The following is a 236,667-nucleotide window of genomic DNA, read 5'->3' on the forward strand; positions in this document are numbered from 1 at the left end:
GCGACCCGGAGAACCAGAGGAGCAGCGCTCACCCGGCATTCTCCGGGTCAAACCCAGAGTTTTCCCAGGTTTTCCCATCAGATTCATTTTATCAACCATTTTATGTATTCAGGAAAAAACAAAACATAAAAAAATAAAATACAAATAAGAAGTCCAGCTGCTATATTTTGTACCTTTATTTTGATTTTCTTTTTTTTTTGTTTGTTTTTTTCTCTGACTTTCTGTTGGCGTCTAAAAAAGAAAATAAATACTTATATTTGGCTACTCTACAATAATGGTAATCATGGAGGGATGTAAATGTGGCAAAGGTATTCTGAGAAGAAAATAGTTAAAAATACCATCTCGCTCTGAAAAGCTGTAGGGGATAATTCATTTCTCAAGGTTACCGTGGAATTGATCATTTGTTGATCAAACATCGAGAAGAATGGGATGTTTTTATGCAATCTTTGCCCTACGTAAGCCATATTTGATCAATAAAGTCGCTCCGTCCCGAATTTCTGATAACATTCCTCACCCCTTAATCCTTATTTCAATAGCTAACTCCGCTAAGGCTTCATTAAGTGCTGGACAAAGAAAAAAAACTATTGAGTTTTTGGCACTCGTTGAACTCTTGCCATGACCTTGTTAGTTTAATTTAGGGTATTTTGAATAATAGTGATTTTTTTTCCAGTGAATACTGGCTGGTCGTTGAATCTGGAAATGAAAGTCACGTGACTATGGAGCGTTAAACATATATAAACATATAGCATTCATGTCACCCGTATACCTGGGAACTCACAGTATGTCATGGTTGATATCTCTGCTTGAATGCAGGTGACTCAATTAAGTGGATCTTTAAATATAGACCTTTAAAGTCCGGGTTTCCCTGAGGGCCAGTATTAGAGCCATTTAGGCAACAGAATTGGCGAGCCGCTACATATAATCTTCAAGATGGGCTATTAGAGGGTTAATATTTCAAGAGTCTCTGGGACATCTCATTTAGTAGGTTCCCAGGTATGGTCACCAGATCCTTTGCTTTTAGGGGACATAAACACTATGGCACTATTTCTGAGTCCTGCACCAGTAATAAAAAAAAAAAGACACAGCTGGAAAAGAAAGAGGATGTTTACTTATAGGTATTATGTTCCTCACCCCAAAAAATCTGGGTCATATAAAAGTATATATATATATATAGTGTTACTTTTTCAATGGATACATCAGCATCAGCTCTTGTTGAAAGTTTCCATAGAAACCTTTCAGTCCACCTGCACTCATATAGTCACAATTTAATCATCTGTCCCTCTGTTCCATTGAGGTCCTCACTCGGCCATCTGCGAGACAAGGCATCACATACATCAATCACCAGAACAGCCCTTACTCTGCAGTTTTACTCGTGCAATAAGTGCAACAATTTAGCTCATCGCTTCCCAGCCTAACAGCAAGAGACCAGCGGCACTCGACAGCGGGGGGATGTCGCTGAACTCTGCAATCAGACCTCAAGAAGAAGCACAGGGAGTTCCATTAGAGTTAAAGAGTTAAAGTGGAACAACAACCACACTGGCCAAAGGCGCATTATATATATTTGCAAGTAATGCTTTATTTAAATAAAATTAAAATCCCTTTAAAGGGTTAATATTGCCTACCGTTCTTCTTAACACGGGTACTCACCGACTGATCATACCTTGGAGCTCGCCAGGTTCGATCCTGACTCTCAGTGTTTTTGCCCCAAATCTCAGGGTGAAAAGGCCAAACATGAAATAAAAACATTTTAGCCGGAAGCTCGACGTCTCTTTCGGCGGATCGTGTCCACATTCAGAATAATAATTTTGGCAAAGCTTTAAAAACAGTACATTTTTCTTTAATCTACAAAGAAAATTGGCAAGATTTCACATAGAAGTTTGAGATCTGAAAAAAAAAACCCAGATTTTGTATCTGGAAGCAAAGTACAAACAGATGATTAACTATTTATACGGGAATAAATAGTAACTTTGAATTAGTCTGTTAACCAGTTAAAGTATAATTTTGAGAAAGTCAGTTAAAGTAAAAACAGAATATTTCAATGATGTATTTATCTATTTTTACTAAAAAAACATGGTCTATATAACAACTTTAAAGGGGAGCTCCCACCAATTTAGTATCAGATTAAAAATAAATTTTCAAAAAATATTTATTTTTTAAAATAGTTCTAATTTTTTCCCCATAATATAATGTTTTCAGGCAGCTGCATATCACCCATATTATTATTTATTGTTTAATATAGCGCCATCAAATTCCGTGGCGCTGTACAATGTGAACCCCAATCTACTAGACACCCCCCCCGACTCCTTATCATACTGCCTGTGTCTCAGTCCTAATCACTCAGTCTGACTCTCTGACTAATGAAAGTCTATAGAAGAAAGGACTTCATTGGCATTGCCATAAAGCATCAGCTCAGTGTGGTGTTAGAGCAAGAAAGTGACCCAAAATATCACATGACTGACAACAATGGCGGCCTCCAGATCTGCAGATAAAGGGAGTTTATTGGAACAAAATGAGAAAAAAACTGGTTTTTGTCACCGACCGTCAGTCGGAACAAAATAAGCTTTATTGATAAAGTCGAAAATGCTCAACTTATATTGAATTTGGTGCCTACATTGACCTGCGATGGAGCCACGAGGTTGTATTTACTAAATTACCCACTAAATACATTTGTATTGATTTCTTTTATTTTTATTATTATTTTATTATTGTTTTATCATCGACACATGTTAACTTAACTCAACTCTACGGTCACGGTATGCCAGTCATTTACTTTCCTTCTCTTCTGGAATCCAATAAAATAAATTTTATACCAAGACGGGGGGAAAAAAAAACCAAAACCCAGCATGAAAAACATTAAAAGCAGGAATAATGGATATAATTTTTGTAGGTTCGCTTTGGTTTTGATCAATTTGTCGTTTTGATTGCTCCTTTTGTCTTAACTAATTAGGAAACTACTGCTAAAGTAATTCAATTTGCCAGACTTATTTATTTTGCTCCACAACATTTATCTGCGTAGTTTTACCAATGTACACACAAATTACTATTTAATTAAGTTTACTACAATCTGACGCAGCAGGCTTTTTTGATTTCGCGTACAAGAGGTAATGCGGAATGCAAAGAGAGATGAGATTAATCTTCTTCAGTTTGTAATCAGTTTGATAATTAAACGTTTTCTTTTTTTTATGCTTAATAATATATTACGGCAATATCCCAAATTGAGGTAATAATGTGAACTTGGGGGAAAAAAAGAAGCCTCATGGTGTGACGGAGAATAAAAAAAGTGACATGTTTGTAATAATGGTAATCAGATAGCAATAGAATAGTTAATAAATACCTATAAAGTTATCCAATTTACTAATTTGTACAAGCTAATAAAAGTTTAGATCTTATCATTTTTAAAATATATTTTTTTTGTATTTTCTGTAGATTTGTACTCATTGTGCAGCATTTGAAATATAATGGTGCGCTATAAATCAATAAATTATAAATACATAATAAAAATTACTAGTTAAATTTTTTAATTTTTTTTAAATTACTAATTAAAGTTTATTTTTATTATTATTATTATTATATTCTGTTGTTGCTAATTAATTAATTAAGCATTAATTGAGCTCTCACCATGTTCAGGAAATCATTCTTTGGTGGAAGCTTATTCACATGAATGCGCCGCAGAAGCTTTGAAGGAGCATTTTATGTTTCTATGGCAACGACCTATCAGTGCCCGCTTTGGTGTCACGTGACCATAAAGCATTCCCAGAAGAAATCTAGTAAAAAGCAGCTAAAGTGGAACAGAAATTGCAAAGTATCAGTATTTTAAAGTATGAAATTAAGAAAGCGCGCGTGGAACCTACTGGCCTACACCGGATTAAGCAGTTTCTATAAACATGTTACGTTAGTTTAACCCAGTTAGCAACGCTCCAGGGGTATTTTCCCCGGGTACTTTACAATGATATTATACACATTCTGTAATTAGCCATTAGCGTATCTCTTTTATTGTCCAGTTTACCAAATAATTATTTTGCAAAAAAAAAAAAAAAAGTCCTATTAGGTCTACAAGGATTTTATGCTTAATATTGAGTGCCGCCTGTAATTAACTTGTTGGGGGTTTTTTTGCAAGGAGAAAAATATTTTCATCAGAAGCAAATAATACGAAATAAAGAGAGAGAGAGAGAGAGAGAGAGAGAGAGATCCGCACATTCCTAGACGGATACAAACCCCTCAATTATCATTACCTGGCATTAGCTTTGTAGCGCCGTCGGAAAAAAATAAAATCCATTTTTCTGTCATTTTTCTTTTCAAGTAATAATTACGCTCTCGTCATATTTCTGTTTGTTTCAGAAGGTTATTATTTTTGTTTCTACGATACCTTCTGAAAACGGCAGCGCACGCGTCCCTTATTTAGTAAGATTGTATCGAAAGCGAAATTGAAAGTCATTATAAAGCTGGTCAGGGGTGACATTAGGCGAACACAACTGGATTACAGAGCAATTTAGAGCCATCCATCAGTGTCTGGAGTCTCTCTGGGTTACTCCATCGAGATAACTGCACAGGTATGATGAATGCACGGATACTTTCTTGATTGCAGCAGAAACGACCGCGCTTCTTCCTCGGAATCATGATGCTTCCATTTGTGTATTCAGTCTTCTCCCATCACATCGCGGACCCAGCTGCCTGCCGTACCTGTGTAGTAATGCGCTTCAGAACCCATTACGATCCAGAAACATGGGGGTCATTTATCATGACCCAGGTATACATACTGATTATGGATATATATTTTTATTCGGAGGAGGGGAGGTAGGATTTGGAGGAGAGACTGTAACCGAGGTGGTGGAGAGCCACGGGATTCTTGACAGGTATATTGGGCCCCGGTAAGTATGGGGCCCCTCGATTAAAACTCCATTCAATATGATCAGCAATTTTCAAATCATGACCGCCATGCCAAAAAACCCCAAACTATTATAATAGATTCATGGATTCATAAAAGTAACCCTGTAGGTGTCATGTTTATCATCTGCCAATAGGGGGCGGGCTGCTATAGGAAACCCACGCACATAAAGTGCAGTAATGGACAGAGCCCAGAGGACGGCCAGATGTTGGCCTTCGTTCCTCCTTGGAAACCAAAGAGGGGGACCCATTTTTTTTTTTACTTTAATGAGAACGTAGTAGATAAGTGGAACAGCCTCCCAGCAAAAGCAGCTAGATGGGGCTAATCTCCCAACAGGTTCTGGGTTTCTATATAGAGTAGAATGAGGTTGTTATAATCCACGGACCCTATTATGTCTCGAGCCATTGACTTCCATCTGTAAATCCTTTACTTACTAATACCTAATAATCAATAATTAGGTAAGTACCCCGGGGTATCTTTAAAAAAATCCCTTTAAGGCATTTAGTTTATTGGAATAAGAACAATTAACGCGATTCCATTTATTCATATATTTGGGTAAACGACAAAAAGGAATGCCCTTCACATGTAAAGTGGACGGCCGGCCCGGACCACAGGATCTCACGCGCTCTTTTAGTAGCCAAAGGTGCTTAATTTTCATTGGGACCCAAATATCATCTCTAAGCGACTTTTATATCTTTTATTACCGGACAAATTGATCTCTTAAAAGTGTTTAAGATTATGGTGTTTCAGCGTTCGTAATCGCGGCACCCCCCCCATATTTAATTCCCAACGAAGCATGAATTTGTCCTTGGTTTGTTGGAATGGCGGCGCGTGGTGTTCAACGAAATTGAAATCTTTGAAGTTATCAGCTCATAAAATTAGGAACTCGTTGGTATTAACTTTACTTGTTTAATGCGAAAAGCACCGCTGATTAAATTAGAAAATTGTAAGTAAATTAAGGAATTCACCCATTGTGGGCTGAGAAGCCATCGGGGGATGCAGAAAATGCGCATTACATTGTAATATTGTATGCTTTGACCCTTTGAATGCCAGAGAGGTTAACAATTCATTGCTTCCCTCTCTGTCCCTCATGGGGCCCCTGGGGCCCTACCTGAGCAGACCACTTGTGAGGATTTGCTTTGCTCTGAGCATGTTACAGAACCCTTGGGTAATTCTCAACACCATTTATACCATGTAACCCCAACGGTGTAGACCTGGAGCCGGCGTTGCTGTCAGTCATGTGATATTTTGGGTGACTTTCCCGGCTCAAACACCACACTGGGATGATGCTTTACAGCAACGCTAATGAAGTCCGTAGACCATAGACTTTCATTATTCAGAGAGTCCTGCCGGGTGATTAAGACCGAGCCATTCTATTGTTCCCCACAGGCAGTATGATAAGGAGTCGGGGGGGTTTAGTAGATCGGGGATCAGATAACAGAGCGAGAACAAATGGCTGATATGCAGCTGCCTGAAAACTTTATATTATGAGGCAAAAACCAGAACTGGGGTAACAGAGCAATCTTTTTGAAAAATAATTTTTTATTTTATTTTTGTTAAAAAAAAAAAGAAAAAAGTCACATTATTGATAAATCCAATTACTGATATAATCTTCTCCTTCGTTCCCTTTAGAGAGAGGGCTGTTCCAGCGTATCTGAGAGGCTGACATGTTTCTAGCAAACACCGCAGGGAAAAGAAAAGTTCCAGGCAGCCACAAAATATGTCTTTCCTTAAGAAGAAAGGCTCCCCCTTGTGAAAATCATTTGTATTTAGGCTAATATGAGGCATGTGCTATACTAGCAGAAGGAAGTATTCATAGAAATTTGCCTTTTAAAAAAAGCACTTTTTTAGCTGAGCGAAAACATAAAAACGGCATAACGTATTTTGAGTGCCTTTATAAAATAAAGTGCAAGCTCATTGGGTCAGGATGTGTGATGTAGAAGAAATGGCTATATAACATATATGATACAATGATAGCTGTGGTGGTGGGGGGATAACAAATTAGTAAAAGGTGATATCTTATTGGTTGATGGAATTACTTTAGAGTGTAAGCTTTCTGGAGTTCTCCCATTCAGGTAGGTTAAAGATAAACATTATTTTTATCAAACAAATCAAAATAAGAATAATTTCCTTTTTTTGATATTTAACAGCCGATTTACAAAGTTTTGAGTTTACTGATTGCCAAAAACCTTTATCTCTTCTCCATTAAGTAAGTGAAATTAAAGGGTCATCCCAGACCCCCAGGCTGCCGAGGTTTATTCACTAAACGGTGAATTTGTAGGTGACGTACGGTGAAGTGAAACACTTTGACTTTCTGATTTCACTATGCATTGTGATGAGCCAACCCTGAATAATGTATGGTTAAATCAGTGAGCCGGCCCTGTATAGTGTAGGGTTAAATCAGTGAGCCGGCCCTGTATAGTGTATGGTTAAATCAGTGAGCCGGCCCTGTACAATGTAGCGCTAAATCAGCAAGCCGGCCCCTGTATAATGTATAGCTAAATCAGCGAGCCGGCCCCTGTATAATGTATAGATAAATCAGCGAGCCGGTCCCTGTATAATGTATAGTTAAATCAGTGACCGGCCCCCTGTATAATGTATAGTTAAATCAGCGAGCCGGCCCCTGTATAATGTGTAGGTATTAGGTAAATCAGAGATGCCCCTTATAATGTATAGTTAAATTCCTTTATCCCTGTGATAAAGGAATCTAAAGCTCGCAATTTGTAGTAAATGTCATGTTTTAGTTAAAAGACACAATAAAGAAGAATTCTTATATTCCAGGTAGCGGTTAGCGATTAATAGACTTTACTTAGGAACCAAGGCGTTCTATTTTAATATACGGGTTTTGTGTTACGCGAGTACATTGTGTTTAATAACAGTCTGAATATCATCAATAATTCAGGCGCAGATATTATTATCTGACAACAATTCTAGAAAGAGCTAGAAGCAACAATATAAGGCGTGCATTAACCAGAGAGATACTTCGTATCGGTGTCAGAGTGAATTGTTAGTTGTGAGGTTGGTTAGTTATGGAGACGTTTGTAGGCTTCGCTTGAAACTATCATTTATTACTGTAGGAGATAAGAGTAATTCAGATGTTGGATAAGGTATATTGGGGTCACTTACTGAACTATGGGAATGGGGGTTTCTGGGGGCCCTATTCCTAAATGTATAATGAGTAAGTTCATTGATCCGTGTCGCTATTGGACTTGGTCTTCCTCCATCGGCCGATCCGCTCTCTAACAGACACAAAAGTGGGATTTAAGACTTAGGTGAAAAAATGGTATCCAGAGGCAAGCAAAAAACTCAATGGGTCCCATCTAAAGCTAATTTTTTTTGGGGGGGGAGTTTAAAAATCAATGATGCAACAGTTTGACAATATGGCTGCTTTTCAGATTTCTTCTAGAGGATCAGCGCACGGCAAATGATTCCTTGTCCTCGAAGGCAGCACTTCTAGTTTTTGGTGATGACCTCTTCCCACCTGGTTCTACCCCCTAATTTATTGATTCTGCCTTTATTTTGCTTTCAAAAGATTACCCAAGTGGAGAAAGGCAAAAAAGAGCAACATTCTTAGATGTGATGACAAGAAGTTTCTCACCCTTATATGTTTCTAGATTTCACCCCTCCATTCTCAGTAGGGATTCTAATTGGGTTCCGTTAGTGAATAAAGCCCTAAGTAACTTATTTGAGACATACCACAACCAGCACAACCACGGTTAAAGTAGCTACCTTTAAAAACTTTAATAAATGCAATTTTTTGGGTTTTTAAAACAAATGTTTGGATCTCGTTCCTGTTTTAATTTCGCCGTTCCGAATACGCCGCGCAGCCTGTATCCTTCCTTGCTTATTACATGGTCCGTGAATTGTTACGGGAAACACAGATGATCTTATTATGTTGTTGGAAGGAAAATTAAATTAATGTACATGGAAATTATTGTAAATTAAAAACTCCAAACAAACAATTATAGCAATTTAACAATTTATTGGATTATACCAAATTAAATTTGACATAAAAAAAAAGCAGAATTAAATTTTCGGAGCAGACCTTCATTTAATAAACCTTTTATACCAAAATACACTTAATTTAACTTAAGAATGTATATATATATATATATATATATATATATATATATATATGGTCACACAAGGAACTGAGGTTCACTTGGGGGGGTACAAAACTTTTTAAAATCTAGGATTTTTCTGCACATTCTAAAAAGTTTTCAAATATATAAACAAAGATTCATTGTTTCAATTACTTTCTCTTCTAATAAAGGTTTGAAAATTATTAATAAATATTTTTTGAAGATATTTTTACAAACCTCAAATGATGCGTAACTTCAAGACAAGGGGTTAAAGGGCCATATTTTTAATTTGACACCTGTTTTCAGATAAAAACACAAATTTCAGTCTCTACCTGGCCTCCGGAATAATTAAAACGCCTCATTCTTGGGTCATGTTGTGTGCGCTATCATGTGTAACAAATTATACTCATGTCATTTGGAAACTGTATTTGACAAATGAAAGCACAAATTGCTGGGTTGTTTTTTTTTTTACATTTTCTCCCTTTCCTCTTATTTCAAAAATAGCTCTCCATTTGTCAAAGATTCCAGGAGGAAAATCCATAATCCCGCAATCCCAGATGCTACCGACGGAAACCATGCACACGACACATGAGTTATATCTATCTTAACTCTGTTTTGACGGCTCTTAAAGGGGCTGTTCTGCTGAAACTGATGATCTGTGGAGAAAGAGTTTCTGCACTTCTCTTTCTTCGTGGATCCGTCAGTATTATTCTGACCTGGTGTTCTACTTTTGCAATTGGGGCGGAGCCTCTTCCCTATTCCTCCAATCGGGGAAGGCTTCCGTACTGTTGCATCCAGGCCAGGATAACGCTACGGACCACCGAAGAAGACAGAAGAAAGAAGACAGAAGAAACGGAGAAGAAGCTTTTTAGATAGAACTATGTCTCAGAATTATTGTACATTGCATGGGAAGATGAAGACTTCTAATGAAGGGAGAAGATAAATGGAGTTCTTAAAAAAAAGATCACCTAAACATATATCCTTTAAATATATTACATTAGAAAATGTTTACTATGAAGAAATAAAAAAAAAAAAACACTATAAAAGTTCCCCTTCAAATGAATTGATTATTATCCCATCCATCAGCCGCTTTCATGTATGGTAGGGTCGAGCGGCTCGGACCATCCGTGGAAATTAAAACCGTTAGGCTTCAGTTTCATGAAAAGTGTCCTAATTTTGTTATTCCGACGGCTTTCGGCAGCTGTTTAAGAGTTTTGTGATCACGCAGATAAAGAGAAAGAGAAGAAATATTGTCTTAGGCTCTACGGCAAGTTGGCAAGTTGCTAATGAGCTTGTCTACGGAGAAATACAACCAGTATATTCCTCGACGTGATCCACCTAAACCACGTCCCTCACCGTGAGGATACTTTAATCAGACCATCTTCCTTTATCTGGTTCGAAGAGTACGACACTCTTTTTTTTTTTGTGTGTCGTTATAAATCAAACCGTAGAATAGGCTTCTGTGATTATGTTAAAAGAAAGCTATTTCTCTTAAAGCCATTTCAATTGCCCCATAGGTCTTTCTGGTAGCTGGTTCTGAAATACTAGGCGAGACTTTGAATGTGTTAGACAAAAAAAAAAGTCTAGCCTTGGGCAATAAATGAAGCTCGGAGATGATAGAGTGCATGGGAAATTCCGCTAACAGAATGCACTAGAATGTTCCCGTACTGTAATCCATATATATATATATATGTTGGAAAGACATATTAAGAATCATTTATCCATTTCTTATATTGTGTACCGGGTTTGAAATTCTTAAGATGTTACTATGGAAACATATTTTACTTTGAGTTCTGGTGCATTTCATAAACATTTCTCCCATAGGGCATTGGAATATCATAACTCATAAAACCATATCTATATTGTTTGGAAAGATTATACTTTCAAGGCTCCTTCCTGTTATTGACGATGGGTTTGTTGTGTATGGCTGCGCTATGAAGATTTCCACCAATTCATATCTCGGCCATTTCAGAGACGCTCTGAAACCACATTGTTTATCAATTCCCAAGGCTGATCAAGTGTTAAATGCTTTCTAAGCCGTTATCAGCCCGGGTTTGAACTCGATTTCCAAAACGTCGTAGCTTACAGAGAGCGTTATACAAAAACAATATTAAGTTATAATGCGGAAAAACAGAAATATAGAAAACATTTAGATGAACGTCGAGATGCAGTCAGGCGGTCGTAGTCTACTGGCAGGGACTAAAACTATATGTGAATAAAAACGATCTCAGTATTAAATAATTTGAGTAAGTAACGTAGTAAGTTATCTTTGTTCTTTATAACAGGGCTGGATTTACCATTGGTGCTGCCCTAGGCCTAAACTAGGGTAGCACCAGCTGCCCCAAATGTGTCCTTACATTTAAGCCCAGGATATGACATCATAACCCAGTGCTCTGCCATTTAAGGACACGCAGCGCCCCCTACAGATTGGTGTGCTTAAATCCAATGACATATGGTTGGGTTCCATCTAACACACACTCACTCTAACACCATACACTAAAGTACACACAGTCACTCTAACACCATGCACTAACACATAGGCACATGCACTCACTCTAGCACCATAAACTAATACGTAAGCATTCTCTCTCTCCCTCACATACGCATACTCATCTTTCCGTGTCCTATGTAGTACTAAGCCTAATCTCCCACCTAACACTCTAACACATACACTGACACACATGCCAACACCATATACTAACACACCATATGCTGACACACACACGCACACACACTAACATACATACACATGCTAACAGCTTACACTCATACACACACTCTAACATCATCCACTCCCACACATACATACGCGTTTCCACCATACACTTACACACACTCACTCTAACACCATACATTTACACATACATACTCTATTACACCTTCCTTCCCCTCTGCTTTCTCATCTCACAGCTCTCTTACCTCCTCACTCTTATCTTGTGTGAAGTCCTGTTATCAATGCAGATCACACTCTCTGTGGGAGCTGCAGCACTTCTTAATTGGGCCTCCTGAGGCTAAGATTTACTCCAGCTTTGAACCTCTGGAGCCCCCATAAGGGCACAGCTCACCAAAACACTCAAGCTTCAGCCCTCTTAGCCCACCACTAGCAACACCCCTGTTGGACACTTTGTATATATGATCTGTTGTAAATATGATCTGTTGTATATATGATCTTTTGTATATATGATCTTTTGTATCATAATGTGGATTCTAACAGCTTTTGAAATTCTCAATAGCAGTTTACAAACATAAAATCAACACTTATGCGAAACGCACTGCAAAATTATAGGAGGAAAAAGAGTTTTTCAACAAATAATTAAGTTGTTTAACAAACATACTGTTGAACTATGCAGCGACATAAAGCTTCAGTGTAGTTATTGAATAATTTACCTTATAAGAGATAATATACCAAACATTATCACATGTATTGATAAACCTTCACTTTTTTTAAAACCCAAAAACAATGTGACGGACGTGTTTAATGTCGCATTAATAAAATCTACAGACGAGGTACTTCCACTTAAAAAAAAGAAGAAAAAAAAAAGGAAAGAAAAATAAACTTATTTTACCTTTTCTGTCTTCGAAATGACATCATGCTAATTCTGCAGTTCGGAAACGCAATGTTCTGTAGCCCTAATTATCACGCTAAATCAATATATCTACCTCATGTTTCGAAAATGTATTTCTGAGTTATGTCCTGCGAACACTTAAAACATTATCCCTTTAATAATTTATTAGGCTAAATTCGTTTGATGGAAGACTTGTTTCCCTTCCAAACGAACGGGTCCATATTGTTTGCTAAGCCATGATGTGTGCTTTTTATTTATCGGATAACAGAATGTGGACTCAGGGGGCTCTCATTTCAAAAGGATAATTAATTACAGTAAAAGTGGCTTTTTTTTGGAAATATCAGTATGAGAGCTCCTTTCCGGCATTAGGATTTTGTTGTCTAAAAAACCTTCCAAGCGGATGAACTCATTTCCAGGTATCTCGGTTGGTCCCAGATGGGTCGGTTTGGGGCGAAGCTTTTTAAACGATTTTGAGATCTACTGGGAATGAACCCCAAAACAGCCAGGTAATCATAATTTCCACTTATTTTTGTGGACTTTCTCAATATTCTGTTTTCATTAATATTTGACATTCCTGGTTCAAATGCTGTTTTGATTCTCCTTGACCCTGCCTAGTACTTCACTTAGAGGGCAGTAAATAAGTGGAGCTGCCTTCCAGCAGAGGTGGTAGAGGCTAATACAGTGAGGGCATTTAAACATGCATGGGGTAGGTATATGTCTCCTGGAGTCCAACGACTGATTAAGCTTATCCTATTAGAACTTAGGGTTCTAATCGTTAAATCCAGCACCCCAGCTTTTTGGGGGTAACCCGTATAAATGAGTGGTTTTGTTTTCTTTGTATATTAAATAATACATGATTTGTCTTTTATTCTCTTTTATTCTCTGGAAATTGATGGAATAATTTCTGCTTTAGTTTGTCATTTGATCATTTATCTCCGACAAGCGAAAAAAACCCAACCTTAAGGAAATAAAATATCTCAGTTATGAAGAAAGAGCCGTAAATTCGAATTTGTTGACACTACAACAGAAGTATCTACAAAGGATCTACATAGTAAATATAAACCAATATCTTTCAAGGGCAAAATAAAGCTCCACAGAGGAGGATCCTCGGTTATTACTGAACAGCTGAGAAAAAAACTAAAGATTTTATCGCCCAGCATGTATAGAATTCCCACAGTAAGGGTGGTGAAGGTATGGAATTCACTGTGTTTACAGATATAGTTGTTTTATCCAAGATACAAGACGCAAACCTTAACCCTTCTTCTTAGATTCAGGAGCCATAGTCTTATCCCATAAATTCCTTTACTGTATTAGGCTCTACCACATCGGTTGGGAGGCTGTTCCATTTATCTTCCATCGTCTTGGCAAAGTTTAATGAGGTGAGTTGGCAGACTTGACAGGACATCTTGGTTTATCAGACCCACCCGAATTCAGTAGTGTCCTTGCGGGGGAAACTGAATTCAAGGAGATCTAACAGTTGCATTCTCAATGGATGGAGTTCATTTACATTTTATCTATGTGACTTGGCATCTTTGAGAATAAGCCCCCAGGTGTTAGGAAACAATAAGTTATCAGGGGTGCAAAATATCCATCTTAGTACATAGAAACCCAGCTGCTGTCCTTTATAAGAAGAAAAACAATACAACTCCAGCTGTGTTGCACAGATGTAACTTCAGCTGAATCTTTCTCCATTGCAGTCGGATCAAATATTGGTCTAAAGAAAGAATCCATCTCAAAGATCTTCCAGCGAGTTCCCAAGGACAGGTGACTTTGCCTTATGTCAGCTTCTTGGAATCTTTGGCAACGTTACAATAATTCAGCGCTGAGATTGCAAGCTCTTTGGTTTCAGACTGACTGTGCACATGAAATTTCTATGTATCTTGCATGCCCTCGCCTGAAAACACAGTACAAGTATGGATATGAAGAAAAAATGACTTATTGGCTGCGCTCCTGTAGCCACATATGGCAACTTATGTAAATGAAATATAACAACATTAATTATGCTGAGCATGGAACCAGCATTTGGCTTGATGTCTTATTTATTTGTAATTCTGCAAGTACATCATATATATGTATATATATATATATGTTTATATTAGTATATATAGTATACATTGTATATATACGCTGTATATATGTATGGTTTGGGATTTGCATTTACAGTACGGGTCCCTTTAACAGCATTCCTTGTTCCTGAATCCCCTTTCTTAAATAAAACCGTTGCTCATTCCTTACAATTACCATCATTAACCTTAGTAACAAAGTTGCAACAAGGATGGAATGTTTAATAATGTGTGTTGACATCAGAAAGTGTACACAAAAAGTTGCAACAAGAAGTCACAAGAAAGTACTATTTCTTGAATATTTTACGTATAACAGAAATGTGTTGCTTATTAGATCACAAGCACTTAAATTGGATTGTGACATTCTATGTATTAATGGCAAGGATTATCCAAACATGTTGCCTGTTATTCTCTATAGGCCAGTATACTCAGATCTTGCTGGAAATGCTGGATGTGAATTTCCCGAATCCCTTGAGTGGGAGATGCAAACATGAAACATCTCAGTTTAAAGCTTAAAAGTCTCAAAAGCCTATAGAATCAGCCAAGGTGGTGTGGAAAGGGTTAAAATTCCTTCAAGGTGAAAACATGCACTGTGCTCACATCCACAGTGTGTGTGTGTGTGTGTGTGTGTGTGTGTGAGGGGGCATTTATAATTCCAGTATCTATTGGTAAAAAAGGAGGCAACCAGCAGGAACAATGGTTGCCATGGTGATTGCACAGTTTTGTCCCACTTTGCACCAGAATTGCACGTAATCCATGTTGTTCCAGCGATTCAAAAATGTGCACATTGTACATCTCTGCAGAATATGTTAGTGCTTCACACACTTAAAATCATAATATTATCATCAGTGTATATACCTTCTATCATTGTGTCCAATTCTGGTGCAAAGTGGTAAAAACAATGCAATCACCATGGCAACCATTGTTCCACCTGGTCGTGTCACTTTTACCAGTTTCCACTGGAATTATAAATACCCCCCACACCCGGACACACACAAACATACACACACATACTGTGGGTGTGAGCAAAGTGTATATTTTCACCTTAAATGAATGTTAACCCTTTCCACAACACCTTGGCTGGTTATCTATAGCTCAGACCTCTGAGACTAAAAGCTTTAAGCTTCATTCATGTTTTATTTTTGCATTAATTTGGAGTAACATGTTTTTTGGGTATAATAAAAGACATTTTCGATAAAGCTTGATGGATTTGTTCCTTTTAATTCCAGTGATGGGAGCTGGAATCCACAAACAGCTGTTCAGCCTGCAGCTGGGAAAATTCAGCATGGTAAAAAAATGCCTTCCCATTATTACAAAACTTGGCTTCCAAATGAGATTTTTTACCATTGAACGCCTGTAACCCTTTCCATGCCAATGGATAGCACTGCCAGTGACAGGGTTAACCCTTTCAAGGAAGCACAACCTCCATCAAAGACTGAGCTGAAACCCCTGCCAGATGTGAAACGAGAACAGAACTCATATTGTTCTAAGACATATTGCAAGTATGTAACAATTCCACAACAGAACCTGATTAGATTGCAATCCTCAGAACTCAGGGACACAAAAAAGCAGTGTTTATACCTAAAGCAAGATAAAAATCTTAAGAAAAGCTGATGAAAATCTCCCAGACTGAAAAAAATCATTACAGATAAGCCAGGCAAGGGCTTCCTCCATAATGAATTTATTATTTACAAACACATTGTATCTACATATAGTGAAAAAAATAAATAAAACAAATGTAATAAAATAAACAAATTCCATGGCTCTGTAATTATGTTTCTAGTAAGGGGCGAAGTCAGCGAAGGCGATAGATTCAGGTCTAAATAGCAATTAGAACCCAACAGCAGTCTGGATTTCTGCTCACTCTGGCAGATAGGTGACCAGTTTGATGATAGCGGAGTGGATGGTTCAGCCGATGGACAAGATCTAATGTGGAGAGGGGTGAGTGGGGTAGAGAGGGATCAGTGTGTGTGCGTGTGAATGTGTGTGTGCGTGTGAATGTGTGTGTGATGCAGGGACAGAAAGAGATGAGGAGAGGAGATAGGGAGATTAGTCTGTGGTGTGATGTGGGTGCAGGAGGGAGGTGAGGAGAGTTGGGATGAGAGTGCTAGTGATTTGAGGGGAGAGGGGAGAAGGTGTCACAGGAAAGGGGGTGAAATTAGGGGGAGGGTAGAGGCAGAATAGGGGTTGGGTGAGTAATGAGAAGCAGACAGTGGTGCTGGAGGGGCAATCCAGACCCCCTTTAACAAAGGGGGGGTATGAGATCTACACCCAGTTAACCCCAAAACATCCAGGCAGGCACTCTTGAGGTTAAATGCACCCCCCAACCTACCAGTGGCTGTTGCAGTGAGAGGCTGAATGTCCCTTGTGCTGCTCACATCCTAGACAAATGCCACTGTGCAAAGGGAGGGCAAATACAAGAGCCCCCTACCCCACCCCCATCACATTGTCTCCCTCACCCTGCACATGGGGCTTCACACAGGGTAGACATGGTAGGCTGATTGCGAGCAAAAAGCGACTGTGATCATTATTATATACTAAAAAAAAAGCATCCCAAGGTCTGGTTTCTGTTAAAAAAAGGAGAGAACAGAAAGAATGCGGGCGCTGTAGCTTTAAGAGCGTCGGGGGCGCGCCTGTGCTAGACGCCCAGTGTGGAGGCGCGTTCCCGTGCCCCTCTCCCTCTGTGCTTTAAAGTCTCAGGCAGGAGCTGCTCACATGTTACTTCCTGTATGGGAGAATGGAAAACAGGCAGCCACGGTGCGATCAACCAGGAGCCTCCCAGCCTGGACTAAAGACCTTCACCCTGGAATAGGAGAACCCCCAGATACCCCCAGATTGGAGAGAAGACCTTCCCTAGCCTGGATTTAAGGACCCCCTCCCTATCCCTGACCTCCTAAACCTGGACTAGAGTTCCCTGCCTGTGAACTGAGAACATCCTGTCTGGACTAGAGACCCTCCAACAAAACAGGGACTAAAGCCCCCCACCCCCCACTCATCCAGCCTGGATTACAGACCCCATAACTCCTACCTTTTGGACCAAGAACATCCCTTCTGGACTAGAGATTGAGATTCCCTCCCCCAACACTGCCTGGGCTAACGACCTCTCCCACCCCCCTCTAGCCTGGATCACAGACCCCCAGCCTGGACTAGCTGGAGCCATCTGCATGCATGAGATTCAGGGCTCTCTCCTTGTCCTCTTCTGGATCTTCAACTTCCCAAAGCCTTCCCTGTAAGCATTTCTCCAGTCCAGGAGCTCATATCCCTCCCTCCACCTTTGCCTTTCATCCCTTGCTGTCTCTACTACTTCTTTGGGTTGTAGCCTTGGAGGTGAAGCAGTCAACAAGTTGCCCCCTGTCCTCAATGTGCCTGGTGTCATGCGGAGGCTACTGCAACCGTGTTGGTGGATCGTGTTCCTGAAAGTCTCAGCTCCTGTGCTGCACTATGTGCTCTGCTACCCCGGTAGGTGATGGCTTTTGGGGGGTACAGAGGGCATCTGTGTGTGTTATTACCCCAATATGTGTTCTGGTGGTGCGATGGACATGTTTTGTGTGATATCACCCCAATAATTCAGTGTCCACTGCATGTCACCCCTTGTCTGTAAATGTGGGGGCTGTTTTTTGGGGTGTCACCCCAGCATGTGTGAGGGTCTCACTTGGGTTGTTTTGGGGTGCCCTATCTCTTTATCATGAGTGTATTGCCTTTTTTGGGGGGGTGCACTTTCTCATGTAGGTAGGTGTCTAGGGGTGCCCTGTGTGTTATCTCACTCCGTTAAGCTTGGGGCTTCTATGTGTGTTGAGGGATTTCTTGCCCCTAGATTTGCCCCTTCTGGGTAGTTCTTTTGGATGGACGGGGTTGGAGAGAGAGGGTGAAGCTGCTCTCTGAATTCAGACATTTCTGAGACCTTCTTCTTTGCAAAGGCATCTTATTTCAAAGGGCAGGGTTTGAGTTTACTGCCCCCCTTAAAATTGTACCCCCTAAAATGCTATCAGACAGTCCCCATACCACCCTATCTATTATGTGGAGTTTTAATTTGCCCCCTTATATATCAGATCCCCATCTATTGCACCCGGTAAACCGTGGTCCCAATTGCCCCTGTGTGCTCCTAGTCAATCTACATGCACCCACAAGATACTGTAAAGGCAAATGCCAAATACCCCATGCTTTGCCCCAGCGCTTAGCATCTGGCATCCCTTCACCCCCCTCCATGAATTCCCTAAATTTCAAGAACCTTTTCTTACCCCTTTCGTCAAAGCCAAAGCTCCCACTTACTGGCCACACTCGGGCTGTGGATGTTCCACATCTGGCAGGCTGAATTACCCCGCTTTGCATTAGAGTGGGGTATTAGGACTTTTTTTGTTGTTGCAACATTTAAATAGTGTTGGAAAAGCTGCTCTGTCCCTCTAATAATCCAGTATCTCCCATCACCCCCCAAGCTCTCTCGGGCTTTTCTTTTGTCGAGACAATGCCTGGGGTATTTTAGAGGTGACTCTGCGGGGTAATTCTTAGCACCTCCACTTCTATCTATGTCTTGCTACAAGAATTAAACACGGCCTTTTGTAAGATATTTTTTGTCTGCTCCCCTCCCCCCCTTCACTCACAAGAATCCGCTATGTGGCTGCTTTTTGGTGCAGTGCCTTCCAAATCCGACCGTAAGCCGAGGAAATATTTTGGGTATTGAGAGTGTGCAGCACCAGGTACACAACAATGAGTACGTCTCAGTATATAGATTTTTTTTTTTTCCCAAGTGGGCACAGCGCAGAGTACACATTTTCTGAATATACATAGTATCAAGGACCAAATGATGGAGTACTCAACATCTTGTGTCCCCAAGGCAATAGCCTCGGTAGGACATATCATTTCTAGGCTATAAGAATACAAATGAATTGGTACACAGCACCGGTTTATTTTATTTTTATTTTTTAAACGTACAGTGCTGAGTACACCATGCAGAGCACAGAGTACTCTCTCGAGTGGATACATCAATATATAAACTAACATATCCACAGCTGGCATGTTTAGGGCCACCTAAACATGACCGATTCCCTTATGGATATATATAATATATATATATCTCATCTCTATACCCAAAGTTAGCTGTTGCCCCCCCCCTTCTCCAAACACCTCCGGTTTGTTAACCCCTTCAGTGCCAGGAGGTGTGCAGCACAATGAATTTCTCTTAACAAGACAAACGCCTCCCCTTGACATTCAAAAGAGTTAAACCGAAGAGGATAACGACTGTCGGAGGCAGCGATTGCGATACCACGTTAGGAACGCAATCATCTTGTGCGTTTGATGATAAAAAGGGTTAACCCCCCCCTCTTGTTTGCACCCAGGTGATCTATACCTTGTGTCACCTAGAGACATGATCAATTCTTCCCTTAATGGCTTCGTGACATTGAAATATCATTTGGGAATTCGCGTTTTCAGGAAATGCATGCTCTGTTATTATTCTAGAGCGTTTAACCCTTCATACAGCCGTGTTCCTGCGTGTATGTTTCAATATGTGGAAAATGCAGTGTATATAAAACATTCTAGATAATCTGTGTCTTTCATTATCATACCTGGTGATACAATTAATACCCTGACCCGGGTAATCTCAACTGAAGGATTTATCTTAACGGCTGCAAAAAAGTTACATTGTATCCTAGCTGCGGCCAGTAATGAAATAAAAGCGATGGCAAACTATACAGTATTTAACCTATCCGGTATCTATAGCATATTTTAGCCTATATTTCTAGAGGAGGTCACTTCAACATTGATGAATTTATCTGCAGTATCTGTGACTGACACTAGGGGCGCTGCTGAGCTGTTATTTGGGGTTCTCGCCATATTCCAAATGATATTTCAACAGTTGTGCATGAGGGGGAGCATTATCCATGCAGGGGTTAATGCGTTGGCGCTGGGAACTTTGTCGGAGCAACAGATACAGTTATTAAATCCCAACATCCTAATTTAGATTGTAAAAAGGTGAGGGCCTTCCTCAGCTTTTTATTTCTGTAAATGCAAATTATGTGATGCATTATGTCTCCATCGTACATCGCTGCGGAATATGAAGGCGCTACATAAATCAATAAATAATATTCTATGACCGGTGCCACTTCACCAGCATGTAAGGCGCTGATCCGATCATAAAATCTAAATCATTTATTACCCAGCAGTCTTGACTTTTGAGTTTGTGGCAACAATGTATCACCCCCCCCTCCCCCATTTAAAAATAAAATGACTTTCTATTTTGTATATTGTTTTTCTTTTTAGAAGAATCTATTTGGATTTAGAACTCTTTGAGTGTTTTGTTTGTGGGTTGTTTTTTTTATTTTTTTATATTGTGGTTTGACCATCATGCCTATTGATTTCATCATTTGCCAAGATTAGTATTTTATGTGCTTGAAAGATGACTAATGGCTGGGTTGAAAAAGGACAACTTTCTGGAGACGCGTACTTTTTAAGTTTTTTTCATTTATTTAGTCATCTCTATAAATGATGATCGATATTCAGCCAACATTAGAATTAGAGAATCGCTTTCTGTAGTTTCAAATGGCAGCTGATTGAAGGCTTTTTTTTTTTTTTTTTTTTTTTTTTAATCTTAAATGCCTTCAGCTCTAAACCGGCGCAAAATACTTTTACGAGAAGATCCATAAATGAATATTGGAAAACCTCTCTCTCGTCATCGACAAACAGTCCATGGTCCTCTCGACTCTTGGTAAAGACGTTCAAAGTCAAATCAGAATGCTTGTTTCTGTCTTGACACAAAGTGTCTTCACGGGCGAGATTATACGCGATGAAATGGGGTGAACCTCTTAAGAAGAACCATTTATCTTTCTATTGATTTCTTCTCAATTTCAGTCCGAGTGATGTCCTTCTCGCCGGCTTTTTGGTGTTGTACAGTAATTACCACAAGGAGGGACTCCTCGGGAGCTCAGAAAACCAAGTTGTACTGATGTCGTAGTATTCTTTTTAAGTAGAAGTTGGGTTTCGATGAGCTGGTCTTCGTGTTCTCAAATATTCGTGGCACGGATTTAATTTCTGAACGTGTATCGAGTCTGAGGAGCTTCTATATTGAGAACTTTTCATACCTCTTTTGGAGGGCGAACCCTTTTATTTCTAACACAATTTGGCCAGAAAATTAAGATAGTTACATCGTTAACCCTCTTAATATGAGAATGTTGCCAGTGTTAGGATACAATCTCTTTCATTGACGTTGAACAATGTTGTCTTAGTTAAGATCAACTTCCATGAATTGTGTTCCAGAAAAGAGATGTCGGACTCCTGCCTGACACCCCAGCCATATAGTCTCAAAGAGCTGGTTGTATACAAATTCCATAAGGAAATGGGCGTCTAACCCCTTTTTCTCTATAAAACACAATATTTGGTAGTTTTTGTTGTTTTTCATCACTTCTTGACTTTATTTTTATTTATTAGTTTGAAGAACTGCTTGCTTCATTTATGTAAGCTAGAACATATCCGGAAACATTTTGTATCCAATCCAAGTACTTTGCATTATCGTAAAGCTGTGAATAATGCGATTCCTATCGATTTAAGCTTTTAGCATTTGTCGTTGAAAAGAGGTCCAGAGATATTGTTGATGTACTTATCTCAGGAGCGAGATACTGAAAGTTTTATATCTCGCCGTCCAAACTCGGCCCTTGTTTTCTGCCATACCAAACATCTTTCATGACGCCCACGTTGTGTTTTGTGAAGGCACTTAACAGCTCTTGGTAAGACACAGATGGCTCAAAAGACTTTCTCTTCCCAGAAAAAAAAATGGATGAATGAAAATATGTCACGTTTTGGAACTAGGACAGTGTGTGGGTATACAAGTGTTATTTCCTACAAGAAGAAAGTTTGGAGAATATGGTGCCAAGAGGATGGTTGATCCAATCTGCTGATTGTATACAAAGAAGGTTGACCAAAGTTGACATAAAAAAATGTTTAGAGCATTCTTATTGTTTTGAGTAGAACCAAGACCAAAGTAGTAAGCTGGAGTGCATGACTCTTATGCGCCGGCCAAACTTTTTGATTCTTCTAACTTTGTAAATACCAAATTGTACCCTTTTTAAAACTATTTAGTAATGGCTTTGAGTTTGCATGGGATAATGGGGGGCAAAGAGTTTGTTAGTATGATGGTTCTGCAAGAAAATGATTACATAGTAAAGTAAAGATGATCGGTAGCATCTTGGTGTCCCCCCCCCCCCCCCCCCCCCAAACTTGTTCCTCATACTTCTGGTGGTGTCCAGGGCTTGGGAGCCACAAATAAGAAGCAACGCCAGTTTTTAAACCGATAAAACATTGTTAAAGATATGGGTACTATTAGTTTTAGAAATACTAAAGCTCTGGTTTGGAATAAATATAGGCAAAGCTCGTCTCTTCTGTTTCTAGCCTCCTGGACAAGTTTGGCCCTGATAGGCATCCCTAATTTTTTATTTTTTTTTGTACCCCCTTTGCTCACATTTTAAGACGGTATAACATAGACCTGACCAGCTTCTGAAATCACTACTGTTGAGTTTATTATCTATTTAATGTAGTATTGTATAGTATGCATATTTCATGTATTTTTTTTATTTATTTTTTTGCTGCGCTCCATCCATGGATACATTTGATTTTATGCCGAGCTTGCAAACTGAAGATTTTGTTGCCCTCCTGAGATCTCTGCTTTTGATTTTATGGTCTATCCGAGGCTGATAAAGCAGCTTCTTACTTTTCTTCGTTGGGCGTAATGATTCTAATAACTATGCAATGCCTGTCTTTCGGGGTAAAGTAAACCCAGTCCTGCACACTTAACCTAATTTACTGCTGGCACAGGATTAGGAGGCCGACGACAACAACAACAAAAAGAGGCAGTGTTTTTTAAAATAATATAAATATTATTTATAATATAAAACTTTTTTCCTGGCTCCTGCCTTCCATCTATATTAACCTAATCAGAGACATAGCTGGTAGATGGTTGGGGTCGGTACTTGGTGCCTGAATAGATTGGGATCTTTGGCTTTTAGGTGCAAAAAAGTTGTTTTCCCCTGGCTCCATATATGATATATTTAATTGTTTGGCCGAACATAGGCCGCACTACATAAAGGCATGGCAGCCATGTTTTATGGGCTCCAGCGTCTATGGGATACACAGTCCGCCAATGACATTTAATTTAATTTTTATTTATTTATTTTAAAGAACTGATAGCATCACTTATTTTAAACTAGAATATATATATATGTATGTATGTATGTGAAAAACGTAAAAAAAAAAATCTATACAAATTATAAAAGTAATTTATATAAGTTAATATCCCATAACCTTAAATAAAAAGAATAACAACTACAAGTCTGTCTTCTCGTATTTCTGCTGCGAAAACTTAGAAAGCGACTGCAGATAGCGATCAGCCGGCTTACGCAGTCTGCTCGTTGCCTGCTTCAAATGCAGAATAGGGTTAATTCGGACTAAAGAGCCCTGATAAGTGCAAAACAAGCCCAGGCGCTTAAGCGCAATCCTTTATCGGAAAATGCATAACATCGTTTTGACCCATGTCTCTTGCAAGCCCGGTTCATTTAAGAGGATCTGTCGGTGGAAATTGCATCGCTTAATAAATCGCTTTGAATCGCTTGATAGAAACGTTACTGGTGGCATAATATGATTTGCTCGTGATGTATATGCAGAGGCAGCTTAAACGCCTGGTAAGGGGAGAAAAAATTTAATCTAATTCCACGGGAAAATTGGAAGGGGTGAAAAAAAGCTACTTAATATGCCGTCAAAATTATATCTGTGCTGGGAATACGCTCTTAGAAAAAATGTCTCTTCTTTTTTATGTTTTCTTTAAAAAATAAAAATAAAAAATGTGTAGGCGTGATCTGTTCTTACAGGGGTTTTGCATGAGCTCTGTAGTTCTGTCTTATCCAGCAGTAACGTCTTATTGTTTGTGCCGTGGGGAGGAGAGGGGGGGTCTTCGTCTTCTCCTTCCGAGAGATTGCAAAATAAAAATTGGCCTTTGGACTGTATCTGGTCGAACTCGAATACTTTTATTACGCGTTCTACTTCCTGACTTGTTCTTGGCCTCCGGCAAGCGGTAAAGCTCTGCGGATTTCTCCCCCTCCAGTTGTGTGACGAGGAGGAGGTGGTGGAGGAAGGCTGGGAGGGGGGTTAGCGTATGGATCAAATCTAGCAAACTACTTCCAGCTTTAGATGAAAACCAGAGAACGTTGCTGGTTTCAGATTCGGAAAAGTCTGACTACAATTAGCAAGTGTACAATTTTTTTATTTATTTAACTTTTTTGGAATCAATTATTGTGAGAAAATATTAAAAGTTGTAATTATCACGAAGGGTGTAGACCCATAATAGATTTTTATTTTTATTTTTTTTGAGCTATACATTTGCTAGCGAACCTATACATTATAGAAGGCCGGCAGAGACCTTCTCTTTCCCATGGGTCTCCTGTTCGTAATGCAGAGTTTAAAAGGTTCACCTCTTATAGAAACTCCCAGTTTAGTGAATATACCCCCCCCCATTACCAGAAATCTCTTAATAGGGATCTACCATTACGCATCCACTGGCCACAGCCACTGCGCCATTCCATCAGCTAATTCGCCCCATCGGTAAATAACGTATATTGAAATTCTCATCTACCCCATTATGTATGGGAACAAATGACACAAATTCAATATTCAGGAAGCCGGCTCTTATTGTAATGGAGACCGCCAATGATTTTCTTGCCAATAAAGCTAGGTACGTTTTGAACGCTCACGGGAAATCTGATTGATCCTTTACACCATCTCTGTGTGGTTTTTCGGTTTAGAAGTGCAGTTTATTGACTTTTTACTAAAACTTTTTTCCTGTAGTTAAATTCCATGAATGTTCTAGTTTTGGTAGCCAATAAATGAGCTCCGTCTTATAGTATTACCGTATTTGCCGCATCAGTGGCAAAAAAAGAAATTAAAAAAATATTTTTTTCTTTTTTTTTTTTCTTTAGCCTCTTTTGTTAATGTAGAATAATAAGAAATGGTATTGGATTTTTTTTTTAAGCCAGAATTTAAGGCAGAATCCTTTAAAAATGTCATAATGAAATTGATCGACAAATCAAAGCAGAAATAATATTGTGTGCAAAGCTAGCCTGGGGGCCGTTTCTCAGAGAGAGAGGCCTTATTAGCAAATAGACCCAAATGGACGTTATTCTGACAGGGCATTAACCAAATGCCTTTGTAAAATCCATCCAAGTATTGACAACATATGCCTATTTATCATGGGACTGCGGCCGCCCTGGAAACCGCTTACAGACGCGATGTTAGGAACATACTGTCGGTAACAAAAAAAATGGAACAATTTTACATAAATTCTGTGGTTCAGGTTGGGTCAAGCTTCTGAAGATGCTGCATCTGACCATTCGGGGAACAAAACGCCCCTCGGTCTCGGAAGCGTCTTGGGGGCCCAGTACCTGGAGTTATGAGGCCCCATCTTCATCTGAACATCACGCTCCTACCCCTGCTCACAATGCCACCACTAGGCCCCAATCCCTGGAAAGAGGACCAATGGGTTCCAAGCTGCAGAAAAAGGGGCTATATGGGCCCTAAAGCCTGCAAGAGCCCAGTCTCTGGTAGTGGAATACTAGGGCCAATAAGAGGGCCTGTGACAGATCAGTGAGGTTGGGCCTCCTTGCTTACTTGGCCCTTCTTATATATCTTTTTTTCAATGTTTTTTGGAGGGTATTCCAAAACGCGCTGGACGAAGACGTAGGGTAACGAGACTTACTAAAACAGTAAAAATGAATAATACCAATTCCCTTCATTTTCCATATATTTTATGATTAATTTTTATCTATATCATGTTTGAGCATTCATCCTATGCGAAGCTGATCTCCTGTCTCCCCGGCTCTTGGATTTAATTTAACAATCGTTCCAACTATTACCACTGTTTTATCAAAGTTGTGCGCGGATGGCTGCACACCTGTGTAATGCTCTCTGTCATAGCATGAACAATGGCTTCTACTGAATAGCGGTACAATACCTCGGACCGGCGGTTGGCTGATCTATTGCTTCTAATATCCATAAAAACTTATGTGCCGTCGCACATGCCGATAGCTCGTGAGGTTGGCGACAGGCCGCGTCTTCCAGGGGTCACAGTGCGGGGGACTCGCAGCCCAATAGGTCACTAAGAATATTCACAATAGACTCTTAATTCTTATTTAGACCTTCACCGAAGATTTATAGGAGATCCTTCATCCAGATAACCTCTTAATCAAAGCTTCACCTGGAGTCTGAATGGCTGTATTTATAGATGTGGAGCAATCGCCATGGAAACAAATAAATGTTTTGAACGGCTACTAATGATTTAGAACGTTACCCCAGAACTTAATGATAAGTAAGGCTTGTTGTGTTACTTCACTGACCTCGTGATCTTATGATATGGGTCTCCAAATCCATAATCCTGACAGCCTCTGGGCTCGCTATATTACTGCTCCCCGAATCCGCCTTCGACATCCATGATGTAGAAGACTTTCAGGACCTCTTCACCCGCCGAGACCACTAGTGATCGGACTAACCATGGGGAGATCATCAAGGCTTTCGATTCTGGATGTTCTTAAGAACAGAAGTGAGGTGGTCATGGGAGCACGTTCTACTCATGTGCATTGAAGGGTCTCATTAGACCCCTGGAAACCTCCTATGACCCAGCACCAGATGCACGAGCCAAAGAGTTGGGGTCTAGAGAAAATGGGTTGTTCTGTTTTTCTCACCAACTACTTTTCTTTTTCAAAACCAATTTTTTTATTTTTTTTTGCCTTTTTCTTTTCTTTTTTCCCTCAGATTAAATGCGACTGAAATTTTCATTGTGTTGACAGCAGTTGCATCATATCCTAATTGGCTGGGTACGCTAATGGAGTACTCTTAGATCTAAATTTAGTTGTTTATTTTGCCTTGCGTTCTAAGCCCAAGGGGCTTGCATCATATTATAAGCTCCTCTGCAACTGTTTGCATTCAAAGCTAACACCTAGATGAGATTTTTTAGCTCTTTAGGTACGTGCTAAATGTATGGGTTCGGCGTCGGCGGATTCAAAAACCGTGACTTTATTTTTAATTGTTCCACATTGTATTGTTTATGCATACGGTCTTATGTTTACCGTGAATTAATTCATTGTTATCTTTTCAAGTAAATGACATTAAAGCACTTTTCTTTTTCTTTTCTACATTCCGCGCATACAAATTTTATAATGGCCCATTGGGATGCAACGACTTCTTAATTTAACAAAAAAAAAGAGAAATTTAATCATAAAAAGGATACGTTTTTTTGCTAAACTTTGTAAAAATACTTTTATCTGTAAATTCTAATGGTTATAGCGATAGAAAGAGATGCATGTACCGATTGTAGCCCTTTAATTACAGCTTAACCCCAAATGCACCCAAAAATGTCCAAATAAACTATTTTCCAGATTTTGTATTACCTCCTTATGTTTGTATGTTAAGGTCCTTCTGTTATATGGGAGGGGTGAAAGTGTTTTATTGTGGTTTTTTTTTTTATGCCCCAAGGCGGATTCATTTAACGTTGATCTTAATTTATTGTTGGTGTTTTGAATGAAATGGGTTACTTTACAATAAAAATGGTTAACGAACGTCTCTCCTCTACCGGTGGAGTAGACCGTACCCCATAGACTATTTATTATATATTTTTTTGGTTAGGATCATTTCAATGCCGCCAGTATTGCTTCTGCTACGGTCTATAAAATAGCCAAGGCGGCTCTTTGTGTGACTATAAAATCATAACGGTGACGCGCCGTGTACGGATTAGAAGAAGGCAAAGTTTTATATACGCGGTCTTACAGTATAAAAAAGGCGCCCATTTTTTTTCTATGAAAAAATTTAATTTTAATTATGGATTTTAACCAATAGCCCCCCCCTGTTCTGTTTTGAGATTTTTTTCCTTTTGTCTTGCGCATGTTCTATGTATTTGTTGTATTATGGCTCTGAAGCCATCTGATCCAGGCAGTACGCTGTAGAGAAAGCAAGAAATCAATAGCCATTATCCAACACACTCTCCAGACAGGACATATGATGAATCGGTGCGCGTTGCCCCCTGGGTCTTTTTAGGCACGACTGTCAGAAGGAAAAAAAAAAAAAAAAACGGCAAAACGGTCAACAATTGGGAAACTAATGTCCCGTTCAGAGGCATTACGGTATAATGCTGGAAACGGCAAATACGTTTATTTCCACCACTTTTATGTTCTTGGTTTGCTGTAAACATTTTCAAAGTTCTGAAACCTTCTGTATTTTGACATTTCGGTATTTTTGTGTACGTTTTTTTTTTTTTTGTTTGTTTTTTAAGCAGGGTACCGTCGGGGTTTTAAAATGTTAATATGTTGGGATCATCTGTTTATGGAGCCGGAAGGGTTGAGTTGAACTGATGGCATCACCCTGCCAGTAGAGGGCGCCATCCAAGGGACACCCTGTCCTGGCCTTCTGCTCTGATTCCCTGGGCCACGTGTTATAGGAACCCAATTTCTGCCTAAAAATGGAATAAATATTTATGCAGAAATGTATTATTTGGTTTGTTCTGTAAACGTCGGCATAAAACATTCATACTTTACCACAGGCTTAGGAGTTGAGTCGGCGCACTTATTTTTGAAGGCGGCATCGGCGACGCGGTTAAGAGGTTGCTATTCTGTATTGATAACGGCACTTTCATGGCTCTTTTCCCTTGTACCGTTATGCGGGCAGAATGCTGATGATAGGAATGTAGCCCCAGCGTGAAGCCGCAGATCGGGAACTGACCTTATTAAAAGGCTGAAACAGACAACCTGTGGCACTCAGTTCATCTTCCGCTTGTCAGATACCCGCCCCGTCGTACAATGTCATCTCTGGTGAATCAGCGTCATGATGGCAGGTGTCTGGGAATTTGTCATTGACGGACAGCGGAAACGTGTTTTGGGATTCATCAGGTTCTTTTGTAACGCGTGCCCTGGTGTGTGTAGAAGCTTGTGCCATGAAAGCCTTCGCAAAGAGAAAAAAAGGATACTGTATCATAAAAAGTATCCCTTTTATACATATACTCACAATGCACAAATAAAAAAACCAAACCAGGAGTATTGTTGAGTTTTTATTTAGTGTTGATTATTTTACATTTTTGGGGCTAAAAAAAGAGGTCAAGGAATGTTGACCGACACTATTCACCCTTCGCCCACCTAGCCGGACGGTGATAGAACCAATAGATATCAAGTAGCAAACATCCCACTTGCTACTTGAGAGTTCCGTCAAATGTTTGCCAGTAGGTTGCGAACTGGTGGTTGAGTTGATGGTGGGTATTTCTAGAGAGCTAGAAACCCAATGGCCGCCACCATCAATGAGCTAACCATGTGTTTTTTTTGTTTTTTTTTAATTTTTTTTATCTATATCAAGTCCCAATGTGTTCTAAAGTTCAGACTGCTGTATTAGGAACCCTTTGTGTCCTCGGTCTCACTTTCTGTGTCATTGTCTCATTTTCTCTCTTTAGAAATATATTTTCAAGGTCTTTTACCTCCCTTTTTTTTTTTTTTTTTTTTTTGTTGCTTTCACGAGAAAATATACTACCTACAAGAATTCTACATTTAGCTTTTTATAAATGGATTATTCGGGGAAGAAATCATGGTTTAGAGCACTGCATTTATCATGGGATAAAATTGCCTGAGAGACCATAAAGAGAAAACACATTTACATAAAGTCTAAGTTAATGATTCTCGCAAAAATCCTGCGCGAAGAAATGTCATTTATGATCTAGTATTCGGTTCATACTTTAAAGGAAAATGATCATGGGGGGGGGGGGGCTTGCAGTGTTTTTATGAAGAGTGATGTTTCTCCGATGCTGATGTGTAAACATGAATACTCCGTATCATGTGAAATCAACAAGAACACCCTACTCTTCTGTTTTATAACATCTAACTTTGCTTTGTGGCATAATTTTTGATGGTTCTAGACCCAAAATTCTTTGTGTTGCTCTTATGCGTGAAGTTCATCCAAGTTTTTTTTTTTCCTTTGAGCAGCCGTAACCTTTTTAATATTAACCTTTTTAATGTCTAATACAACAACATTTGCTGTTAGACGTGACGCAGACGTTCAACCATTTGTGGAAGATTTTATTTTTTTTTTTGTCTTAATGATAATCTCTTTTTTGAAGCAGAACCTCACAAAGTAAGCAGGCTGTTTTCTTCAAGCAGCTAAATTAAGGACCGTGAGCTAATATTTAGGAGGATAATAAAGAAAAAAGGGTTTTGAGGCGACGTGACTAGAAACGTAATATTAAGTTGTGTCACCAGGGTAATCTTCAACAGATAACTACAAATTCATTTGCATTTCTCGCTACTTTGTGTTTTTCCGTCTCTTCCTCGAAGCACGTTCGAAATGGATATCGTGGCTTGGTTATTCCAAACGGGCAGTAATCGACTATTTTTATTTTATTTTTATTTTTTTTAAGCTGGAAACATGAGCTGTTAGTGATGTATTTTGGGTTATTGATGGGAATTGAATTTGCGAAGGGAAAATGGGATTTGGTTGCAGTCTGAACTGATAATGATGCAGCCCAAATGGATTCATAATGGTCACTCATTGTTTCTCATTGGGCGTGCGCTGTATCGCATACAATGCACGCCTGAAACAATGAGAGGGAGCGAGCACGGCTTGTCCATATTAATAGATTGAAGTGAAGTTTATGGCGGAGAAATGTCTGGTAAGATTATAGGCAGATAAATAGCTAGGGGCATTATGTGTTTAAATATCCATTAAAAGCCAAGATTTCCCTGGAAAAAAATCTTCCTGGGTCAGATGGTGGTCGGAATAATCCATGGATAAACTTTTAAATGTGGGTATATGGCCAGTTTTGCCAAAGTTAATCCAGTTATTTTTCTTAAAAGCTATCATCGCAGTTGCCGCGATCACCACCTCCATAGGCAGTACGTTCAACTTGATGTCATGTTGCTAACAGCTGATGCTATAGATCTTCAAGTCGTAACACAAAATCACATTTTATTGCTGTGTTAGTTAAAGAAGCAAAGTGAACCTGTGTCCAAAAATAATACATTTATCGAAAAGTGGTGGCCTTTTATGAGCAGGATCTAAAGGGGGCTACAGCCTTCAGTTTATTTGCTGAAGAACCCCGTGATACCCTCGTACCCACCAAACATTCCAAGCTCCTAGAAAAGAGGGGATATCGGGGATTTGGGAACCAAGGAAGGAACGGCCAGACTAAAGGGACACGAGAGGTATGCCATAAAGTTTGCCCTTTGTTGAAGTCCAAATCGTAGGGTGGTAGTTCAGGATGGAGGTTTGGAGGGCACTGATACGTTAACGTCATATAGCATGGAAAAAGCTTTATAACCTCATTGTGTTAACATTGCTATATTTTTAAAAATGGTGACTCTACTACTTCATTCAGACACGTATTAAATGTATCTTAAGAAGCTCTACTGAGCTTGACTGAAAACCATTGACTTGTTGAGGTAAAGTGGGGACCTCTATCGACACCAAGCCATTATTTAAAGTGCCAGGAGTACAGATGTTTGCTGCGTTCTTCTTAGGGTTGAATTGGGGCTTCAACGCATTTTACATTTATTGCAGATGAAGCCACTTCGAGAGAAGGTGACTTTTATTTGAAGTGGGGGTATTCTGTTTTCCTCTTCCAGTGAAATGAGTTCTTTACAATACGAGGCTCTCAAAGAAAACATCTCCAAAGAGCCATCGCCTTTTTCATAATCAAAGAAACACTCGTGAAACCCTTAAATCTGGTTAAAGGGCTTTGCGGCACCGCTCTAAAGGACGGTGGTGCTGCTTACCTGATGTTCCTGAGAACAAAAGTCTTCCACTGACCCTTTAAAGAGACGGTTTGAAGAATGTACCACTACACGTTTATGTGTACCGCTCTCCTGTGTTCTGTTATCGGATCGGTGGAACCTTACCGGAATCTTCCACCGGGTCACAGAACTCCGAGAAGCTTCAGTATTTTTGGCAAACGCATCGAATCTCATCGAAACCCGACTTCTTCTCTCTGTTGTATGAGAGCTATTCAGATATCAACTTGAGTTTTTTATTTTATTTGCACTGATAACGTTCATAAATCATCGGTGTAAAACATTTAGGATGCTGCTTTCGGTGGTTATTGTCTAATTCTGCAGCTACAGGCGGCGTTACCTGTCTGAGTTCATGTGCTTTTAAAGATAAAACTGTCTCTGACACGGGGGTTCTCAATCTGTTGTGTCTGATTTTGTTATGAAGCCTGTTTGTTCCCTTTTTTATAATAAGTTTTTAATGAATTGACAGCTGTTTTTTATTTTAATGTTCCGTTGCATGTTGGATTTTACCGTCGGAGGAGTTGCAGTAATCGGCTTGTAGTTCAGACAGAAGATTTACAAATCTCTGTTGCATACAGAGAAAGATTTTTGTGTTCTTCAATAAAACTACCTCGCAGGCGTAGAATTCTGAAATTAAAACTCATTGCATTGGATTTTAAAATGTTCCCCGTCTGCGCTGGCGTGTTTTTAATAACCACGTTTTTGACCATTTCCTACTACCCCCCCTTCTCTTTTTTTGTTATTGACTTTCATTGGAAAGGCTTTCATTGCTAAGGGGTAGTGAATAAAAAATGTTGAAATGTTTGTATTTTTAAGTTAACCTTAACCTTTTTTTCAACTTTTTCAAAGAAACTCTAAAAATTGGTTAACTTTTCCAAGACTGCAAAAAAAAAAATGGACCTCTTTCGTAATATCCATGCGCCACACTTTTGCCTTCTCTATTTATACTCTGATCTGTCTTTAACGTTCATATACTGTGCGACTAGCTGAGAGTCAGACTTACTCAGGAACGTTCAGGATCTAACCCTAAGCCCCAGTTAGCTCCTTGTCTGGTGCTTTGGGGAACTTAATATCATTTCTGTAGAGGAAGAAGTGTCTCAGATCATAAAACTGCCAGAATGTTCGCCTCCATCTCTTAACGACCAAGCCAGGGATATATTCTGGCCTAGGGAAGAAAGTCCAGGGGGAGAAATCCCATGACTCGGTGTCCTGTTGCTCAATGTGCTTGTTACAAGGGAGATCTTTTAATCTCCCACACTGGCCCATTTGCACCATAGAGGCTGTGCCGAGCCGTCGGCCTCCGTCCGCTGTTTTAAAAGGTACTTTGGGCCGTGACGTTGTATCAGTGAAGACAATGGCCGTGGAGGGGGTGGCAGGGGGGGGGACTACCTCGGGTCAAGCCTAGAACAGTGCCCAAGGTCAATACATCTCTGGACCCAGCTGAACCCTTTCTACCACCAATGGTCAAGCAAGGGCAGGGACACCAGTTGGAGACATATCCATCAACAACATGTCTGCTTTCTGGAGGTTCTAGATTTTGTTTGTTTCTATTGTTGGGTACATAACAATATTAACCTTTAATTTATTAAAGCCTGCCAAATACATGACCCCATAGCTTGTGCAATGGAATATTCAATAAACATGGCTGCTCGATTAAACCTTCTGTAACCATTACAAATTTGTTTGGCAACTTTTTTTTAATTTCCTTTGTTTTTCCCTTTTAAATCATTTCTTTATGAGCAGGTTTAATCTGTTTGGATTCTTGATTCTCCTAGACGGAACTGTGTTAATTTTAACCTTCCGTTGTTATAATTACCACTTCTTCTTAGATCCAACCACTAAGGAACCAGGTGAATTTATGACGTCGGCAAAGTAGCAATTTTATCAGTTAACGGTTAACTTTCATTGCTCACCAACAGTGTGATACATGTTGACATAAATAATGTATCTTCGGAAATACAGAAATACAAAAGAACATCTGCAAAGTAAAATAGGAAGACATAATGGATGGCCAGGTGCGAAATGTAAATTACCGTCGACTTGTTTGCTGGGAGATGCCAACGGCTTTTTTTATTTTTTTTTTTCTGCCGTTAATGTCTTTTGCTATAAATTGTATGAGGCCTTTTCTTCCCCTATAATTGTCCAAAAAGGTAAAACTCTCAAAGTAATTTTTTAGATTTGCTTTCAGTGTGTGCCAATGTTTTGAGTACAGCAATAAAAAAAAAAAAAAAAAAATCTCCACCCATTTGGATAAAAATTAGTTTTTTTGTTTTTTTTTTACTGTTCTTGTTTTTTTTAAATTTAGTTTCTCGGCTTGATTCATGAACGCCTGCAGCCTTACATAATAGGATCTCGGCAAGTTTTAGTTTTTAATTAAACAAAACAAGAAAAACATCATAAACAACTTATTGCCAAAATGCTGGAGATCCAAACTTCATATAATCTGTGAAACCTAATGTTAAGTCCACCAGAGAAAAACCATCACAAGCACAACCTCTGACCCCACTGGAATGCCCAAATTTTTTTGTTGTACCTCAGCAATGCCCTCTCCCCATGATGTGTGTTTCCATGTAAAATATAGACTATGGTGTCTTTTTACTTGTTTATATTTATCCCTGGAAACTTGTACAGTTGTCGTTTTATGACATGCCTGGAATTCTTATGGTCGGCAGTGGATTGTTGGGCAAAATTCATTGGCAGTCCATGCTCCAGCTGGCTGCCTAAATCCAAACTCCCTTCCGGTCTGTATATAGACTCCAGCTACTTACTCCTGTGCTTCTTGAGGCATCTAAGAGTTTGCGAGGAGATCCCAAAAGCCTCCATTGGTGGGAGACCTTGACCCTTCGAGTCGGGAACCCCGGTTCCAGAAGACTTCTCTAAGTAGCATGGATTTGAGCTGGTCTTATTTATTACCGTATCATAATACCATACATCTTGGTGTCTGAGTTCACTGCCTGCATGTCCAAGTTTATTATCCATCCACGGCTTGACTATCTTCCGCTTATTGGAGCCAAGCTGCTTGGCGTGCAGTCATCGCGCATCTCACACTGAGAAGCGAAGGAAGGAATTTGTGTAGCAAAAAAGCAATTTCAGTTGTTTAGGAAATACAGACAAAAGCATGAATTAGTCTATTGAATCGTTTACGTTCCCCGGGCATTTCTGTTTGTCCTTCACCCGATGTCTTGGAAAACCATTTAAGTTCAGAGGCAAAAGGGGCTGTTGCCTTTTATTTTTTTTTTTAATTGACCTTGTCTAGGGCAAGGAATGCCCTTCAATTGGGAACTCTAGATCTGAAAACTGCCCAGAGGAAAGAGAGAAAAAAATTACAAAAATAAATCCTTTTTTAGGTATTTTGTTTTTAATAGAGTGCTTTCTGTTAGTCCTAAGCCGCGTGTGGTTAAAATAAATGATCCCATCTGAAGCGTCCTTCATTTATTAATTTTAATGAATCATTTTGACTCTGTTACGTAATGAATTTGAAGTCCATTTGTAGCTCAGAATAAATTGTTCGCCCCGCTGAACTTGTGACCCTTAAAGTCTCCATGGAACGTGGGCTTTCAGGATCTTCTCATAGGCTCTCTGATGTCTCTATAAATAGGACCAGACCTGTCAGAAAGCGATGGAGCCGCCACCACGGAAGCAAGATCGAGTAAATAACACAAAGTGTGACTTACACCAAATCTGTAAACATTAACGCTACTTTTTAACCAGATGTTTATCTCTTGTGAGTGGTTTTTTTGGTCCTTCAAAGTCAGCCCTTTTATATATTGATTTTAATATATTTTACAGTGATTTTGAATTTACACAAATAGGCATTACTTTCTCTAATAAAACGGTGATACGTTCCTTTAGCATTCATTATCGGTATCTGTGCTGCTGTCTCTTTAAATGGTCTCAGCGCAAGGCGAAACGTCTTGTTACCATTTCATCGTGGATTTTTTTTATTTATTTAGCATAAACTCTGTGCTTTTTCCCGGTCCTCCAAAAAAAAAAAAGGTAAAAAGGTCAGTTCGTACTATAAGCTAGAGAAGAAATCAAGTTTATAGCAGGAGGATTTACCGACGGCTTTTTTAATCGATTGGGCTCGTTGGAAGGGCTTGCAGTGCATTTCAGTGAAACGGAACACATGTGTTTTTCGTTAATTGCAAAGGAACAGTTTGTGCAATGTACTAAAAATAAAAAGTACTTTCTTTTTGACCAAAATATATATATATATTTTTTTTCTTTTGTAAATTTAGCCACCAAATAGATTCTCAATAATCTTTTTGTTAAGTTTATGAAAATTGCTTTTTTCCCCCGGAGGCAGTAATTACTATCTTTGCAGTTGAAAGGCCAAAAAAAATAGTTTTTTTCCCCTGGTTATTTAATTTCCCTTTTGTTCACCTTCGTTTTCAGCTTTAATGTCTTCTGGTTTAACTGTTTAATATTTTTTGTTTCTTTAGTCAGACTTGGTACTACCTTCAAATTTTTTTTTTTTTTTTTTTTTATTTTAGGAGATTTTTCTTGCCCTTTTTTTTTTTTTTTTTTTTTTTCTGGAAACCCATAATATTACAAATATAATAAGGAGAACTTGCATGACATATATAACATCTGAAAAATAAAGTCTGCATCAGTGTTTCAGAGATCTAAATGAGAACGTCCCATGTAACCAATAGGAGGAGAGGGAGAGGCCAAGATTCCATTTTCCATTGGCTGCACACAATGATGAAAAAAAAAAAAATTAACACTTTTTTTTAAAATATTTTTGAGATCTAGCTGTTCCCTTTACAAAAAAATTAAAACATGTACAAAAACAAATTTAGTCTACTTTTATCCATCTTTAAGTTCTTGTTATAAGCAAGAAAATACCCCGTCCAACAAAAAATTTATTTATTTATTTATTTCTTTCTTTTTCAAATGATTTTAATTTTGAACGCTGTAGACCGGAAGGTTGAACAGGAATAGTATTGTTTGACGACTTCCTTCAGTGTGTTGTTCCCTGGAAGAATGCGTTTTAATTAATGAAAAATAAGACATAATTAAAGGGGATGACTTAAGATTTGTTAATGAGATAACATTAGATAATCATAAAGGATGTAGTTGAACTAAAGACATATTTCTGACATCTGTTCAGCTTTTATTTTCGTGATTCATCTAATTGCTTCTAGCGCTTGACAGTTCATTTTTCTAGTTTTTCAAATCTTTTTTTTTTCTTGGCTGAGATGTAATTATGGGAGAGAAAAAAAAAACAGGGCAGGTAGGAACTTTCAACTCAAGAAGAGGAGATACATTCTTTCCAAGTAACTTCTTGATATAGGGGCCAAATGCACAAATTAGACAAAAATACCCTCAAACTGGACAATCCTGTCAAAAAGATAGGAAGCCAGCACTTCTGCCTTAAACATTATAGAACATGTTGCCTGGAGACATTTATTGCTTCTGGCCTGAAGTTAGACCGAAGGAGAAACCGAAAAATTGTAGAGATAATTTCTTGGCCTTAAACAGTCTCACCCTGTGGTTAAGGATTATTTTACTTAAATGTCGGAGCGTTTCCCAAAATGTCAAAGGTAGTGCTATCCCAGCGCAGTGCCCCTTCATTCATATGAAAATATGCCTCTAACTTGGATGAGAACATCGTAATTTAGCAGACAATAATTCCATTCTCTAAACATTGGGATATCTATCACTTGAAGCACATCAGCCACTACTAAACCAGTAATTTTACAAAAAGTTGGGTTGCCAAGGTCCTTGTGATCTTCTGAACCAAACTGAGTTCCCATCAGTCACTTTCTTATCTGAAAATTTCTTCCAATCACTTTTGGGGCCAAACTTTTTTCACAGTTGGAGGCATATTCCACAATAGTAACAATGTATTTCTTTTGCATTACTGGTGTTGGTTTCAACCACAAGTCATTCAAACGGCTGCCACCAATTAAAGGTCATCTCGAAGGACGTCTTACAAGATAAATGAAGATAACTCGTTAGCTGGGCTTCACACTGTACTATATAAAATATATAATAAATGGTTTAGCTACTGGCAATTTTGATACCCCCCCCCCCAAAAAAAACCATCTCTTGGAACCAAATGTCTACATAAAGTAGACCCCTTTTCATCTTATTTCTATACAAATTAAAAAAAAAAACACATATAAGGCTTTTCTCGGTTATCCCATGATGAGCTTTTACATTGCTGTCCTTGGGTTAATTGTGTCTTATTTGACTGCGAGGATTTAATGGGTCACAAGGATTTGTAATTGAAGTAAAAACAAATAAGTAGATTTCGGCGGTCTCTGATCTTCGGCTGCATAGTGTTTGCTCCCTTCTCCACCCAACATTCTAGACAAAACAGATGCAGGATATTAACCTAATCAGGAAATGTTGCAAACAATTTTTTATTTTATTTTTTGGCACAGCACTTTTAGAAAGTCTAGGAGAAAGTATCAATTCATCTTTTATTTAGTTTTTTTAGTTTTACATTTTTTGTTAGTTTTGTTAGCTTGTTTTTTTGTTTTTTTTATATATATCTTTATGAGAAAATGGCAGTTAAGCTTTACATTCATTTTTGTCCAGACAATTTTAGAGAAGGGACTTAAAATACATGTTAAGAAATGCATATAGGTAGTTTCATACTCCTATATGTTTTTAGTATTTTTGTTAGTCTTTTTATTCTGAATATACTTCAGGTTTGCTACTTAGAATTCATTTTTTTACCCTAAAGTAATTTTAAAAGCTTTTTTATTTTTTATCTTATTTGGTAGAACTTGGGGGAAATACCTTAATGGTGGAACGGAAGAGTTGAGACAGCTTTATTTCTGAAACCCTGAGGCGTATTAAATGAAGCTTAACACCTTAGAAAGAAAATGAACAGTGGCAGTGGAGTGTGAGCACATAAGGGAAGCAAAGTGGTGCAAAGTCAATATAGCTCTATCAATAGAAAAAAAATTTCTCCAAAACATCTGAAACAAGAAAAAAAAAAGAGCATGTTTCACGGATCCAGAAGCCTCTACCTTCTTGGTTTACCTTTACCAAACACACAGATCGCCTGAGTTTGGAGGGGAATGGGTTTGGCTAAATGCTGCTCATCTCTCCCGGAGACCCAGGGAAGCACTGCTTCAGCCAAAGACTCTGGGTCAAACCTTGGGCATTCCAAATCCCTGATGCCCCCCTGTCCTTCCCCGATACAGCTCATTTTTAGGAGGTCAGAATGTTTGCTGGGTATGAGTGTATCGAAGGGTTCTACAGCCCTAAAAGCCCCGATTAATGTGTATAGAAACAGCAGGAAACGGCTTTATAAATTGAACGGGATCAATAAAACCCATTGGTCTTCTTGTAAACACCCCACGCGGTGACACAAATACCCCGCAATAGGGAACAAAGTCACATAATGCACTTGGACTACTTCAAATGATAATACTGTATTTATTGTGTTACAGCTATGGTTCTTAAAAAAATATCTTGAGTTTGTGTAAATGGCTGAGCTTTGTGTACAAGGAAGAAAATATAATTAATGCATTAAAAAGGATGATTTCTAGTGGAACTTCAAATAAGTGCTCATTGTACAACTTTATGAAACAATGAAAATCTTCACATATCCGAGCTGAGATAAATCCTTTTATATTTTAAGTCCTGATTTATATTCGACATGAAAGTGAATCATTATGTCCTTGAGAGATAAAAGAAGATTTAATTGTAGAAATGAAAGCTTACTAATAAAATGGGAATAAGATGATTGGAAATATATTGAATTGAACAACCTCTTTATTAAAGTTCAGATGAGTGCATATTATTAGGACATTATTATGTAACAGACCTATCTATTCAAGACGGCCATGAGATGACTGAGGAGAGAAGGTGCAGATGTGAAATAATGTTTGGTTAAGTGGGAGGATTTGAAGAAAAAATGGGATTGGAGGAAAAGGAGAGGTTGGAGAGAGATGTTGGGGGCCCAGAATGCGACGTTGGGCTGGGGGGGTTGATCGGAGAAAGCCCTCATGTGGGTTCAAAGAAGAAGTAATTTGGTGCCTTCAAAAAGTGACTCAACCGACAGGCAGTCCCGTTGCCAACGTTGAAATCGCCAATGTTGGGAATTATGTAGCGGGAATCCTGTGACTCCACACAATGCTCTTTAATTGAGCTGTAATTCTGGCAGTGCCACTCGTGAGTGTGCGCTCAATGCATCAATTCAACCATTTTTCCATAAGGATCCTGGAGTCGTTATAAGTTACTTAGGGAGCTATCAGTATCTCGTGGGTTTGCATGAAGATACAAGATCACTATCCCCTCTTTAGTTTTTGGTCATCATGATAAGGTCACAAAAGGCCAGCCTCTCTTTACCGCTGCTAAAAAATACACCCTAGAGTGATTAGAATGGTCACAGAAAGGGGTCTCCGACCCGACGAGCTGTTCTGTAAAGCAAGAGAGTCAGATGGTCTGAGGATAGTCTGGCCCTTGTCTTATTTCTCCGTTAATCGGTATTCTCCGTCCTGCAGAATTAACCTCTACAGCATGTGTTTATTCACATATGTGTTTGTGTGTATGTATGTATATATATACTATATATTCTATGTGTATTAGACCGTCCAGGTAACAGTAATGCCGTGGATACATGGTAAAGGCAGGCGCAGGTTTTCTGTGAAATTTGCCGCTGTTTCTAATAATCTTCCATTTGTTTTCTGTGTGCTCTTCCTTATCTCCTGAGATTATTCTTGTCACATTCGCTGCTCCCCTCCCTCGGGATTTATTCCCCCCCTGGTTCACTTGCTCTGCACACGTCTCCAGCTTCCTTTTTGGAGAATCGTGTCAACAGCCAACTATCCTCCTCTCTAAAAACGTCCATTCCTATTGCTTTAGCCTTACATCTCCTGCCTGTTGTTTGTAGCCGGCTTTCCGTCACTTTAATGCTTTCATAATCCCCAGAGAAAAGGAGAAAAGAAATATAAATTAGCTTTTACTGTATCCAAATCGCCTCTGGAACAAAAAGGTCTATTGATTTGCAGCCTTTTTCTTGATTTAAGATATTTCTTTCGTAGGTTCCCTAATGTTCTCTAATATATCAATTATTGCAGTTTATTTTAAGAACCTCTACCGTGGATTATCATTTTTGAGACTTTTAAACCCCAGATCTGTACATTTAATTTCCTTCCTTTCACTTTAGAAAGTCTTCTCAATTGTTACCTTTTTGTAACCCACTCTATCTTGATACAAGGTATCACTGAATCCATACCTCGATGCCGCTTGATTCTATCCTTCTACAGAAATGACTATTTTATTTCTGAGAAGATCAAGGAGACACCGGCCACTTGATTTGTTAGTAGACTTCTAATAATATAATTGTAATAGTATCTGACGTGTGTTTTTTTTTTTTTATTTATTTATTGGATTTTCATCTCACCAAACAGTTCTTCAACATAACTCAGTCTGACTTTGGCCTGCATTGGCCCGTCTTCCTCATCTATTAGGGATTGAGTGATGTGTCGTCAATAGGGTGTTGCGCAGAAAAAGTGCCCGTCGCGTTTTGAGAGCCGAGGAAGCCGCGTCCGCTTTATCTGCAATGGCTAGCCCAGATTTTGTTGTTTTTGGCACACATCGGGTTGCTTAGAGACCTGTCGGTTCTCTCCCACGTGTCTTCGTCTTCCCGGGAGAGGACATGCGTGGCTTGTGAGACTGCACACTGTTCATGGGCTTGCATTTAACTATTCTAAATGTTAGAACAATGTTTACTTGTTTTTGGAAGTTTAGCTTTGTCCCTTTTATTGTCGTATTCGTATATTTGGATCGGCATGGTTTAAAAAATATGAGTGTCCTGGTTCTGCTTGTCATGCCTCCGTACTGATCAGCCGCTTGAGTTTGCTTGGATGAACTAAAATCGCCCTTAATAATCGAAATATATCTCAAATTGATGAAAGATATTTTCCTGTTGTGACCACGCTTCCCGTCTGCCTTCAAAACATTTCTGTAATAAGAAAGGGAAATCTCAAATTATATTAAGACAAGTCACGGCGCTTCTTCATTTCGAATGCAAGACTGTGCAAATATTTTGCTTAGAATTAGATCGGAGACGCAAATATTGAAATGCTGCTAATCTTCGGAGATGTGCTCTCTGCAGCAATAATCTGAGTCGAGTTTTATTAGCGCTCTCAAACTGTGCCCGTCCAGACATATGGCATCAATTGATAGATTCTGACAATAACTGTTATCAGTTGTTCAGTCCTCCGTGGCTTAAACAAGGGCACATCTGTTGCAACGCATTGACCTTCAAGGCTTGTCAGATCATTTTCGAAAAAGTTTCTTTCCATGTTATTTTCCATAAACCAGATACTAATTTCCATAACTTATTTGGTTTGGTGATTTTACGGTACTAACAGGCCAGGCGCTTGGCGAGGATGTCTTCAAACCTGCTTAGCCAAGAGCCACGGGCCACCAAATATATTAGCAAAGCATGCAGACCGAGCTTGTAAAATGATAAATGAAGAAACTGTATCAGCGTCTTAGTCTTCCAAATCAGAATACTATGTAGCCAACGGAAGAATAACAGAAAGGGTCTCTCCACCATGAGCTTCTTGGAGTCTCCCAGTAGAAGGCTTCAGCAAACCTCCCTGTAGTCTGAAACGGATCACTCGGAAATATGGCTGTAGTGGGTACAGAGCAACCTTGACTCTTCTTAAACTGATGGATCCAATGATTATATTTTTTGGATACTTTATGAAGTCACATCTTTTAGCACTGAACTCTTCTATCGTAGATTAAACCTGTAGGTGTAGCTAGCGAGACAATGTTACTTTTACCAAGCTTCTAGCAAAGAGGGACATCGGAGATGAAATGTAGGGATATGGGTCCCGTAGAGATGTGCTACCCAAATTAAACAGGGACAATTGTGACCTGTGTTTTATAGCGTCTCCTGATTAATGGTGTTTGAATATTACCTTCCAAGCTCAAAGTGAAATATGACTTTATAGGACAAGCTCTCACTCCAGCTTCCATTGAGCCCATAGATCTCTTCTATTAAGAAGGTTTCTGATTTGGCTGTAGCTTAGTAGGAGATGATCTCATTTGGAGGGAGCCCATAGGGATCACCCCGAGACACCTCCGACTCCCACGCGTGAAACCCCTTATGTTCCTGGAATGTTCAGTCGCCAGATATTATTTGGCGTTTATCGTTTTATTGATAACCTGCGATGATTTGATGGGGCATTAAGATTTTATCATTTGCTATAGCAGAGAACATCTGTGTGATTTAACTATTATTATCCAGATGGGAACACTTCTTGCTTTGTTACATCTGCCTTGGGTGCACTGCAAGCTGGAAGCCAATTCACAGACGCTTTAGTGTCCAGAGCTCCAAGAGTTTGTGCAGCAAATCTATAATGCATGGATTTCAAACAACAAAAATCTCAGATTAATAGGGAGATTGACATTTTTACAAGCTAACACAGCAACGTGTTCTTACATATTTGTGTATATCCAACTCTTGTGTGTCCCATTACCTGCCAGATGTGTTCTATGAAGGATGAGGTGTGTGGTTTTTTTTAGGCAATGGATTTTTGGTTTTGTGGCTTCCAAATATTCTCTTCTAGAGTTACGGTTGCTTTACGGTTACATTGTATAGTGTTATAGTTTTTGAGTGTGTGTGTACTTTTTTTTTTTTTTTATTATTATTATTTTATATAATTATTGGTATTATATTTATAACCCTTTCTGTAAAGAATATGGGGCTTTGCTTAAAAGCCGCATCCCTGCCTTGAACCGCGAGCAGATATCTCTATATATAAACATTTGAAGGCGAACATCTGGACTTTATGTGACTGTTTGACAATGAATGTTATTCCGCTGCCAAAGTTTTTTTGTTAATGTTCTTCGGAAACAAGGAAAACCGCAAAAAAAGTGGGAGTCTGCTTTCCATTACGTAGCCACATCTATTTTAAAATAAAAAACTACCCCACGCCTGTATAGTGATGCATCGTGTGGGTTTCTTTAACATTAGGGTGCCCAATGGTAGCAACAAGACTCATTGACCGCTGGCACCCAAAAGACCATAACTATTGATACTCATGGAAATGGAGTGATTGTTCTGGGTGTTGCGTGCTCTTCAGCTAGCAGGGCGTACACCGTGTAAGCCCTAATATTTTAAGTGCAGAGCATAATTTTTTATTATTATGGGGAAATTGCTTTTTCAAGCAATTTTGAGCATACCCCCACCCCCCCGAATTTTATTTTTCTTATGTTCCTACAATAAAATTGACTTAAATAGCCAGTAGACTGGCTTTTCTATTTTTTTATTTCTTTATATGTAGCAGTGACTGTATGTCGGCGACCGAATCTGCAAGAAGGTGCTGCTGGCCAGCTTGAGAAAACCGCTACTAAATTACAAGCAGGCTTCTTAAAGTTCTGGGGGAATTAAAAAATAAATAAAATAATAATTTTGGCTTCTCCGGGAGAAAGCAAAGCTATTTTTGAAGACTCTGGCACTTTAAAGTAGTCATGCCGCTGGAGAACAGATTGGTTTCCTTTCTAACAAGGGCTGAAAACCAGCTTTATAATGTACTCCTTTTCAAAATATTTACATTTCTTTTTCTTACGGGTCCCTGAAGGCATATTATGCAAATTGGTTTCTGCGCTGGCCAAAAGCTACTTTAGAATGTTGTCATGCGCTGAAGTTGCTCGATATCCGAAAGATATTTCTTTTTTCCCTAGGAGGCAACAATATGCCGGTAGATATCTCCTACTGTCTAGATTAGTTTGGGAAACACCTGCATTCTTTTTGAGAGTTAAATGAATAAGGAGATATTTTAAAGGTACACGATACCGCTTGCTCTGTTCTAGTAAAAAAATGTATCATATGGTCTCCTGAATTCATTAAAATAAATTAATGTGATGATCAGGAACAAGTTGACTTTGTGGAGATGGTGTAGAGCAAACAACCACTTGCATGATGACCTTCTCTGCTCTAGAACATACAATAAAAACAATGGTACTGGTATTCAGGAGCACATGCTCAGAAATGGGTGGGGCATTGTCAGAAATGGGTGTGAAAGGGGCGTGGACAGATTTACCCTCGAACCCCCTCCTCTTTAGCCACCCGTGGAACTCTCCATGTGATTGACTTTATTTATTTTATAGATGAGTGAGTTATTTTATCTGGTTTGAAGCATACATTTGATTTGGAAACAATTGTAAAAAGTCATATCGTCCAAAAACCATTTGCCCACATTTCCAAAAACTCTCCACGTGGAAACTTTATGGCTAAGTTTCCATACCCGTTTTTATGTTGCTTGCATTGTGTCGTCAATGGGGAGAAAATGGCAGTTTTTGCCCTTCTTTTGCTTACTTTGTTCCGATGAGAATTACAGTTGAATGGGTAATATTGGGAACCTAGTTTTAGATTCTCGTTGTTTCTGTTTGGCCTTTTTTTATTTTTTTTCTTGAACGATGTTCTCGTTTGACTCCAATATCATGCAGTAATTTTATTTATTTATTTATTTTTTTTGTCTGATTTTGTAATCATACCCCCTTTACTTCTTTAAGAACTACCGGAAGTAACAGGCGCTGACATGTTCCCGAGTTAAATTGACTTGGTTGAAGGGTGACACTAATTACAAGTTGCCCTGAGCGATCCATGTAGAGAATTCGTTGTGTTTGAGACCTGCCATTAAATACCTGGATACAACAAATCCCTTCTAAGAGTTAATTGTTCAAATATAGGCTCTGGATACATCTTAGCTCCAGAAATAAGCAGTATATCTAGCAACAAGGGAGACGAATACTCTTAGTATGAGTATTGATACAATGCCTGGCATAATGGCGAAACCTGAGGCTGCTTTTAAGATGTTAAATATTTGAATTTATCCATTTTATTGTTCAGTTTTTTGTTTCTTTTTCGGTTATCCCAGAGGCAGGTTGCAAGAAATCCCAGTGATCCAGAGCTCCTAAAAAATGTTTACCCTGTGGATTCCCATGTGTCATTATTTTAGGTAGATCTCAAGGGGCTTCTCTTTTTCTTCTATAAATCACATTTATTTATAGACCACTAGCCTATTCCGTAGCTCTATTACAATGGGAGGATAGTGGGAATTAACGTTAAAGCTGACAGTATACAAATTAACTTTCATATTTATACAAAATGGGAAAACTGCGCTGCTTTTGTGACCTTTATAATCTATTTCCTGACCCATACAGGTATTTGTGTAATAATTATCTAAGCCCCCCTACCCATATTCTTCTGACATACCTCTAAATATAATGATCACAGCAATGTTCTCTAGAAGGATACGGCTCTTTAGGCTGGTTGGGAATGGAATACGTTCTGTTGTCTCGCGTAGCACGAAGGAAGAGCGAAGGAATTGGGTTTAATCCTGTCATCATGTCAGTAGGAGGACAGAACAATAACAAAGTAGGTTTTAAGGATCTCTGGAATTAGCACAAGTGGAACAGGCTTCCTTAAAGAATTAAGAGGTCATCGTTAGAGTATACTCATTGAAAGTGCTACATAATAACGCTTTCCTTGCTAAATGTTTGGTGCATTCCCCACAAATGGTTCCTTTTGAAGAAGACCAGTTCTAATGGTTTCTAATGGCTTTGACTGCACACCTTTGCTGTTAGGTGGCCCTTAATCGATACCCAACGCATGGTTGAAACCCCATCATCTATCCACTCGGCATTCCGGCTAATCATGTACAGACATTTCTCTTGACCTGAGTGCAGCCAGACACCTAACTTTTTTAATTGTATATTGTTTTTTATTGGCACCCCTAACAACATAAAAAAAATATTTGCAGTTTAATATTTGTCTCCACTGAAAATAATTGTTCTCTCTCTCTCTAATGTTCTGCATAATGATAAGAATAATAACCAGCATCGATAAGTAAGCAGCCTCACAGGCCCATCGGTCATTTGTCCAGAATATTACATTGCCACGCTAGGCCTGCTGGGTACGTCCCAGAGTAGACTAACCAGAGCTTTCCTTCTACTGGGAGAGTGATCACGTAGGGCTCTGGTTAACCACATGTAGAGGCGGGGCTAGACCCAGAAAGCTTTTAGCGAGTGGGGAGTGGGAGGGAAGCTGATGAGGGATGGGTGTGTCTAAACAGTACTCCCCACCCCTGCGGAACTGACCAAGTATGTATGTAAGTGTTTGTGTATATGTATGTATGTATGTAATGTATGTGTAGATAGATAGATAGATAGATAGATATATATATATTATATATTTATGTAAGTGTTTGTGTGTATGTATGTATGTAATATTTATATTTATGTGTGTAATATATAAAATATACAAAGAAAACCATGTATATTTACTCTGAAGCTCAGTCATCCTCCTCCTAAATTTCTTCAGCAGCAATTACTGAAACAGCTGCCTGCTATATATTTGCATAATTTAATTTTCACTTCTGGAAATATTGGAAATCAATGGCATAATTTATATTAGGCATTTTTATTGTGCTGGCATTTTTATTTTTTGTAATTCATTCATGCTTATGTGCTGAATCAAAGTGTTTTGTAACCTATAAAAGTGTTTATGTGCTGCTCATGGTGGTTTTGCCAGAAAAGCAGTCACGATTTATGAGAGCAACCTAACAAAAAACAAATGTAAAGGGTTAACCATTTTAGTGTGTTTTCAGTGAAAAACATAAATTTTTTTAAGGGTTTAAATAAACAAAATAAAGTATCACTTTGTTTTTATAGCCTTTTGTCAGCCTTGTGAAATCCTTCATTTCAGGTGGGGTTCCATAAAGGTTGCATAAATATTAGGGCGTGGTTTATAGGAAACCGTTTAGGCATATATTATGGCAAAATAGCAAATTTGCATTAAATATATAATGTGTATATACACACTGTATATGGACAAAAGTATTGGGACACCTGCCCATTACACCAACAGGGGCTTTGATGACATCACATTCTAAATACATAGACATTAATATGAAGTTGGTCCCCCCTTTGCAGCTATAACGGCTTCCGCTCTTCTGGGAAGGATTTCCACAAGATTTTGGGGAGTTTCTGTGGGAATTTTTGCCCGTCCAAGCAGACGAGCGTTTGTGAGGTCAGGCACTGATATTGGACAAGATGCCCAGCTCTCAGTCTCCATTCCTGTTCATCTTAAAGGTGCTCGATGGGGTTGAGGTTGGGGCTCTGTGCTGCCGGTCACGTTCTTCCACCCCAAACTCATCCAACCATGTCTTTATGGAGCTGCTTTGTGTATTTGTGTATTCCTGATGGAATAGAAAAAGGTCTTCACCAAACTGTTCCCACAAAGTTGGAAGCAGAGTATTGTCCAAAATGTCTTGGGATGTCCCCTTGAGCCCCTCTAAGAATCATGTTTTTGCCTTGATAGGGACATATGACTCTATACTGGCATGTGATGCCTTTCTTATAAGCACAGCAGGGTGGCTGAAAACCTTTTTTATATCTGAATTATGGGTAAAAAAATATCACAGTAGCATTTGTGGACTTTCTTCCCAACTCTGCTCGTCAGTAGCTCTGCCAAGACCTGGGGATGTGGATCGGTCGATGATGGAACATGGTCTTTCAGATCTTTGTATGACATCATGGACTGTTATTGCAGTCATGTGGACTTTTTTCTCTGCTATATGTCCTTCATTAAAATGAGACTAGAGTTTGATAAATTGTGCAAAACACTGATAGTGTTATCTTAACATAAACGTTCTCATAAATCGTTCTCAATATAAATACAAATGCAGGTAAAAACTGTAGTTGGAATAATTGTTTTGCAAAGTTTTTTTTTTTTTTTTTTTTTAACATTTGTAAAAGTTTATCTTGGCTCTTTTGGTTTAAATATAATGTCATTCATTTATCTTTTTCCAGCCTATACGGAGGGTAACGTTGGACCTTTACACGACAACAATCATGGCAGCTCCATACAACTTCGGAGGAGAAAGGCGGCGTCAGAACCATACTGGTCTTATTCAGGTAGGGTGGAAGTCTGACTGTAAAAATCTCTGTCAATGTTCCCTTTAAAAATTTTGCAAAAATGTTCTAAATAAGGCCGTTTCTAGAATAGCCGAGCAAGATAAAGAATTCATAAAAATTTAGATTGGAATGTGCCAAACCTGTAGGTTTTTAATTGGAATGTAAATTGTTGTTTTTTTTCTCCTTTAAATATGGTTAAGATAAGGGTTGGCTGATTATGACTTAATTTGCGTTAAAGCTAAATGATTGAAAAAGCTGTGTTTTAACTGTATTTTTTCCTTAATAGGTAATATATTTAATATTTGTATTCAGCATTCTATAGAATTCCTAGAAAGTTCATGCATTCTGTATAGGGACCGGTACCGGCTCTGGCCACTTCTCAGATACACGGGCAGCTACATTCATCACATTAGGGAACTGAACGCCATTGATCTTATCTTATTTTTTTTATTTTTTTTAAATGGGCTGCACCTTTTCCGCTCAGACTTAAAACCTCACCCTTCCTCGTCAGTCTAATGAGTTTCTTTGTTCCAATTCCATTTTGCTTTATTGATGGTTTGCAAGAATTCGACAACGAGAGAAAGTAATGGTAAAAGAATGAGCTTAATGGGGAGGGAAAACATATTGTGCGGATTTTCATATCGGCTTCTACAACGCACAGGGGAATATTTTTTTAGATTGAAATATGCTGTGAATGTTTTTAAAATGTTGTATATCACAGCCTTGTTTACAGCAACCATTTCCATCGAAAGCCCATACTAATGACCCTTTATATATATATTTTTTTTTAATCCGGCCTGCTTTTTCCTATTGCTCTGAATGCCGAAAACAAGTAACCTCGCAATTGTTTGATTTGTAATTTTTTAAACCTTTTATATATATATATATATATATATATATATATATATATATATATAAAATCTACATTTTAATAAAAAAAAAGGTTTAAAAAATTATAAATCAAACCAAAAAAAAATAAATAAAAAAAATAAAATATATATAAAAATCATTAAAAAAAAAAAACTTCTTATTCCACCCCACCTTGCTTTAATCAGTTAAGGGGTTTCAGTCCCATCTGGCAGCCCCCCCCCCCCAAAAAAAAGAGAAAAATGCAGATATTTGAGAATTTAGTTAATTAGGGAAGTACCTTTTTATTTTTCTTCCTGTTTAAATTCGGACAACACCCCATTCGCAGGATATTATGTTTCCATTTCATTCATGAATTGTTTTAACTTGTGATACATTGTAGACGTTTGTATTTAATCTATAAAAGTATTTAATGTATTCAATTCATGGTAAATAAGCTGTGAATTCAATTTTATTAAGGGGTGAGTTAAAATCCTAATTTTCATGAATATTTAAAATAAAAAAAACAGTTAAAAAACATATTTTGTAACCAGATATCAGTTGCTTTATCCAGATGACATTTTGAAGAAGAAGAAGAAAAAAGGATAATGTTTAATACTTTCTATAAACATCACATCATAACTGCAGAGTCCCGGTAAATTAGCTAATCGCTAATACACCGGCTCCGTTTTGTTAGATAAAATTTTTATCATAATCACGAGTTTGAAAAGGGCAACGTAATTTGCATGCACTTAAGGCCTTTTCCCAGAAGATCTCGTATACACCTTCTCTTCATTAGCAAATGGGTAAATCCAATATCATTGATCTGTAGGTGATATTTCATACTCATAACATTTCCAGGATCTCTTAGTCGGAGGAAAAAAAAGGAAATAATATATCTTTCCGCCTCAGGAGTTGTCTGTTATGCTCTTTTATAGAAGATTTGCCTCCCTTTTGATTTTTTTTGTAGATTTTTAGACATTTTTGTTTTATTTGACTCATCTATATCCGAATGTTTTGCTTATTATGACGTACATTGTTGGCTAATGGCCCCTTTTTCCTGAGGTGGGTTACTTGGCAGGTTTAGAAATCATCTTAAGAAATCTGTGTCTTATCCCCAAAGTCCAGTCTGGGACTTTTTGAGGGGTTGGTGAAACCCATTGGGGCATTCTGGTCTAGGCTGACCAGGCCTTGGCTTACGGAGGCAGTTCCAGGCCTTCTGTAGTAAAACGGGGAGCCAAACACCGTGTCGGTGATTGGGCTCCCTGTAGTCTCATTTGGAGCATTCAAAGGGAGATCACTGAGCTCCTCAACCGGCCCATTAACGCTATGGAGGACCGTGTTGACTCGGCAAAGTCCGCCATAGTTGCCTTCTGCCTGGCGTCGAACATTCTTAAAAAGTGTAGCGTCGGCATATGACATCATATTCCAGCGCAGAGCAATAAGGATGTCAGGATGGCGGCACGTGGGGGGGGGGCTGCCCTGGGTTAGGCCTAGGGTGGCACTGAAGATGAATTCACCTCTGATCAAATCCAGAGAGTTAACAGGTATGTCTGTATAATATATAAAGTGGACCAAATTCAGTTTTAATTACATTATAACTCTTTCCCAGCTGTCCCAAAACATGCCTTTTTTGCTAATTTGCATCTTGTTTAAAAGTCATGGAAAGGCACGATAGTAAATATTCCGTTTTACAATGTTGTAATAAAAGATAACACGCTTGGCTCTTTAAATGAGGAATTATTTCCGTAAGGGCAAATTCAGCATTCGCCGTGCCTCCTTCTGTATCTCTAATGTGCCGTAATACCGGCTTTGCACATTACACAGTAACATTAATATATTTTATACACTCGCTGAGATAAAGCCAACACGGTAACCGGGTACCGGAGCGTTCGCCGTCCGTGAGAAGTTGGTCATAAATAATTGAGAATATCACCATTCAGCTAAAGAATCACCAGGAAGAAGAGAAATAATTGGTTTCCGTAGAGACAATAGACAGTCCGGTATTACCATTCATATACAAAATGGCTACTTATTCTGCGATACTGTACAATAAAGAGACAATGCTAAAAATATTCATGACAAATGAGTTGTACAGCCTTATGGGAAATCATACCCAAAGGACTGCGCTGGCTATTGAACTAGTCTTTTCTATATAACATGTACTAAAGTAGTTTTTGAGAGTTTTTGTTTCTGTGATATAAGGAAACGGTAAAGTGCTTGTTTCATCTGTAACGAGGGGTTATTAAATTTTTGGGGGGCACTTAATACTTTATTGCACAACACAGTAAAAGGCATAATTTTTACACCTGCTTCATTTTGCATTGTCTGGTAGATCATCACTGGTGGGACCCCTAGCAAAATCTTATTAGGTCTCTGGATGAGTTCCTCAGGGGCGGGTTAGTAGTGTTTCATCACACCCACTTCCCTCCCACTCCACACCCACTAAAGGCTCCCTGGGGCCATCCCAACCCCTACATGTGGCTAGCCATGGGTCTACCTTCCAGAGGGAGAGCTCCCTCTGACTGACTGAGGGCCACACACGTACTGATACTGCTACTCCAGGGGCCAACATAGATAAAGTAAAATTACATAAGCTTATAGGACCTCAGTCGTGTCTTCTTCAGATAGAATACCTCTGAAACCCGATGTGACTTTACTTTTAAGTAAAGTTTAGGCCTCACTTTTTCTTTTGCACATTTGGCTTCTGGGAAAAGCATTCTCCTTTTTTCCCCCCATTTTCATGTTTTCCAGCTTGAAAAGAAATGGCCAGGCTATTTTTCTCTTGCCTGTGAATTTTTCCTTGTTAATGAGATCTTTTTAGAAGGAAGTGGAGTGACGAGAAATATTCTATTATCGCCGACAAATCTTTAAAAAAAAAAACACAAAAAAAACTTTGCAGAAGAACTGACAGCCGTGAAGGAGGTCTCTGACGTTCCTGCTTTCACGATGATGATATCGGTGCGTGGGTGGCAAATTTAACCCTTTGCAAGAAAATTATCCTTTTTAAACTCTCCATCTGTCTCAATACTGACGTCCCTGTTGATTCAGGGTTAATAAAGTTAGGTTGAAACTCTTGAAAATTCATCCTGAAAACTAAATTCTCAGTTTTTACTTCATTTGTTGGGAAACTTGTTTCCAGAATTATCGCTAATGAGTTTAATGAGATTTTTATGTGATTTTGCGCTCTGAGTGGGGCATTTAGAAGAAGAAGAATAATGGGGTTTTATTTACCCCGTTTAATATAAAAAAGCCATTCCCTGCTGTTTTTATACACATTATCGGGGCTTTTAGGGCAGTAGAACCCTGCGATCCCCTCATACCCAGCAAACATTCTGAGGAAAGAGGGGCATCAGGGGAGGAGACAGGGCTATGAGGGGGCATCAGGGAGGAAAGAGAGGAGAGTAAAGAGACCTCTGTGTTTGGATTTCGCTTGGTGAAACAGTCCATAAAGCGGCAAAAAATATTTTTATTTCCCAATTACAAGCCCTATTAGCCTTGGCTTTGACAGCATGATATTTATGTAGGGCAGTTTTATTTCATGTGGAAACATTAGTTATCCCTCACTGCTTAGCTCTTGATTGAAGGAAACCAACCCTGCAGTGCTTTCGACATTCATGCTTTCTTCTCTATCATAAAATCAACAAAACTATTTTAATGTTTTTATCTCGTCCCTTGGTCGAAGTGACCTGCTTACAAAATCTCACCCGCTTCTTCCAGAAGAAAAAAATAAATATATATATTTGCAGCTAAAATGTCGTAATGTTTGAAAACACAATATTGTAAAAATGCCTCTCATGTTGAAGTATATAATTAACTCCAGTGGCTACGTGGATACAATGTATGGATAAAGTGCAAAGTTTTTGTCATCATGCCATTCTGAGATTTTAACAGACACTTGCATTTTCTGTAAATGACAATTTCCTAATAAAAATGCCTTTTTCTTACTATGGAATAACGAGAAGGGATTTCAGTTGCCGAGTTACATTTTATTAAAAAGGCCATATTATTTTATTTATTATTATTATTATTAAAGATGTCTTTTGGAGCAGTAATGGTTTTACGGTTTGACTTTTGCGGTAATATTTCCATCGCCCACTCTGCAAAATGTGATACATTTGTTGCCTCCTTAAGTACTACGTTTACTTAAAATCCCAAACCAGCTACTTCCTAAGATGTTTCTTTTTCCACCAGTAAAAAATTCATAAACCAGTACAGAGGGGTCAAGGCACGTGTTAAAAAAAAATAAATTCAATATACGTTCATGATGCGTATAACCATACATACGAAAGGATCAGCTGGGACTATATCTGATATTTTACGCTAGCATTGAATCCATGAAATTTGTGCAATTCAGAAAAAAAAAGTTCTATATTTTTAGCATTGGTAAATGGGTCCATAAGTGAATTAAAGCAGCGTTGGTGACATTACACGTATCGTAATGATTCTACGAGTGCCGCCGATCTACGCTCGCCTCGGTGGTTAACTGTTTTGCGTCGTTAGAGGCTTATGTATCATTGTGACTTAATTAGGGACTTCCTTGCAGTGTTTTCACAAACCCACCAGAATTACTGCTATCTTGTCCCGTCCTGCATACGCCAGCTGTTTAACTTCCAGACAGAAATCGCAGCCAGGGACCTTGTCCGTACAAAGGATGCACTCTTAACAGTCCGTGGGAACGGCAGAAGACGGCCAAGTGTCAACTACATAAGCATGAAAATGTCTCTCCCCTTCTAAATAGATTCCCCCCAGAGGCAGGAAGTTCACGTTCGCTCTTTGACACTTATTACATAATCGTTGTTTAAACACTAATGTATCCTTCTGTCCTGGAAACCCGATGGCCTTATTGAAAGGTTTGCTGGAGGTCACTTAGAACAACAGAAGTCTTTAAAGAAGGTGCGCTTGGAAACATTTCCAATAGATGTACTTACCCCCCCCCATCTATATAGTAACAATGAAGCAAATGTGCCAAATGTTTGAAACACCCCCCCCCCTCTTTTATTTAATCGGGTTTTCATGTTTAAGACGAGCTGATGGTAACAGTGGATGCGGAAAGAAGTCCTTCCAGGTTTGGACCCTACCGACCCCTCAAATCAAGGACTTTTCCTCGAGCCCCGAAGCCGACGTCTTGTACTACTTGTCATAACGCTTGTGTTCTCTCTTTTATTTTTTTTTATTTTTTTTTTTTTAAAGAATTTGGGGATTCCGTGTCTTTATTGAAAGGAATAAAATGTTTCCATGTGAAAAAAAAAATAAAAAAAACCTTCAAAAGTGCTTTATAATCCTAGAATTTCCAGAATTTATTATGAAAAGGTCTTTCTGGGCTCTGGTTTTAGACTTTCTTAGAAAGTGAACTTTTTTTTTTTAATCTGAGCACAGATTTGAAGAGCTCCACATAATTGTACGCAAAGCTCTCCACGTGACGCCTGTTCCCGTATTACGAGGTGGATTTTAAGATTTCTTGATGAGTGTTCTTGTGCTTGGAAAGAGAAACACATAATTAAGCAAATTAGCCTTAATTCTTCTTATTCACAGTCTTAAAACTGATAAATTTAGACCATCTCTTTCCATATGCCTTTAATTGGCCAAACATACATTCAATTAGAAGCTCTCCATCCGCCAAAGATTACGGAGGCCTGAAAAGATCAAATAAAATTAGATTTTTTTTTAGGGGGGTTCCAGATGGAGGCTTTATTTTTAAGCTGTATAGTAGTAGAATTTGCAAGGATATGATGATAAATAGTTATATTCTGAAATCTTATCTATGGAAAGTGCTTGAGCTCAGAAATTAACCAACCTTGTTCCAACGCACGCTCCGTCAGTCAAGTCTTTAGATTTTTCTGCTCGTTGGAATAATTCTAGGTTATAAAACACCTTTGAGTGTTTTTGAGTTGTTGTTGTTTTTTATAGAAACATTTTTATTTCTTATCTGAATTTGTTTAGAATATTGGGTTTCCGTTGATAGCTATGGAGAAGAGCACCACAACATTTCTGATATGCGTTGATTGAGTTTAATGTTAAGGTTCTGTAACCAGTGTTTATACCGGGCCAGGGGATTTCTTATATTAAATACTTTATGGAATCAAAGGAGAAGTATCCCAAACTCCAGTAGTCACAAAGTTACTCAGGGCAAGAGAAGTCTATCATGTCCAACCCATCTCCTTCAATTCAACAGAAGGCAAAAAAAAAGAAACATTTATCCAATATTGTCCCAAAGTGGTAAAAACACTGCTTCTTGCTAATTAATTTACCAGTGTTAAATAATTAAATCCCTGAAAGCAGACGGTCGCTAGAAATGCATCCAACCTTTTATTGAGAGCATTAATTGGATCCACCAAAACAGCTTCGCTTGGCAGCGCCCCATCAGGAGGAGAAAGCACCCTTTCCTGTGCTAAATGATGAATCTCTTTTCCTTCTCGTGTTACAAGTTGCCCCCGTGGAACATTCTGTCAATGACAAGATTCCCCGGTCAGGACTTCGTATTGTCCTTGAATATACTTGTATATGCTCAAGATTTTACCGAGTGGAACCATACAAAGAAAAAGATAGGCCGTGAATATCTTCTTCTGGTAGTTCCTAGTAAAATATGTTATCGCAAACGCTATGAAATGTCATTGTCAGACAAAGCAATGACAAAAATACAAAGGTTAAGATGTACTGCAGCACCAGCAATATACTGTATATACATGTATATTCTTCCTACCCCATAATGACAGCAGAATCTGCTGGGGCAAAAAACATTGCGTATTGGGGACGGTCAAATAAGGAAACATACACTACTGATAAAAAGTTTGGGGTGACTTTTCAGGGAAAACGAGGACATTTCAAGCTGTAACATAATTGCAAAAAACGTAAACTTGGATCAGTGAACGCAACGTGCCATTGGAACACAGGAGTGATAAAGGGCCATTGGAACACAGGAGTGATGGGAGTGATAAAGGGCCATTGGAACACAGGAGTGATGGGAGTGATAAAGGGCCGTTGGAACACAGGAGTGATGGGAGTGATAAAGGGCCATTGGAACACAGGAGTGATGGGAGTGATAAAGGGCCATTGGAACACAGGAGTGATAAAGGGCCATTGGAACACAGGAGTGATGGGAGTGATAAAGGGCCATTGGAACACAGGAGTGATGGGAGTGATAAAGGGCCGTTGGAACACAGGAGTGATGGGAGTGATAAAGGGCCATTGGAACACAGGAGTGATGGGAGTGATAAAGGGCAATTGGAACACAGGAGTGATGGGAGTGATAAAGGGCCATTGGAACACAGGAGTGATAAAGGGCCATTGGAACACAGGAGTGATGGGAGTGATAAAGGGCCATTGGAACACAGGAGTGATGGGAGTGATAAAGGGCCGTTGGAACACAGGAGTGATGGGAGTGATAAAGGGCCATTGGAACACAGGAGTGATGGGAGTGATAAAGGGCCCCTCTATGCCTATGAAGAGATTCCATTAAAAAACAGTTGTTTCCAGCTACAATAGTCATTTACAACATTAACCCCATCTGCGCTGGATTTCTGATCTATTTCGTGTTATTTTGATGGGCAAAATTTGCTTTTCTTTTAAAAACAAAGAGCGTTTCCAAACCTTTTAACATTTGTGTAGAGCCGAGCGAAAAGTGGACAGAGGCTCGTTCATAGCCCTTCTAGGTGTTCCTTTACATATAGGGCAGATACTAAAGTAAAAATTTGTTCACAGCGCCCAGGAGGCAGAGATGTTATTTTTGTATTCTAAAAATACGTGCTGTCAATGCAAAGATTTAGTTTACGCGTTCACAATAAATCGTGGATAATGCTCGTGGAAAATACTTAAATAAATGATATATATATATATATATATATATATATATATATATATATATATATAAATCCCAACAAAGATTATTTAATAAAATCTGATATAATTGGGTTCTTTGAGGGTGTGAACTACTTAATTAGATCTTACGACTTAACGCACAAGTAAAATTTGCATTCTCCTTGCAACTCTCCGTACGACGTCTGTATTGTCTGAATAGTGTGTCAAACCTCTTACACTTTAATAACATTCTGATAATTTTTAATCGCATGCATTTCAAATCTTAAAAAAAAGAATTAAGTCTTGACAAAATGAGAATTTTACACATGGGCAGACAACGCTACCCAGAGGCCCACTTTCACTTTTCATGAATATTAATTTTAATAACACATGCCAAATTGGGATTGTTTTACACTAATGCATAAAATTTACAGTTTGAAGAGAGCTCGGGTATCCAGCGAAAAGTCGGAGGAAAACAATTTGGTAAGACAGCCATTTAAAAAAAGTATAAATGGCACTGACCAGATAACCATTTGGAGTGGGCGAAGTTTTAAAATGGTTATTTATGGTTTCATTAAAACGCGAGGCCTGCGAACGTTGTAGATTAAAGGTTTTGAGACGTGTTGTCGTTGAACATTTTTTGGTAATGGAACTTAATCAAGAGAGTGTCGTGAAATCAGACGGCTGTAATTAATGTGGTTAAAAGGGAAAGTTTTGCCCTGTAAACCATGCCGTAATTCACAACTAGAGGATCGGAGACGGGCCAGGAGACAACATTGCTTACAAAGTTACCATTGCTGATTTGCTTGGGTCGTATCGGCCAATTGCATTTGGTGTTGGAAGGTCAACTTCCTCTTAAGAGCACCCAGAGTTCCCCGATTCTTGACCGTTGACTTGTAGGGCCGCCTAACTTTTGCCGCTCCAGCAGCCAATCAGGTCCTGCACACGCGGCGGCCCGCTATGGTAGTGTAAAAACTATTTGATGGCTGCTGGCCTTAAAGAGACAGAGCTGACCAAGTTACCCCCAGGTCAATACCTGATGATAAAACATTTCCTGCTGATAAAAAAAATAAAAAAAAATAGTATTTTTTGAAAATCACTCCTCTACGTTACTTAGACTAAAGAAACCGTTTATAACCTGAAGCCATTAGCTTTTGATATTAAAAGGATATTACCTGTCACTCCAAACAATAAGTTGCTCCGTGTTACAAGTCCGACTTGTCTTTCTTCTTTTTCTTTCTTTCTTTGAACGTCTCCCCGTGGAGATTCCGTTGTTATCTGCCTATCAAGCTGCGTGTCTTAAAAAAGAGTCGCGAGCTCTGAAATAATAGGTGTGTATTTTCCCAATCTGCGGGTCAAGTCACGTTGCGGTCGGCTTCAATGGAGATCAAGCACAGGAAAGGTCCTGGACTCCCAGTAGTCCCCGCTGTGAATATATATTCGACTAAACAAATCACAGACTTAGATTTCATGTTTTGTTTGCGTTTGATTCCTTCCAGATACATGAACTGACATTGAAGCGTTTCTCAGCGTCAGGACATTCTCTTGCGTTGCATGCATGTCGGAGTTTTTTAATGGTGACTTTAAAGGGACAATGTCAAAGTAAAAAAAAAAAAAAAATCATATCTAAAGTACTCTTCCATGTAGACAAAACATTAATATTTTTTTATATTTTTTTTTTTCTTACCATGTCTGATGATGAAATTTCAGAAATAAACTTTTAAAATACAGAAATTTCTTTAAAAAAAGAAGAAATAAATAATACAATAATAAAAAAAAAAAAACGTCCTTGTTAGATGGAAACGTACATGTGTGATGTCGAGTAAATAGGGTATCGTATTAGACAGAGACTCACATAAAATATGCAGAAACCTCACACGTTTCCAAGAGAGGTGTTAAGACAGTTAATTTCTTTGTTCGTAATAACATAAGTACACCACATCTGAACTGTGAACCAAGGCAGGTTTCATACCTATTAAATGGTGATAGGAAATAAACTTAGTTTGAAACTATTTTATAAAAAAATGAAACTTTTGTAAAAAAAAAAAATAAAAAAAAATAATATTTTACATATATATATAATTTCATTATATATATTTTACATGTATAAAATCTATTATTTCGGGAGGCAAATGCCATCTAGAAGAGCCAATTACAAGTTGTTGACCCAAAAATGCATCTATGTCAAGTGTCATTCAAGCAGAAAATGGCTTTAAGTCATGATAAATTGGAATGGATTAAAAAGCACATCCACTTCTTGGCATAATTATTCCACTTTCTTTTTTGAAGACAGTTTTAGCATCCCTTTCTTTTTTTTTTTTTTTTTTTTTTTTTAATGATCTATTATTTATCTACATATAGTAAAAATAGTCTTTATGACATTTATTATATTTATTACTTTTTTATGTTTTGGTTTTTTTCCGTAAAAGAGGCATTCCTTCAATGTCAGTTTTGACAATGATTTATCCTTCACAAACGATGTGTCTCCTTAATGTAGAGCATAGATATTCTTCTAAACATGATGCATGATTTGTATAGGTCAGATTATTTTAATGAAACGTATATTCTTCCTGTCGGGAAGAATTCCGTGCAGCACCCACAATATACATTTTATGATTTTTCAATAAATTAGTCGTTTGCTCGGTAATATTTAGAATGCCGAAACATCTCGGTAGATTTTAAACTATTTGCGTTTTGTGATTGGCTCTCTTCACATCCCATAATGCACTTCACTTCCTGTCTGTTGCCGTCCTGTGAATTCCAATACCTTTCCAAGTTTTGTTTCACATCATAAACAATTGACTACAAATGAACACAATGTATCTACACAGTGTTTCCCTCTTGAGATAAAAAAAAATAGTTTCCAGGTGATGGTTCCAAATTCTTCTTGTTTGGCCTAGGCATTTTGCCGTTTCTGCCGCGTGAATAATCTTCTGTTCCAGCCGGTTAATGCGAACGTTGCCTGTGTTTTGACTAGTCATTGGATAATGTCGCAGAACCTTGGATGGAAACACAATGTAAGAATGATTTCATTACTCCTCTGCGCGCGCTGTCTGCCCGTCGTAAATCTCTGCCAACGTCGATGAGTGTGAGGTGAGCTACTACTGTAAATGGCTAAAAATAGCCCGGCTAATGGCGTAAAAGCTTGATAACACGTTTTTCGAGGCTGCAAATAATGCTAATTCCAAAGATAGCTGCCGGATGTAAACTGAATTAAAGTAACTTGACACCGAAATACCTCTACAATCCTCTGCTTTGTAAAATTCAACATTTTTTTTTTATAAAAAAAAAAAAAAATGAAAGTCTGCATCGGGAGTCATTATGCTAAATCCCTTCTTTTTTGTTTCACAAGTCGGATCCTTTCCGTAGATTTGAAGATACAAAATTACCAGTCGGTCTAGAAGCGACGGCGTTCTAAACGAGATACACAAATTACGTAACGGTCTTCAGACATCCCATAAATGATGGCATTTTTGATGCGTTTCGACGGCAAATATAAAAATTCAGTGTAGGCGATGTATGTGGTCTGCGTTATAGATTACCTGTTGGCATGTTTTCTGATGAGGAGACATGACATGGTCTCGTCAACACAGTTTGTCAGTTTCACTTTGCGTTACAGTCGGATAGGGACATAGATTCGAGGCGGAGGAGAACCACGGAAGGCTCAGGACTGCGTTACATCTTCATTTTTTATTCAAAGCCCTCGTCTGTCGGCTTCAATAAAAATATTATCGGCCTCTGTTTTCAGCGATCTTCGGGTGAAACTACAAGATTTTGTAGTCAACTGACGAGCAGTGAAATCTTACGAGGCATGTTTATTTAATAACGGAGACACTTTATAACCGGAGAATGTGACTGCTGTATTGATGTTGATGCTTTTTCATTGTATGGAAAATCTCATAAATCTGTCACGAAGAAGTCTACTTAAAGATCTGACAACAAAGTTTGCCAGCTGGGAACTCACACCCGCTAGGTTTAACTGGAATAGTAGGCCTTTAGGAAAAGCTGCAGCTCCAGCGCTCCCTCGTAGTCCTGTTTTTTGCGCACCACTGATTGGTAGCTTGAAGCAGCCAATAAGAGGAAGGAAAGTGAGCCCATCAGGAGTGATCTCTCCCTTTGTATCATTAAAGAACCCCTAGGCTACCGTGTGTATGTTGGCTAGCATGTCCCTTTAACACATAGCCCTAACAGACAGGTTTAGGGGCTGCAGTCCAAGTTTTCTTGATACCGCCATTAAGTGGCTATCCCTTGTGGCTTTACCATTTCAAGGAACTTGCCCAGAAGGTTCCAGAAAAAAACTCGGACCATCAGAATAAGAGTAGAAACCCTGACAACAAAGAATTTCATTCATACGCAGTATTGATGAGTCGGAAGCACGTGGAGTTTGCCACGGACTGCGACTTCCACGATGCTCAGTTGGTTAAAAGTTTGAAAATGATGGGAATTATTGTCCGCAGCAGCTAGAACGTTCAGGCGTTCTTCCTGCCCGGGTGTAGTTGAGTTCTCACGGATTCAATGGGCGTCCGAATATGCATCTTCAGCTTGTTTTACTCTTCGATCTTTCAACTTTTCATGGTAAAATAAATACTTTATGTTTTCCATTCCCCGGGCTTTTATTGTTTCACACCACTTGAGTTTCTTAAGATCATAGCCCTGATTGCTTCCGGGCTTATTATTTGCAATCCTTTAACTCCTAGGATACAAAATTGTCACGCTGAGCGCTGTGACAGGTAGTGCTTATCATCCGTCACTCCATGTAATTGTTTGCTACAATGAAAAAGCATTTCGCCACCTTTTATTTCTTCTCATTCTGAGCACGATTCATCAGTCTTTGGGGGGCTTTTGTCAGAATAACATTGTATAGAACTAGGTGGTTTATAATTATAGAATGTTTAAGTAAAGGAACTCCGCGGTAATCGTGTTTAGAAACATTGTATACTGTTGGCTTGATTGTTTCTGACGCCCTGACCCTTTCATGGGGATGTTGAGTCGGATGAACCGACATTTCTTCTGAAGACTCGCAGTTTATTGAGTCCTAAAACTCTAAATCTTTACTGTGTCAGACTTTGGTGGTCATTTCATTTTGTTTTATAGGACGGTCCATCTCCTTATAGTCTCTTTACGATCTATTTGCCCCAGTGCGCATTATCTGCCCCAAGGAAATTTTAGATGTCCCTTTTATTACATTGTTTATTATTATTTATCGAACATCAGACCCTTTGTAAGTGGTACATTTTTTAAATAGTCTTTTTATGTAAAAAGGAAATTAATCCAACTTTGGTCAATGAAATAAAAAATAAGTATATAAGTATATAATAAATGTAAGATTTATTTATTTTTTTAATATGAGCCATAAGACAAATGCAAGTATTTTATCTGCAGGTTCCACTGATTGCGCTAAAATGATCATCCACAATGTTTTATGACCATTGCATCCATTGAGTGGATTTGCCACACAAGACATGAACACCTAAATATTTTAGGTAATAATTAGGGGCTTGCAAGTTTAATAACCATGCTAGGGTAATTTTAGAAATTTCACTAGCCGATTCTCAAAAAAATATATGTTCTTATTGAGAGTAATTTCAAACTTTAATTTTTTATTTTTTTTTGTACATTAAACAATCAGAATTTGGGCCGTCAGTGATGCGGGTTGAATTAATTAGCGTGGAGCATTCTGGACCCTTGTGGTTAAGAAAATGCAAAAACAATTACTGGTAGGCAATTAAACTGATCATCAATGGATTAGAAATATTAACCTAAAATAACTTTACTACGTAGCTCGCACAAAGCAATTAACGGACGGCAGCTATCCGAATATCCATGGTGGGCATTTTGCTGACGCGTGTGCTGATAACACAAAGAGCGACTCCCAAAGTTTCAGACAAATGATGGAGGCGGCCACTTAATTCACAAACTTTAATTAGTCCCCGAAAAGAATCGCTGCAGAAAACAACTAGCATATGTGCAAGACCCTGCCCAACGCCCACCAGCTTTAAAGGTCGCCCGCCTCTTCCCTAAATCTTCCCTATATTTTGCGCTTCACAACACTAAATAAACAGTTATAATTGCCTTTAAATATTAAAATAGACAATTTTTAAAATGATGACATCATTGGAAAAAATGTCTTAACTTCCTGTTCCAAGTATTTGCACGACAAGTCCTCCGAATCAAGCTGCCCCACCCTTTTTTTAGTGATAAGCTGATTGGTTCTTTTAGCACTAGGGGGAGGAGTGAGAAGAATGTTTAGGAATCCGGTTTCAGGAAATTGGTTACAATGTAACTATGGCTGTTATTATAAAACAATACAAGATATGAACGGCCTTTACTACGTTTTATATCTGTACATAAAAAAAAATCTGGCCCAGAACTTTTTCTTTTTTTGAACTAAAAGACTTCGACCTCACCTTGATCAAAAAGATAGTCTTTTGCAGGAAATGGAGTGCATTACTAATGGTTTCCTCTACTTCCATAATACGCGGCCGCGTCGGCCAAAACTAATTCCATTCCGTGTCTTCCGTGAACTTTCGCCGTTCGATCGGTCGCATAACGGCTAATGAGAGCAATATTTGTTAATCAATTATTTTAAGGATGTTGTAAAACATGCCTTTTTATACTAATGTCCTCAAGGAACAGCTTTATCATTTGGTATCTAAAGATAGATTGCGCGTTTTAAAGAGTATATCAGATCTAGGAATTAAATGTGAGCCTCCAGAGTTACACTTCCCCTGGGAAGTGATCCAAAAAACACAAGCTTGGAACTAACGGAGGTTCTGTGACGGCGGCTATGAGTTCATTCAGACCGACAAATTCTAAAGTGGAACAGGAGATCCAGCCTTCTCTTATAGAGAAAATAAATGACAACAATGAACTTGGATGTAATTTATTATTATAAATATCATTTTATTTAGTTTGTTTTTTTTTTTTATCAAACAAAATTTCCCCCATTTACAAGTTGTCATACTGTATGTTTTCTGCTAAAATGTTTTTTTTGCGTTGTTTTTTTCCCCCTTGGCGGTGGATTTTCCTTAAAATTGATTTATATTGTGCTGTTGTTTTTTTATTCTTCACTATTTCATGGTGAATGATATTCCTGTGAGTGATACCATGGACTGTTGCTAGGTTTTTGGTATTGAGCTCTAAAGATTATATATTTTTTGGATCCGGAGAATGTTTATGAAAAACAAGAGACGACCTCTTTGGTCCCAAACTCTTTTGCAAGTTTGTGTCTTTTTCTATGTTGGCCAAGTAAAATGTATCAACGTTGAAAGATGCCGTAGCCACAGACCAAACCAAACCGAAAAGGAACGATCTCCACGTGTATATATATAAAAAAAAATCTATTTCTCATTTCCTCATTTTTTTGTCTGGTTATTATCTTGAGATTCTCTTTTGCGCATCTCTCTCCGAGTCTCTCAATACAGAGCTTAGCGATAAGACGAGTGACCCTTCCAGGGCTAAGGAGACAGACTTTACACAAGTTAATGAGAAGAGTTGAGTCAAGACGAACAAATTAAATGTTTTCACCTTGAGCTGTTTGTCATATTCGCGAGTGACTGTGCATTTCTTCTATGGCCTCTGTCAATCTTCATTAGCGAATCATTCCGTAAGTGAGGGATCAAGGCTCCCCGTGCGACGATCGGCTAATGAGGGCTGTGTCTTCAGTCGTTGCATAAGGTCACGCATGTTCCAGAGCTCTAATCAGAAATTCATTTGGCAAACCTCAGCTGGCACGCTTGACGCGCCGTTCGTAGAGCAAAATTTAGTCTTCGGGAAATAAGGAAAAGCTAAAATGTTTCGTTTTACGATAAGAAAGCCGGTTCTCCTGTAATCAAGCATGTTAAGTGAGAGGGTGGGATAAAAGTGGAACAGCTCCCCAGCAGAGGTGGTAGAGGGTAATACAGTGAGGGGTATTAAACATGCATGGGATGGACATACGGCTCCTGAATCTAAGACGAGACCAACGACTGATTAAGGTTTGAGTCTTTACAGCAGGAGAAACGGGCGACTAGACGGGGGCCGGATGGGGCCGATGTGCTGACAGGTTCTGTTTTTTGGTGCTATGGACTGTGTACCGTTTTGTAGTAACCTCTGTTCTGTCACTCGCTTTCTCATTGTCTTATCTTGATTTATAGCGTTGACTCAAAAGGTCAAAGACGTCCCATGCCGTAGGAAGCTGACCTTTAGGAGGCATTATTTTTGTAGCAAATCATTGCCTTTCTTTTTGTTCTTATGGGTGGCAAAAGTTACGCAACGGATCCTTTCGGCCCCAAACAATCAGCAATCAATAAATCCTTTGTAAAAACCTATTTAAATACAGTGTTTAGGTATTGGAACTTATACATTTTGATTCGAGCCGCCCCACTTGTGATATCCTGTCTATTCATTGTACAGCGCTGCGGAATAGGATGGTGCTATGTAAAACAATAATAACACCACATTGTACAGCGCTGCGGAATAGGATGGCGCTATATAAAACAATAATAACACATTGTACAGCGCTGCGGAATAGGATGGCGCTATGTAAAACAATAATAACACATTGTACAGCGCTGCGGAATAGGATGGCGCTATATAAAACAATAACACCACATTGTACAGCGCTGCGGAATAGGATGGCGCTATGTAAAACAATAATAACACATTGTACAGCGCTGCGGAATAGGATGGCGCTATATAAAACAATAGCTAATAAGTTACAGCAAAGAAGATTTGAGGAACAGAAGTTATTTCCCACGCCGCCTCGCTCTAGAGGTAGACGTTATTTGAGCCGAGGAAACGCAGAGTCAATAATACCTTCCTGCTTTTCCAACAAACCCTTTTATTGTAAAGTAAATAAAAACCTGAAAAAAAAGAAAACATTTTGGTTCTGAACCCAAACTCCTTATTGATTCACGCAGAGCGTATCGTTTTTAACGAGCTGCCCTGGGCTAATCTGTGGACTGCGTGCGGCTCGGTCTGACCTCGGCTTTCCCAAGGAGATCTTGTAGAGATATTTAGGAATGAAAAGCCAAATGCTCTTCGTGTCGATCTTAACGGGAATAAAATGCGCTGTTGACCCTTATGATTCCGCATACGAGCCTATACGTGTATCTCGTGTTATTGATGTATAGTTAAAAAAAACTTTAATTTTATTTTCAATTTTTATTAGAATTTTTTTTAGTTTCGGGACCGTGTATTCCACGTTCAGGAGAGCGATGCCCGATGTCCCCAAATTCTTGTTCAGAACTAAGAAGTATCGGTTGACCTTCGTCAGGAGTGGTTACATTTTATTTTAGAATCCCACCTGATTCCGGATGCCTCCTGATTGTCATAAATGGAATTACAAAGAATAATAATAATAGTTCCATATTCTTCATTAGACTTGCATTCGGAATTCTACAAATGAAATTAACAAAAAACAACAAGGGAGCCCTGAATAAACAAATGAAAAGGGAGGAGAAAGCTCAGATTTTTTGTTTTAAATTTAGTTTTTTTCCCACATTCTCTCCTTTTACCTTCTCCGAGAACCACTTCTGTGGATCCACCTCCCCCGTCTCCGCTTCTCTCCATCTATATTCTAACTCCCTCAACAGGCCAGAGTCTCTAGGGACACCACAGGGGCAACTTTATCCTCTATCCAATGGGGGGGGGGTAAGTTGTCCCCTCGGTGTCCTCGGAAGCTTCTCCCAGTTGTGGAAGTACCCTGGAGAAGAAATAAGAATATAGATGGAGAGGAGAGAAGAATGAAGAGCGCAGAGGAGGAGAGAAGAATGGAGACAAAGCGAAGCTGAGTTGTCGGAGAATTTAGAGGGAGTAAAAAAACAAAAAAAACTTTTAAGAATTCTTTTCCGAATCAAAAAGGCAAAAAGTGACATTTTTGGTCCATGTGCCCATGTCTTATTCTCCATTGCCCCGAGCAGCAGTTCACCCCCCCTCCCCTTCGGTTACAGATTACCCCGTTTTGTTAAAAAGATGTTTTCAATATTCAAAACTCATAATAACTTTAGGGAGATTGTAACTATGTAACTAAAAACACTTTTTTTGCTGTCTTTAGGCGACTGGCGGTAAACGCATATCGTCTTAAGCAAAAGTCCGTTTCATTACGTGATGTTTTTTTTTTTCTTTATATCCCATTGATTCGGGAACATTAGAGGAATAAAAGGCAGCTTATATTACTCATAACACAAAGCAAGCAAAAAGAGCCATCTGTTCCTCACAAGAGCAAGTTTAAACGTCTGTTTGCTTATGTCAGTGTTGTCAGTAATTTGGAATGCTTTTGTCAGCCCGAGGTTCAACCAAGAACTCTAAAAGATGTTCAGTTGTCATTGAAAATTGTTTATTTCAAATCTGCTACATTGTTTAGCTGTCGCTGATGTTTTGCTGTGTCTATCGGAAGACAAAATCAAAAAATGCTTTCCAAATAGCGCGACAATGGGACTTATATCGCAAGGTACAGCTTTCTTTATTGGTTAAGGAAACAAAATTGGGATATCTGACACCCGGAGCAAAGTTGGAGATCCTGCTCATTACTGGCATCACGTCTGTTTCCGAAATTGGATGCGGGGGGCATTGGCGCTGGGTAGTTCCCGCAATACATGGATCACCTCTTGCCCCATGGAGGTTACAGCCCTGTGTGTTGACTTAAGAACCATTTGGCTCATCTAGTGTACTTATTTATCAAACTCAAACCTTACTTGCTCCTTGGTCTTGTCTTATATTCAGCCCACCTTCTGCCTATCCCATAAATGTTCAAATTCCCACTCTGGATTAACTTCTACCATACATCAAACAATCTGATGACCGATAAGAACCACTTGACCCATAGTCCTTCCATTTTTTTGTTCTTCCTAAAGACCCTTCCTCTAACCCGCACCACTCTTTGTTACATTGTTACTTTGTTATATTGTATCTAAGCATAGTTTTCGGCCACAACCTCTTACCTCGCTGTTTCTTCTCCCCGCGAATATACTTTCTTCCCGTACATTTGTCAAGGTATTCTGTAACGTCACTAGCACGTGGACACATAGTCACCAGCAATCCTCCGGTTATGGCGGATAGGATGGAATCTACGACACTAGAGAGGTAGAGAAGATGTTCTGCAGAATACAAAGACCATCTACAAGTCGTCTTAATAAGCAAGCCACCCCTTAAACATACCTTCGCGAAGTGGGCAACCTACTAAAGTATATATTTTTTTTGTTTGCCTTTTCTCCCCGAATTGATTTCGTGTCAGAGATACACCGTCGTGTAACTGTATTCTAGGCCGATGAGTTTGTATTCTAAGTGCCCTGTGATATATTACCCTCGGCCCTGTGTGCTGGTCTCGCAAAAGCCCGACTTGGATAGAATTGATTAAAGTGATGTCATTGTTTGGAAGAGCGCCTTTCCCGTATTTTCTTCTTCGGAGAGAGCTGCTAATTGATTTAATTTTTTTTTATTTTTTTTTACTTTTTATAATCTTTTAATGTTTTCTACATTGTTATTTTGGAGTTTCTGCATCTTTTTTTGCATTCATATACACTGCTCGCATTATTTTAGGATTAACAGGTGATGGTGGTGAAATGGTTAATAAAATATGTGCATGTTCTTTAACATTTATTCATTATGGAGATTATGACGTTTTGGGCTGTGATACCCCCATATCCAGGTTCTAGAAGACAGGGGCATCAGGGGGAGTGAAAAGCGGGATACGAGGAAGAAAGAGGGGGGACAGAGGTTTGGGGCCCAAAGTAGGGACTGAAAAGGGACACTCTTGGCTCATATTATCGATGGCTCTGTATTGTCTACCTCCAATTGTCTCGTTTCTCGCAGGACAGTCCCGTTTTTTCAGACACTGCCCCAAAGAGCTGCTCAGCTATTCTTGTTTTGCAAGCAGTGAGGATCGTAAACGGGTTACGGGACTTCACCATTACCCTCCCCCACTGTTGCTAGCTATCTATATATATATATATATAATATTTTTTATTTTTTTGCTCTGTACCTGCCTAATAGTTGGTATAGCATTAGAAAGGCTAATGGGGCCTCAAGCTAAGAGAACGCTGGCAAACCAAAGGAAAGTGTTTTTTTTTCCCCTACTTACTAATTGTACTCTTTTATTCTAAAGCTCACATAGAAAATGATGAAAAACCCATTAGGCAAATAGGGAAAAAAACAAGCCGCTGGAAAATCCTTACAGTTTATTGTACAAAATGACTAGACTGAGTGGTGCAGTAACGTAATTACCAAGTGATTTCTTTTAAGAAGTCACACACACATATATTTACAATTTTTAAAGAAAATTTCTATTTTTATAGAAATATATTAGTACAGTATTTTTTTATATATATATATATAATTTTTTTTTATTATTATTTTTTTGTTTGTATTTTTTTTCTTTTTTTACAATTTGGCAAATTTTGTGCACAAAAGAACATTCTTCACTTTTTTTTTTTTATTTTTTTTTTTTAATTTCTACTTCCAGAAAAATGTCTTCCACCAAGTTCTTACGGTTGATTTATTTTCTCTCTGAGCCTTACTACCATGTATTTTATTATTCTTTTATTATTTATTTATTTATTTTACTCGTAAAGTGGAAAATGATAACTTTTACGCGTTTCAGTCCGTTTGGCCCTTCCAGGGGTTAATGTAACAATCGGAGAATGGGTGTCACTCGACATACTTTCTAATTTTCTCGCGTGCCGTTAACGCAACGCGCGCTTCTCGTGTTCTCATAGACATTCTGTCAAGAAAAATAGGTAAACAGTTGCTTGCCTTTTGCATTTCAAAAATAGCCTGACATTTTGAAATGGAAATTTTCTTCTTTTCAATTGATTTTCCCGAGTGCCTCGCTTTCTTCCTTTACAGCACCGAGCCGCTATAATTATTTATACCGCGTTTCGCAACTATCTCTTTTTCACTGCTTTTGGGTTGCTTTGAAAGCGTGCAACTTATCTGTTGAAAGGTTGACTGTGTAAAAACTCATGTCAACAGGAACGTCGGCAATTTAAAAGGAGAAAAAAAAAGTCAATTTTAAAGACTGGTTGGTGTTGTATTTGTCAAAGGTAAATAGAGGTATTTCTAGTATTCTAAAAATATATAAACTTGTCAAAAATAATAATAATAAAAATATGATGCCCTTTTTGAGTATTACATATATTTTAGATATTTTCCTTTTTTTTTTTTTTTTTTTTTTTGCAAACTGGGGATTGTTTAGATCCAAGGAGGTCTTCTATACTATTTTCGCCAATGTATATGCAGGGGGTCAAGACAAGTTAGTGGAGAGTAGATGGGAAAGCTTTGCCAGAAAGAGTAGTAGATAAGTAGAACAGCATCCCAGCTTTGGTAGAGGGTAATACAGTGAGGGGATTTAAACACGCATTGGGATAGACATACGGCTCCTGAATCTAAGACGAGACCAACGGCTGATTAAGGTTTGAGTCTTTACAGCAGGATAAGCGGGCGACTAGACGGGGGCCGGATGGGGCCGATCTGCTGGGCGGTTCTGGGTTTCTATGTAAACTGTGACAGGACAAATTCTCTATGAACAAAACATTTTTCTAGGCTACCTACTACCTGCTTGCGTCATATTTTAAGTTACAAGTTAAATAAATTTCAATAAATACACAATATCAGACTGAATAAAAAAAAAAATAAAAAAAAATTCAGAGCATTCTGGGCAGAAACACGCAAATAAAGACATGAGATTTGTCACCCACAGTCCCACGGGCTCCCACATTTGTACCTACCTGCTGCTTTAATCAATACAATAAACAATGATTGTGTGTGTGTGTGTGGCTGTTTATGTAGATCTCTAAACAATTTGTGCATATTTGTATGCTTGTTTTTTTTATGTGTTTGTATAAAGATCATCTCCATTTCCCATTATTCTTCTCTTTAAGGAACATCTGTGATAATATCGGGACATTAATATCCTCGTGCTAGCAGCGTGATTAGTGTCTGGGGAGCGTCATCTCTGAAATGCTAACCGCAGAAGTGTTGATTCCGAGTAGATAATGAAATGAATTAAAGAAACAGGTTCTTAGCGTGTTACTTGGCCTCCTGTTCACAGCGTGAAAAGCCAGTTCTAGGTCATAAAGTACTTTACTTATAGCAAAATGTTAAAGAATCAAGTGGACTTTCTCACCATGACCTGAGAAGACCTCATCTTTCATCTTCTCGAAGATACATTGTATCGCCTTAGGTTATAAAGACGAATGTGTGAAGGTCTGTGGCCATCTTTTATTTGCAGTATTAAAATTCCTATTATTGAAAATGGACAGCAGTAATAAAAGTAAAAATGTAACTCACTGAAAATAATTTTATACACCTACATTGTATTATAGTAAAAAAAAATGTTTTTATATGAGAAATAGAAATAGAATTCTAGCGCAGTGCATTTAGTTAATGGCGGCCTTCAGACTCCAACTCTGGAAAAAGATTAATTCAATGTCTGTTTTCTCAATTCACGCTTAACGTTCACTTAGCAAAATCATACGTCAGTGGTCTCTAAAGAGCAGAAAATCAATCCAGATGTCAAATGATAAGAAAACGGCATATTTCTGGACGGTGGAAATGTATCTAGAATGGAGAAAAGCACAGCTAGTGAAATCCTCGGGCGATTTATAACGTGCACCTTATGTGTTTGAGCTAGAACAGGTGCGTCTGGGTAATACAGCTTTAATATAAACCGCCCTAAAAATGTTGGATTTTACATCAGATATGGTTACAGTGTAAACAAAATAATACATACAAAATATATGTTTAGGTAAAAATCAGTGCTGGGCATACTTGCAGAGCTCCAGAATCTCTCTTGATCGTATCCTGTGATGTCTACATATAGTGTATAGCGTGTCGAGGGAATGTGAACATGCATGGGATAGACATATGGCTCCTAAATCTAAGACGAGACCAGCGACTGATTAAGGTCTGAGTCTTTACAGCAGGAGAAACGGGCAGACTAGTTGGGGGCCGAATGGGGCCGACCTACCGGCAAGTCAAATGCTTTGGTTATACTCCATCAGAATGTGACCGACTCCATGTCTTCTATCCATTCATTTCCTGCTTTGCCAAATATTCAACGTCTCCGATTCAGCAAGCGTTCACTCATGGAAAGAACTCTTCAAAGCTTGAACTCCAATATTCCGTAGCAACAAATTATCAAACAACTTTCAAACCAAAGGCATCTTCGGCACTCGTAATGAGAATGCAGGCTTCTAAATTGTGCTCCATATGTCGTATGGCGTTTGTAATAAGGTACGGGAGCTCTGATTGGATAAAGAATGAAGAACTCGCATCCATATTGCCATCTTAGTGAGTGCGTTCGGGAGATGTTCAAAGTCCTCCCAGCGTATGATTTCGGTTGTACGGTTCCCCCGTTCCACGGTCTTATTACTGCAGTCCTTTTTAATCTGATCGTTTGAGGCAGATGTTCCTCTGCAAATAACATTTTTTTTCTGAAAGGGTTCAGAACCAGGGCAATAACATATATATGTATATAGGGCCATCAGAAGCCACGAGGTCGAAGCCCCCTTAAATTCTGTAACCCCCGATAGGCCACTTCCTACGGAACCTCTGCACCTTCTTCTATGACTGTAATTATCCCATAGTTTCTCTCTCAGGATTACATCTGATTTATTTAGACAGCGGTAATTTGTTACCATGAAAACCGCGCTTTTAAAATAAAATAACCTGCTTAAATGTGATACTTTAGTATTACTTATTCAGCAGAAAAAAAAGGCATAAATAGTATCCAGGGGATGACATTAAACGAGTGCTGGTCTCGTGAAACGCGCACTGGGGAAAAATAACCAGAAACAGGCAATTTATATTTTCAGACAGATACACAAAGAGTTCTGTCTGGGAGGATATTTGTTTGTAACTGCCGATGAAATAATTAAATGTTCAGGTGTTCTTTTTATAATGAAATGGTTACATTTGGCTACATTAGGCTGGAGTAAGAACCGACTTTCAGAGGCGCCAGCATTTGTATCGGCGCCGCGTCGGTTGAAGTCCGTAATCGTGGTGACCCGCTGGGGCGATTGCCCACACTGAAATAGGATTTGTGGTTGGGGGCGACACGCAGGTCAAGTCAAGGAGAATTTAGGGGAGGTTCGTCGGAGGAGGAAAAGCATTGCGTCTGATATAATAGGGGGGGGGGGGAATGCACTTGAGGAGGAAAGTTAGTATCCATATATTTCATCACGACGCACGATAACGACCATTTTCATGACATGTCGCGACATGTGCCGTGCAGGCCCGAGATGATCATGTGATGGCTGTATTTTTAGTTAAAAATAGATATATATTCTGCTTTAGGGAAACTGTATCCTTTAAGCTTCTTAAATTAGATAAGTCATTTTTTTCTTATTTCCTTTTTTTTTTTGTTAAAAGCAAAAAATGGATGAATCATTTAATCTTGACGTTTTGTCGATATGGGTCAAATATACAAAATTGAATAAATGCAAAAGCCATCTGTGATAAAGAGCGGGGTACCGCTTGAAACGCGTCAGATTTGGGGTTTCCTGTGTACTGGATGCACAGGTGTGAACTATGCTTTTTAATCATTAAGTAAAATAAAGCTGGAAGTTTTTTTTTTTTTCAAATGCTGGATCGATCCCTTTGTTTTTTTTTGGGTCAAATATAACCAAAAAATACTTAAATATCTAGGATTTTCTCTCTTTTTTTTCTTTATACCCCTGGCCAGCCGGCTGTCCCATCCCATGCAGCTTGAGCTCCGTTGGTAGCTGAGATTTAGTACTGTTGTGGTGTTTGCTACGTTATCGTTATTTGATAAAGGTGGTGGATCGTTTGTTGGAAAGAACTGTTCGGGAAATAAAACGCTTAAAATGATTGCATATGTAATATAATCCCCTGCAGCAATAAGAGGACTCGGAATAAGTCTAACATTCTAAACTTCCGGTAAACAATTTAATACCGGCAATTTCACCCAAATGATTAGTTCATCTAAATACTGATTTGAAAAGATTTTAAATCCCGCAAAATGATTGCACCCAAATCTCTCTTTCCTTGATTAGTGATTTAATCAGTAATCCCCCCCCCACGTGCAAAATACAGCGAAGATTTAAGAACATCTCTATTTCATTCCAATAAACTACATTTTTAAAATGTGTGCTTAATGTACCATTCACAAAGGTTTTTTTTAAATAATTAAAGTGAGCGCACACTAAATAATGTTATCGCTGATATCAGATTAAAAATGTTTATAAAAATATTTGAAAGGCTTCTTTTTTTAATCCCTTAAGGACAATGGACGGTCCCTAAACCCATTAAAAACAATGCATTTTGAGTCCGTACATGTACGGGCTTTGTCATTAAGGGGTTAAAAAAGGTTCTACTTTTTGCCCCAAAATATGTTTTCAGGCAGTTGTATATTAGCTGTTTGTATGAGTTCTCGCTCTTTTATCTACTAGACAAACCCCCCTGATTCCTTATCATACTGCCCATGGGAAAACGATAGAACAGCTCTGTCTTAATCACCCAGCCGGACTCTCTGACTAATGAAAGTCAATGGAGAAACGGACTTCATTAGCATTGCCATAAAGCATCAGCTCAGTGTGGTGGCCGGGAAAGTCACCCAAAATATCACAAGACTGACAACAATGGTGGTCTGCAGGTAAAGGGAGTTTTTAGGAACAAAATTAGATAAAACTCTGGGAGAGGTTTCTACTGTATACAGCGCTGGGGGGTTATATTACTGTATACAGCGCTGGGGGGTTATATTACTGTATACAGCGCTGGGGGGTTATATTACTGTATACAGCGCTGGGGGTTATATTACTGTATACAGCGCTGGGGGTTATATTACTGTATACAGCGCTGGGGGGTTATATTACTGTATACAGTGCTGGGGGGTTATATTACTGTATACAGTGCTGGGGGTTATATTACTGTATACAGCGCTGGGGATTATATTACTGTATACAGTGCTGGGGGTTATATTACTGTATACAGCGCTGGAGGGTTATATTACTGTATACAGCGCTGGAGGGTTATATTACTGTATACAGCGCTGGGGGTTATATTACTGTATACAGCGCTGGGGGTTATATTACTGTATACAGCGCTGGGGGTTATATTACTGTATACAGCGCTGGGGGTTATATTACTGTATACAGCGCTGGGGGGTTATTACTGTATACAGTGCTGGGGGTTATTACTGTATACAGCACTGGGGGTTATATTACTGTATACAGCGCTGGGGGTTATATTACTGTATACAGCGCTGGGGGTTATATTACTGTATACAGCGCTGGGGGTTATATTACTGTATACAGCGCTGGGGGTTGTTACTGTATACAGCATTTGGGGTAAATTGTATACAGCGCTGGGGGTTATATTACTGTATACAGCACTGGGGGTTATATTACTGTATACAGCGCTGGGGGTTATATTACTGTATACAGCACTGGGGGTTATATTACTGTATACAGCGCTGGGGGTTGTTACTGTATACAGCATTTGGGGTAAATTGTTGTATACAGCGCTGGGGGTTATATTACTGTATACAGCACTGGGGGTTATATTACTGTATACAGCGCTGGGGGTTATATTACTGTATACAGCACTGGGGGTTATATTACTGTATATAGCGCTGGGGGTTATATTACTGTATACAGCACTGGGGGTTATATTACTGTATACAGTGCTAGGGGTTATATTACTGAATACAGTGCTGGGGGTTATATTACTGAATACAGCGCTGGGGGGTTATATTACTGTATACAGCGCTGGGGGGTTATATTACTGTATACAGCGCTGGGGGTTATATTACTGTATACAGCGCTGGGGGTTATATTACTGTATACAGCGCTGGGGGGTTATATTACTGTATACAGCGCTGGGGGTTGTTACTGTATACAGCGTTTGGGGTAAATTGTTGTATACAGCGCTGGGGTTTATGCTTAAGGCGCATTGGACTTCCCCTTTAAGTAGTTGGTGATTTTTAGCAAAAAGAAGAGAAATAAAAAACCCCAGGCAGGGAACAGCCGCTTCCGTTCTGAGTGGGCCGCACTCCAAACATTTTGCTTTAAACAAAACTGGAGAGACTATTTTTACAGACTTCTATTAAACGTTTTCTGGACTACACCCTTGAACAGGAAACCGCGGTTTGTCCTGAATTTTCGCACAGGATGGAAATAGATAACATTCTTTGAGAGCTTTGCTTAAAATGAATAACCCAGGCTTATCGGAGAAATCTGCAGTGAAATTATCGCCAGTTAAAATAAATAAATAAATAAATAAATTATGTAAATAAATGTGGAATTGCAACTGTAGACTGTGAAATATTTAGTAATTTAGATACATTGTAGATGTCAAGCCAAGTGTTTTAATCTTTTGATGGTGTTGGTTTTAACCCATACTCGGTGACAGAGGGTGCAACAAATTGACTGGTGTTTTGTATGTATGTGTGTGTATTTTTTTTCTCTTGCTGAAGAAAATGTTCTAATTCTTTGGTTTCCTTCAAAATTTAGAAGACGGAAATGAGGGCAGACTGGCCATTGTTTCACCGGCTCTGACCTGCTTCATAGTCTAATTTCGTGAGATTATTAAGGTTTATAAATAACGACAATCCACTTTAGGGGTCACCTAACTTCTTTATAGGGGGACGATAATGTTTCTTAGTCTCAAATCCTGTAGGTAATCAGAATTGTCTTCCAGAATCTATCTGATTTAGTTCAAGATCTGATGATCCCAGCCAATCGTGGTCATTAACAAAACCGTAGAAGAAGTCATCGGCAGAAATATGAGCCCCCCCCCCCCCACCAGAGACCTTCAATTCCTGGATGAATTCTGAATTCCATACACATCCATACTAGAAGTAACACAATAAGTTGTATCCCCAGCAATCCACTCACTGTTTGTACTCAATACACGCTTTGAGTACTTTGTTACGTACAGAAAGATTGTTCCTGTTGTGTGACTATTTTTGAGTCATCATCACACAGTCTTTTTTTGTTTGAACCTTAAATTGCCATTAATACATTTTACGTGTTATTAAAGATTTCCCGCAGAGCTGTATTTGTTGAGGAATAACTGCTGCGAGGCATCCTACCTGAAGTGTCTGTGACAAATTTAATAATCTGTCTTATTATGTTTTAAAGTAGCTGCTGTCTAGGGCATTATATCTTCCAGGATAGCGACTGTCGCCATGGGGGGAAAAAACCCCTCTGAAATGTATACATTTATTGTCAATGCACTGCAATACTTATATCAAATAACAGCAAGTTCTGCATGCATTAAGTATATTTTTTTATATATAATTTTTATATATAAATCTCATGCCAATGATTTTAGGAAGGAAACATATAATACAAATATGTGTATAAATTATAAGAATGAAAACTGCTACAAATTAGCCAAAAACGCATTTATGTGAAAAAAAATAAATGCATTTTTAGAACAAATGAATAAAAAAAAAAAAAATGGAAAACACATTTTTAAATTTAATTAGGAATTTTACTATTTTAGAAGCCGCATTCTGAGTCGTTTTGACCTTTCTCTTGGCATTACTGTCTTGGGGTCTACAGTGAGTATAGTAAGTGCTAGTTTTAGCTATATTTCCGTGATAGGGTCCTTCAGACCCTGAGGTGATAACGTCAGTGATGGTCAAGCACTTTATTTTTATAGTGTAATTGTGAATCTCACCCCTTTATAAGGCGGCTGTATACAATAGCCACACTGGTCCATTACTGGTGTGAACTCTGTAGAGGTTAGACCTGTGATAGGGTCCAACCATCACGGGTCCTCTCGGAAACATGTATGGGGATCCAGTGAAGTCCACAGACTACCCGTCTTGTCCGTTCTCGAGCTGCTGTTCTTTAATGCCCGGCTCAGGCAGTGTTGACAGTCGATGTCAGATTCGGTTCCTAGATAGCTGCTGTCACGTAGAAGCGAAAATAAACATCTTCTATCCAGGGAAAAGAATGTCAACAGTCTCATATTTTCACCTTTCAACTTGTTGCCACATTCCCTTCACCCACATCCTACATTAACCCTTTGTGACCATGCACAAAACCATCTCTGCCGCCTCTATCGGCCCCCTTTCTTTTTTTCTGAACTAATTTTTTTATGTATTGGTAAATCTTTGTATTCATTTGTTGAACCACCTCAAAATATTCTCTCTCTTTCCGTGGTCCAATTTTGCCCCAGAAACGTTCTTTAAAAAAGTGCCACTTAGTCATAAAGTTAGGGAACCTTCATCTCTTTGATGTTCTTTCTTCTTTGTTCTGAGACACAGAATTTATAGACCCTTCAAGCAATAAATATTTACGTTTTATGTTGTACAGAAGTGACTGCAATTATCTCTCGTTATGCTGATCATTACATTGACCTGCGCATTGCATTGGGATTTAGATTTATATTCCTGTTTGTGAGTGATTTGTGTTTACAACAAGCTATACATCTATAATACATATAGCCTTCGCCAATAATTCCTAATGTGACAGTCCCGGTTTGGGCCCCAAATCCTTATGCCGCCCCACCACGATGTTCCTCTTTACCCCCCCACCTCGATACTCCTCTTTTCAAATAGATGAATTGCTAGGTTACCCCCCCCCCAAAAAAAAATACACAAAAAAAACTGTGTAGGTAAAAATGAAAAATCCTTCATCTCAAAATTTGCTCAACCATATCATTGGATCTCAGGTACTTCTACTGTACACTCAGCAGATGTCCCCAACAGTCCCACGCACACGTAGACAGTCCCACCGGCAAGATACAGATACATAGTTACTCTGGTAATAGGCAAACATGGCCTCCTAACTACCCCACCTTCTAATACCTAGCTGTCTGTAAGCTCGTTCTGGATGAAGGTGATTGAAATATCCTTATATTCTGCATCAAAAAGACTGAGGACCTTTAGGGAATTTATTAGCTTTCTTATCCATCGGCAAGGCTTTGGCCTCACATTTTTGTTGACGAACGCACGTAATATGTAGCCTCACCTAGTTTATTGCGACTCCTCCAAGAAAACGTTGTGGAATTGGCTTGCGTTTTTGATGAACGAGTAGCCGAGGTGCCTTCATTAGATGTTTTCTTAATTTTTTATTTTTTTTTATACAGACTGGAATTTATTTGATGTTCTTCCAAATGGTTTCCAGTGTTCAAGAGCCCGAGAACCCTATTTGTGTTCAACCTTTCGAGACAAAAAAACGTAGATCTTTATAAATTCCCTAACTTTACCGGATGGCAGGAAATACATAATCCTGATGAAGATTCAGTCTGAGGGACCCCCCCCCCCCTTTATTAAAGATATCATTTGGTTAATAAGTTTAGGGTGATACAGCTATCAAGTCAGATTATTATTATATTTTTTGTATTGTACTAAGTTCTAATTCCTTCTTTTTATTTTGTATCCGTAACGTGTTAGCGGCTATATGTACAATGTCTCCATGTATGTTTCAATCAGGCGTACCCTGATGAAAATTGTTGCCCCTTGGAAATTGGGCTGCTGCTTCCTCTCATTGAAGAAAAAGGATGTGATTTTTGTAGATAGAAAAGAATATATAATATTTTTAACACGTTAACCTTTTCAGTGCCTGGAGAGATGCCTCCCCCCCCCCCCATGATAGTTTGAAATCCAGTTATATTGTTTATATTGCATATATTAATACCTTGTTAGTACATATATTGTGCTTTATTATAAGCGGTATGTATGTGATATAATGCAACTTTTGGGTAAATGAGCAAAACCAAAAAAACTTCGGAAGGATTTTCAGATGTGTAGGAGAGACCAGCAGTTCTGTAGACGCTGTACTCATAGTTTGGAAGGTCGTGTAACAGTTAATGTTTCCTGTAAATAAACCGTCTGGTATGTGTAGATTTGGCCAAAAACCCATTTCTAGCATAAAAAAAGATGTTTGGTTAGAGTGTATGCATGAAGCCCACTTGCCTCTCTTGTAGCAAAGCAGGGATGTGCTATCCATTGCATTCTTTACTCAGAGAGTGGTAGGTAAGTGGAACAGCTTCCCTGGAGAAGTGGTAGAGGGTAATACAGTGAGGGGATTTAAACAGGGGTAGGCATATGGCCCCTGAATCTAATACAAGACCACGGAGGAGGGCTTGCGTCTTAGTAGGATGGGCTGAATGGGGCTGATCCACAAATGCCCTCCTCCTTTTTATATTACTTTCCTTTTTTTCCATCTTTCAAAAACACCTTTTTTCGGCCCCCTTAATGATTTTCAAGTCACAACCCCCAATTTTTTTTTTTTTCTTCCAACGTTTGAGAATTACGCGAAGTATTAGCATATTTATCACCAGGAACGAAACCTGCAAAGATGCCACCATGTTTTTGATGACTGACGTAATAACGTTGTCCTTCAACACAGAGACGCGCCGCCTTCATCTTTTAATGTTTTGCCCGTTTCCTCGCACTGAAAGTGTTCTAGGAAGGGGCCGAGGGTAACGCATTGATAAGCGAGCCACAAAGAGGTTGTCGGCGCTCCCCAAATGCTTTGTGCTTCTATACAGACGCTATCGTCTTCAGCTCCATGTGAGACAAACACTTTTCACAAGATCGATGTGACGGCCTAGAGTAGCGCTAATTAATCAGAGGTAGGAAGGACGTGTGCTTTGCATTCTTAATTGGCTGCACTTTTTAATTGCACGTTAAACCTATTTTAGAACTGGAAGAATGCTTCACGTTTGAGATTTTGTTACATATCGGGTAACATCTGCGTCGTGTCTGTATCCAAATCCACCCAGCCTTGATTGTAGATTGATTGAGGTCTAGAGGTGGCCAAGCTTGGAGTCCGACTGGCCCATTTGGTCCAAGGTTCCAAAAACTCTTTCTTCTTGGGTGCTCGTCACATTCATGGTCAGGATCTGGCCAGGCCTTCCAGAAGACATTTATGGCAGGATCTGGCCTATGAAAAAGCTACATTTTCCTCTTCTTTAGCATGTATAGTAAAATATAAAGTTCAGTGCCAGTGTTTTACTTATGTGTAAATACACACTCTGCGTGCTGATGTGTTACTTTTTTTTTTTGTAAAGCTTGGGGAGCCAGAACGCGCTCAGTGACAAAACAGCTCAGTTGAAGGCGTGAGTGATGAGCACCGCGGGAACTCTGTAAATGGGATGTATGAAGGTTTGGCATATGCTCACAGGGGAGAAGTGGCTGAGTTGCGGGTGTAGGAAGAAGCGTCAAACGCTAATGATTTCTGCCTCGAAAATGAGAAGGAGGGAGATGAAATGTTTTGAGTAGTGAGACCAAGGCCCCAGAGCGCAAGTGTTATTTTGAGATGTCCACCAGTCTCAGATTTCCATTTTCACCGACTATATGTCTGTTAGATAAATGGACATTTATCTTTGCTTGGATAATCTTCAACTATCCATGTATCCAAGTGTGCTATGTTGTTATTTTCGTATATACTTTTTGTACAAATGCCAGTTATTCCATTCCTTATTCCTCCGGCGTGTAAATTTATGATGGTAATTATCTTTCCTGTACTGAAGCTCTAAGATACGATTGTTTTGATTTCCCCATTGTATCTATTTACGCTAATGATTTACTATACTATTGTAATGTCTTCTCTGTACGTCTTGCCAAATTATCTGCGGGCCGTGCCCAGTCTGTAGACTTGGAAAGTGGTTAGATGCAGAAACTATGCCCCCAACATTTAAACCTACGGTGGTACAGCTGGGCATGCTGATGAAAGAAGGGAATATTCACAAATCATGAGGTTCTGATGAGGTGGAACAGCTCTTGTCACGTGTGTGCGGTGAATGGCCAAACTAGTATAGTTTGTTCTGCAATGTGGACCAAGTTGTCTACATGTAATTTATTATTAGATCTGTAAGTTTGATCCTATTCTCACAGTTGAAATTCAACAGGGTAGGCACTTTATAACGCATAGTCATAAGACAGATGTACATCTTGTTGTCCAACCATACCGCGTTACTTTGATGCTCAAAGTTTACTGAATAAGCCCATCATTCTGCTTATATTAGATGGGTTGGTAATGAGTACCTGCAAGGGTCACCTGATGAGCATATGTCGGTCTGTCTTTCCAACCTCTGCTAATTAAGACATCTTCGAGAAGACCTTGAAAGAACTTAACCAAGGACACCAATTGTCATTAAGCAAGCATTGCCTACTGTTATCGTATCTGCATAATGTAATCTTTTGGAATACTCAAGCATCATTATTAGTTTCATGGCTGATTTCAGGATACAGTTACTTTTCTTAACATCAAAGATTCATTATTTTTAAATCCAAACTAGACATACCACATCGGGGGGGGGGGGGGGTCACTCTCTGCATGTGTAATTTCAAATGTTTTGGTTTTCTGATTTAATTATGCCGTTGTGATACAATGTGTTTGAATGATGTTTTTTTTTAATTAAGTTGAAGCTAAAGACATTTTACCTTTCTCAAAAAACATACATTTTTTGAAATCCGGAGGGTTTTTAATTTCAAGAGTGTTGAACCTCTAATGTGACATTAATATGGCTGGGTAGTAATTTTTATTATGACATTTGACGAATATTTAAAAATGAAATTGGGCCCCGGTTTTATGGGATTAACAGTGACATCTTTTAAAGTATGAAATACAACTTGTCCTCTCTAGTACCGAGAGCGGTTGTAATTGTTAGATGGATATTGAATGCCACCATCGTCTCCTAGCCTTAATCTCAACATAATTAGAGGACTTGCACAATAGAGTGTTTAATTTGAGCAGCTGCCAAGGCTCATTAACTTACAAAAGTACTTCCTAAGAAGCCTGTTGTTCATATGGTGACTATTGTACAGAAAGAGTTCCATGAAGTCAAAAAAAGGAAATCTGCACAAATTTGTCCATTAATCTTGGCATTCTTGTCGAGTACTATTTGATACGAGGACAACATAATTGTGCCACATGTAGGTATATTCATGATACTATTATAGTAAAAAAAAAAAAAAAGTCTACTTTTATAAATCAGTTGGTGTCTAGAACATGGAGATTCTTCTTCATGTGAATGATGATGGACCAAGACTGTCAAATTCCAATCGGGATGAAACCCCTGCCAACTAGCTTAGTAATGTCCATACCACATGTGACACACATACTATATCTACAAATTCTTAGAAATGGGTTCCGCTTTGTGAGCCACTCGTTCCAGATACCCCTTGTGCCCATCTATAGAGGAATTTTTGCCTATATCCATCATCGCCATGTATTTTATTAATACAAAATATAATTAGCTTCTTGTCAATTAATATAATTTTTGTAAGGTCAAAATGAGAGAAAAAATAATCCATACATAGCATTTGTGAATATAAATATATATATATATATATATATATATATATATATATATATAAATATATATATATATATATATATATATAATTTTTTTATTATTATTTATTTATTATTTTTTTATATATATATATTTTTTAATTTACAAGCCAAAAACCTATATTATTGAATACACTGAAACAAAAATACACTGTGTATGTTTTGGCACTTTTATGATAAAATGTGTGACACGTAGCTCTGACAGTCTTGTTAATGTATAGAAGAGAGCTATCCATTCACTAATTAAATACAACAAGCACGATAAGTAATTTAGTTCCACCTAAAAATGAAAATGCAGTTTCCGAACATAAAATATTGCAGTTAGAGTGATGTCTGGAAAGGTGACACATCATTATCAACTAATGTTGAAGAAGTGAAAAGTTGATGCCCTAAGCAGATAGATCTAAGGTGAAGATGTCCTAATTGGATTAATCTTCCTGCCTTGTGTGCCGAATATATAAAATCTTTAATCTGTTAACAATGACTGTGTATCTGATGCCGATGGGATTGTTTTTTTAAGCAGCACTCGATTCTCTGTTAAATGTTAAATATTTCCACAGTCCTAATTATGCCTTTTTTTGTCCAAAGGTAATCAAGGTAGCCATGAAAATTAGGATATAATGCAGTAACACAGCGAATACGATTGGTTCCGCTGTATTGAATCCTTAGAACGCGTATCAACATGCTGTTCTATCACATAGGGCTAATTACGCCCGTTCAATAATTACGCAATTGTCACACTGTAAAATACAGATTTTGACTAATGGGCTTGATTATGTTATTCTGAGATGTTGAAGACTTTGCAAAGGACGGGTATCTATGCATACTTGTGGCTAATTACACGCTAGTGGAGATTTTTTTTCCCCCTAATAACCACTTTTGTTATTGATTGAAAACCTGGTAATAAATGAGACTACTACCCATTGGTAATTGTTAACCTAACAGGGACCTTTTTTCAGAGTGAGCAGTGAACTTTCTCATATGTATTCTTCATCCATGATCCTCAATTATAGTCCTCAAAGTCCCTCAACAGCAGAATTTTGCAGTATGTTCTCATCCATGATCTTCAACTCCAGTCCTCCAGGTCCCTCAACAGCGGAGATTTCCAGGATCTCCTTATCAGTGATCCTCAACTTCAGCCCTCCAGGTCCCTCAACAGCGGAGTTTTCCAGGATCTCCTTATCAGTGATCCTCAACTTCAGCCCTCCAGGTCCCTCAGCAGGAGAGTTTTCCAGGATCTCCTTATCCATGATTCCCAACTCCAGTCCTCAAGGTCCCCTAACAGTTAATCCCCTCATCTAACCCCCTGTCACTTCAACTGGTTCTTAGTTTTAGAACTTTTTTGGGTTGGATCCATCCCTGCTAATTACAAAATATCTGGGCATTTTTATCGATATCCCGAGACCCTGCACTTTCATGGGTTTTTGAAGAAATAAATCTGAAGATAAAATTTTTGTAGCTTACTTTGATAGAAGTGGACATGCAGAGGGTCTACAGTAGCAAGATGGGGTCTTTAATGTAAAATGATACCATAAAATCAAACGCAAAGTTATCATTATCTTTAAGTGCTTGTTAGTTAATTAACATACATTTTTTAATATTTTTTGGGTTTTTTTCCATTGTAAATAACTAAAGCTGTTGTTAGCGGGAAGATCTGTTTTACAGGTGGGATGCGCAGGTATTATTACATCCCAGTTGATGTAGTTACTTGATTTTTAAGTGTTATATATTGTTTTTACACCCTAAATCATTGCTACAGGTTTTAAAAAGGCTTGAATGAAAACCATTTCTAATCAGCCTCCTACTGCCATTTCTCATTCCGCTCCCGGAAAGCTTTTCATTAGTGGAGGAGTAGTGTTTATAATTAAAATGTGAAATACATATGTTTTAGATAATAACAGATCATGGTATTGTTTGTTTACTCTGAATAGTCCTTCGACTGGAAGAAAAAACTTGCCGGAGATAAACATGAAATAGAATGAAGAGATATAAATCAATAATATAATTACATACCGTATTTGACTAATCAAGGGGGAGTCTCATGATAAATATTTTTATTAAGCTTTAAATCCAGCGCTGTGAACAGGAACAACCCCCAGCACTGAGGACCGTACCATACCCCCAGCGCTGAGGACCGTACCATACCCCCAGCGCTGAGGACCGTACCATACCCCCAGCGCTGAGGACCGTACCATACCCCCAGCGCTGAGGACCGTACCATACCCCCAGCGCTGAGGACCGTACCATACCCCCAGCGCTGAGGACCGTACCATACCCCCAGCGCTGTGGACCGTACCATACCTCCAGCGCTGTGGACCATACCATACCCCCAAATATTTTGGGTACTCAACCCCCCCCCACACTGATCTGATGCTTTATGGCAATGCTAATGAAGTCCGTTCCTCCATAGACATTCATTAGTCAAAGAGTCCATCTGGGTGATTAAGACTGAGCCATTCCTTTTACTACAAAAGGGTAATAAGATTAGGTGGGAGCTCCCCATTAATCTCATGACAGTATAAATGACCGTCAGGCGACAAACAAACCTTTATCGTTCACTGCCAGCAAAAAACATTCTGTCAACTTGGTTCTTCCTGGGCTTAGATGGCCCAGATGGTTCATATTTGCAGAAAATTCATTACTTCATAAAAATCCTCGTTATTTATATAAAGTCCCCCCTCCCCGATATCTGAGCATAAAATTTGTCAGAAAACTTTTTTTTAATTATTGAACAATGTTCCCATTTTCATAGGTTTAAGACGCACAACAGCAGCTAAGATCTAGGTTTAAACTACGATAACATGTAGTCATTAATCTAGAAGTTAGTGTTGAAATGACAGGTGACAGTTTGGTTCTTGTCGCAGAGAAATGGTGAAAATGCTCGAGTTAATGAAAAATTATTAGCGTATAAATTATAATTAAATCACACTCTTTTTCTATCTCCTTTGTGCTAATTGTACAAAATTTGAAATGTTAATATTACCTCTTTACTCTTCCGATATGTCATTAGGTGTGAACATTAGATACTTTTGGAACAGAAGCACCCGGGCTTACTCCAAAAGCGAACAATACTAACACATGCCTCTAATTGCCCCCGGGCTAATGAAAAGTGAGAGATGGGAATAACGCGTCATCCCTCGATCGCAAATCAAACCTTAATGACTTTTAGTGGCATAATTATGATGTTATCGCTAAAGAATGTGTCTTTGAAAATAGAAGGCTTATAATTGGAACAACCAGCTTAGAGTTTGCTGTTTTTGTATAAGTAGACATCTAGTGTCCTTGTCCCTTCAGTCATTAGGCTGACGTTATTGGAATGAGTGATCTCTTCTTGTTCTTGCTCCAAGACCAACCTTGGTCGGGGGGGTGCTTGCAGACATATCTTTAATATTCTGGGGATTCTATGGGTGGCATCGTGTATCCTCAGTGTAAGACAAGCCAAAAATACGGAGACTAGACGGGGCCGAATGGCATATTTCTGTGGGCAAATTCTGTTTTCATATGTATATGTGTTGGTTACCTAAGAATATATTTTTCTTACTGAAGTAAGTCCTTTAGAAGTTAGGCAGCAATTTATTCCCATAGTCTGGGATTTATTGCCATATTGTTTGCCCCCATGTTTAAATTACAAAATTAAAAATATCAAATGGGGTTCCTTGAACGAGTTACTGAGGGTTTAACTTCAATGAATGCAGTGCTGGAGGAAAAAAAATGAAAAACAATACCTGCTTGCCTAGAATTCTTGGCCCAAATCAGAGTTTGGAAACCATTCAGGTTGGAGGAAGGACACAGGCATCAGGAATTAATTGGTGCCGCCATTAACGAACGCTGATTGCTTGTTGTTTACCTTACAGTCACCGCGGAGAACGTCGCTCAGTTTTGTCTGAATATGGCTATTAAAGAGTCGCTCTCTTTCAGGCATTTGCTGAACGGCAAATCCAGGTTCAATCAATTGAGGTTCTAAAATCATGGAACCAAAAGCATCTATAATTTTTCTAGTATCAGAATGTCCCATTTGTACTTTGTTGGGAAGCGATAGAAATATTAATTGGGTTCCTGCCTTGTATTGGGAATCAAGACACCTACGGACAAAAAATTAACCAAGCTGTGGAGGTCAAATAGGATCCTTATGTCCCGACTCTGTCTTCTCACTGGGTCAGTGTATCGTATAAATAGAATTACATGTATAATTTTTAATGCCCACAGTATAAGAGAAAATGATAACCATATCTCTAGTCCTTGATGGCTTCAATAGCCTTGCTGGCAACTGAATAGTTTTAATGAATTCTTAACTGAGATGCCTGCGTTCCAGTTGGGAAATCCAAAGATTGTGGCTTCTTTTGTGGCCCTTGAGGACTGAAGTTGTGCTGCCCTGATATAAAGCTACGACATGCTGGAAATTGGGGAAAACGCACCGCGGTCAATTCAACAGAAAATCACCCGATCAAAAAACGAGAGGATAAACCATGCATGAGGACATTTGATGTCTCTAAACCATTAAGAGGAAGCAGGTCAACTGCAATGTCAAGAGGATTAGAGAAACTAATTAGGTTAGTCCTGGAAAAAAAAATGGAAAGTTTTTATTGTAACGGGTTGGCTCTTTTTAACATGTTAAGTGCTGGATGAAGTTATACTGTCTGCTGTAAACCACGGGTCTTTTTTGTCATCCTTTGGATCTAAAAACATCAGCCGTGAGAACAATTTGTGTTGTGCACTAGATCCGATCATCTTGCACCGACGCAACCTTTCTCTGACGTGTAGTTAACCAGCTAACCTTATGTGTCGCCGAGCAACGTGTGAACGATTACGTTAAAGCTCTAGGTCGTCGTTGCGGTTCTTGAGGAGTTAAGATGGGAATTTACTTTCCTGAGGTCATTAACAGCTGGCATGTGAATTGAACTGGTTGTTGAGTTAATCAATTAAGCCTCTTGCCGCACGCTCATCCACGATTGGCCCGTTACATGCTCTCTGCTCCCTTTGTGTTCCGTCTCCCACTTTCTCCGTTCGTTTTTCTTTTGTAAAGAAGAAACATTGTACCAAAAATAAAGCAGAAAGATACGTACACTCCACTATTTCTCATCCCTTTGTGTTTTTACACAGGTTTTATTGGTATCTAGTTTTGTGTGTCAAAAGAAAGGCGTGAGGGAGTGAAATAGGTGGTGGGTAAAAGCATGAGGGCAACAGGAGGTGGTGGGACCTTCCCAGGTCCCCACCACCTGGAGAATAAGCTCCAATGAATCTTTGGTGCCCTATAGATAGTCTATGATTACTGCCGGTTGTACGAAACGCGTCAGGCGGCAGTCTGTATACCGAAGGCAAAACTCATAATGCGCTTGATTAAGGCTGAATATTTTAACTACGTTAATAAATGGTTTTAAGTACATTGGTCATCCTCTTCGCGTGCCAGCGGTGGACCCCATTTTCCTTTTATTATGTGGTTGTAAATGCGCGTGTCTGTGGTTTGTGGAAGGAAAGCACGCCATATATATCAATCATTTTTTATAATTATTTTAAATTGTGGTAGATTTCGCAGTTTAAAAATACTGACTTCATAAAATTTATTCTAATAATCCATGATTCATATTTACATAAATTCTTAATTTAATGTCCCTCGTCTGTGCAAGCCAATATTAAAAATGTTTTATTTTTCTAAAGTAGCTGGTGCTTGAGATCCTTCTAAGCGTGATTCTTGCATACAAAGTAGTTTCAACTTTTCATTTTTTAAACTTAATTTGCAAATTAAAATTATTTTTTTTGTAAATTAATAATAATAATACTAAAAACGGTATTATGCAAATGGTTAATACGGCCATGTTATATAGCCTGTGCTGGTGGTCTTTTGGGGGCATTTGCTCCCTTAGCGACTCAACAATATAACTCATCAATTCTGTTGATCATCAGGAGATCGGCTCCTGCATGCTTTCCGATGTTTCAGTAAAGAGGCCGTTCTATTCGCCGAGGAGCTAAAATTAGGATGCGTTTTGATGATTGGCAGTATTTTTCCGGATGATTTTGGCGAAGGGGCAGCAGCTGCATTTAACTCGCTACGTCCAAGAAATCTCTGCTCGGGATCGCCTTTGCGTGATGCGCCTTTTTCGGCCTACAAGATATGAAACCGAAATCCAATTAAATCGGGTCCAGCCAGTGACCTTATAATCATTTTCTTGCTCTTAGGGATTTTTCACTAGGCCAGATGCAAATTCACAATTTTCTGTGCAAAAGCCAATCAAGTTTAATACATGTCATTTATATGACATAAAAAAAAAAGTATAAAAAGTAAAAAAAGAAAAAATGTCTTTTCAAAACCCTAAGCTATTTACACGTTAGACATTAAATATTTTATTATTATTTTATTATATTAAGATGGCATTGGCATGCAAATAATCATATGTCTAATTTCTGAACATGGTCTGCATACTCCGTAAATTGGGGTCTTACGCTTGTTTTTAGAGGCTTTCATGTTTTTCGACATGTTGGGTGTGCACAAACCCAGAACCAAGCCGTGGTGCGTAATTAAGATATGGCGGAGTATTAAATAATAACTCGGATATGGCGGAGTATTAAATAACTAAGATATGGCGGAGTATTAAATAATAACTATCTATAAGATCTTTTAATCTATAAAGACCGTCAGCGGTGCAGCGGTTGTTATCATCTCTGACCTCGAAACGTCTGTAATTGGAAAGAAACCGAACCTTAGATGGGAAACAATAGAAAGAAATCACCTTTTAATCAGCCGCACGGAGTAGCAGCCTCTCGGGTCAGTGCATTAGCCGGGCACAGTGCAGCTGTTAAAACAATATGAATTTAGCCGATGGAGCCTTGCCAGCCGAAACTCGTAGCTCCTTATTATCCTTGAAGAAACCCTGGCTTTCAATGAGCATTCTGCCCTATGGAGCCTGATCTTATTGCATTGCTATGCCAGGCTGAATAATTTGCCGTGTTTAGCACTTAAATTGGCTCATTGCAGAAAATCCAATTAGAATAAGTCTATTATCATTTTCGTAACTTGGAATGGAGTGTATTGTTTAAGTGACGAAGACACCCGCCAGACGGTTGTTGCTCTTAATAACTAGTTTTGGGGCAGACTGGTTCCATCAGCCAAAGACATTTCTACCCGTTCTATCAATTTTATATTTGTAACTGGCCCCCCTCCCCCCCCCCCGTCAAGAAAAGTTTTCAGTTTCGGTCACCGTTGAGACCATGCCGTAGAATTACTCTTGCCACTTATCTTCCAAAAATTCTACATGCGGAGATATCAATGGGAATATTTCGCTGGTTTCCATGGTAATCATTCTGCATTTTGAGCTATTGAAAAATATACTTGTGCAATTTTTGCCATTATATAAAAGTTTAACATTTTTTTTGTATATTTTTTGATATTGGACTTGATGACAATTTTCCCAGAGATACTACTGAAAGTGACTTAAAAGACCAAAGCATCTGCACCTGATTTATAAATGTGTTTAGAAATAAAATAAAAAAATATTGAATACTCTCCCAATGGCTACTTTCGGGGGGAAAAAATTGTATTTAATGTTTTTTGGGTTTTGTTCGGTTTACAAGAGGCCAAATGTTCCAGATGAAGCGCCATCTGTGTGAATAACCTCAGGCTTTATTCTCTCGTTGTTTGAGAAGAGTCATAAAAAGAAAAAAAACAAACTACAACTTGTAAATAAAAGGATACATTCAGTGTCGCGAATTCCGATACTTTCACCCCGTAACGCTCCGTCTCCAGATCCTTTTTTTTAAAATTTGTTTTTTTATTTGTTTTTATTTATTATATGAATCCGTTCTTATTATTCACAGTTGAAGTGACACTGTTTGATGCTTATTTTGATCTAAAAGGAAGAGTTTTCTGTTGTGAGTCTGCATAGATTTGCACTTTCATCTTGCAGGGAAACATGACTTGTAACAAATGAACGCGTCAACAGAGGCAAACGATCCGCCACCTGAACTCTATTCAATTTAGAATTTAATAATTGTGGAGTTTTGGGGTTTTTTTTATGTTTCCGCTCAAAATACTCTTGACATTTAAACTGTTAATCAAGATCACGGAAATGAAAGACGTTATGAACCTTGGTGTATTTTTTGCCACGGAATTTAAGCAAAATTTAAATTACATTTTAGAATTTCCACATTTGCCTCCAATGAAACAAAATTCTACATTTGAAGGAGAACCTAAAAAATGGTGTAAAATAACTATAATGTCGTAATTATATAGTCATTACAGGATTGTGCTCTAACATTTATTACAATATTACTGACACATGTTTGTAAGTTCTGTACCAAATTCCATATTTTTTATGATTTTATTGACTTTTAAACCCTTTATGGTGTGGCCAGTATTGACAAACTTCTTATTCAGCCTTTTTTCTGGGCACCTGGTTATCAAGAGCGTTGATAGCTCCAACCTCAACGATTTTAGTTACTTAACGATATAAGAGTCCCACTAGATTAATACAAGAAGCCAAGTTTTTTTTTTTTATTAAAGCTTATAATTTCATATAAAGGGTTTTTTTTGAGAAGGTCCCCTTTAGTCGTGCCGCGGGTATCATGGTCGCTCTTGGGTTTTGTAAGCCATCCAAACGCAAACAAAAGTCAAGATCTAGCTGGTTTTGATTAATCGTGTCATTTGATGCAATTTTAATCACCTTTCCTGCCAAAAAGGAGAATGGATGTTAACAATTAGACTGAGCCAGGATCCAGAGTTTATTTTTTATGCACATTCGTCTCTCCTTTTAATAATAAAGTTCCAGAATGTTCCCAAACATCCTTGGAACCGACTTTTATTAACTTTTTTAATTGCTGACATTTTCTCTAGAATCATCTAATTTTACAGATATTAAAAAATCTATATATTTTTTTAATTTGCATTCTGAATTTTTTCCTTTCTTTGGCCCCTGTTGACCTTACCCTTAGTATAACATTAAAATATTCGTAGTTTCAAACTTTATGAATGATATAATCTTGCCCATGACGAGAGGTCTACAAGATGGAAGTTCTAGAGAATATCCAGAGTTGGTCATAGTTCTATATGAGAAACTGTTTCATTTTGGCTGAAACTCACCCAAACCTATAAATGTAATTTTTTAAAAAAAAACAAAAACCTCTCTTTTATATATTATTGAAGAAATTGTATGTTCTTTATTGTTCTAATAATTATACTACTAGATGCTGAACAGGTGACGTTCCTCAGACCCTTATCTCCTAGATGAAAGCAAAGAATGCAATATTTATTACAATGTAACCTTGACCCCAAGAGACTCCATTCTAATCTGGCCGGCACATCATTTTTCCTTTTCTTATACGGTGGCATTTACAATACCTTTGGCGCGGTAACATTTTTTTTTGACATGTGTAATGAATTGACCTGCGTTGATCGTCTGCTGGAGGTCAAACCAAATACAACGCAACGCGGAAATGTCCATTATCAAAACAAAGGCCAGGCTGAAACCAATAGGGTTTTTCTGTTACGATACAAAGCCCTGATCTAGAGTATTTCATTATTCAGGGAACAATGATTTGCTTTGAAATCTGGCACTTCTGTAAAGAAAGGAATACAATGAAGGAACTCACTCGGGATACTCCGTCAGCAAAATGAAATGCCTTTTGAGTCAAAAGATCTTAAAGGGGGACCGGTGGAAATATTCTAGGTTTGTGTAACAAAGATGAGTTTTTCAAAGATGTGATTAATCCATGCTTTAAAAAAAAATGGTCGTTAAAATGTCCCACGTGAATTGATAAAAAAAGACAAAATATTACTTGATCTGTTTATGCAAATCTGTAGCAAATAGAGTCATTTTTGGACGGAGCGTCATTCGCGCGGGTTGCTGGGTTTAATGGTTCTTAGTGTTATTATGTATATTTACTGATCTACTTCCCCATAAGACCTAACCCCTTCGGTTTTTGTTTGACTTTGAATACAATATTCCTGTCAAAGGAACGCTGACATCAATAATATCTTTTGTGGAGAGAGAGAGAGAGAGAGAGAGAATAGAATAAATGAACTTCTATAGATTTACATTAAATAACCTTCAGGTAATGACTTTGGCTATACAGCGCTGTGTAATATATATATATATATATATATATATATATATATAATTTTTTTTATCTTTATCACGTTCTAATATGTAAGACACTTTTAATGCAAAGACCTCCCTATACTTCCTCAATGTTGCCTAAAACAGTTGATATTTCGGGGGTCCAGGTGGGACCGTTAAAGTAGAGTTTGATTTCCGTCTCTCAGCAACTCATGTACAGAAGACTATTTGGGGAATAAACTCAGACGACACAAGGTTTACACAATGGGTTAGTAAGGACCTCCCAACTTGTAGGATATCGGTAAGAAAGTATCATATTATAGCCTTCATATTTATTGTCACCAGCTAGAGGAAGCGTGGACATGCTTAATATTCAGGATCCCAGTACCTTCATGCGTGTCTGCCCACAATACATGAGAGGCCACGTGAAGTGATCTGCCAGCAATATGCGACATCATTATGACATCACAATGTCTTTCACCCTCGGAACACCCATTTTTCACATGAATCAGGCTTATTTTTGGGGATCATATATGCAAACCTGCCAGCAGCCTTGACAACCGGTTTATTGATATTATTCTTGATTATTATATGGATATTTTTACTTTCCAGGCAAGGAAAACCGGTGCCCTTCCAAAATGTTATTACAACAAAACTCTTATTACGCCAATAAAGCTTCTTCAGCCTATCAGTGACCTCAGTTTGTATCACATGACTAGAGGCTAAAATGACAGAGTTAAGAAGGGTGTTAAATCATTTTTGGGCGAAATTTGGACATTCTAAATTGATATTTTGTTAACACCGTAGTTATAAGAGTGCTACATTTATGAGAGTAGGTGGGACGGCACCTTGTAAGGGGGGAAAAGGAAAAATTAATTGCGTGTGATTTGCTTAGGAATGTTATGGGAGACATAAAATCATATTGATGAAGTCACAACTTTACTACCTAGCGGATGGTATCTAAACTTAGCCTGGTAATATAGTCTCAGTGTTTTCACACACTTCTGCCTTCATAATAAATCGCTTCTCCAACTTCATAAATTCATTTTTACAAAAGAGAATGTGTTGCTGCTGTGGCTCTCCTGTGGAGAGATTCATCGTAGCACGGCATTGAATGTAAAGCATTATTAGAGTCCAATTCCCAGTCCTGATGTGTTGGAGCTTGCACGGCACACAGCTGGTATCTCAATGAGACGAGAGATTTCACTATTTTTTTTTTATTTTTTTTTTCTGTTTTGTTTTCCTCCTTCCACAATACAAAAATTCAGATACATTTTGGAAACCTGAGTGTATAAAAGACACTCTACATCATCGATGACCAAATGGTTACTTGTAAGAATGATGAAGACCTCGAGTGGAATTTTTTTTTAAGATCTTCCTATCCTGCCTAGAATTTCTATAATTTCAAATTTCAGAATTTTCTGAATAGCGCCTGCCCCTTCCTCCTAATCTATGCTTCTTAATAATGTTTGACCAACCCTGACATAAAAGGTCGGACGGTTCTTGTTATCGGAAACATCAATGAGACTCCCAATTAAAATGTGCTTGAGCTGATTGTTCTGAGGTCTCCATGAGATTTTCAATCAGATTCTGAAGTCAATTTGGGGCTAGTGAATTCCCTAGGAATTGATTTAGGTATAATTCTTACACCTACATTCATTGTATTTGAACAGTAAAGGGAAAGTTGCATTCAATAAGTGGCTTCTCAAGACAGATTACACTTTGCTTACACCCAAATTAGCGATAAAGGGCAAATCTTTTTTGGTCTACTCACAAATCTCCATTAAAAAAAGGAACATTGCTCATTTCTTAGCATACTATTAATATTTCAGCTTGGCAGATTCTTTGATGGCCAACTCAAGGAACCATCTTGTCTTGCCATGACTTGAAGCATTTCACCTGTAGATTCTATAGCGCTATTACACTAAGGAAGAGTACAACGTTATCAATAACATTTATAATATACTAAATTCCCCAAAACAAACACATTTTAAGGCACACTGGCACAGAAGGAGAAGAATGCCCAGCTCTTGTGAGCTTACAGTCTACTAGGTTGACGAGGAATGAGACGGAAGGCTCGGGACTGCTTGGCCAAAGAGATGATTGGATTGTAGTGAAGGTCTCCCAAACACTCTGTAGATATACAATGTTCGTAGGGGGACCCAAATAACGGTTGGCCGGTGAATGGTTATGTTTGGAGACAAGAGCAGAGATTTCAAGGACTTTAAAGACTCTGTGAATAAGGTTTTGGAGTTTAATTTTAATTAGGGAAGGAAGCACTGATTCAGACTGTTCTCTCCCGTCAGGCTCCGGGTACAGGTCCCAAAGCCAGTCCGTTCTACGAAACACGTCACAAAAGAAGCAGCAATGCCATAGATTCACAAACTTGACGTTCATAGAAGGAAGCAAAGATTAAATTCTTCAAGTTGAGACATAGCTTTTATTAGATCAAAAGTCAAGAAACAATAAAACATGGGAGCAAAAAAAAAAATGGGTAAATATAATTGAAAATATTTCTTAAATTAAATATTTGAAAAGTGGACGCTGTGTAAACAAGTGTTTGTAGTGATTACTTAACTATAAAAAAATTTCGCTTAATATTTTAGATTTCAAACGCCACCATTTTCCAATATTTTTTTGTCGTTTTATTATATAAACATACATTTACTGTGGCTGGTTAAATGGTCTGAAAAGCACCTGTCTATCAAATTTAAGTAACCGCATGCGGTCGGCATTCACTTAGATGTCTGAGTTTACAGAGGTTTGAATTTAACAACAGAAACATATCAACTCTGTAATCATTTGAACTGAAGTCATTGATAAAACAGGGTAATTTAATCTATTACCAGCCTCTTTAGCAAACGACAGCAAATATTCCCAAGTTTGATTTGATTTTGTTGTAAATATTGGATTAGAGTGCGCGCGGACATTGAAATATAAATATTAATAAATGAATACAAAACAGATTCTGTTTGTTTAACGTATTCGACAAATAAAACTACCATAAAATAATCCTATACTAAGAAATTATTATAGTTAAGGGTTATTTCATTTTTTCTAGTAATTTCCCAATGGTACAATGAGACATTCATTACATTTCATCCCAATATTTGATATATTAATTTTACTCTTTGGTTTTTTTTTTAAACTTACTTTTGTAGCTTACATTTTAATCCAATGTTATTAAAGTCTGCAGGATTCTGGAACTAACAATATTATTAATATTATACATTTTGTTAATATTGCTTGAAACCCGATGGGGAACAGAAAATAAAAAATGGAGTCTAGTAATTTCTTCTTTCATTATATAATCACAAATTGGTAAAATTAGATTTATAGGATATTGTGTTGGTTTATTACTTTAGTGGTTTTTTTTGATGAGTTAGTTTATAATATTTTTAAAAAAATGTTTAATGTTAAGGTGCCCATCATTGGTGATATCTGTATCATTTGTGATTCCTTGTCTGGAGGAAGATGGCATGTTACATGCTGGATACATTGTCCCAATGGAAGTGCCAAGATAAACATCCATTTTTGGTTCTCAGCTTTTTTTTTTTTTTTGGAAAATATAAACACAGCTCATGCATTTTCAGCTCTCTTAATTAACGTCTATTTTTAATTAAGTGATAGAGTCTTCTATTGACTGGGACAACTCGCGCTCGTTCCGCAAGTCGTTGCCGTAGTTTGATGCTTTCTGGAAAAAAAATATTTTACTAAAAAGGGGTCTGATCAGACTACCCTTGTGTATTGGTTGGACATACAGAGAGCCTTTAATGCCAATTAGTATAATTGTACAGAAGACATTTAGGTTAATAAGAAGTTGAGATTGGTGGCAAAATGTGGCAAAGCCAGCATTTTCTAATCAACCTTCTGGCTGGAAGTTCTCTTCCTTCTCCTCCACTCCCCACTCTTATCAAGGCTGCTTGAACCAATCAACAGCAATCAGCAACATGATAGCAGAGAGATAACTTAGCAAGGAGGAACAATTGTGCAGATCCTGAAGTTACATGAAGTTAAAATGTCTGTTTATTTAGTGTAGAGAACTGTAAAATGTAAGATTTCTGAGTAAATACTGCTCTTCTTACCCACCATCCCTATCTCACTGTTCGGATATTAGCGTTTCAGTGAATTCACCGGGTTGAGGGTTCATGTCTGCCTTTTGTCGGTAGAAGGTTCGCGTATTCTGTGTTCTATGCCTCACGACGCTGAGTAATGATAATGCTGAATGGATTTAATTTAAATGAGGTAGAAACACACTGAAAAGGAAGGAAATCCGGGAAGATTGTCTGATGTTAAAGAACCCGCGGCTGCACTCTGGGCTAAGCAGGACGACAATCTGCAGTCGCGTGATAAATCCTGTATTTATTTTGCTGGGTAGTCTACCATGAACAGAACACACAGCGATGTGTATAATACAATCATTTAGCTTTTTTTTTCTGCTTCACTAGATCTAGTCATGAGATTAAATTATGAATTAATCTCCAGAGGCCGTATGTAAGAGAAAACAGATCAATATGATCTGCCTCACTAACGACTAATTTAATACAGTGAAAGTTTGATGACTTTCGCAGTGATGAGCATGGAGAGTTATCAGCGCCAGGCGGATAAGTCTTTGTTACTTGATGATGTGAAGTTTTGATGCGGACCTTGTGTATGCCTGTGTTGAATATACATGGCGAGTGTGTCTGCGTGTACGCGTACTCCAAATAGTATGTCCAAGTAGGAACGCCTATGTTGGGGGTGTGGCTATAAACAGGAAGGGGCAGGCCCAGAAAGAGACGAGGGCAGGATGGGACTACCTTACTTAGAGCCACCTGGTGGTGCTCAGCTGCAGAACGTCATGAGGTGGCCATGTGGGAGCTTCAACAACCCAGACCGCCATTGATTTTACATCTCAGGAGGGATCAGGGGATCTGCTGAACCTGCCTACAAAAATAGGAGCATGGACAAGAGGAGAGTACCCAAAAATCAAGATAGTCCAATAAAAAATTGTTGAACTACCCAGGATGGTCTTACAGAGCTCTCCGTCTCTTCTTCCCCATGTGTACGGGTTATGAAGCAAGTTACAAACATTCGTCTAGCCCAGCTTGATGTTGATAATTACAATAGCTACGTTAAGTTAATATTATAACGGCTGTTATTCACCCGATCTAGAAACAACAGTGGTTTTTGTTTGTCCAGTCGTTGTGTACATAAGCTTTCTTTAAAGGTTTCTTCCAGACCAGTGAAATGGGAACAAACAGGAGCATTCCATTGGTTGCTACGGTTATTAACCCACTTTACACCAGAATTACTTTTTATACATAAGTCAAAATCCATCACACCCACCCTTGGAATCCATATTCTAGGATAGTCAGAGTAACGTAGGGTGTACAACCTTAAAGAATGTCTTTGTACTTCTCTAATTCACAACTTTGGTTTTGGTCGGTAGGAGAGTATTGCCAGAAATAGACACCAAGGTCCAAGCAGACAAGAAGTTTTTCAGCGAATGATGAACTTATTCCTTTGTGTTTCTCAAGTGACGTTCGCGTCTCCGTACTCGTATCTTTCATGTAATTATCACTGATTATGGAAAGCAGATCAGAGAAACCACGAAAATGTAAGACAAATCAAGCCGTGGTACCGAGCAATTAGATTTTTATCTGTAGTGTACACATTCCCGATATCCTAAGGCACCAAAATCTGACTTTTGATCTTTAGCTGTTATCTGTTTGAGGAAGCAGCACGGCATGAAATGGCTTTTTTGCTCAAATTGTTCGTTTTTTTCTTCCTTTTGTTTAAACTTTTAGAGCATATTATTTTGGGGGAACTGAGCCATGTGATTGGTCTCTCCATAGTTCTTGGCTTAAAACCTAGCTTTGAAAATAGAAGAGAAGGTTATTCACAGTACATTAAAAACGACGTTCCAAGCACTTTTTCTTTATTTTTATAGTGTATGGCCCAAGTCCATTTAAAGTTAAAGCTTGTCGGAAAGGGTCTTACGGGTTTCCGATGATTTGATTTATGTCAAGGTTGGATAGCCTTTGGCTTTCTCATCGTCTGGATAAAATACCCATCGCCTTATCTGAACATGATGAGAATTTTAGTTAATCCAGAAGTTAGAAGCAACCGTTACTTTAGAAAATTGTGATGACTTGTCACGTTTAGTTTAATGTCTCATTATTCCGTCAACGTTATCCTTTCTAAGAGCATTTAAATAAATTTGAATTGTCCTCCTTTATCGTTCTGGTTAAGTTGACTTGTAGAATCCATACTGAATCAGATGACCCTCTAGGGAATTATAATCATAACACATGAATTTTTCAAGTTGACCTCGATTATGATGGATCTTGACCTAATTTTCACGTAGCAGTCACCCATACTCAGGGCAGATTTTCGTCAGGGTTACTAAAAGGGTTTTTACCCCAGTAGACATGACAATGGCCCCAGTTGAAGGCAGGTTGATGGCCTTCCAGTTGACCATTACACCATTGACCATTACTTAAAACCATGTATTTTTACATGCTAGTTCCCTTTTTTTTAATGACTCTCTCTTTGTATCTATTATTTCTCCATCATTTTACTGGATTTAATTTTCAGCTTGACTTCAAAAACATGAAAATAGTTTAGAACTTTGTCACGGAGTATATAAAAATAATTAGCTTTTTTTTTTCTCCCTCTCAATCCGTGCCTAACCTAGTTAAATATTTCAATTATTTTATTGTGCGTTCTGTCCCCGTTTTTCATATTTTCATGACGCTAAAACCAAGAGAGCGTTCACGCTGGAATTTTAAAAGATACAATTATATTTGTTATATGTAAAATAATCCTACTAGAACGATTTCCATTCTTTTTATGCAAATCCTCGCTGTATATTTAAAATCTGCTCAAACACAGCTTAGTTACAAGACTTTCTTTGTTACGAAATACAAAGGCTCTCATATGCGAAGGATTATTCTCATCTTGTGCAAACGTGGTATAAAAAGTTCAGGCTTAAGCAAAATGATCTGGAGAAAATTATTTATTTTTAGAATTTATTTACATGCAAATACTAGCTTCTGACCCATAAAACGCAATTTTTTTTCCTCTCAATGCCCCCCTCCCAATATTTTAGAACTCATTAAATATTGAATTTTATCTCGATATAATTTTAATGTTATGACTAGAAATAAAAAAACAATTGTAAAATAAGTTATATAAGAAAAAAAAATGCTGGCAATATAAATAGGTATTATTTTGTAAATGAAATGTTAAACAATTAACCCTCATTTCAGCATTTGATATTCTGCTTTGATTTTTTTTTATTAGGTACACTTAATTTTCTGTTCTCTAACTTAATTTAATAAGCTTAAACTGCTGAATGTTGAGATTGAGTTAACAAGATGTTATTTAATTAGCGTTTCGGTATTTTTCATAGCGCAGTTCAGGACGTGGTTTTCTGGAGTATATAAATATGCCGGAACACAAAGGCTAAGAGTAGCTTCCCAAGGACCCAATGTCATGGTGGATGGCTGTGGTTAAACATCTCCCAGATGCGGAAGCTATTCTACGAGGTCTTTAGAAGTCCATGATATGTTTTTGTGGATAACATGGAATATCACGCTAACACTCAACACAAGTCACAAGTTTAGACAGGGGCTTCAATATACCGTTTCGACAGTCTATGCCTTCAAAAATGCCAAGGCCTCAGTGGTCCCCCATCTTTAGATGTCCTTGGTGAATGTGGGTCACCTTTTTGTTAGCTGTAGAGAACCTAACCGTGACGGATACATCTCCTGCCTTACGGGAACTTGATAATGCCCACGTTGTAAAGTTGTCTGGTTCAGAAAGTAAGTCTAGTTTGTCCAAGGCGTGTCAGCCATGTTTTGTCTTCACATGGCCGCTAGATTTCCAGTTCTAAACTAGACTTTGCGTCTTCATGATGGCGCCGAGAGAGGATTTGTTGCATTTGATCTCCAGCCGCTCATTGTTGCCCCCTTTTGCTTATTCCCTAACGAGAAAAGGTATTCATGTCCTAGTTCTTGAGCATAACTCCCTGTGCTGGGTCAGGACATAACCTGGCATCCTCTGAAACATTTCCAGAGGAAAAAAGTAAATTTACCTTTTTTTATGTACCTTTTATGTTGCCTTTTGTAACTGTATAATAATGTAAATCAAGTAAATGAGAAATACCAGGACAATAGCAGGGAGTCAGAACGAGAAGTTACTCTTCACATTTTGGAAAGCAAAACAAATTAAGAATTAGAATATCCTGAAGAGGAGTAAATTTAATATTTTCTACAAAACAAGAAATCTATGGGAAATGTAGTTGATTTTTTATTTTTTTTTACTGTACTTAAGTTAATACAGTTTGTGTGACTGCATCCTTAGAAAATCAAATAGTGTCATTAAGAGAGCTTTCTCCAGGAAGCGAAGCAGACGACTTTTAATGCCATTACGAGAGGTAAGAGCAGATCCACGTTCTGCTGAAACGAAAATCAAGAGACCTTTTAGAATTTCAAGGTTAACACTTTCCCGTATTATTTGCTGTAACTCCCGCTGTTATCCCATTAATGGTCTGAATGTGGGCTGAATATTAAAACGTAAGACCAAGTCAGCCTCCTATTCCATTAAAATAAAATAAAATTAAAAAAACCCTATAATTTAGAAAATGTTTAGATTTTTATTGCAGATAATGCAGAATAGAGTGATAAAATTAAATAAAATATAAAATATAAGAAGTTAAAATTGTTCTTTTCTGTGCTGGAAACATTAGTGGAACTCTTTAGCTATAATAATAGAAATATCTATCTATCTATCTCCTATAGTAATGGAAGATCTTTTCTGGTTTGGATTTTTAGAGCCAAATCCAATAAACGATTATCACTCCCCATTCCCAAACTCTTCTTGGTTATAGTAACCTCTTCTCGGCATGGGGCATATTATGAAGTCATGAAACTTGTCTATTTGGGGATGCTGCGCCCAGTCGCGCTGTAAAAAAAAATATACACAAAACGTACTTTTTTATCTAAACCGGGCATGAGTTTAAATATAAGCGTCTCTTTGAAGCTGCCTATCCAAGTTTTATACACTTTCAAGTTTGGAATTACTTGTAACATTTTATCATATGGAAGTATCCAAAAAGTAGCAGTAGTAGTAATTTCAAGGAACGCCAACCAGCCAACAGATTAGACCATAATCATCCAAGAAAATGTTTTCAGGTAGTTACTCTGTTCCCAGCTGCTAGAGGCAGAACTCGAGTACTGTTAAACATAATGGCTTTCGATCGTCTTTGTTATTCTTGTCTTGTAACCATTTTGTATCCGTCTCAAAAATGTGCACCACGGATAAAGCTCTTCAGGATCTGCTGGCACTGTATAAATAAAATGTAATAATAACGTTAGATTTTGTTTCTGTACCGAATAAGGTATGTTCTAGACCACACTGAATTGTATTCTTTTGTTTTGGAACAGGTATTTACGGGCCTGAATATTGGGCATCGTCCAGCGTAGATTGCGGTGGGACGCACCAGTCCCCTATTAATATTGACGATTACAGCGCAAGGATAAAGGATGAGTTCCAGGAGCTGCAACTTGAGGGCTTTGAGAATGAATCTTCTAACAGAACATGGATGAAGAACACCGGGAAAACAGGTGACTATATACTTTCCTTCAGCTATGGACCACAACATGTTGGCCAAAGAAACCACTCAAGATTGAGTCAACATTTGTTGAAGAGTAGCTTAAAAAATGGTTATTAACGCTTGAAATAATAAAAATTTGCAATTTGAAGGGGTGCTTTCTTTTTACTCAACCTTTACTTTCGGCCAGTCAAACAGTCAAGTCCATGAGAGATAATGGAGACTCGTTTTTAAGGAAAGTAGAACAAGAAAGGTTTGGGAGCAGGGCCTTATGTCCTTGTGTCCAAGAGACCACTTATATAGGGTGATTTCTGATACAAAAATGATACAAGGTTTATTTTTGGAGTCTGGGGAGATGATCGGAATTTTAATCACTTGGCAAAGTCCAGCTAAACAGTCCAAACCACACAACTCTATAAACCAACCCCGATCGAATTTTTAAAAAGCTTCACCTTGCCATTTAAGGCTCCATTTCAAAGTATATATGATTTCATAAAATTTTGACATTCCTTTTCCATTTATGATATAACTAAATGAAATGAGCTGGACAGATGCCACACCATCGTGTAAATCACCCTTCAACCACCAAGTTTAGCTCTAAAGCTTTGCTTAATCTTTTGGCTTCTTGGCTTGGCAACCATTCATGGTTTTCTTCCAAGACTTGGGTTTTAATCTTCCCATCTCTGGTCTGGATAACTTCTGCTTTGCTTAAAAACGTATGCACAAGGTTGCTTTAAGCTGGTGCTCACCGACAATTTAGATTGCACTTTTCACAACTTTTCAGGGTACTTTGAGTGATCCTACTTGCCTTGGCCTTTTTAAGACGTTAAATGGACCTCAATGTTTTTCCTAAACACATCTTATATATAAAAAATATTAAGTATCTTATATTGGTGGATTAATCTTACGTTAGAAAAGAGTTGTGCACAAAATTGGCTATAGCCAACTGAAAAATTTGTTTCAAAATGGCTTCTTGGCTCTAATGCAGCATTAATACCCAACATTCGTAAAAAAAAAGTCTGTAGGGACACATTCCAGCTTCTCCTCTCGCTATTTCTGATAGGTTGTCCCTATGTATTGGATTTTTTTTAATAACCTACATAAAACAGTATAATAGAGAGTTACAATGTAACAATATGTGTTTAGACGTCATCAGAGTAACAAAGTAACAAGTTGTATCCCGCTCTCGGTTGAAGCTGATAAAGAGTATAGTGATGTGAACCATACAGAAAGCCTTAAAAACATAAAATAACAAAATTTTTAAAGAAATGGCTTTTGGCTTATTTCACAAACACGTGTTAGATATTTAATGCACAATAAGTGTTCCCTGGCTGGTCTCCGATGACCTCTTCTGTCCCTTTTAAGCAGGATTATTTGCAGAAAAGTAATTGAAGCATTTAACGGTATAAAGATATGGCTGGATAGGAAGAAGTGTTTTGTGAAATTGGCATGAAATGGAACCTGTAAAACGCACAATTAGGAAAACGTTTGAGACTGTACGTCTTTCTAGTGATTATTTTTAATTATTTACCCTAAAACAAGTGGAATGACCTCAAAGGGTATGCCTACTCATTTACAGCTGATCAACTATTTATGTGAAGCAATTAAATTTACATTATGTGTTTTTAAAAGTTCAGAGATGTGACACGTGCTTACTGGCTGGCATTATTATCAATTAAAGTTAGTTATCTTAACTTTTGGAAGAATTTTTATAAAATAGCAATGCCTTTTTTTGTTGGTCTTTGTTTCCAAATTGGAAAAAATATGCAGCTGTAATGTAGATGGACCAACCTTCTCCTTTTAATATGAGCTTCTTCCATTGTTCATTGCATGATGACGGTATGTGGACAATAATTTAAGAAGAAACCCTTTTATCAGACATGAACCCTGGAAAACAACCCTAGAATCCTCAATCTTCCATAATTCTAAGCATTAGTGCACATTCTTATGCTGGAACATGGCCAGAGTGTCTTTCTATTGATTTTGGAGACCATGGTCAGACTGACATCTCGCCCTAATAGTTTGAAGACCAGGAAGCCTCCTGTCCAGCACATTAATCAACAAATTTGATTTAGTTCTTATTATCTTATTCCATGATGTGGCTAAAATTCTTCATATCCAAAATATGAAATTGCTATCTGCCCACTTTGCCAGTTGGGTTTTATGCAACAAAAATGGAATGTACGTAATCTCGGGCTTGTTTACTAAAACACGGTTCTTTCGTTACACTTTGGGAATTTTTCCCAGGAGAAACAATGTATCTCTGTACCTTTTCGCATGTAGTCAGTGATATCAGTTCCTGTGAAATGTATAACTCAGAGCCCAGAATGACGGTTTTCTCTCGGCGAGTACTCAAGGAACTGATAGAAGCCGCGCAACACGGAGATGACAGCTCGCCATGCAAACTGTCAGTTATTAACATCGCTGCCCATGACCTGTTCGCAGCTCCAAAGTCTTATCTGTGAAGGACTCGCTCTCTGCCCTTCTCAGGAACATGACAGAATGAGATCTGATTTCGAATGTGAAAAAAAAAATGTTACAGAAGGACCAAAAATATAATTGATAGCTGTGACCAAAACTCACAGATTACCTTAAGGGCAAATTGTGACCCAAAGCCAAGTACAGACAGTTTAATATTTAATAAAATATTAAATTATTATTTGATATTATTTCTTGAATATTTACCACCCTGCATACTATAAATTATCAACAATTAAAAAAAATATATTGACCTATATATTTTATATATATATATATATATATATATATATATATATATATATATATATATATATATATATATATATATATATATATATATATATATATATAATTATTTTTTTTAAATCACACTTTATTGTCGTCAGAAAATAATGATTGGAAAATGTATTTGGGGCAGCTTGGATTCTTTTAGAGAATGTATATTCCCAGTACTAACATTTTCTTTTTCTTTCTCTCCATTTCACACAGTTGCCATTCTCCTTAAAGATGATTATTTCATCAGTGGCGGTGGCTTGCCGGGAAGATTTAAGGCAGAGAAAGTGGAATTCCATTGGGGTCAGAGTAATGCCTCGGCAGGCTCAGAACACAGCGTTAATGGGAGAAGATTCCCCGTCGAGGTGAGAGACTCTGTACAAACGTCTTTAACCGAGTAGCAGTCACTCAAAATCCACCTAGAGCTTAACAAATCCTTTTGAGCTTCTACAGAAATCGTAAAAATAAGACCCTTATCCTTTAGCAACATGCGTTTTACTTAAACACAAAGCTGGAAAACCAATTAAAATGCAGCAGGTTTGGGTTTAGTAACCTTTTGCTGAGGTTGTAATTATATTGGCATTATAACTTTATTTAATAATACCTGGAAACTTCCCAGGGCAGGCTACCCGGGGCTCCTCGTCTACTGGGAAAGTGGCTTTGCGGAGAGGTGGGGCTAGCTGTGCATAGAGGCGGAGCTAGTCCAAGTGGGTGGGGATTAGGCAGGAAGTGGGTGTGACCAACAGTTTTCCCCTTCCTAAAGAAGGAAGGAACCAACTCTGAGACCCAGGGACGCAGGGTTTGACTCAGAGACTCCGGGTTAACCCCAGAGAGATCCCTGGTATGGATGTACTTTCAGATTTTGCCTGTTAATGACCAAAAACCTCCAAAAATATTAGATTTGGGTTTGTTATTCTTTAAGACCAAGCCGTAAAAAAAAGAAAATACATTTGCGTTATTTGCTGTTATGTTTCGAGACTCCATGTCAGTAACAATGTATTAAAGGGACTGGATTAGAGGAACATTCCCGACTATTGCTAATTCCTAGTTATGTGGTTATTAGGTCCTTGATTTCTTCTTTTAAAAGGATAGCTCGGCGCGTCCTGATTGCGTTCTAAGGATCTATACTTTATTTACCCGTCTGTAATGGCGCACGTTGCTACTCAAAGCCGACGCAGGCTTGTTATGTGGCTTGATTGACAGCACTTATAAGCATGTTTGTCACTTAAATAACAATACCGCGCGGAAACATCTGAACGATTACACTCGTGCTAACAGTTGTGTCTGTAGCAGCATCCAAATCCGACGTTCCGTCCCATTGTTTCACTGTAAATGGTTTCCGAAGAACACGAAAATCGCCGTGGCCGCAATGTCTCATTTTTTATAATAATAAAAAAAAAGATCATGTAGGGATAATGTGAATGGATTACTTATGCAAGGCATGGCAATCTCCGTTAAATGTTAAGGAAGCATGCGGAGGAGCTGTCATGGCAACAAGACATTGCGTGTCTATTGGAGTTTAAATATGGAATAGGCGATGGTGAGAATTCTTCTCCTGGTGATAAAAAGGCTTTTTGTAGGGTTTCCTTGTTGATGTGTTTTAGTGGGGTCGTCCAAATGGTTTACCCCCAACTTCTCAAGATTTTTACCCCAATCTCCGAGTCTGGAGGGGAATGGGCAGGAAAATTACTAAGTGACCCCAAACCTTTGAACGGTAGTGTACGGACAACACATTCATAAATAAAGCCATAGAAACAGCAATCGTCTAAAAATATCTGGTTAAAAAAAAGATAAAACAACCCTCCGCTATTTTTTTTTCCCTTCTTTCCTATTATCTTAACTTTTCAGCCTGAGAAATTATATCGGTTATCAGAGGACAGAGGAGTCTGATAGATGGACATTAGGTTTTTATTAGCACTGATGATAAATAATTTGCCTTCATTATTCCTGATTCCTTGGTGTAAATTCAGCTCCATTTATTCTCTAACTAGATAATTCTTGCTTCAGGAGAGCAGAATAAATAGTTTTCAATAACCCTGATCTTCCTCAATTAAACCACCATTTATTACAGGTTCGATCTCAAAAAAAACAAAAAAAACAAACAAAAAAAAAAACCTTGAATGAAATATGTGGTTTTAAAAAAGTTATCTAATATTAATGAGTCTTTATCTCGGCCCCGTATGAATTGAGTTTTAGTCTTTAAAAAAAAAAAAAAAGAGAAAGAACAAAGTAAAAGGAAAAGGAAATGAAAAATTTGTGTTTGATTTGTCATTGGTCGATGAAAGCTATATGCTTTCCATGAGCAAAATGGACTATAATGTCTGACTTCCATTGGCTAAATGGCTGATATGATGAATGCATGTTCGGGGCATTAAAAAAGGAGTCAGCCAAAACAAATGCTCTGATTGAGACTTGCAAAGTGTCCCTGTTCAGTTTGTCCAGTCCTTTTCCCAAATCCCTGGTGCCTCTCTTTCCCACTCGTGTCCCTCTTTCTTCCCCTGATGGAGCTCAGAATGGTTGCTGGGTATGAGGGTATCACAGGGTTCTACAGCTCTAAAAGCCCCAATAATGTATATAGAAACAGCAGGAAATGTTTTTTTTTAATTAAACAGGTTAAATAAACCCCCCACTCCCAGCATTAGGGCCCAAAGCCTCATAAAACATTTGTGTGAAGCCACTCCCCCCAACCACACCCCCAAATGCCCTTCTTTGGTCGTTTGGAATGTTGTATGAACTTGTGCAAAAATCTGCTCCTCCTGGGCGTGTTCTATGGATCCCTGTAATCAGCTGACCACAGGGAAAAAATAAATAAAACTGTCCCTTTATAAGATGGCATCCATACAGACTGCTCTAATGTTTTAAAATCATACATATACATTTTTTAAATCATTTATAATGTAAAAAAGAAAAAATATAGCAAAGCTCTATAATAGTGTTTTTTCCTAAAGATTTAAATTCTCACAATTCACTATTGACACTTTAACTTTTAGTAGGCTTATCATGCGGCGGATAAGACTTAGAACGGCCTGTTCCCATGAAGATGAGTCATCCGTGTTTTGTTGCATTCAATGTCAACGGCTAAGAAGGGACTGGAAATTAGCTGGCAGGATAGTGTACATGGTGGAGCTGTAAACGGCTCAGAGAATTAATGGCCCAGAGCCGGTGAGGCTACCGAGTGCAGAAACTTTGTATCATGTAGGTCAAGAACAACCACGATGTAAATCACGCCGCGTACATACTTCGCCGCGGACACTCTATTTTATGAAAACGTTTTAAACTTCTAGACTGACAAGATCAACGACCGGCTCGTCATTATTCAGATTGCTTCAGGTCCCCTTTTTCACGATACGCCGTCTGGGTTCATGGACAAGATGTCTCTCTCTGGTTAGTCCGTCGTGACGTTGGGGGTTTGCTCTTTATGAAGATGTTTTTATTGGAAAAATATCACAACATTTCCAGGGAGCTTTTCTGCCGAATCGACTGAATAAGACGTAAAATGTAACTTTGAAGAATCATTCCGGTTACCTCTAAGCCCCCAATTCCTGCCCTCCAAATACTTGTTTTTGATAATGTAATAACTGATTTTGCCTCAGGGGGCATCAGAGGAGGGAACTGATTGGTTGAATTGCTTTGTTACCATATCAGCAGAAAAAAAATAGGTCTATGGTCTGATCGGGAGTAAGAAACCTAGAATCTGCTTTCAGAGCCACCGAGCCATGATGATCATAAAAGGTCATGAAAGATCAAAGGGTTAAAGTTCAGCTAAATTCCAGTAATTGCTGCGCGGTTGGACATTTTCTTGTTAATAAATGTTGTTTACGTTTGGTCTTCAGACGTACGAAGGCCTCGGCGTTACCCGTTTGTCCTCGCGAAGCGTCTTCTCCTTTTAACCTCGCCCGACGGAAAATAAGTAGAAGATTCATTTGTTTGAAGTTTAACAAAGTTTGAGCCTTAAACTTTAAATCAATGACTTAAAAGTTAAAACTAAAAACAAAGTGAATTCTAGAAAATGGTGTAAAAAAAAAAGAGTGTTCTTTGAAATCGAAAAATTCTGTGTTTGCCGGAATGTTCTTAGAGGATCTAAGGATGGGCTATAAGGAAGGCGAGGGCTGCGTCGTTATGTTATTGCTTGAAAACCAAAGACAAGGATACTGAATATAAACGACAAAAATCAAGGATACCTTTTTGGTTCTAAAGCTCCAGGACCTGGAATTCCTATCGGCCGACGCTTTCAATTTATATGTTAATTTGATTATTATTTTTTTTTTAATAATCCGTTGTGCCGAGAAAATGAATTATTTTTTTTTCCCAAATTATGGATTTTACAGAATATTCCCGCAGAGGTATAAAGTACTAGATAATTGGAGTCATCGCTTTTAGGGAATTTTATCCAAATCTAGTGGGAGATTTTAGGGAGGTTTCAGGCTGAAACCCTTAACGTAGGACGTTAGGATGAGCCCATTGTAAACAAAACTGGGTAACTTGTTAAAGGTAGTCATTTTTAGCATAATTGTCAGTATTTTGCATGAAAGTCACGTAAATGTTAGAGTCTTTCCAAATAGAAACTTAGATCCTGCCCAAACCCTTTCCAAAAATAATTATTCGATCTTGCAATCTCGTTTAGAACTTTTGTTGGGAACACATAATTGTCATGTGACACAAAAAGCAGCCACTGATTGGCTGTTGCCATAGGCACTGAAATGTATTTATGTAATTAAACTTTAAAAGGAAATCATAAAATGACAGATCTGCTAGAGAGAGACGCTAATAATTCATTTCAGAGGAAGAGCACCTTGTAAGTAACAAGATCACTAAAACCCGTTTTGGAATGAAGGTAAAACACAGAGCTTTCCAAAATTAAGGGAAAATTCTCAGGATAAACTATTACTGTAATATTAAGCCACGGGTAATTAATTATAGTCTTTCTTGATTGATGTTACGGACTATAATGTGGATTTTCAAAGCTGGCAGCAAATTCCAAGACAATAAATTAGAATGAAATAGAATTAGCGTAGTTATTACTTGTCAAAGGATTGGTTGAAGCAATTAAAGGTGTCTTGGATTGTCTTGTAACTGAACTAGAAGCAGAAACGGAGAGCTGGTATTGAAGGTGCACTCTGCTTTTCCACCGGTGCCCCCAGATGGACGCTTTTGTACTGGTGCCACAAGCAAGATGGCGGCCTGCTATACTGTGCCACCGGAGGCCAGTCCTAGTGGAATGAAACAGAATCCCCATTACGGATTGAATAAGTTCTTTGTGGGGAAATGTTCCAAGTCCTTTAGAGCTGTAAATGATCCAAATTCATTTTCACACGGAGACACAGATGAGGCAGATGGTGAAGCCCAGGCTACTAATAGTGGATCATCAGTCATTGACCATCTCAACCTTCTCATTGAATGATAACTTGAGGAAGAACTATGCACTAAACCTGGGGGTGGCAAATGAGCTTGAGCTGACTATTTCCTCTGCCTCTGACTTCACTTTGCTTTATGAGGAACCAACCTCAATGAAATCTCCTAATGAGGAGAGGATTCTCGTTGATTTAATTATACATTACACCGGGTCGTATTGTTGCAATTCGCAGCATGCAAAGTGAATGTGGGGCACTGCTTCTCTTTGGCTCTTGACTTTTTCACCCTGGGAAAATCTAGGTTTCATAAAATAATTCCTTCGTCCTCTGGAACCCGTCTTTTAATTGCGTGCTTCATTCTGAATGAACATGAAATGAATTGGAGCAAAACGGTCCCCGACGCATGCCGACTGGCGCCCTTGGGGTTTACTATCTGATGGTTTAAAGCGCAAATTCTCACCTAATTTCTTCTCTGCCGCATCATTCTCGAGTTCACGTTCTCGAGTGACTCGTAGATTCACAAGGAGGATTTATTTTTTAATTGGAAGTGGGTAGTTTGGGCAGATCCCTTTTTTTTAGATGCTGTTGGGATTCATTTCTCATCATTCTCGGCCAGCTAGAGGGTAATGACATTGAAACTCAAAAGCATGGGCACTACAACATTGTAACAAGTTTATAGTCTGGGTCATTCTGTAATTCGACTATAAATGATACATTGGATACAAATTCAATTATCTTCAGATTGTTGAGTTACAAATTGGGGGGGAAAAAAACACAAGATCAATGGAAAAAAGAAGAATAGAAAATCAAGGTTAATGCAACTCAGAAGCATGTGATTCATAATTATACAATAGCTATTTAATTAAAAAGCAATGAATTGTTATATTAATGGTTTTCGTTAATGGCCAAAAATATTATGAAATTCCGCTGTGCTCTATGGGGCGATGTTTGACTTCTGCGTCACCTCACTAATTAATTTATTTCCCACCCACTGACTTTGCTGAAAGGAACAAGTCACATTGGAGTTTTCTTCCAGGAGCAGAAAGTTCCTGGCTGGTAGTTGAGGTTGTTTTTAAGGGGAATTGAAGGTTTATCTATAGCCGCGAAACGCGTTGGAAGCTGGGGACAGATATTCTCTCCAAAGATAGGAGACGCGTCAGAGCAGTTACTATGTAGCTCTAGGTAATAGAGTAGAATTTTGTGTTCACTTTGTACGCCGTCTATGGATTTTGGGCACAAGCCAAGGCTTTTAACCTGAAGGTAACCACTAGGCCGTTTACTCCCCGCGTAACAATAAATAAGTTTCCCCACCAGCATATAGAAACCTTAAATCCGAATATCTTTTTCATGTGTGTATCATGTATGTGTTAAGCCGATCTCGTATGTATTTATCGGGGGACAGAACCTCTTTAACCCTTCGCCTGCCCGCGACCCACTCTCATATTCTTGTTACCGAACTCCCGACTTCACTGGCGAACGTCCCCGGGATCTGATTGCGGAGATGGACCAGATTTGCATGTTTTAATAAACCTGGTTCCCTTAACAAGTTTCCGAATGTTTTATTCATCGCAAATTACCTCATTCAGTGCTCCTTGTAATTCCAGGATTTCCAAATTCCACGTTCCTCGGTTGCGCATGCATAATTAATTCTGTTTTCATTATGATAGCAGAAATAAATTTTTTGTATTAAATCCGAAAATTCTAATTTTCTAATGAGTTATACATGAGAACCAATTGTTTCCCATAATAAAATATATTTTAATTTGTTAGTGTACATTTTTTTAGGTACTTGTCTTGCTTTCTTATAAAAAAAAATAAGAAAAAATTTTACATTACACGAAATCAAATTTATTTTAATAATATTTCCTAGTTACAATTAAAGACTTCATAATGCTTCATAAATTTAATATTAAATATATCTGTGGGGCATGGGTTTATCTGCCTGTATTAATTTCCCAATTGAGTCATATTTTTATTTCTTAAACACAAAATGTTTTAAATTATTTCAAATTATAAAGCATAAAAAATCTAAAAATAAGAAAAAAAAATTGAAATCCAATCAATGCGCCAATGTTCTGAATCTCATAGTCTGAAGTCATCTGGGGTTCTCATTTTCCCATCTATCACATTAATCAATGAAATAATAACACTTTCAGCCAACTGCCAAAATACTTCGAAATAAGCTAATTTAAAAATTATGAAATAAGGTTGTTCACATCGAAATTATCGGGCAGACAATATAAGTCTGCGGCAAATTCCATTTTACACGGCTGTATGGTGACCGTAAGGGATTTAAAACATCCAAAGAACAGGTCACCTTCTCAAATGGTTGTACGATTTTGTAATATGTATCAAGAAATGGAGAGAACATGGAATTTTCACAATGTGGTTTGGGTTGGTTTTATCTGATCGAGGCATTCCTTTAAGCCATCTGCTGTGGACTGACTCTCATGGTGCCCACTGAGCCAAAGACCTGGTCATCTTGATCTTCATGGTCCAAGCTGCTGGAGAAGCTTACAATGGCCACCTGCCAAGAGACATTGTTTGCTTATTCTGTCCAATCCCTCTTCAGGACCCAAATCCCGCTCTCCTCCCCTGATGCCCCTCACTCCTTCCCTGAAGCCCCTCTTTTCTAGGAGCTGGGAATATTTGCTGGATATAAGGATATCGCAGGGTTCTACAGCCCTAAAAGCCCCAATAATGTGTATCGAAACAGCAGGGAACGGCTTTATAAATTAAACGGGGTAAATAAACCCCATTATTCTTCTTCTAAATGCCCCACTGGGTTACACAGATAGCTACCAACAGGTCAATGCATTTGTAGTGTGTTTCTTTTTAGCTTTTCTGGTAAGAATTTTTGAGATGTTTCCCTTAATTAAGAGAACATTCAGTAGATATGCCAATTCTTCATAAGGTATATACATGCAATCAGTTGGAACAAAGCGTTGACATCTAGTCCAAGCTTAGCTAGACCACGGAGCCAAACAAATCAATTAATTTCTAAAACCCGCTCTTCCCCCCACGCCATGGCGAGCTGTCACGTCACTGTCTGCTCCTGGCAGCCTCCCACGTGAAATCATAATTTTCCACTGATTTCCAGCTCTGGACCCATACACTCTGTTTATTAAAAATGTATTAATCTGGACTGTCAGGGGATGGAAACTCGCGAGCAGTACTCATTTGCAAGCTAAAGAGTTTAGCGATAGACCTGATTAAAAATGAAAAGCGTTAAGGACCTTTAAACCTCGCCCCCTCTCCGAGATTAGATACACAAGCGACAAAGGAAAAGCCTAAAATGGGAAATTCTGTTTGTTGTGAAAATCAAGATACCGGAGCGTCAGCCGCTGCCAATGGCCAAGTCAATAGGAGCCGATATTTATGTAAAACACGGACCAGTCAGGATCTTCCAAGTGTCCTGCGATCACCAAGACAGTCCCGCTTTAGGATCATGGATCGTAGAATGCTGGATGTATACATCAATATTCCTCAGCCCTGTATACATCGATAACACCCAGTGCTGTATGCAGTAATAACCCCTCAGCGCTGTATACATCAATAACGCTGTATGCAGTAATGACCTGGTTTTATCTCATTTTGTCACCACAAACATCCTTTATCTGCAGACCTGGAGGCCGCCATTGTTGTCAGTCATGTGATATTTGGGGGGGGGGGGACTTTCCCGGCTGAAACACCACACTGAGCTGATCCTTTATGGCAATGCTAATGAAGTCCGACCAAATCATTCCATTGTTTCCCACGGGCAGATTAAGGCCAGAGCGAGAACTCATACAAATGGGTAATATACAGCTGCCTGAAATTATTATATAATGGGGGAAAAACTGGGTTAAAAAAGAAAACATGGCAATTATAATAATAATAATAATAATAATATAAAATATATATTTTATCCAACTTCCATGAAGAGCCCTTTTTTAAAGTCATTCTACATCAGTTGGACTTTGTGCCAGAATTCTAAACTCTTAACAAGAAAGCCAGATCTTCTTTTTTTTTTTCCCTTCTTTTCACGGCATAAAAATGCTGAAGTCTTGTGCAGATGGAGGCCGGCTGCAGATAATGAGCTGGTTTGTGTATTTCTTTAGCAGATGCGTCTGATTCCTGTATGAAGGTGCTGCGAGCGGCAGCAAAGTATTTCAGCATTAAAAGGATTCTTTCTCCTAACCTCTTAACACGAGAACTGCGTAACTTTCCATTAAGTGCTAATGTGTGTTTCTTTAGCGTTTTCTCCCTAGGATCCCAGTGCGATGTTGAATGTATTATATGAGTAATACATTTTTATGTGACTTTGAAATTCTGCGTGACCCGGCTTTTAATATTTATCCTTGTGCAATATGGAACATCCTAATGTCTTACATGTACAAGCTGTAGAATGTTGCAGTCTACAATATCAGAGGCATATTACCGACGTGTGATTTTTATGGAGAACAGATAGGCCCCATTCGGCCCCCCGTCTAGTCGCCCGTTTCTCCTGCTGTAAAGACTCAAACCTTAATCAGTCGTTGGTCTCGTCTTAGATTCAGGAGCCGTACGTCTATCCCATGCGTGTTTAAATCCCCTCGCTGTATGTAACATAACCCTCTGGGTTTTGTCTGGAGACTCCAGGTTGAAGTGCCGGTTCTCCGGGAAATGCTGGTCAGTCTCTGGGTCGCGGGAGCAGCATTAAGGCCCTCCCACTCCACGCCCATACAAATGTAGTTTAAGGCTTGACCTGCCCACATACACAGCTAGCTCCACCCCTCTTGAAGCCACTCCCCCAGAGAGGAAGCGCTCTGGTTGGCTGGGGATGAGGAACTCTTAAGTATGTGTATTATCCTCTACTACTTATGCTGGCAAGCTGTTTTACTTGTCTACCGCCTTATTAGTAAAGTAAAGCTGCTTGGTGTCTTTTTCAAAAATAAAGACTACAAAAATACCAAAAATACTGATAAAATAAAACTTTGCATCGAAAATATTCATAATTTAACTATGCATCAAACAGGGCTGACTCAACTCTCGGTGTTCAACCCTCCATAATGCAATGTGAAGCCAAGGATATGAAATATTGTGCAGACTCTCGGTTTAGTGAGTAAGTCCCTATCACACCTACAGCCACCTACAAAATTAACTTCTAAAGATGTCTCTGCCGGGATCCATATTTATATCGGTCTTTTCGAGCCAACAGCAAAGATTTTTTTGAGGCTGATCCGGCTGAATTCATTGTCCGCGCGTTGAGTCTGTTCTGTTGGAATCGCCTTTCGATGCTCGACGCAGACGTTCGCTTTACGCGGAATCTAATCATCTTTTATAAATGCAATCTCGCACCAAAGGAAATCAATGGCTTGTCAGATAAGCCGCTATGCTAAACCTGTTTGTTTTCTAATGCCTTCCCGTCTGCCTCGTACCCAGCTTTGTTAATATTCCAAAGGCAAAAGTTTGCGAGCTGTAATCTCGAGAGAAGACAAGCGTGACATCTGGTTCACACCTGTGGTTTTGTGGATAAGAGTGTATCTGTTCCATGTTTAATTCAAACCGGTCTGTGAAAAATGCATAGAATTACTGCGTAGAATTACATTTCCTCGGGTGCCCGGCTTTCAAGTACCAAAAAAAATATATATCTATACAGTGAAAATAATTTCAAGGGGCCGTACTCAAGGGCCATGAGCGTGTGTGTGAGTGCCGGGTCCTCTTTGAACTTAAAATACCAATGCATTCAAATTTGTACTCATTTCGTTATCCATGGGATAACATGGAGCCCCGGACTGTCATGGACTGTAATGTATATATTTTAAATGTAATTATACACCGCCGTTCAATAGTTTGGGGTCATTTAGACGTTTTCATGGAAAGCATTTCTAGGTTTAACATAATTGCAAAAGGGTTTTCTAACCATCAATGAGCCTTTTAAACGTAAACTTGGATCAGCGAACACAACGTGCCATTGGAACGCAGGAGGGATGGGAGGAACGCAGGAGGGATGGGAGGAACGCAGGAGGGATGGGAGGAACGCAGGAGGGATGGGAGGAACGCAGGAGGGATGGGAGGAACGCAGGAGGGATGGGAGGAACGCAGGATAGTCAAGATTTTCCGAGGCTGTCCCCATGCCTCCTTGTCGCGCTGCAAGTGTGGACTTGGACACATGCAATGTTGGGGGTTATGGGTGACCTTCTATCACACTTAGTGGTTTTGGTGAAGTCCTGGTGGCCGTGGAGTACTCTGGGAGTCAACATACAGAGGAAAGGGGGCTTCCATCGGTGAAAATCCCCATCTGGGCATTGACCTGAATAGAGGGTCCTTTAGGACTTGGCATAACATTTGGGTCGTAGAACACTGTGATACATTTAAATCCAGAAAACATTCCGAACTCCTGGAAAATGGGGACGTCATTGGGGAAAGAGTGGTGCGGGGATTAGTCTCCCAAAGAAGGACTGTCTTAACTATACTAAGACACTTGGAAGTTATGTATACCTGTGTCAGGAGAGATTCATCTGACTCCCTTTAACGCCAGACGTTATTTTCATCCTCGGGTTATTTTTTGCTTTTAATTTCCCAGTATCTTGGAATTATTCCGGTTATGTTGTTGATTAATCTGCCTCTGTTGTGAAATACAATTTCAAATCTGCCTTTTTTTTTCTCATCGATTTTTATTTTTTTAATTCTATGCTAATAGCCCTAAAATGACTTTCAATCTTTAAACATCAAACTAATAAATTGGAAATACAGAGAGAACGTATTACCCGGTTTAAATAAAATAATACGGCAGCTGTTTATAATGGCTGAGAACCTCTCTGTGCGCATGTTGGTTTCAAATGATTTAGAGAATTTCTGTCCGCGTTTAGAGTTTTGCAATCTTTGTTGTCTTGGAAATTCTATTAAATTTATATTTCCATTTATCCAAAATGATGTACCAGACTTCATTTCATGGTAAATCATATGGCTGTTAGCCTCAGAACAAAGCAATTTCTTAGGTTCTATATTACAAATCTCAACGGTCAACTGGTTATTTTCATATAATGGTCGATACAAGCGAGGGTAATAATAGGCTGTTTAAAGAAAACCCGACCTCTGCGATGTTCTTCAGCGTTCCTTCTACCAAAACGTTCAAGAGTCTGCTTGAATGGTAAATCCCGTATTGTGGTTTTCTTACCGTCAATTTATTTATAGTGGATTTCGGATTATGATTCTGTTTAGTTGTTTGTTTATACAATTGTCAAAACCTATGGTTTCCACCAAAAATGTAGTTTATATACCAGACTGGTCCTACTCGAGCCTTACTCAGTCGTTGGTCTCGTCTTAGATTCAGGAGCCGTATGTGCATCCCATGCATGCTTAAATTCCCTCATTATACTAACCTCTACCACGTAGGCTGCTCCACTTATCTACCTCCCTCCCAGTAAAACTTCCTCCCATTCCATCTAAGTATCTGACTCTCTAGTTTTAGATTCTGGCCATACCTTCTCTCTCTCGCTCTCTCTCGCTCTCTCTCTCTCTTTCTCTCTCTCTTCTCTCCCATCCCTTCTCTCCCATCCCTTATCTCCCATTGCTTTGCTCTTCTCTCCCATCAATTCTCTCTTCTCTCCCATCGCTTTTCTCTCTCTCTCTCTCCCCCTTCTCTCCCATCCCCTCTCTCTCTCTCTCTCTCTCTCTCTCTCTCTCTCTCTCTCTCCCCCTTCTGGAGTCTTTCTGGGGAAAGAATCTCCTGAACTCAATACTGCATACACCTTCAGAGCTCTCACTTGAAAAATATTGAAATACTCATTATTTAAATCCCCAAATAGTTAATTTTATACAGTTCTGTTCCCATTTCACTTTTGTAAAGGTGAAATCGGCCAATGTTGCTCTTTTGACCCACAAGCACAACGTCGGTTATTGGCCTTCTAAAGATGGTTAACGTGTCCTTCTCTTGAAATATGTTATTGAAATGAATTGCTTTGTAAAAATTGTAAATAAAAAGACTTCCAAACTCCGCGGATTGCATTAGACCAAATGAAACCACTAAACTGCAATAATATATCTTTTATTTATGCAGCGTTAATGGTTGGCTGCTTCGTGAACGGAATGTCAGAGGCTTCGTTTTTGTTAATAAATGACACCCTTTAAATGTGACAAATTATGTTTAGTTGTATATCTTTGATGTGCTGGATCCGTACGCTTCTGTTTTTAGTTCAGATAAATCAAAACGCATTATCTAATCCATATAACTGAAACTTATCGCGGTGGAACCCACGATGTTATAAATTATATTCTTAATAGGTAGAAGGGAGTCGGATCGCAACGGAAAAATGCACAGAAAAGTCAACATATCTTCATTTACATGCAATAAAATGTTTATTTTTTTTATATATTATTTTATCCCAGATACTTGTGATCTACTAATGGGCAAGTGTACTTTCCAAAGGTCACTCGCACAGATACTAAGCATGGGTTAAATCGGTGAGTCTTTAAAATAAACAGTTTTCATGTATAAGACACAATCTTATGTATATACCATGAGAGCAGATGTCCTATCTTATTGTCCTCAGGATCTTCATGATCTTTCCTCCTCGTTAGGTTATCTCCCCTATTGCTAAGTTGCTGATTGTTGTTGTTTGGTTCAGGCAGCCTTTGTACGGATAGAGGGAGCAGGAGGGAGAGAACTTTTAGTCAAAACATAGATGCAAAATAATTAGCTCTTAAGGAACCCATACCTCTCAAGTGCCCTGGCTTTAGCAGGACGGTCACAAGTATTGGGCATTGTAACATGTAGCTGCCCCACTTTTGGGGGCAGTGAATACCATGGCTGTTAGAGAGATCATCCAATCTCCCCGGACCAGCCCAGGGAGCTGTGAAATCAATGAAGACCTCTGTGTCATTGGAGCTCCAACATGGCCACCACCCAACGCTCTTCAGCCCAATGCCTCGAGGTGGCTCTTTGGGTATGGCGCTCTCCTGAGACCAGTTACAGCCCTCCCCACCTCTAGCCACACATACCCCGAACACAGGTGCTGAAAGTCTTTTTTTTCCACTGGCTTTTGCCAAATAGTATAGATTGTGGCTACCCTGTTCCGCATAAAAGTGGTTAAACGTTTCTTGTTACTGTTTGTGTTTCATTCTCTCTGAAATCCGTGTCCCCGTTAAACTTCGTAATCTGCCCGTTTTTAGGCTGCTGATTTGAAAGAGAGCGGTAGCAGTAAAATTCTGACTAAAATGACTGCATTTATCTCTGAGTGTGGGTCGTTCGTTGCTATCACTGTGCTCTGATACATTGTAAACTACATCTCTGCGTTGAAGTTTAATAGAGCTGCATTGTTCTTGGATCTCTTTGTTCCGGAGCAATTTTCCATGCGCGTGACGCCTTCTTTGCAACTGCTCTTGATTGCGCTTGATGCCATTGTCAAACGTTTCCACCTAGCAGCTCTCAGCTCTGATACTGAGCTAATCAGATTGTTTGTGATGTTTTGTAAAACAGGTGTGATGATGATGATGACGATGATAAAATGCAGTCGTGGGAACCGATGTTCGCATTTAATGCAAACTATTCATCTCGTACACTTAAGTTATTGTTTCTGTCTTTATTCCAAAAATAAAGATACACAGTTTGAAGTTTCATCTGAAATGATTCCGGTGGTTGGTCTAAAAGCAGTTTGGAAATGCTATTGAAGTTGAAAATGTACTCTTTATATGTTAAAATATAACATTTGTTTTTGGTTCATATTGTAACCACACGTTGTCACGAAGGCTCATGGAGACCAAGCTTCGGTCTTTGAGCATCATAATACTGGGAGAGTTTTAATATTTTTCTAAGTATCACGCAAGTTAAAAATTAAAGGACTGTCCCTGCAAGAGTGATTTGGTCAACATTTTTGTTTTATATGTCAATAGTCTTTGGACCACTGTCCCTAAATGTCTTTGGATACCAACCTCCTACCTCCCTAAGGATGGACACTTTGGGGTCTAGCCTTGTCTAGCAAGGACTCCGTGTAGGTCTTAGACCACATAAGATTTCCAGCCATTGTTTAGTCCTCCTTGCCACCCCTTTTGTTGATTGTTTAATGTTGCATTGTCACATTATGAAAACCTGAGTTCGGAGGGACGCGGGTCTCGAGGTTGAGGAATAAGCTCAGAAGAGGATACATGTCTTGTTCGTACTGCACTCATTTTTAAAGCCAGTTTCTTAGCGCAAGGGTCAACCAATAATTATTATTGTTTTATTTAAATTGCAGATGCAGATATACTTCTACAATCCTGATGACTTTGACAGTTTTGGAACAGCTATTTCGGAGAAGAGGTTGATAGCGGCGATGTCGGTCTTCTTCCAGGTAAAGGACGTATGTCTGATACACATCATGGAACCTTGACGAAACCTGTAATAAGATGATTCTATTAGCACGCTACCTCTTGTCAGCATTTTTGTGGCTAAAAATCCCACCCCCTAGTTGTGCATTTTTTTTTTTTAGTATTCCTGGTCAAACATGCCGTATTCTAACCCTTCCACTACAGAAGACCTAAAACAACCGGTCTTTTTTGTTTTAATTTTAATTTTGTTTTTGAGTTCTGTTTTCTCACGTTCCTCTAACTGACAAAAACAATAATGGGAAATGTCTGTGTTACTGGCGTTGTGTGCATGTAGAACCTGGGCTTCTCTCCAAATTGTGCTAAAATACTAGCCGTGAGTTGACAATAGTCCTCTCGGGACGGCTGACCGGGCAGAGTCTGTTTACTGCAGAGCTGCGTGTGACATCTTTTATCTGCAACGGGCTCTGCGGTTCACAGAACGGATCTGCTCGTTTCATTAAGGGGAAGACTCGTTTTATCTTTAGTAACCTTTTAGAATAAATTTCAATATAATTTAGGTTATTTTTTTTATTTTTTTTAATCCAGCATAACAAAATACATGTGTTAAATTTGGGTGTTGTAAAAATTTAGTTTGCACACAATGCACTTTTTTTCTTTTCTTAAGAGGGTTATATAAGGTATTCGTGGATGGGGAATATAAGTGTATTTGGCTTGGAGACGGTAAAGCTGCATAACAAAAATGGCATACATTTTTTTTTTTTATTTCTTTTTTTTTTTTTACACACATTTTAATTGTTTGTATGGCAATATTGATTGATTAAAGTGCAAAAAAGGGTCATATAGCACCTGAGAGGTTATGGCCATATTTAGAGTGGCCGTGGATTGGGTTGGGAAATTATGCACAATTTTTTTTTAAATTAATTTATTATATAGAAACTAATCTGTTGTAGCTAATCTTCTGTTTGAGAAAGAGAAGTCTCGTGGGGAAACTGTGTTCTTTTTACGTATTTGGCTGCATTTAATGCTAAAGATAGATCCGGCAAACTGGGGAAGCCATGTAGTGTTACACTAGTAACTTGTGACTTGCATTAAAATCAAACAGGAAGTAAGGTGTTCAAAACAAAATGGCCTCCCCCAGTGAACACTGATACCAGCACACTAGTTAGTGAAAGGAATGTTGGCATATTTATCACACCATGACCCTTTTTGATAGGCTGGTGTTCCATTTAATGAATAAGAATCTGCTTTCTATAAATTGTAGAAAATATCATATTTCCAATTTTTGTTAGATTTTTTTTTTTGTATATCTGGGTTTTACGAGTTCAACCCCAGTATCATTGTATTAAATTTTGTGCTCGTTGCTGTTTTATGTAAAGGCGTAATTATTACTAAATGGTGTCACTGAGGAGATTCTAAACAGAAAAAAAAATGTCTACCTATTAAAAAAAAGTGACATTAATGACAAAGTCAAATTATCTGCAGCGGAGGACCTGCGTTCAGATTTAATAACAGATGCTTCCTGTGAGCATTACGAAAATAAATTTGTTAAGCAAGCTTAGATACCCGATACATTAAAATTATTGTAGCCGTTCACAGCGCTCGCTCTGCCTCCGAACCTTTGTGCTTTTGGAGGGAAAAAAAGATGATGAGACTACCTGCTGATTGTAATTATCGAAAGAAAAGAGCAAATTATTCTGTTATTCCCAAAATGTAAGAGCTCTTAATTTATTGGCATTTTGTAAATGATCCAGCCTTTGTGCTGGGTAGACCAGAGCACTTCATAAGACCAGTACCCAATCAGCGCATAGCGTGCTGAGGTCTTTTGAATTATCGCTAAGATTCTATCATGATGTTAAGGGTTCGCATTGATATTATTGAATATTAAACATATGCGCATTTAATATCCTGATATAAAATAGTTATACGGGTGTCAGATATCTGATGTGGAGTTTTTATGATTGTGTTGTATTTGTGAAGGACACTGAGATTGCTGAGATTGGATGAAGGTCTTTATGTTCTTGTGGTTGTCTTACAAATCTAAAACCCAGTGACGTATCTTGGCCTAGGCCGACTAAGTGTAGGGCGGCAGGTCCAGGGGGGGCTCTTGGGCCATCAAGACACTTGGTGTCCCCCTGCACAATGGGCACAGCCTCCATAGGCTTACACGCACCTTCAAGACATTGGGCACCAGAATATGACGTCATATCCCAGCTCTCCTGTGTCTTTAAGGCACACGTCGCCTTTGAATGCTTTGAGGATGCCGACAACGGATGGGGGGAGGCTGGCGGTGCCTCTGGGTTGGACCAACGGCAACTCCAAAAGTAAATACACCACTGTTTACCCCACTCCTGAAATATCCAAAAAACATATACACATACAGAATATATAGAGAAAAACATTGGTGTTCCAGAATGCTGTCTTCAAGTTCTAAACTTACCGCGTTTCATTCCAGGAATGATTGTTTGTATGACCAGTCTTTGAACCGGTCGATTTTTTTTCTTCTCTCGTTCCACCCTATATGCTACCGGGCTAGATATTTACTAACGCAATTAAATTATACAACTTGCAAATTTAATAAGACCAGTGAGTTCAAAGGCAGTCACTGCTACTTGGCAATAAACCCCCAGCTGAACGTTGGTGTGTTCCAATTAGTTTGAACATTCTGAGTTGTTTCTGGAGTTCTCTATACGTCTCCAGGAAGAAAAGAGGAGCAGACACCATAAACCTCTATAGGGAATATGCAGAAAACATTCAAGGGTGTTTCAAACCACATTCCTGCCTTAACAACCTCCAGATGGGCTTAAAATGAACCTTGGTGAAGTTCAATTGGCTTTTATTCTAAGTAAGGCTGTGAAGCTCTAATTCACAAAAAGGACTAATTAGAAAACATAAGAAGTGCTTTTAAAAAAAAAAAAGGTTTAGAGAAAGGATTAATCTAAAGGTTATGTTCCACCTATACTGCTGAATTTAACACATAATACCCAAATACAGCATTAGAAGCATCGCCCCCGTTACTGATGAATGCCCATCCCTTCCCAGAAATAATTTTTCTCATTCATTCACTCTTTTTTTTTTTTTTTGCTTTATTTATATTATTGATGACAACACCGAATTGTCCCGTGACACAAAAGCAGGCAAAAGATAGGAAATAGAAAATGGTTCACGTGCTTAACATGCTTGTGTAAGCAAACGGCACTTTGTTGGTCGATACTAAAAGAAAATAGAGGTTGAGTCAAAAAGAAGTGAGAAATGAATGTGGGGTGCGCCGAGGCGGGTGCACGGTCCTGGGAGGCGGTAATGCGTTTTGAGCAAGTGTTGAAGTGTTGAATGAATGGTGTTAGCGTGTGTTAATGTGTGTGAAGTTAGCATGTGTTACTGTATGATATTAGAGTATGTGTCAGTATTTAGGGTTAGAGTGCATTAGCATATGGTGTTAGCGTGAGAGTCAGTGTATGGTGTAAGCGTGAGTGTCAGTGTATGGTGTTAGAGTCTAGGGTTAATAATACAAAGGAGAGGATGGAGATTGCACTTTTACTTTAAAATCCCCTCCTTTCGCAGGCAGATACGGATAAAAGGGCACAGAGCTGTTTTAAATTATAAAAAAAAGGCAATCTCGGAAGCTGCATTATATTGTCAGATTACCGAGAGCGCCCAGAACATACTAAACCATCTCTTAGCGGCGTGTCACTTGTTATCCGATAATACATTAGAGCACTTTGCTATCCGTGTAGGTAGGTAAGGTTATGCTTCCTGGCAGAATGAAGGCAATCATTCCCACGTAGCCACGTACATGCGCCAGATTTGGATTTGGAGGTGATTCTGCAGTTCGTTATAAAGTCACAATGACAAGTACAGGAGCTTTATCCACCGGTCCCGCGCTGTGAAATCTGACACGGCTGCGACAGAGACTAATTTTTACCAGCTTTGGTGAATACTGATGATGATGATCTGTCCTAACGCCGCGTCGGAACGCATATCACAGCACGTGGAGACGCTTCAATTCTTGTAGAAAAGCCCAGAATGGTCCTGATATTTTTGTAACAAAAAATATATTTTTTAAGCGTCTGATTTTTGCATTTTGCTAGCAATCGGTGGAGAGCGGCGGCTTCACGAAGCGCTTATATCCCTGCCGGCTTATCTGGTGTCGGCAACCGAACGTTTCAAAGAACCGCCGTGGCATCTGTTACTAGCAGCGAGCGGCTTTCGTGTGCCGGGAAAGCGGATAATAAAAGGTGAATTGATAAAAAGTATATTACAGAACCGCAGCCTCTGCCGGTGGATACGTTCAGCAGATGAAGGTCTGAGCTCCTCTCTCGCAGAGACGGGCCGCGTTCGGGGGCCGTAGACGTCGGCAGGATCGCGTTCTCATTTTCTGCGCGTAATGGAAAACACTTCGTTCCAATTCCGACCCGTTTCCAATCACTTTTATGACATAAGAAAAGAAATAATAACGCAGATAGCAAGCGGCGTCAGATTGCGAAAGAAAGCTAAATGCCGCACGGGGGGGGGGTTCGAGTTCTCTTTTAAATGTCTTGATGAAAATCCATATTGCGTGAGAGCTCTGGGAATTTTAACAGAAGAGGTCGGTGTCGAGTTGAAACGTCTCGTAATAACATACAAGCGTTTTCATCTCCCCGTTATTATGTGCGACGCTCGCTTGACAGAGAGCTCTCGGCCCCGAGACTGGATCTGTTTATGAAAGCCATCTCCGTCGGTCTCTGGAACAGTTTGACGTGTTCTCCCCCTTTATTAAATCGTTTGTTTAAGAGGACCGTCCTCAGCCTGATACTGGTTCCTATCAGGCTTCTTTCCGTACCGATATGGGATTGTGTTGAACCCATAATGGTTCCAGTACAGGTGTGAGAGAAACGCCACCTTCCTGCTCTCCAATAGGGCCGTTTCTGACAACGATCGGAACTTGGGAAAATTAGCAATCGATAATAATTACTGTTTTATTACCTTTTTTTCTTAACGCAGTCAGATTGCTCCAAAAGCCACAATCCTCTTACAAATCTCATTGGCTAAAAGTAAGCTAAAGGACAATTTTCTTTTCTAACGCCACAGGGCCGCCAACGCGTTTCCCACCGTACGATAGCGAGGTTCCTTTCTCCGGGTGTCATGTACTGATGAAATAACCGTTTTGTAGCACACATCTCCCGGCCTTATGATACAATTAACAGCCTTTGGCTTTGTACACCTGTCATTGTTCTTTAATATTTGATGTTCAGTCATCTCTAGTTACTCAGCACCTAGCGCCCGAAGTCAAATTAGATCAACGTCTCGGAGTTCACTAAAGTTCTTTCTTCTTTATGGTTTCCAGTCTCGAAATTTCTTAAACAATGATTATTTATTTTGTTGTTTCTCAACCTTTTCTTCAACCCGTTCTGAAGGTAGACAAGCGAGTCAGGGGGCATTAACTCTACTTAAAGACTGTTCCATGGAATGCGTAGAGTCTACGGCCGAAACGGTCAAGACGGTTCCTAATGAGACATATACCGTGTTGGGCGCTTAAGCACCCTTTGATCCGACGCCAAGAACAACTTATGGAATCTTCTGCCCCGTTGACAAAAACGTATATTCTCTAAATTTGGCCTTCGCTTCTTTTTGATGGTGGCCACTGGGTCGTAACCTAGAGAGCCATTCTTGGCTGTCCTCGTGGATGTTCCTAATCTAATTTTTTTATGATAATTTGTTTTTGACTTTAATATATATAACAGTAATGATTAAAAAATAAAAATGTGTTCACCAGCCAGATGAGGCTCTAAAATACTTCAGTAGTTCACTTGGGTCTTTCACCTGATTGCACCTTCAGCTAAGTCATTTTTTTCCTGTAATTATCAATCAGCAATTTGTAAAAAATCGTCTTCATCAAACGTAACAGATGATTCATCCTTGGATAAATTCCTGCTGAAAAAATAAACCTCTTTAAGGAGGAAACTCATCTTTCTGATCATTAAACTCGATCTTGTCCTGGTTTTCCTCTACCCATAGAAACCCAGAACCTGCCGGCAGATCGGCCCACGGCGGCCCCCGTCTAGTCGCCCGTTTCTCCTGCTGTAAAGACTCAAACCTTAATCAGTCGTTGGTCTCGTCTTAGATTCAGGAGCCGTATGTCTATCCCGCGCATGTTTAATACCCTCGCTGTATTAACCTCTTCCACTCCTTATCACAATCTTGAATTAATTTTTATTTTTTTTAGAAAATCCTAAATTTTTCTCGCTTCTTTCTTTATTCGTGTCCAATCTAACCGGACGTTTACAGCATCAGAAATACAGGCAAATCCATGGTATTACCTTCATCACAGGAGGACCGTTTAAGAAACAGTGGCCGTTTTCGTAAGACAGACTTCATTCTGATAAAATGTTACCCCCTAGTGGGTGATTTCTCTTTCTCAACGGTCATAAGGATTGAAAGATTCTGTGCACTGCTGCTTAAATAAGCAGACACCGTGCTCCGGGAAGAAATCATATTATTTTCTCAAAGGAGAATAAGTGGCCCGGTGCATTAAAATCGCTTTAAATAAAATTTCATTGTCCCTTTTTTGCTGTTTCGGAAGTGACACAGTCCGTCAATCAACTTTTTAACGTGCTTTTTACGCGACTGGTGGCTTGAAATTTTTTTGGCACATTTTTCTTTCTTTCTTTTTTTTTTTTTTTTTTTTAAGGCTCCATGCTGTTCTATTTTTTTGACCAGTTAAAAGGACCAGTTTAAAGTTAAAAAATGCATATAGCTTTTTTTAATATATTTTTACATCTTTCCCCCCCAATATTTATTCATAAGAAAGGTTCTCTTGACCCCTGATAGTATAGCCGTCATGTCACGCAGCACGATATGTATTCTTAAATAATGGTCCCTTTAACTACCCCCCCCAGCATTTCAGGAGTCCAAATGGGGGGCACACCTGTGTTGAGGGGTGTGACAAAAGTGGGTGGGGCAGAGGGTGTGGTCACATGCCCACCTTACCTTACAATGCAACCAGTGTTGGGAGGTATCTTATTGTAGTATGTAAAAAGTTACCCAATGGCGTTCCAAAACCAGATAAGAGTTAAGATTATAAATTCAGATAATACATTTAAAAAATTTTATTTCACAGGACACCAAGTTTCTTTAACGGTTTTGGTTTCATCCAAAATGAATTTGAAAAAATGGGCTACAGCGAAAGAATCATGAAATCTGAATATATAAAAAAAAAAAAAAAAATTGGAACATAATGTTTGAGATGCAGATCTCATATAAATTATTTATTGGGGTTTTCTTGATCCTGCGGCAGAGGAGGAAAGTGTTTATGAACTGCAAGTGCGGCCATGTCTGAATCACGCCTGGAGATGAACGTCTCGCAGGGTACATTAGTGTTAGCGGACGGACACTGCTGAGTCAGCAACGCGTTACAAAACTCCATAATGGAATATTCAGAGCGGAAGGCTTGAGTGTTAGAATGGAACTAAAGAGAAACGGAACCCGGCATGATTATCCTTTGTAGTGCTCTAGAACTTGACCATTGTTCTCCTGAATGTCATAACGATGGTTTTCCTCAATTTTCAGGTTAATTCATTTGTTTTACAAAACTAATCTGCAGAAATTTTCCTGGAATTTAGATTTTAGGATTCCATATACTAAACTTTTTTTTTTTTTTTTACTTGCAGGCAACGCAAAGGAACAACCCAGCTTTGGATCCCATCATTCATGGATTGAAAGGAGTGGTCCACCATGGTAAGCAACTAGGCATTAATTTCCCTTGTCCCAGACACCGCAAGGTAAGGGGAACGCTTAAGCCACCCGGGGGCAAAGTCCCTGCGCTGACTTCCGCTTCCAGAAGTGGACGTGACCTCCTCACCAAGAGCCTCAGATAAGGCTCTGGCAAGAAAGTATCCGTTGACACCATGATTTAGAGGTTAAGGATGCTGATGTGGCTTGGCTGCCTATGAACTACAATCCCCACTATGGAATGAGATTGGTAGGGTATTAGGTGGACAGCAACTGGTTTGAACTGGCAGGGAGTTGTGGGAGTTGTAGTCCACCAGGCATTAGTTAGCTACCTCTTAAATAATTTGTTGCAAAACCGTAGAGCCGGAGGATAAACTCGCCCATGAATTTTTCATTTAATCCTTTCTTGAAGGTATGGCGGCCATTATTTCATTAGTAAGGATCAAACCCATTTTTTACCTGGAAATGGATTTCTGCTAACAGTAAACATGTTTTTTTTTCCTTTTCAGTCACTGCCCTGGAATGAGTGCATTATAAATCATTCCAATTTACTATACATCATCTATATTAGCACAACAGCACAGTGCTGATGTTTCTCTTACGCTATTTATCTTCTGCGTGTTTTGAAAATCGTTCCTCTCAGAATATTTGTTCCTTCATAAATTATTTTGTCTTCATGTTTTGGAGATAATAATAAATCAAGTCCATCCATTTGCAAAAATCATTCCAAGTTTGCAGAACATTATTTGAATTGAAGCAAATTCTCAGCTACGACGTACGACGGCCCCTGGCATTGTCCAAAGTTAAACATTTTTAAAGAAGTGTTGGCTGAGAGCAATAGGTTTGGCATTAAGAATCATTTTCCAAAGTGGAACAAAAAAACAGATAAAGTATATTCGTTGCTTCTTTGTAATTTCAACCAAATTAGAGGGAGATAGTGAAGTATAATTATATATATATATTATATGTTATGTATAAATTGTTCAACTGGTCACCCAAAATGTAACCCCATTTGGGACCAATGACATACCAGGTAATGAAAAGATGTCCCTAGAGGATCAATGATGTATCTGGCACGTCATTGGTAAAAAAATTCAGGATTAATGACCCTAAGGGGTTAATTTGTATATGTAATTTTTTATTAATATTGAGTAGTTGGTGTAGTGGGAGTTAGTGTGGTATTAGTTAGATAAGGTTAAGGTTGGGTGACTTTTTGAAAGGAAAAGCAAATTAAAATAGTATAAAATGGATCAGAAATCCAATTAATGGAATCTCTTCATCGATGTGCATCACTCTTTATCACTCCCATCACTCCTGTGTTTCAATGGCCCTTTATCACTCCCATCACTCCTGGGTTCCAATGGCTCTTTATCACTCCCATCACTCCTGTGTTCCAATGGCTCTTTATCACTCCCATCACTCCTGTGTTCCAATGGCACGTTGTGTTCGCTGATCCAAGTTTAAGTTTAAAAGACTGATTGATGGTTAGAAAACCCTTTTGTAATTATGTTACAGCCATGAAAAAAAAATTTTGAACAGTAGAATGTATACCTGTAAAAGTATAAATGTATTATTTTGGTTTATTTTTTCAGAACAGAAAGAAATTGTATAATTCAGTGGGGGTTTTTTGTTCCCCCCCCCCCCAAAATGGAAATGATTGTTTAGTTTGTTTTCAACGCGGTGATTTCTTTTGTTTTAATAATTGTACTGACCGTCTGGTTAAAACTGCGGGACGGATGATCTGCTGGTTAAATGCCATCTGTGTTTTTCCGAACAAAAAAAAATAAAAAATAAAAATGTTTTCTTCTCTTTGCAAACCAAGAAGTTAACTTCTTAAATTTCAGCACAAGCAATCTGTTTGGTATTTTGACTGAAAAATCTAAAAAAGCCGTTGACACTTGGAGATTAAAACAAATCGCGGTTACGATTAATTGTTCTGCATCCGAGTCATTTAACATCGCAGCTGCGAGCGGCAATAAATCTACAGTGTTTGAAAAATAGGTATGAGACGTGGATAGAAGAAAATTTTCTGTTCCGATAACACGCCCGGAGCAGAGAACGGAGAAATCTCTGGTTAGCGCCTCGTATATTTATACACGGCAACGGATGCAACGATACATTGTTTCATTATTAATGAGATATGATTTATCGACCCTGCGAAAGACTTTAAACCATTTTTTTCTTAGATGCGGAAGAAAAATACTCGGGGAGCCCAGCTTGTTCCGATTGAAAAATAAATCGGTATTTAGTGGTCAAAACTTTTTTTGCCCCATACGTGCCACGGTGGTATGTTTTCGATGACGTACAATTTTAAAAAGGTAGCGCCTTTGCTAAATAAAATGTTTTTGGAACGTTGATAATTCTAGAGCTCTGTGGGTTTTGGGTTACCCAACTTTATGGCTTCCCAAAAGGCACGTTGTGGATGTCCAACTAAGTTTGAACTGTTATTAGTGACATAGAGCAGCAAGCCCAGTCCTCCCGTCACCAAATTTTGGGGCACATCGCCTTTTTGGGCAAATAGCCCCCCCCCCCCAGTGTCCCACTGGCCAATTGGCTGGTTACAGGAGAGGTCTTTGATTTCCCCAACTGGCGCGTTTGCACCATGGAGATTGTATTGAGCTGGCACAGCCGCCATATACTGCTTTAAAAAGTACTTGTTGCCTTTTATCCGCGACTCGCTGTGCATTTCTTCCCGGCGCTCCGCATCAAAGACGACGGTCTTGGGGGAGAGTTGGCTGGGAGTGCTGCCCTCGTTCAGGCCCGGGGCAGCTTCCAATGTGAATACATCACTGTTTGTTATGTAGAGTTTGGGAAATGGATCAACCGTTGTCAGAAAACGTGATGTGACATTGGGTTCCTGGAATGATATTGGTGATGGAACTTGGCGTCCTTGATGTTAGTTGGATGAACGTGAAATAAGGAAAATCAGATAATCACTGATATAATGAGATTTAAGGAAACTGATGATTTCTAGTTTACATCTTTAAGATCTTCATATTTTTTCATGAGTTTGATGCACGCTTAAACTAGGAAAACCTTGATTGAAACGTGAAGTTTAGAGGTGCGGAGGGAGAGCGCGTAACGCTTATAACATTTATTTTGACGCGATAAAATATTTCCCTTTTAATTGAGTGATAAAATAAGAGCCGCTATAATGTAATTCTTACTATTCCTTCTTGTGTTTTTGATTCTGAAGTTCACAACATACCGTACGTTCCATCCGTGCTTTAAATTCTGATTTCTCTGGGGATTTGCTCGCTTTCAATCACCTTGGGATGACCTGCAGTCTTGCGAAGAACAAAGAAGACACTACAGATAGTTTAGGTTCGCAGATAGAAGTTTGCTTTTGTGTTGGGCGATTCAAGGAGGAAAAAAAAGGCGAGGATCAAGATATCAAAGCCGGGGGTTTGGATGTTTGGGGAGCTCTCCCCTTTTTTTTGTGTGCTTTTCAAATCTATTTATGGGAATGTTAATACGTTCTCTTGCTTCCTCTCTCTTCTTTTCTTGGATTTTGTTGCCAGACCCGCGAGGGATTAAGTAGAATTCAGACAAGAAATGAGAATTAAACCAAATAAAAATTGTGTCGCAAGCGTGAACGCTGCGCTAAGCTGCCAAGCCGAAGCACTTGACTATAGTTGCTGTCCTAGTTGCGTTTCAATAGGCCGCGTTACAATGCGGTCGTCTCGTTGGGTGTGTGATGGGTTCTCCTTGAAACCGTCAATAAAGAACATTCTTTATGTGTAATGTACATTTTAACGGACCATCTTTTCTTGGTGATCACAGCCAGTGGGAACCTCACAATCAACAGAAGGTCTTTGAAGTGTTTTTTTGTTGTTGTTGAAGATATGGAGTCTTAGATCCCCTTAATCCTGTGGGAAAAGAGGTCTTAATCTGTTCCCCGTCCTACAAAAGAACTATTTTCATAACCTACATGCAGATAGATTACCTTGCATACATTCGCAAAGATTAAAGAGATCTGACTGCTTTTGGATATGTACGTTTTTGAAACCTCGATGCTTCCATTTCAGAATCCTGCAAATTGGTTGACTGTTTAGAGAGGTTTAGAGAGAGAGAGAGAGAGAGAGGTCGCTGTTTAGAGAATATTAAAGTCTGTTTGACAGCCCGGAGAGAGAAGATGAGTAAAGCTGTTTCTTTGGGGGTTTTTTCAGGAAATTCAGCTCTTAGGAGCATTAAAAAAAAAAACAAAAAACAAAAAACTGAACTTTTGCATTTGCCCACAGACCACCCCCTCAATTAAACTCAAAATAAATGCTTAATGAATAGTGACATTTTAGATGGTTCTGGGCGATCAGTTTGCAGCATAAAAATATTAAATAAATAAATAATAGAAAAAAACCTTCAAGGACTTAGGAAACTGAGAAGAGACTCGCTGCTTTTTTTCAAAAACAAACAAGAAAAAACTTGACGTATCTTATCGTCAAAAAAAGACAGAAGTAGAGAACGCTGTTTGCATGTTAAAAAGGCATCTTCTTGTTGGCATGATCCTCGTTCAGGTTGATAATTCATTATGTTCTTCCAAATGGTTAAAACGAAAGACAGAATGAGACGAATTGTAGACTGCTTGATAAAGTGTGTATTTAATATGAAAATCATTCATTATTCATGCGCAGAAATTTGAATAACTTTGAATTTAGCATTCCTGTTCTTCATCTTTTACTTTGATGGACTATTAATTATTTAATAATGATAGTGTAGGCATATGGAGGATAGACTTTGATGAACATATTCGCCATCTTTTCCACTGCGCCACCACTTTGACCCACCAAGGAGATGGAACCTTGGCCATGAAAGGTTGATGGGACCTTGACCACGTAGACTTTGGTCTTGTTGTACCTGGGTCTTCTTACGTTTCCTGTGTCCCTCTAAATTGTTCATCATCAACCTGGATATTGATACCGAGAAGATAGTTATGCGATTCCCCTTCCACCCTGATTCCGAGTTACCGCGGACAAAAAGGTTCCTTAATCGGCATTCCTGCCATATTTTCCCGGCAGATATTGAACTGAAACACAAGATCTGTTTTGGGTTTTTTTCTACGTGTATTGGAAGAAGCAGGAGTTCTTCAGAGCCTTCTGTTGTTGTTATTGGATTAGTGCCTTTATTGCGTTTCTTGCCTCTACAGGAGAAGGTTATATATAATATTGGCTTAGGACCTTGATAAAACGTGATAACGGAGTTGGTCGAGATCAGCGCTGTGTAATTTGCACGGTGAGGCTATCACAAATGGTTAGCGTGTACGAGAGTCACGCGCGGTCCTCGTTATGCACTCCTTATACGCATCTTCAATGTTCTCGCTACTTCACGTGATTTGTGATTAGTAAAAAAGACATCAGAAATTAAATTCATCTTCCAGCTGCTGGATTAATTTCATTAAGTAAAAAATTCTCCAATATTATACTTTAGGGATACAATGTTTTTTGTTTTTAATGACTGTTGTAAAATGCCTCCGATCTGCCTATTTTATGTAAAGAGACATATTGTTTTCCGTTTTCTTTTGCAGAAAAAGAAACCTTTTTAGACCCGTTTGTTCTGAGGGATCTACTGCCAGCGTCACTCGGAAGTTTTTACCGCTACACGGGATCCCTGACCACACCACCTTGTAGCGAGATTGTGGAGTGGGTCGTGTTTAGTCGGCCCGTTCTCATATCCTATCACCAGGTACGTTACAATCGGCCGCGTGTCAATGACTTGGAAACACCACGGCGGGCTGGTGGTCTTTGAGGATCAGGTTTGGACGTTGACTGGTTTTAAACAAAATGGTTGTATACCATACATGACTGCAACACAACGCGAATGTTAACGTAGATACAATGTAACTAGAGTATCGTTTGCTAAAGTGTTCCCTGTAAAGACACCAGAGTCGCGCACTAAATAGAGTTCAAGTCCTCACGAAACTTGCTAATGAAGATGTTCTTTCTGTAAGCTGATTTAGCTCCAGGACCGATATGTCGGCAGAAAGAATGATTGCGATGCTCTTTGAAACGGTTTGTCTGAAGATGTGCTTGTTTCCTCACCTTTCGCTCTGAAGCTCCGTCTCTTTCCTTGTTTTTCTGAGATAGTCAGGAGGGACCAAAAGCCAAGCCGCTCAAACAATCCAAAGGAGGCCAGAGATATAAAATATTTCTCATATGGTTCAAGAATTTATCTATTTATAGAAAAAGACCTCAGTGTTACCCCAGAGCTGAAATATTGTTGCCAACCCCTGTTACTTACCTCTTATGTTGGGGTAGTTGGGGGTATGTTGTATATGCCTTTTGCCATTGGGGATATGTCTCTTGGTAATTACTAGTTACATGGCTTAAGCTCCATACCTCGAGCGCATTAAATGTCATTCAGTTGACCTTCCGCACACCGCAAAACATTCTAGAACTGTCTTAAAGGGGTATCATAATAAAGTTACAATTTTTGACACGTCCTTTTTTTTTTTTTTTATTATTTTTTTTTATTTTAATGTTTTTACTTGTCTGCACGATGTTACCAGTCACTGCTAGAAATTTCCATCCATCATGAAGCCTATGATTTGCCGGAGAGAGCTTGCGTGATATATAGGAAATCAGTTCAATATAGAATCAGTGGGAACATAAAATTCCAGGTTGCCGATTTTCTTGGCAGGATTATCCGCCTTCCCGTTTGTGTCCATATAAGCCGCGCGTTTAGTACATTAAGTAATAGATGCTCTTTAACTCCACCGTGTAATTTCTGCTTTCAGCTTGAAGCGTTTTATTCCATATTTACGACGGAACAGCAGGACCACGTCAAATCGGTGGAGTATCTGAGGAACAACTTCCGACCGAAGCAAAGCCTGAATGATCGGCTCGTCTTCAAATCGGCGGTGAAAGACGCGTGGAACGAGGATATGTCCGACTACTTCGACAACTCGTTCGGCACAGAGGCCTCAAAAGGTGACGTCGGCTATTAAAGCTCTTATTACAAATCTAATTATTATTCTTTTACATTTATTTACTAATTTTAATCTCAAATTTTCTCAAAATTCTAACAAGAAATGGATTTTTCTTTTATTATAAATTTAGATATTTACTAATTCTTTAGACAAAGACTGAAGATGTTCTGTCTTTTTTTTGTGAAAATAATCAAGAATCTGGTTCTGGTAGACTTTTAATTAATAAGGCTAAACATGTTTATTACGTGTTCTCTGTATTAAAGAATTTGGTATTCATATGTAATCTCTAAAGATAAAAAGTTCTTTTTTTGTACAAGCTGCGACGTGAGTGCTATCATACCAGGAGAGTGCGAGGTTTCAGTGTCTCAGTCGGGGATATAGGTGTAGAGGGATCTCAAGGAACGAGGGCTGAGATACCAGAGGTCAATCTAGAAGCAAAGCTGATAATCTGCAAGGTTTCAACTAAAGTCAGATTGACAAACCAGGTTAGGGAGCAAGCAGGACTCTCGGTAACGATGGCATCCTAGAGCAGAAGATCTGGCTCATTAAACGGCCGCTGGAGCTCTGTGGCAAAGAGAATCGATAGACCTGGAACGTGTCAGGTCGGACGCCTTCCGTGATTCTTCCATTTGCATAAAAATTGGAGCTAATCGTGGCCAGGTCTTTCTTTGTTAAAAGTCCAGGGACGGTGCCAAGTCTGTTAACTATTCCAAACAACCCATGATGATCACTCGGGAAAGCTGCGTTGTGTCACGTTGAGACGTTCTGGGTCTGGGGTGCCCTTGTGTAATTATAGGGTCTATTGTTTAATCATTTGTTTTCACAAGTCAGCTTTTTTTCTTGAATCCACAAAAAACACCCGGTAGGCAGATTTCACATCGGTGCGTTAAATTTCTCCAGCTCCCCTGTGGCTCTACGAAACTTACAAACCAAGGTGTGTGTCTGTGGGGTCAGTATAATCGTGTAAACGCTCTATGGGTTCCTCTCTCGGCTCTACGCTGTTTATCACACCTGATTCCATCTCCCCGGTGTTTTTAGCTCTGGGAAATTATCTTTGTTTTACGCCATGGGATTTAAGCCTTTTGCTATTGCAAACACAGCCACAAATAGAAAATGTAACGCATATTGTGTTTTTTACGTGACCAGTGACTTACAAAAACACCTAGAAAAAAGAACCCAAACATTTGTTTCATGTCGGGCGCACTCGGTGTTTGAAGAGAGTCGATAAAGCTAATTAGCAACAGTAACAATAATTTTTAGTCTCCTAAAAGAACGAGGTTTTCAGCGTGTGTCGTTAAAGGGTCCGAAATGGCTTAAGTAGCGATCGTGAGCTTATTTTGTTCACGCTTTGGTTAGCGGCAGACATTCTAGAGCTCTCTCTGCTTTAGAATTCTCGGTGTTTGTAGAGAAGACGGATTGTTTGGTAGACTTCTCGGCGCTGTGTTTCTCTAGGGCAGGAGAGCTGCCAGGCCAAATCCAGGTATTGTTGTAAACAAGCCTTACCCTGCGAATGGATTCCACGATATGAGAAAGCAGTGATCATAGGAACGGATAATGCGTTTCCCTGGTGAAATCAGTCACCTTGCGAAAACCAGGCAACCTGACCTAAAATCGTGCATTGATTTATTTATTTTCTTCCTGTGAATCTTACACATCATTTTCTATTTCATTTGATTATATTTGCATTATAATTTTATATTTGGAATTAGACTAAAATAAGGGTAGATTTGTAGATTTGTATAATAATGTATCGCAGAATGCTTTGGAAGAAAATTCTAATCTTATTCAGCTAAGAATGGAGCCGGCAAGTTTTTTCTGGAGCTGAGTTTTTTGTGCGTTGGAACGGTGAGACGTTTAGATGATCTTTCCTAAAGCTTCCTGAGATTCTTTCTAGGTGTCCAACGCATGAAGCTCTAGATGGACATTGGTTAATGTAGGCGCGACTCTTTATCTTCTTAAAATGGTCACCAATCCTTGGCCAAAGTGTTTTGCTTTACTGAGTTCCACCTACCTTTTACCCAATACCCCTTAACAGTAAGTATGTTAGAAGGGCAAATCTTTTATAAAAAATCTATTCCTGGGGAAGCAGGATGAGACGTGGCATCCCGTACGTGCCTTTTGACCTGATGGGCGTTCTGCACAGGTTCCTGTTAACTTATAGCTCCAGACTTGAGCAACAAAATAGTCCAGATCTTGAGGCAAATACCTCTTTCATCTGTCTTGGAAACTCTCCAAGTTTGACGCGGAGTCTCTGGGTGAAGGCTTGCTTCCTTGGGTCTCCTGGTCACTTTTAGCCTTCTCTGGGCAGGGGACTGATATTTGGCCACACACACCCTCCTCACCAAGTTCCCTCCCACTACCTGTCTCCTTAAGGTGTATGGGGACCTACACCTGTCCATGGCTAACCCCACCCACCTTACAAAGCCACCACCCCAGAACAGGGAGACCTCCAGGTAGTCTCCCGGGAGGGGGGGGGGGATAGTTTCCAGGTGGGATCCCTTGACTATGTCCTCAATAACATTTAGAAACCACTGGGTGGAATATAAATTCTACAAAACTAGTAGCATAAACTACAGAAAGGAAGTGTTACCTGCTTCCTGTTCCATGAAACATGAGCGTAATAATAAATTACTTCCGACATTTAACTCTCACGGTCATAACACACAGCATCTGCTTGAGATCTTGCGTCTTGTAAATTAGAGATGAAAATCCTCCACTCTGCTGCACCGTCCTCTTTGTCGTGTTGTGAGTTCATCGAACGAGACAGCGAGCCCTCTACACGTCCGCCAACGCGTATATTTTTTTATATCAACATTTTTCCCGACGACGGCAAGTTTATTTATGGACGCTAATATATCAAAATTGTCACAGTTCCCTATATGTTCATCAAAGGTTCTAAGGTAAAAAATTTTTGAAATTTCAAATTAGTATATCAGATATTTCATCAACACAATACGCTGGGTGCGAGTCCCGTTCTCTCTTGTCACCCAACACTATGAGGTTTTTAATTTTATTCCTTTTTTATCTGGGGCAACGTTCCAAATATTGATTTGAAGTCAAAGGTACAGCACTAGTCAAACTGAGCAATTTAGTTTAGGTTCACTATTTCACCTTCCTGACATCATAAATGAGAAGCCATCTCTCACATCGAGGTTACGACAGGCAGTCCGGCATCAATCACTCGCTCGCAAAAGGTTCGGAGGGAATGCATTGTGTAGCAAAATCTGCGAACAGTGACCTAATGGCTCTTGTCTCATCCCGTTGGATGTCTGGGTTGGTTTTATTTTTGAAAGGCGACTCCGTCAGTTGTTGCCCCCCCCCCTCCCCCCAAAGCTAAATGTTCTTGAGACCCTTGTAGGATAACTGTGACTTTGTTTTAGAGCAGAGGCATCTCAAAATTCAGACTGAAAATCTTCCTTTTCTAAATATAACATAAGGTATTTCCAAAAATAAAAATATCTGGGTCTGTAGGATTGATTTGTGGAAATCTTAAGGGTCTCCCATCCCTGGACTTTGCCCTTCAAGTTTTTGAGCCTCTTCTTCTCCTCCGTCATGGTGCCTTGTATAGATTTTTTTTGTAGACCATAAAAAAGTTCTCACAGTGATATTTGTAGAAAATATTAATATTATATTTTAAACATAAAGTCAAATTTGAAGAGTTTAAAGAATTCCTCCTTCATGTATTTTATCCTGTTGGGTCCCACACATCGTTTTCCAGTTGAGGGACAGTAGAAGACTTTGGAGCACCAAAAGATTACCCTTTCTTATTCACCAGTGTTTCTTATAAATCTTTTTTTAAATGTATTAATTAATTAATTAGTGTCATCTGCACACACAGGGGGTTAAGGATTTTTTTGGGGGGGGATTCATTGTATGAAGAAGCTCTGGTCCAACCTCGGTACTATTTAGCATCACCAAATATTGTTAGTTTACTGGGGTAAGAGATGATATATTTGCTGCCTCCGCGCTGTCGCTTGAGATTTGTTGAAAAGGGGGAATAAAACTGTCAGATGCTGCTGGCGATCATACAGTTCCCTTCCGATGCTTTTATAAGCGGTTGCGATGAGGAACGTGTAGACGAGGCGGATGTTTTAGTTATGTGGGTGCGGCACATTGCAATCTGTCACCAAGGGCAGTCAGATGGAATTTGATTAAAATACTCCGTTGAATTGAAACGTGTGGGTATAACTTTCCGTTGGAGAGAGTGATGAGATATTCAACCAACTGGATGCATGGGGGGAAAAAACAGAAGGGAAGTCTTCATTCAGCTGTAGCATTCGTCTTTAAAGAATATCTTGAATTTTCATCATAAAACCAATATTTTACCTTTTCACAGAGAAAAAAAAAGTCTTGGGACATTTAGCCGGTGGGCAGACGCACCACATACTGTGAAAGCAGCAGAAAGCGTTGTTACAAAATATGATATAACAATCCCCTGTTATGTTCTTTAACACGGTTTTCTTTTCTTTTTTATTTCCCCCCAAAAAAATACTTCTTGGGAATTTTATGTATTTTTGCTCGGGATGAAAGTTTAAAATTATGGATTGTCCCCTCTGTCAGGAATAAAATCTCTTGCTTTCTCAAGTTAACCAAGATGCTTACAATGCCATAAGGTAACAGTAGTCTGTACTGGACTTGTGCATTTGGACCCGTACCCCTAAACGAGGAGGGACCCCCCCAACATAACAAATGAAAACAGAGCGCTCTAAGTTTTTATTTACATTTCATTGATTCTTTCACTCACACGCTCACCCACTCTCTCATTCATGCTCTCATTCACTCTCACGCTCTGTTGGAATGTCTCACTATCTTCTCCGCCAACCTCTTCCATGTCTCATGCCTCGCAGCTTTGCTTCTTATCTTGCATCTTCTTCTTCTCCTTTCTTCTCTCATGTTCCGCTGATCCAAAAAGTCTTCATTCTTCATCCGCTTCTCCGTGGCAGTGACGTGACCTCCCGATGGGCTTTCACAAAATGGCGGAGCTTCCGGACACACCCTCCCCTTCGTTCCTCCAATTGGGGAGAGGTTATTACGGGCAAAAGAACAAATAATTTTTTTGTCCGCACCTGCCTAAAACTTTTGCATAGTACTGTATACCATTACCCTTCAAAGCACATTTCCATTCATTGTTCGAGTCGATTATAAACCCTTTTGTATTCTCACAAAAATGTACAAATATATCCAGGCATTCTTATCAATTTTCCAAAGCCCATTCTTCTGATAATGGCTTTGGAGTCAGCTCGGCTAATGTATGCTAAGTCTGAAAATGTTGAAAACCTTTTGCCGTTTAACAATGACTCACCTGGAGAGATATGTGAAGCCGTCATTAAGTACAACACACAGAATGTATGTGAACATCCATGTATAACCATCTCACAAATAAGTGTGTACATTATACCCCATTACTATGAAGACCTTATATGCCGATACAACGTTTCTCAATATTTCACAGTCCACTTTGCTTTATCTGGGCTAAAATACTCAATGCCACTGGAAGGAGCGATGAAAACAGATCATTTTCATGAATAAATAATGAATTTTACTTGAAGAACAAAGAGTGGCTTTTTCTGCATTGGCCAACGCCACCGGTGAGCTGCCTCGAAAATCAACTCGAGAGCAATTTGAGTGAATTCTTTGGAATTAAAACAATGGAAGCTGTTTAGCGTAGAGTGTGCTCAGAAGATACAAAACTGTGAATTGGGTTTGTTTTATATGAAACCACAAGTGAGAAGGTTCTGGTGTGAGTCCTGACACCGCTGCGAATGACCTGAGAGGTGTCTTTGCTGATGGTTATCATTGTTAGAGGTCTTAGAGTTTGCGGAGAATTCTTAATCTCATTCACCGCTGTCAGGAACCACCGGAGCGTATAAGAATGGGGGGATCACAGGGCAGGAGAGTTGCTGAAATCTCACTGGTCAAAATGTAATGCGTTTCTTTACTTTGTGTCGTTTTTGTCATTCTTGGTTGACTGGTTTGTGTAATAAAATGGGGAGGAATGATTCTAGAGCATGTAGCACAAAGAAAATAGAATTGCATACAGTCAATCACATGTGTAAGGGTGTAGAAACGCACAGCGGCGGATGAATGGGTGAACGGGCGGATGAATGGGCGTTTGGTGGGTATCATGTCCAGGTGGTCATGCAAGCAATTTTTTAAATTTTTAGTGGCAAATTTGAAGTATCATATAATAAATCATATATAAATAAACAAACATCCTATAGTTTCTTATTGTTCTAAACTAGAAATTCTCAAATCAAGTCCATTAAATACAAAATCTTAAAACGTATTTTTAGTCTTGATGATATTTCTGGTATTAAGTAATGCAGAGTCAGGGGATGGGTTTGAAGGTCTATTTGCGACTTAATTTAGACAATTATTGTCTTAAAACAGCTACTGGAATTTTACTTAGCATAGCATACCTGGACACCTGAAATTATTATTTATTGTTTTATAAAGCGCCATCATATTCCGTAGCGCAGTACAATGGGATGTTAGGGAACATAACATTATGCCATCAAACATTTATCTATACATGTTGCTGGTCAGAAAGCATTGAAATTACCTTTATTAACACATTTTAAAAATGTCATTGGTAGTATTTGAAGCTACAATTTATAGCAACTTAACTAAATTAAGCAAATCCTGAAAAAAATAATGATGAAGATGAGTAGTTGTGGCTCAAAGACAGTGTCCTTCTTCTTTTTTTAGCCGAATTTCTGATAACATCGTAACCAGTTTTAATTTCCTGTATGTACCTGCGCATACTCAGAGGTTGCAAGATAAGGTTTTTTTCACAGTTTTGAGTAAAGTGCAAAATGCATGCATTTTCGATAGAATAAAATAAGTGTTTCAGAAGAAAATTTATTATAATTATTATTATTATTATTATTATTTATTATTATTATTATTTATTATTATATAATTTATTAATAATGATATTATTATTGTTAATATTGTTATTAGTAGTATCCATAATTAAAACAAAAAATGAATTGAATGAATAAAAATCATGGTTTTTATAGAATATTGTAAGATTTTGAAAGCAAATTTCAAGGTTTCTTACCTTTCTGTTCGTTATTTCCATTATTTCTTTGTCTCATTTATTTACATTTAATCATTTTCCAACTTTCTGCAAGAAACCGATAGTTGTGTGTTATACATGCGCTCACATTGCAGCCCTCCAGGTGTTAGGAAAACTCAGAAGCCCCCCTAATCCAGTCGGAGGATCATGAGGATTGTAGTCTACCGATATCAGAAGGGGGGGGGGTGCACTTAGCCCGAGATGTATTTAAACTTGTCAGCGTTTTGATCGATGACATGAAATTGCAGAGTTTGTCTTTCTCTTTATTTTTGGAGCAATCATTGTCTGACGGTTAAGAGAAAGAACTCGCCTCCTCGAGTTGTGATATTGGAAAATGTCTCCGACAGACAGCTCGTTCCTTTTCATGTGCCATTCATGCAAGCGTTTCCCTCTTGCTAAGGAATTCTGCAGCTTAAATATTTCCTTTTCCAGCTCCGACAGCTGCCACATGTCTTCCAGAACAGACAGCAGGTACCGGCAGCCTTTAGGTTTACCTAGATTGACAGTGTTGTTCCACCTCGCTATATACACGCTGGCTTAACTAGGATCAAAATTTGCTTAAAAATTGCTTAAATCAAACTTTTTCTGCCCGTTTTTTTTTTATTTCTATTGTTCCTGCAAGAGGCGGTTGTCAAAACCTTGGTGGGCTGAGGGGATGCTAAGACCCTGCGCGGCTACAACAAACTGAAGTCTCCAGGTCATGGTCAGCCATGTCTTTTATGAATGGAGTCATATAATGACAGTTATTGGCCATTAGTTATCCAATTAGACGTGCACCTAATCACTTGGTCCCCTTGGTACATCGAATCCTCCTGCCTGATTGGACGAGTGCGTTATCCTCTCCTTATTCATGTTTCAGCAGGTAAATTGTTAATTACAGACCCCGTACCTGAAGCGACTATTGGCAGGGCCACCCTAAACCCAGCCCAAGGACCACCAGCCACCCTTTGCCTCTGCATTCCTTTTTCATTGAGAATGTCAGAATTTACAAATGAATCGCCCTAAACCTACAGTGATGGACAATTATCCATCTTGTTAGATTTTGTCCGTGTTTCATTTATAAAGCCATAGCTGGAACTTACTCAATGGCCGGCCAACAGCGGCTACAGAGAATATAACCCGGGAATATCATGGCTCCTCAGTCCCCGACATCATCAAACCTTCGAACAGTTAGGACAGGTGGGATACACTGGTCTTCTCCCCTAATCAACCCCTCTAACGATAACGATGGACGCCTGGTTGTAGCCTTCTGATTGAGCGTGTCCCGTGGAATGTAACTTGTATGATGCACCGCAGTCCAATATGCGTATTACGCAACGTGCCATGTTGGGTAACCGCAATGGAGGATATTGGGGTTCCCAAAAATGACTCGGGTCATTGGGGATCTACTGCATGGAAGTGCCATCAATGTTAACATCTCATCGTCTTACAGAGGGCCGGTCTACTGAACTGGAGTTACTTTTGGAGATACATTTATCACAAGTAATTACATAGCGACCCTCTTGTAGCTTGCAATGGAAAATACAAAAAATCTGTTGCGATTTTATTAGGAGATACAATGTATCACTGTCTTGTTACGTTACAGTCTATAGGATTGCTATTCATGTATTGAATCCATCCGATTATCTTCGTTTTTTTCCCCCCACGAGGGACTACGGTTGCCTGGTGACCGGATGATGTCACTCGGATAATAAAGATACGCAGCTGCATCTCCCAGAGCTAATTTCCGTCACAAACTTTTTATTTATTTTTTTATCGTTAAACGAGTTTAAAGGTATAAGATGGAGAAAGGCACATTCCGTGAAATGCACCACGAGTGATTCATTTTGTATGTTTTTTGGTGTTTTTATTAAACTTTTTTTATGTTTTATTGTTTCCAGTGTGCAGCACCCCTCCTGTAAGCATGAAAGTACAACAAATGAATAAGACGGCGTTACTGGTCACGTGGAATAAGCCGGAGACCATATACCACCCGCCGGTAATTAACTACATGGTGTCCTACAGCTGGACGAAGAACGACGAAGAGAAAGAGAAGACTTTCATAAAGGACAGTGACAAGGAGCTGGTATGTTCTCACCATCTTTTTACCAATCTAGGGGTCCTCAATGGGGCTTTTCCTCTGAAATGTTCTGTAGTGAAGGGGTTCCAAGATCTCAGGGTTGTACTTATGGTAGTTTCATGGCAGTGGTAGATGAAACAGCCTTCCAGCAGAAGTTGTAGATCTTAATCCAGTAAGGGAATTAAAGCCTACAGAGGACCTTCCTCAACAGAAGACCAAAGACTTGGAGGACGGGACAGGTTTTTTCATTGTTTCTTGTGTGCCTTGATGTAAAAAAAAGTACAATTGTTTGTTTGTTTTAGGTTATATTTTAAATTGTTCTACATTATCTTCTCCTATTACCCAATTTAAGGGATTTTTTTATAGTAGGTGCTTCATTTTAAAATAAATGTGACCACAGTCCAGAAAGAAGAGAACAAAAAAAAACCTCTTTTTGACCGCGATTCGGCTTTCCTTTCCTGCGCTATTTTAAGATTTGATATCCTCAGCACTTTCCTCTCTCAAACAGCACCAGGCAACACATTTACCCTTCCAAATCCCGGCAAGCGAGAACAAAGTAACCGCTTTCAGGCTGGAACGGACTGCGAAGGGAAATCGTCCAATGAATGCTTGAGTTTGAATGCGTGTGAAAGATACTTTGAGATAATTCATATTAGTCTCCCGTATACCGCTGTAAAGATGCAAACCTTAATCAGTCGTTGGTCTCGTCTTAGATTCAGGAGCCGTATGTCTATCCCGCGCGTGTTTAATACCCTCACTGTATTACCCTCTACCACTTCTGCTGGGAGGCTGTTCCATTTATCTACCACCCTCTCAGTAATCTAAACAAAATACCTGATACAGTATATCTGACCTATTTGATACATTGTTAAAAATATCAATGAACTTTGTTATATTTACAGTGCAATTTTAACGACCATTGTGGATAAGACTGGAAATGTAACCAATAATAATCTTTCTATTGTTGTTTGAAACAATTTGACGTCTACCTCCCATTCACGGGTTTGTTGGGACTAATGTAGCAACTTATACAGGAAGGATCGAGGAGCCGGACCGGCGTCGCGTCTCCACCAACGCCTTAATGTTCCTGAGCCGTTTCAGGCAAAAACATTTAACATGGGCCAGATTCTGAAATATATTATACACGACTGTTCAAAAGTTTGGGCTCACTTAGAAACTTCCTTATTTTTGAAAGAAAAGCACTGTGTTCCAATGGCCCTTTATCACTCCCATCACTCCTACGTTCCAATGGCCCTTTATCACTCCCATCACTCCTGGGTTCCAATGGCCCTTTATCACTCCCATCACTCCTGGGTTCCAATGGCCCTTTATCACTCCCATCACTCCTGGGTTCCAATGGCCCTTTATCACTCCCATCACTCCTACGTTCCAGTGGCCCTTTATCATTCCCATCACTCCTGTGTTCCAATGGCCCTTTATCACTCCCATCACTCCTACGTTCCAATGGCCCTTTATCACTCCCATCACTCCTACGTTCCAATGGCCCTTTATCACTCCCATCACTCCTGTGTTCCAATGGCCCTTTATCACTCCCATCACCCCTGTGTTCCAATGGCCCTTTATCACTCCCATCACTCCTGTGTTCCAATGGCCCTTTATCACTCCCATCACTCCTGTGTCCCAATGGCACGTTGTGTTCGCTGATCCAAGTTTAAGTTTAAAAGGCTAATTGATGGTTAGAAAACCCTTTTGTGATTACGTTACAGACAGAAATATCCTCGTTTTCCATGAAAACAGCTCAGAGACCCCAAAACCTTTGAACAGCGGTGTAGATATATATTATTTATGGAGACTTCTTTCTTTTATACAATTTATGGAAAAACAAATTGGGTGGCAGATTTCCCTACATGTCAAACATGAAATATTATTCACCAGGAATTATTTATACTTTCAATATTACAATTTTAAAAGTACGTTTGACATGAAGAGTAAGCGGGCTCGTCTCGTGCGTTGGCGATTTACAAGTGAAATGTGACAACAGAGTAGGTGCTTCGGATCATCGCCTGAGATGTTGCATAATTTCCTTGATGAATAAAAAAAAAAAAAAGCGGCCTTTCAATGTTACATCTCAAGCACAACATTAAAAATATATATTAGTTATTACTTGTGTATAGTTTGTGGGTCTGCGCAGGTATTTCTCTTTTTTTTTATAAATATATATATATATAAAAGTGTTTTAAAGCGTAAAAAGTACCTAAACCGATCCGTTATATAATTAAAGAAAATATATTTGTAGGGAATGACATTTTAAATGATTCCTGCTGTTTAAATGCACTGTTCTAATTACTTTGTTGACTTTAGTTACTGGGACACTTAATTGTCATGTGACGGAAATGGAGGCACTCATAGGTTGTTGCCATGGAAACGGTGGGGGGGAAAAATGGTCCTATGGTTTCTGTGATGTTTTTAGGAGGAAAAGGATAAACTGTGAGATCTGATAAGGTTTATAATAAACATTAAGTTAAGTAAGGAGACACTTAAGGCCTCGGATGTTGTGGGGTCTCAAGGGCCGTAGATGGGCCACGTGGAGCTTAGTCATGGAGGTGAAGGAATTTAGAAAGGATACACTGTAATGGAACATGGATAACAATTATTGTGCGCGTTATTAGCGCAGAATACAGTTTTTCTAATAAACCATTATTTTTTTTTTGTATCTTAAACAGAAAGCCATTATTAACCACGTTTCGCCCGACATCCTGTATCTGTTCCGAGTCCAAGCGGTTTGCCGAAACGACATGCGCAGCGACTTCAGTCAGACAATGCTATTTCAAGGTGAACGTTCTTTCCTTCCCAGCGTGATGTTTTTGAACACAAACCTCCTTTCGTTTTAGTTTTTCAAGTTGGATTTTACACCAAGATGGCAACAACTCTTGTATTTTACAGGGGGGGGGGGGGGGGTATTTAAAAACTACCAGCAAGCTGAATAGGTCGCTACGAGCCTGTGGTTGTCAGTTTGGGTTAAAATAAAAAAGAAAAAGGTCCTTGTCAGTGATGTATCCTGGCGGCAGGTCCAGGTGGGCAGCAGGTAATTCACGCTTAGAAGACACAATCCCCCCCCCCACACACACAATATAGTTTACAAGAAGCAAAGAATCAAACCTAGAAACAAAGTATCTCCATGAACGTTTAGTAAACAAAAACAGATAATTGCTCTATTTTGCACTAACATTTTCCTAAAATAATATTGACCATTTTTAAATGAATTTAAATTCATTGATTTAGAAATATAAATAAAATAAGTGCGTGTTTACTAGGCATCTTCTGGAGTTGAGGGAAGTTGACAGTTCTCATGGATTGCAAACGTAAAATTAATCTGGAAAGACATCGCCTGCTGACAGCCCCAACAGAGGAGTAATGGGCCATGTACTGCTGAATTTGCAAGTCTTCGTATAAAATCCTAAATCAATCTGTTAAGCTTAATTAGAGCATCTGTTGATGGCTCCAGAGAGGTCCACAGCTCTAGACTTTTACTTACCCCAAGCTGCAGAACTTTCTTTACTGATGACCCATCCTGCACAGCGAATGGAGCAGAGAAGAAAGCGAGATCATTAATACCCTTAATGACCTGATTAGCGTCTATAGACTAATTAGCTCAGCTGACCCCAAAGCAGGCCATCAGGTGACATCCCATCTTTAAATCGGACGGATTTCAACCAGAACAATATTTATAGCATTTTGAGCATTTTATTTGCATTTTGTGTAAAACATTGTGGGTATTGTGGTTTATCATGAAGTGGTAACATGTATCCTTTTTTTTCCTTGTTGTTCAGATAACACAACGAGAGTATTTGAAGGAACCAGGATTGTAAAAACAGGAGTGGTAAGTAAAAAATAAAAAATAAAATAATAATAATAAAATGGGCAAAGTAGAGAAAGCCATGTATGGAGTCTACTTGCTGGGGACTCTTTTTTTTGGGAGGGGGCAAAAGCTTTGTGGAAAGATGTTCTTCATCATATTATCCACACAAAAAGCCCACTTTGGAGATCTAAATAATAAGAAAAAAAGGGCATTGGCCCCAAGAAACATGAAAAGAACAGTTGAGCTTGGATCCATTTATGGTGACGCTGGTGTTCAGAGACTCCGTATATCTCAAGCCTCTAGAATTACAGTTTATGCAAGTTTAACAAAAATAAAAAAATATATATCAGGTCCCAAATAATTGAGTAAAGAAAGAAAGGGCCCCGAAACCACAAGTTCAAGGGGTTAAGTCTACTAGACTAATTTCCTGTCCCTGATTCTGGAAGAGAATGAAAGAGCGATTATTACAACGTAAACATTTCTTTCGCTGTTCAGGAATTATAAAATCCAATCCTTTGATTTTTCGGAACAGAATAACAGCGGTAAGAGGTAACTCATTGGAACGGGGTTTAAATACTTCATTTCCACTCTGCGTCCGGAGGAAGTGAATTGAATGTAGTTAGGAAATCCTTATTTCCCTATTGTTGCCAATTGTATCTGTTTCTTTTCTGTAGACGGCGCAAAGAGAGGGGGGGGGCAGTCTAGGTGACACAATGGTGACATCCGGTGGCGGACAATAGTATAATTAAACTACCGAGATACAGGATACATTTTGGGAGATTATATATTTTCTAAATTCTTAAGTATTAAAAACATATTTACGAAATACCGTATTTGCTCGATTATAAGACGACCCTGATTATAAGACGACCCCCCAAAATCTGAATATTAACTTAGGAAAAAAAGAAAAAGCCTGAATATAAGACGACCCTAAAGGAAAAAAGTTTTACCAGTAAATGTTAATTCATGTAAACTATTTTTTTTAATAAAAGCTATGATTGAGAAAAATATTTTTTTTGTTTTTATTTCTTGTATTTTCCAACCTGTCCCCCAGTTACGCACATCTGCCCCCAGGCTTGCCACTCCAATATGGCACTGTGGCCCATGATATGCCTTTTAACCCTCTATATGCCACTGTGCCCCATGGTATGCCTTTTGACCCCCTATGTGCCACTCTGCCTCCAGAAATGCCTTATACCCCTATATGCCACTCTGCCTCCAGAAATGCCTTATACCCCTATATCCCATTCTGGCATTTAGGGGGTTAAAATGCATATTATGGGGCAGAGTGGCATATAGGGAGGTATAAGGCATTTCAGGAGGCAGAGTGGCATTAAGGGAGTTAAAAGGCATTGTATAGAGCACTCTGCCTCCAGAAATGCCTTATACCCCTATATGCCACTCTGGCATTTAGGGGGTTAAAATGCATATTATGGGGCAGAGTGGCATATAGGTGTATAAGGCATTTCAGGAGGCAGAGTGCTCTATTAAATGCCCCCTTAACGCCACTCCAGAAATGCCCTATGCCCCCATTTAACACACACACACACACACACACACACACCCTATACCCCCATTTAACTAACACACACACACACACACACACACTCTCCCCTCCCCTCCCCTCTCAGCCCTCTCTTACCGGTGCTTCCAGCCGGGGCAGCGGGTTGACGTCGCCTTCTGCTGCAGCCGGAAGGAGGTGGAGTTGGCAGCGGGGGTTTGTATCCGTCCGTCGTGTATACTTTCCCCGGCTGTCAGAGATCAGAGTTCCCCGCACCGGTGCGGGGAACTCTGATCTCTGACAGTCGGGGAAGGTTTGCGCGACGGACGCAGACAACCCCCGCTGCTAGCCACACCTCCTTCCGGCTGCAGCGGACGTTGTCTACGCGGATCGCGTAGACGTCAACCCGCTGCCCCGGCAATACAGCAGGAAGCACCGGTAAGTGTGTGTATGATGGGGGGGGGGGGGTGAGACAGGAGGATCCAGGTCCCCTGCAGCGGTGCGGGGGATCTGGATCTTAGTCTCCTAATCAGACTCTATTTGAGGTCTGATTAGAAGACGACCCCGATTAGAAGACGAGGGGTATTTTTCAGAGCATTTGCTCTGAAAAAAACCTCGTCTTATAATCGAGCAAATACGGTAGTTATGTGGATTTGATTTAGAATTTTGTCCAAAGGACATAAAGTAGGTTGAATGGGTGACGTGTATATATATATATATAAAAGCTTGGGCTGGGTGTCCCGACGTGTTCAATAATATCGTTAGTAGACGCCTTCAGGAGTGAAGAACTATTTCATTCTTTCGCTCGTTTTGATGTTTTTTTGTTTCAACACAGAGAGGGAATATTCAGAAAGAAAAAATGAGAATGTTTAGCAAGAATGATATTCCAGGTACATTACTGACTCTCTCTCTCTTCTCTTTTTGGTGATCTTTTTCAAGCCTACTGCTTCTCCAGCTTCTTCTGCCGATATGGCACCCATCAGTTCTGGATCTTCTACGTGGACTTCTTCTGGCATTCCCTTTTCTTTTGTTTCCATGGCTACTGGAATGGGGCCTTCTTCCAGCGGGAGCCAGGCTACTGTGGCTTCTGTGGTTACCAGTACTCTGCTTGCAGGCCTTGGCTTTAGTGGTGGTGGTTTGCCTTCCTTTCCTAGCACGGTGTGGCCTACTCGACTTCCTGCTTCTTCATCTCCTAGTAAACAGACGGTAAAAACTGTTGTTTCCACCACAGAACCTTTACCATCCGCAGGCTCCGACACCGACGCCTCTCCCACCAAAAATAACGAGGGGGCAGAGGATGGAGAAAAAGATGAAAAGGGTGAAGGGGAAGATGGGGAACGAGACCCCGATGACGAAGGAGAGAAGGAAACCGAAAAGAAGAAGACCTCGACTACACATTCCTCAGAGCCGCAAAATCAAACCGAATCGACTCCTACATCAGTTTCCGCCGATAACATGGAAGAAGTTGGCGCAAATGAAACTTTGTTGGGTCCGGAACATAAACAAAATACTTCTTTATTATTAGAAGAAGACAATGACGGGAATACCACTGCACAAAATGCAGTCCCATTACAAACCGTAGTGCCGACCACATACGTTGACTATGAACTTGACCAAACCACAAAGACATCAGGATCGTCGGCTACAGATGACCACTTATATGACGGAAATTCGTCAGACGACAGATTCATCACAGTTAACCCAGGTTGGTGACTTGATCTATGATCTCCAAGCCTTCAAAGGCTTACCTGAATTTCCTGTCTGTCCTTAAAACCCACTGACTTTTCTTATTAAAAGTATGTTTCCTTTTGGTAAATCAAAATGTAAATAATTCAGACTAACCCTACTGTGCAAAAACATCTTTTTTGGGCAGATTTCGTTTCTTTTATACCGATCTGTCGTTTAGCTAAAACCTCCTTTCAATACTTAAAATCTAAGTCTTTCTTTTTGTTATATTTCTGAATAACATGTTTATATATATATATATATTTCTTTTCTCCTGTTGCCATTAACAATCCTGTTCTGTCCATGTGTTTTACTTGTAGATGTGTTTTTAATAATTTGTTTGAATTAAAAGGAACAAAAATGCTGGACAAACTGTAAAAATAATTGTTAAAAAATGTTATTTTAGCGGACGCGTGTACAAGTAAACATACACAAATGCAAACATGCAGATAATGATATAAATGATACAACGTAGAGCCTACATACATAATTAAGTTGGTTATTTTTGGACAGATACCTTTAACCATGAAATAGGGGCTCCCTTGATACAAATGCAAAGTTACTTTGCTGAAAGAACGCGCATGAGGAATACACTTTCGGGGGAGATCGATATAAGGAGGAAAGAGAGGAGACTTTACGGGAAACTTCACTATAAGAAAATGTAATGTAGGAATGATAACTGGAGGAACCCAATGGACATAGAATAAGGAAAGGCGAGGAAGGTCAACAGAGCTTCAGGATAGAAAGGAGGAGAATACAACAGGGAGATCATTGCATCCAAGAAGGTTGTTGAGTTGCATTTTTCATGTATACATCCTAGTATTGATTATTGAATACATACAACAGCAAGTTGATCTTATTAGGCTCATGGAATTATTGGCCACCAAACAGTTTTCCGTAGATCCGTAGGGGACTTGGTGGTCTTTAGCCTGCCTTCCCAATTAGAAAAGTCTCTAAATGATGTTAAGGCAGGGGCCGGTACAGATCTGAATACTGAATCGGCCACTTGGGTCATAACATTAAACAATGGGGGAGAGAACATGGAAGGACGTTTTTATGGGTAATCACATAACAAATGAGGAAAGCTGATAAAGTTTTACTTATACAATATAAGCGTGTTGTCATGAATGACAATTTGGATTTAACGGTTTGGTGGAACAGACGAAACATAGACAAACCAAGGTCCTCATCAGAAGTAAAGGTGATACACATCAGTAGCCGGCTCTTATCCAACAACATCGGAGGAGCCAACTCTTCATACCATAGCAGACCATAGGCTGGGCATGGCGTGGAAATCATTCAATGAAACGTAGAGCAGAAGAACATATGCTTTTTTTTTATAGGATGGGCGATGTACAAACTCCCTGTAGAGCCAAAGTTGGTCAATGGGTCACCAATTGGTCAGCACTGCTCTAAATGAACAAATATCCAAAATTTGTTGTTTTTTTTCCCAATGACTATAATTTTTCAACCACAACATTTTGGGTGGTAAAGGTTTTTTCCCCCATATTACTGTGCTGTAATGCTGTAGATCGTTGGAGCGCTCAGTGAGCTTGAGCAAGAAGATTTTTCCCAAGGAGCGCTCTACGTGGTTACTTTTTTTATCCCGCTGAAAATCCGGCCCAAGCTGTAGAATCCAGCACATGTTTAAAGGTTTAGTAAATGCAATTATAAGTAGGCTACATAAAGTAGTTAAAAATAGTTATTTGGGGGGAAGAAAGCACTAATTCAAGCAGTCCATATTTATTATTTCTATGAGATATATCATAATTCAGCATTCTTGTCCATAGCCCATATAATAAATTAGTTACATAGTATCGGTGTCTCGGAAACACAAACCCCCAAACAAGTGTTATAAGTTTAACATGTCTTTGTTGTTACAAGAAGAGATTCAGTATTCTTAAATCATTTATTAAATGGGATTGCTATGACATTTCATTCTGTCTATGTTAGCAGCATTTATCATTTCAAATGTTGTATAGAACTAAAAAAAAAAAAAAATCTTTTATGTCAATGGGTTAAGTATCAATATTATGTATAATTATTGATATGGAATGTGTCTCTCACACTCAACCTAACCTTCTGTGATATCAACTCCTTCCATAAATCTTTTTTTTCTCTTGTATGATAAAATATTAAAAATAAAATTCTAAAAAATTATAAATATATTTAAGAAAGATGTTGAGGGGGTAGAAGGGGGTCAGGGTTCGAAGATGCCTTGAAAAAAAGAAAATAAAAAGTAAAAATAATTATCTTGTTAAACCAATGACCTCGTTAACATGGGCTATTATTTACATACAATGTAACATTAACAAAACTTTGAGTGATACGCGGATTATTATTTAATACTTTTTTGTTTTCTTTTGAAAAACTTGATATAGCATTACATTTTGTCTCGGGAAAAGGGTGAGAATGGGTTGGAGAGACACATTTTTTTGTTCTAAACAATGTATCAATGGGAAATTTGTGGTTTTCTTTTGTGGCCTGTAGAGGGCAGAATAGTGCTTTTCTCAAAGATGCCGATAAACAATGCCATATTATCAGAGTATCTCAAACCGAAACGTAGGATATGAACTAGAAGTGCACGATTTTTTATTATTATTATAGAATGGGATTAAAACATTAAAGTTGGCACCAATTTTCATGATCCCTCTGTTTGGACGGCGCGTTTCACACTTTCCGTGCTCGAGCTACACATTCCTAACGTAAAATGAAACACAACCTTCAAGCCCTAATTAATATTCTCACACTGGTGTTATAATACAATTTGCAGATTTCTGAACCCCAGCATTAACAGCATTTAAAATTCTAGTTTTTTTTTTTATTTATTTTAAAAATAACTATTTTTTATAATTATTAAATTTTTTTATTTTTTTGTATTTATAATATTATTTTGTTTTAGAAACTTTTCTGTTGTTTTGGAACTATTTATTCAATACATACACAAGATTAAAAAAAAATATATAATATCAACTACCCAGTTGAAGTCTTTTTTGTCCAAAGTTGCCCCAGAATTCAATAAAAGATGAAATAATTGTAAAAATTCTTCATTCTTTTTCGCAGAGACTTGTGTGTTTTAAAGGCTGCCATTATTACGTTTTTAAAAACTCACCGCATTCTGCTTTCTGAATGATTTATCACAATGTCAGTTTTATGCGCACGTTTATAGGCAATTTGCTAAAAAATTTGCAGTGGCAAATTGCACGGGTTGGGATGGAATGAAGTATAATTCATTTCCGTTTCAGCTCATCAGATTCAGAATGATTTTTGGATAAGCCTTGGTATCATTTTTAAGATTTATTTTTTTTTTTTAAAAAAGTTGATGTAACATCTGAATTTTTGGTGTGAAATGAGATATTTTAGTTGCATTTAATGCTGCCAGGGCTGGGTGAAAGTTTGGAAAATGCTTCAAGGGAAGTTATCATGGGAAGCTATTCATCCCCTTCCGTGTTCAGCTTAGTTCCAAACATTGGCTCGTCAATTTATTTTAAGGTGGAGCGTTCCATGGATCTTTGTGCCTATGGGCACCTAGAATGTGAATCAGGCCCTGATCACGTTAACGAACACTGCATGAAAAACCTATAGAAAAGCATTTATTTTCCATATGATCAATGCCATGGTTTGTTTAAAATGTATTTATAAATATAGAAAAATGTATAATTTTTGGTCTAAAACTCTAAATTTGTTTATTTTTGTGGGGTGAACAGAAAACCGCTCTAATCATTCTGTTTGACAAGTTGCCCTCAAAAGCACCTAAACAATTATTGCTCGGGCAGCTGGGAATCTATCTGTAACAATATTCAATGATTGTCTATAAGCGCTTAAATGTACAACCGCGTAGGTGAAAAATATTGGTCGTAAATCATCGATTAATCAATTTCATGTCTAACAAAAATTTGTAGGAACTTCCGGTCCTCCGGTTCCCGTCAGGGGTTAGAACCTTCTGAGCCATGCGTAGAACATGGAGCTAAATATCAGTATGATCGAATTTGACAATTCAGAATGTGTTTCAGGGAAATATTACGTTGTACTTTTAGGGTCGAATGAGATGAACAAAATTCTATATTTTTTTCTAGGTTCAACATTATCAGTTTCTCTAAGAAAGTCATTAAGTTGGGGGTAAAACTGGATGAAGGGTACCTGCACTTTTTGTTACATTGTGTATGTTTATAAGTATGGATATTTAGTTTATTTAGGTTTGTTGTTTCTTAATAAACATTTTTGATGAACAATGTAGCAATTTCTAGTTATTTCCCGTTTTTTTGGACTCTGTACCCCTGGGGTGACCCTTTTGCCCTTTTTATCTTGCATGTAGGACCCAATATATGACACCTTTATGAATAACCGGTGATTTGGGAAACTTAACCCCCTTTTTAATACACCCATGAACCCCACAACCCAACACACAAGATATTGCTTCATCTCCCAGTCCCCAGGAATGGGAAATCCCATTGTACAGCGCTGTGGAATAGGATGCCGCTACACCTATATATAATATATACAAATTTTTTATGGAGGTTATACCTTTCCTAGTGGACAACCAAGAGGGGATATTTCCCAGAAAATAATTCAGCTCCCCTAAAGAGCTTGCAATCCGTTTCAGGGCCCTTCATTTATTATGGGAGATACAGCATGAATCATAACTTCGCCTCTCTCCTGCCTATTTATTACCCTTCTTCAGCACTAGCTAGGCTTCCATAGGCATGAGCTACATGCCAGCATGTCATGAGTTAATGTTCTTCATAATAACCTTTTTGGGTTTAAATGCCAACATTGCCCTTTAATATGATCCCCGACATTAAAACGGAGATTTGTCAATTTAAAAGGAAACTAATAACAAGGTATTATACTCCTTAAAGAGCCAATAAATTCCGTCTGTAAATGTTCCGGCTCCTAATCCACCCGTGATATTACTCCCGATGTTCTGTAATTAAGTGTATCGAGCCGCTTTCAAGGCTTTATCTGCTTCACCTGCTGTTTTTGCGTCATCCTCTCCAGCATTCGGCGCAAGAGGGGAGTATTGAGAACATATGTTCTGCAAATCAAATTATATCCCAATTACCTGGTAAAACAGGACGGGACCATAGGGTTTTTATTTTGCCCACCCCATTACCGCTGTAGCATGATCAAGTTGCCCCTCGCGTGCAAACGAACCACCGCAGTTGCCAAGGACACTTACTTTTATTTGATTTAAAAATATTTTTCATATATATCATTTTCAATGTATAATTTATATATTAAAAAATCAACTCTTGAATGATTGAGGTGCATAAAAAAATAATAAATATTGATGATGATAATAATAATAATAATGAAAAAAAAATAATAATAAAAAAAATTTATAATAATAATAAAATAAACATACTGGATTACATGATGCCGACTCGGGTTTCTTCCGTTGATGCTTTTATATACATTTTCAGCCAAAAATAATAATTTAGCTTAAACCTATTAATGCAACTGAAATCTAATTGTATAAGTGGCCGCTTCCGCTTATTCCAGCGATGTTTCGTTTTATCCTATGGATAGCAAGCGCGGAGTCCTCGCTCTACGACATTTAATTGGGATGGACAGAAATGGGGGGATGACGTGCCTTTTAGTTGCGAGTATAAGCTATGTGCTTGGAATATTAACCCTTTCCTCTGCGCTGGTAACCCTACGCGTCACTAACGTATATATCGTAGCAACTTACGCGCGTACGTCGTTAGCAGCCGGTGTCATCCTCGCCGAGAAGAGGCGAGGTAAAGAAAAGCTCAGTGCGTTTTCTAAGGCAGCGTTAATTAGTGAAAGTTAATTAGAAGTAACTTCTTTTATTTTATGCGGGATTCTTTTTAATGACGGGCTTAACGCCAGAGACAGAATAACCTTGTATGCCAGAGGCTTATAGATCATTGGATAAATTCAGTTACTTATATTCTTTTTATTATTATGTATTATTATTATATTCATTTAATATATATATATATATATATATATATATATATATAATATATATATATGAATTTAATCTGTCTCACTTTTCCACACCAGCAATTGGGTCTAGAGTCCAAGAGCATAGGGACTGCGGCTCCCTATGCCCTCGCCCGCGTATGCACACATGCCCCCCAATTGTGTTTCTATCCCGAGTGTTTCACAACCAGAATATATTGAATATTGAATATAATGGAGGTAACGCTGCCGTTAAAGTGTGTATTTTAATGCAAACTGGCACCCATGAGAAATTTAAGCACTACGCTCATAAACGCGGCGTTTAAAGTTGAATGAGATTAAAAACATGATTATACTCTCCATTTAATAGTCTTTAAAATGTGTCATTTTCATCTCTTTAAAATTAAATAGAAAAAGATGTTTAAATAAAATGTGCAGTCTTTCCTTGAACCATTTCGCTTTAAAGGAATACCAGTATGAATGAAACCCTACATTACGCAGTCACTATTTTTATTTATTTATTAAATAAAATGCTACTTTTACCACTTTCCGTAAAGCGGGACAACAAATTTGCAACGCATGTCATCATCGGTAGTGGCTTCCTGTTGGCTAGGATGACATCATGCGCGCTGTAGCCAATAGGAACGCTCAATGCTTTAGAATCGGGCCATTTCCACTTTTTCTGTTAAAGAGGGCTGTCCATGATGAGCGTTTGCCGGGTGATACACCCTGGTGCTACTATACATACATTGGGACCAGTAGGGTCTCCTCCTAATTTATAACTTCCCTTAAAAATATCCCAGAGGGTTCCATTCCTGGAACTCACGCACACTCAAGCTTAAAGGGAAAATACCAAAAAAGAAAAAAAACCCAGAAAATCAAACAAACAGGCGGCCATTGCGTCTGCCTAGGGAGATATAACGTTACGTTTGCCGACCCTGTTACAAATATCAACAACGTTACAACTTCATCGAGAGCTCGCCGCTACAGACACAGCCAATAAACCCCGTTTTTTAAATGGTTTCATAAAGCGCAACTCCGGAAGAAAAATCCATTTTCCCTCTTATATTCTTAATAAATAGTTATTTTGAACTCCGCAAATGAAAATAAATGGGGGGCCTCTTCTTTTCAATACAGAATCATTAAAAAAAAATAAAAAAAATTAAAAAAAAATATATATATATAATTAGATACAATTATGTGACAAGTTGAGTCAGGAGCAGCCCGTAAAGCATCCCCTACTTATACAATTGTTTGTAATTTGCACTGAATAAATTAAATTAAAAAAAAAAGCATATTTTATTAACTGTACTGTCTATTACTAATTACCCATAATAACTTTCCTAGAAGAGATATAACCGGTCGCTGAATGTTTTCTTCCTTCTCTCCTATTTATTCGCTTTTCTTTAAAACGTGAGATAGTCTGCAGTCTCGAGAATTGCGCGAGGCACGGGCGGCTTTAACCTTTCACTACGGTAATGCCTTGATTTAATGATATTGGCAGTCACTTTTATTGCACCATATGCAGTTATGCGGAGTGAAATAAAGCCACTTCCATTTGGTGAGAGAGAAATACTCGTCAGGCCATAATCTTAATGCAATCCGTCCTTTGTCCTTCGTTGGCGTTTTATTTTTCCTTAATTACTCTGCATGTAAATTTCTGCATGTGTGAAACGCCAGCGTGAGTGTATAATGTATACATCCTTATTTTATTTTTTATTTATTTTTTGATATATTATTTTTTTTATATATATATATTAAACTTTTTTTTTTTTTTTTTTTTTTTTTACATAATAAACTTATTTTTTATTTTTTTAATCTTTTTAACCAAACAATTGCATCACCTAATTTTCTTTTTTCTTGCCTGCTTTTCATTATGTTCAGCCTTGACTTCCATTAAATTTATGGCCAATATACCAGTGACTCCCAATGATTTCCAGTATCATTTTCCTACAGTCCGACCTTCACACGCTTTGCAAGTTTATAAATGTAGAGGCCGGAAACATTAAAGGGTAAATGTATCTGGTCTGAGCGGTTACTCTTTCTTTACAGTTTTCTTTCTTTTTTTCTTGAAAGTACATTCCTGCCAGATTGTTTTTAAGGGTAAAGTGTATCATTTGAGGATGACTCAGAGAAAGAATCTCCATTTTTCACTCTCGTAAGTCAATGGATGACTTTGGTGGATGAGACCTATTTTTTTTTTTTTTTTATACGTTTTATTTTTAGGAATTTCACAACTGAATTGGAATATATTCTCTAAGAAAAATAATTATTTTTAAGTAAAAAATCCGGAGCGAACTGGTTTTCCATCTGGCTGTAAGTCTCTACATGCTTCTTACTCATTTCTTCTCCACTGGAAGACATTGTATTTGTATCCTTCAAATACAAACAATGTTGGCTTTTTTTTGTTTATATTTGATTTGTTGACGTTTGTTTTTTTTATGTTTCTTGATACATCAGTAAATTTAATTCATATCATTCTATATTACTGTCAATTTCCGTTACAGCCCACCATAACTCCAGCATGGCAAGCCGGCCGGGTCCCAACAAGATGGAGTGGATCATACCACTGGTGGTGGTTTCGGCCTTAACGTTGTTGTGTCTGATACTTCTGATTGCTGTGCTGGTTTACTGGAGGTAAGATATTTCTTTACAATTTTTGATACAAAAATGGTTATTGGGTTAAAATGGCTGTTACTGATTACAGAACTTGTTACCAGCTGACGTTTAAAGCGGCTTTGTCACTTTCCCAAATCTTACATTTTATGGTTGAGTTTATCTAATGAAGATGTGTCGTGATGTTTACAGATTACCATAAGTAATATGTATAAACGTTGCCCGAATACCATGGGAAAGGCCTTTTTTACTTTCTGTTCTCAAAATCTGAATGACGGTTGCTCCCCGATCGTTTTGCTTTTCCCATTTGGTGGAAGCTGATCATGCAAATATATTATAGTAGTGATGCTAAAAGGTGTGATGGTAACGGTTCCCATTTAAGAATCTAATCTCACAATTTTACTCCTGGTTTTATAGGAGCCCATACAAAGATTGTCACTGAAAACTGACTCTCGGGCAAAATGTTACATTACCAGTGAATTAAAGAGCAGGGATGGTCTGGATAAAAAAATGGTTAAAAGGTTTGGGGTCGCTTAGAAATGTCCTTGCTTTTGAAAGAAAATCGAATCCAGTGCAGACGGGGTTAATGCTGTAAATGACTATTGTAGCTGGAAACGGCTGATTTTTAATGGAATCTCTTCATAGGCGTACAGAGGCCCTTTATCACTCCCATCACCCCTGTATTCCAATGGCCCTTTATCACTCCCATCACTCCTGGGTTCCAATGGCCCTTTATCACTCCCATCACTCCTGTGTTCCAATGGCCCTTTATCACTCCCATCACCCCTGTGTTCCAGTGGCCCTTTATCACTCCCATCACTCCTGTGTTCCCCCCATCACTCCTTTATCACTTCCATGAAAACAGCTAAGTGACCCCAAACGTTTGATTATTACCGACCATTTAACTTAACAGTCAAAAACGATTCTTCTTTAACTCTTCTGAAGATCAGAAAACAAACGTTAACAGGTTACGCTACAGCCGAAATTGGTCTGTTGACCTGACAAACGAAGGGTTACTTTTTTCCATGCCCCGCTTGGCACAGAGCTTTTTGCTTTCTGTTTAATTTCTGTTGACTCGGTTCCAGGGTACGTTTTCTCCGTGTCTGAAAAGTTCCCTGCATTCGGTTTTTCCAAACTAATTTAAATGTCAACCTTTTCTTCTATTTTAAAGGGTTGGGGGGGGTTGATTTGCGCTCGGGTTATGTAGTCTAACATGTCATTCCGCTCAGTCAGACACGATTAGCGGTCTTTATGAATGATCTTATTTTACATCACATCTGGCATTTAGAAATTTTTATGTCTTTTGAAGCATGCGCAGGCATTAAGTAAGCCGGGCACTTTTTTTTCGACTGCTCATTTTTTTCGTTATATCTTCCTGTAAGCAACAACAACAAAAAAAAATAGATCCGAGTGACTGGTTACAATGATATCACTAAAACTCATGAATGACATCATAATTAACATGTAGAATATATAAACATACCGTACAGACACATTCTAAACGATGTCAGCATATTTATACATTGTATCGGAAAATAAATGTTTACCGCCAGAGGAACCAATAGTATGTGCCTGCTGATTGTACCGGTATGTGTGTTGCTATGGAGATAAGACCATTTTTTTCCAACTTAGCACCAGGCTTTCTCATTTATAAGCGGCAGATGAAAGCAATGCGACCCGTTTAGAACCCGGATCGTGAGTGTAGATCCGGTCATCAAATGACAAAAAAAAAAAAAATGGACTTGAAAGTGGGGGGGCAGGTGGCATCTGGGTTCTATAGAGGGACTGTCCCCCGAGAACAGGGACAGCTGGGAGGTATGCAAGCCCAGTACATGGACATATATCCGCGTATAGAAACAAACGGAGCTCCTTTATCTCCGCGAGGTTATTATATTTCAAAAGAACAGATGCGGATGTCTGTTTTGAAGTCACCAGCCGCCGCTGCATCCCCGTCCCTATTAAATCAAGGTGTTTATGCAGAGTTAATGTGTTTACATTCGGAGAGGAGATTTGCAGAAACACAGCTGCAGCTGTTAAGATATCGCACACGCGTGTAACACCTTCTACGCACACGCGGTATGTAAGGGGGACGACTGCACGTTATATTCCACTCTAAGCTGTTTTGGAATGAAAACCCCTCGTCTGAAACGCCAATTCCGAGGCCGGTCGGCAGTTTGTCGTGAAATATAGATATTAGAACGCACGGGGGGGGGGGGGGGGGGGGGTCTCATCGCCTGCATTTCTATGTAGCAACCAAATGAGGTTTGGAAAGCTTTTCGCATGCAAATCGCCGGCGGCAGAAGGAGCATAAAGTCTGTATCTGGGGATTGGGAGACATTGGGATAAATCCCTGCCCTGAGCTAATTCACAAAGCTGTCCCCACGTTAGAAGTACTCGACCGCCGTTCAAAGGTTTTGGGGTCTCTGAGCTGTTTTTGGGGAAAACGAGGACATTTCTGGCTGTAACATAATTTGCAAAAGGGTTTTCTAATCATCAATTATCCTTTTAAACTTAAACTTGGATCAGCGAACACAACATGCCATTGGAACACAGGAGTGATGGGAGTGATAAAGGGCCATTGGAACCCAGGAGTGATGGGAGCTATAAAGGGCCATTGGAACACAGGAGTGATGGGAGTGATAAAGGGCCATTGGAACCCAGGAGTGATGGGAGCTATAAAGAGCCATTGGAACACAGGAGTGATGGGAGTGATAAAGGGCCATTGGAACCCAGGAGTGATGGGAGCTATAAAGGGCCATTGGAACACAGGAGTGATGGGAGTGATAAAGGGCCATTGGAACACAGGAGTGATGGGAGTGATAAAGGGCCATTGGAACCCAGGAGTGATGGGAGCTATAAAGGGCCATTGGAACACAGGAGTGATGGGAGTGATAAAGGGCCATTGGAACACAGGAGTGATGGGAGTGATAAATGGCCATTGGAACACAGGAGTGATGGGAGTGATAGAGGGCCATTGGAACACAGGAGTGATGGGAGTGATAAAGGGCCATTGGAACACAGGAGTGATGGGAGTGATAAAGGGGCCATTGGAACCCAGGAGTAATGGGAGTGATAGAGGGCCATTGGAACACAGGAGTGATGGGAGTGATAAGGGGCCTCTGTACACCTATGAAGAGATTCCATTAAAATCAGCCGTTTTCAGCTACAATAGTAATTTTCAGAGACTTGGAATGGAAGGAAGTTTTATTTTATGGGTAGGTGGTAGATAAGCGGAACAGCCTCCCAGCAGAGGTGGTAGAGGGTAATACAGTGAGGGGATTAAACATGCATGGGATAGACATACGGCTCCTGAATCTAAGACGAGACCAAGGACTGATTAAGGTTTGAGTCTTTACAGCAGAAGTAACTGGCGACTAGATGGGGGCCAAATGGGGCCGATCTGCAGGCAGTTATGCTTGACCTGTTGAAAAATAGAACAGCAGCATCAAAGGTAGGGACAGATATCCCATTATATAAATGAACCAACAGACATTGCATTACCTGTGCAATTAAACTTCACGAGTCCCCGGCGACCTCTATAAACCAGCACCAAGCTCAGCCGACCTTCCCAGACGCTGAACACGAATGGTTTATCTGCCACGTCTCGGGCCGGCCGTTCATTAGAGGTGCAGAAGGTTACAAAGTTACCAGGAACGTTTCTTCTGAGAGTTCAATCCGAAGATCCGTCTTTTTTATTATTGGGAGTCCAGAGCTCCGAGGATCAGGGATTCTCAGCAGGCGGATAACGGGACTGATCGCCAAGAAGCAGGAAAACCAGGGGGGACCTTCGGACCGTTCCTACCATAAAAAACAATTTCATCTTCATCTCGGTCTCTGCAACCTCTCGTAAACGCTGGGGGACTTTGCTTCTTCAATTGAGGATTTATACGACGTCATGCGAAGAATGAAGACCAATATTTTCCAAGAAGGTATCGGCTCGTAAAATGCGTTTGTTACGAATGCAGCTTAATGCCCCGCGGGGGCTTCTTCCGGCTACAGTCTGGTTCTTCAGCTTTACTGCAGATAAGACTCGTCCATACAACACCGAATCCCATTGGGTCAAACCCAAGGCAATGTTGTCTCTCTCTCTCTCCTGAACATCAAGGGCCGCGGAAGGAGGATTTATTTAGGGTGGGATTTATTCTTTCTTATTCTAGAACGTTGACAGCTTGGTGGATGCCGGGACCTGCATCTGATAAGAGTGAACACATTCGTATTGTTGACATCATAACTTATACTGAACAGCAGGTATGATGTCAGACACAGTGGTGTATTCACTAAGCCGTGTGGACATCTAGAGGTCTCCCTCCATCATGGAGGAGCCTGCCCTGTACCATGTATAGTTAGATCAGAATACAGGTTTAACCAAGTGTCGCATTGCATTGTGTTACCAATACATCCCATATTCCCAAGCCAATTGATTAAAATTATCCCCTCCCCCCCTATAAGCCATGACCTCATATAGCCCTCCTTATAGACATTCTGATGTATCCAGAATCTGAAACATTCCACGTCCCTCTTTGTTCCGATTGTTTATTTATTTTTTGATTTGCCGGTCTGTCCACGAGGCGGCAAACGACTCCGCGGCAGAGGAGTTATGTTTAATATTTGAAATTAACTTTTGCAGAGCAGATGCTTTTTACGGCCGGTAGAAAAGGGACATAGTCAATTAAACAAAAAAGATAATAGAAAGGTCAAACAACGGGAGCAAAAAATAGGCGCCCCATAAATTGTTGTCTTTTTTTTTGATACATTGCGCGTTGCACAGACTCGCGTTGTGTATCTCGGAGGCTGCAGAGGCTTTTCACATAACATTAAATGTCTGGCTCCGATTTATTGGCGCAAGCGTTTCGGTAATCGGGTCTGTCCGTCTTCTCGCGTCGAGAGGCCGCCGAATCCTTTTAGTATTCCTGCCTGCGAGTTGGATATCCTTATGTGTAAAACTTCAGCCGGCCGGTCCGTTATTCATCGGGGATTGTAATGCGGTTTTAGTTCAGCGAAAGACTTGGCCGGGAGACAATCCTGCGCTTCGGAGGCTTCCATTCGGGTTTCTACTTGAAATTGAAGATCTTTTCGCCATCGCAAATTGGATGTAAAGCTACAATCTGGTCCTAATTCCTGTAAATCCTGGCTGGACGGCTCAAACATCCACAGGCCAGCATCGCCCGTCAGACACACTAGGTACATGTCTAGTGGGCTCATGTATTCCCATTCGTACTAATTTTAACGAAATTCACCAATTTAGGTAATTCTTAAGAATTTGGGGAAAACAAGGAGAGGGACCCCAACGAAACAAATGAGAACGGAGGAGAGTGCTCAGAATGTTTACATTTTTTTTTTTTTTTTTATTTTATTTTTTTACTTCCCCACTCACACATACTTACACACACTCACACACACTCACACATACTTACACACACTCACACTCTTTCACGCTTGCACCTTCTCACGCTCTCTCACACTTTTCCCGCAGCGCCGCTTCTTCCCTTGCCTCTCCTCGTTCTTCTGTCTTCGTTCTTGGCCCCCGCTTTACCCCGATATCAGCTCTTCTAACCAGGCCTCCCGGAACGCTTCCGCAATAGTGCAGAGCCTCCTTGCACACCCTCTCCCTCGATTGGAGAAACAGGAGAGAGGCTTTCCCCGTAGAGGACGCCGTAGCTCTTCCCTTTTGCGGAAGTCTTCATTTTCTGATGGCCATGATCTGCGTTTTTTTTTTACTGCAAATATTCAACTTTTTATTACAACAAAATTCCAATTAAACTTTAACAAAGTAAATGACGTCTACCATTGGCTGTTATATTCTATAGCCCCTGTCATAATAAACTAAACTGCAAAAATACCCTTTTAAATGTTTTTATCTTTAGTTTAAATAACCAACCTAAACTGGAAAGTGAATTTTTTTTTTGGGGGGGGGCTCCTTCTGGTCTTTTGGCAGCCATGAATGGCTAAAATTAGAGTTTTTTTGTTGGTTTTTTTTATGATATAATAGGATTTTTTTTGTACACGTTGGCCAAACCCTCAAATTGACAATATTGATGACTTTGGTTGGAATGCTCTGATCTTCTCCCAAAGATTATCGATGGACCTTCTGGTCTATCATCTCGCTAACTAATTCAAATGACTATTATCTTCATTGTAGCCAAAGAAAACCGCATTATTCTTGCCCCACAAACGAGGCGTCGTTATCATTATCCAGAAATCCGCTTTGTTTCAGCAAGACCTCACGTGGCTTGATTGGGGACTAATAACCACGCGTTACCCCGAAGGATTACAAAGTATCCCCCGGGATTCATTCACAGATGTGTCCGGCCGGCACCGGCAGCCGATAAATGGCTACCAACCGTCCCAAATGACCCAGAAGCCCACCTGCTACCCCATCGTTCTTCAAATAAATTAAAATTAGGTGTCTGCTAATAGGCTATCATGGCTTTATTTTATTTTTATTGCAGATATGGGTCCGGTTCCTTCGGTTCGACCTACTTTTACCCTTCCATAGAGCGTAAAGCTAATTTGGGGCATATTTTTTCCATTCAGTTGGTGTTATGGGATTTAACACCCTCCTTAATTATAGTTTCTGTTAGTTACCTTAAAATATATCATTCAAGACAAAAAACAGATTTAATTTTATTTATTTTTTATTTATTTTTACTGATAATGGCCATTATTCTGAGATTATTAAATCCGGTTCCGCTCCACGCCTCCTTTTTTTGTTTTTATTGCCCTCTGTATGGGATTCGTTGGCACTTTATAAATAAATGATAGTAAAAGTGTTAGAATTACAGCGAGGAGACGGAATGTCATAACGGGCAGTGACCCGACACACAATTGCCACCCGGGGGGGGCTCTTATCGGAAATCACTGCGGCCGTATTGATTTATCTTCAGGGTTCAGCACAAGGAAGGATTTCCAGCTTTGTCTCCGGAGGAGCTTCGGGATTTCTGATTCATTCGGTTCCCTCTCGTTGCCCTGGGGTTGTATAATTTGGATCAGGAGGCTTGACGAGAATATAAGTATAGCCCCCTTCCCCCAGGAAAAAAAAAACCTCAAAGGGTAATTAACACCTTATATGCCAGATTTCACCAAACCACCACAAAAGGTTACTTGGCTCGATGCTCTGAAAATTCATTAAGTTCTAAAATATTAGATATAAAATATATGTATTTGGGATCTTTAAAGGTGCTGTTCCACTTTAATTGAGCCCTGCCCGTCTAGTCGCCCGTTTCTCCCGCTGTAACGACTCAAACCTTAATCAGTCGTTGGTCTCGTCTTAGATTCAGGAGCCGTATGTCTATCCCATGCATGTTTAATACCCTCACTGTATTACCCTCTACCGCTTCTGCTGGGAGGCTGTTCCACTTAACTACCACCCTGAATGGGGAATGTGCAATACATTGTTGCACTTTATCTGAAATATCTTTGCTGCGATGTCAATATTTTCCCTTTCCCGTGATTCTCTTCTCGCAGAAGCCTTCCGACTCCCGTCATAATGGCCGCAGATAGTATTCTTTTTTTGCTTTCCCACCTGGTGAATAGTAAAGGAGGTCTGTCTCACACACACAGCAGTTGGTCTTTATCTCGAGGTTCTGCGCTGAGACACATAAAACGCCCTCTGTATCAAACCGCGCTCGCGAGGCACTTTATATGTGACTGCACAGTAATTATGGCTCTATTTATCTCGCCGACGGATTATCAAACTGGGATACGCAAGCTCTTTGGCGCTATCACTCCCATCATGCTCAGCCAGCCAGGAGGTGAGGGGGGGGTTGGAGAGCTGTAATCTACATTGTCTGGATTTCCAATGGTTGGTTCTCTTCTTCGGCTCGGATACGCGATGTAATTGTTACTCCTCTGGTTCATAAATAGTTAAAGTAAATATCTTTCAGTTGCTCTGGAGTTTATTACACGCGATACAATGTATTTCTTAAGATGGCTTATGATACGGCAACAAAATAACTGAATTATAATTCATAACATTTTAAAGAGTAGTTGTAGCACAGGATGGGAATATAGAATTTACTGACAGATCGGCCCCATTCGGCCCCCGTCTAGTCTCCCGTTTCTCTTGCTGTAAAGACTCAAACCTTAATCAGTTGTTCGTCTTGTCTTAGATTCAGGAGCCGTATGTCTGTCCCGTGCATGTTTAATACCCTCACTGTATTACCCTTTACCACCTCTGCTGGGAGGCTGTTCTACTTATCTACCACCCTTTCAGTAAAGTAAATCTTCCTTCCATTCCATCTCAGTCTCTGACGCTCTAGTGTTAGATTCCGGTCTCTTTTTGTAACTTTTCTCCTTCTTTGAAATAAATTTCCCTCCTGTACTTTGTTAAATCCCTTTAAGTATTTAAATGTCCCCCCCCCCCCCTCTCTTTCTCTCTTTCTTTATTTATCCCCCAAGCCGGACAAATTGCGACCCCTCATTTTTTTCTATACAGTATGAGTTTTTCTATTTAAAAAAAAAAAAAAAATAGAATTCTAATTCAGATAATTTTGAAACTTTTCCTTAAAAGCTATTTTTTTCAGCATTTTTTGGTCTTGGATAGATATTTTTTATAACAATAAATGGGGGGGTGGTTTATTTCACACACACACCCCCCGGGTACAGGTGCTGGAAAGCAGTGTATTAAGGTGTCGCAGGGGACACTAAGGTTCACTCTTGCATGTTAAAGGCTATTGTGAGGATCTGCAGGCAGCCGAGGAAAAGAACCCCCCCCCTCCTCGCCACAAAAGCTCGCACACTGGGACGTGTTCATTAAATATTCAGCTCCGGCCCCTAAATGCACAGCGATGAGCCGTGACGCTGCAGAGGCGAGCCTCCTCGGTCTCACCATGCAGAGACTGCTTGCCTTGCCGCTCGGCGTCTTGTATAAGATGACCAGCCTTTGCTCTCTCCTTTGCATTAAGTACAGGTAAATCGCCTGCATCCCCCCCCCCCCCCCGTTCCCGCTGCTTTCCTCCCTCGCCTTCCTCCCTCGGCCCTTTTTTTTTTCTCCTCTTTTCATGCACATGGACGTCCGGGGCCTTAACGTTCTGCATCTCGTGTTGTTTCTGTGACTCCGTGTTGTCTTTTTTTTTTTTTTTTTTTTTTTATCATTGCCGACAGCTGTGTGGTTGAACTCAACCGTAAGAGCTCACACTTTCTTTCGGAATTATTTACAGTTTTTTTAAAATTATTTTTATAATATTCTTGTGCAAAGTTTTCCGCATGTTTAAAAAAAAGTATTTTTGACATTTATTTAAGTTGAACTTGGCAGTCCCAAAAAAATATATTAAAAAAATTGTAAAAAATTAACTCCTTTATGGCCGCGGTAATTGGGTTACTTAATATTAAGCCCCCTTTTTAATGTGTCATTAAGTGGCTGTTACCAGTGAATGTTTTATATGATGATTGGGGGGGGTGTTATTGTTTGGGTTATTTGTTGTGTAATTAAAACATCTTTTTTTTTTTTTCCTCCCCGCAGGAAGTGTTTCCAGACGGCTCACTTTTATGTGGAAGACAGCAGCTCCCCTCGTGTCATTCCCAATGAGAATATCCCCTTCATTCCCATTCCAGGTACCGTATTTAGATGGTGGGTGTAGCTGGAGGACCAAACCATTAACAGAGTCGCGATACTCCTATATAGTGATTTTATTACTACTCTCAGTGTACGGAAATACTTATACAGCTTCCTGCCTAGGGCCCCAAGGGGTAGGACTAGGTCATGGGGCCCCAGAGATCATTATTTAAGGGACACTGGATATAAATGTATTCAGCTCATGGATACTGTACAATTATCAGCCCTGTATAATTACCCCCCCCCCAATGGGTTATCTCTCTCTTATTAAGTTGCTGGTTGTTGCTGATTGGTCCAGGCAGCCTTTGAAAGGTTTGAGGGAGGGACTTAAGGACAGGAAGTTTGTTAGAGAATGCTACAGTTCAACTTCCTCGAAGGGTGATTCGAGACCAATGACTGATTAAGGTTTGAGTCTTTACAGCAGGAGAAACGGGCGACTAGACGGGGGCCGAATGGGGCCGATTTGCCAGCATGCTGTATGTTTCTATGATGTGATGCGTACGGTGCGTCTGTATTCAAGATGTCACGTGAAAAGTTTTTCCAAAGGACCCTCAATGGGTTAAAAGGGTCTCGTTAACAAAACGCCGTCCCTCCTATGTTCATATCCCTAAATATAAGGAATGCCGCTAATTAGCCGCTGCCTTCCCAGCGTGACAGCGTCTTTGTCCCACCTATAATTAAAATTCTCACGGCCGTTCCTATCGACTGTTTCATCAGACGAGGCAGAAAGTATCGATCCTCCTCCATCTCGGCTCCTTTGTCTGAATAATCATATGCTGGCCAAGCTCGGTGTGCATAGAAAATACAAAGTTTGGGGGAAAAAGTAGAAGATTTGATTCTCGACCAGAACGGGATTATGTTCTCGGAATTCCAAGCTGTTTGAAAGTTGTGACTCGGCAGAACGTTCTGCCCTCTGCAGTTCGTCTTTAGTCTGGGATTTGAAGTCGGGGTTCGCCCCTCGGTGTGTTTTGTGTTCCTCAACGTAAGGAATTAATAATTAACGCTGTTTAAATATCGCTGCTATCGGACCGCAAAATGCCGTTTTTGGGATTTGGGACGGAATTAATTACTTATTACATTATTAACGTGTTTTACTGTAACACAGAGCCTGCCGGCAGATCGGCCCCCATACGGCCCCAGTCTAGAATGCCCGTTTCTCCCGCTGTAAAAAGTCAAACCTTCATCAGTCGTCGGTCTCGTCTTAGATTCAGGAGCCGTATGTCTATCCCATGCATGTTTAAACTCCCTCTCTGTGTTAGCCTCTACCACTTCTGCTGGGAGACTGTTCCATTTATCAACCATCCTCTCAGTGCAGTAAATCACAGGGCCATCTGAGCTCTTCGAGAAGCAGAAGATCCCTCTTATGTTTTTTGTCTTGCCAGCTTTCTTGTTTGGGTCTCGCTCTTTCTCCGGCTCTTGTTGGATGAGTCTAATAGGAGTTGTATGTCAGGTTATTTCCCTTTTTTTATATTTTGCTAAAATGTTCTTCTCCTAGAACGTTCATCATTATCTTGGGAATGGATGGTTTTCATAACGCGTTCTCACAGCTGTGTTGTTCCATCGGGTTTGTAACTATTGTATCCACTCAAGGATGTTCCTTCTTGGTTAAATGTAACAGGTTGTAACGATGATTGAACGCTGGACCTTTGAAACTATTAGAAAGGGGAGAAAAAAGAATCCCTAAACGATTTTCTTTGCGCCGATGCGTTTCCCATCACTGAGCAGAAGGACTTGTTATTTTGACCTTCACCGCATTGTATTAACTCCACACCGGACACAATGATCCCTGCAGATTGTCACAAAATGTAAACATTTAAAAAGAAGCTGGGCTGATATTTTGTATCTTCTCTAACCATTGGGGCCCTAATTTCCGCCGATTACTCAGCTTCTCCTGAGAGCGATTTGCTTTCGTAGATTTGCAAGTCAACCATCGTTGGTGCTTCTATTAGCTTCATCGCTGAGAGCCGGAGGTCTTTCTTTTTCTCGATGGGCAACAACGGACAAATCAAACGGAAAAAACCCGCCAAAGATTCTGTAGTTCTTAGTAAGGGTTAATACAAATCCAGAACGGACCAAGTTTGGAAGCCTCCAATGCTTTTCATCTAGAGAAGTAGGTCAGCTGACTAGGATCGGAACTTGCCGATACCGTTGTTTGCTGCCGAGTTCCTACTCAATCGACTTAAAATATACTCTCTACAATAGTTTTATTTATTATTTTGACATATGTTGGTCTTTTCTGAAAAGAATAAACATTTTGACTTAAACATATTATAACAACAATGTCCCTTCCACACTCCATCGTTGGGTCTCCTCCAAAAGACCTCACTCTAGGAATACTAAACATTGTCCCTCTACTCTGTCACCACAAATGGTACCAAGTCAATGGAGCTTCTGGAATTCCCTACAATACTCATTGTTTAAAATCAATGATTCCTCTGAAGTTTTTTTTTTCTATAGACCAAAAACACAAGTTTCTCTAAATTCAGTTATTTTGAAGGCTGTCAACAGCTGTTTTATTGTCTCCTGTAATGGAGGAATAAAACACGCAGATACCCATAGAGTTTACCGATGATCAGTCACCTGGAACTAAACATCTTCGCATGCGACATAAAACACGTGTTAAAAGGCAACTTTATCTAAACGTGTCCTTTTTGTTGTGAAATAAAGTAATCAGTTCACCTTCAGAGGATGAAGTCGTTGCATGAAGTCAGATTCTGAGCGGGTTTTGTTTAGTGGGCTTAGTGACACGTTAGGGGGGGGGGATATTGTGTTAACGTTGACTTCTTAATGTTAGGTCTCCAAAAGTTATGATACATCCTTTTACGAAACGACCCATTTTGTATACTCCCTGGAGCGTAACTATTTTTTTTCCTGTACGGTTTGATCGATGAGTTGATTGCATCCTACACCAAGCACAGAATGGACAGTAGTCAGAGAAACCGCTGACTTTGCTTGTCTACAGATAATTCCTTAGAAGTTTTAGGCTATTTTGTGGCCATGTATATTGTAAGTTGGCATCCATTTGGTCCCTAAACATTTTGTGTCCCTCTTACTTCCCCCAATGCCTCTCTTTCTTCCCTTGAGGTTCCTCTTCCCTCCCCTGATGCCTCCTTCTTTCACTAAAGCCCATCTTTCCTCCTCTGATACATCTTCACTTCCCTGTTGCCCCTCTCTCTTCCCTTGATGGCCCTGTTCCTGCTCTGATCCCTCTCCCCTGATGCCCCTCTTTTCTAGGAGGTCAGAATGTTTGCTGGGTATGAGGGGATCGCAGGGTTCTACGGCCCTAAAAGCCCCGATTAATGTGTATAGAAACAGCATTTAAAATGCTATTTAAAATGTATGAGATGTATGTAACAAAACAGATGACTTACCTTATGTCATACAACCTGAGAAATGTATCAGTAACATAACTAGGGATTCATGCTATAAGGTCTTATTGTGAGACAAAAAGATCTCAGTAAATTGTATTTTTATTGGAAGTCCTTTGGGTACAAATCGCTTTTACTCCATCCTAAAGCTTCTTTACCCAGACAGCAATTTCTTTCCAGCTGAGCGCCTCCATTCCTCTCTTTATTTCTGTCTCTTACACGCCGACACTTTCTCTTACACTCTGTTATACTCTGTTATATGGGTATTCTTACCCAAATATGTCAAATATAGACAGAAAGTTAAGGAATAGCCGTGAGCTGATTGACTCTTCTAGCCGGTACGTTTCGTAAGACCCTGCTTGATAGAGATCACTCGATAAAGATTTATAATCGTCTGATTTGTCGCCTACGGAATTATCGTTACTTTTGATCTAATGTGAATCCAAAGCCTGACTTCTTACTAAATAGATTTCAGCCATACTTTTTCTTTAAAACTGTCTTGTAGCCGCGCTGATGACATCACAATAAAGCGACACTTTAGGATAACTTTCTCCTTTTAAATTCCGAGTAGCGGCGAGAACGTTCTATTTGGAGAACTTCTATACGTTACGCGCTTAAGGAGAGTAAATTAAAAAATTTTCCTACGATGAAGAGTGTTGGACTTTTTAACAGCAAATGGCTTAAAATACTTTCCCTTTGTTTTCGAAAATATGCCTTTTTAATTTTTTATGAGATTTTGTCTACGGAATTAAGACGTCTAAGCAGGAAGTGGGAACGATAAAAAAAATAAAATAAATAAAAATAGGAACTATTTAAAGGAAAATTGCAAATTTTAAAAATATTTAACTCTGGTTTTTTTTTTTGTCTTTGCGTACAGATGACATGGACGCCATCTCGGTGAAGCAATTCATCAAACATATAGGAGAGCTCTATTCCAACAACCAACATGGTTTCTCAGAAGAATTTGAGGTACGTGGTTTTTCTAAAATCTAAAAGCTAATTTATTTAACTGTGGTAAATCACACACACACACACACACACACACATATATATATATATATATATATATATATATATATATAGTGTATCTTACAATTTTAGTTTTACAATTAATAATTACAATACTGGGGCTAAGTATTTTTTTTTTACGGTTGAAGTCATTTTGATCTTAGTTGAGTAAAATGTATCGTCCCGCTGTACGAAAATTCTCACACGGTCTACAAACAAACGTTGAACAATGTAATGATGGCATTGAATTGATATTTTGTTTTTTAACATTTTAAATGTTGCTACGTTTCCTTCATCTTGAATGTTCTCTGGTCAAAACGGGATTAGAAACCGACCGGGAATTTTTTTATCGAATTAAAGGAGATTAGAAAATTGAAACTAAGATGTACAATTTTTGGAAAGTAGATAAAATTTGAGAATTTTTAAGGAAAATGAGAGCTATACGTACTTGTTACAAGACGGAATCCAAATGTTAGCGGTGCTTCTACACAATGGCGAACGTTGAAAAACATCCTCTCCATGGAGATTTAAGAATGGTTATGAGGACCAAAACTTGGCCAAGTGGCTTTCCGCATATCGTATAGAAGTATGTGGCTTTGCGATGGTTTTAGTGGATCATTAAAGGGTTTACATTGTATCAGCTCCTATAGAGATGTTTCAGTCTCACCTGGTAAAATTGGTCTAAAAAAAAAAAGCTAATTTTTTTTTTTTTTTTTTGACAGTTTCAGCCAAATTCTTACAGTCTTCCCTGTCCTTTTTGTTATTAATGTCTTAAATGACTATTTAAGCCACAGGACAGAGAGACTCGTCAAGAAAACACAGCTGACGATTCTTGAAACGCAAATTCGTGCCAATGATGAAAAATCTTTATTGTGTTCACGTAAACAATGTTTCAATTGTAATGGGAGTTTCGATCAGAAACAGCGCGCTCACCACGAGATCGCAAAACACAAAACGTATCAAAAGGAGTTGTGTTCGTTTGCAAATTTAACATAAAAAAAATTTGTTTCGGGAGCCAACTCGGCGTATCGGGTAATGCGTCCGTAAACCGTTTGTTCTTTAAGTGAAGATCAATAAATAAATATGAATAAAATTATTTCTAGAGACACAGATGGAGAATCGGAATTGTTAGATTTCTCAAAAAATCCAGTTTCCCCCAAATATTCTATTCCTATTTTTTTTTCTATAAATGTATTTATTCATGTCTGCAAATAAGAGAATATTATCCAGATCTGTTAATGTTTTCAGAATATTCCATTCTGCCCGATTTCTTGTTTATAATTTGGCCCCTAAACCTTGAGCTATCTCTCCGCGCCATTGCCAAAATTCGGTAAAATCGACGTAGCAAAAATAGATGATTCTAGACGTTGAGATAAGGATTGAAGGTTCTCTTTGACATGAAGTTCTTCCGCTTTCGACCTGTAGATCAGTGTAATCTGTTTGAGTCCATTGATCCCAGAAAAATAACTCAATCCGCCTCCAAATGTCCTATTTTTGCCGTTTTCTGGGTGTTTGTATCAATACGGCGCCGAGTGCGTGATTTTTGCTAATGGACTCCCGACTCGGCCGACTGAGTATCGAGGATTCTAACAATGTTGATTGTATTCAGGGCGAACCCTTAATTGTCCAGGGAGCCGGGCTGCGATGACAAAAATCCCACCTAACGCCAACTCGTCCATTATTTATGGACTGAGCTCCCCGGCGCTGTATATCACAGCTGGTAGTGACACCATTTAATTATTCAAAATAATCAGCTACACGACTATAAACTTGATCTGACTGTAATTAGGCTCTGCTTTTTTTTCTTCTTCGAGTGTCAGATCACTGCTAGAAAAGCGATTGTGCCGTGTTACTCGCTGTGTTTTAATCTGTGGTTTAGAAGGATCCATTCATGTCGGAGGTACACAGTGTGCTAGCAAAAAAAAAAAAAAAAAAACAACAAAAAAAGGTTCTTTCCAAAAAAAAAAAAAAAACATAACTCAACCTGACATTTCGGGAAGCGTTTCAAGTTTTTTTTTTTTAATGTTATTAAGCAGAAAATGTTTTCAAATAACAGAGTTTGCAAATATTATTGGGGTTTTTTTGCATTTTGAATTAATATAATTTAGGCTTTAGGTAACTCTATAGAAGATGAATTTTATTTTTTTTCATATACAGCTACTTGAACACAATCATTCTTTTTCCAGAATTTATTTCCCCCCCCCCCTATTTTTGGCCCCAGAAACGCTGACGTAATTTTTTTTTGCTGTGGATATGGCTGAATGAGCTTCTTCTGTGTAAATAGATGTCATGCCAGAGGTTTAGTAATATCGCTCTCTATCCTCGGTGAACCCCTGCCAGACGATTCTCTGTGTACATATATATTTGCGTTGCGTGGTTATTACATGTATGTATCTTTGCCTATTATACAGAATTCCATTATTTATATTATAAAGGACTGTAAATAATTTGTGCCTGCGCTGGAGCCAAGGGATTATTTTTGTTTAGGTTTCCGCGTATTGATTCTTGTGATTATGTAGAGAAATAGTCACATCTGCTGTTTGCATAATATATCCGACGCTCTACCCCCGGCTCTCCCAACATCTGTTTGGCAATAATTATTTTCATTATTAGTCAGAACCCATATTACAGTTGAAAATAATAATTTGAAACTCAATAATCTCCAGAGTTGGTCTTCTAGAGAATATGATTTATTTTCAAAAGAATTATCGGGTCGTGGGGGGGGGGGTCTGCAAGCCCCGTTGGTTCACGTACTGTGAACATATTCAAAGGGTTAATCGCATTGCGGGTGTCTTCATTGCCATTCTATAGCAATACAATGTATTAGATTGAGGACCGTCGTTCAGTAATGCTTGTCCCTGTGGTTCTTTTAGGAAGTTCAGCGATGTACGGCTGACATGAGCATCACCGCGGAACATTCCAACCATCCGGATAACAAACACAAAAACCGATACATCAATATCGTGGCGTGTGAGTAGATACTTTATGACAAATTCTCAAACTGAGTCGGGGTTGATGAGGAGATACGAAGGACCTTGGTTGTTTTTGTTGAGTTTTCATCTTTTGTATTCACCAAGACAAGAGCCGGAACGTTCTGTATTCATTTTGTCCTCCAGCGTTTGTCCGACTTTTGAGTGTTGGCGGAACGTCAGCTTGGCACAAAAACACTTCGAGGGTGGGATCCGGAAAAATGTCCTTCGTTTTGGACAAATCTGATTTCGAAACCTAGAATTCGATGGCAGATAAGGCCAATTTGGCCAATTTAGTCTTTCCTGAAGAATAAAGCAAATGTATTCTTAAGAACTTTCAGGGTTTATTTATACGGATCTGAGAAGCCATGCTGTATTCGGGGATGGCTGCCTAGATCCTCCTTATCATAATTATCGGAAAGTAAAGATTAATCATCCCGAATTCTCATTAGGTTTCCCTTTTCTTTTCAGATGACCACAGTAGGGTGAAACTCCGACCCCTCCCAGGCAAAGATTCCAAGCACAGCGATTACATTAACGGCAATTATGTTGATGTAAGTCGTTTTCATTTCTGTTCTCGCTGCTTTACATGATTACTTAGTGCAAGTTAAAAAAAATAGATGAAATATCTTGCTATTCTTTTTGTTTTAAAAAATAGTATCAAAGGACATCATATCGTACATCACGAATTTCAATCCTCAAAAATATTCTTCTTCTTTCTTCTCTTTAAATAATTAATGTGTTTGCCACGAGGCAGCTTTCATCTTGTGTTTGGTCGTCTTTTGAAGGGTTACAACAAAGCAAAGGCCTACATAGCTACCCAGGGACCTCTCAAGTCAACTTTTGAAGACTTCTGGAGGATGATTTGGGAGCAAAACACTGGAATTATTGTTATGATAACCAACCTCGTGGAAAAAGGGAGAGTAAGTGTGCCGACTGCTTGCCCAGGGGCCGACCACCCTCACGATACAATGTTTCATGTTCCTCTCGATGATTGTCACGTTAACGGAGGGGGAAAGTATCAATCTTTTCGGATCGATGGCCGGCTCTTTATGGTAGTCTTGAGTAATTAAACAGAGCTTTCAGTATTTTTATGAGCTCGGTCTAAGATAGCTTAGTCTGCAGTTCAAGAGCGTGAGAACTTTCTAAGAAGCTTCTAGTCTCGTATATATTATGGCGGCCGTTTTCCTTTATAGACTGCTCTGTATCCTTGGTTCGATTAATGTGTATCTCGCGGTCTTCTGTAGATTGGGTCCTTTTAAAGACTGCGTTAGTGTCAGGGAACCAAAACGCCTTTTATTATTAAATAGAAAAATAGCAAAAAATAAATGTAAGCACAATCCGGAATCATAGTCAAAAATACAAGCCAGGGGTCAAGGCCAAAACGAGTCAGTCAGATCGAGTCAGACGAGCCGGGTCAGGAACACAGAAGGCAGCAGAGTCAGGAACAGAAGCCAGGATCAGGAACTCGGAGAACCGGCAAGCCAGGCCATGCTGGAAGCGTAGGGTTAAATACTTGAATTTATTTTTTTTAATATATATTTTTAAATAAAAATCTCCGCTCTGCTTACGTGTTTACAGAGAAAGTGTGATCAGTACTGGCCGACGGAGAACTCGGAGGAATACGGAAACATTATCGTCACGTTGAAAAGCACAAGAGTGTACGCCTGTTACACAGAACGGCACTTCACCATCCGAAACGTCAAAATGAAAAAGGTACCAGCAGTCCGACTGCCAAATTTCAGTTTGGAATATTTCTCCCGCATCCCGCTCGGAATTTATATTAGGAGTACGAGTGACGCCCTGCAACGTGGTTTATTTAAATGTTTTTCTTCTTGAGCATAACCCCCAGCGCTACCCCCAGCGCTGTATACAGTAATATAACCCCCAGCGCTGTATACAGTAATATAACCCCCAGCGCTGTATACAGTAATATAACCCCCAGCGCTGTATACAGTAATATAACCCCCAGCGCTGTATACAGTAATATAACCCCCAGCGCTGTATACAGTAATATAACCCCCAGCGCTGTATACAGTAATATAACCCCCAGCGCTGTATACAGTAATATAACCCTCAGCGCTGTATACAGTAATATAACCCCAGCACTGTATACAGTAATATAACCCCCAGCGCTATATACAGTAATATAACCCCCAGCGCTGTATACAGTAATATAACCCCCCAGCGCTGTATACAGTAATATAACCCCCCCCAGAGCTGTATACAGTAATATAACCCCCCCAGCGCTGTATACAGTAATATAACCCCCCAGCGCTGTATACAGTAATATAACCCCCCAGCGCTGTATACAGTAATATAACCCCCCAGCGCTGTATACAGTAATATAACCCCCAGCACTGTATACAGTAATATAACCCTCAGCGCTGTATACAGTAATATAACCCCAGCACTGTATACAGTAATATAACCCCCAGCGCTATATACAGTAATATAACCCCCAGCGCTGTATACAGTAATATAACCCCCCAGCTCTGTATACAGTAATATAACCCCCCCCAGAGCTGTACACAGTAATATAACCCCCCAGCGCTGTATACAGTAATATAACCCCCCAGCACTGTATACAGTAATATAACCCCCCAGCACTGTATACAGTAATATAACCCCCAGCGCTGTATACAGTAATATAACCCCCAGCACTGTATACAGTAATATAACCCCCAGTGCTGTATACAGTAATATAACCCCCCAGTGCTGTATACAGTAATATAACCCCCAGCGCTGTATACAGTAATAACCCAAATGTGCCAAATTACATCTCATTGTGCTACATTAAGGTTACATTAAAATATCCCCGCGATTGCCCCTCAAACCCAGTCTACAGACGTATTGTTTTTGTACGCAGGGTCAAAAAGGAAACCCAAAGGGGCGACACAACGAACGCTCGGTTATCCAGTATCACTACACGCAGTGGCCGGACATGGGGGTCCCCGAATACGCCTTACCGGTACTGACATTTGTACGGAGGTCGTCTGCGGCCCAGCTTCCTGATATGGGTCCGGTACTTGTCCACTGCAGGTATTACGACGTATTATGACATCATGCATATGGAAATAATAATTATTCCGTGCACGGGCTGTAACGTTACTAGACTGCAGGTTGGGTCGATTAGGGAGATAAAATTCAGGATACTTTTAGGGGGTTCTTAAGTAAAACGCACACTTTATATTACCCAACTTTTTACAGTTCATGGGTCTGGCTGTTTAACCCTTTGAATGTGGGTCCCTAGGTCTTAAAAGTTACATATATTCTAGCGCCACCTATATTTGGAAGTGTGCAATGACAGCTGCAGAAGAGGATTGGACGAAAAAAGATATTGATGATTTTCAAAATATTTAAAGAGTTAACGCAGATCCCCTTTATTGGAAGAATAATAGCTCTGCTGTTACCCTGAAATGTAAGAATTCTTATATAAGTTTTATTGATTCCATTTTTGGGCATCTTTAGCATGTTCTCGCAGGTGCCGATTTAAAAGCTCCAAATAGGTTGAACGTAAAATAATAAATGTTGTTATTTTTTTATTTACCTATAGTGCCGGCGTTGGCCGAACCGGAACATATATTGTTATCGACAGCATGTTGCAGCAGATCCAAGACAAGAGCACAGTTAATGTCCTGGGTTTCCTGAAGCACATCAGAACGCAGCGCAACTACCTCGTCCAGACAGAGGTAAGATTTAGGGGAATTCTCTCTGGTCAGACGGAGGGAATAGATTAATATAAATCCAACTCGGATCGTCCAAGGGAAATAATAATCAGAATATGAGAACGTTTAGAACGTTGCTGTTTTTGCACAAAACATGAATTTACTTTTCTTTTGTTTGGTACAAACTATATAAAAAAAAATGTACATTTTGCTAAATGGAAAAATAAATAAATTATAGGTGGGCCATATTCCAGAATTTACAATCTCATATTTTGGCTGAAAATCGACCGGAAGTCATTTTAGTAAAAATGTATTTTTTTCCTCCACTCTGCATTTTTTTTTCCTCCACTCCACATGTCTTCCAAGCACAATGTGGAGTAGCTTTACATAGAACCTATGGAAAGCCTTTTTCTTAATATGTCCGGCTTGGAGGAGAGAAGAGAGAGAGAGAGGGGATTGGGGTATCAACATTTAAATACATTTAACACAGGACAGGAGCGAAGTTTATTTCAAAGGAGGAGAACAAGAGACCAGAATACTAAAGGATCCAGGGGGCTTAGTTGGAACGGAAGGAGGTTTTATTTTACAGAGAGGGTGGTAGATAAGTGGAACAGCCTCCCAGCAGAGGTGGTAGAGGGTAATACAGCGAGGGTATTAAACATGCATGGGATTGACATACGGCTCCTGAATCTAAGACGAGACCAGCGACTGATGAAGGTTTGAGTCTTTACAGCAGGAGAAACGGGCGACGGATGGGGGCCGATCTGCCGGCAGAGTCTGTGTTTCTCCCCTATGTATATATATAGATTTCTGCAGGTTCTATTTCTCTGCAAAGTTCTCATAACAAACTGTCGGTTGGAGTTTTAACATAAACCCCGTGGTGTCTGGAGATCGTACGGTTTCCACGGGGTTTCCAGCTAAGATATTAAAGGATATCGGATGTTACTTTTTAACAAGGCAGCAGATCACATACTTTCCGGGAGTGAAATGGTCCATTAAGTACCGCGAGGCCTGCTAGCTGAGAATTCCGTTAATGCATAATTCATGCCGTGAAGCCTGGATTTTGGGAAGATGGATCTTACGATTCCTGGAGCCACCTGTGAAGGATTCTTATCCATTATCTTATTCCAGGGAATTGGGTTAATGAGATTCATCAAATGTATTTAAATAAGTATATAAACACGACTATGCTAATTACACGTAACATCTTCTTCCCTGATGGCTTTCAGAATTGTTCTTTTAAATGTTTCCTATTTTTTTTTGATCGTTACAATGTCTCTATATTATTTTTTTTTGGCAGGAACAGTACATCTTTATTCACGACGCCTTGTTGGAGGCCATTCTTGGGAAAGAGACTGAAGTGTGTGCAAACCAGCTACACAGTTACGTGAACACAATCTTGACACCTACGGCGGGAGGGAAGACGAGGCTGGAGAAGCAGTTCAGGGTAAGGCTTATACGAGCGAGAGGAATCCGACGCTAAATAAATCTACCGTCTTCTATTAGAACAGCGCAGACGCTGTAGGCGAGTGTGAGGTACGTCGACGACATACAGGCCACCCGCCAACTTGAGCTGCAACATCCAAACACTCTTCTTGAGTCGTCTAAGTTCAGAGAGACTGTCAATCAACCGACAACATGTTTTGCTCATAAAATATTCAGCTGAGCAGTAAGATAAGGAAATGTTGTAGTTTTCCCGCAGAGGAGGCAGAACTTGCATTGAACAGAAGGCATTACAGACGTGTTTTTAACTCTAGAAATGCTGAAATGTTTCTTTTTTTTTATCAAAAAATTTTTTTGGATTATAATATGTAGGAACAGTATTGAAGCCATCGGAACAAACCTGGGAAGTTCCCTGGTTAGGCTACTCAGGGGTCTCTTGAAACTGTGTGTGGGGTGGGGCAAGCCCCCAAAAAGTCTTCAATAGGCGTGTAATAGGAGGGGAGGTGGGTGGAGAGCGGGGACGACCAAAGCTCCCCTCGTCTGCAGAAAGAGGAAAGTGACCCGGAGCCCCAGGGAAGTAGAGCTTCTCCCGGAGACTCCAAGTCAAACCCAGATAGTTCTCAGGTATATCTTGAAGTTTAGAGATGAATTAAGGGAAGAACGATTTTGAATTGAGATTTCTTCCAATTTAGAGCATCATTTTTTTTCATAATCTCATAAAAAAATATTTAATAATAGCAGGAAAGACGCTGCATCATTCAGCCTGGGATTCCTTTTAGATCCGCTGCGTAAAATTAAAATAGTACATTTGTTAAATTACATGAATGTGGATCACAAACTAACACTATATCCACAGATACATTTGGTCAGAACGATGCCTATCGTTTAGCATAATTTTTACATTATTTAGTAAATATGTACCAATGGAAGGAATAACACCGCATACGGACCAGTTTGATCATGCAAAATGTTTTAGCACTAAATCAATATATTCTTTTCAAGTTACATTTTCCGCCGTCTAACAAAATATCTATTCTTTTTGGGTATTTTTTTCTTCAAATAGTTAGAAATACTGTTCCTTTTGGTAACATATTCTACTAAAAGACTAACATTCAAATTAACTCTTGTTTGTTTCCCCCCTAGTTGGTTACACAGTGTAACGCAAAATACGTGGAGTGCTTCAGCGCCCAGAAGGACTGCAACAAGGAAAAGAATCGAAACTCATCCGTCGTACCATGTAAGAACGGAAGATTCCACTCCGCAACATATTACTCAAAACATGACATTTTGAGATGCCTTTTTCTTGTGGCATGGATACAAAATATCTCTAGAATTCCAAATTTTGGATGATATAGAATAACTATTTTATCATTTTATTTATTTATTCCGGGTTTTTTTTTTTCCCACATCATCAGAAAAATTGCCCGCTTTAACATAAAACAATTATTATTTTTCATAGACAAAAACTAAACTGTATGTTGTGGTGTAATAATAAAAAAATAATAATCTCTGATACATTTAATGGAGGGATGAATTATTCAAAAATAATTTGACATTTTATCATAGAATTTATGAGGTTATTTTTCAAGGACTTCACTGTAAGTCTGCATTTATCCCTTTACCCACGCGTTTCACCGGATAAATTATTATGGTGATTTATTACGGGGGATTTAATATATATGCTTATATGAGACAAAGATAAATAGTTGGGAATTCTAATCGTTTCAAGCCCTATGTCAATAAATCGTCATTCCTGTGTTAGAGATCCATTGGTTTTTCAAATGTTCTTTTTTTTGTCACTTTAGCCGAACGAGCAAGAGTCGGTCTGGCACCGTTACCTGGGATGAAAGGAACGGATTATATTAATGCCTCATACATCATGGTAAGAAAAAAAAAAAACATCACGATAGTTATATTAATATTATAAAGTGGGGATTAAAGAACTGTTTAAAAAAGTGTTTTTTCCCCCTAAAACATATGTTTCATTAAACCACAACCACAGAACTAAAACTTTAAGCGCTCACATGGCAGTGTTGAGTCTAATACATTGAGTATTTTTTTTATTTTTATTTTTTCTGGATTCACACACTTCAATTAAAAAAAATAAAAAAAAAAAATAAATTAAAAATAGATAAAAATAATAATAAATCTTAAATATTTCCTATAAATAACCGTAGTAAGATTTAAAATTTTAACCTACGGTTTTGAAAGGTGTTACGTTTGTTACGATTATATAAATCGTATCTTTGAATTTTTTTTTTTTTTAAATGACCGAAATTAAAATATATTTATATGAGAAGCCGGGACAGCTCTCCTGCTCCTCTATTTCCGGTAATCCTTTGAACGTTGTGCCTGCTTATCACATATGATATATCATAAAATGATTAATAACACGATTCTGACGTTTTTTTGCTTCTTTTTACAGGGTTATCTCAGAAGCAATGAGTTCATTATAACGCAGCACCCTATGCCGCATACAACTAAAGACTTCTGGCGGATGATCTGGGATCATAACGCGCAGATTATCGTCATGCTGCCGGATAATCAAAGCTTGGTAAATACATTTATTATCCATCCAGCCTTTAAACTACGATCAGAGTTATTTGTATCACTGCTGCTTTGTTGCTTTTTTGTTTTATTGCTAGATCGTCCGCGTCGAACCCTTAATCAGTCGTTGGTCTCGTCTTAGACTCAGGAGCCCATGCATGTTTAATCCCCTCGCTGTATTACCCTCTACCACTTCTGCTGGGAGGCTGTTCCACTTATCTACCACCCACACAGTAAAGTAAAACTTATTTCCATCACAAATGCGCCTCTGATCCTCTATTTTTAAAGACGACACTCTATCATATGCACTAAAATGCATGTTATGGTTTCAGTGCCCTTTTATACTTTAAAAATGAAAAGAACAACCAGATTGTACAAGGGGTATCGAGTGTCTGTGTATGCGCGAAATTTACATAAACATCAACAACGCTGCAAACTCATTCAGTGTAACCTTCAGAGTCCTCGCGAGTCTCTTGAAGGTCAAAGTCTACATAATTAAACTGGAATTTAAAACCGATCAAGGATCAGCCTGTCCAGCTCGCATACATCGAAGGTTTCGTCTCATGGCCAACTCAGAGCTTAGTAAATAAATCCCCAAAAGTAATCTATGATTCATTCACACGGGTTCCAATCATTGTATTGTATACATTGTTTCTATATCCAATGATTGCCACCATGGAAGCGGACGACTTCATTAACTATTATTAATAATGAATCAAATATTTTAAATGCTTATCTTTATCTGTGTCATATAAAAATCTCTTTTGTCCGCTTTCAATGCGAATTTTCTTAACAGACGGGTTCAATGCAGTAAACGACATCTGCTGACTGATGGGGATGTACGTGGCGTGGACTCTCGTCGTTAGAATGTACTGGAAATTTGGGGATAGAAAGGAAAAAAGACTATTTTTCTAATGTGATTTTTAACTGAGCCCTCATTACCGCTATAAGGACCAGAAAAGCAAAGCTCCGCACAATGCAATTACAAAGGCATTATCCGCACTATGCAGCTGTGTGCGCAGAGATTAATCAAAAAACGAAATATATAATTAGAGGGAATGGAAACCCGTCTTCACGGCAAATACAAGCTGAACATTAATTGGCTTCTTGAAAAGAAATAGAAATGTATTTCTTCTGTTCTGCTTCTAATGGCCACTCAAGACAAAATGAACAGGAGAATTCTAGAATTACGGGGGAGGTGGGTTCTAGAACCCTTTGATGGTTTGGAACATTCTTACCAAAACATTTGGGGTTCTAGATAGTCTGCTTTAAAACTCTGCAGCCTTAGTAAGTCTAACCAAGGCTCAAGAACATGTCCAGGTATTTAAAATATATTTTGTAACGGATAGAATTTCAATTTTTAATGGAATGATTATGGAGGGAAAGGGTTAAGGAGGTTAGAAGGGATTACAAGTTTTAAACAAAAAAAAAAGTTACAAAATGAACTAAAAATGAATTTTCCTTATGCTTTTTGGTGTTTGGTAAACCGAGGGAAGGAATTTCCGTTTGCACTCTATACTTCCTGCTCAGTCTTCTAACAGTCTCAGACTAAAAAGTGCTCAGATGCGCAACGAAAAAGTCTTCCCCCCGGTTTTGGAATAACAGAAAAGTAATTTGAAATCCTTGCAGTTACTTCAGAGGTTTCTGAATGCTACATAAATATCTTACATATGTCTAGATAAGGTTTTTAATGTTTGATTCTACAGCTATAAATAAAAATACATTTTTAGGGGGGGGGGGTGGAAGCTTTACCAGTAAAGTAATTCAGTTTAGTTTCTTGCTAAGGAAGTATTTTATGGGAAGTATTTTCCGGGCGCAGAAAGAACAGCAGAGGTAGGTTTAAGGACTGTAAAATAAAAAGTAGCTTAGAAACACTTAGCGTGTGCGGGTCTATTTAACGGAAATTAAACCCTATATAAAATGTCTTCAGTGCCTCGCGGTGCACATTAGAGACATCTTCTCCTTATGAACCGCAATTAAGCTCTTGTAATAGGTGTTCAATGAAGCCCTGCTTAAATCAAGATCTGATGACCTTTTAATAGTATGATGAGGAGAAGACATTACAGCCAACAATGAGAGCAGTCCATCGTTGGTACTTAACTCAACGCTGCGGATTCTTAGCCAAGTGCTCCAGTTAGGTGCTGATACAGATTAAAGATCCGCAGGCTGTTAGTGTTTGGAAGCCAAATAAAGCTAAATTTCAAGAAGCCGTCATCTAAAACCAGAGACTTAAATGTAACGTAAGGACGCTTTACATTACTGAGAAGGGGGTAGATAAATGGAGCAGCCTCCCAGCAGAGGTGGTAGAGGGTATTACCGTGAGGGAATTCACACATGCATGGGATAGGCATACGGCTCCTGAATCTAAGATGAGACCAACAGAATAACCTAAAAAAGACTGCCAATTCCCTTTTATACATATTTTTGGCATGGCGCCTATCAAATAACCTAATTTGACCTAAAAATATAATATTTTAGAACAACGTTCATCGTGCCAGCATTAGGGTTAAATATCGCCCCTTTCATTCTAGACAATGCTATATTTATTGAACTTTATAAACAAAGATGTTACTCCAAATATTACCTCCACGTAATGGGTTAATTCTCAATGGCTGCTGTTCCTTAAGTGTATTTAATGAAAACTAAATTACCCAGAAATAGAACATCTGTCAAATGTACTTTTTAATGCTATCGGTCAGGGAGCGTGATTTTTGTTTTCCACTCCTAATGAATAATTCATCATGTTTACGAAATCTAGAAGCTAATTTCGAAGGAGAAAGGAAAAAATAAAAATAAAAAATAAAAAACGCAACGCAAAAGTCGATGTTGCAGTAAAATGACGGCGTTCATTTTTCTCTGAAGGGCAAAGCGTCAAATTATTAGGATTTTTAATTTTTTTTTTTTTATCAGTTGAAACGCTGAGGATCCGCAGAAGGATCCTAAGAGTATTTATTTAGAATAAATGATGAAATAACAAAAAAAATATTTTTTTTGGGTCGCTAGGCGGAAGATGAATTTGTTTATTGGCCAAGTCGCGAAGAATCTATGAACTGTGAAACCTTCACCGTTACTCTTATCAGCAAAGACAGGTTGTGTCTCTCTAATGAAGAACAAATTATCATCCATGACTTTATCCTTGAAGCAACACAGGTGAGACGACGCGTGTATCACACAACCGCGAATATCCCCTTTTTTTATTTATTTTTTATTATTATTTGCGTCTTTAGATTTTTTTTTCTTTTTCATTAATCACTTCATTGTCAAGCGTAGCTGCCATTATGCTCAAATGTCTGCCAAACCGCTTAAAAACATATGACATCTGCGGTTTGAGATACATTTTTAAATTACAGGTTTTAAGCGCAAAGAATTAAAGAGGAAGTTACATAGGAAGAGTGAAATTAATATTTATTGGAAAAAAACAAAAAAAACTTTTTTATAATATAATTATATATTTTAATTTTCAATTCTTTCCATGTGTGAGAAGCTGACATTCTAAATTCCGACAGACAGCAGAAAACGGATTATAAAAATATTCAGGTTTCTCTTAATCTCATCGTTTCTCTTGAGAGAGAGAGAGGAGCTTATTATTTGGACAAAAGAGAATGAGATCGAGTGAGAGGGTCTCTTGGAGAATGTAGGATTTCTTGTTTTAATACAATAAATCCTACATTCCCCCCCAAAAAAACAAAAAACCCTAGGATTAGCATTCTATGAAATAGAATTCTGTGGATCTATATCACCGTCAGCCGTAGATTTCTACTGCTGACAATGTTAATGTCCGTTTCGACGTATAACACAAGACCGCCATAGTTCGATACACGATTTTCCGCTCATCTCCAGAGTAAGGGAGAGAGTTGGACCCTCTCTGTGTTAATCGTAAAGTCATTAACGCTGTTTTATATCTGTTACAGGATGATTACGTCTTGGAAGTACGGCATTTTCAGTGTCCAAAATGGCCGAACCCGGACGTCCCAATCAGCAGTGTTTTTGAACTGGTCAATGTGATAAAAGAAGAAGCGCTAACAAGAGACGGACCTACTATTGTACACGATGAGTACGTATTGCAAATACTCGGCCGAAGCATGATACATTGGCTCAAATAAAGCGGCCTCCTCTTCGTGGCTTTAGTTATTCTTATTAAAACTCTTTTATATAGCCATTTCCACGGTTCATGGAGTATAAATGAAGTTCCTCGGGCAATCTGTTTCATTCTAATTCCTGTTTTACTAAATGTAACATCCATCTGAACATTCTATTTCCTTACCTTGCTTCCCTTCTGAGCCGTCACGAAAAGGTTACTTTTGTGATCGTGTCTCATGTGTCATCTACATGTTCTGTGCAAATATTTCAATAATATTGATTCTTTATCAAGAGTAAAAGGATGATGAGTAGGAGGACGATGGTCTGTTTTTAATGGGCAAAATTTGGAATGTAACTACACAGCAGGAGCTCTGTGTCCCACTTTGGGGGCTTCTTCAACGGTCCCTCAATACCCCAAACCCCCCATCTGTGGTTGAGTTGTCCACCTTCTTCTACCTGTCTGGTCCTCACAGGGTGTGGGAGAAATCCATGCCAGGAAGACTATATCTCCCCACCCCCCCCATAACACCACCAGAATATAAAGGTTTTTGATATACAGAAACTTTATTTATTTTATATATAATATATAGGAAAAAAAAAGTAAAATATAAAGTTCTATTTACTCATAAACACTCACATTCAAAAAGCTAAAATAATTATATTTCTAATTATGTTAATGTTATAGCTCTCCCGCGTTTCTAAGTATTAATTATTATGTTGTACTGGATCAGAAATACCATTATTTTTATGATTTCGGTTTAGAATTAAAGGTTTTGTGTTTATAAAAATATTAATTGAGTTACTTATCAGTAAATTGCTTTTCTGTCGTATTTATCATGCACTCTGAAGCATATATTTTATTTATTATTATTATTATTCTTAATGTACATTAGCTATAGGCACTTTTTTAATTACCACTTAAGGAAATGTAGCTGAAAATTAAACTTTTTTTTTTTTTTTTTTTGCCCATAAAAAATATATTATTTGAAATCCTGGAATAATTACAGGAACAAATTAGTTTGAGAAATATGTATCGAGAAATGCCAAGCTTGGTTTATATCGCTAATTTGATAATTTTGCTCTTAATTTGTTTGTAGTTTGCCTTTATGAATTTCTTCTCTAAAAAATGTTCAAGCCATTAGCCCCCGTCCGTATGGTGCCAGATTGCAAGCGTCTCATTTTTAAAAATTATCTCGGCCGTTTCCATGCAAATGTCGTGTTCTTAAACAGGACAAATGTGGGTCTTTTGTATTAAATGAGAAGCCGGATATGATCCATTAGTTCTTCTAAAGAGTAGAATCTCTGAAATAAAAAAAAGGAATTATCCTTTATTATAAAGTTAAACTTCCTCAAGTAATCTGAAGTTTCAGGAGAGTTATTGATCGTTTTCGTTAATTAAAGTTTCAGTGCCCCCAGCCATCCCCCGACGTCCTATCAACTATATTAAAGGAGCACAGGGCCTTGTAATGCATACTATGGAGGCTGTGTTGGCTTGGCAGGTCTTCCATAGTGCAAATGGGCCAGCGGGGGAGATCAGAGAGCTTCATTGTAACCGGCCCATATGGCAATGACACGCCGGAGGACTTATCACCCAACAGGGCGATCTGCTCCCTGGTTTTGCCGGTGGGCACCCTAGACCCCAGACCAAAGCCTATTAAGACTCTCCATCATGGTGCATCTCCTTCTAGAGCTTTGAGATTATCTGCTTGATTTCTTGTCTTCCAATTGGAACAGAACCTTTAATTGGTTCAGTTTTGATGCCAAAAATGTGGACCCTTTTTATGCCCCTGAATTAAATGTAAGAGACATTTTCCTTGTTATTAATACCCATCGGCACCATGGCCAGAGGAGTTATTGGGTTTTCTAAGGTGGCATGAGATGCGTCGACCCTCCCGACGATGGAGAACGGGGTTCTAATTTACAACGTTGACACGCGATAAATACTCTTCCGATTTCCTCTGTCTGTGTGTGTAAATATGTTATATTATTGACACCCTAGCAGTGATTGAGTTTAAAGAGCTTTTCTCCTGCCACTTACACGCTCGCTTTGGATTAAGCGAATTAGTGACTAGCGACGGAATATTGTGAAGCCGTACGCTTCAGCGACTCAAGTGCTCGTAACAATCCACTCCGCTCCCTCGCTTTTTTGCTTTGACAAGTGACTTTAAAAGCATTGTTCATTAAAATTGTTACGGAGTGTTTATTAGATTGCTCAGTAGCCTCGCGGATGTTTTAAAATAATTCTTTGTAGTCTACGCAGAGGCTTTGGCCCCGGAGCCTGGGCAGCGATGGCCTCACGCCGCTTTTCTCTGGCAATTTTCTCAGTGTGAAGCGTGACAGCGGATACAAATGAAATTGGGGAACAGACGGATACTGTAAGTCAGGGTCAGTAATTAGACGTGGACGTTCCTATAGGACTTCTGCAAATGAACTAATTGGACAAGCTGACTCCTCGCAACAGAAAAGATGACTTTTAATAGCATGGAGCAGACCTTCTGCGGAGCCAGCAACTGCTTCGGGATGCAACCTTGTTAAGAATAATTAGGACAGCAAGCTAACAGCTAAGGGGGATTTAGACGTGCGGAGATGTGAACTGCGAGGTTTAATAAAAGGCTACAAAAACTTTTATTTTTGATGAAGTCAACAAGAAAAAAAATGTATAATAAATCCCTATTTAGTAAGTACGGCTGCGTAGGACGAGATACAGCAAAGTTTGCTTTAGCGTCTAGATCAGAGAAGATGCTATAATGAGGCAATCAATCTGGGGTCCAAATCAGGGCCGGACTGGTGCTGATGGGGCGCCCCTGGTTCTCTAAGGCCACCCGATGACTAGAGGTTGGTTATGCGCGGATGCACACCATCTGCTGTCGGAGTGGCATATTGGGCGAGTTTGTGGCGCTGCCGGCCAGTAGCCCACCTGGTCCAAATTACCGATCATAGTCTTTATTAAAAGAGGACTTCTCCCCTAAAAGCAACAAATATATTTACAACTGTTTCGGAACTTTGAAAGATTATTTTACTTACGCTTCGGTTCCCACTTGTCTCTCACGCTTAGAACAATTCCCAGCAGGCACCTTCCCTGTCCCGATTTGGCTTTTTTTTTAACTGACCGTAAAAAATCTTTATCACTTGCTTTAGAAACGATAAAGGTATCGGCTCCCAGAACATTATATTTTTGTAGCGAAACAGGGTGTTTTTAAGGCCATATTGTAGAATTTTTCCCATTCTGTATATAATTTAATTCGCGTTTTTAGGATCTCCTTCCAGAGCTTTGAGACGATCTGTTTGATTTCTAGGTTTGGAGCTGTTTCTGCGGGGACTCTCTGCGCTCTTTCTACGTTGTCCCAACAGTTGGAGAATGAGAACGCGGTGGACGTCTATCAGGTGGCCAAGATGATCAATCTTATGAGACCGGGTGTATTCACAGATATTGTAAGTTAACAACGGGGGGGGGGCGGAGGGGAACCATGACGTAATAAAAAAAAAAAATTCTAGTAAATAATTCTTGTCCGGCTTTGGAAGCTCCCTACGATTTATCTACATTAATGCAAGCCAAAGAAAGTCTGCAGAGACTTCCATGTAAAAACTCTGTAGAAGCAGAGCCGTCAGGTAGAATCCAGCTGCTTCGTTGAGTATCTGGAGCTCAAGGGGGTTAGCATTATCCGGCTTGCTTTGAATGTATCTAAACTCAATATGCATCCTATACGTATTTTATTATGTTGCCATTAAACAGCCATAGGTGTTGTGTTTGACCAATGGGATTTTAGCATAGTGGTAAATAGAACTTTTGGATGAGTTATGATGGAGAGGGTCAAAGATAAATGTTCAGAAGGGCAGATAAGTTGGAATTAACACACTGAGGGATGCCCTTTGGAGGGTGGTTGCTGTCTTGTTGTGTACAAGATGTTTATTTAATCTGGTTTAATGTTTGTGTGACCTTCGTGTAGGAGCAATACCAGTTCCTGTACAAGGCAATGCTGAGCTTGGTGAGCAGTAAAGAGAATGGAAGTGGCCCCTTGGCCCTGGACAGAAATGGAGCTGTTTTGATCAACGATGATTTGGACCCTTCACAAAGCATGGAGTCCCTTGTGTAGACGGAAGATAAAAGACACTACGTTTTTGTAAAACCTTTGACCTTCTGAAGACGGAGAGGACTTATTGAGGCCTTTTTTTTTCCCCTGCCAGACTATAGGTCATTCAATTAACTCAATTACTTTTCTACACTGATATTTTTGATATTTATTTTTTTGCCATTTAATGTCTTAACGGTGTCCTACTGAGCCGCCGGCCACTTCTGTTTTATTTCACACGGAGAACCCGCATCCCCCCCCCAGCTTTGCACTATTTGATCAGTGTTACCGCCTGTCCCTTTTCTCTTACAACATCACATTCCATACACAATATATATAGAACGTACTCCGTTTGGGTTATTCTGCCTTTTTAAAAAAAAAAATCAGAAAAGATCTTTTTATAATGAACACAATTCATCAAAGGTTGCTTTTTTTAAGATTTTCGATAACCTTTTCAAAACTGTGATTTTATTGGGGTTTTTTTTTTTTGGAAAAAATGGTTGAACATTCATTCCACCAACTATTCTGCCCACTAATAATAAAAATGCGCTTGGTCCATGTTTTAAGAGCTGGCGATTATTATCTTATTTAGAACTTGCTATCTCAAAACCGCTTTCTAAGAAAGCTCGACATTCTAGAAGTGGAAAATTCCATTGGTTTCCACAGTGATTGCTCCACGTTTAGAACAGCGTTTTCTGGGATTTTCTTATTAAAATTAATCTGTGATTGACTATTCTGACTGTGATTGAATATATTGACTATCTGAGATTAAATCTGCCAATGTAACAATGACATCGCAAACCTATCATTCTATGCCACTGCCACTTCAGAAGTTCAGAAGGGTTTTCTTGGGAAAACTGATGCCATGTAACAGTTTACTATAAATCCAACGAACGTTCAATGTTTTACTTATGTTTACGATGAAAAAAATACTTTAAACACTAGCATGAATTGAACTAAATCGGGGGTCAATGGTCTAGGACGGATGGGTTAGGTCCATCAATACCGGACAGTAGGAACTCCATGTTCTCGGTAACATTGTATCCAAAAGAGGCTCTTCTTTTGCGAAGGCTTATAAAGTGCAGTAGGTGAGGTTATCAATTCCTAAGGTCTTTTTTTACAGACTTTCCACCCAAAAAATAACTTTCCTTGAGTATTTCCCTCAGTGGCTTCACGCACTAACTACGTACAAATACTTCAACAAGAACGATAACAAAACGTTAATTCCCATCGGATTTTGATATGCTGCCATTCTTACAAAGAATGGTTAGAATATCCTTTTTAACAAACCATTAGCCATGTGAACCACAAAATATTTTTGTTGACACTATCTGGCTTGGTTGGCTTTATATATAAATATGACCCTTGATACAGCCACTGTAAAAAAAAAAGTAGATAATAAGCAGGTATTTGTCAAAATAATAATAAAAAAGTAATCATGGAGTCATGTAAATTAAATTGATAAAAAAAATGCCTATATTAATTTTATTTTTTCAAAATGTTTTTCAAGCAACTCATACTAAAAATAAGTAAATTAAGTATGACCCTTATTTATTAACTGGTGTTTTTTGTCCTAACAGTAATTGATACAATTTTTTAAATACTTTCTAGTAAATGTAAATGTGTGATTATGGTTAATGCTTTGTGTATGTGGCAGAACCTAATTTATGAAAAATAACTATGTTTTTTAAATTAAAGCTTTGGGTCCAATACTGAGCTCACTGCGAAAAGGTCACGAAAAGAGCCTTGTCTCATAAATCTTACAAAAACCCTTTTTCACCTCCGACTAGACCCTTCTTAGACCTTCTGCATAGTCTAAGACACATAAATAATTGTTTTACGGCTGACCCTCTGAGTCCTCATAATTAAGTGATGTCTGAGACTTTTTCAAGCTTAAACCAGGGGAAAATTGCTAAAGTCTAGTTCTTTGGAGGGACGGGTTTTGATAAATTGTGATACATTTTGGTATACGCCATTTATACCAATTAAGCAGAATATGTGGTGCATTCTAAATTAAGTTCCTCATCATCATGCGCAATTCCACCATATCTTTCTCCCTATGGGGTCCGGACATTTAAAGATTGAGCCAGTCCACATTAATTTTTTTCTTAGATTAGATTTTGACAGAGAACCCCAATATTTAACAGGAATTTTATCCTCCACTGTTTGTTAACATAACTCTACAACGACAGCTCCAGGTCCGCTAGGTTTTAGTCAAGAAAATTATTTGTCGACATCACTAAAAAAATTTATCAGTTTTTAGCAAACTGCAGCACAAACTAAAAATTCAATTCACTCTTGAAAATGAAGCATTTGTCAGCATCAGAAAATTCCCTTTTATTTCTCCTTTTCATTTTATTTTTTTTAGATTTTTGGCGAAACAAAACATTTTTGTTTGCTTCTAACATTCAATGCATGCTTATGTTTTCTCCACATTTATACATATAAATTACCAAAGATACATTTAAAACTAAATATGTAATAAAACAAAGTGTCACCAATAACGTGGACCAGGTGAAAAGAAAAAGTAAAAAAGAAATAATAATAAATATCTCCTACACGGTCTGCAGCTCCCAAACGATAAACACTCCTCACAAATGTTCAGGACAAGAAAAACAACAAAATTGGGGCGCAAGTACATGTAGAAAGAAAAAAACAACAATAATAGTGCAGTAAGAAATGTACACTTAATAGTGTATATGTGCAGTGCACTCACAAGTGTAGCAGTATGGGAAGCTCATCAAATAGGAGACCAAAAAGCTGGAGTTCTTCTTCCAATCTGGAAATGTACAGACAGAGACCCAAATGGTGCAGAATCTTTTATCCAAAATATTTTAATAATAAAGATTAAAAGCACTTACAAAACTGGTGGCATAACTCAAATGAAGGTTATGCAAAATCAGCCATATAGTGTAAAATCCCGAGAATAGAATGGCAAATCAGACGTCCACAGATAGGTCAGGATCCATAAATATATAAAATAACAATAGTATAAACCAAATAAATGAATTCTCAACTGGGTCTCTGTCTGTACATTTCCAGATTTAAAACTAAACACTACATTTATTAGAAAGTTTTTTGTTTTTAATATAACATTTACCAGGCTATAATATTTTATTTTATTTTTTTTTGCAAAATATCACCAGTTTCTTTTTATGTGAAGGGATAATTCAGTCTGTAAACTATTGATTTATTTATCCTTCTAGTTGATTTGTAATTTATGTTTTTTACGAATCTTATGAATTTCCGTTAATCCACTGTGGAAAATAATATTCTTGTATGTAGGAAGCATTTTTCCAAAATACAACTGAGAATGGCAGAGGGACTAGGTTTCCTTTTATGTGTTATTCATTAAACTCTAAAGTGCTTTTTTTTTTTTTTTTTTTACAAAAAATGTAAAGGGGCACATTTTCTATAAAGAATAATTAAATAAAAAAATAAGACTTTTTGTGTTAAAAAAAAAAAATGAAAGAAAAAAATAAACATGTCTCCAAATGAGGAGATACATGGTTTTATAAAATGTCACGTCTCTCCAACATTTGGGGTCGTGACACCATTGTTTAAGAAATTTAAATAGACATAACAGCCATTATTTCTTAAAAATAAACATTTTCATGTCTATTCATTCCTTTTTTTTTCTTCATATTTAGAAAGCATAAAAAAATAGAATTGTAAATATTTGCTTGCTTTGATAAGCTTATTCTGGGAACTTTGTATCTATGGTATATAAATCATAGAATTTTATATTTTCATATAAAGCTAATTTTTTTCTAGTTTAAATTCTGTTTTTTCCCCCATTTTTTCTTTTTTTTTTTTTTTTTTTGTGTGCGGTGGACATGAGAATTTAAACTTTCTGTGTATGGAATATCAAACATTAAATTCCCAAAAACAATTCAGCAAATTTTTTGGGGGGTCAGTGATTATGAAATTCGGATTTAAAAAAAAACCCCAAAAACGTACTATTTTTTAAAAATATTGTTTTACCTGAGGGTGCAGTAGGAATAAACAGTTGGTCACTGATTTAATTTTATCTCATTGGCCCATCTCAAAAATGTGGATTCTCGTTTTCTTTTCTTTTTTTTTCTATTATATACTTTTTTGTACCTGTTTTTATTTTAACTCGAAAACTATATTAAATCATTATATTATAGTGTTATTTAATATGTAAATTGTATTGCAATTAAATAAAGTATGGTTTTTTGATGTAAATAAAATACTTTAAGCATTTTGTGTGTCTTTTAAATATCTTCTTAAAAACACATTTCGAAGTAAGGCTCCTTTTTCTGTATACACAAATTTGGTCTCCATGTATAGAATAGTATTATTATTTATTGATTTTTATAGCGCTGTCATATTCTGCAGCATTGTACAATTCATCTGGCATGGATAGAACATGTCAAGAAACCAAACAATCAAAAAGGAACTGAAGCATATATTGGCAATTCTTCCATAGACTGGAATGGGGAAAATATGAGATAAAATCAGATATATTGTCCCAGCTTCATTGACCGAGATACAATGTATCAATTTTGAAACTATATTTTATTGCCGTCTATTGGTTTATCTCCGACATGGAATCCAGCCCGTAAGCTTTAGCAAAAAATGCAAACATTTTACCAAGGCTGCCATCTTTTTAATGACTCTGATACTATGGCTGGCCGCTTTCTTCTAAATACATGAAAAATCTGTTCCTGGGTTGATCAATGAATTTCTGCTGAAGAAAGCTCCCCGCGTCCTTCAGCCAACATTCAGAGAAGCCGCTTCGCCGCGTTATTGCCGACTAATAAAATATGAATTTAACCGAATATTTCATTCACTCGTGTTTGTCGGAGAGCAGGTTGAATCTTGAAGATACATAACACGATGGTCCTCAAATGTAACTTTTTTGATACATTTGTCCACCAACGTATCGAAGCGGAAGTTCCGTGTGGGTCTGTTTTGTTTTAGTATACGGTCGCTCGAGAAAAAATGAGTCAAATGCCAATTTATTCAGCTCTATCGAGAGTCTTGTTTGGTGATAATGGGATTTAAAAGGGAGAGTTGGCAGGAGAATTCTGGTTTCAACTCCCTCGCTTCACCTTTCATGATAAGGGTGAAGCGAGGGAGTTGAAACCACAATTCCATGATAAGCTTCTCCAGGGTGAAGGACTGAGCTGACCATGTATAATGCATAATTCAATGGGTGTTGGAACTTTGGAAAGTCTTGCTGATTTAACTATACATTATACAGGTCCGACCGAGCTCTTTCTGCACCACAAGCTGGTAGGGATTGGACCTTAATGTAAATTGATGTAAAAAAAATGCTGAAATTCTGAATTATCCCATTATCCATTAATTCTATTTTTCTCATCCACATCTCGAGTAAATGATTTAATAATTATTACCTATACTTTTGCACTGTTTCTTAGTTTTAGTTTTGTCAGACCCTTTTGAATGTACAGACTATAAGAAGCACTGAAAAAAAATAGTGTTATAAATAATAATAATAATTATTATTATTATTACTATTATATTTTTTTCATTTTCTTCTTCCAGGTTGTCCATACAGATCCTGTAATATCATTTATTCAGCCCAGTAATAAAGTGGACTTTGTGGGTAGGCTGAGGTTATCTCAAAAGCAATCTTGACAATATAAGGACCCTCAATCTCCACTGTGAAGCTGGACATTAGTAAAAAATATATTTATAAAAAATATGAATATTTACCAGATATTACTTAAAAGCGACAACGCGTTGAGTAACGCACACCCCATAAAGTACAACGTGCCTCAAGAAGCTATATAGGAAGGCGAATGCAAAGAAGGGAAATGTTTATCTAATTACAGATGTCGGCCATAAAAAAAGACGCAGTGGATCAATGTAAATAGTGTAATACTTAAAGTCTTTAGACATTTAAATTATTAGGTTATTTGTTCTGCCGCGAAGTGAAAGATTCAATGTCATTAAGTTCGAGTCAAATTGAATAAGAAGGTATCTGAATTCCAGTAAACATCTTCCCAACAAACTGTAAATCTTATTAAATTGTTTCATTACAAGATGACGATCGACACAATGGCTAAGAGAACAATTCCCGAAGATGCAAATGAAGAACGTTTTCCAGGAACCTCGCTCTTTAATAACAAAAGACGCGCGTTGTCTTGTTTACACGGATAAAGAATAAATTGGAGTGGATTCTGTCTTTAAAAGATACGCAAAGATATTGCAAAAACAATATATAGATGCTTTTATATGCAATAAAAGCATCGAGCCTCCATTTATTTAACGACCGACTTTATTTCGGAAAACATGACGAATAATTTTTTTTAAGGAACATGACCTTCTTAACTTATAAATTGTTCGTCATTCTCCAAAATGGAAATTGTCTACTGCTGTCATTGACAAAAACCTGCTTTTTAATTCATTTTGTCCCAATAATCTCCCTTTATCTGCAGACCTGGAGGCCGTCACTGACTTTCCCGGCTCAAACACCATACTGTTTCAAGCTGATGCTTTATGGCAATGCTAATGAAGTCCGTTCCTCCATAGACTTTCATTAGTCAGGAGAGTCCGACAGAGTAATTAAGACCGAGCCATTCTATTGTTCCCCACAGGCAATATGATAAGGAGTCGGGGTGTTTGTTTAGTAGATAACAGAGCGAAAATCATACAAATGGCTGATATGCAGCTGCCTGAAAACATTATATTATGGGGCAATAATACAACTGGGGTAAAAAAAAACTGCTTAATATTTTAGAAAAAAATCTGATACTGGTAATGAAAACAACGACAGGAGATCCACTTTAAATATTATGTTAGCGGGAAAATATTACTTTATGTTTCACATTTTTTAAGACACGGAAGTTTCTGGTGTGGCTTCTCTTGAAACCTTCCCAACTTTTACCAAATGTACGAAACCAACCAGGGCTGGACTGGCAATCACACGGCGGCCCCCGGCGCTTTAAGGCCAGCTGCCGCCTGGTGACGGTGGCCGACAGCTGTTTACGCACTCGTAGCGTGCGGCCAGGCATATCCCGGTGGGTCGGCAATCGAAAGGGTTAATAACCGTTCTCGTACATACGTTCCAGCCCGGGATTGCAGATCGTTTACGCTCGCGCTCCGCCGCCAGTTCTAAGCAGTGAATAAAACATTGTTCCTCCTAACTTTCTAAACTAATATCATTTTATAAATGCCGCTTGACAACTTAATGTGTTTTCGCTACCATGCAAAATAGCTGTGATTGTCTGCGCTAACTGCAAAAAGCTTTCAGCCGCCGACAAAATCAAATTCATTATCGCTCGGAGAATGCGGAAAATATTCTCGCCGTTGAGCCCCCAAAATTGTATGATTTAAAATAAAATGTATTTTTTTTTATTTGTACACGTATTTGGTACATGGCGACAATACGGAGACATCTTCCTTGATTAAGGTTATGTAGCTGAAATTTACATTTGCGAAAAACGATGTTGACAAAAAAGGAGGCAAATTTATTCATTTTTTTTTTCTTCCCCCAATTAGCCGGACGAAGAAAACACAGCTTAGGCAGACACAATGTTTGCCGAACAAAAGGCCCTGTTTTCGTTAGGGCTTATTGTTGCCGATAAAGATTGATGCAATTGCAATTTACTTCCTGTCACCGAGTGACAATGGGAGCCATGTTAATTGAGGTCAACGTTGGGAGGCAGAACAATTTTCCGCAGATGAAAAAAATAAAAATAAAATAAAATAAAATTTGACATTTTCAGTGAATGTTGGATGAAGATGTTTGCGGAGCTTTTCGCAGAAAAATGACTTTGTGTGTTTGGGGAGTCGTTCTAACGACTCCATTTATTTCTTTGCGTGTCTTCCGAATGCAAACGGTGTGGCCCTTCGTGCTTAAACGTTTACATTGAGATATCCGCCGCCACGAACCAGAAAAGAAGATTAATACGAGTATTTTACGGCTCAACATTCATTAAGGCTTAAGAAAGGTCTTAATTTATGCCAGAAATGACCCTAAGCCGGCCGCTAAGTACCTCCGATGGATCGGTTACTCATGTTTACTCTGATTGCGTATTGATTTTCCGTGCAGCCGTTTAATGTGAGAGAGAGGACGTGGATTTGCTGAACGCGGGAGAAGAAAAACTACCATTAGGGGATTATTCATGTGTTTAAAATGTCAATTGATATGGAAGTCAGTGGTGGGGGGGTGTTTAATTTTAGCCCCACCCACAACATGTTGTTTTTATCGCACCTGCATTGACCGGGTTCTCTACTTTCTTCACCCGGCGCCCGGCTCCAGCTTAGTGTTTTATTTCACAACTTGCTACAATGTATCCGAGTTGAAGGGACAGTTTAATGTCCCTGACAGCCCCACTAAAGAAGAATGTGTATTAAACTACACTGTGAGGACCTAAATATCCCCAAAAAAGAAAACACAGAAAAGTTACAACAAGAGACCAGAATCTAACACTAGAGGGTCAGAGACTGAGATGGAATGGAAGGAAGTTTTAATTTACCGAGAGGGTGGTAGATAAGTGGAACGGCCTCCCAGCAGATGTGGTAGAGGGTAATACAGTGAAGGGGTATTAAACATGCATGGGATAGACATACGGCTCCTGAATTTAAGACGAGATCAACGACTGATTAAGGTTTGAGGACTGATCTGATGGAAAATTCTGTATTGCTTATCTGATCTTGTGAGTTGGGTCCATCACAGCAGCCCAGGTTGGCAGATCATGCGCAGCTCGGAAGGACTTCTGGAACCAGAGAGTCTTGAAATATTAACCCTTTGATGGCCCATCACACAGATTCTATGTAGCAACTCATCAAATCATAAATGGCTCTAATACCAGTCCTCATGGGAACCTTGGCTTGTCTTTATTTTAAGAGACACTTAATTGAGGCACCTGCATTCAAGCAGGGATATCAACCATAACATACTGGGAGCAAAAGCACCAACTGGGAGTCTTATATATGATTACAGCGGGGAGAATGGAAAGAAGGCAGATCCAGACTGTGTGACCCTGAGACTATTCGGGATTTTTCGACACTATGTATGAAAAGTACAAGCTTTTTAAAATTGTCTTATTAACATAGCAACCAAAAGATGCTTCCTGCTGCTTGGATTATTGGTTGCTATGAATGCAAAAAACCAGAGTGTTCCAGAATCTTGTAATACCTTTTTTATTGGACTAACAGTATTTAAAATAATAGACGAGCTTTCGGGAGTCCTCCCTTTATCAAGTCAAAAAAATCACCACAAAGGAAACAAAGCTCAACAGTGACATATACTTCTTATCTCACTGTAAGAAAAGAAGGCTCATCCCCAATGGACTGAGGATCAAAAATCCAGTCGCTACAACGCATAACTCACAATATGCTGAAAACCTCTGAGCAGAAATGCTTTTGACTTGATAAAGGGAGGACTCCCGAAAGCTCGTCTATTATTTTAAATACTGTTAGTCCAATAAAAAAGGTATTACAAGATTCTGCAACACTCTGGTTTTTTGCATTCTTATACACTGGACTAATACGGCTACCCCAAACTACAGTTGGTTGCTATGGTAATAATATTAGTTTTATTTAAAATTTGCAGTAAAATCACTTTTTTTATACATAACCTCCTCTGTATCTTGGAAAAGCGTTATGAACATAACAGAACCAAAACACTCATGAGCATTACCCGACACTAGCTGAGCATGATAGGGTTGTCTTTCAGCTATAGCGCCTCTAAGCACCTCCTGCTATGAACACAAACAGCCACAGGAGGGCAGCAGCACACAGTCTTCACACGCCTAACTTTAATCATCTGATTGGACGACAAGCAACTGCTAGGAGCCAATCACGTTGCACAATTAACTACACGCAACCGATACTTGTCTCCAGTGCGTCCCCGCCATGATTCCAGAGACCAAGAGATAGAGAAATCCTTTGAAGAGGCTTCGGCAAAATGGCGCCTCTTACGAAGACCAGACTCTTCTAATGTGCAGAAACATAGTCGATATTTAATTATCTTTCCCCATCACATAAGAAGGTATTCCGGTGCGGCTTTCAGAGAGAAGAGAAGAAGAAGAAAATCCTGACGCTTCTGAGCAACGTTCGAGGCTTTCAGGCCGCTGTTTCCGGTTGGTTTCTATGGTAACGGCTGTACACGGAAGTGATGTTGGTGCTGTGCAGATTCTGAGCTCACATGATGCCATACGAATGGCCTGCAACAGGTAACTAACCCCAGAGCCCTTTACCCTGCCCTGGACTCGGGTTACCACGGGTTAACTATCTGCTAAGGGGCATATATGCTTCATTTAACCTCTAAGGATATTTATACAAAGAGAAGTAATTACCAAACTCAGAGGTTTTAATTCATCTCTATTCAAGTAGCCAATCGGTGGCAAGAATCTTTGGACCGCGGAGAGGGAGGGCAGCTGCTGGAGCAGGGCTGCAGCTTCTACCTCAGGTAAGTGCTTTATTTACTTATTTTCACCTTTTTTGAAGAATATACAGAGTTATATATATATATTTACATATATTAACGCAGAAAACGTGTTCATGCCCTTTCCTGCAGCTCGTGAAATGACGGCGACCCCTTCGCACTTGGACAGAGAAGTTGAGTTGGCCAAAAGGTGTGAAGCCATGTAAGCGCATGCACAGAAACGTCGATTTTTGTGGAAACCCTTCAGTTTATGTTTTCATTTTAATTTTGAAGTAATTATTTTTAACAGCAAAGAATGGATGGGCCCCTTACAAAAAAATAATAATTAAAAAGTTAAATATTCAACAAAATTGGTGAGGATACAGAATCTAAGAAGAAAAATAGCAATTTTCAGGTTTTTTTTTTTTGTTTTTTTTTTCTACTTCCTGGGTAGTATAAATATAGTAAAGCTGTGTTGTTATATAATGTTATTTTTTTCAGACATTCCTTTTGTTTCCTATTTTTTTAAGCAAATTAAATTTTAATCAGCGTTTGGTCGCGTTTCAAACATTGTTTTATTTTTCTGTTAAAAAAAACAAACTTTCAATGTCTGTTTTTGTTGAATTTTCTGCATTCAGACAGGCTGAAAGAGCTCGGCTTCTGGAGGAACTGAGTTTCCGCCGGGAAGAGCGCGATAACTACACGACGGAGAGGAAGCGAGACGCCGGAGCAGCGCATGCAAGAAATCAGGCTGTGCTGCAGGTAAGGTCTGCCATGCGCTTTAAATTAACCCTTTCAGGCCCAAAACAAATTGTGGGACGTCAGAAGGTTCCTTGTACCTGAACCTTATAATACAAAGTATTATTAACTGTTCTGTTTAAACCGAATGACATGTCTGCTGTCATATGTGATGTAATGCAGATGATAGTTTAGAGGCCTCTTTAAGATTTTGGGGTTTAAGCAAATGCATGGGTGGGGGGAATCTGCATCCCTCTCCCCCCAACCGTGCGGGAGATGTAATATACTTATTACCAGTCAGCTCCAGCACTGGCCCCCACGGGATGGCGTGTAACGTACCCTTTGAATGCATATGGGATAGCACTCCTATTGATTTCAACATCGGTGAGAATAAGCGGATCATGGTGCAAGCAGGGAAGCTGGAGCTTCTCCCTAAAGTAAATGCTTTTAACCTTTTTTTAAAGAATACATATTAAAGCACTCAAAAAGTACTTTAATATGACTTCTTTTTTGTTGAGCCTGTCTCGTTAATGTTAGTGGATATTAATATTAAACACGTGATCGGACCTTTAACACCCTTGACTTATGTATTTTATTTCAGGATTTGCAATTAGTGGAACAACGACTCAAAAACATTGTGCAATCCAGCCCACCCTCTGCCATTATTAGTCTGGAGGTGAGTGCAGCTGAGGATACTATAAAATAATTATTTTACCCCTTTCGTGTTACTGATATTCACTCATGTCTGCGTTATTTTTTTATGTTTTAGAAGCACTACTGGGAGTTTGTGGAAGCGGAAATCCCAAAGTGGGAGCAATTTCTTTTAGGGAAAGCTGAAGGCCCTTTTGATATGAAGCATCAGCACCGTTCGAAACAGAAGTTGAAGAGTTCCCAGACTATGCAGATCTCAAGGGAAAAGAAATTGCCCCCTTCTGGATATAAGACCTTCCCAAGATGACACCCACTTTGGGGAAAATTTGAACTTTGATCATTCTTCCTTCACGTTAAATTCAACGTCTATAATGACGATAACGATTTGTAAAGGAAAAGTTTGTGCTTTTAACGTCTTGGAACATCTGTACAGATCAGACTCGCACAAATGGACCAAAAATAATTTGGACTATTTTTTTTATTATTTTCTTTTTGGTCCATTTGTTTCCGTCTCCTTTTCCACAGCTCTGCTTCTTTTCCTGCCTCTTTTTGTTCTTCTGTCTTCTTTCTTCCGCAGACAAGTCTCTACTGCCTTATATAGAACATTCCGTTATTTGTATTTTAAGCTTAATAAAAAAATGGTATTTGGAGTTGTCATTTTTTCTTTTTTTTTTTCTCTTTTCTTTGTACAGTATTACTATATCTGTAATTTCTTTATCAGCAATAGCACAATTTTAAAATTATCCTCCTATACTGTTGTTTTTCACGGAAAAAACCTTTCTTCATATCCCATTTATTAAATGCTACCATCATTGCTCAATAATTAAAATATGTCCTCGAGTCTCGGTTCTGCCTGTTTTCAAGAAGATTGAGATAAAATCACAGGATTTGTTATTTCTCCATTTTAATTTAAAATAATTAATTTATTGGGGGATTTTGGAAATACACAATTTTTAATGTACCGGCCAGTGGTCTCTGATGGTTTAAGTTTGAAACCTAGTAAGAATATGTTTTTTATATTGGCCACCAGAGGTCGCTAGCATCCGGTACCTTTCTGTAAATATTATTTACTTTTATGGATAAATAGAAAATAACCCTATCAAAACATGGCATTTTTAGCCAATAAAAAAAATAGCGAGCCATATAGTATCTAATTCACCTTTACATAATATCTAACGAATGGGGAGGAAATGCAGCCAGCATACAGAGAACATCTACCTAATGTATCGGTTTGCCTTAAGCTGTAAGTTCTAGATTTGTCAGACCCTTTGAATATATGTATTGTAAGAAGCTCTGCCTAAACTACTGGCGCTATATGAATAAATATTCATAATAATAATAATAACTATGGTAGGCTATGGATTTCTTAATTGAGCCTCACTGAGTCCTGTGGAAACAGACTTCACCACTAGGTGGCAGCAACATACCAAAAAGGGTAATTTGATGCAAAATACTGTAAAAGTATAATGTATGCATGCTATATATATATATATATATTATATGTTTGTTATATTTTAAATGTAAACATTTTCCCAACTATCAACATTATTGGAAGAGAAAGTTGTTTAGATACCTACCCTAAATGTCCCGAGCGTAATGAGTTCCATAACAGATGGCTTTGTTAAGTAAAAAAAATATTGCTCAAAATATTATTAAACTCCTTTTATTTCTCTTTCTTTGGTTTGACATGGGCTTCAGTTTTGATTTTAGCCAATTTCTCAGAAGCTGATCTATTTTGGCAAAGAACAGTCACGCTTCCTGTATTTGATTACATTAATAAACAGGCAACAAAATGTTTTAGCAAGAAAGATAATTTAATATGTATTCTTCTTTACTGCGGGGGGGGGGCTGTGAGAACTTACCTGCAAATTAACTGTTTAGTGAATACACCCCAAAATACTTAAAAAACATAGTAATAAAAGCAACCAATCAGGACGAGGTACCAAATGCAATACCCGGAAAGTTTTAAGTCTTCTTTAATGCTATAAATGGTCGGAATATTTCATACTGTCCTACTCTGCTTTGCATTTTTTTCTATATTAGACTTTTTCCACTCTTTTGTAATATTTTACTTTCATGTATTCCACTGTTTTAACACTTCAAATCCTCTAATTTGTTTATCTTAGATCAACATTTGACCCTGGGGGAGTGGGGGGGGGGGATGTACAAAAATACTGTATTTATATGCAAGTGGGGCCGTCATCATTTCCAAATATCTCATTAACAAAACAAACAAGGTCATTGAGCCCATAAGTAACTGTATAAATCAGAGACATTAGTTTAGCTTAATTGTAATACAACGAGCCCGGCGGGGGTCTAATTGTCCTGCTTAGCAGGATGTTAACGTTACCATTTCCCAGGAATCATCCTCCGCGATTCTAAAATCCTTTAAAAATCTCATGTATGCCTTTTTCACCTGGATTTAAATAGAATCTCCCATGTAAAGTAACCATGGCTCAGTTTCTCCTGCTGTAAAAACTCAAACCTTAATCAGTCGTTGGTCTCGTCTTCAGGAGCCATACGCCGATCCCTTGCACGTTTAAGTGCCTTCGTTGTCGCTTCTTCTGGGAGGCTGTTCCACTTATCTACCACCCTCTCAGTCAGGTAAAACTTCCTTTCATTATATATTTAAGCCTCTGATCTTCTAGTTTCAGATTATGTGATGGAAGGTCTTGATTGCGGTTCTGTCCCATTGGACTCCAAACTACACCAAGTATATTTGTGATTCTGAAACAGGGAATCTCAGTTACTTATTAATTGTTATTCATTTTACCCCTTTACACCCCTTTACTGTCTTTCCCAATTCTTAGTTTAAAAACAGTAGCTTGAGAAAGACCTCTGTGTCGAAACGTTGCCTTGAAGAGTGCTGAGCCTCTGCTTCTTTATTTTGTATTTAAAAACAGTAGCTGTGTTCAAAAATTCAATTTAAAAAAAAAAAAAAATGGTTTCAAGTCTAAATTAGATCTTAATTTTTTTTTAAACACAGATAAGGCTTTCATTTGCACAAAGCAATTTCATGCCAGGGGTCTTAGTTCCATTGGAGACCATTTGATTAATGAAATAGCACATTATCCTTAACTTTGTGAAATATTTAATCATTCAATATTTAAAAATAATAAATAATAAAAATGAAAGTAAAATTAAGAGAAGCCGTTTGGGTTGTATTACTATGATCTTTGTCTTCTTAACATCATGCGCACGGGGTCCATCTTTTGCATTAAACTAGCGCTATAACCTCCCCTCCGTATGTGAGAGGCTAAACATGCGGTTTTTGGCTACTGTCCCCCCCCCCCCAAAAAAAAAGAAATATTCATTATAAGTTTGAAGGGTTTGTCTAGAAAAACATACTGAAAAATACACAGATATCCAGCATTTCATTCGTTTTTAGCGCTTATTTGGCAGCCGAGCCACGAATGTTGCCAGAACCAGCAGACGCAACCCGAGAAACTCGCCCAAAAATCTTTAAGTCTTGGAGATCGGTAAGAATGATCTAGAATCACTCCTGGTGTCCAGCTCCGTCTCCAGCAGATGCTTTCTTGTCTGTAAGGCATATTGCTAGTGGCAGAAATGTGCTTTTTAAAACACAATGATTTTTTTTTTAGAACAAAATGATTTTTAATTCGAGCATAAAAAAAACTACGAAGACTATGCGATACAGAAAGAAATATTAAGACTATTTGGGAGTTTTATGGAAGTTTATCTGGAAAGAAGTTGGGTAAATACGTTATCTTTTTCTTTCAGTTTTGTCGAAAGACCAAAAACTAGTGCTAAAAATAACTAATTTAACATTTTTGTCATCTAAGCCTGCAAGAAAAAGGATTTTCAATCTGAATTTGGTGTTCTGGAATTTGACCAGACTGTGACTGTTCAATATGGCGCAGGATCTTGGGTAGCCGAAGGCACATCTCCGCATGTTGGGCAAATACAATCACTAAAATCACGTTAACTGTTCCCAGCCCGACACGAGTTAACGCACAGAAGACGTTCTTGGACCTGCTGGATACTTAGTTGCAAGAAGGTCCAAAATAAACACAACTTTGTCTCAACTTTGCCACATGCTCTTGGAGACCCATGAGTACAGAGAAGGGCAGAACGTCATGAATTGACCGCCTTCCAGCTTCTCTCACCAGTTTAAGAACCTCTAGAGATACAAAGTTATTACTTGTAAACCTTTGCCCCTCTAAATTAAGACTATGTCCTCTTGTTGTGGTAGTATTTCTTCCTTTAGGTATTTAAATGTTTCTATCATATCCCCCCCCCGTCACATCTTTCTTCCAGGCTGTATATATTAAGATCCCTTAACCTTTCCTGGTAAATTTTATCCTGTAATCCATGAAGCATTTTAGCAGCCCTTCTCTGAACTCTCTCCATCTATATCCTTCTGGAGATCCGATCTCCAGTGCTGTACACAATACGCCAAGTAAGGTCTCAGCAGTCCTCTGTACAACGGCATGAGCTCTTCTCTCTTTCTACTGCTCATACCTCTCCCTATCTAGCATTTCTTGTTGGTAGGATTTTTCTGGGAAGAACACGTTGCTTATTATCCAGAACCTATGGCGGATACAATACTTACAGAAGATCCTTGGCTGCCTTTGAAACATTGTATCCAGCCATCATCATCATCATCATCGAAAAGACTATTCTAGTTACATTTCCAATTTAGATTCAGTGGCGCCAAGACAGCTCATTTCATCATCAGAATACATTTCTTAGCCGAAAATCTACTTACCTGTCATCCCTTGACAGCAAATTAACACCATTCCAAAGTATAATGCTTCATGTTATAATTCTCTAACAGATTTTAATAACAAGGAGATGTTGATTACGAGCAATAATGTGTTTTCTTGAAAAGGTGAAAACTAATCTTCAGGATGAAACACTTGGGCTGGAATGTGCTGTCTGGCTCTTTAACAAAAAGTGTTTTATTATTAAAAAAAACTAAAAAAAACAAAACAAAAATAAAACACCTTTTGTGTTACCGTACACATGGATTCATTTATTTACAGGATGTGATTGAGTTTATGAATATCTAATTTTACTTCAGTTCTTTGTTATATCTTGCAAAGTTTTAGTCCAGAATTGTGAATTATTTTTTAAAGGGACATTGCAGCCATCTTTTGCACGTTAATACATGTGATAGCTAAGAGGCCCCTTCAAATTTTTTAGTGGCCCCTTTTAAAGTGCACGGGGGTGGGGTGGGGGGTGTCTGCATTTACCCCGTTCCACACCAGCTATTTTCTGTGCATTGGATATGTTCAGCCGAACACACGATATACTCATCTCCGGTTAGTGTCGGTACTGGCTCGGCGAACACGGTGGACGGAAAAAATGTGGCTTTCCCCTTTAAAAGGATTATAAGGCCTTGCGTATTTACATCGTATCAAGCAAAATTCTGGATCTGATACATAACAACTGTTTGAACCACAGGGAAGAAGGCAGCTTTATGGTCCACGGAAAAATGTTATTAAAAAAAATGATCCCACGCAGCCAAATGACCACAAATTTAGTCACAGGACAAAAATATCGGTCATAGCTTTAATGCTATGTAATTCATTAAAATCTTTTACCAACCCAAAGGCACGTTTGTTGTTTTTGCCTGGGTCATGTCTTGCCTGGAAGGTGATAATTAGCTATAAACATGTTTATGATATGCTCATTGTGACCACTAGATGGCGTCACCACCGTCTAAAAGACTACCCGAGACACATTGAGGGCATTCAATGCTGATGCAGACAAAGTGGCACCTTATTTTTGTCACTGCGGGCATAGTGAAATGCCACCCTTCATATAATTGTATATATTAATGCTGAGTTTTATAAACACATTTTTTTTATCTATGATAACTTGCTCACCGGGTAAAGAAACTCTGCAGTTGGTAGGTACGTCTGTACAAGAAGGGGGTCCCAAAACCAAATGAAATTCTCCAATTCCCGACAGCTTTAGGAAGACATCAGACGTGGAAAGAAAATAAGGATCGCGTCAGGACGGATTATTTTTATGTTTTTATGCTAAACCGCTTGTAAATTTTAAAGGGGTCACCAACCATCCAATGTACTTTAATAGAGTTGTGTGGTGTCACTCTTGCAAGTTCATATGAGGGATCAGAAGAGGACCCTGATCCTAAAATCTTACAATCTATTCGAAGGCTTTGTTTGAATGCACTTTGGCCTCGTTCCAGCTGTATCATGGGTAGAAAGATGCTATATACACACCGAGCCGTCATGTGGTTAAATGACTAATTGGTTTTGACCCATTTTGATCCATCCTGTGGGGACGTTGGAGACAGCTAATGTCACAGTTCTAGATTGAAGATCTGCCAAGCGCTTCTGACAATCATCTGAAGATCAAAGTTCGTGTCACAGTTTTAGCCTTCAGGGGAAAAGAACCAAAATGTCCCGTTAGACCAACATCATCCAAAAACGAGCATTTCCCGAATGCTTTCCAGCAGACATTATTAATAATTTGATATATTTTCAATGCTAGATGTTTGATATTTGAATGATTGTGCATGAAAAAACATATCATTAAAGAACAGGCTAACCTTTGGCACTCCAGTTGTTGAGTACTAACTTTCCCATGATGCTTAATGTACTAGAGTGGCTGAGTGTCATGAGAAATGACGTATTAACTAACCCTAGCTGTAATACATGTTTGAAATAAAACTACCTTGTGTCTGTAGCCTCCAAACTATGTCTCTGCCCATGCGGGGGGACTCTGTGTCTGTGAAGGAGCAGCTGCCAGAGTGAAGGGAGGAGTCCCGTACCAAACCACTCTGACAGCTAAGGGGTATTTAGAATTTTGTAAAAAAAAAACATTTTTGCAGACTTCTAGGTGTTTTCTCTGCCTATTTATCTAGTTAACCTACTCTAAACAAGCTCCTGTTTCTCGCTCCCCTGCTGCTGCTCCAGTGGGTCTCTTTGAAGTTCCAGGGGATGGGGAGCAAGTGCCCCCTCTCCCCCCCCCTTCTGGATACCCCTGCTTCTGGGTCCTACTCAGATCTTTTTTTCCTTAGAGAACTTGCTCCTTTCCAACATCTTTCTCAATAATAGAATGAAAGACCCAATTTTTGGCCCAGGGCCACCTTGGAAGGTTTACAATTCCTCCTCTGTCACAAACAGAGCTGACATTGGCCCTCTTCAGATTAGATAAATGTTCTTACTTTACTGAAATTACTCGACCCACCCCCCAATTGTAGTATTTCGTCCGACCGATACAACCATAACCAGTTAATTCAAGGTTTATCCAACCCACGTAACAAGCCACAACGTCGTTGCATTTAGAGAGTGCTGGCTTTTTTCCTTTCAAACCTCATTGAATACTCTTCTCTTCTTCATATTTCTCATAAGGGCCTGACGTGAGTCGTAAATCTAATATTAATTACCTGTCAGCGTTGGACACTTGTTTTCACTTAAGAAACAAATTAGTACAACGAAATTATGAGTACGATCGTTAATTGCTTAATTATCTGAACAGCCATGGAGCTGTAATTAGAAGTTACATTAATGCTTGTTACTGTTAACCTTATATTTTCAATTGGTATAAACAGACATTATTGCGCCTCATCATTCTGAGACTTATTATTAAGACCTCCTCGTCCTTCTTATGAGTTCCTGCTATAAAATTTCAATTTAATTTAATTTTTTACCTAGTACCTAAAAATCATGAACACTTCCCCTTACATACCTGGTATGGAAACCATGTACACTTCCTTAGAGTGATAATTCCCATGGATAGTTACTATATAATTATATATTAAATAACCACCAAAGCTGACACTTTGACCATAACCTGAACATGAATATATTCCCTAAATCATAACATTTCATCTTCAGCTCCTGTGCATTTTTTGCTAAACTTATGCATACGATTTTTCTTATTATTGTTATAATTTGGATCATCACCCAAAAAAACCCAACATACAATGTATCAGCTTTTTTATGATTATTTTACTAATTTGTATTATTTTATTAATTCTTATTTCTCACTGTAAATATTATTTTATCATTCTGGAATATTTAATATGGTCACATTAAAAATCTTGTATTTAGTATTTTTTTCCCTTATATTTTTGTGTGTTTTTATAGAATTTAAACTATTTCACAGGCATCTTTTTTTTTTCTGGTACCCTTGTATTATTTTCTCAGCAATATGTGTGCGTTCTGAAATAAAGAAGAAAAAAAAATCCAGAGACGCTTGTTGATACTTCTGTTAATATTGATGAAATACACATATTTCCTTAAAAAAATATGGCCGTGCCAGTTTATTCACACCCCATTTTTTTTTTTTATTTCTTAGCAGAGTACACAGTTGCCTGCCCATTGTTTCCCTTTATTGTGCGATATACTTTCAACAAGCTTCAAGCAGCACTGTTTCAGATTGGTCTTTTTATGTTTGATAAAAAGAATAATTGTTGGCCAATTCCATCTTTTCATCACTGTTCTCCAGGAGCAGATCCAAGCCGCTTGTCAGACTTTCATTAACTTCCCTTTGGCTCTTTCCTCCAGTGCGTCGCTTGTGATCATTATGCCAAGAATTTACGCTTGCTTTTCCATGACTCCCGTTCGGTTCTCCATCATGAAGACAAAGTCGCTCTCCAAAAGGATCACCAGGGATGATTTAATGAGAATTTCTTTTGGAGGAAGCATGGAAAACTATGTAGTTAACATTCGGCAAACTTAATTGGACTTTTCTCTTTTTTTTTTTTTCTTCTTATACCCCCCCCTTCAAAAAAAAATCTGAAGCTATCTTGTTAATCTCTCATTTGTAATCAATTGTGTTGACTAAACAAAAGTCTAGGTCGTCTTTTCTTCTTGTTCAGACAAGCTTTTGTTGCCTCTAAATGCCTCATTCTTGAGTGATCTTGGTTGTGTAGATGTACCCGATTGTTGACAGTTCATTATAGCACTTTTGTCCATTTAATCTTTCTCACCGTGTTTTGCATGTGCATGATTTAATGAGCTCCGTTGGCAATTAACATGTTTCTGGGAGCAAACTGGTTGCTCAGACATTTAGAGCAAAATGCAGAGAAAAGGCCAACGTGGAAACTCAACGGTTGTTTACTTCTTGGAGCCATTGTCGCTTCCTCGGCTTGCCCTGAACCAGTTTTACACCTGTGCCACACAAGGATACCCTCCATATCCTTTGGTTAGGATTTTTTTAATTGCCCCGGGCCTTTTGATTTTTTTTTTTAACCCTCTTCTAGTAAAAAAAAACCTTTAGAGCCAACATGGAGAACACAAACGCTACACAAAAGGCACTGGAGAGGTTATTGTGCCCAGAACATGCGGGGCTTTGGAGTGGCGTTCTTCTCTAATGTTCCAGGAGGGCATCACAGAAATGTCACTTGATGAGATAAATGTTTTAAAGGAGTTTGCATGTTGATGTCAAAATGGTCTGAACTGCTTTTTTTCACTTTGGGACCCATATATTTATAATTTCAGAGCTGGAGATGTGACTTAAAATGAATTTTGGAGCATATGTGGTGCTCATTTATAGAGATCATTGCTTTAAGTCCATCATGGCAGCATGTCCTATAAGGATAATGGTGGCTTTTGATACATCCATGGCGGACGTGATATCTCAATTAACCTTCCTATTCGGTTGTCTGCATATCATCCAAAGGAATTTAACTATGAGAAATGAATATTTATAGTGCTTTATCCAACTCTTAATATATTCTGATTGTTTTAATTGCAATACATTTTTTATTTTTTTCTAATTGTTTTAGATCTCGGAATAGAGGAGGAAGATTTATTATGTGTTTTAAATGTCTTTGAAAAACTACGTTCCATGAGTAGAATTTAAAAACAACTTTCTTAGTTGATGACGTCTCAATCCACAATTATGAATACTAGCAACATCATGTTGAAAATGGTTCTGCATTCAAAGTAAAATTTAGTCCAGAAGGGACCCCTGATGGGAAGTATTTGTACCATCAGAAGCTTCTTCTTACCTGCCTGAACGAACAGCTGTTCCGTTAAGAAGCGTGTTTCTGCGGGAAGGAAATGGATGCTAATATGAGGATTACTAATATGTTCTATAAAGATATAGATGAAGCACATGACGTCATAGGTGAATTCATGAACTCCAAAACATTTTTTTAACTATTGGCTTATAGGTATTATTATTATTAATTATAGAATTATGTATTTAAAGAACGTCCTCAAAGCTACACCTAATCCCTTAAAAAGGTTTAAAGTATAGTAAGAGACAAAAGTGGTTGGCAGGGCAGGTTCCCACAAAATATCCAAATAATTCTATCAATTGACGACAAGCAGGAAAGAAAATAGGTTTTTTTTGTTTTGTTTTTTTCACAGGTACAACAGAATCCAGAAAACGTTATTTGGAATACTGTTAATGCATAAGGGTTTATTTCTTTAGAAATATATTTACTTTCTCGATACCTACTGAAGTCTGATCTTTCAATTGTTCCAGTGGTAACACTTAAATACACCGGAGGAGATGTATAACATTCTCACTGTGGTGAAAATGAGCACAACTGGGACGTCATTTAGCATCTTCGCTTATAAATAAATTGAATCCCGGCTTTTTTAGGGCAGCATTGAGATCGGAATTGCAAATGTGACAAAATTGGGGAATGTTTGACAAGAAAACATCAAGACTCGATTGTCTGTTTACTGACTTAGAGTATGATATTGCATGGAAAAATTACTTATGTAATTTTTCTCGACAGTGACACAGATGGGCATGGCCGTGCTGGCAATCCTAAGAAACATAGTGTCCAGAAGCAATGTGGAAGCCATTCAGCTCACCATGCTCAATGTACACTCACTAACGAGAGAGATCATAAGCGCAAAGACTTTAGTCATGGTGGAAATGCTGCCTAAAATCTCTACACACCCCCTGTGGTTGTGCGTGGAATTGCAAGTAAATTGCAACCAGTGTAAAAATGTACACTAGACACATGCATTCAGATTCATAAGAATTTAAATTTTTTTAGAGTTTGTCGATTTCGTCCATTCGTACAAAAGTCTGAAAATGAGGAGGGGGCCCCCCCGCAAAACAAATGAAAATGAAGCAAAGATCTCTGAATTTTCATTTGCATTTCATTGGGCTTTTTTCTTTCTCACTCACACACACTCTCTAAGTTTCTGAATCTCTTTCTCTCTGCTTCTTGTTCTTCATTTCTTCCTTCTTTCAATTCTGCATTTCTCTTTTTTCCCTGCGGATCCATTTTTTTAGCCTAGTGAAGCACTTAACGTTGCGGAGAGCTAGGACAAGCGGACCACCAGAGAAGACAAAAGAAAGATGGAATGGAGAACAAGAAGTGGAGAAAAAGAGAAGGAGAAATGACCACGCTGAGAAGATAGGAATGGGAAAAGCCCTTTGAGTTCCATTTTACTGAGAGTATGGTAGATAAGCGGAACAACCTCTCAGTAGAAGTGGTAGAGGTTTATACAGTGAGGGAGTCTTTACAGCAGGCAAGCTTGATGGGTCGAACGGGTCTGATTTCCCATCAAATTCTATGTTTCTTTGCAAATAAATATTACATATAATTTTGTCCATCTTGAAGAAAATGCTTAAAATTGAAATATTCTGCCATAAAAAATTCATAAAAATCATATTTATTGCCATTCTGAACATGACCAATCCATTTGTATCTCCCTATAGAAATGTCTTCACACCCATCTTTTATTCCTATCTTTTCCAGGCTCACTTATTTTTTTTTATCTTTTATGTTTTTTTCCCTTGGTGTCAGACTGGTATTTTTTTTTTAATAAACATCTTTCGGTCTCATCGAGTTGTGTTCCACAAAGAATGTTCTTACCTACTCAAAACCAAATCATTAGCTTATGTATATATATGTTCCGTGTTACGCTCAAAGCCTTAACTAATTATAGAACAAAGATGTTTGTGAGAAGAAAAGAACCGTATGGGAGGCAGCAATTATTTTACCTTCTGTCCCTTATATTTCTTACCGGACCACCCGATTAACCCTTTCATCCCTTCATGTATCGGGTTGTAGAATTTTTTGCTTTATGTTTTATTTTTAAACTAGTGATTAGGTTACTATTTAAAAAAAACAAACATAACTGGAGTTGATATTAATTAAGTAAAAAACCACAACCTATTTATTTTCATGCAAATCAACAATGAAATTGTTTTCACATGAAAATACATTTTATCTTATTTTTTTACCTTTGATATGGTTGATTTATCATTAGAACACTTTAATTTTCTTTAATCAGTATTAGAAACATGAAGATTCTGCTGAATGCCTAAACCCTTCCCGAAAATAAATCTTTACCCGAATAAAATTTTGCCTTATTCATATCTCACTCTTCAACATATCTTCAACCTCTTAAAGTGCCGTTACTGACCTCAGCAGTGGGGCAAGTGCAAGTGTACAGCGGTATACCCTTTTTTTAAAGAATTTACTCTACTTAGGCAGTGCGTACAAATTATTGACACAATGAGAATGCAATAAAGTGTCATGCACACACATAAAACTACATATGATGGCTGTAGTGTCCCTTTAAGCAAAATTCACATCTCAAGGACTATATATCGCCACCTGCTGCCCAAATATAGTACTACACAAGATATTTAAGGGAGTGAATTACAAGACAGCCACCCCCTTCATGTTCCTGTACAGGTTAATATAATAACCCTTTTATGTTAAGATACAATGAGACACAATGTCATCCAAAGTTTCTTGTTGCAAATACTACAGGCACTCATAATCCACCCAAAAAGACCAATAATATTAAAGGCATAAGGGGTGGGTGAGTGGACACAAATGTAGAATTATATTAGTGTTATATGTAGAATTATAGTAGAATTATTGTAGGGTTCCATTCGTGGAACTGGGTCTGGCATAGCCAGAACTGGGCGGAGCTAGTATTTTGTTTTGATTCCTTTTTTATCAAGGCTACCCTTAAATATAAAATCAGGGGGAGATGTGGGCCCAGTAAAGCTTGAGCACACCATTAGAAATGATCTTTTTTTCAAATATAATTGTATCAGTTTCATTACTTCCAAAATGCCATTTTTGGTGGGTCCATGGCACTTGGGGGTCTTGAAACACTGTTGGTTCTACCTAATATAGTTATTCCCAGTCTGCATCTCATGCTTGAATACAGATGAGTCCCTGAAAAAGGATATTTCTATTAAAGGGTTATAATTATTGATGATTTTACATTTAAATATTTTTAACAGTTGCTTTCCTAAGTTTTGTGATAAAAAAATGGAAGCTCATATTCTGTTAAAAATCAGAAGAAATAACCCCTTTTTCAATCTAGTAATTAGTATAAAAAATCATTTGTGCATGCATTTAATATGACCAGTTCCTCATGTGCCAGTGCAGCTCTCAAATCCACCTGTACACATGCAATGAATTTTTGAGTGCATGTGAAATGCACCAAGTGGCCTAAATGGTGACATTTAAGAAATAAAACATTCCACCTTCTAATTTTTACCATGATTTCATGCTCTGAGTCTGACTTTACACAATGAGGACAATTTAATTTATTTTATCTGTTGTAATAATCCCTGCAGTGCATGCTCTGCTATGTATCCACAGCCTCTCTATCAGATGGGCTGCTCAGTTGGATCAATGAAGTGTTTCATTCCCTGTTTCTTATTAATTACTGCAGACAAATTGTTGAATTATAATTTCCATTGTCTATGCTAAATTGAGACAGCAGAAACAGTGACTACAACCCCATCCTGCTTCATTAACTGCAATCAGATCCCCAGAAAATGCATGAGCAGAATACACATTAGGACATTAGTGAGGGGGATAGGGGACACCCTTGCCTGCTCTCATCCAGCTATGGAGTAGTCTCTGCTATGAGCAGCACAGGGTTAATGTGGCCAAGCCACCTCCTGGGGGTTATTGAGTGATTTCTCTAATGCTTCTTGAAGGGGCTCCTGTTTTCTCACTTAATTTGGGTCATTACTCTGAAATGTAATGTGGGATCATTTCACCAGCACTGGAGGACAGGAGGACTCTTTTGCAAATTGCTTAAACACACCTTAATGAGGGAAGCAACCAGTCCATGTTTTTGCATCTAATAGTAACTATACTCCCCTCATTCAGATTGATGAGGAACAACCTCAGGCCATGCAGTTGTTGTGTGCACAGCATCCATCAACTGGATGGCTGTGCGTGATGGGAGTTGCAGAACACAGCAGCAAGAACCAGAGGTTGCCTAACACTGCCTGTGTCTGTGGTCAGACGCTTAACAGCTGCCATCAAGAACAAAAACAAATAAATAAATAAATAAATAACGCATACAAATAAATAGTTCTAATCATAACTAAAATAGTTATAGATTTTCACATTGTTTAACTATTTTAAGAAGTATTTGTTTGTATCCTTTATTTTATGACTAATTATTAATTAATATTCAGTGTAATTGTTATTTCCTAAATTGCAATCTTATTATATTTGCATTAATAAATAATACAACTATGCAAAATAATAAAAAGAAAATGCAAAAAAGCAATACTAAATAATAATGATACATTCATAATAATAAAAAAAAGGAAAAGGCAAAAAAGCAATATAAACATAAACAGTATACTTACTGTAGACTGAGATCTAGATTTATAGAATATAGAATTAGAATTACATCAGTTTAAAAATGTATCATTAATTAAAACTATTTTAAGAGAAATTATTGAAAGATTTTAACCCACATCTTGTACTAGAATAAGCCTAAGGCCAGATGGAAATGGCATTATAATGCAAAAGAATTGAATAACCTTCTGTTTATTGTCATAGAATTAATTTCTTAATCAGTTGTACATGAAATCCTTCCATTTACACAATTGTATAAATTTTATTTCCTGGAGAGCAATTTACATTTTTTTAAAGATATTGTATAGTAAATTAATTAGAAAAAATAGTTTTGACTGTTAATTATTTTTTTCCCTCTTTTTAAAGGAAACTGAACCAAATTGGAACATTAAGAAATAAAAAAAAAAAAAAAAAAAAGTGTCACAAAGAATAATTTTCTGAAGAACAAGTGGTTTTTTTGTGAAACCATCCACTGAGTGGAATTATATTTTGTCTCACAGTGATGAAGAAACACAGTCCCTTAGCTCTGTCCGGCTCTGGAAATATCCTTCAAGGAACAGGATGCTGTCCCACTGTCGTGTAATTTCCTCACGTGTTTTTTCAAATCAAAGTTCCTGCAAAATCCTTTCCCACAAGTGCCACACGTGAAGGGTTTTTTGTCATTGTGAGTATGCATATGGAAAGTTAGGTTATAGACCTGATGAAATGCTTTATTGCAGACAGTGCATTTGTATTGTTTTTCCCCACTGTGGGTGAGTTTGTGATTTTTATAATTGCCTGAAATTATAGGAAAAAAAGAAAATATTTAATAAACAAAATTCCATCAACGTTTTTTCTTACAAAATAAATTAAAAATACATTTTTTTTGCATTGGACTTCGTTAAAAATGTGTCCCGCAAGTGGAATTTAAAAGTTGTCAAACTTATTTTGTATCAAGCTAATTGAACATACAACCGACAGATGAAAATATTATAGCAAGGTCGATGCGATGACCCAGAAAACATTTAAACAAAAATCTTACTAAAAAATGGCACATCCTATACATAGTAATCTTTTTAATACTGTCAAGAAGCATGTTTTAGGATTATTCATGCAGAGTAATTTAAAGCTACAAGTGGATCTGAACTTTAAATCCCTTTTTTGTTGTTAAAAACAGAATCATAAGGAAAACTTCAGCCAATTTAAATGAAGAAATATATATTATCACAATTAAATAAGGGTATAATATTTTAGATTAAACAGAAGATGTGTTGTTAAATTACAATTGATACAATTGACATCTAGTCTGTATGTCGTGCTATTGCACATTGTTAAAAACAACACAATTACCTTATTGGTATTTTTGTTATATATATATATTTTTTCTTTTTAATTTAACGAACTGCGACAATGCATACATTGAAATTATTCAAACGTACCATTTTGAAAAACGTTATTTGGATTTGAATATAGCATTTAGGTTTGTTACTGTTACAGAAATGTTTTGTTATTTTTTTTTTGAAAACTTACCTTTTTGATGAAATCCTTTGCCACAAAACTCGCAAACAAAGGGTTTGTACCCTGCGTGGATCCTGATATGCGTGTTTAGGGTGGAACTCCTATTAAAAGCTTTTCCACATTGACTGCATTTATGAGGCTTTTCCTGCAAATAAACATATAAAAACACATTAGAAAGCTTATATTATGTTTCAGTGTGCAAAATATTTATTAAAAATTACACACAACAACAAAATAAATTTGTATAAAAATGCATTAAAGGAAAATTATTTTTAAAAATCAAATCAGACATTTTAAGACGAAGAGGGTAAAATTAACCATTTCTTACCTGGGTATGAATGATTTTGTGCCTGCAAAGCGTACTTGCTTGTCTAAACCCTTTGCCACAAACTTTGCACACAAACGGTCGGGCTCCCGTATGAACCGGCATGTGTCTAGTTAAGTTGTAATGTGCGTTAAAAACCTGGGGGAAATTACAATGAAATAAATAAATAAAATGCTATAATTATTATTATTATTATTATTATTAGTGTGATTTGATCACAGAAATAAAAACAATGTATCGTAAAAATATATACTGAAACAATGTGTTACATTATTAAAATAGTTTGTAACATTGTACAATTGTCTTTGTTAAAAATTTTACTTTTTATGCATCCTTTAAATAAGCATATATTTTAATAGTATAAAATAGTAGTTAAATAACTGTAAATCAAATGCAATTATTAATTACAAAATGGGGTTATTACTATGGAATTGCGCAATTTAAAAGAAGCTAATTTTTACAAATTCTCATTTATCTTTGCATATTTTTATATATAAATTTACCTTTCCACAAATTTCACAAGTGAAGATCTTGGGTTTCCCGTCTGCACCAGTGGAAGTATTAATTTTGCTGTGGGTTTTGCAGTTTCTGTCCACTGATAAGGCTGTATTTTCCTTCATAACTTGGTCCAAGTGTCCTGGGAGTCTTTCCTTATGGGGATACTGAGGATTTGGGAACTTTTCTGTGGAAAGGCTAAATTTTGTGTTTTCAAGTAAAAACATTTTCTGTTGAGCTGTCAGGGTAGCTGGAGTTTGTGCATTTAAAATACTTGAAGAAATGAGATCCCCATTCATAATATCACTTGTCTGGTAAGAAGAGTCCAGGTAGTTGAAATAATATAATGATCCATTTGGAGGGACCCCCACAGTCTGGTTAATAACTTGGGGTTTGATAAGCCTGCTGCTTGACAGAGCCAAATGTCCCATATTTAATTCGGATTTGGAGCAGAGACCACAGCTGGTTTTGCAGACACTGGTGGAATTGCACAGGGCACCCCTCAAACTTGTCTTCCACATCTCAGTATAGTTCAGGAGGGTCTTGCTGTGGACATCATAATTCAGAGATTGAAATGGGATGATGCAGGGAATGGGTGAGCAGAGATTGAGAATTTTCTTGTTTTCTGTTTCTAAAGGATGGCTTGACTCAAGAAAGGTAGGTTTAGGATCTGAATTCTTTGCCATAATTCTTTCAATGGAGAAAGCCAGGGTCTTGGGGGTGCTGGAGACCCCATTTCTTGTGTCCAGTCTTTGGCAGGGAGCTTTAAGTGTCTCGAATGAGCCACAGTTAGCCATGCTTGTGGCACCGAGAGAGAGAGAGAGAGTGAGAGAGAGAATGTGCAGCCAAATCTTCACTCTGTTCTAGTCTGCATTCCAGAAAAGCCTGCAGAGAAATCAATTTAATAAGCCACCTACTACTATAGCCATACCACCTATTTACATTCAAATGAACATAGTCAGGAACAATGACACCCAGGGACTCCAGATTACTGCTCATTAACCAATGCACACACAAAGTGACAGGCAAAGGTAGACCTTGTTAGTACATCCCAGCCATTTACTTTAGCTGCTGCCCAGTGTCCACACTGCAAATGTTATTGGAGAAAAACAGGATTTGGGTACCTTACCTTTCTAGAGAGCAGATGATGAGCTTTGAGGGGTGCTCTGTGGAGCCTCTGTTATTTTGATAGCCAGCATCTTCACTGTGAGATCACTCTCTGTAGCATTTAACTGACATCACATGGAATCACAGTCACTTGAAGGAGTCTGACATGCAATATGCCAAAGCCTCCATAGAACACAATCTACTTACCCCATCTCTGATTAATAAGGGTGTGTGTATGGGTGGGGGGTGGGGGTGCCTAACACAAACCCAGCACCCAAACTTTAAATGATTTGGACTCTCTGCAGAATATGATCTCTCTCTCTCCCACCCAGCAGTCAGCTTGCCCACTAAGGGATTAATGAGAGGCACAATTTATTTTTGATTTTTTTTATGAATGCAGAAAGGCTGTTTATATATTACATTGGCTGAGCCCACGGAAAAAGCATTATCCAGGCTACAAGGATTGATAAATACTATGGTAATTTGTAGGCATCGAAATATATAAATATACAACACTGATGTATATAAAGTATATATATATATATATATATATATATATATATATATATATATATATTCTGCACATCACACATTTAAATATGTAAATGTTTATGTATAGGTAATATAAATATTTAAATATTAAATAAAATTTAAATAAAATAAATATTAAATATTTAATATAAATATATAAATATTAGAATATAATTTTAAAACATTTATAATGTATAAAAACATATATATATATATATATACATACATATAAATATAATCATATATATATAATGATGTGTGTATATATATATATGTATATATATATATATATATATATTTATATTATATACAATTATAAAATCTCTACAATTATATATATAATGTGCTTGTGTGTGATTTGTAGTATTAACGCATAAAAACTATACAGGTATCATGATATAATTACACATACATAAACACATATATAATATATATTTCTAATATATACATTTCTAATATTTTGGAGTTTTTAAGGAGAGATTTCTCACGTTTAGGAACTTGAAGCAGATTAATGATCTAGATTTCTAGAAATATCACCTTTCACTGGCAATTTGAGTCTAGAATAACCCTCCAGATAATGGGATATTTTTAAGAGAATATATTATATCTAGAAATGCTGAGAGTGCAATCACATGGTCCCTGTTTGTATAACTGAGAAAGTCTCATTTCCACCTGTTTAAGGAGCAGATTGTAATAGAAGACCCTCTCTGGATCTTATTAAACGTTTTTTCCTCCCAAGACTATTCAGAGGAACCAATTTTCCAAAAAGTGATTCATAGAAGGCTCAATTCTGCTAGAATCCTTTACTTTCTGTACTAAAGCCCTGCATGGAACCTGGTTTTGTATTTTGTAAAATAGAGAGGGATTATCAAAGTAGGATGAGGAGGGGGGAGAGAGACTTAGCAGGAGGAGAGGTAAAGTAGGCTATGAAAAGGCCTCCTTTCTAGGAGAACTAAGAAAGTTTGTTGGAATTCTGTGCTTTTTGTCTGCTTGCTACAATGAGACAGTCCTCAGCCCTCAATTTGAAGCAGTCTGTTTGCAGATCACTTCTGTTTAGGTATCACAACAAACTATGGAAAAAATCCTGAATGAGGTCCTCTCCACTTCACTGCTCAGTGTCACTGCTGCAAACTGAAGCTTTCTTATTCACAATGTCTTAAGAAAAATCTTTTTTACAAACTTTTTTTTTCTGTATGTAGACAATTCAATCTCTCTAGGTTTGTGGTGGGTAACAAGGAGGGTTACATTAGCAACTGCAGGTTGAAGAACTCATTTCCACCCATACACCATGAGAAAAGGTTCAAAGGGACATTTGGACACCTGGTAAAAAAACAAACAATATATATATATGTATTCTAATAAACCCTTAAAAAAGAACACTCATATTAACCACTTGAGAGCCAGGTAGCTGCCTTATAGCACTTGGGAAGGTTAAACAGAACAAGTAGTTTTGTTTTATTTTGTTGGAATACCAGTGAATTTATTACATTGCTAGTTATATTAACGGCAATTGTGCTATTAATTTAAAAAATAAAATAATAGTAGTTCACTTTTGATGATATATGTATATATTCACTCAAAATACTATAATTATATATATATATATATTTATATATATATATATATATATATATATATATATATATATATATATATATATATATATATATATATAAAATAGTATTTTGGATAAATAAAAAATGATTCTTCATTTATTTTATATTTATACTTGTAAGATCTTTTTATTGCCATGTAATACATTATTTAATATTTTATGTAAACCCTATACATCTCACTTAAATACACTCAGCTCTATGATCTGTCTATACATTTTGTTAATTATATGAGTTTTATTTAAAAAAGCTAGATTTAAACATATGTAATTCAAAAAATGTCAAAGATGGAGCTGCGTTTTGACGCGCAATAAACACATTACACATCGTTAGATTACAATGAAATATTCAACTCCTGCGGAATCCTATACTATTCGGTGTTTTTAAAGCACTAACATATTCCACAGCGCAGTACAATATACTTATATAATTATCTGCACAGATCAATAAAGAAATTATGTATTCAATGTTTATGGCAATTAACGGGGGGGGGGGATTTATAATGTTTGTGAATAAAGAAAAGAATGGGAAAAATATTATTTATCCCCTAACAAATTAAGACATTAACCAATTAGGTTTTGACATATTTTTAAAATGTAGAATCACAACCTAAACATTTTTTTAAATGAATATTTGATATTTGGAATAATTCTTTATCCAATGTAATTGTAATATGTTGGTGTTTGCATCTTGTGCTTCTTTGTTTTTGATTATAATCAGCGTATTTACTTGCCATTGTCAGATAATTTAATCAGCTCAGTGTATGTGAGGGTAATTAAAAAAATTCCCCCATAGAAAATACTTAGATAATATTTAGCTTTAAATGACTGATTTAACCATTTACTGTTCCTAACCCCACAGAGAAGGGTGTACTTGGCAGAAATAATGAGAATTGATCATACAAATCGTTTCTCCATAATTCCTATAGGTTCATACAATTAAGTAATTAAAGGAAATGTTCTTATTAACAAGAATAATAAGTTCTCACATTTAAGAAGATGATCATGTCTTGAAACGTGTATTAGACATGCAAAGTGAGAGCATTGGGACACATATTAAATGCTATTACTAGGACAGATTCAGGGTGTTAAAAGTAATTAAAGAGTTAAAAACATGGGAAGTCCAAAATGATTTTCCCTTTACTGACTGGGAAATCAGCTTTAAGTATTTTTGTTAATAATCCTTAAGCACAAATCTCCCCCACAGTGAGAGCCAAAGGGTTAAGGAAAATGGCTGTAAATCATGTGGGAAGCTGAGGATTTTTTAGGTAGATTTCCATACATAGCTTATAATTCATTCTATATCTTATGATTTTCCCTATCTGACTGATTACTCCTATCTGACTCGTGAAGAGCAGGTCAACTTTAAGCATGTTTTAACAGTTTAAATGCCGGAATAGGCTTTGCTTAAAGCATTGATCTGCCCAACAGTGACAGCCAAAGGGTTAAAGAAATTCACTTTTTAAATTTAAAAGAAATCACATGGGATGCTGACAGACTTTTTAGGTAAATTTTCATACATGACATATTTTTCAGCCTATACCTTGGTGTTAAGTCTTAGTTTAGTAAAATAAATCTATATATTTTTTCATTTACTGATCCAGTTAAAAACACGGTGGAAATTTTGGATTCCAGAATCTGGATTGCTGGATATTTTAAGATCTTTAAATGCATTTAAATAATCCCTTTAATTAAATGTAATTTATGGCCAAATAATATTCAATTATTTTCAAAGAATGCTGTGCCAGATGAAAGTCCTGACATTTTTAGTAACAAAACACAATGTTTGGGTCATGGACTGATTACACAGACTTGAATTTATAGATTTTATAATTTAAGACTAGATATTGATTTTCTTTGGGATCCATGATTGTAAATTGGGTCGATTTATTGTATGTATTTATTTTGCTTATTTTCAAATATTTAGGGTTCAATTTATGAATGTGAAAATAACCCCCCAAAATACATTTGGTAAACTGAGTGTTTCCAGCTGTTGCATGAAACCCAGCATTTCACTTTGACAAAGAGGGTCCACTTTTGTTTTGGGGGCTTTCTCCAGACTTTTTATTTGACTTTGTGCTCCATTGCACTTTTGCAGCTAAGTGAAGCAATTAGAGGAAGGAGAATAGGTTTTATTTACCCCTTCAATTTATAAAGCCATTTCTTGCTGTTTCCCCACATTATTGGGGCTTTTAGGGCTGTAGAACCCTGTGATACCCTCATACCCAGCAAACATTCTGACCTCCTAGAAAAGAGGGGGATCAGGTGATGAAAAGGGGCCATCAGGGAGGAATGGGGGAATGCAAATTTTGGGACCAAAGTGGGGATGGTCATTGCTATTTTGTAACAACAGTCCACATTACCATCAATTGTTCTTTGCTACAACTGTTGTATCCTCCTAGAATGGCCATCCTGGCCCTATGGCATTTACTCTCTTGTTACATACATATCCATAAACTTAATTGCATAATCCTTTCCTTTCACATGGAAGTTAACAGGTGAAAAAAGGCAAATCCTGCTAAACTTGTTACATAGAATAATCCTACCCAAATCAAAGTGTTTGTGTAAGAATTTTTTGGTGTTTTGCACTTGCAGCCCAACCTGGAACATGCGCCAATGCCAATTCTTAGTCATCGCCATCAAAAACAAAACATGCTCACCCTCCAGACCATCAAAGGAGTTTCAGCCTTTCTCTTCAAGAAATACTTATTACAAAATTCTCATGACTGAGTCCTACTAGTCCTACTAGGTCATAGTGTGGTCTATTCTCTAAAGGGAGAGTAGTCAGTAGAGTTGTGTTTCAGCCCATTGACTTTACTATTCAAAATGAAGGCCCAACCCCAGTGCAAGAACACCTTGGACAGCCCTATGCAATGTATAGCTAAATCAAAAAGATTTCTTCAATCTCCTCACTCATTGAACTATACATTATACAGGGTTTGCTCAGCCCTTCAATTTTGGAGAAGATTGTCAGTAGTGGTCCTTCATAATAAACAGTAATTGAGTCCAAACTACAACCACCCTCAACACCTCATCCTTTAGTGAATACATCTATATGTCCCTGCGCATTGTATGCACATAATTTATAGTCCATAATTCATAATTCAATGAAGACGGCACATGGCGATTTGATTAGACTTCTAACTTCAGCACCTAGGACCAAGCTGTATTTGTTTTGATCTCGGAAACGGACTGCATACTGAAACAATTAAGGGGCTAATAAAGGCTCCAGTGGAAAAAGGGAACAAAAAACCCAAACTGCTTCATATCATTGACTTTAGAGCATCCCACTGATGGTGTTTTCTATATAAACCAATTTCCAACCTACCACTGAGTTCCCTTTATATGTTATGTCAATAAGGACCCATTTGACCAATGGAAGACATTATTTTCTATGGCAGGGGTTCCCAACCTGGTCGTCAAGATGCAGTAACAGGGCAGGATTTAGTAATTACCCCATCGTATTCCAATGGGGAGACTTACAGAACCAGGCCCATATGTTTGCCTCGAGGACCGGATAGGCAACCAGTAAATTATGTCTTTGTGATTTAGATACAAAGTCACTGGGATGAGCACTTACTGGATGAGGCATTTCTCAATCTTTTTTGCCCTAATGCATGCTTGTGAACTCAAGAAATACCCCAAGGGGTACATTTACAACCAGCTGATGAACACTGAAGTACAACAGACAAGTCTCTTCAATTTTAAAATGTATTTTAAAAAAAGAACAGGTAACTTTAAAGTGAGAATCAAAGTTTCATTACACATTCATTTTCCCTTAAACTAGCCTAAATATTGGCACTTGGGGACTGTACGTTTTTATTCCCTGATGGCGCCTTCAAGTTGAATTTTAGAGAAAAGTCTCAAAATCCAGCGGACGTTTAGTGACACATGACCTTTGAGAAAGGAGTTTTAATTGAATTTATACACAGCTGTGGCCTGTCTTTCTTCATTATAGTTCTGCTCTTTTAAGAAGCTTGTTAGTTATATCCTTGACTTGTTATAAATTGGACAAACATATACAGAAAGCTTTATATTCAACCGTTTACTGCAAAAGAGGAGGATATCTAAAATTTTTACTGCTATATACATATTTATCATATTTTTGTCCCAAAATGTAATCACATTTAACTTGTTATTATTATATCTTTATTTGCGATAATAGCTTTAAAGAAGAACTACCAGACTCAAAACAATTTCTAGAGCTAGATGCTCATGCACGACAGGGACAGTACAGGAAGTGGCTTACAACTTCCTGTTTGGACTGACAGTAAGATTCCAAAACACTTTGCACCAAGGGATGATGATGATTTTTTCCATGTGTAAGGCTGGAGATGCCACCTGAGAACAGATGAAATTTCAAAGATGGCGGCACATGAATTTTTTAAGATTAAAATAGACCTAACACTTCCAAATTGTGATGTTTTATAACTCGATACATTTCATAAATATTTGCAATATTTTTTTAAGGATTAAACAGGCTATTTGGATATTTTTACGAATGAACAAATTGGCAAATTTTGTTAAAATTTTAATTTGTACGAATTCAAATGTCTAATACCTACTTATAAAGGTAGGCTCGTATAATTTATAGGGTATGCGACAATTTGGAAAGTATGTCGTCTCGAAATCCTTTACCTGTCCATGTAAATAAACAGTTGGTCGCATGTTTGGCTGTTCATATATGAACCAACATTTGGCTCTTTAGACAAGCAAAAAAAGATCCAACCCTTGACTAAAAGAACCAACGGGAAACAGGTTAGGAGATCCCATGATCCCATGAGCAGCACACTTGGTCTGAAAATAGGAATCCACAGGTGTTATTTGACTGATGAAATGGAGGAACATGTGCAATATCTATGTTTTGGGGTGAAAAAGTAATTTCAGCTATTTTTTTGAAGATTGGCAAGGGATGATAAAATGTAATATCTTGAGATGTTTGGAGCAGTCAGAAGATATACAGACTAGATACCTGGTAAATTACTGTAGTATTTTAGAGCTATAAAAACCCACAACTGTTAGAGAAGTCAGTCTTCTGTTAACAAAACAACTTAATTCAATACAATTTCACAGTTTTAATTTCACTTCTGCCCAACCTAAGAACCCTCGAGTTGTGCGCTATGAAGACAACCATAGAGGAGAGGACTACTAATTGGCCAAATGGACTTGCCTTCATTATGCTGGAAAAAAAGAATTGGCACAACCTGGAGATACCACTTTTTGGTGCCAATTGGGATTTTTGAATCTTTATCTAGTTTGGTAAGCAATCAAAAGATAACTCCTCAGTACCAACAATACTGGATTCTGAGGTCCTCTCTATCATCATTCTTCAATACTTTAAATCCTATCAAATATCCTCAAAAATGTTTTTTGTGAAAGGAGTTATTTGACTTTGACGTTCCAGTACGTTCCATTTCTTCTCTCTCAAACTTTTTTAAGACTTGTAGCCAAGTTAAAGTGGTTGTAGGAGTCATAACAACATACGTTGTTGTTTTTTCCCCATGAATAATAATATTGTTTACCCAACGCTAAACTTACACAATAGTGTCAACTGAAGCACTCTGAAAAGGAAATGGATTCTCCGGAGTAAGAACTCATGATGGTCCCTCGTGTAAAATCTGTACACCTCAATAATGTGGGAAATAAATGAAAACTACATTAATATTTTCCTGTCTTCCAAATATGAGTTATCACCTTAGAGGACATGAAAGTGGCACTTTTCTCATAAGACGAGTGGTTTCACATCAATGGTATCCAGTCCATTGGGAGAAATATTCTCTATTGCTGAAAGAGCACAAAACCTCTGTAGGGTACAGTCTTGTGTTTGGATTAGCACTTGAGGTCCCACGACATAATATTTTGACAATTGAAATCCCCGCACATGAAATTTATAGTCTCAGCGGCACATGTGTTTCATGGAAGCTGGAGAACCACCATCAGCCGATAATATTGAGAATATCATTTAAACGAAGGACTTCTTCTTAATTCTTTGGTTATAAAGATTGGCATATCATATGGGAACATCAGCTGGCATAACACACTTGCAGCAACATTGACAGCAAAGATCAAGATCTCATAAACGTGAAAAACGTTAAAATAAAATGTAAGCTTGATGAGTAAATCAAAGATCTTCCTAATATAAGCATAAGTAGACAACGTATAGACCATCCATGATAAATATGATGTTAAAAATTCCATTGGACCAGTTCTCCTAGAAGACGTGATCTTTCGTCATGAATCCTCTATAATTCCATTTGTGTACGCAAGGAACTGAAACACTGTAGGTCTTTCTGCCTTCTTCGAGAGACTTGATAGGGATCCTTCTTTTTGATTCATCTCGATGTCAGGAGATTGAAATGTTTCTATTCGCCACAACTCAGAATTTAATCAATAAACTTTGGAATGTGCGTTTACTTAAGTGTCGTTCATTACATTACAGAGTTATGGAATCTTTTTTGACCCTCTAGATAATGGTTCAGTTTTCATCCTATTTAGAATTCTGTTTTCTTTTCTTCTGGATATTGATGACATTTACATAGTTACATATATTAACAATCTTTTACTTGGTTTAGGTTTTAGTATTTGTTAAGAAGTAACAATGTGCATGTAAAAAAAATAAATAATAATAATTAATATAACAATATTATTTCCCAAAAGAGGCTAGAATAATGGCAAAAAAATTTAGGCAACATGACATCTAAAGGTCAATCTTGATATCTTGTGATTTTCTATTTCTGAAACAATTTTTTAAGTCAACTTCCATAAACAAGATATTGTTACTAATGTAGATTTTTTTTTATTTGTAGCCTTATTCCCAGTTGCGTTTTTTGTTCATTTTTATTATATGTTATTTTTATTTATATTTCTTCTTAAGATATTATACCTGATAATCTCTCCATAGCGGAGACGTGGTTAAATTGTTTATGTTTTTTACAAGATTTGATACTCTATTATTTCCTTCCACACAGAGCTCTAATGCTTTTATGCAGCTTTCAAAACTATATTATGAAGCAATCAAAATCTTATTTCTCTATTTTTATTTCTGCCATCGAATTAATCTTCTTAAGTGTTTCATTATTCTACAATATTTGCTGGTTCCATGAATTAATGCTAATCTCTTGATCTTTATATTAGCTGCCGCCTGGAACTAATTTGTTATCCTTTGTTTTGCTTTGTTTGACATATAATCTGTATGTATTTTTTTAAAAATAAAAATAACATGACAGACTGCAAATTAATCTTTTTTTTTCATATTAAACTGTCATTAAACTGTATTTTATCGAAAAGACTGGAGTAAGGTAAGAAACGCAGAACAGGTAACCACTGGGATTCTCAATGGGTTGTTCCATGACTGACAGCACATAGATCCCATCGTGTCATACCTCCAGGATCTAATATAACGTAATGCGTTTCTAACAAGTTCTAACAATGGTCTTGAAGTCTTGGACCGCAACGAATTACATTTTTGTTACAATATACAAACTCTTTCTCTTGTTGAATAGCGATTGAATAGGCTCCATAACATGACAAGGCAGTCAAGTGATGAGCGTAAACAAACTAATTTGCTAACGAGGCCATGTGATGATGTCATAAAGATGAGTGATGGTTAAGCTTTGGCATCTTGGTGACAGTAGAGTCAAACCCCTCAAAAGGTTTATCATGGAGGAGTAATTTAATCTTCTAGTTGTTAGGGAGGTACGTATGATTAATTATTTAATTTTGCCGGAATGTAATATGCAACAGTAGCATTTATTTCATTGTTATACATTCAAGATCCCAAAGATTCTTTTAGATGAGGTATCCTTGATCTTTCAGTCTGTAATGGTATGACTTGAAGAGTTTTCTTCTGGTTCTTGTATATGATGCACAAAATATTTGTATGTAACAATCTTTACATAAAACAATGTAGATTTTAAACTTGGAAAGCCGCCCTAAAGCATCTTATAAGATCATATCACTCGTTTGCTAATGGAATTTGTCTAATATTTATAAAATGCCTTGGCAATTAAATAAGATGGACAACAGTAGGTATTTATTAATGTGGTTGCTTTTTTTTATCGGAAGTCTGTATTTTCTGCTGAATAAAGTTTGTGGGTGATTTACAAGGATATCTGGGTAAGTCCACATGTTCTTCAAAAGTGTCTTTTTTTAGACACACTCTGTTCTACAACAAGTCAGTCTTCTTCGTAGATTTGAATCATGTTGGCTGTTGGAACCAGTTAATCATACCAATTAATGCTTTTGCCACATACGCCGGGCTTTGCTTAATTAAAAGAAACAAAGGAAGCATACGAATACATCAACATTTGGCTGAAGCCGTCTTCATAATCCTAATGAAAATCTGCCTCTGTGTTGGGATAGAAGTTAGAAGCATTCTAGGAATAGGAGCACTGAAGGTTTAAAACGATCACATACCTTCTATTAAAATTATAGCAAGTCGCCATAAAAAAAATAGGCACAGTTAACAGAGTTGACATATTTGTCTTCTTCTGGACTAAAATGTTTGAGTTCATTTAAATGATTCCCTTCTTCATAATTCTATTTTGGTTTAATGAGTCCTGGAATTCTATTGCGTATTCTGGATTTTTAATACAAAAAAATGAACAAAGCAAATTTGTGAGGCCCGTGTGAAGATCAGACATTTTTTAAAACATGCATGTGTGAGTATGAAAGTTTCTGAACATTCAAGGTTTTGTTCATCTGTCTCTCTCTGTTCCTTTATGCCTGCCCATGACTGTCATCGGAGAAGGGGAGTAAAAGTGATCTTAAAAGGGGCTGCTCTTTTTTATTCCTCTCCTACGACAAGAAACACACCATGAAAGCTTTCCACAAGGAATGTATATTTTTTACTTGAAAGGATATTATCTGTGAAGAAGGAAAATCTGGTACATGATATGTTCGCACACAAAACACTTTGATAACTTACTGGAACTTGTAAATTCTTAGGTATGACAGTTGGGAAGATGTAGGTAAGTGTCCCTAGTCTTCTAGGTCCATCCATGGTCTTCCTTGTAGACTGGTCGAACACATGTGTGATACTACTACTACCATCAGTCATCAACTGGTGCTGTATGTATGTATGCTTTGTATAAGAAATAAATCTATATAGAAGACACTGAATTCTGAATTACCTTTGGTCACAGGGTAACTCTGGTACTCTGTGCTGAATTCTAACAACAACGTTATTTCACCCAACAATACGTTATCGCTTTGAAGGTATAAGGTGACTTAATGACTTTGTTTCCTTGTGAGGCCGTTTCTTGAATTGCATTGTATGTTTTTTTGAGAGACAAAACTGAAATGGGTCTTTGTGAAATATACAGAATATTATTTTTTACTTTGGTGACCAATGTGGAAGTGGTCAATATAGAAGAGAAGGTGGACAAAAAGCAATCTAAAGATGGTTGACCTTTCTTGGCACCCTAAGATGTGTATCTAGATTTCTTCATCATGTGCAAGTACTTGAAGTTAGAATAAAGGTTTCACAGGTAGCCTAGATTTATGAAATGTATGCTTTTTATTAAATGTTTAATAGGCCTGGAAGAAACCACCTGGTAAGGCAATACATGGTTTGTGTCCCCTCTACTTTTCAACCATCAATTGGCTGTTAATGCTGTCCATGATGGCAACCATGATTCAACTTCATACAGCAGCATTGTTGGTCACCAACTTGAGGACCCAGTTTCAATATGAACCCCTCTCAACTTTAATCATGCTGGAGATGCTCCCCCCTAACATCTCAAGGCAGCAAACAAATAATTCATTCATAAGACATCTGAATAGTAATTTATTGAGAAGCCACAGTCCTCACACTTTTACAACTGTAGGCTTTTGTAAGGCAAAAGCAAGATGGATCCACTATTTTACACAGAAAGAGGGAAGAAAAGCTTCTTGGGGACCCTGGCGACATGCAGTTACTGGATAAAATGCAATGTACATGGCAAATATAAAAACAATTGTGAAACATAAAAGTAATGTAAATCAAGGCTACAATCTACGGAAATAAGTTTTATATAATATTATAAACACGGTTTATAGTCTAAGTTTGTTATTAAAGTTGTCTTTCTTTTTTATTTTATCTTTTTTTTTTTTTACATACACTTTTATTAAAACCTAAACAAAACCAAACAAAAAAAAACATTGAAAGACAGTCAACATAAAGCTGTTTTAAACTGTAACTTGTTCGATTAGATGTATTTTATGACAACATTTGTCTAATCCGCCGATATGTAACCTCTACTGAACTAACAGAACGTTGAATAAAACCTGATGGGTCACAAACGAGAAATAAATCTGTTTTTCAATGGATTCACCATAGTCGAACCTCATTGGGTGTAGCCTTACTTGTCTTAAAAAACAAAGCCTTTTTGAAGTCATTCAATTGAAGAAGTTGGCATCCACGCAACGTAAATAAAATTACCAGAGGTCACTGATTTTCACAACAATTTACCATCAACGTATATATATACATTACAGTGATGAAGCGCTGTATACTTTTGCTGAGGACAGGGAGACATCTAGAATGTATCCGTTAT

The 236,667-nt window shown here is 38.4% G+C and overlaps 3 protein-coding genes across 3 annotated transcripts; 2 read left to right on the forward strand and 1 right to left on the reverse strand.

Annotated features, from left to right (window-relative positions):
- The first annotated feature begins 17,970 nt into the window (after positions 1 to 17,970).
- On the forward strand, positions 17,971 to 194,289 carry LOC149278692 (receptor-type tyrosine-protein phosphatase gamma-like). The gene is made up of 29 exons (XM_089501835.1): positions 17,971 to 18,055; positions 49,180 to 49,284; positions 103,663 to 103,842; positions 106,800 to 106,948; positions 122,131 to 122,226; positions 129,847 to 129,913; positions 135,429 to 135,586; positions 136,638 to 136,830; positions 145,791 to 145,975; positions 148,654 to 148,762; positions 149,761 to 149,810; positions 152,230 to 152,995; positions 161,451 to 161,580; positions 171,020 to 171,111; positions 175,358 to 175,449; positions 178,362 to 178,458; positions 178,929 to 179,011; positions 179,246 to 179,380; positions 180,039 to 180,173; positions 181,327 to 181,499; positions 182,014 to 182,149; positions 183,426 to 183,572; positions 184,712 to 184,805; positions 185,374 to 185,450; positions 185,994 to 186,122; positions 189,119 to 189,265; positions 190,027 to 190,169; positions 193,492 to 193,627; positions 194,143 to 194,289. Exons 1-29 carry the CDS (start codon positions 17,971 to 17,973, stop codon positions 194,287 to 194,289), a joined length of 4,236 nt encoding a protein of 1,411 aa, XP_089357961.1.
- A 10,503-nt stretch (positions 194,290 to 204,792) lies between these two features.
- Positions 204,793 to 206,327, forward strand: LOC149278693 (centrosomal protein 15-like). The gene is made up of 4 exons (XM_089501857.1): positions 204,793 to 204,854; positions 205,270 to 205,393; positions 205,971 to 206,045; positions 206,139 to 206,327. The coding sequence occupies exons 1-4, from the start codon at positions 204,793 to 204,795 to the stop codon at positions 206,325 to 206,327; spliced, it is 450 nt and encodes a 149-aa protein (XP_089357983.1).
- A 14,758-nt stretch (positions 206,328 to 221,085) lies between these two features.
- LOC149278694 (fez family zinc finger protein 2-like) lies at positions 221,086 to 223,679 on the reverse strand. Its single transcript, XM_089501858.1, has 4 exons — positions 222,891 to 223,679; positions 222,391 to 222,525; positions 222,075 to 222,207; positions 221,086 to 221,342 (listed from the first exon to the last, which is right to left on the reverse strand). The coding sequence occupies exons 1-4, from the start codon at positions 223,677 to 223,679 to the stop codon at positions 221,086 to 221,088; spliced, it is 1,314 nt and encodes a 437-aa protein (XP_089357984.1).
- Between the last annotated feature and the right edge of the window lie 12,988 nt (positions 223,680 to 236,667).

This window comes from Sceloporus occidentalis, unplaced genomic scaffold (assembly GCF_023333645.1).
Source record: "Sceloporus occidentalis isolate IW3139 unplaced genomic scaffold, rSceOcc1.0.p SCAF_183, whole genome shotgun sequence".
Classification (NCBI taxonomy): domain Eukaryota; kingdom Metazoa; phylum Chordata; class Lepidosauria; order Squamata; family Phrynosomatidae; genus Sceloporus; species Sceloporus occidentalis.

Bases quoted from the DNA above. Each gene is read 5' to 3' on its own strand.
- LOC149278693 (XM_089501857.1), top strand. From the start codon at position 204,793: ATGACGGCGACCCCTTCGCACTTGGACAGAGAAGTTGAGTTGGCCAAA. The intron at 204,855-205,269 runs GTAAGCGCATGC...TTCTGCATTCAG, and splicing joins GCCAAAAGGTGTGAAGCCAT to ACAGGCTGAAAGAGCTCGGC. The intron at 206,046-206,138 runs GTGAGTGCAGCT...TTTATGTTTTAG, and splicing joins CTGCCATTATTAGTCTGGAG to AAGCACTACTGGGAGTTTGT.
- LOC149278694 (XM_089501858.1), bottom strand. From the start codon at position 223,679: ATGGCTAACTGTGGCTCATTCGAGACACTTAAAGCTCCCTGCCAAAGA. The intron at 222,526-222,890 runs GTAAATTTATAT...AATTTCCCCCAG, and splicing joins CTTGTGAAATTTGTGGAAAG to GTTTTTAACGCACATTACAA. The intron at 221,343-222,074 runs GTAAGTTTTCAA...CTATAATTTCAG, and splicing joins CAAAGGATTTCATCAAAAAG to GCAATTATAAAAATCACAAA.
- LOC149278692 (XM_089501835.1), top strand. From the start codon at position 17,971: ATGCGGAGGCTACTGCAACCGTGTTGGTGGATCGTGTTCCTGAAAGTC. The intron at 103,843-106,799 runs GTGACTATATAC...CATTTCACACAG, and splicing joins GAAGAACACCGGGAAAACAG to TTGCCATTCTCCTTAAAGAT. The intron at 182,150-183,425 runs GTAAGATTTAGG...TTTTTTTGGCAG, and splicing joins ACTACCTCGTCCAGACAGAG to GAACAGTACATCTTTATTCA.